Source organism: Mus musculus, chromosome 15 (assembly GCF_000001635.26).
Source record: "Mus musculus strain C57BL/6J chromosome 15, GRCm38.p6 C57BL/6J".
NCBI classification, from domain to species: domain Eukaryota; kingdom Metazoa; phylum Chordata; class Mammalia; order Rodentia; family Muridae; genus Mus; species Mus musculus.
Window position 1 is genome coordinate 74,183,821 of NC_000081.6, and position 227,535 is coordinate 74,411,355.

The 227,535-nt window shown below is 49.6% G+C and overlaps 4 long non-coding RNA genes across 7 annotated transcripts; 1 reads left to right on the forward strand and 3 right to left on the reverse strand.

Moving 5' to 3' along the window:
- Positions 1 to 11,391: 11,391 nt before the first annotated feature.
- Positions 11,392 to 20,629, reverse strand: Gm32918. Of its 2 annotated transcripts, none has more exons than XR_875409.3 (3): positions 20,346 to 20,629; positions 19,566 to 19,767; positions 11,392 to 17,705 (listed from the first exon to the last, which is right to left on the reverse strand). It is a non-coding gene; the product is annotated as a predicted gene, 32918 (long non-coding RNA). The 2 variants fall into 2 exon arrangements; XR_875408.2 differs by having other exon boundaries at positions 11,393 to 17,705; positions 19,566 to 19,664.
- Positions 20,630 to 50,767: 30,138 nt separating this feature from the next.
- Gm19859 lies at positions 50,768 to 216,645 on the reverse strand. Its single transcript, XR_001781685.2, has 6 exons — positions 212,206 to 216,645; positions 207,004 to 208,562; positions 154,304 to 154,430; positions 88,886 to 89,014; positions 80,096 to 80,545; positions 50,768 to 51,085 (listed from the first exon to the last, which is right to left on the reverse strand). It is a non-coding gene; the product is annotated as a predicted gene, 19859 (long non-coding RNA).
- On the reverse strand, positions 96,822 to 101,577 carry Gm41345. Its single transcript, XR_875406.1, has 3 exons — positions 101,228 to 101,577; positions 97,773 to 97,897; positions 96,822 to 97,155 (listed from the first exon to the last, which is right to left on the reverse strand). It is a non-coding gene; the product is annotated as a predicted gene, 41345 (long non-coding RNA).
- On the forward strand, positions 101,748 to 109,659 carry Gm32839. Of its 3 annotated transcripts, XR_384174.2 has the most exons (4): positions 101,748 to 102,035; positions 102,879 to 102,929; positions 104,675 to 105,209; positions 105,815 to 106,450. It is a non-coding gene; the product is annotated as a predicted gene, 32839 (long non-coding RNA). The 3 variants fall into 3 exon arrangements; XR_384175.3 differs by lacking the exons at positions 102,879 to 102,929; positions 104,675 to 105,209 and adding an exon at positions 109,089 to 109,659 and having other exon boundaries at positions 101,748 to 102,533; positions 105,815 to 106,110; XR_875405.1 differs by lacking the exon at positions 104,675 to 105,209.
- Positions 216,646 to 227,535: the final 10,890 nt, after the last annotated feature.

Here is a 227,535-nt window from a genome sequence, read left to right on the forward strand (position 1 = left end):
TGTGTGTGTGTGTGTGTGTGTGTGTGTGTGCATAAAGATTAGGGGTCAACGTTGGGCTGTTCCTTGGGAACTGTCCTGCTTGGTTCTTGAAATAGTCTGTCACTGGGACCTGAGGCTCTCAGATCTGATTCGGCTGACTAGCCAGCAAGGCCTGAGGTTCTCCTCTCTCTCCCAACCACAGTGCTAGGATTGCAGACTAACACCACCACATCTGGCAAGTTTTTCTTACAAGCTACTGCTCAGACTCAGGTCCTTATGCACACATAGCAAGCGCTTTCCCAACTGAGCTCTCTCCAGCTTCTCTTAGAGTATTTTATTTATTCTGTAGTGTTGGAGACCAAACCCCATGTAGCCTTAAACATGCTGATCATGTGCTACATCACTGAGCCATGCTCCCAGATGGGATGGCAAAGGCGTGATGTGGCTGAAATGTAAGGTCAGAGGCGAAAGATGGTCCTCTCAATAGATCACAGGTATGGAATCTGTTGACTTAAGTACATCAGTTGTATGAGTTCTGGTTGGTTTGTTTGGTTTGTTGTTGTTGTTTGTTTTGTTTTGTTTTATGAACTTGCTACAACCCTAGACAAAACTGGGAAGAGGAAATCTAAATTGAGAAATTGCTTTTATAAGATTGGTTTGTAGGCGATTCTGTGGGGGTACTGTCTTGATTAATGATGGATGTGGAGGACCCTACCCAATATAGATGGCGCAACTGAAACAGGTAGAAAGCACTAAGCAAGTCATGAGAAGCAAGCACTCTTCCATTGTTGGGAAATTCTGCTACTAAGACCAAAGTCTGACATTACCAGAAAGCCCTGAGCTCCGTGCAAAACAGCAGACTCCTTTTGTCAGCAAGACTTCTCCTTCTCTGACTTTGTCTGGAAAGCCTGAAACCCCTATACCCTCTACCTTCGGGATGTCACATAATCTTGGTTAGATTACAGGTTCAACTTCCTTTATCCCAATAAGGGCCCATTCAGCAAGCACCTGAGATTCCTAGAACATCTTCCCACGATAATGGGTTACCTCGGTATCTTAGCCTTCAGCCAATGTCCTTTGCCCTCCCCGAATATTCCTACCCTCTTCCTTATAGTTTTATATAAGCATCGTTCACCCTGAATAAAGTTGGTCTTTCTCTCCAAAGCTGATACCAGAACTTCCATTCCTCATTTCTATTCATACTCACAGGTTGTCCCAAACCCTGTTTGTTGACTCGATCCCTTTGTCCTCATGGACCTGTGACCAATGACACCTGGAAAAGGGAGACCCACATTTCAGGACTTCTGAATCAGCTCCCGCCTCCGGGTGCCTGCCCCATTTGTGTTCCTGTCCTCACTTCTTTCAGCAATAGAGTGTGACCTGAAAGTTGTAAGCTGAAATAAACCCTTTCCTTCCAAAGCTGTTTGTGGTCATAGCAATAGAAATATTGTTTATTTCACCTCCAACAACCCTGTCCCAGGGTTGCAAGAGGTGACCTGCAATAGTTGATGAAGTTAAATGTGTTCTTCCAGGTTAGGATTCAGCAGATGAAGGTCCTGGATTTGAACTCAGAAATAGAATCTCACATAGAATCTCAGGACTTGGTTCTTCAAGCTAACATATGTGCTCCTGATAGAAATGTCATGTTGGTTTTTTTTTTTTTAAATTTTCACCAAGAGATAGAGATACAAAAGTTTATAGCTTCTGTATCTGTAATAACCACAAAATCAGAGCCAATTACACCGCCTGTCAGCAATGCCTCAGATAGATAAAAAAAAAAATCATATGTTCACGTGGTACACTGTACAGTCACAAAGAAGCAGCTACTCCTATAGTAGCTGATGAAGAAAGGAATCACTAGCGAGCATGGGTAATGCCTTAAGCAAACAGCTGAGATCTGATGTTCAAGACTAGGAAATGGGTCCAGCAGGAGGCGTGGAGGCCTCAGGACTTGTTGTCATTCAATTCCTATCCTGCTTGGGTTTAGCTGGAAGTTCACTGTGATGTCTTATCAGCCTGTGTTAGGGTTTTACTGCTGTGGACACTATGACCAAGACAAGCCTTTTAAAGAACAACATTTAATTTAGGCTGGCTTACAAGTTCAGAGGTTCAGTCTATTATCAACAAGGTAAGAGCAGGGCAGCGTCCAGGCAGGCATGGTGCTGGAGGAGCTGAGAGTTCTACATCTTCATCTGAAGGCTGCTCATGGAAGAATGGCTTCCAGGCAGCTAGGATGAGGGTCTTAAAGCCCACAACCACAGTGTCACACCTACTCCAACAGGGCCACACCTTCTAGTAGTGCCACTTCCTGGGCTGAGCATATACAAACCATAGCGGCCTGTTTGTTCACTTATGAGTTTGACATCTTTTAGAATGTTGATTCTGTTTAAATAGAATGTGAACATTACATGAGCTAGCCAACAACAAGATCTGAATATTGAGTGCTACATGAATGCCTCACAAAGGGAGTTCTGAGTTCAAATCCAGACCCAGCAGCCACCTGGCCGTAACCCCAAGCGAAAAGATTTCACCATCCTCCACTGTAATGGCCCCATCTTCCAGCCTCAGAACAATGTTGCTTGAGGGTGAGCAAACAACAGAATCAGATGCACCTAAGCCAGCGTCTGGCCGACTACAAACGATATAATAAAGAGAAAATCAAAAGCCAGTCGTGAGGCTAGGTCTCAGCTGAGAGTGAAGGCTTGGGCTCCAGCTGCCTAGAGTGGAATCTAAGCCCCGTGCCTGCAGCTGCCTGACCTAGGAAGTTACTCAACATTCTGTTCTCTGCTTCTTCATCTATGAAATGCACCTAATGATGTGAGAATTCCCCTAGTTAAGACTTAGAAAGCACACAGAACGTGCCATCTCTGTGTTGGTAATTATTCTAATTAGAGCTTGGGGAAGGAAATCCTGTAGGTGGCAAGCCGTGGGAAGACTGTGCGATAAGGGGGACCTCAGGTGGCCTCCGGGAGGATGAGAGTAGAGACGTCTTAATTCAGGTGAACTGGGGCTTCCTCCTTTGTTTCCCTTTCACTGTGTCTAAATAGCATTCTCTGCCAAGAGCATCAAAGTGCTGGCAGCCCAGCTTTGAGCTACCCTCTTCTATTTCATGACAAGGAGCCTCCTACCCAAGAGGCAGAATCACCTTCCAGATTCTGGGTGGATCTGAAATGGGCAGAGCCAGGTTGGTTCAGCCTAAAATGGGAGGGGCCAGGCTCTATTGTCTGAGATGAGAGTGCCCAGATTGCTACTGCTTAAGATGGGAGGGGACAGGTTGTAGCTGTCTGCGATGGGAGGGGCCAAGTTACTACTCTCTGTCATAGGAGGATCCAGGTTGCTACTGTCTGAGAAGGGAGGGGTAAACTTACTACTGTCTGAGATGGGAGGGGCCAGGTTGCTACTGTCTGAGATGGGAAGGGCCAGGTTGCTACTGTCTGAGATGGGAGGGGCCAGGTTGCTACTGTCTGAGATGGGAAGGGCCAGGTTGCTACTGTCTGAGATGGGAAGGGCCAGGTTGCTACTGTCTGAGATGGGAGGGGCCAGGTTGCTACTGTCTGAGATGGGAAGGGCCAGGTTGCTAAAGTTTGAGATGAGAGGAGCCAAGTTGCTACTGTCTGAGATGGGAGAGGCCAAATTGTTACTGTCTGAGATGGGAGGGACCAGGTTGCTATTGTGTGAGATGGAAAGGGCCAGGTTGCTACTGACTGAGATGAAAGGGTCTAGGTTGCTACTATCTGAGATGAGAGGGGACAAGTTGCTACTGATTGAGATGGGAGAGGTCAAGGTTGCTACTGATTGAGATGGGAGGGGCCAGGTGCTACTGACTAAGATGGGAAGAGCCAGGATGCTACTGACTGAGATGGGAGGAGCCAGGGTGCTACTGACTGAGATGGGAGGGGCCAGGGTGCTACTGACTGAGATGGGAGGGGACAGGATGCTACTGACTGAGATGGGAGGGGCCAGGGTGCTACTGACTGAGTTGGGAGGGGCCAAGTTGCTACTTACTGAGATGGGAGGGGCCAGGGTGCTACTGACTGAGATGGGAGGGGACAGGATGCTACTGACTGAGTTGGGAGGGGCCAGGTTGCTACTGACTGAGATGGGAGGGGCCAGGTGCTACTGACTGACTTGGGAGGGGCCAGAATGCTGCTCCTCTGTTCTCCAAGCTACCCCAGGGTCCTCTGTACTCACTTTCCCATCTTTGTCAAGTTCTGTTGCCCAAGAATCCAGTGCCCAGCTTTGATATGATGCCTCATGAACAGATACTGTATCCATGTTCTAGGTTTGATGCCCAGCTGCAAGGACTCTCAGGAGCACAGATAAAAAGGGAAATCTTATGCATTTAACTGAGAGAACATGTGTCTTTACGCTGACATGACCATCACCAGCTTCCCCCATACTCCCCTTCCACGCAGCTTCTGAGCAGTAAGCACGGAGCTAATGGGTCCGCACGGCTTTTAAATCCCACATTCTAATTATAGTTCAAAGAACCTCGTGCAGATTCAGGCATTTTTCTCTTACCATGTTTCCTGATCTTCATGAAGAACTAATTAAAAACCTTTTTTTCTGTTGTTGCTTGTCTGACAGTTTTGTCAATTTGCAGTCTGACACTCGGAGCTAATTGGAAGAGAAGGCCATCAGCAGATCCTTCTGACTAGGATGCCAGGGCCCAGGAGGGCAGGGGGATGTGCCTCTGAGAATCATGGCACATCAGAGATAAGTCAGCTGCTTGATAAAGGCTTAGTGTAGTCACTGGGCTTGAGAGGGTCACGCTAATGTGACTCTGCCTGGCAAAGCTAAGGTCACCATGTAGCAGGAACATGAAGAAGTACATAGAGGTGTAGCAGATGTCTGTAACCCAAGACCCACTACTGCTTTACATGGGACATTCAGGTCAGAGATCAGGAATGCTAAATGTATGTTTCCCTAATTTCTCCTGGCAGTCCTGCAGAAAATGATGACTGTCCTCATAGCCCAAATAAAAAAATTCAAAGCTAAGAGGGGTCCAGGGATTAATGGATCTCCCTCCCACTGAGAGGGGACAGGGTTTGACTTTATGCCAAACTGAAGCTTGCCCTCCTCCCACATTGCAAAGTTGAGCAAATTCAGGACCAGGAAAGAGCGTGGGCACATGCCTGTATCATAGAACTCCAACTGTGAGTCTTTCAGACCCAAGACACTCTCCTCTATGTGTGTGTAGGTGAGATTGATAGGTAGGCAGACAGACAGACAGGGAGATAGATAGATGGGCAATAGATAATACATAGATACATAGATATGTAAATACATAGAGGTAGATGATATAAACATGCACGTGATGGGTGGATAGAAGGTGGGTGGATAGAGATAAACCAATGATAAATAATAGATAATTATATGATAGATGATTAGATGATAGGTAGATACAAGTAGATGATGAATAGAAATAAACCAATGATAGACAAATAAATGATTAGATAGATGAAAGATAGGTACATTATAGGTATACATATTATAGATGGATATAATAAATATTAAAATTTAAAAATGATGAATGATAGATCATATAGATGATGCATTATAGATATACAGGTATATATGATACATATGATAAGTGATAGCCATATAGATGACAGATGGGGTCTTAGTTAGGGTTTTACTTCTGTGAACAGACACCATGACCAAGGCAACTCTTATAAGGACAACATTTAATTGGAGCTGGCTTACGGGTTCAGAGGTTCAGTCCAGTATCATCAAGGCAGGAGCACAGAATCATCCAGGCAGGCATGGTGCAGGAGAAGCTGAGAGTTCTACATCCTCATCTGAAGGCTGCTAATGGAAGACTGACTTACAGGCAGCGAGGGTGAGGGTCTTAAGCCCACACCCACAGTGACACCTACTCCAACAAGGCCACACCTCTCAATAGGACCACTCCCAGGGCCAAGCATATACGAACCATCACAGATGAATAGATAGGTGTGATAGGAAAAATAGATAAATAGATAGGATAGGTATATGTGTAAAAAAATATGATAGATATATAGATAATAGGTAGAGGACAGACAAATAGATGATCAGACAGACAGATCCTATCTCTCCATTAGGAGACTGATCCTGACTATAATCTAGGAGAAAAATGAATTTTAGATATGTCACACTAAACCATAACACCTTGCAATATAGATATAAGAATCCCCATCTCACAGGGAGCTCCCAAGCTCTGTGAATTAGTCAGGCATGGTGGCACAGCCCTTTAACCTCAGAACTTGAGAAGCTTGGGAGGCAGAGGCAGGTAGACCTCTGTGAGTTTGAGGCCAACCTTCTTAACATAGTGAGTTCCAGGACAGGACAGCCAGAGCTATATAGTGAGCTCCTGTCTCACAAAAACAAACAAAAGAACAAGGACCATGGGCCAGAGCACACAGCACAGGTGTGGAGGAATAGGGCACCAAGTGTGGCCTTGAATAGAGCCCTGTACATGGGAGACACACCTGGAGATGTCTCCTGTCTCAGCTAGTTTGGGTGAAGGGAAGGAGAGAGAAGGTAAGTGGGGTAGGGAAGCCTTCAGCATCTTTGAAGAAAAAGGAGGAGAGAGACCTGGAGAGGAACACAGTGGGGTGGGCCCCAAAGGCAGCTTTGGGGCTCAGCTGACTCTGCTCCCCACAGCTACAGGTCTGAGAAGTACATCTTCAGTATGACTATCTTGTCTCTTCTGAGACCATTTTCCTGGATGCCACCGAGTGAGTATTCACTGTTGTCCCAAAGACAAGGTATCTCAATGGATTATCTCTGTTTAGTGTGTGTGTGTGTGTATGTATGTGTGTGTGTGTGTGTGTGTGTGTGTGTGTGTGTGTGTGTGTGTGTGTGTGTGTAAGTGTTGGAGTGTATGTGTTGGAGTGCAGTGACTTGAACATAGTTGTACTTGGTGGAAGATCTAAGGTATTAACTGAATCTCCCTCCAGGTCGTGATCCACACATGACACAGGCTTGCTATGGGCTCTTTCAGCCAATCCATTGGCCTCTGGCCTTATCTTGATACCATTGATCTCACAGAAACCAAGGTAGTGGAGATAGAGATGAAGACAGGAAATATGTCTTGTGGGAGGTGGCTAAGTCTTTGCAAGTGTACAAGGGTGTGTGAGCAGAGTTGGCAAACTGCTGCGCCAGATGCTGATGTTGCTGCTTACAGTCTTGAGCCACTCTGATAGAAGCAACTGGAGCATCCATCTTGTAGGGTGACCAGTGAGTGCTATAGAGCCTTGAAAGCTGCCCTTCAGTGTTCCTGCATATGACAGGGTCCATGTACACAACCAGCCCCTCCCTTCTAGACTCCACCCTGCTGCACAGATGGAATCCAACACATTATGTAATGTTTGTTATTTAATGGGTGATAAAGTAGCAATTAAACACACAGGCGGATGTAGCCACACAACAAGTCATAAATTGCACGTTGAGCACCTTCTCTGTGCTCCCTGGGCAGTCTGAACTGAAAACTGAATTCAGAACTACAGATAACATCACACAGAGAACAGGCTACAGCTGAAGGTCCTGGGCCCAAAGAAACTAGGACCTTGGATTATTCCATTCTCGGGGCTACTGAACACCTGCTCCCTGCGTTGTGTACTTTTCTCCAGTCTCTTGAATTATATAACCTTCTGTTGCAAATATCTTTCACACATATGTAGCATACACGTGCATATATGACAATATGTGTGAAAGTCCATGAAATACATATGATCATTTGCGGCTCAGAGAATGGCTCAGTCAGTGAACCGCTAAGCATGAGGACCTAAGTTCAGTTCTTCCTGCCTGTGTAAGGCAGGTGTGGTGTACATATTTATAATTCTAGCAGAGGGAGACAGGGAAAGGTGATGACTCTCTAGGCCTTGCTTGCTAGCCAGCCTAACTTGATCAGTGAACCCCAAGTCCCAGTGAGAAACCCTGTCTCATAAAAAAAAGGGGGGATAGCTACTTAGGAATAACAGCTTAGGTTGACCTCTGGTTTCCACATGCATGTGAATTCACATGTATGTACACACATATGTTCACATAAACACACATCCAAACACAAAGAAATGCATATAATCACCTTCTGCACCTATATGTTGTGTATGCACTTACATTCATATGTACATGTATGTGCATACGCACACAAAATGTGACCCCATGTGCCTCTTATTACACTCCTGGTCATCACATGGCCCATGCAAATGTTCTGCTTGTTTCTGCCATCTCTCCTTCTGTTACCAACTATAATCTGGGAGTTCCCGCCATTACCAGACAGCTTGTCAGCAACTCCCTGTGGCCAGGCATAATGGTCATTTCTCGTGCCTCATTTACTTCAACCTGTTGCCAGATTTGGCAAAATGACTCACCTTGCCTGCCTCTGCTCCAAGGAGACCTTGGACGCTTGGTGCCCCCTCCCTTCTCCATAACTCTGCAGGTCCCTGGGATCACCCTCAGGCCAATCTATTCTCTTAACTTAGTACTCCCTACAAGGGATAAGTGTCTGGGCCTACTTTTTTCCTCCTAAACTTCAGATTCGTGTATCCAAGTATTGAAACCAAACTATATTCAGAGTTTAGAGGTCTAAAAGATGTGACAAGCCCAACAACCCTGCCTAATTCCCTGCCTTCCCAGATACTTGCTTTCCCCACCTCATCTCTACACCCATGAAAGATAGATCTTCTTGATGGTTTCCAGTGTTGGAAGCCTTAGAGAGACTCTGGCCCCTTCCTCCGCATCACACCAACTACATCCAAGTCAGGAAGAGAAAAGCTTTCAGTATAAACTAAGGTGCCTACCTGCCTCTCGCCACTACTACTGGTACGTGGGGTCTATCTGCTGCTAGCTCACCTTGTCACACTCCTCTGCATTCACCCCATATTGTCTCTCCACTCTCTCTTTCTCTGTCTCCAGTTCTCTGTATCCTATCTCTCCCTTTTTCTGTGTGTCTCTCTCTCCCTCTCTGTGTCTTACCTCTCTCTCTCTCTCTCTCTCTCTCTTTCTCTCTCTCCTTTCTCCGTCTCCTTCTGGTCTTCCTTCCTCTCTGTCTCCCTTTGTCTTTGCCTCTAGCCTCCATTTTCTGTCTATCTCACCATCTCTCTCTGTTTTATTAACACCTCTTCCTCCATCTGGCTCTTTTCACCCTCTTCCTCCTTTCTCGTTCTTCCTCCTCCGTCTCCATCTCTCTTCCTCCCCCTTATCCTCTCTTCACTCCCTCCCTCTCTTCTCCTTTATCTCCATGTTCAGCTTCAGGCCATTGCTGACAAACTGGTCAATGCATCTTCTCTGTTCACACTCTGCAATGTCCTCTACATCTTTAAAAATGTAGCCTGAGTCCTTAGGACTTCCTGAAAAGCCCTAGAACTTTCCCTCTACAAAATCTGCAACGTATCCCCTCCTGATGACGAGTACCCAGCCAGGGCTTTCTTCTCTCTTGCTGCCCTCTGATGGCAGAGATGACTTCCCTATCTCTCTCAGCCTTCAGCTCTCGGTTCAAGAGTCATCTCAACAGACAGCCCCCAATCTTGTTCCCTGTTTTAATAGGGCTATATTACATGGACAAAGTGCAGAGGGGTTAGGGAGCAACAGTGGCACCATCCACACCCCATTACTGCTTTGTTCTGGAAGTTAGAGTGGTCAGGTTATCTATGCTTCTTGCCTCCAGTTCACAGGGTGTACCCTGCTTCCCATAACTTCTGTTTCACCTGGCAGATTACTAAGGAGTGGAGTGACAGCTGCCAGGGTGGGAGGGTCCTGTCTTGGAGCCCTTTCAAGATTATATTCTCCTACACAGCCTAGACTCTATGAAGTTCAAGGACTCTGAGCCATGGGCTGGCATTTAGGTGGAAGAGGTCAACCAGTTGTCTCTTAGGGCAGGTGTGGGATAAGAGTAAAGAGGCTATACTTTATAACTTGCTACAACCTTCTGACTGGGACTTCCGACTGAGACACATTTCTCTGTTTGTTTTCCAATGTAGATAGATCACAGAGGGATTAGAGCTAGCACACCCCTGGGAGATTCCTGGGATCACAATGAAGTCAGCTAGAAGCCTGGGACCCCTGCTTCTGAGTTCCCCTCAGGGTTCATGCCTGATGGGTATCATTCCTTGAAGTGACTGCTCAGAATGTTCCCCCTCCAAAGGAAAATGGGCCTCCTGCTGCCTGTAAGAGTCAGACAGCTCTAATTCAATCAGCAACTCATGGGTGATTTGATGGGGGCACCGGCCCACAAGTGTGTGCAGCGTAGAGGCCCGTGGATGCCTACGCATTCTTCCTAAGTGGCTGTATATAATGAATAAACGAATAAACATACACATCATAACTCAGGCCTCGGAATGCAATCAGATACTTGAGGGAAGTGTGGCCGCGTCTGAAATGGATAAACCAGGGGACAGATTTGTGGCAGCAGCAATGCATGCAGCTTCCTGCTCAGTCATCCCTGGGTGTTTCAGTAAGCCCCACCATCGGAGACACATGCACTTCGTCACCATTAATTGTGCTCAGGATATTTATGAGTTTGGTTGGCTGTTAGCAAGTTGGCCCTGCTGCAATTAATATTTACATGTGCAGCACCCAGTGCTGATAATGGACAGCTAACAGGCTTGGTTAATTGGTTCGCCACCCCCACCCGCTCACTGTATCTTTCCTGACCAGGGGAGGCGTCTTTCCCAGGGAATCTTATAATGGGCTTTTCATGTGTTGGTGATTTTAATTACTTTTTTATTGCTATGCAAATCTCTCTTTCTCTAATCTGCCAGCTAAAAGCCGGGGACAAGCCAGAGTGGAAACCAAGTGACAAGAATGGCTCTGCAGCTGCTGGCCATTGTGCTAAGGTGAGTCAGGAACGAGCATTTGCACAGCCCAGGCTAAGAGAGGCTCCATCCCTGGGGGTAGTGCTCAGAGTTAAGCCCCATAGGAGAAGGGGTTCCCTGGAGAGCAAAGGCAGTCAGGCACGGTCTCTTGGGAGCCTGGCACACAAATAGGGGAACCAACCCACATTATCTAGCGGTGGCATCTAGGAGAGGAACCAAGCTTGGAGAAGATGGACAGCAGTGTGTAGTAATGGGGCTGCCTCCACCGCCGCTGCTGCCGGTGCCGCTTGCAGTTTTGCCAGAGCCACCCCCATCCCATCCCCTGACTGTCCTGCCATTTGTAGAAGGCCAAATCCTGCCCACCCTGAGGGGACTCCAGGAAGCAGGACGTCTGGCAGGGGTCAGGATGGGAAGGGGAGACCTTCTGTCAACTGCCCCTGTTCTTCCTTAGTGGGGCTGAAGCTTCAGTGTCTCTGAAGTCTGGAATGGTGTGTATTAGAGGTAGTGCCCAAGACCAACCTGACATGGATGGGGCCTATAGAAATTTAATGAAGTAGTGAAGGTAGAGTGGAGTCTGCCTCGCAGCCATCTCCTTGGGTCCCATCTCCTTACACCTAGATGTCAGTCTGCACAAACTCACACACTAGAGTTCACAGACCAGAGCATCTGGCCCAAGACCAACAGTTGCTTCTTCCTGGCTACTTTGTCTGGGTAGAACCAAGGATACTTCTATAGAAGATGATAAGGTAGAGACCAGTGGGACACTTGGCTGGCCTGGCTTCCCACCACCCGGAGTGAGCCTGTTACCTGCCAGTGTCTCACTCTGAGGTCACAGATGTGACTTCTGCAAGCTGCCTCTCTCTCGGCCTTCCATGGCTCTCCTTTTCGGAATGTCCAGGCTCTTGGAGGAGGCTATGCCATGTGACCAATGAGTAGGTTATAAGAACATATTGAAGTGACCAGTTGCAGGATTATTTTAATGTTTATTAGGAAAATGTAGAGGAAGCCATTGGGCAACAAAGGAAGGACAGCCTGGGCAACAAAGAGAGATCCTGTCTCAAAACAAACAGGAAAAGAACGCAGGGTGATAAGAGAGCTCAGCTGCTAAGAGCACTTGCTACAAGACTGAAGCGCTGACTTCCATCCTTGGAACCTACATGGTGGAAGGAGAAAAGCAACTCTCCCAAGTTGTCTCTGATCTCTCTCTCCCTCTCCCTCTCTCTCTCTCTCTAGCTCTCTCTCTCTAGCTCTCTTCCCCCCCCCCCACACGCACTTAAATATAATGTTTTCAACAGAAAGAAAGGGAAAAAGAGAGCAGCAATCATATCAAACATAACAATTTCACAATAGCATTTTGTAGTAGCTTTAAAACAACTAATGAAAGAAAAAAATGTAAGGTTAGTTAAAAATATCGTGCTAGGTATAGCACAAATCTGAGTGGGTAAGATGAACTGGATTTTGGGAACAGTAAGGGGAATCCTGGTCCCGAGAGCATGCATGGTTGCAGACCCATGCCTTGGTGTGCAGCCACGTCCTCCGTGGCCTCTCCTCAGCAAATGCAGGCAGATGCTGTGGAGGCCTGATGCCAAAGCTAGGGAGCTCAGGCCTCTAGCCAGAATGCCCCGAATTCACACACACACACACACACACACACACACACACACACACACACAGAGAGAGAGAGAGAGAGAGAGAGGGGGGGGGGAGGGAGAGAGAGAGAGAGAGAGAGAGAGAGAGATCCAAAAGGCACCCACTCATATTCGGAGACACGCATGCTCCTGCAGTCCATAAATCAATTAACTCCTGGAACTGGGTAAACTGTGAGGAAACATTCAATAACCCCCCTAAATGTTCCATCCGGGCCCCTCAACGGCTCATTAGACTATACGAGGTGTGGGTAATTGCCCGAGAAGCGATTCCCCATCTCATTTCCTTTCCTCAGTCTTCAGCTGCCTCAGAGGCGAAGCAGGAAGACTCAGCGCGGGGCTACACGGAGCACCGTGTGTGCATGTGTGCAGACATGCACATGGGTGATGTCTCTCTGGGATCAGAGCCCTGCTCGTGCTTATGGGGGGAAGGCTAGCTGCCACACAGAATGTGCTGGCTTCAGGGGTCTTGATTCTGCTCCATTCTCCTCTCTGCAGGTAAGGAGAGGATCCAGTGTCTCAGATGCTTAGACTCTGGTGGGCAGAGCAGGCTTCTGCTGTGAGGACAGCATCTATCTAGCCATGGGGATCAGGGAGAAAGCGGCTCAGGTCACAGGGCAAGATCTAAAGGAAAAGGAGGAACAGCCATTTCCCATCTCTTCCATAAGAAGGTTCCATGCCTTCACCTTGAGATTCTAAGAGGCCATCATGGTGGACGCTGGGCTGCATGCATCCTTCACCAGACACATCCAGAACGTGTATGACAGAGAGTCTGTGAGATTAGCTAAGGTGGGGCCACACGGGGTTAAGGAGTCCTTAACACATGGCTAGTGTTCTCCTATAAAGAAGAAGGATGGAGAGAGATACATGCAAGAAGTCTGTGTGGGAACAGGGCAGAGACTACCAAGGGGGCAGGGAGTACCAGCAGGCAGAGCCAGCTGCCCACCCCTGGGTTGTAGGTTGTTTGCCTCCAGTACTGCCAACCACCAAAGCTCTACTACCTGTCAGTTTGTATGGTCCCAGCACACAATATAGGCGAAAGGGAGTTAGTCTCAGAGCTCTCCTGCTACCATTTCAGCCGAGGATTTCAGCATCTTTAAGATTAAGGGGCAGCTGGGATTCAGGCAAGCCACTCTGACAACGGAAGTCTTCCCTGCCCTCCAGCAGCTCACCCCTGTGAGTGGCAGGGCCCAGATGAAGGAGGGGAAAGACGGAAGAAAGAAAGGAGGTCCTGGGTCGCTCACAACAAGTGTAGCTAGGAGAGGTATGTCTGGTCAGAATCCCAATCCATCAGGGGCCTTGACCCTGAAGGACCACACCCCACAGTGTGACCCAGAGGTGAGGGAGAGGAGGGATTCATGAGGAGACAGATCTGAGGAAGAACAGGTGTGACGCTCGGGGCACCAGGTGTGTGAGAAACTGAGACCTGCTCAGTGTGGGGAGAGACCGCGCCAGACTACAGGAGGATGAGTTATGAGGCAGAAACACCCAAGAAGGCAGCTACCAGACATTCACTCCAGTGCCCCGCAGAGAGGCAGTCTGCCCTTTACCAGGCTTTTGGAATGCCTAACGACTGGCCACGTTGTTCACATGTCTCACTAAGACAGCTCCCCCTTCAACGTGATCCCGTTCCCTTCATCATGGTGTAAGTGAGGACCATGGGGTAAGCTCCTGGTGTCCTGCTTCACGCACGCAGAGCCAGTGAGGGGTTAGGGGCTGCTCCCTACATCATATCCCAGGGGTTGCTGAATCAAAATGCCAACAGTGCAGGCAGGGTCAGAGCTGGGGATGAGCAACAGAAAGGGCAATCAGTGCTGGGGTCTGAGACTGAAGAAAGCCTGCCCAGTCTAACAGCCAAGGTCAGTTGGAGGACACTAGCAGATTTATGATGGTGGTTTAATACCTCCTCCTCGGGCTTGACCAGGAAAGAGAGCATGGCTGGTGTTGGTCTTGACCTCTTGATTCGTCATCCATGGAGTAAGTCAGTGCTTGGGTGCAGAGGGCCCTAGCAAAAGCAGCTTTCCTGAAGTTTCTCTCTGCCTGGTCCTCCCAGCCCTCATCTTTTCTGTCTGCATGGTCCTCCAGGGCCACCAGCTGGCACTGGTAATTAGCAGTTGTCTTTCTGGCTGTCTGCAGTCACTTCCCAGGAAGTCCCACTCCGTTCTTCATTAGCGACCATTCACTATGTCAATTACCAGGCAGGAACAGGACAAAGGATGCCCAGGGCAGCTCCCTTTTCAGTTCTCAGCTGGGGGACTTGAAGCTGAGTAGGACTTTGCAGGCAGCTGCTCTACCTGCCTGCCTTAGTGTAGGTCATCTCTATAGATGAAGAAGGGGTAATTCTTTGGACCGTACTGAGCCTAATGTCAGCATTCTGGGGCTCATTTATAAGCCCACCGTAATGGATCCTATAGAGTTTGCTCCCTTGAGCTGCTGTGGCCCCAAAACCCACACCACTAATCCTGTTCCTGGCTTTAGGAGTCACATGAAGCAGATTGGCTGGTCTTCTTCACAGCCCCTCAGATGACTATGCGCTGTAGGCGTTCGCTCCCCTGGTGATGGCCACATCAGTTCCCATGGCAGCAGAGCTGAGGTCAAAACATGCTTTGGTGACCATGGCATCCTAGAGTCTACCATCAGGCTTTTGTTCTTCTTAGTGGTACCTCAAGTCACAGAATGCTTCAGTATCACCAATGCAAGTCCATGGTGTAATGAGCCGCATCTCGTGTTCAGTTGACCTCTTTCATGATGCTCACAGCTACAGTGGTGGGAAAGCACACTGCTGAGGTACACTGCTAAGCAGGTATGGATGCAACCATGAGGACTTCTTCTGTGGTCTATCTGTCCAAAATAAATTCAGCTCCTATCCCTGGGGTGACATAGGATGCTGCTTTACCTGTGACACGTCCAGTCCAGTGTCCAAGCATCCCAGGCCTCAGTTCTGGACACACTAGAGGGATAGGATCTTGTGGTTGTGGACATTGGTCTATATGTGCAGTGGAGGCTGAGGGCCCAGAACAGAGATGCACTCAGGCCTTTGCTGTCCCGGGGCCAGCTCTGACTTGTTGCTATCATTTACTTCTAACTGAGGTTTGCTATGTAAGTATCCATGCCTCATGTGGATAGCAGACCTGTGTGGTCCTTAAAATTTACCTTCAGGACTTACAGAGATTAGGGAGATGGCCATGATAGCAGTGACTGTTGATCACTTTAAAGTCTCTTTCCCTGCTATTTCATGAAACTCCAAGGTCTACTTGACACTCACCCCAGTGCCCTGTGGAGAGGCAGCCTGCCCTTTACCAGGCTTTTGGAATGCCTAATGACTGGCCACGTTGTTCAAATGTCTCACTAAGACAGCTCCCCCTTCAATGTGATCCCGTTCCCTTCATCATGGTGTAAGTGAGGACCATGAGGTAAGCTCCTGGTGTCCTGCTTCACGCATGCAGAGCCAGTGAGGGGTTAGGGGCTGCTCCCTACATCATATCCCAAGGGTTGCTGAAGCAAGATGCCAACAGTGTAGGAAGGGTCAGAGCTGGGGATGAACAATAAGAAGGACAATCAGTGCTGGGATAGACCTTGAGGCAGGACAACTGTTCCTTTTAGTCAAGGAAGAGAGGCTGGGAACTCAGTAGTGATGGAGGCTGAGGACTCCTTCTGAGTGCTAATGCTAACCACTTTCTTATGCTCTAACCAAATACAAGGCTCTCATCCCTTCTTAGCCTAGTTTGTGAGTTCTTCCTGTTCCCTCCCCCAAGCCCTGGTGACTACAGATGCAGAGCACCCACGAAAGCACCAAGGACCAGTAGGAAGGTGCTGCTGTTCACTTCTCCTTGCCAAGGGGGCTAGAGACCTGCAAAAGTACTCAGACCCAGCAATGCATTTCAAGGTCACAGTACGTTGGCCCTCAGAGCATCAGAAACAAAAATGGAGTCCTGTTATATGAACCTGAGTGTTTTTTGTTGGTACTGGGCTCTTTTGTTGAAGCTTCGGGTTGGGGTGGAGGCAGTTGTGGCTGCAGTTCGGCACATTGCACACCCTGAATACTCATAATGCCTGTGTTCAAGAACAAGTATCCTATCCATCATGCACCGAAGAGACAGGAATGGTGTAGACGTGTCTTGATCCCCTCACTAAACCAGTCTATATCTAATTCAGTGGGCTGTACACATGGTCTTGCCCCTACTTCAGGAAAATAAGTCAAGAACACAGCATGAGCGCAGGAAGCTGTTCCTAGGACTCTCAAAGTCCTTGAAAGGGGAGCTACATGGTCACAATCTCTGCCCAGGAGATCTGCATCAGGTGCTACCTAGCCCTGAGTCCCTCTGGAGCGAGGGGCCAGGAAGGGCACCAAGGGTCCAGGTCATGGCCAAGGTCCTAGGTCTGTTCTTCGTTCACCTCCACCCAGCAGCTCTTGGTCTTGACTGGTCCACACTTAAGGGAGGTGAGCTTTTCCCCACTGGCATCAGCCTCGAATCAAGAGTCATCCAGGAGACACCTTCTTGTTCAGCTCCTCTTCTATGCAACATTAGGCCTAATTTGTCCTATGAGGCACATTTGTCAGCTAAGGTGACAGGACTTACAAAGCCATTAAAACTGGCCTGGCAGAAATGAAGATGCTCTAAAGAGGCACCCATGTCCCTCAGCCTGAGTAATAGTCTGACGACTATCAAAACAATGGACTTCAAGGAAATGGGCATTCCCCCAGGAATCACACAGTGGGAGAGGACAAGGGCACAGGCTGTGTGGGGGGAGGACCATCTCCCTTATAGAGGGATCACACCTGTCAGACAACTTGTCAGACCTCCTTACAGCATGAGATGTACATCCAGGCAAGGATGGGTAAATTGGAGGGATGTCAGTCGGGGAAGGACAATGTCACTGGGACTGCTTACAATCTTTGGGCTTCCATTTAAGCTTTAACCTCATTTCAGAAACACAAAGAGAGATTCAGGTGTTCACTGAATCTCTTTATCCCTCTTCCCAATGTGAGCACATTAAATAAATCTCCCCTTTATGCTTTCTATGTTCAATTCAACTCTTTTAGTGTGTTTATTGAGGAAGGGTGGCCAGACCTGACTTGGGGCACAGGTTATGATTCCCACGTTTAGTAACATACCCCTGGTATTTAAAAGGTCAGAATAAAGTCTTGCCTGGGAATGTGTGCAGGTGAGTTCAACCCCATGGTCCAGCTGAGCAGTCAAGATGGTGCCTTTCTAATGCCAGTACTGGGGAAGTGGGGCAGGCGGATCCTTGTGGCTCACCAACTCCAGGTCAGTGAGAGGCCCTGTCTCCAAAACAAGGTAGACAGAACCTGAGGAATGGCACTCAAGGTCTCACATAGACACATGCACAAGAACCTGGGCACGAGAGAGAGAGAGAGAGAGAGAGAGAGAGAGAGAGACAGAGACAGACAGAGAGAGACAGAGAGAGACAGAGAGAGACAGAGACAGAGACAGAGACAAAGAAACAGAGAGTTGGGGGAGAGAGAGGAAGAGAGACAGAGATAGAGAGAGGGGAAGAAAAAGGAGAAGGAAAGAAAAAGAGGAAGAAGAAGAAGAAGAGAGGAAGGAAGGAAGGAAGGAAGGAAGGAAAGAAGGAAAGAAGGAAAGAAGGAAAGAAGGAAAGAAGGAAAGAAGGAAAGAAGGAAAGAAGGAAAGAAGGAAAGAAGGAAAGAAAGAAGCAATTTGGACTCCCAAGGGTGGGGCAGGTCTCCCACAGCACCTAGAGGACATAACACACAGCTGAATCACTATACAAACATGCAGACAGGCCCAGGAAGAAAACCAGGAAGGGAGGGACCAATGGAAGTGTGTGTGTGTGTGTGTGTGTGTGTGTGTGTGTGTGTGTGTGTGTGTGTTAGGCCCCAGGATAAGGGACAAGAAATTCTGAGAGCTGACTCACCAACAAGTTTAGGGAACTCTCCCCAGTAGTCAGGCAAGAGGTGATACATGATGGGAGGTAGGTTTGGCGAAGGAGCATCTGCATTGTGTGTGTTACTGTGTCCACAGGGACAGGAATGCATTAGGTTTCTTCCCCAAGGGTCTCCTGCTGCCCTGAGGATCTATCCTCTGGGAGCAGAGGTTGAGGGAGGGATAGGCTTTGCCCAGCTGGAACTGGGTCATTGCAATGACATTGAATTACAAGCCAAGATTGTCTGGCTCTATGAGGATCAGAATTCACTGTCCAGCTGGGCCACCATCGCAGCAGTATCCTGCTCCTGACCTCAGGCTTCCACATCACCTCAAGAGGACCCAAAGGCTGAGAGCTCGATGTGGTAAGGTAATAAAGTGACCAGAGCTTGCGACCTGTACATCCAGGCGTTGTTGAGGAGCACAGGGGGGAGGGGATCCCTGTGTCCAGGGGCTCATGTTTGTCCTCCCCATGAAGATGTCCCCCAATGTCAGACTGGTCTCATGGCCCCTGCAACTCTGTCACCCCAAAGATGGCATGGCCTTCCAACTCTGAGACTGTGCACCTCCGTACCTGCAGTGGGACCTAGACCTCTTTCTAAGTTGCCTGGCCATTACTGGTCAGCCAAGGACCACCCCAGCAATCCAGAGCCCACCAACACTTCTCAAAGTAGCCAGCTACAGTCCTGTGTCACCCATCCCACTGATTCTATAGGGATCACAAGGCAGAATGATGCCCTTTTCCCTGCCCCTTCTACATCCCCGGCAACCCTGCATCCTGCATCCTGCATCCTTCATCCAGCATCCTGTATCCTGCATCCTGCTTCAGGGAATCACCAGCTGTCATTTCAGTTTCTGTACACAATCTATCTCTTTTTCTCTCTCTCTCTTTCTTTTCCTTCCTTCCTTCCTTCCTTCCTTCCTTCCTTTCTCTTTCTCTCTCTCTCTCTCTCTCTCTCTCTCTCTCTCTCTCTCTCTCTCTTTCTTTCTTTCCTTCCTTCCTTCTTTTTTTTTTTTTGGTTTTTCGAGACGGTTTCTCTGTGTAGCCCTGGCTGCCCTGGAACTCACTCTGTAGACCAGGCTGGCCTTGAACTCAGAAATCCACCTGCCTCTGCCTCCCAAGTGCTGGGATTAAAGGCGTGCACCACCACTGCTCAGCGACACAACCTATTTCAAAGTTCCTCTTTTAAAAAGAAATGTCTCCCATTGTGGTAGGATCCTGAGTGACTTCTTACCTAGGGTAATAGGCCTGGAGAGACATGGACACCACAGAACTGTAGCAGACCTCTGTCAGGATCTCCAGCTGTCAGCACACGGCCTCTTTCCGAGTCCATCTACAACACAGAGTCAGAAAACTTCCCATCCCTCCTCATGCACCTCTCACTCCCATGGCTACTGCACAAGCTTGGGCCCCATTCAATCAACCAGGCCATTGTCCTGTAACAGCAAGAAACAAAAATACCCACTCAGGAGGGTAGATATCCCAGGCAGGCCATATCAAGACCACATTGCATTTTGTCAGGGGCTTCAGGGACCTCCCCAGACTAAGACTTGGCTCATATGTTTCCTGCCCAGCCTCAGCCTTCCATGCCATTTTGTGACCTGCCCAGTGCCCTTTCAGGACAACGAGCTCTAGCTGGGTTTGAGGGCTTCCTCTGCCCTCCACTGCTCCTCAGTCACAAACCCACATGCACCCTGGAAATGATGTCTTTGATCCAACATCAGCACCAGTGGATCCTTCCCAGGCTCACATGCGATCCACAGTTCCTTGCTACCATCAGCAGCTGAACAGTCTCCTCCCACAGACCTACACTTTCATCCGTACCCTCCTTTGCCCGCCCCTCTCTCTTCTGGGCCAGCCCCACTCTTCCTCTGTTCTATTGGTCTACCCAGGCAATAACAATTACAGTTACATCCACCCAGAACACCCTTCCTCCTTGCCCACTCCACGTGTAACCACCCAAGCTTGTCCACGGCTCAGGCCAGTGGCTGCCTCTTCGCAAAGGCACTCTCACCTCCAGACTGTTAGTTTTCTTTCTCGCTCTTGCAGGCTTGGGCTGCTCAGCTAGAAATAACTATCTCTTCTCCCATCCGTGCCAGGACTGGAGATCCAGCTAGCATCTCCTGGAGAGACACTTATTCTGCACAAGACAGTGGATGCCCCTTCCAGGCTGCCCGTGTTCCAGCCCCGGGAGCCTCCCACACTCTCCGGAAGCCAAACCCAATTTTTTGGCTGGCCTTGTGGAGGCAGCATTCAAAAGCTCAGGCTGCCTTATGTGAAGTCTCCTCCTGGCTCCTCCTTTGTGATTTTGTAGCTAAAAATAAAGTCCCCCGGAGACCCGGTCACAGCCATTGTGGCTGCTATCAAAACGTGATGAGCGCCTGATCAAAATTATTATGCATTGTTGACAGGGGAGGCAACCAAGCACTTATCTCGAAGCGACTTTTAAATCGAGCCTCCTCCTTTCGTGCCAGGGCAAAGCAATAATTTAGATAATTGGACTGCGAAACGAGTTAGAGGCGAGTCTCTGTGGCTTTGGGACTTCTGCAATACCTCCTCTTTGTAGAAGAAAGAATGGAACCAGAAGAAGCAGGCTTTGGTTAAACAAAGACACTGGGCAGGAGGAGATTAGTCAATGAAGACTCTAGGGCCTCCTGGTGTTGTGAAGCCGCCTCCCTGTGTGGCTTCTGAGTACCTGGTCTCCTCTTTGCTTCAGGAGTAGAGAGCCTCTGGAAAGCTCTCTTAACAGAGGTGGAGGATGGTGGTTTCTTGGGAGAACTTTTCTTCTGCCCTTGGTGTCACATGGGTCGCAGAGTTGTGAAGGCCTAGCCCCTAGAAATGCATGGTAAGGTTTTGGACATATTGATCCTCATGACTCCGGTCTCCCTGGAATAGCCCTCTCTCTCCTCACCGGAAATCTGTAAACAGTGCACAGGGACCCCACCATTACCCTGTCTATCTCAGAGTTATATTCCCCCAGTATTTCCGGGACCCACCCCGAGACTCTCCAACAGCCCCCAAACACACTTCTTTTCTCTACCCCAATAGCCAGAACAGTCTTCATGAAGCACAAAGCAAGAGCCCCTGTCTCCTCGTTCTTTAGCCACCAACCATGTCTCACAAAGGCAGGGGAATCCGGGGCCTCCTCTGTCAGCTTGCTTCTTTATCCACTTACCATTCCTGGGCCTCACTCCTTTGTCCACTCGCTATCCTTTGAGAACCAGGACAAGGGACTTCTGTTCTATCCAAATCCTTTCACTAGTGTTCCGTCAGTCTTTCAGTAAGGTCACTAGATAACATATAGGCTCTCCACTTAAATTTGAGCTTCCCATAAGCAAAACACAAAAGTAAGAATAGTCTGTTCCAAACAGAGACTGTCTTACAGTACAATCTCCAGCCGACCTCCCATGAGACGTCAGACAGGGTCACCTGCTGGGAGTTGACGGAGACCATGGGGTGGGGGTGAGCTCCTTAGATAAGCACTGACCCTGTGCTGAGGTCCTCCCAGCCTCTAGCCGGCAGTATCTCCCTTTCAGGAAATGGCTTCCCTACTGGCTCAGGCCAGAAACCAGCACACAGAAGAATCTTAGAAATAAATTTACATTCCTCTTTGGCCTCTTCCTCTTCAGCCTCTCTCCCTTGGAGACAGCTCCACTGCCTGTCTTCTACCTGGGGTATCTCTACTTCCCGCCTTGAGAGAACTCCACTTCCTGTCTCTTTTCATCAGAAGGCTTCTGCCCCTCACTTCTCCGATACCTTATGAGTCCACAGCCACAATCTTTTGACAGCATAGACAGACCATGGCTGACTCCCTGCCTCAGTTCATACCCAGGCTTCTTACAGGCACCTCCAGCACCCAGATTCCACCCTTTCTTCACTAAACTCCTCTCTGATCCAGGGTTTCTCTATTCCTTGATCTGGGACAGCTCTGCTGGTCCATGTCTAGGTCACCTTCCTCCAGGTCAGGATGCCTAGGCAGGAAAGGTGCTACTCTGACACAGGATAGAGGACACAGGAGAGTCCTGATTTGGAGATCAGACGTCTGAAGGCTCTTCTGTTCCTTCTCTGGGCCACACTGTCACCATCTCTATAGCAAGGAGTGATGTTCTGGAGAGACCATTGGAGAATTCTGGGACCAAGACCTATCTGCAACCCCAGCCCCAGCTGAGGAGCTGAGGCTTCATCCTCAGACTGCATTTAATGCATGTCAGGATTAAGAACAAGCAAGGCTTTCTTCACAGGAAAAAAAAAATCAGGAAAGCCTAGATGCCACGATACCCACACATAGTAGGCCAAATGCCAACATCTCTCACCCTAGCATAGGTCTGTCAACAGCCCCAAGGCTGCAGCCTACACCAGGGCTTGCTGCTGCTGCTGCTGCTGCTGCTGCTGCCGCCGCCGCCGCCGCTGCTACAGTTCTGTTAGTTTTGGTGCTTCGTCCAAGTCCTCTTCAGTTCCCCATCACACCTGACTGCCTGGCTGTTGCCGACTCTTTTGTCTGCCCTCTTGAGAAAGCCATGGACTTGGAAACCTAGTCTGTAGCCCTCTTAGACAAGCTTTTCCCAATTCACCCACGAGATCTTCAGTCAGACTCTTTCCTGTCAGATGCCTTGGCTGTGTGGGGATTAAAGGAGCCCAGCCTTGACTACCTAAGCTACTGCTGGCAGACTTGGTCCCCACCTATCCCTCATATGGCACTGACCTGGGATCTAACTCCCTTTCTCATGCCATGGCACCTGACAGGACAAAATGCATAGCACTGCTCAGATGTCCCTGGGTGGGGCCTCTTAAAGGAAGGTCACCCTGGTCTTCCCCCAGGCCTCCTTAGACAACAGGTCAGGGCCAGCACACTCCTCAGGCTACCGTTTCTCACTCATACTCCATGCCTAAGCCCTCAGAGCACATCTGTGGCTCATTTGGGTCTATCTCAGTCTCCTACCATCCACCAAGGTCCTCTTACTTCTCCCAGTTTCTGTTTCCACCAAATATCCCATAGGAAAAAAAACCAGAATCATAAAAATTATCATTTAACACTCAGAAAAGTCTTCTGAGAGATACACAATTTGCAGATGGGAATATCTGTAAGCTGAAAGTTGAAAGGTCAAACCATCTCCCCAAGATTCTACATCTCCCTTGTAATGGAGCTAAGAGGCAGACTTGGGGAACCTGGTTGACAAACCCCAACTCTAACCACCTGCCTCTGTCACCTTCCACTTGTAGTATGGCCTTGGGAATACCTCCAGTAGGTAACTGAGACTGGCCTTCTCAAGTGTAAATCATGGACTGCATTACGGAACGCAATGACACAGGATTCAATTAGCTAATTCTCAGAAACATCTGGCACACAGCGTGCAATTAATGAATCAACCTATCCATCGTCCACAATTCAACCAACTATTTAACCAGCCACATGTCCATCCGGTACCCTTCTGTCTATCCTCTATCTACCATCCATCCCTGCTTCCTTCATCCCGCAGCTATCTGTCCATCCATGTATGCATCTATTTACTCATCCATCTACCCATCTACTCATTCTCTCCATTATCTATTCATCCATGCACTCACACATCTAACTATCCATCCTACATACATCCATCTACCATCCATTCATCTATATATTGACCACCCATCCATCCATCCATCATCCTTCCTTCCATTCATTTACTATCCACCATCTATTAATCTACCCTGTCATCTATCCACTCACTTATACATACACATATACTTCTTCTTCCCATCTTTCTAATCTACTTTGATAGCTTTACTAGTGTTCATGGGCTGAAGCAAACTTTGAGGCAGATCTGGAATTCACAATCAAATTATTTAGTTCTCGCACCATACATTTTCACAATCCCACACAGAGAAGCACTGGGTGTAATATGCTGTACTGGCTAGTTTTGTGTCAACTTGACACAGCTGGAGTTATCACAGAGAAAGGAGCTTCAGTTGAGGAAATGCCTCTATGAGATCCAACTGTAAGGCATTTTCTCAATTAGTGATCAAGGGGAAAAGGCCCCTTGTAGGTGGGACCATCTCTGGGCTGGTAGTCTTGGGTTCTATAAGAGAGCAGGCTGAACAAGCCAGGGGAGGCAAGCCAGTAAGGAACACCCCTCCACGGCCTCTGTATCAGCTCCTGCTCCTTGCCCTGCTTGAGTTCCAGTCCTGACTTTCTTTGGTGATGAACAGCAGTGTGGAAGTGGAAGCTGAATAAATCCTTTCCTCCCCAACTTGCTTCTTGGTCATGATGTTTGTGCAGGAATAGAAACCCTGACTAAGACAAATGCCATAGTAACTGGAGATAGAAAGGTCCTGGGGTCAGGAAGGTAGTTTGTTCTCAGTGACTGAAGATGACATCAGTGCTTGGTTCCTAGGTTCCTCACCTTTAGAGGAGACCTGCCCATCTCACCTCTCATGGTTGGGTGGATCTGTGTGGAAGGTGATGGGCAGCATGTGCTGTGCAGAGTTGTGTGTCCTGGGCACAAAGTGGCATGGTAAATTTCAAAGACAGGACACACTCCTCCCTCAGCTAGAACAAGCAGGATGCTAGAGGTGTAGCTTCAGAGCCAGCAGTGGTCCCTGAGTACGTTGGTGAGCAAAGAATCCTGCTAACTTCCAAAGATATGAGACTTACACCTTGTGGCTTTAAGTTACGAAGGTATAGTTTATCGTCCTTCAGCTCACCTCAGCCAGTTCTGACAAAGTGCGCCAGCTTCCCTGTGGGGTGTCTTGGATCATTCTTAGCTCTGAGCTTTGACTCCAAGGGTCAAACTCCCATAGCTCGGTGGCATAATACAGCCTGCATGTGTTTCCTGGTAGGTCAGGAAGCTGTGTTTGGAACAAAACTATGACTGGTGTGGCTTCTTCCGGAGACGTGAAGCAGGCTCTGTCCAGGCCTCTCTCAGCTTCAAAGGCAAAAGGTCTCCCTGTGTCCTGCCCTCTTTGAAAAGACACCAGAGATCGATTGGCTTTAGCACCCTCCCCCCTCCCCAATCCACTGTGAGCCAAGCTTAACTCATCCCTCTTGCAAAGATGTTCTTACCACAAGAGGTCACATTTTGAGCATCTGGGCAAATATGAATTGGGGAAATGGGTGCATGCTACTTCACCCAGTCACTGCTCAGAACTCTGCTCAAGCCTGTAAGCATTCAGTGACATTCCCTCCTTCCAGATCTGTGCTGGCATTGCCGAAGTGTGAAGAATCCCACAGGAGGTGGCATGCTAGAGACAAAGGTCTTGGAACAGTCTGATGGCAGAAGCACGCATACTCTGAGACCGGCTCATATAGTACAGAGGGTGAAACAGGCAGAGTAGGCCTTGTGATCCCAGGAACCATGTGAGTGGCCCCCATCTTTCACATGAATCTCTCTGCCTCAGGCTGGTGCCTGATTATGGGAAGGTACATCTAGAAGTGCTGCTGGGCCCTGTCACCTGGCTCACACACATCACCTGCCACCCTTTGTTCGCAGAGACCATCTGTGAGAGACAACGGGCCAGGTTGTCATGGCTGTCACCCAGCTGGCAAGACAGGAGATCTGTTCCGTGACCCTGGCCCAGGCCCTTGGCTCCTGTATACCCAGCAACTCTCTCAACAGCACCCACTGCGCTCATCCATCACAGTAGATTCCCCGTGTCTGTGTCAGCCTCCTCAGCGGGAAGACACGCAACACTTGGCTCTTCCTCTTTTCCAACCTGATTTTTATGGCATCCTCTACTTGCCAAAGACTCTTGCTCTAGATGGGCCAGAGCACAGTTCATGCCCTGCACCCAAGCACACTTGGTGCTGGCCCTCTCTCAGTCCTGAGGAACAGTTTGGCCTCTCAGAGGGAACTCAGGCCTTCCTGTCTGAGTCTTGGGGAGCAGAGCTGAGCAGTCTGGGGTATTGGCAAGCTATGTGTTGAAAACAGCTCTGTTAAGGGTACCCTGGCTCTCTGAAGTACACTTGCCGGGTAAGGGAAGGTGGAAGAGCCTGAGGAGGAAGAGGAGGGCTTGGATCACCTGGTTCCTGACCCTCTGACCTCTTCTGCTTGTGTCTGTGACAGCACACATGTCACTCACTGTGGTAGCAAATCAACAGCTGAAGGATGCTCTGAGTGTACACGCAGTGTCTACCAGGGACCCAGACTGTAAGGGCTGGCGGTGATCTTCCCAACAGGAAAACAGTAGATGACCAGTGAGACCCAGTGTTAGCATTCTGTCTAAACTCCACCCCACAATTACCTGGTGGTAGCCAGGTATGCTCCTCCCACAGTTACCTGGCAACAGCCAGGTAGGCCTGACCCACTAAAAAAGGACCTGCTTGCCCCCTCCCTCTCTTGTTCTTGCTCTCCCCTTCCTGTTCCCTTCCCCCCTCTCTCCACATGCTCATGTCTGGCCTCTATTTCTCTACTCTGTCCCCTTCTCTGCCTTTCTCTGCCTCTACTACTCTCTTAACTCCCCTCCCCATGCCCTAAATAAACTCTAATTATCTGTCTTGTTTGTTTGACCCAGGGCACCCCTGATGCACTGCAGAGCCTCAAACAGAGCTTAGCTGGCAGCTTCCTTAGCTGTTCCCAAGGGTAGAAGCAAACTGGCTTCCCTCTTAGCTCATAGTGTGAAGGCTGCTGTCAGGAAGTCACTTAGGGTCTCCAGTCTCCCCTTGAGGCTCTTGTCTCTTAGGGACTCAGGTTCTCTGAGACTTCCTGCTACAATATCTCTGGTTGGTCTGGGGGTGCAGGGCGGGGGAAGCAGCTACTCTCCCAGGGCAGGGTACCTGACTGGGGCCCGATCTTCCCTGTCACCAACTATGTGTGCCCCAGCTGCTATTACTTAGGCAGATGCATGTTTTGAAGTTCCTCCAGGACAGAAGAGGGAGCGTAGAAGTGGCCAGTCATAGCTATGGGGCCACCAGCAGCAGGGGCAGCAGCCCACTGCCCTCCCACTTCCTGTTCCTGCTGCTGTGCTCTGCAAGGACAGCCTGCATCTACCCAGTCACAGCTGCATCTCTGACAGCTCCACAGTGATCAGCAGAACAAATGAAAACACATCAGTGTGGCCAGCGTCTCCCGGTGTATCATGAACTGTGTAACCACATGCGTGTTGTGTTATTGGAAAGGGCTGGGAATCCAGCACTTAGCAAACTGTATCCAGAAGTCCCTTACCTGTTAATAAACTTCCTAAGGCCCAGTGTGGCATCTCAGGGTTAGCTTAAACCACAGGACTGGACATGCTAGCACCCCTTTCCCTTGCTCTTCCTGGGGCTATGATTTCATGTCCCCATCTTACAGGGTTCTGATAAGAAAGACCCATCTGAAGAAGGCTATTCTATCTTTTGCCAAACTGCCACCGCATGGGCCATCCCTCAAAGAAGTACTGCCTTGCATCCCTCCTGATCATTTTGTTCTCGATGCTTCCATGGGCTTGAGATAATGGGGAGGTGGGGTGAGGGCATGGAAGACACACTTGACTTCATACCCAGGCCAATCAGACATGAGACTCTAGACTGGTCTGTCTGGCTCTGGCCACACTAGGCTTCTCAGCAAGGCAGGCTGGAGCTTAGAGACTTCAGCCATGGCAAGGTATGTGGAGCTGCAGGCAGGGTCTCAGTAGAGAGGCCTTCTGACTGTACTCCAAATAAATTACATGACTACAGCCACACCAGTGAGGCAGCTCCAATTCTAGCCTTTCTTCCAAACCAATTCCTCCTGAATTTGGGGGTGGTCCCATCATAGCCAGATGTAGCTTGTGCCTGGGATTGTATATACAAACCAGGATCCAACTTTCTGCTGCAAGCCAAGGCCATGAGTGACATCTCAGGCCATTTCCTCATTTGAAGGTCTGTTCCAAGGTGGACTATTCCTGTTGTTTAGATTCCAGTAGGGTCTCCTCCACAAGCACTGGCTAGCCAAGAGCCTGGTGAGGACCTGGTGTTGTGTTTTATAGAAAAGAAAAAGAAGCCAGGGATATGTCTGGAGGAGGTGCAGTATGGTACAGGTGGGGGGAGCGCAGGAAGGGGGTGCCTCTGCAGGCCCATGCTAAGGCATCCCTTCCCCCTGAGGTACCAGCCATAGGACAAGTATAATATAGAACAGAGATTATTTAGGGCACGGGGAGGGAAGCTGAAGGGGTAGTAGAGACAGAGAAAGGCAGAGGGAAAGAGAGAGAGAGAGTAGAGGAGTAGAGGCTGGCCATGAGCACATGGAGAGAAAGAAGGAGTGGGGAGAAGGGACAGAAGGGGAAGAGGAAAAGAGAGCAAGAGAAGAGAGTGAGGAGGAAGCAAGCAGCCCCTTTTATAGTGAGTCAGGCCCATGTGGTTGTTGCCAGGTATTTGTGGGGTGGAGCCTAGAAGGAATGCCAATACTTGGGTAGTGACTGGAAGGCCCCTCCCTTACCTTCTTCCCCTAAACATTAGCCTGGGGTGGAGTCCTACTTCAGCCAGGAGCCTGTTGTATTTCCTCTGGTGCAGAAGGTCCCAAAGGAAGAGCCTGGACTTCCCAGGATGGCTCTGCTTCCAATGGGAGGAGCCAGTAGCCCCTCCCAGCCTATGGGCCAGTCAGGTTCTGACTGCAACCCATGTCCCTGCAGCCTGCATGCAGCACCCCCCTGGCCCCACTGCAGCTCCTGTTTTCTCTAGGCTCTGGGCCCTGGGAGACTGTCTTCCTTGGAAGGTCATTGAATTAAAAAAGAAAGGAAGGCAGGAAGGCAGAAAGGAAGGACATGTTCCTAGGTATGGTGGAGAAGGAGGTTTATTGTAGGTATGTGTCGCGTCCGCTCTCGACCAGCAAGAACGACACGACCACCAGTTCTTCTAACAGCAGTTTATTCACCAAACTTCAGTCTTCATCTCTCTCGCTTCAACTTTATCTCTCTCTCTCTTTATCTTTCTCTCTAACCCGGGCCTCTCACTCTTATATACTCTCAGCCCCCATCCACTCACAGCAGGCCACGTCACCTCACCAGGCACGCAGCTTCAGCTAATCAGGGTGGCAGGGGCATGTCTCCACCAAATATGGATTCGCCAGTATCCTGGTGCACCTGTGCAGCTCTCACGATGGTTGTGGCTTATTTTCAGGTGTATGAGGAAGTCAGGTGCAAGTCATAAGACTTAGCTGCAGTCCCGGGCACCATCTTGGGACTGCTGCCACACCCGCTCCTCACAGGTATGAGGGAGAGCATAGTCAGAGTCAGGGACATTCGGAAGAATCCAAAGTGAGCATGACCCTAAGGCCTAGCCATGTGAGGTGGGGGTGGGGTGGGGTGGAGTCAGGGGTGCACCAGCCAAGAGGCCAGGAAGGTATCAGGTAGGGGATCACAAAGGTCTGCTAGTTAAAATGGTTGGATACTATAGGGGAGGGCCGCTGGGGGAAGGGCAGCCCAGTCCCTGGGCTAGAGATGTTTAGTAGGGGGTGGAATGTGCCAGCAGTACCCTGTTACTAGCTAGGGACCCAGGGATGCTGGAAAAACCTAGCCAGGTCCACTTTGATATGTTAAATAGGCACCTAGGTTAGCCCTTTGTCCCAGGTTTGAGACCTAAGAGCCCCTGAACTGTGTCCAGGAAGGGGATGCCTACTGTCCTGACCCTGACTGGAAATGGACCAGCCACCGGGAGCACACAGCATACTGAGTTTCTGCCATCACCCGGTGGCAGTGTGTGTGTGTGTGTGTGTGTGTGTGTGTGTGTGTGTGTGGCATGGCTGGGTCCCTCTTGTGACAGAACTGGATTTGGGAAAGCCTAGGAAGGGTCTTTTGTGAAGGAGGCTGATGGCTGTAGTCTAACTGCTAGGCAGCGTGAGCTCTGCAGGTCTCAGCTCTGCTGCCTTGCTACAGGAGGGCGGGGATATCTGACAGGTTATTGGGGGTGCCTGCTTGGGGTTACTGGACCACAGGCTGCCTTAGGGTCTTCCTCTCCCCCAGTTCTGAATGTCAAAGCACAAAGCCTGTGCCTGGGGCTGCCCACCAGGGCCGGTGCTCCAACTCCCTAAGGCTAGAAACAATGGCTTTTGCACTTTCCCCTTGCCTGATTATCTGTGCCTAAGGCTGTGAACAAAGCAGCAGGGGACACAGCCCTCTTATACCTTTGGGACAATTAACTGGCAGACGGAACCCGGGGGTTTCCTGGAAGGTGAATGGTGCAGGCATCATCAGAAGGAAGAAAGACAAATGTGAAATCCACCAAGCTGCTCATCAGTGCTGTTCCGTTCCCAGGGGACAGCTTGTCTCCGGAGAGCCTGGCACCCGCACTTCCATGTGCATTGTTCAGAGAGGTGAGCACCCTCTTCAGCAAGGCCACAGGTGGCTTTCAGGTTGGCAGCTTCTGCAGCCCCAAGCCCATTCTCCCACCTTTCACAACCCCCCTCATATTTCAGATAAACTGCTGTATTTCAGATCATGTGGCCGTGTACCGGCAGGTGGCTTAGCCCCTGGGTGTCCCGGTCTTTCATTAGTGTGCTGTGCACCAAGGGAACAGCCCAGGTCAAGAACTGGGAGGGGACTTGGGGGCGATTTGGTTTTGGAGACTGATAGTCAAGGCAAAAACCTGCTGTTTGAGACAGAGCTATGCAGATGAGGCAAACTCGCGCCATCTCATTGTGCCTCAGACTGTGGTGGAGCTGGGGATGAGTCAGGCCCCATCTAGAAGGATGCGAGTCCCAGGCTGCTGGGCTTGGATGAGACACTGCTCATCTTTCAGGCATCTTCACACTAACAGTGGTTTCCATTGTTTAACTAGGCCCTCGGCCAGATGAATTATTGCATGTAATCCTTATTCTGGGACAGGTTCCTGCTATTATCCCCAATTTGCAGCTAAGGAAATGGGCTCAGAGAGGTTAATTTGCTTGCTTGGCTCACACAGCCAGAAAGGCGAGGGCCAAGGTTGGGAGTGAAGCTTGTGGCTCTAGTTGCTTTCTGTTGCTCCTGACCTTGGCCTCCTTTTCACTAAAGCCTTTAGGGACTGCACCATCTGGCACTGGAGGTCCAATAGACTCCCTTCTGCTTAGAGCCACCTGAGGACTAAGGGGCAAATAGCAAGGCTGAGCAGTGACTGGGGATGGATGGGGTTTGTAGGGGCGGCAGGGCTTTCTTCGTGGTCCTGGGAGACAGGGGAAGGAATGTACAAGAGGACCTCAGATCCCACAGGGAATTATAGGGAGTCCCTGTGCCTCTGAGGTCTGTATCTGTGTCCTTTCTTCCACATCCAGCACCCCACTGTCTAAAAGGAACAAAAATGCATGAGGAAAACTCAGACCTCATACATGATACATACACGTACACTTGTACACAAAATGATCTCACCCAAGCACAGCAATCTCATTCCAAGGCCAAGAGAAACACAGTGTGGAGCCAGCACCCAGGCCAGCAGGTATTGGGAAAATGCCAGGGAACCTGCACCTGGGTTATTACAGGTTTCAAAGGAGATATGCAGTGAATGCTGAGGGCCCTGTCTGTTTGTGGCTCACCTCCAAGCTAAGCGCCCAGTGTCTGTGCTCTGGTTAGAGACAGTGATCAGGTCAGTGAGCAAGATGGTGCCCCAGTGACCCAAATCAGCTGCAAGATGCTCAAGATGCTGAACAGTGTCCTCCCATCATCTTAACAGCCCATAGACAAGCTTTAAGGTCAGGGGCAAGCACGGGAACCCAAAGCTCCTATCATACCCTGTGTGCCTGCTACACATGCTCTGACTACAAGGAGCCTGCAGTTTGCATTGGCTCACTGGGTCTGTATTGACTCGCCAACCTATCCATTGTGATGAGAGAACAGGTATGTGCTGAGAACGACAGACTGTCCATATCTGGGGTCAAGGCTCAGGTGGGACAAATCCGGGTGTACAGGTAAGAATGACTGCTGGGAGCCTGAATGTCACATGTCTACCTTAGCAGAAGCCTGAAGTGGATGCCTGCTGCCATGCTTGGCCCACATTCCCCAGGTATCATTGTCACCTTTCACACACTTGTGGTGGGCTCTCCCCCATACTTGTGCCCATGTCTCTGTTGGATGTCACCTCTGTTGGATGTAGACCTTCAGTCTACAGTGCTTTCCCAAACTGGAAGGATTGTAGGTCACCTCTTCTTCTTTAGCAGCCCTTAGGAATCTGATAGATGAAAGGCCACCAGCACCTAGTCTTGGTTCCTGATGGGACAAGACATCCCAGAACAAAGCCTTCACTGTCCCAGAGACCGCAGAAGGTTGAGGCAGCACCTTGTGGAACCCTCTTTCTGCAGTTCCTCTCCAAACCTCCAGCGCTGCTGTCTTCAGTTCCTGCCAATCAGTCACAGGAGCCCTCCCCTGACTTCTGCTCCAGGAAGCCCAGCCCAGAGCTCTACCACCCGCACAGTGCACTGTTTGAGCTCCACACTGTACACTGTGGAAGTTTTAAAGGAAAGAAAGAAAAGAAGGAAAGGAAAAGAAACAATTTTAACGCTTTCTTTGTGTAACCAATCAGCCATCCTGGGGTATAAGTGTCTCACCTTGGAGACTCCCATTGTGGCACCACACCAGGGAGCAACAGAGGCCTGTAGAGCAGGGGCAGGCAGGATGGACACTGTATGGGAAGAGTAGGCTTTACAGAGGATGGAGGATAGGGTGGTGGAGAGCCCACCTTAGTCTATTCTCCTTCCTCATCTTTTATGCAACCTAGGCTGGGGAAAGCGGATGTGTAGAGCTTCCAGTACTTCTCTGCTAGATGCTTTAATAAGGGCCACGGCCTGCTTTTCCTAGAGTTCCCTCTCGTTGCCTTGCTTACTACAGTTCATTAACTGACTGATTTTTTTTTCCAAAGCATCCATTGACAAGAAGATACCTTTGGGGCTGACTAGTGCTGTGGTTTGGATGTGTATGTTACCCCAAATTCTTGTGGAGAGGTGGGCCCTCTAGGGAGTGGGCCATGAGGGTGAGGCCCCCAATGAGTGAAATGAGAGGCTTTATTAAGAAATCCGAGACACACACACTTCACTCTTCACAGATTGAGAACATGGTATGAGATGTCGCTGTTCACTATCCAGGAAACAACCCTCGCCAGACACAACATCTGGGGCCTCCAGACCTTGGCTGCCAGCTTCAGGCTCTATGAGGAACCAGCTTCTATTGGTCTTAAGCCTCCCATGTCAGGCAAGAAAAGGAAGATCAAGACACCAGGTAGAAGGTAGATGTGGGCCTGCCCTCTGGTTCATTGCCTAACTGGGAGCATAGATACAGAACACACAGAATGTGCTATCTGTGACTGGCATGTCTAGGGATGTCAGATGTATCCACTTCCATGGTGGTGAGAAAAAATATGCTCAGTACTGGTTCTTGTCACCAAACCAGAGGACTACAGAATGCTTAGCCCACAAGGGTTTGGGCAACCATAATATGCTTTCACCTGGGGGGTTGCGACTCTATTTGAAGACAGAGTGTGAGCTCATTCTGGAGCAGACCCAGACACAGTTTCAATGCCAAGTCTGTCAATGAACTGTAGCTCATCTGTGTCCAGCATACCAGGTAAGCGCTCAGCAGAAACCAAGATCATTGTATATATAAGTATACCCAGGGTAGGAGCTCATGGGTACCCAAGTCAAGACTCAGTACATCACCAGGATCAGGGCTCAGCTGTGTATGACCAGAGTTGGAGGGAGCGCTGAAAATATGAACAGGGTCAAGGCTCAGCGTGAGACAGGATCAGAACTCAGTGTGTGGGTGGGATCAGAGCTCAGCGTGTGACCAGATTGTGGGCTGAATATGTGGCTTCATTCCACTCAAGGCTCAGCGTGTGACCAAAGCCAGGGTTCAGTTTGTAAGCAGTCAGGACTCAGAGTGTGACCAGGGTCAAAGCTTAGACTTTCATGAAGGTCACCTTTCAGTCTATGTGGAGATTCTCAGTAGATCTGGAGCGAGGTCAGAGGTCAGTATGTGCTGTGTCTGCATCATGGGCACAGGCGCTCACTTTCCTGCCCCCTAGTGTTCCTTTAGAGCAGCCCACACACCCTGCTGCTCTTGCAGGGTGGCCCTGCCCTAGGCATTTTGTCCAGTGGAAATCTCCTTTGGCCCTGGTCCTAATTGTGTTTAAAATCCCGTCCTGGCTGAGGTATCTCATCAGGGAGCCATGCTCAGAGCCAGGGTGCTGGGAGAAAATTAGGACTGGTGGCTGGACAATTCCCACAAGCCAATCAAAGTGCCCCGCACCCGGATTTGCATAAATCTCTAAGCCGATTAGAGCAGCTTTCCAGCAAGCTGCCAGGTACAGCCAGCAAGGCATTGCCCTCCCTCTCCCAGGATTAATTGTTCCCATCCCAGCTCATGCCAAAGCCCAATTCATTATCTCTCCCCCCAAACCTACATCTCAGACTCACTGAGGACACCAACTTCAAACCTGCATACACCTTTCACACAACCTCACCTGTCCTGGGTCATTTCTACTTCCTGTCCATCCCCAGTGCCCACCCTATTGAAGCTCTCCATGTCCAGCCTCATTCTTACCACAGCATCCTCATGGTGTTCCCAATACAAGCCTCTGCCTTGTGTCTACTGCACCTGCTACCCTGACTCTGCTATTATTCGGTACTACCATCCTGCGAGGCTCAGATTATGTGCCACAAGGACCCTAGATCATACAGGCCAGTCCAGGTCTCCCTGGTCCCCTGAATCTTCTTCCAGGGTGTCTCGATGCCTGTGCCATCTCCACACCTACCAGGTATGGCACTGAGGCCAGTGGAAGAAGAGCTGGCCCAGGTAGCTAGTCACATGTCCATTCTCTGTCTCCAGTAGGATGGTGCCTTGCTGCATCTCCCAGGCTGCAGAGTTCCCAGCCCCTCAGCACTTTCTCTGTGGATAGATGCCATCACAGATCCGCCTGAACTAGCTCCAACTCTGCCCTCCATATACCCACACCAACTGCTTACTGTTGTTTCAGGGTTTTGGAAAAACACATAATCAGGAGAGGGTTTAGATCACAAGTGTGTGTGTGTGTGTGTGTGTGTGTGTGTGTGTGTGTGTGTGTGTGTACGTACATTGCCCTAGAGGCTGGCTTTGTGGGGACAGCAGGTATCAGCACCCTCACTTCTGCTGTCTCCCTTCTCTATTCTGTTCCTTTTGAGAACACCCCAATAAAGAGGTGTGTCCCCTTGGTCCATCCCAGAGGTTATACAGTAGCAATGGGTAAGAGAGGAGACAGGAATTTCAACCTTGGTCGTTATTGTGACCCAGATGAGCTGTGGGTCCCAAAGCTGTGGGTCCAGCCAGTATCTCACTGAGAAAGGTTGGACTGATTTGTTTTACCTTTGAGCTTCCTCCCAGCTGAAGAACTGACTCATGGGACAACACTGAGAGCTTCAAATGAAGCTGTGTGGGCTAGGGATGCAACTAGTAGAGCACTTGCCAAGCATCTGTAAGGTCTAGGATCTAAGCAAACAAAGTGGGAAAGTGTGATTCAGTCTGCAAATGGAACCTTGTGTTCCCAAGCTGCCACGTGCTCAAGGGTAGGGAGCCATATCCTCTCTGCTAGGCCAGATTCAGCAAACACCATCCGTGCATCCAGGGGAACTAGGTGCAGCAAAAACCCAGTCTCAAGACATGGGAGACACAGCTCCATCTTCTACTGTCATTGGGTCAGACCAATTGCCTGGCATTGCCATCTCTGGGCCTCAGTATTCTTGGCTGTACAAAGGAGAGGAAGGCCGGGCTCTAAGACATGTTGTGGCCTCACTGTCCACAGTGAGAGCTTGTCTGTAATCACTGCTCATTCCCATGTTAGGGAGGGAAGGGATAACGTTTGTAAGGCTCATGAGGGTCAAAGGCTGTCTGAAGCAGAAGATAGCAGTAAGGGGCTTGGATCACCCCAGGACTTATGGACCTTAGCTGAGCAGAATCATCCCTGTGTGTATCTGTGACATCATGCCTGTGGAGCCACTTTGTGCCTCCAGCGCTCCCTTATTAGAGCTTGGTGGCCCGTGCAATTTACAAACTAGCAGGGTAACTACTTGAGGCATATGCTGAGGTAGGATGCTATGAGGAATGGAGACCAGGGGCCACCCAGAGTGGGATTCAAGAGGGCTAGAGCAAAACCGAAAGACAGGGTGAGTGCTTGGATCTGGAGCTGAGTGAGGAGAAGGAATCTGTAAGTGCAGAGACATCACCAGATAAAGACTTCACCTTGATGTTTAACTCTCAAAGGAAGAATTGAACCAGAGTAAAAAAAATGGTTTAAAAAGAAGTTTTAGTAAAACAAGTATTCAGTCCAGAGAAACTGTAGGAAGCCAATCCAAAGAGAGGAACCGTATGTCCTGATATCAGAGAAGAAACTGTTTCCTAGTTAAGGGTTTGAGGAAGCTGATCTGATGAGTTAGACGTCAAATATCTAGTAAAAGACACAGGATAATGGTATCATCACCAACACCATCACAATCACTGCCGTCATCACCCCTGTCACCGGCTAAGGGAGCCAGCTGAGGTCCTCAGCAGATGGCACTGTGGCTTCTTCTTCATCTCCAAGGCTAACTGGGTGTTGACGCTTTCCTCTGACCTCCAAGGGAAAACACCTCAGGTTTCTGCCACTTCCAGCCCGTATCCCAACCTCCATAGTGTCTTATCAAGCTGCTGAGAATCCTGCTTGGGATCCTGGACCACAAGGATGCCAGGCTGGATCAAGAGGCCTGTGAAACCCTGAGTTCCTTTGTTCTGTGGGGCCCCCCAAAATGATGCCGACTCCCTATCCCCACTTGAGGTCGGCTTGCACTCCCTGTCGCGTGAGCTCCAATGTCTCCCTCTTCTGCCATTAGAAAGCTAGAACAGGTCGTGAACCAGCTCATGGGCTCCAGTTTCTTCCCCAACCTCTTCTCTCAAGACAGCACTAGATTCCTGTGTCTGCTAGCCCAAATAAGCATGACGTGGATGGCTTAAAACCCCAGGTTGTATGTTCACACCTCTGGAGCCACAAGTCAGACTCCAGGCGCTCACCTTGCTCCCTTAGCAGGCTGTGACAGGCACAGCCTTGCCTCCTGCTCATGCTGCTGGCATGACTTGGATGGTGGCTGCATCTCTCTGCTCCATTCATTCAGCTACCTCTTCACCTTTTCCACTTGCCTGGGCCCCTCTCTACATCTCTTCCACATGGTTCTCCTCTGTATCGCTCCTCCATATGTCACCCTTTTGCATCTCTCAACATCTCTCTCCATCTCAGCTCTTCTCTAACCTACCTGAGCTTCCATGTCTCCCGCCCCTTCCTCCTCTGTCTATTTCTCTCTTCCATATCTCTGCTCTGCTTCTTTTACCTTGGCCCCTCCTCTCTATTTCTGCCTTCCATATCTCTGTGGACCCTGTCTTCCTTAGAGTACCCTCAAGGCTTAGTGTCTGCCCTGGCCCAGTTCACCTTGATTCTAGCATCTGTGTCCTGAGGTCCCATAGTAGCCGCCACCCAGCCCATTTCCTCCTCCCGACCCTTGCTGTGCCTTCCCACCTTTCTTCTCTTGCTCACCCAAGCATCTCAGGCACCTGAGACCTGCTTGACCTGCTCACATCTCTTCTGGTCCTCCCTGGGTGCCTGTCCTGCCTCCTTGGCCCATGGAACGGACTCTCTGCTCCATTTGGTTTTGTCTGTTCCAACAGGTCAGCCTCTGTGACAGGAGTGGTGTTAAAGCTTGCACCACTGTAGCTCGGCACCAGAAGAAAGCCAGGCATGATTCTGCTTGTGGAATAAGTGAGTGAGAAAGTGAATGAATGATGGAAGGAAGCGCCATGCTTGGTCATGGCTTTCTAAGTGTCCAGTTACAAAGAGAGCCTGACCTTGGAAGCCAGGCAACCCTTTCTCCTAAGTTTCCAGAGTGCCACCTGCAAATGAGTCCTGTGCCTGGGCTGGAGGGGGGGGGGTTGTTGGCCTGCAAATCCAGGGCCAGGGCTAGACAGGCTGTGGATAAGGAAGCTGCGCATGAGGGGCAGGCCTGGGGGAGACAAGCATATCTAGAAGGATGGGAGCGAGCTCAGCTGGGCTCAGAATGGTCTTTCAGGAACTCCAAGGTCTGGTGCAGAGCTGAAGGTGGGCCTCTGATGCTAGAGCCGCTTGAGCCACTTGGGATGCTCTGATGTTACCCCACACACTCAGAGCCCTATGCTCTGAGCTACTTGGGAGCACAGCAGCAGCAGCCCTCCCCACACCTGCTCCCATGCATCCATTTGAATCCCAATACCTCAACCCTCCCAAATAGCACTGGCTGCTGTAGAGCCCAGCCCTTAGAGCCTCCTACATTCCCAACCAAACAAGGAGGGTACACAGGGCAGAAGAGCTGTCCCAGCTGTTGAAAGGCCAGGGGTGCTAGTTTTTCAGGCTCCTGGAAGGTAGTTAATGTCCCTACTACCTCCTCTTTGCTGTAGGACTTTGGCACCGAGGGTGTCTCTAATTGCCAATGCATAAATGGCAACTGGCTGAGACTCCCAGCCCCTGGTCCAGCTTTGCCAGCTCTCTGGACAGCTGACAGCTGCCTCTCACTGTGCAGGCATACGCACGCACACTTGCTCAGTCACTCACTTGCACAGCTCACATCCTGCCAACCGGGGACTTCAGGATCCCAAACAAGCCCTGAAGCCCTACAGCATCCTGCTTCTCGCCTGGCTTCCCCCGGCACATTCTCTAAGTCTGGCCTCTTTACCCCCACCCCCTCTGCAGCCTTTCCAACCATGGAGGAGGCAGGGTAGCAGACCCTGGTGTCAGCCTGGCCAGCATTTTGCTCAGAGCATTCATGAGCATCCTCTGTCTCCATCTCTTCCTCTTCAACTGACAGAGTTGGAACCAGTGGCCTCACAAGCTCTTCCGACCGACACACAGCTTGTTGGCCTCTTGGCTCTCCTCCCATTGCTGGGGCTCACTCTAGGTAATGTGAATTTCCTCAGATTCGGATCTCATCCACACCAGCAGGCAGTCTATACTCAAGATGGCCTGTGTTTCCCACCCCCTTCCCCCATCACACACACATACACTGGGTAGAAGGGGGGCACCTTCTCCTAAGTCTCTTCTCTGAAGAAGTCAACTTGGCTATGTTAACACAGTGTCACAGATGGCAACTTAGCACACACTTCCTTCTGATTGGCTGGAGGACAAGAGGACTGTAGCCTGCACCTCTCCTGAAGCTCCTGTCAGAGTCTGCTCCCTGCGTCCTTGAGAGCTTTCTTTTGCCTGAATGATGTGTGTGAATAGTACTGCCTGGGAGATCTTCTTAAAGGACACTCACATATCAGATCACCCCCTGCCCTAGGACCTCAGTTAACCTGCTGGATTCCTTGGAGGCCCCACCTCAAAATACAGCCAGCCATTTCAACATATGAACTCGGGAAGTCACAAAAGTTCAATCCACAACCCGCTATGCCCCCATCCATAAAATGGAATAAGACCCTATGGCTAGAGAGCTGAATTAGGCTGTCAGAAGTTGCAGATGAGCTTGGGGTTCAGCCTGAATTCCCCAATTTCCCTTGCCCTCACCCTCATGCTGTCCCATCTCTGGTGCAAGTGTGGCATCAACACACTTCTGCTGGAACCATCTAGAAAGTACTCACCTCGAAAGCCCGAGGCCCATCATGTTAACCACCCCTGGAATATGTACTTATTCATAAGTACCTGGCATGCTCTCTGCAATGTACTTGGGGATACTTGACGATGTCTGTTGGACTCTGAATCCACAAGTCCAGTTCAGGCTAGTCGGTTCCTCTTATGTAATGGCAGCCCACCTCTGAGCATGCAAAAGCAAAAGACACTAGCTTGAAAGGGCACTGGGCAGGGCCTGGTCCTGGGCAGTAAGAAAGCTCTTGGCCTGCTCTAGCATTCCTGATCAAAAGGCGTTCCCTCCCTGCCTCTCTGTTCATCCATTCTTCTCAGGGGCCAAAGTCACAGTCCCAGAAAGACCACAGGTTCTAGTGGAAGCAGGACATATAATACCCTGTTCAGGCAGAGGTCCGGCAAGCTTCCTTTCATGAAGGCATAGCCAGACCATTATACATCTCCCACGTACACATGCGGAGGCTCATCCACACAGCTCCCAAACAGGACATCTCACTGAGACCTTCACCCCTACAACAGTCAGCCTGGAGAGACCCCCCCCCCACTTTGGTATGGTTGAGTTCTTTCCCCCCCTCTGCTTGACTGTTTCCGGTCGCAGGCTGGGGTCCCATGTCTCTAGGGTCAGTTATTTAAATAAACTAGCCCACCACCACCTTGGTCTTAGGTTCTCTTCAGGAACACACCTGCCAGAAGCAGACTGCAGGTCTGCCACTAACCCAGAACTAGGCACAGGAGATACAATGTGATCAGTAGCTTCCTTGTACCGCCTTTGATGTAGCAAGCGAACATGTAGAGGCACAAGGACAAGTGGCAGCCTGATCATGCAGGTCCTCAGCATGCTTTGTTTCCTGAAGGCAGACCATTCTATAGCTCAAATCAGGGGGAGGGGAGCTGCTTGACAAAGGTCAGTGAGAAAATGAGGCTCTTGAGTAGGGGTGGCCTTGAGCAACTGAACCCCCAGTGAGTAGGCAAGTCCCAAAGCAGTGCCTACCTATCTAGCCTCAGATGCAACCCATCCCCAAGTTGAAGCAACACCTCAAACTGCTGAGGACTCTCAAAGGTCCAAGCTGAGCCTCCAGACTCCTAGAGATTGTGAGCTGTAACCAGCTGTTTTCTCCCTGTGCTCTGTGGTCATTTGTCCCATAGCTATAGGGAACATCGAGTTCCCGGGGTAATGTTAGGCAGGAGGCTAGGTCCAGGAGGTCCCCAGAGATAAAGCGTAACACACAGCAGATGGGCCAGCTCAAGGTCCGAAACAGTAGAAAGACAATTGTGGTGGACGACTGGTGATCAAGAGTCTCAGATAGCAGCCGTGCTGAGCTCCAGATGAGCCAGCTCAAGGCCTCCAAAATAAGGCATACGAAACAGTGGGGTGGTGGTCCATGTTTTTTAAAGCAACTTCAAGACTTCCTCTCAAGGGATGAGTATCCAGAGTGCTGCTGTCCTTCCCCCTAGTTCGTCTTTCATCCTAAGTGGTCCTTCAATCCCTATGCACATCCTTAAACTGTGTACATCTAGTCACAACAAGCTGAATTGTGGGTAAAATGGGTTTCTGACAGCCGCATAGCCCCTTTTTAGAAATGTCTAACCTAGGAGGGGCAGAGAGGAGGGTACAGGAGAACCAAAATACAAGCCCCAGGCCTGGCAGGGTCCATGCTGGGGCTCTGAGCTCCACCCCTTCTTTTTCTAAGAGTCTCTTCTTTTACATCCTTGCTTGCTCTAATTAAACCCTTGGCCTCTAGCTCTCCATTGTTGTGTCCTGTCTGAATTCTTCTCTCAGCAACACAAAGATCCGAGCCTGTCTCAGGTTTGAGGCCAAATGAAACTTGAGACCTCCTCATTGTGTTTAGATGATGACCCGAAGGTCCCTCTTTGTACTGCAATCTGCTCGGTCTCTGAACCTTGCAACCCCACACCCACTCTGCTGTAACCACCACAGCCCTGTGTGCCCCTGCCACACCTACCTTGTGACATCCTCAACACTGGTCATTTGTTCCCTGTCTGCCCCTTTCTGAAAGCAGAGGTCTTCACAGGTGCGCGTTACAGGCACTGTACTGCACCAGGTGCGTGGCAATGGGCAGGGGGGCGCTGGCTAACCCGTGCCTCGCATGGGCACCTGCCACGGTGTGGTAACAGAGGTCATCAGTTGATCAGCCAGCTTTGCACAGGCTTATGTGCCCTCGTGGCCAAGCATGCACTGCTCTAGATTCGGAAGGTCCCAGGCACCAAGCCAAACCTCCCACGGCGAGACTCCAGGGGTGGAAGTGGCTCCAGCCATCTAGACACTCACCTTACTCTGACCTAATGGAAAGATTTCCAGAGAGGGGGGTCCATCTCCGCACCCCCCCCCACCCCGGGGAGGAGAACAGACAGATGCATGTGTGCGGTGGGCTTGTCTATGAGCTGGGACAGCCCCCAAACATGCCCATGAGCAGCAGACACCTGCCCAAACATTTCTATGCTACTCTGCTCTCTTCCCAGCATCTGAAATTTGTGTCTGCTGCTTTCTGCCCCTCCTTGGGGGACCAACAATTCTTCTGGTGCCAGCATTTGCTGACAGCTGGGCTTCATTTATCTCTTTGAGATGCAAATTCTCTGACCGAGGGATATCCTTTTCTAGACTGTTTCTTCCCAACTCCAGCCCTGTGACCTCCTGGTCAAGATCTGCAGCCTCCAGGATATAACCTAGAACCTCATCTCCCCAATTATCTGATGCACCCCCAAGTTGGGGTGCACCTTAGAAACAAGTCCAGACAGAGTTCTCTCTCTTGCCTTGCGCTCCTGCGATTGATGGAGACAGTACCTCTTCTCTTCCCGTCTCTGCCTGGACGTTTGCCCAGGTCTGTTCCTAAGGAATGTGGTCCCCATGGGCAAGTGTGCACAGACTTGGAAGGTCCAAGAAAGCAGGCCAAGCCTCCCACAGAACAGAGCTATAGCAAGACTCTTGGGTTCAAAGTGGCTACTCACATCACTTAAGTCCTGTAAAGGTAGCCAGAGGGGACATCCACCTCACAACACGCTGGCCCTTTGAGGACACAAACCCCAGCAACTTGTTCTATTGCAGCATCTGGCCATCTGAACACAAACACACATCCAGCTCAGGCCAGGCTGCAAGGTCCAACCTCCTCCCTCCTTCTAGGGTTACATGAACTGACGGATGTCCTTCCTGGTGGGGGCTCACAGCCAGGTTGACCATCACTGAAATAGGAGGCAGGGGCATGGTTTTATTGAAGGAAAGAAACACTTTGCATGAAGAGGGATTCCAGGTGCCTAAACCTGTAATTTGGCCAAGAGGCTCCATGGCTCCCTAAAAAGAGGAAGGTGGGGTCCTGCTGGTCTCAATCAGGATCAGGGTACTTCTCTACCTCACGCTTGTTCCAGGCCCATCCTTCCTGGCCACACTTTCCCCACGTCCCTCAGCTCCTTCTTCATGTCCTCCCTGCCAAGAACAGTGTCTCTGCTATCCCGCTCCCTGAGGACCAGCTGCTAAGTCCCAACAGACAACTCACCAGCTCCCAGCCACTGTGAGGATATTTCCTATTGGAAGCAGTGCTTGAGAAAGGCCAGTGTGTGTGTGATGTGTTGGTGTCTGCCAGATGCCTAGGGCTTAAATGATGGTTAGTTCCCAGAGCTCCATGTGAAGACTTATGGTCATAGCTTGACACCCTGGGTGGAGGTATGGTAGAGCTAAGGCTGACAAGTGTAATAGGCCCCAGCCCTTCATGTGTGCTGTTACCTGCTCAACTGCCTCAAGAGTACCACACAGCAGGTGATAGCTAAAGTCCTTAGCTACCCCTTCAGGCTCTCAGAAATCCTGCCAACTGTGCACCTCAGCCATGTGTCTCAGGTAGGCTCTGTCCCCTGCAGGCTGAAGGCAACAGCATTCTGGGTGGGCCTCCTCACCAGTGCTCTGAGCTTGGTGTACCAAACAGGCTGTGTGCAGAGGCTTGTCTCCAGGAGCTTCCACTGGTCGGTACCCCCAGGACATGTGATGGGGACCTTGTCTAGGTATGTTCCTTGGTAGGTGTTTATGGCTCTTTTGAGGTGTTTGCTCAAAAATGGGGATAATAAGAGTCTCTAGGTCACAGCTACAGAGGGCAGCTTGACCATCATTAATACAGCCGGCTTGGACCCTGAGTCAGGCTGTCAGAACTGCAGCAGGGCTCTCTGACATCCAAGAGATGGAACATGCAAATCCCAGATGCTAAACCACATAGCCAACAGTCTCCCCAGTGGCCTCCTTACTATTCAAGCCCTTACTTCGCTGTCCCTTAGACATTCTGGCAACTACCCTATGCCCAGTGTCCACTCTGCCACAAGATGACCATTCTTTGAAACTGTGTTGTCCAGTGTCCACCCGTCTGTTTACTGAGATGTGAAGCCCATGCAGGCAGTTTCCTAGGGAACATAGTAGGAGCTCAATCAATGTGATCAAGTGAGTGGCCAGGATCAACCCCACAGAACAGGATGGAAGTTGGATCTCTAGATGGACCAGGGCACAGTGGACACTCACTGCTACTCTAGATGGTGCCAGAGATGGGGTCTCCCAACCCCAATCAGAGTGGGCAAGGGTGGACCCAGCAGCTGCTGGGAAGAAGCTTTCTCCAGTGGAAAGGGGTCAGTCAGACTCTATACATCCATGTTTACCTCTCCTTTTGGCTCCCAGATCTGCACCTAGGCAGAGGTCTCAGTGCCCACCCCCCTACCCCCGTCTGTGTCTTGATGGAGAACTTGTGAAAGGGGAACCTACACGCAGAGCTATGACACACTCACCTCTGCCCAGCAAGTCTTCTGTCTAACCGAGACCAGCACTCCACCCACCAACACAGCCAGACACATTAAGTATCTGGAGTAGCCAGCTAGGCAGCTCCTGTCTTCTACACATGAAGGTAGGAGCCTCAGATACCCTGGGCTGGGCTTGAGGTAGTGCCCCTCTCACTTCCCTGTTGCTCATCCTGCTATCTGACAGAGTTTAACAGGAGCCTGGTGGAATGGTTAGCTGTATAAACTCTGAACCTGCAGCATATGAATGTACAGAGACTCTGTCTCATGTTAACTATTATGAATAAGAACTGGAATTGGAAATATTCTCCCACCATTTAGGGGACTTGCAAACAGGTAGAGAATGGAGAATAGGATTCTGGGAACCCAGGACTGGAGGGGAGACAGACCAGGTCTGCCACCTACAGACACAGGACCTCAAAGGGCAGGACTTGCATCCCATTTAATAGAGATAAGGTTAGAAGCAGCCATCTAGCCATGGAAGCTGAAAGTGGGTGAGGCTGGACTGCTTCCTCTAGGGTAACTCTGGAGAGCAGAAAAGGGTCTGTGGGGTGTGGTCAGGGCTGCTTTCTATCTGTGACCTGCCTGAAAGCCAGGGAAGGTACTGTGGGAGTCTGACTGGGTTGATCAGATGATCAGAGATCTCTGTCACATTTTACTGATGACTCTCAGCCACGGGATCCTGACCACCACTGCCACCCATACACAGCACAGTGGCTTGATCGCTGACAAATGCAGAATGAGTTGCACAGAGATACTAGCTTATGAACAGCACCACTTGGGCCTCACAATTTCGGGGACAGGCATGAGATTGTCCCTGCTGCTTGAGGAGGAAGCCACTGGTCAAAGAGGCCAGGTTACTCCTAACTGGTCAACTTTGGAGGTTCTTGTCATTACACCACCATTTCTGGACCTTAGACTCACATGCACATGTGCACCCAAAGAATCATAGGGGAGCCACCCCAAGCTTCCTGTAAGAGTCCATGAAGAGTGTCTTAGCTCCCAGCAATTTTTGGACAAGCTTGAGAAACCAAGAGTATCCAAAAGGCCACCTCTGCACTGCTCCTAGGTCAGCAATCTTGGGCTTCCTGGTTCTCAGCTAATCCCCAATTCTTCTCTCTTCCTCATTGCTCTTGACTCCCAATCTCTCCAGAAGCTCTGCAGGCTGGGTCTTAAAACAGAAAATATCATCTTGGCCATTTGAATGGTTGCCGCAATCAACACGGAAGTCCAGACATCTCTCTGAGGTCTGATTACATAAACTCTCGGGAGTGAAATTGCTAGCTAAGTGTCCATCAGCAGATGAATGGACAAAGAAAATGTTATGTGTGTGCACAATGGATGGCTGTTCTGCCATCTTAAAAAAAATGAAATCCTGTCCTATTCGAGTAGACAGATGCAGCTGAAGGGCATTGTGTACAATGAAATAAGCCAGACACGGAGGAACTAACCCTGCACGATCCTCTTCACGTGTGGACACTGGACAAGCTCATCTCCTACAAGTTAAGGGCAGAATAGCGAACAAATGCTAGGTAGGAGCCTGGAGGTTAATAGGGAAGGGTGGTCAGTGGGCACAGAGTTAGGCAGCAAGGTGTACCGTGTTCTGCCATGTGGCACATGCCAAGTGACAGCCATGGCTAGCATTAAGGTAAGTCCCAAAATAGCCAGAAGAGCAGATGTTGCCATCTCCCTACAAAGAAATGACAGGCTTTAGAGATGATGGACGTGTTAATTATCCTGATCTGATCATTGTACAATGTACACACACACATCAAAACATCACATCACCTCTCTTAAATTGTACAATTATTATGTGTTAATTAAAAATAGAATAAATCTCTGGAAGAAGGAAAACACACACAGGACGTGGGGGGTGGGGTGAGGATAACGTGGGGGGGGGTGAGGATGAAGGGTTTCTCAACACCTGCATCTCACCTGGATTCAATAGAAGTGGTGTCTGCCCTGGTTCCTGGCCCCCACCCCACAGACTAGCCAGGGGGGATGGTACTTACTGGTCACCTGGAGCCTCCAGCCATAGACCCGTTCTGTCCCAGACATGCAATCCTGGGCAGGGTTCTGGTGTGGAGCATCAGATTATGTAGGATTGAAGCTCCAAGAGGAATATGGAGTGAGTGGACATGACTGGCTCAAAGCACGGAGGCTGTCCCAGCTCAGCCTGCAGGTTCCAGCACTGCCTGCAGATCTCAGCACTGTCTGTCTGACCCAGCTCAACCTGCAGGTCCCAGCTCAGCCTGTAGGTCCCAGCTCACCCTGAAGGTCTCAGAACAGCCTGCCTGTCCCAGCTCAGCCTGAAGGTCCCAGAACAGCCTGCCTATTCCAACTCAGCCTGCAGGTCCCAGATCAGCCTGAAGGTCCCAGTCCAGCTTGACTGTCTCAGCTCAGCCTGCAGGTCCAGTTCAGCCTGCCTGTCCCAATTCAACCTGACCATCCCAGGAGAACCTGCAGGTCCCAGCATAGCCTGAAGGACCCAGCATAGTCTACAGGTCCTGGTCTCTGAGTTAAGAGGCAGCAGGCAAATGGCATCAGGGACCAGGATATCAGGAGCTGAGTGGGCTGGAACAAAGTCTCCAGGTGTTGTTACTGAGGACGGCTGCAGGGGCAGGTCTACCAGAGAGAGTCTCCTGATCCTGAGACTGGGGAGGACTAAGGGAGGGGAGGCAGAGATTTTGAGGGTCAGAGCAGCCAGAAACCTCATGAACACTTATGATTTTTTTTTTCTGCCTCCTGACGAGTCACCAGGAAGCCTGCATGAGACCAGAGGAGGGCTACTCTAGATTTAACCCACACATAGTGGAGACTTCAGGGGACCAAAGGTGCCCAAGTATTACTCGTGTTCCAATGCAGGAGGCAGACAGCAAATCAAGCCCAAGAAGTGTGGAACCAGGGATGAATAGAGCCCCAAACCACATTAGATGGCCTCATAGCTTCAGGCCTACTCAGATTCCTGGGCATCTCATTCTTTTTCTTGGTGGCCATACTTTGTGCCTAGGGTGAAGCTCACTAGGTTCCCCCCTACATAGGAAGTAATCTCACCTCAGTGCAGAAGCCCTGGGTGGGAGACATTGCTAACACAGGTCCTTGATGAACGTCAGGGAAGTGATGTACTCATGGCGAGTGGCAGAGCCATGGTACCCTCATCCCTCCTGCCAAACACCTAATGATATGTGTCCTACCTAGGAACCAGGACAGAGCTTCAGAAAACAAGGAGCCCAACCTTGTGAGGCTTCAGCAGGGAAGCCAATAACCAGGCAAGGAGCATGCCATGGAGACCAATCTGAGAAGTTTCTAAACTGCCATCTATGCTACTCCCATCAAAAGAGGGTGTCTTTCATCTCAGCTTCTTCCTGGAGCTCAAAGCATCAAACACACACACACACACACACACACACACACACACACACACCAGGTGCACAAATGCACATGTATGGATACATGCACACACATGCCACTGAGAGTAGAACATTGGAGATTTTGTGGAAAGGAATAGAAACCCTGCTTCCAGGACTGAGATGGCCCTATACAGTCTGTCCACTCTGGGGTCTATTCAGAATCTTTCGAGTGTCATGTGAGACACAGCAAATCAAAACGAGTAAAACATACAAAACACTGGCTGGGGGGGGGGTGTTAGTATAAGGCAACTAAAAACAGTGCTTCAGAGAGATGGAAAGGGAGATGAGCCCTAAAATCCCATGTTTCCATCCTAACGTTGCTGTCCTGACATAGTTCTCAGGTGCTGGCAGAAGGGGCTTTCAAAACAGATCTGTGAACTCTGAAGTGAAGACATGGATCTGAGGGTCTAGGAAACTAAGGGTTACTCGCAGGCTAGAAGAGCAGACATGAGAGAGCCACAGAGAACTCGAGGCCTGAGGCCTGCAATGGTGTCTTTGGTCTTCAACGTATTACTGAAGGCATGTAAGAGTGCCACACATAACCAGGACAATACCCAAGTAGCTCAGTCGGAGCAGTAAGCAGCACCCACCCAGGACCAGGAGCAGGGCTGCCCCACTACCTTGCCATCCCAGCCTCCCATTCACAGGGTACAATCCACTGCCTGGGCTTGCCTCACTCAGCCCAACATCTGAACATTGGTGTAGTCACACCTGTCAACTCTCCAAAGCAGGACTTAAAATAGGAAGGCTCTTTCCAAAACAAACTGTAAGAAGATTGCCCGGAATGCAAAAATATCCACCACGCACCCAGATAAAATGCACAATGTCTAGAATCCAATAAAAAAATGACCAGGCATGAAAAGGACCAAGGAGATGTGAGCCAAAGTAGACTAGAGACTGACAGGGCTGATGGGATTAAGCAGGCTTTAAACTGCTCCTTAAAGCTGCATTTCATACGGCCGAAGTTACAGAAACAAAAACGTCCTGAAAAGAGGCGTGGGAAATAAGAAAGAAAACCCTAATAAAACTTCTAGACCTAGAAACTCGCAAGTCTAAGATGAAAATCGCAGTGGCTGGGACTGCATGGCAGATTTGACACCGCAGAAGATTGGAGGGCCCAGCGGCACGGTGCGGGATACTTCACAAAGGCCTTCTGCAAAGAGAAAAAAAAATACTTGGCTTTAAATTTTAGTGGAATATTATTGAAAGAAAATGAAAAGCTGCCTAATACATATATTTGAACAGAGAGAACATTCCAACTTTTCCAAATATAAATGTAGTTCTTCAGATAGAAAAGCTTAAAAACACACATAAACACACACACACACACACACACACACACACATACACACACACATACACACACATACACACACATACACACACACATACACACACATACACACACACATACACACATACACACACACACACACACACACACACACACACACACTCAAGCAGGACACACATAATCACATCACTCAATACCAGTGACAAAGACAAAAGGATTTTTTTAAAGGATATATTTTACATGGAGAAATAAAGGCAACGTTGATTGCTGAATTCTCATGAGAAACAATGTAGCAAAGACAATCAGAAAGCCACACCCTAAAATTTTCATGAAGTCATTGTTTTTAATAGCTGAGTACTACTCCATTGTGTAAATGTACCACATTTTCTGTATCCATTTCTCTGTTTAAGGACATCTGGATTCTTTCCAGCTTCTGGCTATTATAAATAAAGGAACTAGAAAATATCATCCTGAGTGAGGTAACCCAATCACAAAAGAACACACATGGTATACACTCACTGTCTTTAAAGACCCTGTCAGCCTCTAAGCACAGGGGTTAGGATCTCAATTATATTTCAAAGGACGTAATCCAGATCACCTGGATTAGAGGTGATGGGTACAGAATGCAAGCTCAGGGATATCTCAGTCCATCTTAGGTTTGGGTGGCCCAGGAGGGAAAACTTTCTAGTCACACATGGAAGGACCTGGAACATCTGTGTGGTGTCAAGGGACATCCACTGACAGTTGAGCTGCCTCTAAGACCTTGGCCCTGGTTCCCAACTATAGACTGTAAGATAAACAAGTTAACAGATGAGGCTAAGAGACCCTGGGACTGTCGGAGGAGGAAGGGTCCCGGTGTCGCAGCCCACTGCAGTCCGCTCGGCTTTGAAGAAGGTCGGCCGTGTTTACTGGCTCGGCTGTTCCCCAGAGCTGTTCTTTTGTGAGAAGACTGGGTATTAAATGCCACTTGGGGTTTATTTACTCAGCTCTGACAACCAGGAAATCAATGTTGCAACTGAACTTCTGGCAGCGTCTTTTATTAATGCTTTTAATGTCTGACTTTTAACCACTGGGGACTCTCTGTTGAGGGCATGCTTTGTCTGCCCTTGTGAGTGCAAGCTGATGCTCGCATGGGCTGAGTGCATCTCGGCCACAGCGTGCACAGCCTGAATGCCCGTATGAGGTGGTGTGTTCACATGCGCATGGAACATGTTCTCGTGTGTGTGTGTGTGTGTGTGTGTGTCTTTCTGTGTGGCTGTGCAGTATGTGTGCTTATATTTACTCATTACAGGGGACCATACTTGTGTGCATGCATTTGGGTGGATATCCATGTGTGCTCTTTTGTGTCTGTACTGAGGTAGAGGTGTGTGTGTGTGTGTACACGTATGTGTGTATGTGTGTTTTCCAGGGAACATATACCCAGCTTGTACATTGCATGAGGACCTATCAATGTGAAGGCAGACTCAGAGCCATAACTCTGTTTTAATCTGGGGAGAGTAAGAGGGGGAAAGGGAGTGTGAGAGAGACAGAGACAGAGAGAAACAGGGATTTCCATCTCTTAGCTCCAAATGTGAGCCTCATTTAGGTGCAAAATGAACATTGCAGGAAGACCTCAAAATCCATCAGCTCTTCCTCGTAGGCCTGTGGATTTGAAGCAAACCCTGCTGGTGAGTGACATTTCTCATCCTGACTTCCCTCCTTGGGCTTCTCTCCCTGAGTGCTGTTTATCAATAGGATCTGGAAGGAAGAACCTTTCAGGGAAGCCTCAGCAGCCACATTTCCTGCAGAAAATAAAAACCATCAATGGGAGGCTTGGCAGGACAGCCAGGGTTTGGGTATGATGGCAGGCCCACTGAGTCTCACCAACATCCCGGCCTCTCTGACCTGTCCACAGGACCACAGGGCAGTTCACCATCATCCACAGAGCCCAGTGATGTCATCCAGCCATCACGGCCAGATGCTTGGGGGCAAGGCTTAGACCAGTCCTCCCTCGCTTCTTCCTGGGAATGGGCAGCATGCAGTCAGCACCCACTGATGACTGACAGGACTCTTGCTCCTGCCCGCCATGTGCTACTTGGCTCAAGATCTAAGAAGTGCTCCTGGACCAGCCAGGGTTCTTCCTATCTTCCCTACTACCATGATCTCATTTAACCTCCGTGACTGCCTAATGATCCATCTCCAAAACCAGTCACAGGCTTGGGGATTCACCATGGGACCATGAGGAGCACTATTCAGTCCAAGATAACTTCTAAATATAGTATCCACCCTCACAGAAGCCAAGGCAGTGGCTCTAAGCAGCAGGTGACACGGGTGACCTTGGGACCCAAGGAACAGGTGTTACTTGGCTTTCTTTCTATAAGTCATTATTTCTATGGTGTCTAGAGTCACCAGACTAGGGCCATGGAGCACTACCAAGACCCTCTGCTCCTTCTGGGTAGTAGTGATATCACCAGACCTGCTCGGTACTTCTTGGTCCCTGGAGCTTCAGGGATGCTGTCTCTTGCTCTGTTTTTATTTTCACATAGCCTGGAAGCTTCTTAAGTCTGTGGCACATATGGAAGGCCAACAGGTGGTGGTGGCCACCCCTTGATCCTGCCGTCCCTCTGTTCCTTGGGAGTCTTTGTCAGAAGTTGAACAATTTTCTAGAGCTCCTGAACTAGATGTTGGTGTCAGTTTTGTGGAAAGGTTTCCCAGAGGTTGGTTCACCAGGGAGATGCCTTCCCTGAGCTGCTTTGACAAATAGATGCCAGTTGACCACCATGTCACTTGAACGCTAAAGCTTTCCCAGTACATACAACCCACTTCTCTCTAGGAACCCCCAGCCCTCTGTAGCCAGTAGGCCCTGTATACAACTTTTGACCCGGCAGCCCTATGAAACATACATGTACTTTACCTGCTGGTATCTACTAAGAAAGGTGTCTCAGCCAGAGAGATCTGGTTACAGGGGTCAGGACTGCTTATCCATTGAGGCACATAGTAGGTCAGTCCCATCAGGAACATAGCAAGCTTTCAATGAATTTGCTAGCCTTTGGCCTCCATTAGTGATGATGGAGGGTAACCTGGTCCAGAGTACTCAGAGCCTTTCCCCATGACCCTGGGCTTGAGCCATGATTAACCCCTACCATACAAGGAAGTTTGGCGGCTACCTGGGCTGTCATCTTGTGCCTTCCGAGTGGCAGACTTAGGTCTGGCTCATATCTGTGTGAGAGAATGTGGCAATGCTCATTTCTAGCCAGACGTTGAAGAGGGATTCACAACCAAGGAACAAGGAATGGGTGGTGGACAGATGGTGGAGGACCAGAGAGAGCATTGGACCGTAAGTATTTCAGAAACACTACCCCCTAGCAGCCTTCTCAGTGAGGAAGGACATTATGTGCAGAAGTCCCTTAGGGAACTTTGAGGGGGGGGGAATATGCAGCTATCAGGGGTGCTCTGACATGTGAGGCAGAATTCAGTGAGTTCCTAGATAATATGGTCGAGGCCAGGTCAGTTCACCTTAGAGAAGGCGGGGCCGATTTGAGTTAGGGACAGTCCTCATCACCTTCATTGAAGTTCCAGGATCTGGGCTCCTAAACTCTGTCCAGTAGGGAGAATACAAAGCTTTGCTTGCATGAGCCCAGCGGAAATAGTATTCCTTCAATAGGAATAGGTATAAACAGCAGACCAGCTTGGATCAGGTGTCTTTGCTGCTGGGAGACAGCACAGATTCCTGGAAACATCACAAAACAGGTGCGATTACATTGAACTGTGTCATGCTTATAAAGACCACCTATGTTGTGACTACAATGGAAATTTGGTTTCTAGAAATTTCATAGCTGCCTTCCCACCTAATTATTCCCCTGTAATTATACAATTAAAACTATTAACTCTAAAGATCCTGTCCTGGAAAGAAACCCACAGCTGCACCAGGTGTCTCAGGTCAAGGACATCAGACTTAAAGTGGATTTACAAGCAAAGGCCTGCAATCATTCAAGGCCTGACATCAGCACCCAAACAAGAATAGAAAATGCATACCCATTCACAGAATGGGGGATCAGCCCTCACAGACCTCACATGTGTGGCAAGGCATGTGTCAGACTCTCCCTCACTGTGATTTTTAGGAAAAGCTAAGGGTCAGACATCTATTTTGGCTCCCGGTTCAGCAATTTTGCCAGTCAGCTAGCTCAGATGCTTCTGGGCAACAGTGAGGTGAACACTGTGGCATGAGGATGTGTTCATATTTTGGTGGCCAGGGACCAGAGAAGATGGGCTCAAGGGAGTGAGGGGCAAGGTAAATCGGTCTTTCCAGGGCCCATTGAGGAATGAACTACTTCTTATAACAACGCCCCACATCTAGAAGTTTCTACCACCTCACAGTCATGCCATCAGATTACAGCTCCTTGAAATTCAAAGCTTTCCGGATCCAATCTCTTCCCCCAAACACTGTCTGAATGCTGCAGTGTTGGGAATCAGGCTAGGCTTTGTGGAGGGGCATGTTATATCTCAACAGTATGTTGACATGGGTACCATAGAGCAAGAACAAAAATCTACATAAGTTCTGGGAACAAACTTCGAATTAGAAGTTTAGGGATGAAAGAAACATGGGAGATGGGGTTGAGGGCAGAAGCCGCATGGCATGCTGGAGAACCCATGGATGGTCCAGATGACAGAGGGAAGTGATAGAGACAGGATACTTAGAGAGCAGAAGCATGAAACAGGCAAGAACCAGGGGCCCATGGCTGCAAGACAGAGACCAGAATGGTAAAATCACATCTAAGGAACGGGGACCAATATTCAGGAAAAAACAGTCAATGATGTCAGATAGATGGGCATGGTGGTTTCCAACTGGAAAGAGCCTAGAATCACCTAGGAGACAAGTCACTGGGCACGAGTGTCAGAAATTATCTAGCTTATTTAAATCACTTGGGTGGGACAATCCATCCTAAATGTGGGTGGCACCATCTTATGAATAAAACAGAGAACACAAGTTGAATATCAGCTCTCATCTCTCTTTGCTTCTCGGTTGTGGATGTCATATGACCATCTGCCTTGCGTTCCTGCCACCATGATTTCCCCGACATGATTGAGAAGCCAGCAGTACACAGCATGAGCTTGAGTTGAGGGTGACCTTCACTAAGAGAGTGAAACATCCATGAGGATGAGGGAGGGAGGGAGAGAGAGAGAAGGTGGGAAGGTGGCAGGAGTGGGTCCTAAGATGATAGTGGTTAAAATAAACGTAAACGGGTAAAATTTGTCAACTAAATTTGCTCACTAGGCACATCACTCAACTTGAATTCTGAAAAGACAGCCTCATTCCCATCTACAACAGACCCCCAGGAAGCAGGAGTGATGAAGAAGAGGAAGCTCCCTTTAGTGTGGCCTGAAAGAAAGTCAGGGTACAAACTCATTAGGGTGAAGGGAAAAATTAGGTAATTATCAGTACAAAGCATGCCTTGTTACAGAACACAGATGATCAACCACTAATCCCATCCTACTGAGAAGTCATGATGTCATGGTACCTGGAACATACTGTTGACCTCTCCCTACTTGGGAGTGATGATTGAATCTCACAGGACGGGTGGTTCAGATCATCCCACGGGATCACCCAAAGTCCCTACTGGCCTTCATTTCCTTGGGCAGTTTATGTCTAGCTACTGTGACCTTCTCAAGACAGGGAAGCTGGCCTTAGCTGAGCCACAACTTAGTGGAAGTCTCAAAAATTGGCACTGACCCCTCTCCCTTCAGCTCTGCTTCCTCTGCTACCAACACAGATGTCTCCTTCATTCCTGCTGTGCTGTGGACCCCAGGGATGGCCTTCACACTGGACATATCTTGTGCTACTCAACCACTTACACAGAGACAGGCACTGCCAGGGCGTGCAGGATGGATGCCCAAGGGAAAAGTAGGCTGGGCAGAAGGGTGGGAATGCATAAGTCCCTTGTAGTTGCGACAGCCCCAAGGCTAGAACATCTCTACTTCCAAGTGAAGGGAAGAGGCCAGGAGCTGAGGCAGACTCAAACTACTCCATCTGACATGAGATGAGGCCCAGTAGGATTTAACAAGTTCTAGAAAGAGGAATGGCCTAGGGTGGTGTCTTAGTTAGGATTTTACTGGTGTGAACAGACATCATGACCAAGGCAACTCTTTTTTTTTTTTTTTCCCGAGACAGGGTTTCTCTGTGTAGCCCTAGCTGTTCTGGAACTCACTTTGTAGACCAGGCTGGCCTCGAACTCAGAGATTCACCTGCCTCTGCCTCCCAAGTGCTGGGATTAAAGGCATGCACCATCAAGGCAACTCTTAAAAGGGGCTGGCTTATAGGTTCAGAGGTTCAGTTCATTATCATCAAGGCAGGAACATGGTGGCATTTACTCAGGCATGGTACAGGAGATGCTGAGAGTTCTACATCTTCATCTGAAGGCTGTTGGTAGAATACTGACTTCCAGGCAGCTAGGACGAGGGTATTAAAACCCACACCCACAGTGACACACCTACTCCAACAAGGTCACACCTCCAAATAGTTCCACTCCCTTGGCTGAGCATATACAAACCACCACATTCCACTCCCTGGCCCCCATAGACTTGTTCAAACATATGAGTCTGTGGGAGCTATACCTAAACATACCATAATGCAAAATACACTTATTCCAACTTCAAAATCAGTCTCAACAATGCTAAAAGTCCAAATTCAAAGTCTCTTCTGAGACTCATCCAATCACTTAACTATAATCCCCAAAGCAGGACAAGAAACCAGCTGGGCAAACTCCAAAGTCTGCATCTCCATGGCTGATGTCAAAGCTGTCTTTAGATCTCCAACTCCTTTTTCATCTTTGTTGACAGCAACAAACTTCTTTCTGCTAGGCTGGTTCCACGCCCTGTTAGTAGCTTTCCTCAGCAGATAGCCCACTGCTGTAGCATCTCAAACATCTTGGGGTCTCCAAGGAAACTTCAGTGTTACAGCTTCTTGTTTCAATGACTGAGATTCACATATGATATTTTAGGCTCCTCCAGAGGGCTGGTGTCACTTCTCCAGCTCTTCTCTAGCTCTCTGTAGCACTCTAAGCTCATATTGATTGAATCCACTGCTGCTGCTGTTCTTGGTGATCATCTCAGGGTACTAGCATCTCCAATACACTGGGATCTTCTGCTGCAACTAGGTTTCAACAATAGTCGCTCACAGGCTCTCTTCATAGTGCCAAGCCTCAAATCCTTTGCATGACCCCTTCAGTCCAGGGCCATCAATAACAACTGAGGCTGCACCTTCACCAATGGCCTTTCATGGTCTCTCACTGTGCCAAGCCTCAGCTGATCTTCATGACCCCTTCATGCCTTCAAAACCAGTACCACCTGGATGACTCTTATACATTACCAACTACAGCTGAAGCAAGCAGTTGTGTTCTGGGAGGACAGAAGAATGGGCAAGAGGAAGCAACTCTGAATATCCCCTTCCTTCTTCCATAAACGGTGCTAGAGAGAGGCAGGTGACCTAGCTGGCCAACAGTTTACATATGAAAGGTGAATTGTGTTTAAGTTAGATGGAGGCTTTTCCTCTCGCCTAAGGTAGGCTTAAACTCAGGAGCTGGTGCCCTGGACACTCCTCATTCTACATCTCAGGCTTTCAAGATAAAATCCACAGGCCACAGGGGGCAAGATCTAGAAAGAAATGTCTTGTAGACTCATTACAAAATTCATAGCGTAGGAGTTAAGAGAAACAGAGGGCAGAGCTATTGTAAGCTGGAGGTGTCTCTGTGAATGAGCTACCATTGGACTGCTAGTTTCAGGGCCTTTTGAAGGACTGATCGCAGAAACTGGGGGTGGGACATGGAGAGAAGGATGAACCAATAGGTCTGTCCAGTTGGTCCAATGATGATGGGCTCGTGGGTCCGTTCTCAGCTTGAGTTCCATTCTCACACATAAGAACCAGGAAGGGGTGAGAGACAATGAGGAACCAAGATCAGAACTTTCTTCCGGTGTCCCTGCCCTACCTGAACAATTCCACTTTATGGTCTCATCACAGCATCCTGTCCCACATGCCTGATTCTGAGAATCATGACTCCAAGACCTCACTGAGTAATGACTTCCTACTTCCCCAACTGGTCCAGGGTGCTACTGGCCCCCAAAGAGCCTTTATTCTGTTTATAAGGGTCAGGAACCCAGGTTAGGGTTGAACAAACCATGTCCAAGCAAGACCAGAACTGGCCCATAGGGTGGGTCACTGCTTGAGACTCTGTCCAGAAGGTCATGGGAAGGTTATAAGCAAGGCCACCACCCAAGAGGTGGCCCAACAAGCACAGAACACTGGAGATGGGAGCTGCAGGGGACTGGGCTCTGAGCATCATATAAACAAGCTGGGCCTGCAGGAAGTCAGGCAGCACCTCTGGCCCTGGTTTATTCTCTGACCCTTGATGATGCTTGGAAGTAAGTAGACAGCAAGTGGGGAATGGAAAGTTGTCTGGATCCACATGGACAAGGGCTCCTGTGCCCAAATCAGGAGCACCTTGCCAACCATCTGACAGCATGAAATGATATCTTTATGTGTCAAACTACCTACCCAGAAATAAGAAGACAAAGAGGTGAGGCATATCTGTGGCAATTAACTTGAAGAGTAGTGCTGGTTAGTTGTTTGTCAACTTGACAAGAGCTAGAGTCATCTGGGAAGAAGGAACCTCAACTGAGAAGGCGCCTCCATCAGATTGGTCTGTAGTCAAGCCTGTGGGCCACTTTCTTGATTAATATTGATGTGGGAGAAACAATCTACTGTAGGTAGTTTGTTTTAGTTTTTCTTTTCCAATCTGCTTTTTTTCTTGCCTTATTGCACTGGCTAAAGTTTCCATACTATGTTGAATAAAAGCTTTTAAAATAGAAATTCCTACTTTGTTAGATTGGGCAGAAAGTATTTTTATTTTCAATAATAACTCAATGGTAATGATATTTGTTAAAATTTTTTCAAGTTGAAAAGCTTTCCTAGGCCCTTACTTCAATAGGTTACTTCAAAAATCATGCATGAAGAGTAGATTTTGGCAAATGATTTTGCATCTGCTGATATTATCTTGCCTTTTCTTCCTTAACACGTTAATGTGGTGGGCTTTATGGCTTGTTTTTTAAATATTAAATTAGCCTCATAGCCCTGCATTAAACCCCCTAGGTCATGGTTTATAGTTCTTTTTATATGCTGCTGAATTCTGTTCGATGGTATTTCGTAAGGAATTTCACATCTACATTCACGAGTAATACCAGCCTATGGTTTTCTTTCTGTGCTGTTTCTGCTTTTGGTGGTAATAGCTTCATAAAATGAACTAGCAAATATTCCCACCCGTGCTGTTTCATTGGAGGAGATTATGCACTTTTGGCATTAATTCTACTTTAAGCATTTGGTAGAATTCTCCACTGAAACCAGCAGAGTCTGTATATTTCTTTGGGGGAAGGTTTTAAGTTATGAATTCAATTTCTCTAATAGTTGTAAGATGATTCAAATGGTCTGTTTCAGAAAGGGCGAGTTCTGGCCATGTGTGCTTTGGAGGCATTGGCCCCTCTCACCTAAGTCAGCAGGTATCTATGTGTGGACTTGTTCCCCATCTCCGACCCTCCTTCTGATGTCTGTGGTGCATCTTGTTCTGTGTGTGTTTTCAGCAATGTGTGTCTCTTTAAGTCTTTTGCTGTTCTTTTATAGTTTTGTCGATTTTATTAATCTTTCTACAAAGCCAGCTGTTTCTTTAGTGTTTTCCTATTTCAAATGACACAGACTTGGGATTTCGGCTTTGTCTCTCTCTCCTTTAGCCTGCTTTGACGTATCTTGCATTCTGTTTTCCAGGTATTTAGCTAGACTATAAATTTCAGGACTCTGTATTTTCATCCAATTCTTGTTTTGTTTTTAACTCCCTTTAGCATTTCCGCCTAGACAAATGAAGAAGTGCGTTGAGTTTCCCATGGTTAGAGAGTTCCCAGTCATCTTCCTGATGGTGATTTCTAGGTCAGCTCCATTGTAGCAGACACGATACTCTGTGATTTAGAGAGTCATGTAAGGTTGTTGAGGTTTGTTACGTGCCGAGAACACAGTCGATGTAAGTATGTGTTTGCAGCACTTAAACTGAGTTTGCCTTCTGCCTGGCCTGGTGGCATGTTCTGCAGAGAGTGATTCAGCCACTTGCAGGTGACACTGCTGAGTTCTCCATCCTTGTTAATGTCACAGCTGCTTGTTCTCCCAATCGCTGAGAGGGGATATTAAACTCTTCAGTGACTAGGATGGCTCTGTTGATTTGTCTCTTAGCCTCATCAGGTTTTGCTTCACTTCACACACAGTGCTACAGAGTTGTTGTCTGGTGCACAGACGTTGAGAATTGCTACAACAGGTTGGCTGCATCTTTTACTCTACCATAATGTCCTTCCCCATCCCGATTAAATCGATTTAAAATATAAGTTTACCTAATAGCCATGCATCCATCTGATTGACTTTCTTGTGGTTAGTTTAGATGAGGTATCACTTTTTATCTTGCATGTTCAGTGCGTGGCACTCCGGTTACTGCTGGAACAGGAAGAGAAACATAGCCGCTCACTAAATAGATCTCCTGTGGTCACGTTGGGAATGGCTTAGTCACTGGGTGTTGGTAAACACCCTGACTCTCTATGAGGCTCCCTAGGACACTGTCCCAGTGGGGAGAGTAAGAAGTACTTCAATGTTTCCTTGTGTTTGTGTAATTCCAGACTTACCACTTTAGGGCTCACTGCCAGCCACAGGAGTAAGTCAGTCCCTCTTTCTATCTGGCTGCTATGACCCCACCTCCTAAAGTGTCAGAGGCTTCATGCCACCTATCACAGGTGGAAGCCTGGCTTCCTTGCTCAGTGAGATGCGCTGACGGTAGGCCATGGTTTTCCATGGAGTGTAGAACTGCTGTCATTTGCAATTCTGCCTTTTCCTGATGGTTTGGCTGATGATGGATGCTTTGTTGGGTTTGTTTGTTTGTTTGTTTGTTTGTTTTGGTCTTTCATGTTGCTGTTCTTGGTTTGTGGGCTTTGGAGGTCTAAGATTGGAATACACAAGCCTGAAGAAACCCCAGTGACTAAGGAAGCCACCAGCATGCCCTGTCCTAGGTACCAAGGTCCCTTCTACCCTGTCCTCTCCCCTCCACTTTCCATAGTGTCCTTCATTACATTTTTATATGATATCAGTTGTATATACAAAGAAATCAGAAAATACACATTTCGATTTTCCCTCAAGAACAATTCACCCATTTTTAACCAAAAGAATTGGGGGTGGGGGGGGAACATTGCCTGCTTCAACACATCAAAACACTCTACATATAACATAGGAGACATCACCCATGTAAAGATGTCACATTACATCAAAAACAATCCCCATGTGACCACATTGCACAGGACAGGGAATGTCACATGCATAGATGAGACCTTATATTGAGAACACAAGCTTACTTTAAACCAGCGGTTCTCAACTTTCCTAACACTGAGACTCTTTAATACAGTTCCTCATGTGGTGGTGACTCCAATTGTAAAATTATTTCATAGCCACTTCATAACTGTACGTTTGCTACTGTTTTGAATCATAATGTAAATATTTTTGGAGACAGAGGTTTGCTACAGGGGCCATGGCCCACAAGTTGAGAACCACTGCTCTACACTGTAAACACTCTTCTTGATGAGTGACTGGCTTGAACGGACACATGGGAATGCACATGGTAACACACTGTGCGCAGCTCTAGTTGGTAGCCCGTGAGAAGCTATACCGACTGGGTCTACAATCACAGACCAATTTACCAATGACCTAAGGAATCACGGAGTAAAGTCTCCCCAGTGACATCTCCAACTGAGGACAGCCCTATGAGTCCCAGGAGAGGACCCAGTCATCCAGCAATGGACGAGGACAACGTCTCCCTAAAACCATCTGAAAAGCTGTTTCCAAGGTGATGGTATTAGGAGGACTGGCTGTAGGGATGTGGTGTTCAGAGTGGAAGTGATGCTCACATGGTAGAGAAGGCCTGAGAAGCTTGTCCACTTCTGACTGTGTGGGGGTCCCAGAAGAAAGATAGACCCCGGTGGCCATTCACTCTCCACCTCCCAGATACCTGAACTGTAAGAAACGTGTGTGTGTGTGTGTGTGTGTGTGTGTGTGTGTGTGTGCGTGAGAGAGAGAGAGAGAGACAGACAGACAGACAGGGGGGGGGAAGCATCCAGCACTATGACAAAGCAGACTGGGTAAGACACCCAGTAACAAGAATAGACATATGTTGCCCTGCTATAGTGTATTCATGGAAACTTATTTGCAGACATCCAATGCTTAACTACTCACTGGCTCCCTAAAACAGCATTGCCTAAGACCTTCCACAGATCCCCAGTCCTTCAGAGTGTAGCTCCCTTCCTGGTTGCTGCACAGGCTCTTCTTGGCCAAGTCTTAGATGAATAGTTTACCCTCATGGCTCAGAGATCACTCTACCCCATAACTCTTTTACACACACACACACACACACACACACACACACCTCTCCGACCAGCTCCACTTGACACCCTCCCATCCCCCATCTCAGGTCTTCTGCCAGCCATCCAGGCTGCACAGTACAGTTCATCCTTACACATGACCTCCCACTTCTCCATCCTTCCTGGAAGCCTTAACTATTGGAACCGCAAGAGCTTTATGGATGAGAGAATGAGTAAACGAACTCACTGGGAAACTTGAACATGGCAATAAGATGAGAGACAGGGGATGGGCAGTTAGCACCTAATAGAGTCAGAGGGAAGCTCTGGGGATGGATGAGGGCGATGTTAGTTCAAACATATCGATGTGTTCGATGTTGCTGAAGTATATGCTTCAGATGACTGAGGCAGTATTAGAGATTGCATGTAAAATATACCCTCACAGGCTCACAGCTTCAGACAGCTAAGCTAGTAGTAGGAATTACATGTAAAATGTACCCCACAGGCTCTCTCCATGACTGCACACTCAGTACCCAGCTAGTGACACCATTTTGGGAGGCTGTGGAACCTGTGGAATTTGAGGGCTCCTTAAAGGACACAGGTCATTAGGAGATGGGCTTTGAGGTCTATAGCCTTGCCCTAATCCCTGCCATTTCTCATTCCTGGTCTACTGGTCTGTTAACAAGCAGTCTCAGGCTCCTGCTGCCAGAAAACCAGCCACCACCACATCTTCTCCAAGGTGATGGACCGTAACACTTTAGACTGTAAGCCAAGTTGAGTTATTTCTTCTATGAACTGTTTCTTGTCGGGTAGTAGATCACAGGAAAGAAATCAGAAGCTAATGCAGGCAGTAGGTCTTATATTGCTTCTATTTTACCACAGTACAAAGTTTTAAAAACGGCACTGAAAGGCACTTGAGGAATTGAAAAGGGATTTTAAAATGCATGGTACATCATCAGACTCATTAATTCTATTTATAGCAATCTATTCTGAAAATAATGATTCCTTAGAGTTAGTGGATATGGAGTTCAGAGACACAATGCTTATGCCAGAAATGACAGATACAATTTATTTGCTAAACCAAAGTATTAAATACATTATAACTCGCAGATTCTAGTATGTTTGTAATTCCTTAGAATACCTACATGAGCAGTATAAAACCAATATTTTCTTATGAGGCAATATTCACCAAGGAAAGTAGGAACCAAATTTTAAATAACAACCCTAAAAATATCACTATGTTCCTAAAACAAAGTGGTCATAGAAGCACTGTGTTCCTGCCTGCACTTGGAAATTCCTGTTGTGTTGTTGAAATCCTTTGTGAGTTCACAATGTTATGAAAGTTGGGATGGTTCAGAAAAAAAAAGTTACATATGTATTTTAAATGTTGTAAGAAGAAAGGGAAGGAGGAAGAGGAGGGAACCACCCATCATCTGAGGGGTCCACAAGCCGAAGTGCATGGAGGGGGAGGCCTAAGGCTGGAGACAGTGCACAAGTCCAGGGAGGAAGAAGCGGAGATTGAGCACCGGCTGTGGGCACTTTGCACACCCCATAGTCATGTGCCACAGGATGTGAGCTCTGCCTGATTCTCTCCTTCCTGGGTGGAGGCTGCTGAGCATTGGATTTTGCCATTTGTATGGAAAAGAAAATGGCCAAGTCTAATCCGTTCTGAAACAAGCCAATCATGGCAACCTATCCAGGGCTCCCAACTGAAAGGCAGTCTCTGCAGTTGCTGTTGGGGAGAGTCTTGTCTGATGGAAGCCTCTAGGGAGGCTGTAGGCTCATGAGGTCCCACCTCCCAGCTACTTGTTTTCTGCTGCTCCTCCACCTCAGGTCTCTCTGCCACTGTGTCCTTCCAGCCTGAGCCACGTATCGGTGAGAAAGTGTGTACTTTTGTTTCAGGCGACATGGCTCTGGGTCATGACTTAATGGATAGGACCCAAAAAACACAGGCAGGCGGGACCACGGTAAATGAAAACACTTTGTGCAGCCAGGAAAGAGTCAGCCATGTAAGAGCCCCGTGCACTGAGAGCAAAGGCACACGTAGCCCCAAAGGGCAGAAACCCAGCAACCCTTGCAAAGGTCTCCAAGCCAGAGGTAAACATGTGGTTTATAAATGAGTATGCAGCCTAAATAAACAATTTCCCAAAGAGGGAAGGAAGGTGACACAGCATGAAGGGATTGAATGTCACTAAGCATCAGGGAGACACCCTGCACACTCATCACTATGACGAGTTTCAAAAGGCCTCTAGGAACACTGGATGCACAGCTGGTGCAGGTGGAAGTGAGTGTCACCACGGTGCAAAACAGAGCTTGGAATGACCAAGTCACCCAACAACCCAACACAGGGTATAACAGCCAAAGGAAAGGAAAGCACCATCAAGAAGAGAGGTTACCTCCAGTGTCTACAGCAGCACTACTGACAGTAAGACAGACCTGGCAGGTGCCCATCAGCAAGAGGCTGAATCAACAGAAAGTCTGGACCACAGGCACCATGGACCACTATGCAGTCATGAGCAAGGTGCACTCCTCTCACTTGCTCCAGCATGGATGAACCTGGAACATTATGTGCAAAGCACAGCAAGCTGGGTCAGGAAGGGCAAATATTGCTTGTCTCACTCCTGTGATAAATCTGTAAGAGTCAGACTCTTGAGAAGCAGAGAGGAGGAGGATGGTTGCTGGGGTCTTGGGGAAAGGGGGAAAGAAGTGTTGGTCAAACGGTACAGCTTTCATTATGCATTTTTAGAGGTCTTAGAGATCAAGGCACAGTGCCATGTGTACAGCTGACTACAGTGCCTTGTGAAGCATGCTTTGAGTCTTGCTAAGAGGACAGATAGGATTAAGTGGTCTTATAAAAAATGGCAATAAAACTAAGCACAGAGGAAGAAGCCTGGCGCTGACAGGGTTTGTGGATCTGCCACAGCAATAGTTTCCTCGGATGCGCACCTACCTGCAAACTCATCAAGTTGAGCACATTAAACACGCACAGCCTCTGTCTTCAGTGACACCTCAGGAAGGCAGTTTTGAAAAGGCGTGCTGAACAACAACGCACTGATCTATAAACAGAGCCACCTCTGGAGAGCAGGGTCGCACTCTTCTTGCCTTCCTTGAATTTCACACAGTTGAGCGTGTACTAATTTTATAATAAAAGCTACATTACATTAAAAATAAAGAAGAGGCAGGCTTTTAGTGAGGCTCTGCCGCCCGTGCAGACTCCAAGGTGAGATTATTTCTACCTGGGAGGTTTTACATGAACCATGCAAGCTAAAACATTTTCAAAAGCCAGCCGTGAGCTTAGCAGGCTGGGGACAGAGGCTATCTCCTGCACATCCCGCCCAGGTAGTTTGTGGACTACACAGATGACAGGGCAGGCTCAGCATCCACAAGAAATGGGAAGGTAGAAGAGACCAGGATGCTGGTGCAGCACCAGGGAGGACTCTAGATGGACTTTTAGCTACATTATTGGATTATTTTCCCTACCGCCCTTCTCTACTCCCAAGTCCCTAACGCTAGGTAGAAGAGAAAGAAGCTTAAAGGGGGAAGGGGTCATTAATATTGTTAGATTACTTCCTGTGATTAGGTGCATCGAGTTCCCTGGGGCAAGTCCAATTTTCATCATTAGGATATCTCCAACCAGCAAACAGCAACAGGACAGCCAGCAAACAGTAGCAGGGGTGGCGGCGGCGGCAGCAGCAGCAGCAGGGAGAGCAACTGCTGCCATTTCTCTCTGGACTCTGGCATTCATATGCCCTCCCGAAGAGTCCCCAGAATTCCAAACATAAACTATCTTCAACTGGCAACATCATGACCCTGCCAGAGGACGAGACAACTCATACTTAGCTGCTGTGGACAGTCATCAGCTCCATATCCCACACCTGGGATCAAAACAAAATCATGTTCACATAAGTATTTCTGTGTTTCTAAAGAAACCACATTTCGCACTGCAGAAGTCCACTGGTGTAGCTTCCCATGCAAGGAAGACGTGAGACCCTCGCATGCCAAAAGTTCCAAGTGCTCACGCTGGAGCTGCTAGCCATTCAGAGAGTGAGAGATGGGACAGAGATCTAGAAAGTGGGATGGTCTTAGAAGTGGAGAAGGGTGTGTCCTGGCAGAGGTTGACAATGAAGAGGTGACAATAACCAGACCGTGAGCCCTTGGTGTTCAGACGACCCTAGTGGGTAAGGCAGGCTCAGAAATTGTTCCATTTGCACACAGGAAGCCTGGCAGTGAGTGGCACGTGCTAGAAACTCCTCAAATGGAGCTGTGGCAAATGTCCCCCGTCATTCAGTCAAACCAGACGCTTCCACTGTGAGAGGCACAGACATAAGCCTCAATCCAGAAGCTACGAGCAAAACCTTCAGAAGAAAATGGTTGACAGGCATGTCTTCACCAACCTGAGATGAGAAGGGATAAGTTGGTTCTATAAGCTCTAGAAAGCCCACGGCCTTCAAAGGAGAGCCACTCAGACTATGTTCAAATTAAAACATCTACAGCAAACCCCACAAAGAAATGGCACAAGCTTTTGGCCTGGAGTAGACACAACAGTGCCCGAAGCATAGTGAAGTCGGCAGAACAGGGCAGGGTAGCTCCCAGCAGTGTAGGAGAAGGGACAATAACCTTGAAGCAGAGAAAGCAGCATTGCCAGACAAAGAAATGAAAACGGCAGGACACAGTGAATGGGTCCAGCTGAGTCCATGAAGGAGGAAATGAAATTAAACTATCCTCAGCAGGCCTTTAACACCAATGACCTGAGCAGAACCTACCGAGCCAGTGTGACACTAACTAGTGAGGATACAGGGTCCCATCAGCATGAACAAGGTGAGCCCAAGTATTCATCATGCAGAGCTATCAGGAGAGTTGAAGACCCACAGACTCCTTTCAGGCTTACTCAACCTGGAAAGTTCACCCCAAATTACACCAGGATACATAGAAGTCCATAAGGGTCCATGTGGCTAGAATACACACACTTAGTATCCCTACACATAGGAAAGAAACCACATACATGCAGCAAACATCACTCTTGCAATGTCAGAGGCAGGGAGCAAGAAAGAGTCAAGGGAGAGAGATTCAAGGGTGTGGCTGTTTCGCTGGGATAAGAGGCACCGAGGGAGAGGTTTACACAGAAGTTTTTCACCTCGTGATGGGCTTACAGAGATACACTAGCAAGTAGTGAGGAGGCCAAAAGGGACCACCAGCAGAAGGCATCTGCTGGAGGCACCACACTCACACACCCTAACTGGGGCGCCTTGATTTCAGTTGCTCAAGAGCTGCTGAAGCGACCAAAGCAGAGCATCTTCCTCCACATGGAGAAAGTAGAACACACCGTGATGCTGCTTGTTTGCAGTGAATTTGTAAAATAGTATCTGTTACTTTTCTTGGTGCTATAAGAAAAGACCCTAGCAAAAGCCACTTAAAGAAGCGTTTATTTTGGTCCACAGTTCCAGGACACAGTTTATCATTGCAGGGAAGATACTGTAGCAAGAGCATGAGGCGGCTGGTCACATGGCAGCTGTAGTCAGGATGTGGCAAGGGATGAATGCTGTGTCAGCAATTTCTTTTCTTTTCTTTTCTTTTCTTTTCTTTTCTTTTCTTTTCTTTTCTTTTCTTTTCTTTCTTTCTTTCTTTCTTTCTTTCTCTCTTCCTTCCTTCCTTTCTTCCTTTCTCTTCCTTCCTTCCTTCCTTCCTTCCTTCCTTCCTTTCTCTTCCTTCCTTTCTTTCTTTCTTTCTTTCTTTCTTTCTTTCTTTCTTTCTTTCTTTCTTTCTTCTTTTTTTAAAATGAAGTTCAGGACTCTAGACCAGGGCATGATACTACCCACTCATAAGGTGCATCTCTCCACATCAGTTAACCTAATGGAGAGATCCCTCACAGATGTGCTCAGGGCTTCAGTGATTCTAGATCCTGGGAAGTTGACAGTCAATATTAGCCATCACTGAATGTTACCTGGAGATGGTGTACAAAGTCAGACATGGACACCATCTTGCATTGAACTGAGGTCAAGGATACCTGGAAGGATGCCTCCCCAGGCCAATGGAGCTGGAAGCAGGGACAAGGGTAAATGCCTTGAGGCTTCCGTTATAGCTCTGTATAAAGCGATTTTGAAGAAGCATTATATATTGCTCCCTTTCGCACAGGGACCCGACTTTTGGCTTGATTCCCTGCAGGTTTTGGTTATGTTTTAGGAGATATCAACCAAGAAGGGCTGTGCCTCTGTTCTTGCAGCTGGTTGAATGGTGGCATAACTGAGTTTTTAGAATGACTCTGTCCCCAGCCTCGCTCACCCAAGAAGATGTCAGTAAGCAGCAATGCTGGGTGGGTGATTTAGTCAAAGGTCATCAAAGAAGCAGGACCAATAAGGAATGCGAGTCAGTGGATCAGTGGGGGCAGGGAGCAGCACCCAGCCATGGCTGCTTCAGGACATGATAAATTGGGTCATTGCTCCATCTGGTCGCTCTTTCTCCACTTCACATGGTGCAGGGGCTCACATGTCCTGGCCAGAATTGGGGTTGGCTTGTGGTGGACAGTGTCCCATGGAATTCAGTGGCTATGATCTGTGAAAACAGTCTAGACCCATCTGCATAGTGAACCATGATCAATCATGGCCTCTTGTCAAGGCTGTGAGCGTCTCAAGTACTGTCTCATCTCATGACAGTCTTTTCCAAGAGACGCCACATCCACAGTGTCTGTTATGATTATGTTGGGACACAGAAAAGGAGACACCAGGTGGAGCAAGGGCGAAGACACTGGAATCACAGCCATTAAAGATCCTTGATGATTCTACAGGATAAAAGCCATAAAGAGTCCAAGGCCTGGGGACACCCAGCCTGGGTGCAGTCCTGCGATCGCCCACACACCGCAGAAGTGTATGTTTCAATTTCCATCGCCCTATTGTAAGCCTAATAGACTCATCAGCCCTGTGGCTAAGGGCTTAGAACGTCTTTACAGTTCAAACATTCCCTTTCTGTTTGCCATTTTGAGTCTAAAATAAACACTTGCCCTGAAGATGAAGGGAGAGATTTGTGTGTAATTATATATTAGTAGCCTCAAACTGTGCATGCTGAGGGCAAGTCAGGAAAAATTAAGGACAAGCAAGGGGAGGCTTTTTTCATGGCTGTGGGTATAACAGAAGGAGAAGTTTCCCAGTCTTGCCAGTCATTACCTGGGACTCAGTTTCCCCATCCACACCATGGTGAGCAGGAGGTTGAACTAGGAAATAAGGTGACTCCTTAGAGTCACCGATTTTCTGGCCAACAGTCTTTGATCCCAAGAATCATGAGTTTGTGTGGGCATTAAGTGAAGGTCTCTAGAACAGAACTAAGAATGTATGACTATGTTATAAAGGACTTACTGCACAGGCTTCTGTAATGGGGGGCTGGGTAACCCAGCAATGGCTGTACACACACTGAAGAGGCAGGTGGTGACAGTCAGGAGTCCAGGAGGCCTGGGCAATGCCCAGTGAATTGCTGGTCCTCAGCCCACAGAGAAAGGCAAAGAAGCTGGAGTCTGCTGTCAATGGGGCAGCAATGGGTGCTCACTCAGGATTCAAGGGGCTCATGAGCATGTGCTTGCTGCTTCCTTCCACCTGGGCACTATCCTGAGTGCCACCCAGTCATGAGGACCGACTATTCCTACCCACAGCCCTTCTATCGCCTCTTCCTTGTGCTTGGCCAATATGGTTCACTAGGAAGAAATCACTGACCCTGGAAGCCACAAAGCCAAGGCCCTTCCCCAGCCCCAGCCCCAGCCCAATAAGGCTATGGAACTCGGCCCTCTGAACCTAGACAAGTATCCACTCTCTTCCCCAAGAGTTTGAAAATGGGTTGTTATGATGATTATGTGGGCATAGCAAGCATAGGAAGGTTTTAAAGTACAAATACCACATTGACTTGTGCCCAGAACTGGCCAGGGTGCAGTGATGACTACTATCCAATCCTCCTGCCCAAAACAGCACAGACAAAATATGGCTATTGGAACCTTGGGCAGCCAAGAACTTGCACCCAAAATCCCTGGGAAATGAAGTGTCAAAGGGGCTTTGCCCTGCAAGGGGCTCGGCCTGCTATCTCCAGCAAGCTTCCAGACTGAGATGTAGGTGTAAGGGCAAAGGACAGACTGAACTAGGTAAACTCCTGAGCTGGAGAGACAGGGCATGGGAGAGATCAAGGGGTTCGCAGCACAGGACAAGTAGAACTCCACCTGAGAAGGGACTGACGGCAAACAGCACCATGTGTGCAGGTTGGGAGACCTACAAGGGCCAGAGGAAGAAGCTCCTGAGAGCATCAGAGGGGAAGGGGTCCAGGGTTCAGCCTGAACGGAAGTGGCACCGGGCCCAACCAGCTGGGCAAAGCCTCAAGGCACACAACAAATCTTAGGCTCTCCAGAGAGAAGGATGGGCTTAAATAGTTGATAAACTGCTAAGTTATAAATTCATGATCCTCAAAAGACGTTAGTAAGAAGACCAAAGACAGCCTATAAACCAAAGCAATGTGAGAAATTATGCATCTAGTAAGAGACTAGTACACGGGCTCTAATGAACTCACAGAAGCCAATGAGAAGAAAACAAAGTCCAGTGTGGAAAATGTGCAAAAATTTGAGCAGGAACTTCTTAGATTTGAATATGAAATGTCCCCAGCAGACTCCTGTGTTTGCACATCTGGATCCCCAACTAGTGGACCTTGTCTGGTGGAGGAAAGTCACTACAGGGGTGGGGTGGGAGTAGCTTTTAAGGGTTACAGCCCATCCCTACTTCTGTCCCCCTCTCTGCTTCCTGTCTGCAAACAGGATGTGACCAGCTGCCTCACACATCCACCAAGGACTAAGACACTCCTGCTTTCATGAGCCTTCCCCCATCATGATAGAGAGAGCTGCTCCCACCATCTGGACTGAGTCCTCTGAAACTATGAGCCAAGATAAAGCCTTTGCGTCTTAAGTTGTTTCTCTCCGGCATTTGGTGACAGTAACAAGAGATGTGATAGAAAGAAGGCAGACAGGTAGCAAAGCAGCAGAAGAGAAGGTACTGGACATCCCTAGCAGCTATGGAAATGACAGAGAACAGCACAAAATACCACACACCTGTCACAAAGCAAAAGCACAAAAAAAAAAAAACATAAGGGAGAAAAACACAACAGCCTTGAAGACTGATGTAGCACAGAGAGATGCTGCCCTCTAAAAGACAGATGGACAGGAAGTGTCTGCTGCTGAGGGAGAGAAGCTAGAGCCCAAAGGCTCTGCTATATGATTTAATTTCTGCTGGGGCTTGGTGTGGAGAAGGGTGTTTACTAAGCTGCCATCCAGGCATTGGAAAGCTGGTGATGGCATTGCGGAGGACTTGCTGCGATGGTTCATACGTGACAGTTCTTAGCAAGCTGAAGAAAGGTCCATCCCAGAGAGGAAGCTTCACCTTATCTGTCTTTGAAAACGTCAGGCTGGGTGTCAAGAGCCCCACGATAGTATGTGTCAAGGGAAAGATGAGTCTAGCAAGCATGTGGCATGGCCTCCTGACAGAGCAGGTGGGAAGAAGTGGGCTGGTGTCCCTGGCGAAAAGAGTGAGCGACACTCTATCGAGGCTCAAGATGGAACAAACAGTCATTGACAAGGCTCACTGTGTCTCATGGGGATCAGCACTGGTACTCAGACAAAGAGAGAGAAGGGTGGGGAGAGAGAGGGAGAGAGAATAGAGAGAACAGGAGGCAGACTCCTCACAGCTAGTGATGATTTACCATCAAGAAGAGAGAATGGATCACCAATGTGTGGGGTAACTGCTCTCAAAGACTGGGTATGACAACCTGCTCATTGTCATGCACATGCAAAGTCTCACACAGGACCAAAGGAATAAATGTGTTTATGTATAGGTTACTATATATGCACAGAATTCCTAATGCTGCCCTCCAGAAGCCCTGGAAGCAGGAAGGCTGCAGGAAAAGCTCACACAAAGCCCAGATCTTTGCTTCTGAACACCTTTGCCAGCCAGCCTGGAAGGTAGACAATGCTTGAGTTGGAGCAGAGGAACTTTATAGTGAACCTGGAGTTCTAGATGAATGAATATATAGACAGACAGATAGATGACAAACAAATAGAGGATAGATGATAGATAGGTAGATAGATAGATTGATAGATAGAGATATAGATTGATAGATAGGTGATAGATAAATGATCAATAGATAGAAACATAAATACATACATACATACAAGCTAGATTTTCTCTTCCTTATGTTGTGGTAATAAAATATTCTAACAAATGCAACATATGGAAGAAAAGGTTTACTGTAGCTCATAGTTCAAGGGTACAGTCGACCATCACAGGGAAATCAAGTCATCAGTAGCTTGAGGCATCTCTCCATGTTATAGCCACATCCAAAAGAGGAGAGCAGTAAAGCATGCAGCTGCCCAGTCCCCCTTCTCCTATTACACAGTCCAGGATCCCTGGCCAAGGAATGGTCTCATCCACAAATGAGCTGGGTCTTCTCATCTCCGTTGATATAATCAAGATAATCTTGGACACACACCCAGAGGATCATGTCCCAGGTGATTCTAGATCCTGTCCAGTTGACAGCACTAAAAACAGATGGCAAGATGGTGAAAGTCAATGGATCCATAATAACAGATGGATGGATGGACAGATGATGATAGATAGATAGATAGATAGATAGATAGATAGATAGATAGATAGATGTCTTAACCTAATTTCTTTTCATGATGCTGTGATAAAAAGTACTCTGAAAAAAAGAAGTTTAAGGGAGAAAGGGCTTATTTAGCTCACACTTCCAAGAATCAATCAATCATGGCAGGGAAATCAAGGGGACAGAGGCTGAAGCAGCTGGTCTCGTCATTTCCATAACCTGGAAGAAGAGAGTAATGAACGGACACCAGTGCTCAGCTCCCTTTCTCTACTGATGCACTCTAGGATCCCAGACAGGAAACGGTGCCATCCACAGTGGGAAGGTCTTCCACCTCAATTAACACAATCAAAATACCCCTCATAGGCATGCCCAGAGGTCCATCTCTTAGGTGATTCTAGATTAACACTAACCACACAGATAGTTATATGGTGATCTGTCTAGTTCAAGAGCTAGACAGATGATAGGTACATACACAGAAGATAGGTAGAGGATAGATAGATAGATAGATAGATAGATAGATAGATAGATAGATAGACAGATAGACAGGTGATTGATAGGATGCATAGATGATAGATCATAGATAGGCAGACAGGTAGGTAATAGATGTGTGAATAAATCAATGATGATGGAGGACAGATGGATAAAAGTCAGATGACAGTGAGCCATGCCAAGTGGCTGCCAAATGCAATCAGTCTGGAAGGGCTATAGGCTGGAGTCATTTGAGCAGCATGATATGTAAGGGACATAGCCAAGGATTAAAACCCAACATACAAAATGACCGTCCCCAAATCTTCACAGACATAGACAAAAGGCTGGACAAATAGAATGTAGAGGAAAAGGAAGAGCTCTTTCTTACAAAAGAATCCCCACATATAGACACAGAAGGAAAAGCACAGAGGCATCGCATGGCTTCCTGTGAGGCCAGCTGAAGAAGGCATAATGAGAGACAGACTCAGATGTAAGGTATTTGTATAACCTCAACGTATCTCTCCTCAAATATCTATTAATTGTGTGATTTTTCTCAGTGGGAGTCCACAGTGTTTTCAAGGTATAGTACTTGAGTCTGTCTACCCCAACTACTCCCCACCCTGTGCTCCAACTGCTTGATACAGTTAGACCTTCATAGTGTCAAAGGTGGAGAGACCAGGGAGAAATGACAGCCAGGGACCACTTAAGGCCTTGGTCAGAGTTGTGAACAGACAGAAGACACACATGGGGACTCAGCATCTTTATCTAATGTGGAACTTCTTGATTTTACAACATTCATGGAAATGTGATATTATGGGGCATTTCCATAGTGTAGTGGTCATCACACTGGCCTGATACAGTGAATTGATCATGTTGGGATGGGATGGGAGAATCCTGCCTGGTCTGTTTGTGGGGATAGTTTTGTGTTAATGGTCCCTGGCCTGCTTCACACATCATCTGTGGATGCCCTTCTGCATCTGTGTCCAGGGCGGAGGTCCAGCAGAATCTGCTCATAGCATAAGCATTCATTACCAGGCATTTACAGGACAAGTCTGCCAGCACCTGACAGTAGGGAAGCTGGAGGTAGGCCATGCACACACTCCCTCTGGAATTTCTCTCTAAATCCAAAATTATCCCAAAGTAAGTTCAAGAAAGTCTTCCTGAAAGCAAATCAAAATCTCATTGTAAAACTTGTATCTCCCCTGTGGCCAGGACTCATCCACAGACAAAGTCAATGAGCCTAGAAATACATCTATGATGCCTCCCCCGAAAGAAAGCATAAAGATAACATGAGGGGCAAAAAAAGAAAGTGAGATATTACAGCGTATGCAGGAGGCTCTAACGCACGTATAATCAGAATCCCATAAAATAGAGACTAAAGAATGGATCAGGAGAAATACTGGGAAAAATAACAGCCCTGCCTTGCTATTCAAGGCAGAATAGCAGAAGCTAGATAAACTAGTCAGCCTGGCCCTCTCTCGCTTCAAATACTCCAACTTCTGCTTGCTTAAAACCCTGAGTATCAGATAAAAGGGGTAGGGGGAGGGAATGGCTAGAGGAAAAACACTTATCTATCAAAGAACAAAGACGAGAACACAGCCAACTTCCCATGGGAGCCGTGTGGGCAAGAGGTTGACGGAATAGCTTTCTGAAGTGCTGAAAAAGGAAAACCATGGACCAAGTCCTTCAAAACATCCTTCACAGGTGGAGTGAGCCCTTAGGCAGCAGCCGGGGAAGGTTGGTCCCACCTGGGCACTTGTGATGCTGAGGGAATAGCCTCCACTTTTTACTCATGATGCAGCAAACTGTCTTGGATTTTTATGGGGCCCGTTAGCTTCTCTAGACATACATATTTAAAGCTATGGAAGGTGTAGAATGTGGGGGATGGATTGAGGGTAAGAAGTAAATGCTAATTCTTGTTATTTATGCTTGGTGGGGGGTGTGGCATTGTATCAAGGCTCATTAGAAAAGGTTTTAATTATGAAAACGAAGAGCTCGTGAAAACAGTCTCTCAGACAAGCCAACCTGTGGGAACCTTGCTGCTGACAGATTCGGAGACGTCTGTGCAGTTCTTTAGAAGGCTTGCACAAAGTCGATGCAGGTAAAACAACACGCATCTTCCCTAGCTCCAGTAGATGTAGAATAGAGGTCAGCAAGCGCTTTCTCACTGTGACAGAATGGATATTTTGAGTTTCACAGGCCAGATGGTATGCTACAGCACCCACGCCACTCTCGGCGCTGTGCGAAAGTCGCCATATTGAACATGTCAACAAATGGCATGGCCACGTGCCAATAAAGCTTTATTTACAAAAACAGCTCGCTGTTGGTGGTTTGCTGACCCCTGCTCTAAAGGAGAACCAAGAGGAAATAGGGTGTCATGGTGCGTGTAGAGGCAAACTAATGGCAGTGGCAAGTCTGTCACCAGACTACCCTGGGCTGTCTGTGTTAGTGACTCCAGATTATCAATTAGACTGGAATTAGAATCACTATAGAAATGCTCCAATGGGTGTGTCTGCTGACAGGAAGGTTCGGAGAAGGTGGGTCTCTACTCACAGTCACAGGGCAGTAGACAGGGTCTGCATTAGTGCCCAGCAATAGGATCCATGCTTCATCCTGTACCTGGGATAAAAGGGCCAAGAGGGGACAGAAGAACAAGGTGCTGGCAGCTTCCAGAGGCCACCATGGTGAACTAGTGGCCTCTTTCTTCTGGGAAAAGTGGGAGAGGTTTAGGGGAGGGGGTTCCTGGAGGAGCTGGGAGGATAGGTCTCTTCTTACATTAGCCCACCCAGACCCACCATTCTTCAAATGAAGACCTGGGGGGTGCCTGATGTGCTCCAAGCTCTTCTGAATGAGAGAAGGAAAAATACCCGAGACAGCAGGCTTACATGCTGAATCCCCTGTCACACGGGTTCAGGCTTGCCAGGCCCCTGCCTACATACTGCCATTGTGCAGGTGACCAAACAGTCCCCCGGGGTGGGGGTTAGGGGACAGGACACTCTGTTTCTCTACCTCCCAGATCTTCTAGGTGACCACTTGGTCACAGAGAGGAAGACAAGGGGGACACAGGCAAATAGTCAGAGAACCCAGAGACAGGGCCTAGTCCCTGGCAGCTATAAAAGGACATAATCCCACTGGAAGAACAAAGGCAGCTGAGGCCAGGACTGGTCAAATCAGGAACGTGATGACTGCCCTCAGGGCAGAAGACAGAATAGGGAAGGAGAGGATAGAGTCCTCTGACGAGCAAAGGTTTCCCAGAGGTGATGAAGCCAGGACAGGGAGGTTCTCCCAAGGGTGTCCCACATTCCATGGAGGGGCTCGTCACCGATGCCCACAAGCTGCCCAGGTTCCTTGCCACCAGAGCGTCTCTGGCATCTGATCTATGAGGAAAGGCTGCCTGTCATCAGTGCAGGCCCTTAATTAGGCAGTAATTGGCTCTCTAAAGATATTTATTGACTTCAAGTGTCTATGTAATCAGATGTGTCTCACGCAGTTGAAAAGGCTCGTTAATTTTTTAATAATTAAGTGGCACTTAATAAAACAGGAATAATTGTCCAGCTTCATCTATGCAAAAACTTTCACAGAGACACATGACTCAACAGACCTTTACAGCCATCAGAGGCCCAGGCAGGAGACAAATCAGGCGTCCTCAGACTTCCAAGACCCACTTGTCTCAGTCATAGGACAAGGGATAGGTGACGGGTCCCAGGGAAGATGGCTCCCTTGGAGAAAGAACAAGCTCATAGGAGACAGGACTCAGGTTCACCAGAGCCCCAGCCACACCCAGGCTGCTCAGACACAGGTTACCAGCCAATCCCTGCCAATGTCAGATGGAGACTAGATGGCCTGACTCAGCTGAGCTGACATTATCATACATCTAACTCTCCACAGCCATGGGGTGCTGTGGCTCTCAGATAAGGACACTGAGGTACAGCAAGGTGTGGCATAGCAGAGTTGGGACACATACCCACTCCTGCATATCCCCACATCTACACATTGCATTTATGCATACCCTCAAAGTGTGCACACCTGCATAATGTGCATATGCACATCCCTCACGCATCTGAAAACCCACGTTCTGCATAGCCAATACACATCTGTACACTTGCATACCTGCATACCCCCTACCACTCCACCCTACCCATACATGCACATATCTAAATACCATTCAAACTACATACCCACACACCTGTACACTGACACAGAGCCATGTCCTGGCATTGCTGAAGACTATGGCTGCCTCATGGAGCAGGTGGAGAATCAGAAAAGGATCCAGTCACAGTCCTACGTCCCAGCCCCACCAAGGCCAAGTACTTTCACCCCAATGAATCAAGTGTTTTCTAAATACTTCCATCTTTACACACTAAAGTACATTTAGTACAAATCTGAATGACAGACACACAGACCAGTCTCTGAGTCCTGTGGTGCACTGACAGGACCATTAGCTGCCCTGGGGCTCATACCCTCTACATGACCTTCAGCCCCTAAAGGGTGAGCTCAGCCTCACTCATGTCTCTAAAGGTCGAACATGTCTACAGCTCTACTCATCTGGGGACAAACTCTGCCCTGGCCTGGCACAATGTTGCTGGTCCCCCTCAACACACCTAAGCAGAATTGGACATCTCATGTTTTGCTGCAGAAATGTTAGTGTGTTCCCTGTCAGGGTTTGCCTAGGAACAGGTGATATTATCCCTTGCAAAAGCCAAGTGGTCCAAGCATTAAAATAGACAAAAAAAAAAAAAAAAAAAAAGACAAGGGACCATGGGGTGGCATACCTTTCTTTTTGGGCCTGGAAGAGGCAGGACAAATAGATGGCAGGATCCCAGGTTCTGCCTGATTTGGGCTCAGGTCTGGCTTATTGGTTTGCCAGCTGTGAGTGACTAAAGGCAGGTCACTCAACCCACCTGAGCTTAGCCCCTCTCCTCAAAGCCCTGGTAGCTAGATGGCCTTTATTCAGGAGATGAAGGAGTCAGCTGAGTCCTGAAAGGCCATCAGCCTCTGGATGCCTGTGTCACAATCTCCAGGAAATGCTGGAGGAAAAACTGCCCTACCCAGGCCAATGCACTGATGGGCAAGCAGGTGCTCTTCCCAGCTGGGTAAGTTATTGGTCCTCATTCTCAATGAGGCAGGCCATCCCCGAGAGAACCAAGGGAGCCTACAAAAATACTTTATACGGAGTGGAACTGGAACATAGCGGGGCTAATGAACGCAGGAATTGGGGGAGGGGGCTCTGGAGCTGCAAGGTTTTGTCTATAGGAGCCATCTAGGGTCATATATCTCCCTGACATGCCAAGAATGTCATGGCCTCATTTAGCATAAGCATGAGAATAAAATGGATAAACCCTGTGCCATCCAAGGGGCCATGAGCAATGAACAAACACCATCCGTCTACCAGGGCATACAAGGATACTGTACTCCTGGGACAAGGGTGCCTACCAGGGCATACAAGGATACCGCACTGTTGGGACAAGGGTTATCTATCTCTCTTACAGCCTACATTCCCCAGATCAATGGAACATGGTGTCTGGGGTCACGGGAAGGTAATCCCCCAGCCCAAAGGAAACTCTTCCTGGAATACACACTCTTGAGGGGAGGGCTTTCTTGGGCAGTGAGCTTGCCCCAACAGTGACTAAGACAGCTTTGACTCCCTTCCACCTAAGAAGCCAGGGACTCTGTCACCTGGCCTTACCCAGAGGCAGCAGCTGGAGTCAAAATCAAAAGTCTTGTGATTTGGGTTTTCCTGTTGCCTCCCAATGTGTTCCTCAACCAAGAGAATGAGGCGGCCCAACCCTGTCCCTCTCAGCCCTTTGGCAGGGACTTATATATAAAGCAAGGAATGCTGCCCTAGCCACACAGTGAACAGTCATCAGTGGCACCCCTGGGATGAGATTATTTTGGGGGATGCAGATGGGGAGGCCTTCCTAGGCATGCAGGTGGAACTAGAGAGGTTTCCCCCAAACAAATCTGAGCAACAGCCTGCCGTTTGTGGGGACCAAGCTGCTCCAGTGGGAATCCCCCACTTGCTTTTGGAATGCTGCTCTTCAGTTGTGAGCAATTTTCAATAGGCCCGCCCTAATTACAGGGGCACTCTGAAATTAGATTAACAAATGGGCCACAGGACCCTTCCGGGAAGACCATGCAGCAGGCACAACAGTCTCCAGCATGTGCCATGTGCTGGCTCAGTGCCAGGCAGGGCTTCAGGATCATGCTACGCCATGGCACAGTACAGCTCCCCCGGACTGGGGAAAGAGGCACGCCTGCTGTGGACCATGGAGACCAGCAACAGAGCTGGAATGGGAGCAGCTCCAGTATCCTTTCCAAAAACTATTCCGTTCCCCATCTGCATGTCTGTGCCCTAGTGAGACTCCTATCAGGACAGTTAAGACCTCACAGACTAAACAGGCGAGGCTCCCTGGGAGCCTGCCCAGCATCTTTCTGTTTAGACTGCCTAGCACGCTGCTGGCTGTTGGTGACAGAGAGGGAAAAGGCAGAAGGTTTTCAGACCCTGCTACCAAGCCTGCTGCCCATCTGCTTGCTTCCAGCAGGACAGGAAACTCCAGAAACACTGAGGAACACTCACCTCCCCACATGCGCCCCTGAGGGGCTGCAGCAGGGAGCAGGCACTGTTATGAATGACCACAGAGGATGGTCTGGGCAGGCTGGGGTGGAAACTTCTCTACAAAGGTCTAAGAGTCAAACGGCTGACCTGGCAGCCAGGCCTGTGACTTGGTTTGGAATCCCTGCGCTCTGGCTTTGACTCTTGCCTGGTCTGAGCCTCTTTCCCCCCTGGAAGCCGGGAGGTTCTGATGCTACATAACATATGGGCATGCTCTGGGAAGGTGGGTGCTACCTGGGTGTTAGGCAATGGGATTTCTGGTCCTGAAATTCTATGTCCATCACCTCAGGGCTCATCCGGATCCACTGGTATGAGTCTGAGGCCGATGCCTGACTACAGGGAGCAGGCAGAGCACAACGTGTCCCAAGAAATGGAAGACAAACCAGTGCTGAAGGTGGTGTGGGCAGAGACCCTATGGAGGCCTCCAGTCCAGGACACCAACTCTTCCAGGATCAGCATTTGGATAAAGCCATTTCACTGTGCCCAGCCTCGATCTACCCAAGTCTGCCTGTTCCATCATTTCCAGATCTCCAGGGCTCAACTCTGGCTTCTACATCTGAAGTGTTTACACATGGTGGAGGGAACAGTGTGAGGGGCTCTGAGCCTGAGGGCAAGACTGAGTGCACCTGCCCCTCTGAGGCAGAGCTGAATATGTATGTAGCGGTAACATAACACAGAATGGTGGCCTGTGACTCACCTGGCTGCTGGGGTTAGCCAGCAGGCTTTAGTTCATCGTCTGGGCAGGATCTCACTGGCACAAGTCTGGGAAGCCAGCCTCTTGTTGAGTCTTGATCTGTTTTAAAAACATCGTGAGTATAAAGTTCTCATGTGTCCATGAGAACTGAAGTCTGCCAACCTCCCCCTCCCCCCGTATCCCCATTTCACAAGGGGCCTTTGCAACAAAACCTCGGATATCGTCCAGCACATCCTCAGCCTTCCAAGTGGCATTATACTGAGAGGTCTCCTGAGAGGCTATTGACTCCTCTGTCCGCCTTCCAGCCCTGCTTGTTCAGTTGTCTCCAGGTTCCCTGCTGCCCTGTAGCTATGCACATAAGAGCTTGCTTGCTTGCTTGCTTGCTTGCTTGCTTGCTTGCTTGCTTGCTTGCTTCTGCCTTAGGGTGCAAGCCCTGGGTTGTGAACATACTTTCTGGGAGATAAAACCAGAGGAGTGATATTAGGGAGAGTCTCTGAACCCAAAACTATAGCTAGAAAGCCTATCTTCTGCAAAGTGGACTCTAGGTGGGTCTCCATATGTGAGACAGACATGGTCAGGAGTCCATGCAGGAACACTCCCATCATGCCATCATCCTGGAAGTGGCAGGATATCCGAAGTGGCAATTCTAAGCACAGGTCCTACTGGGTACCTGTCACTGAGCAGGGCTTAGGCTGGGGGAACATCTGCTCCTTCCAACAGCTGGCAGAGCGGACAGTGGTAACAGAACAGCATCTGGTTGTCTGATGTATCCTGACAGCTCTGAAATCCCTGTGTATATGTAACTTCATCTCTTGGAACAGACAAGTTAATGGCAAGAGATACCTGCCCTTTGTTCCACCTGGTTGGAGAGAAAGGATACTGCATCCAGAGGCAGTCTGTACCCAGGGTCAGTATATATGCACTCAGTATTTGGCAGACCATAGCCAGTGTCTAAGTGGATACAAAACACTCCTGAAACATAGGATAGAGGCCCAGAGCCAAGAAGAGAGGTCCTACCATTCAGCTGAGTATCTTACAAACTCAGGAAGGTTTTGACCACTGCTGAAGTCTAAAGACTAAAGTGATACCCAGAAGGGACATGACATGCAATATCAGCTGGGATGGATTCTGAGCATGAGCTCTGACAAGTGCTGGCAGGGGCCCTACTGGCCTTAGTGCACTCTCTGCCCAGCCCAGGAGCATTATGTTCTGAACCCGACTTGGACCAAGCCCTTCAGGGATGGATCTGTTGCCTGGCAAATGTATTGAGTCCAGGATTAGCCCAACTATAGTTTTGTTGTAGACTGAGCCACCCTTGTCCCTTGGGCTTCTAGCAAGGAAGCAGCAATGCCCAGGATCTATTCCAAGAGTCAAGGGTCTTCAGGAGAACAGTGTTATCTTCACGCATGGAGTCCCTGTGCTCAGTACACGATGATGCTGGAACCACAGACTGAACAAGGGAACAGAACAGAATAAAAGTTCCTGGACACTTGGTGGAACTGTTTGCAGACCTTGGGGCAGAAGGAGTCTGGCTGGTGTGTCTGTCCTATGACTAGGTTTGTTCAGCATATATTCGGACCCAAAGAGAATACTTGATCCTTAGAGGCTGCTCTGCGGCCCCACTGTGGCATTTGAGGTGGCCTGATGCCAGTGAGCCATTGCACGTCAGTTCTGGTGTTTGAGGGGAAATTTGCTGCTGCTCTTTGGGGGACTCTGCCATTCAGTGGAGCCAATATAAGGGCAGAGGAGAGGACTGGGGTCTAGTAGAGGAAAGACCTAGATCAGAGCGACCAAGTTATGAGATACCCTACGAATTCCTTATCTGGGTTCTCTCTGGCTTTGTTTTCTTTGCCTGTACATTGATGACACTGAGGCCTGGAGATCTGGAAGGATCTGTTCCCTACCCACCCATCCCTACCTGCTCAGCCAATGTGTTCTGGTCCTTGCTCCAGGATGCTGACTAAGCATTTATGTAGATAGGTCCAGGCCAAAGACAGTGACTTCATAAACCAATGGCAGTCGGAGGAAGAGGAAAGTGCCTTCCATCAGCCCAACACAGGGACCAGCTGCCTGATCATGGGGCCACAGTGACCTAAAGACTTGGTTCTCTAGCCCCAGGGATCTTGAGCAGGTAGTCTGGGGCCAGAGGCTGACCTTTGCTCCTCTGGATCTCTCAGACTTGGGAACCTCTCTCCCTGTGGCTGAGACCAGAATTTCCAGAAGCCTGGTGGAGGGTTTGACTTCAGCATCCAGGGAGGTGATGTCTGTCACCCATACCTTGAGGGATCCTGGCACCCTGATCTTATGTTCTCTATGGAGTCTCTGTATCTGGGGTACCTTGCAGGTGGGACTTGAATTTTTTTCTGGAAAAATAATATAATTTCCCCAGCCTACTCCCCAAACTGTCATAGCTCTCATCCCCTCCCTTTCCCTTCTCAGTCAGACTCTCCGGTCCAGTCACTGTCCTGAGGAGTTGACTGAGCTTGAGGCAGCACTTCACCAGAGAAACGACCACACAGCAGTGTGTGTGTGTGTGTGTGTGTGTGTGTGTGTGTGTGTGTGCATGTGCATGCATATAGGTGTGTGTGTGAATGTGTGCATGTGCATGCATATAGGTGTGTGTGTGAATGTGTGCATGTGCATGTATATAGGTGTGTGTGTGAATGTGTGCATGTGCATGCATATAGGTGTGTGTGTGTGTGAATGTGTGTGTGCATGTGCATGCATATAGGTGTGTGTGTGAATGTGTGTGCGTGTGCATGCATATAGGTGTGTGTATGTGTGTGCATGTGCATGCATGTAGGTGTGTGTGTGCATGTACATGTGTGAGTAAATGTTTATGTGTGTGTATGTGTGAATGTGTGTGTGTGTGCATGTACATGTGTAAGTGAATGTTTATGTGGGTGTATGTGTGCATGTGTGTATTTATTCATTCTAAAGTTCTGTTCCTCTAAAGCAGCTGCTCTTAACTTATGAGTTATGGCCATATTGGGGGATTGGAGTCAAACAATCCCTTCACAGGGCTTGCATATCAGATATCATGTATACCAGATTTTTACATCATGATTCATAAAAGTAGTAAAATTATAGTTATGAAGTAGCAACAAAAGTAAGTTTATGGTTGGGGGTCACCACAACATGAGGAACTGTATTAAAGGGTCATAGCATTAGGAAGGTTGAAAACCACTACTCTAGAGAATCCTGACTAATATAGACACCATTCCCCACCTGAATGGGGACACAGTGCCTACCCGGGACAGTGTTTATCTGGTAGGGGACAGGGCTGGCCCTGGACCTGCTCGTCAAGGCAGAAAAGGTAAAATCCCTCTAGAAGCCTCCAATCTCCTGGAGACGTTCTCACCATCCCTGTGTAATGGGTCTCACTTGGAGATATGCTAGCTGGAATGGCAAAGATTCTATCTAGACTTAGGAGGTCACAGGCTGCAAAGTTGTCTCTTGGCTTCCACATTTGCGCATGCACACACACACACAGAGACAGAGGCAGAGAGAGAGAGAGAGAGAGAGAGAGAGAGAGAGAGAGAGAGAGAGAGAGAGAGATTAGAAAGGCTTACAGGCTGTGGTCCAGCTAATCCAACAATAGCTGTCTACCAATAGAAGATCCAGGAATCCAGTAGTCAGTGGTTCTGTCCACGAGGCTGGATGTCTCAGCTGATCTTCAGTATACACCAGAATTCAAAAGAAGTAGGCTCTAAAGCCAGTGAAGGAATGGACTTGCCAGCAAAAGCAAGCGGGCAAAGAAGGCAAGCTTCCTTATTCCATGTCCTTTGCGTAGGCTGCCAGCAAAGCTGCAACCTAGATTAAAGCTGGATCTTCCCACCACAAAAGATCCGGATTAAAACTAGGTCTGCCCACTTTAGATGATTTTTAAAAATCCCTCATGGATGTCTCCAGCCACTTGGGTTTTAGTTAATTCCAGATGCAGTCAACTTCACAACCAAACTAGCTACCACAATTCTACTCCTTATCAACTTGACACACAATCACAACTCCTTATGTCACACTTAATTCCAAATGAAAATAATGCCCAGATTATAAATATGCCTAACATGATAAAACTCTCCCATGCAAAACTGCAAATATATTATATTTAACCAAGACATAATTATGGCTAACAAGATATAAGTATCCCTCATATAACCCCAAATGAACTATAAATTTAGACTAGATCACAATGTCACTTGTGGGATATTCTTTTAGTATCTCAAATTTAAACATCATAACCACTAAAGTTCTCATAATTGATGTTCTATTACATGATAAGGATAGAGGAAAAAAACCACAGGTTATCTGTACAAACACATTCTATATAAAATATGGCAGAAGCAATCGTGTTAATTATAATTCTCAGTTCTACAACTGGTCACATGGCCTTAGCTGGTATTTATACCTACTGTGCATTCTGTATTTCCTCCACCCTCACCAAGTGCCTCAGCATGTCTCAGCACTTTCCTTAGAGGAGTGATCCATACCTTCATTCTTGAGAAGTCTGTAACCTTTGTCATCCTGCCTGGATTAGGCTATTGTAGTTTCCCATTGTGTTTAGTCACAGAACATGGTAGCACCAAAAGATGCCGTAAAAAATCTCCCTCACTCCAGACGTAATCTTGCTTATTACCTCCATTGTGGAGAACAATTCAATTTCCCTCTGGTAATCTAGATTAATCATGCCTCCTAATGCTGTTACTCCCCTTTTCAGCCTGTTGGCGTAAGGACATCAGAAGCAAAAGCAGCCAAAGGGAAGTCTGAGCTTCCAGTTCAATGGAATGTTTGTTGTGACTCCTGTCAGGGGCACTCCCTGTTCTAAAACCAATATATCTAGGCCAGCAGCACTTACGGCTGTGGAAACAGCAAACAAATTTTTTTTCTAGTGAGTCACTAGGGGTTATAGTGAGTGAAACTATTCTTTTGCACACTCCTTGATTCCCAGGACCGAGGGTCCTGGCTATGGGAGAAACTGCAACATATAGTAGACACTGATTCAAAGCATTTACCACCTTCTGGAGAGGCCTGTCCCAGACTTTAAGGCTGCTGCTGCCTAATTGGTGCTGTAAATGTGTCTTCAAAAGTCCATTCTACCTTTATACCAGGACAGATGCTTCAGGATCATGGGGAACATGGTAAGACCAATGGCCTTCATGATCATGGGCCCACTGTCATACTTCTTTGGCCATGAAGTGAGTTCCTTGGTGAGAATCGATATTGTGTGGAACACCAGGATAGTGGATAAGGTATTCTGTAGGTTCACCAATGGTGGTTTTGGCAGAAGCATAATGTTCAGGAAAGGTGACTCCATAACCAGAATAAGTCTGTACTCCAGTATGGATGAAGCATTGTCCTCCCCACAAAGGAAGTAGTTTAATGTAGTCAATCTGCCACCAGGTCGCTGGCTGGTCACCCTAGGGAATGGTGCCATATCAGGGACTCAGGTTTGGCCTGTGCTGTTGGCAGATCTGGCACTCAACAGCATCTGTAGTCAAAGCAACCTTGGTGAGTGACAGTCCATGTTGTTGAGTTCACGAATAACTCCCATCTCTGTCACAATGGCCACTTTGTTCATGGACAATGACAGGGATGGCTGGAGAAGGAGGCTGACTGTCCACAGAATGGATCATCTTATCCACTTGATAACTGAACTCCTCTTCTGCTTACGTCACTTTTTGGAGAGCATTTACATGAGACACAAGTATCTTCACATCCTTTGCCCCTTTGGAGAGATCCATCCACATGTTTATTCCCCGGATGTCTTTCTCACCAATTTTCCATTCATGCTCTTTCCAAGTCTCTGACCATCCAGCTAATCCATAGCCCATAAATCAACGAACATCTGCACATCTGGCCATTTCTCCTTTCAAACAAATTGTATGACCACGTAGACTGTCTGAAGTTCTGTCCATGGTGAAGATTTCCTTTGCTGGAGACTTTCAAGGTTGTCCCCAAAACTCGTTGTGATGTTGCAGCTGTCCACTTGTTGTGGTGTTCGCATAACGTGCAGAACCATCAGTAAAACAGGCCCTAGTCTTCTCTTCTTCAGTTAAGTGATCATCGGACAAACTCCATGAGATTTTATGTGTGTTCTTGACAGTAGATGCATTGTAACTGGAGTAGAAACCATAGGCATTTGAGCAACTTCTTCATGTAACTTGCTTGTGCCTTAAGGAACTGCTCAGGCCCGATTATGTATATACCACTTCCATTTGATAATAGACTACTGCTATGCATATCCTACTTTATGACTTGGTGGGTCCAATTAACAACCAGCTTATGATGGGCAGTCAAGGTCATATGGTAACTTGTTGTCCTATTGTTAAACATTTAGTTTCCACTAAGGACCAAGAGCAGGCCAAGAGCTGTCTTCTGAATGGATAATAGTTGTCTGCAGATGATGGTAGAGCCTTGTTCCCAAATTCCAAAGGTCTCTTCTGTGATTTAGCTACAGAGGCCTTCCAAAGTCTCCAGACAGCATCCCTATCTGCCACTGACACCTCAAGTAGCACTGGGTCTTCTGGATCAAGTGGTCCAAGTGGTAGAGCAGCCTGCAGAGCAGCCCGGGCATGTTGAAGAGTCTTCTTCAGTAGCAGCTTTCTGAGCTACTTGTATACGGGTCAGAGTGAGGAATGTGCTGTCTTCACAATCCAAATAGACCCACTATACAGTGTGCTTCTCTCTTGGTGGTGGGAAAGGCCAGATGCAATAACTTATCCTTCACCTTAGATGGAATATTTCTGCATGACCAACACCACTGGATTCCTGAAAATTTCACTGAGATAGAAGGCTCTTGGATTTTGGTTGGGTTAATTTCCCATCCTTTAATGCACATATGTGTTCCAACCAGTCCAAAGTGGTTGCTACATCCTGCTTACTTGGTTCAATCTGAATATTGCTGTCAATACAGTGAAACAATGTGATATTTTGTGGGACAGACAGATGACCAAGATCCCTTCTAACTACATTATAGCATAGAGCTGGAAAGTTAATATATCCATGAGGTAAAACTATAAAGGTATACTAATGGGAAGCAAATCACTTCTGGTGGTCCCTATGGGCAGGTATTGAGAAGAAGGTATTTGCTAGATCAGGAGCTACATACCAGGGCCATGAGGTGTGTTAATCTTAAATAAGGACATCACATCTGGTACAGCAGCTTCAATGAGAGTTGCTACCTGATTCTGTTTGTGATAGTCAACTGTCAATCTTCATGATCCAACTGTCTTCTGCACTAGCCAGATAGGAGAGTTAAAGGGAGATGTGGTGGAAACCACTACCCCTGCATCTTTCAAGTCCTTGATGGTGGCACTAATTTTTACAATTCCTCAAGGAATATAACGCTGTTTTTGAGTCACTATTTTCCATGGCAGAAGCAACTCTAAAGGCTATTATTAAACCTTTCTAACCATAACAGCACACCCCCCCCCCCAGGTCAGGGAACCAGTGTGAGTTCTGACAACTTCTAAGTATATCTGTCCCGATTTTACACTCTGGGACTGGAGAAATAACCACAGCATGAGTCTAAGAACCATTGAAACTACTGTTGAGTCTGACTCCATTAATGACCTGACTTCCATAAACCTCTACTTTAACTGGAGGGCCATAGTGTTTCTTAAGGTCTCACGGAATCAGCATCAATTCAGAACCAATAATCAACAGACCAAGGAAAGTCTGGTTGTTTCCTTTACATCTGTGTCAGTTAACCTTCTAAAAGGCTATTGGTCCCTTTGGAAAGGACTGGAGAAACGCTAACATCAAAATTCTTGGGTATTTTATCAAGGTCCTCTCATAGGGGAACCTAATCAATCGCTCATTCAAGGACTTCTGTGTGTGCAAACTGGCTCAAGTCTGGAAGTTGGTTTGTGGACCGAGAGAGTCCCTTTTGCCATTCCCAATGTAGCCTTTCTTCCATTTGTTTGAGAATTTTTCCAAATATACAAATCAAACAAAAAGACAGCAGGCTTCTTATCTGTTTCATGCCTAGAAACACCATGACTGATTGAGCCAGTACCAAAGGGGTCCATAAAAACAATGTCACCATACAATTCACTTTGCCTGTGTGACCATTATGGGTCAGGCTGTTATAGACATTACTTTGTCTGCACTGCCCATTATGATGACTGCGATTGCCTTGTGATTCAGTGCTGCCACCTGGCCTCTGCTACTTTGGGGCCCAATTAAATATGCTGCATTTAATTCAGCCAACTGAGCAGCAGCATCTCCAACCCTAAGGTCTGACTCAAGGAAAAGGGCAACAACAAAGCTTATCAAAGACACTGGTGCCCCTCTGTGGCTCAGATTAAAGGTGGATCTTCCCACCTCAAAAGATCTGAATTAGAAGTGGCTCTCCCAATTTAAAGGATTTAGTTAAGGACAAGCAGCCCCTCACAGGTGTAGCCAGCTGGTTGAGTTTTAGTTACTTCTAGCTGCAGCCAAGCTGAAAACCAAGAATAGGCAACACAGTGTCCTAGGGCAGGGACTATCCTTCCGTAAAATGGGTGGTACCTTGGGTAGAGAGCTATCCCTCTCTTCAGGTGGGTAGCTCTCCTGGGTCACAGATAAATAGATGGTCACTTACCCAATAGATGGTGTCACACTATTAGGTAGACTGTAGCCTGTGTTGCTCCACAGGGTTCCAGGATTCCTCCAGCCTGGTACCCTGTCTTCAACTAAGTCTGGGTAACTAGAGCATGCCACTGACTGGCAGGCAGCCCGGAAGCAGCCCACAGCACCTGTAGACAGTAAGTACCAGTGTCTCCTTACGATGTGAGGAGAGGAGTAACTTACCTGAGCAAACAGGGGGAGTCAATGAGGCTTCTTAAGGGGACACATCACTCATAGGAAGAGCCGGGAAATGGGGCCATTCGTTTTGTTCTCTGCAAGGTGGCAAATATGTCCATGCCTCACCCGAGGTGCCTGAAATGTCAAAGAGCAGCTGGAAGTCTAGGGGCAGCGAAAGCCCTCGGTGATTTGCTGAGGTTGCGCCGTGCGTGCCCTGCAGTGTAGGTCTTCTTGTGGCCTTTGCCCCTCCACAATTCTAAGGCCGGTGAGAACAACCTCCTCCAATCTATAGCCTGGCTCATCTGAGTTCAACACACCCATCAACCCGGAAGCCAAGCCTCTAGCTCCACAGACTCCGGGGGACATCCTGCTTGCTTCCCTCGCCATCCTCCTGTGTATGAAGATATTACGATATCGATTCCAGAGCTGCAAGGTGCCGGCTCCATTCATCACTGCCCTGGCTGGGAAGTTGCAATTACTGGAGCCATTGATTGTCCTTAAGCCATTGCCCCAGACCAAAGCCCAACTGGCCCAGGTGTCCAGAAACATCAGGGGCAGAGAAAAGGGAAGAGGACCAGCAACTCAAGAGAGCTACCGTACACTGCGAAGTGTGCTGTAACTACGGACATCATCATTTGGGCTCCCAGCACAACTCCCAGGAAAGAGAGAGCCCTGAGCTAAGGCTCAGAATGACCTTGATCATTTCCCCTCCAGCCTATGGCTGAGTAAACTGCAGGCCTTGCCACTCCTAGGACTGCAAGCAGCGTGGCCTGCCCGAGCCACATTGTTCTTTGCTTGCATCCAAGGTAGGATTGGGTCTGTGCAGAATCTACCTGCATCCTCAGAACAGGAAACACAACTGTCCTCCAGCCTGCCATTTCCTTTTGCTCTTGACCTCATCATCCTGGCCCTTCCCCAGGGGCCTGGGCTCAGTGCTCAGAGGCCAGAACACCCAAGAGGAGGGGTAGCTTAGAACAGTGTGTTATGTTAAGCAAGTATGGCCTCACTGTGGTCAGCCCCTTCTGCAAGGATTACCTTCCTGATCCCAAACTGCCAAGCTGTCCCATGGTCTCCTGTACCCTGCCAGCTTCTCTATCCATGTCCACCCCGAAGGATCCCCATTTCAGGTCCTCAGTTGTTCACATGGTGTCCCGTTCCCATCTAGAGACTGGTAGCACAGTCTATGTTCAGCGGCTGCTCTCTGTCATTATCTCTCCACTACTCCACAGTGTGGCCACTTGTCTCTACCACATTTGCTACTAACTCCACTCAGTGTAACTGTAGGCCCAAGTGCATATTGGAGAAAGGGCTAGAGACAGGACTTCAGCAAAGGCCGAGGACACATCTGAGCAGAGTAGAGCCTCAGTTTACCCTCTCCCTCCCACACCCCTGGTGCCAGCTGGCCATCATCTCAGGTAGTTACTGAAATCTTCTCTGTGACTCAATCTCCTTGCCTGTACAATGGATATAACAGCCTTCACTTTGGCTATGGTGGGGCCACAAAGTATCATACCACACATGAAATGGCTGGTACTCTTCACTCTGACCAACTCACTGCTCAGAGTGTGAGCAGTCATTCTCACCCCATGGGTCGAACAACCCTTTCACAGGGGTCGCCTACGACCACCAGAAAACACAGATATCTACCTTACGATTCACAACAGTAGCAAAATTACAGTTACGAAGAAGAGACAAGATAATTTTATAGGTGGGGGTGAGCACGGCATGAGGAAGATTGAGAAGCTCTGGTGTAGAGCATGATGGGGATTCGTGGACAACTGAGGCAGAACATGCTGGCCTGCCTGTGGTGGACCCAGAGCTCAGCAGCTCAGAGTGACTTGCTTCTACTGCACAGTTCAAAGCAAGGCTAGCTGCAGCTCTCTGGGAGTGATTCACCCAGGATCTAACGGCTTCATTCCTGTGGTTCTACTGCCCCGGACCGTTGTCTATATCCCTAGCTGAGTAAGGGATTGGCCAGACACAACTACTGCCTCAGGGCTGGCCAAAAGTGGCTCCTCCCTTGTTCCACTTCAGCTACACATAACTGTACATGCAGATGTCCTAGCATGTATAAAACTTCCGGAGTCAGGGTACCTGGGTCAGTGCTCCTTAGAAGCAGTGTCCTCCAAGCACTGTCCCAAAACAGGTGGGGGAAACCACAACCTTCTTCCTGGGGGCCACACAGTACAGGCTTCCCTTCCAGGCTCTACCCACTCCCAGCACCCCTTCATATTCACAACTCTCCCTGTTATCCTGCAGCTGGGGCAAGGGGCTGCCACATGAGGCAAGCTGAAGCTCTCCTGTAAGGGCTGAAGAGGGTAAGCAGTTATACAGTGCTCTCCCGCCAACTGCAGTTGATTCAAAGACTGACCTGGGACATAGCTGATACTCCAGGCCTATAGTCTCTGCAAGCTGCTGAACCTGGAAACACAGCTATCCAATAAACCCTGGGGGTGGAAGAGGGTGGAGCCTCCCATAGAACAGATTCAAACACTCAGGCTATGTCTCGAACCAGCCAGTGTCTCTCCCATCCCACTCTGTACCCCTTCCATGTGCAAAGCCTATCCATGGTTGCATCATGGTGTCCTATGGAGATGGACCAGGGTGTCTGGCAGCCAGCCACACAATGGGTGGAGGTGAAGACACAAACAGCTTTGATGCCTGCAATCCCAGAAAGCCACTGCTCAGGAAGAATGGGCCAGGGGGAGGGGGCTCCTCCTGGATCTCCAGATCTGCCCATCATCTGCTGCTAAAGTGCTAGTTTCAAGCTGTCAGGGGACACACATCAGGTCTAATGTGACCTATAGACGCTGAAGTTCTCCTGAGCCACATACTATTGGTGAGAAGCAGCACTAGATTTCATCAGCATTGCGGAGCCCCGCTGCTAGAGTAAGTGCCACCTGTAGCTTTTATCATTATCACTACTGACATCAGTTGACCCTCACAGCTGTCTGAAACCCAGACAATAGTTGGTTGCTAGCTACCCTCACTTTACAGGAAGGAAGTATATAAGAGAGGCCTGTTTGGAGGCCATGCAGAGTCCTGGCAGACATGAGAGTTGAACCCAAGACTATGGATCCCAAGCAGACTATTGCAGAAGCTGCAAATGTCCTACTAGTTCTTTCCACCCATTAGGACAGAGGGTGATACCTCAAGATGGCCCGAGGGAGAAGTGATGAGGAGAGAGAGGTGGAAAGAGTAGAGACCAAGACAGAAAGCTCTCAGCCCTTTCCACAGCCTGGTCATTGACCTGGGCCCTATAACAGCAAGCAGTCCTTGGTCCTAGATCAGGGTTTCACTGATCATCTTACCTTGTCCTCCAAAGACCAGTTCTAGGCTTGACACAAACTCAGAGAGCTTTGTCAAAAGAGGACAGGAGACAGAAGAGAACGAACGTGAAGAAGTAGAGGCAAGGTCCCCAGGACAAAAGAGCTATGAGAAGCCAACATTGAGCAGAAGAGGCCTGTAAAGCTCTCTGTGACCACACGGGCAGGGCGGGCCAGGCCAGGCCAGGTCTCCGCCTCTTCTTATTGCAACCTGTGGGAGATCTGTGTGGAGCAGCATGGAATGCGGAAGCTACCACAAAGGACTGTGGGCCAGGCTTTAGTCTCTGAGCTGAGAAACCATCTAAACGAGCATTGTCTTGGCAGGGAAGTTGTTCTTCTCAGGCTAACTGCCTACCTTTCAGCATAGGTGAGGCCTTGGGAAACTGCAGAACCAAAGGAGGAGAGGTATAGATGGACTTCCTGGGGCTTCTGAGACCCCAGAGCTCAGAGGCCCCAAGAGGCTCCCAGAACCGGCCACTCTAGGCCAGGACTGTCTAGCCTCTGAAAGATAAACACTTTCTTAGCTAAGCCAGTGTTGCTCTTTGAGCCTAAAATGCAGAAGACATTTCTATTTCCCAGGGAGGGCTGTTGGGGGTCTCAATTTTTATAAAGGTGGTCTGGCTACCAAAGGTAAAGGACACGAGATATCACACAGCAGGACAAGGGACAGTCAGGACAGTCTGAACCCCGACACTATAATCAATTCATAAGCATGCTAGTGGCGAGGGAAAAGGAGAAGACTCAGTCAGCACGCTTCCTCAGCTGCGCCAAGCCCTGCGGTTCACCATGCTCCTTTCAGCTCCTTGACCAGGAGCAGAAGGCACTGGACTCCCTGGGGGAGACCCAGCCTCCTCCAAGGACAGGGGTCAGGTGTCTCATCTTTGTGTATGAAGGACGACAGATTCGATTAAGCTAGGCTTGCAACCCACTTAGAATTGATTTGGATATAAATAGGCGACTTAAAACCTGTGCTGGGTACACGAGGGCCAGAGCTGGCCACAGGTCACGCTGAAAGACGCGTGAAATTGTAGCCGTTTTAAATAAGATTAGTGCTGCGACTTCGGGCACAGGATGATACCCACAGCAGAGGGAGGGAGTCTCAGGACACAAACATAACTGGAATAACCCAGACCACATCTGCCTGTCCATCTATCCATTCACCTACATGTATAGATGCCTGTGTGCCTGTGCCTCTGTCTGCTTATTTATCATCCTGTCCATCAGTCCATCTGTGCCCTTTTTTTCCCTCTATCTCTCTCCATCTGCATGTCTGTCTGTCTCCCCATTGTGTTCTCTGGATATCTTACAAGCTGTTTGCTCTTTCTTGCTCTTGTACTCTTCAGACTTCAAGGTTGGAGAGTCAATTATTCATCAGTAGCCAATGTCTTTGGACCCATTGATTTTGTTTCTGGTTCCCCTTGGATCTGGTACCCAGGTTCCGTTTTGATGGCATTAAGTTTGTTGAATAATTAATATGGTAATTTAACCTGAATTCGATGAGTAAATGTTACCTTCTGCTTAGGGGATTGAAAAAGAATCCCCCAAGGAGGTTTTCCCAAACCTGCTAATGTCACCCCAGCACTTGAGAATCTTGTGTCTGCTCCTAGCAGGAGCTCCACCTGCTCCCCAAGAGCTTCTTCCTGGAAGGAGGGAAGCCTTCAATGTGTAGTTGTTCCACCCAGGGGGTTCAGACTTCTGGAGGTGGGGACACTTGGTTATTAGGGGATGTTTCTAGGCTCCCCACACAATACCAGGACATCTTGTCAGCAGGTCCCATCTCCAGGAGCCCCTTCTCCCAGCCAAGCACACTGGAGCCCTTGCAGGGGGTTGGCAGTTTAAAGTTAAAATGGGCCAGGGGTCACACAGGGAAGCAGCTCTAGTGTACAAATACTGTTCCAAATTTGCTCACTTCTAGGTCTGCCAGGCTGTGCTTACTCTCCAAGGATGGGGCAGGAATTAAGTTGCTTTATAAGAGATGTGATACCGTGGTAGAATGAAAAACATATTATGAAAAGTCAAAGTTCTTCACCTAGCCCATTTTAGGCATTGGGAAGGAGTGAGGCATAGCCAGTGTTATTTGGAACTATTCATATGTCAGAAGGACATTTCAAGGCCAAGGCTGTTACTTACACCCCTATCAGACCCTGGCTCATGTGTGGCAACAGGGACAGGCCCTACCTATTAATGATAGACAGGTGACAACATCTGGTGCTAAACTAAGTTCTGATACCAGTATGGATCATTCTTCCTGTCACAAAAGGGAGTGCAACTAGAATCCAGAAGGTAAAAACCAAACCCCATAAGACACAAGTTGGGACTGCTATAAAGGACGATGAAAGACTGCCTGAGACAATTTTAAAGAGGAAAATGGGGGTGGGGGTGGGGGTGGGGTCAGAATGAAAGTGGAGTGTGAGACAGCAAAGACAGGAACAGAGGTGTCCAACAAAGCCAGGAAGAGACCCTAGATAGCTGGACATGGGAGTACCTGCAATTTTAGCACTCAGGAGACAGAGGCAGGAGGATCTCAAAATGTAAGATTTGTGTGGGCTACATAGTGAGAGATCATCTTAAAAGGGAGGTGGGCACAGAAAAGGAAGAGGAGAAGGAGGAATGAAGTGGAAATTTTGGGTTCCTTGGAGAGTCAGTCATGTCGTGTGATATTTTTCTGGAAGTTGTCTTATAAGAGGATGTTTTGCTAAAGCAGACATGTGGTGTTTTTCTAGAAGCTGTCTTGTAAAAAGGGCGTGTGATGTTTGCTGGAGTGGACAATTGAGAAGGTGCATGATGTTTAAAAGAATATAAATATAGCCCCACAGATTGTGAGACAAAGCTCTTGCATCGGTTCGCCTTGCCACTCTTTGCTGGTTTTCCCTGATCTTCACTTGTCATGACTTTGTAGAGAGAAATGCACCTCATGGTATTCTGGCTGCTTCTTGCCATGCTGATTGGTGGAGCCTCGAGGTTTCTTCTGAATGGAGCCACTGCTACTGTGATTCACGTTTGATGTTTGCAATTGGACTCAGCTGCTGTTACTGATTCATGTTTGGAATCACCCCCAAAGGACTACCTCTAAACAGGTCTACATCCCCTGTGTCCTATTAACCTTTCCTCTCCCCTACCTTTGCTTGTTGGGTTAGAAGAGAGGTTGAAGTGTTTAAGAACCCTTATTGAAAGAGGTTTTAAGAAATCCAAGAGGAGGGAGAATACACAACATTCACTTACTCACAGATACTGCCAGGCATCTTGACTGGACTCATGTGCTCTGCATATAATGGGAACAGCCCAGAAAACGTCAGCTTCCCCCATGCTCACACCCTGAGTAAGGCTCTTTCCACTCCCCTCTCCAGGACAGTGCTGTTGTCCTCCTGGTGGAGCTCCTACCTCCCTCTCATCTCCTGTACCCTCTATAGCATTCCTCCTGCAAATTCTCCCTAAAATGCAAATAGAAACCACCCCCAGGTGCCTGTGACCACTGGTTAAGATGCTCCAAAGCTTCTCACTAGGATGCTGGTCTGAAAGTCACCCTGTGAGACACTCTCTTGGCAGGCCTGGGACCCAGACGCATTGCAGATTCTACTGGTCCTTATACTGTTAGCTGAGGAGTCGAAGCAGCAAGAGCAACACCCCCACCCCCACCCCACCCCTATCATATGCACATGCCTCCATCTCTGCTGCCAGCTCTCAGAGCAGGCACTCTGCACACTGAACCCATGGGCCCCTGACTGCTATCACCCTCTTCATGAGAAACTGGTTCTCAACATATCCCTTTCTGTCCTGCTGGCTGGCAGGCCTTCCCCTCCCCCAGGAAGCTGCCTACTACTCAACCCCTCTGCCCCCCTCCTCCTGCCACCCTCATGTGTATTTCATGTTCTGCACTTGGCACTTTATAAAAGGTCACCCGCTTTCATTTCCACGACCCCACTCGACTGTGAGCACCCAGCAGCTCTCTTTTCTACTTGTGCCTGTATTAAATCTAACCCAGAGCAAACTTGCGAGTGATTGAATGATCAACCGTGGCCAAATGCCATGGCCAAATGCCTGTGAGACATATTAGAAGGAAGAGAGGGGGGCAGTGCTCCCTGTCAGTCTCCTGGAGAGTGGCCCCCGGGAAGGGAAATCAGGGTGTCTCTACCTCCAGAGTGACAAACTCTATAGAACCAGAGGTGCTTTGCAGCAGTCCAGGTATAATACACTACAACCCTCCTGTGCTTGAATCAGAGCTTGTAGCATCGGACCTAGGGGCTCACTACCTGCGTTGTCTTACCTCTCTATTGGAAATACCAGGGGACCAGGCCTCAGAGCTTTGTGCACACCTAGGGCTGTGTACCAGAACCACAGCTTAACAGTAGATGTTACTTCTCCTACCTGGATGCAGACCTCCAGCCTGAGAGCTCTACAATAGTGCCTTCAAGAGACACTAAGGTGAGTCTATCCTCCCCTCTCTTTGTTTCTGTGGCCACCAGCCACCCTGGAGTCCATTGGTTGGCAGACTCACAGCCTCAATCTCAGCAGCAAACAACCTCTGCACATGGCCAGGGTTTCTGAGTCCATGTTTCCACCTAAAAGGGATATTAATGACTGGATTGTGTCTGTGAGGCCTCTTTGGAATAATCGCACCTGCAGACTCTATAGACAACAAAAGGCCACATCTTAGGTACTTATATAATGATATATACATGGCGTGAAGAACGTGATACAACTTAGTGCACTAACATCCAAGTGATACACTTGGATACACTGACACCCAAGGGAATCAAAGCTCTGTGAGCCCAAGGCTGTGCAATGCAGCAGTGACCAAGCCTGGCCTACCGCATCTGCCTCTTCTTGAGCCTCAGACTTGACAGACACATCTGCTGGTGCAGAGGCTAGACGCTATCCAACAGCAGCTCTCTCCACCAGGAGTTCCGTGTAGGTGGCATTCCTGCATGGTCACCATGCTTGAGGACACCCCTAAATTTCCAGGGGAGAAAGCTGATTATGCCCTGAGCATGGCCGTGGAGGAGAAGCAGAGGATGAGGCTGGACAGAGGCCTGCTGAAGTTCCCAGGGCTTTTCATTCAACAGAAGAATGCAAACTGCTCATGTAGAGTGAAACCTAGATGATAGATCCCTGCTAGGCTGCCTACCTGAACCTCCCACTTCCTGGTCTGTGCACTCAGCCACTGAGTCAGGAAACAAAACCTACTTCAGCTACCTCCTGAGTCATCCACCGACTTCCTGTGAGACTTGAATGCATGTGTGTGTATGGGTATAAAGTTATCACCCTTGTTCTGTATAAAATGACATTGGAGAGAGACAACGACCTCTTTCAGTTACTTCTGTGTGGTTTGCCCTTGCTGAAGTATCAGTGAGGTAGACAAGGAGAGCCAGTGCTCAGACCCCATGTTGTAGGTAAGGAAACTGAGGAACAGAGACATTGACAAAAGAACAGAATGGGCCAAGTCCAGGACTCTGTCTGCATGCCAAGAATTTCCTGGTTCAAGTCAAGTCTACCATAGCTGACTGGCCACAACCCCACACTCACCCATGCCCACCTGTCTCCCCAGCTCCTCTGTCAATGGTTCTCACCTAGGCCATGTGCCTTATGTGTTCAAGAATCCAATCTCTTCAACCCCAGTGGCCCAGGCATGACAGTAGCCACGTGACTCTGAGCTATGAGATAGAAGCCCTTGATGCTGAAGTATGGGCGCTCTCTGAAATAAATCGTGAAGTTAGCATGAAATACAGTGGCCAATCCCGCTGCACCTACACCCTCATCGCTATCACTCATCTAAAATGAAAGTGTCCTAATTCTGACATCAGGACTGGCTCACGTTCATCATAGTAGCCCTGGACACACAATTTATTTGAGGGTTCTCCTGCCTCTGAAATACAACCCACCAGGCCTGGGTGGGCCAGAAAAGATGGGCAGATTATCTGTAATCACTGTAGATCTACAATGATACAGCATGTGTGTGTGTGGCCCTTAGGCCACAAACCCATTCACACTGTCACACGCAGGGCTTATAATTGATTTATGTCTGGGGTGCCAACAACAACGTCTGGTTAAGGCCCAACAGGATCCAGCTCAGATGACACTCCAAAACCCACAGCTCATGTGCATTTACAGAAACACACAGGACACAGGTACACACATGAACACATATGCATGCAGAACACATGCTTATGTACCTCAGTGTGTATCACACACAGCTCTCATGCATGCATACAGAGTACATATACAACACGTACACACACACATCATATAGATGTGTATTTGCCACACCTGTGCACACCAATGCAGATGTGCACATTTGTGAATATCATATATATGCAGAAGTACCATACCAGAACATACATGAACATACATGTACACATGTGTATATACACAGAGAACACATGTATGCATGTGTACACTAAGGCACACATGCTTACATACAGATCACACACATATACAGACTACACACTTGCACATGTACAGACACACACATCAGCACAGTTGCACACAGACCACCCACACATCCCATCTATTTGATGAGGAAATAAAACTTCTCACCTTTGAGTCCAGCGTCTACTCTACAGTGCTCAAATCAATAGTGAACACTGGCTGATGCCTTCTCTGCCTTGGGAATCCTGCCAGCTTGCAGCAGAGAGCATGTGTGTCGTGCCAAGCACATAAGCAGCACCGAATCTATTTTCTTCAGGTAAAGGCAGGCAATTGCTTTCAAGCAATCCACAACTAAGACAAAAGCTCTCTGCATGTGTTTTGGACACTGTAACACATCAGGTCCTCAAGAGTCACAACTTGTGCTTGGCTGGGCACACCTGAGTCCTTTGACCTGCATGCCGGAGCTCAGCCTGGGGCTAGTGGCCTTCCTAGCCCTTGCAAGTTCCCTCAGGCAGAGCCTGAGGCATGGGCTATGCTGCCTTTCCTCACTTTGGTCTGTGGATTCACTGTAGGACAGGGACAGGGTTGGGACTGCCTGCCTTCTGGCAGCATTGTGGGAGGACCTGGAAGTCGCATCGTAAATGTCAATGAAGCCGGCTCCCAAACAAGCTCATTTTTTCTGAGCCCAGATGCACCCAGGCCTGGACAGGGAGTTGTCAGTGGTTATGAATGGCTCTCTCATGGAATGAGCAGGGCTCTGGGAAAGATGCTTTGAAATTTGCAGCATGGAGGTTTTATTTATTTATCTATTTATGTCCTGCCTTGTTCAGAAAGGATTTAAGGCAGCTTATGAAGATACATAAAACAGAACAAAGAAACGGCAGCAAAGCAGCGGGGAGTCTGAAGATGCAGGAGACAGGGAGGGTGCAGCAAACCCTGCCTGCAGCCAGAGGTGGCAGTCACAGCCTCCCTGGTGCTGCTTGCCCACAGGGACACTTAGGCCTCTCCTGCAGCCTCTCTGAGCCCCAGCTTTCTGTCCTCCAGCCGAAGGAGCTTCCTGTCTCCCTGTGAACTTCCTTCACTGAACTGAGAATCTAAGTTTGTGTTTTTAGGGTCATGAATACTTCTGCGTGCAAACACGCACGCACACACAGATGGAGACAGAGACAGTCAGAGAGAAAGACAGACAGACAGACAGACAAAGAGAGGAGGAGGAAGGGGGAGAGAATCTTCAAGGTGTGAACCTATGCATGGACACACACACACACACACACACACACACACACACTGTGGCAGCAAATCTCTACATAGAAACCTTCAGACTGGCCTTGGGCCTGTTGCTATTGGCTAGTCTCCACTCTGATTGGCTTGAGCCCCTATGCCACTCCCTCGTACACCCCGAAGCCCCACTAGGAAGACAATCTAAGGCAATCTATGTTTTGTAGACTGTTATTTTTTGTTTTGTTTTGAGACATGGTCTCCCTATATCCCATTAGCTGTCCTAGAACTCACTACGCAGACCAAGCTGGCCTAAAACTCACAGAGATACTCGAGTCTCTCTCTGCCCCTGGGCACTGGGATTAAAGGTTGTGCTACAGTACCCAGTTGACTACTATTATTTGAAGGGCCAGCGTCATCTTTGCCTTGTGCACCCATACCCTCTATATTGACTATTTTCATTTCTCTACTTGCTTTGCAACCTATACTGCTGGGAGCAATATCTTCCCCAAAAGAAGCCCATGCCCTCAAGTCTAGAACCTCCAAAAGCAGCCTAATTGGTAAAGTGTCTTTGTGGATGTAATTAAAGACCTGAAGTGAGAACCCCGAATTTAGAGTATCCCAGGCATCAACACCAGGTGGAGAGAGCAGAGGCTGGGGGCAGCGAGAGAGACAAGACAGGTAGAGCCACCCAGGAGCTTGGACTATGGACACCTTGAATTCAGACTTCCAGCCTCCGGGGTGATGTGAGCCGAAGTTCCTGTTTCTTAAGACACTAACTTTGTGATCATTTGTCAGGGCAGCCACAGGGAATCGCTGCACCGACCGACTCTGTTGTTTACACACTATATATAATAGAACCCACAGGCCCACAGCTATGCCCCACACAGCCATCACACAGAGCTCACTGCAGGCCCCCGCCCGATGCTGTCCCTGCAAGCCCCTGCCAAGGTCATCTCCCTTTCTACTCTGAGGCATTTTACAGGCTAAATAGATGTGGTCCATCTTCTGCGGCCCAGAGGCACCCACCACTGTGGATCACGCCTTCCTCTCTTCCAGGCACAGCTTCCTGTGTGTCCTCTGCCCTCAGCCCTCAGGGTAGGTGAGTGAAGCTGACCACATAGATTCTGGGCACAACTTATGCTTCCTGTGTTTAAGATAACTTCCCTGAGGTTCAAACTAGTCTTATTTTCTTCTGGTAAACAGAAGTCCAGAGACAATGTGTGATCAAACAAACGAATGAATGAATGAATGAATGAATGAATGAATGAATGAATGATCTTTCCTAGTTCTGCCTCCCAGTTACCACCCAACATGGGACCAATCACTGAAACTCAGTGAATCCAGGTTCCTGGTAATCCGTAGACAGTGAAGGTCTGACCCCTTGCTCAGCTCCCGGCCCCTCCCACCATGCAGCAGCTGGAGAAGCTACACCCACCTGGAACCAGCACGAGGATTATCCAGGCTTCTATACAAAGCAATTTCTAAGCCTTTTAAAATCCGTCTTGGAACATGGTGGCATATAAATAAATAAATAGACCCAAAACGATTTCCATCTGCTTTCTCTACACCAGAAATCTCCAAGTGCCCCTGCCTAGGTGCCTATATCAGTTAGTGGAGCACCGGGCTCTCCCACGGCCCTGCATGAACTCTGTGGTCCCTCCTGGGGACCAGCTCAGCAGCTGGGCTATGCAGCCTGCTCATTGTGAACTGTCAGCTAACAACTACTAATCTTCAATCAGACTTTTATCAAGAGTTTCTCTCTCTCTCTCTCTCTCTCTCTCTCTCTCTCTCTCTCTCTCTCTAAGACTGTGAATATCAGTATAGCAGCTGTCACAGGTCATTACCAGCTGCATCCTCCCCCTATTATGACAAAATAAAGTCTGATAGAAAGATGGCAGGAGCTGCAATCCACAGCTTATCTGGAGATCTGAGAGAGAGAGAGAGAGAGAGAGAGAGAGAGAGAGAGAGAGAGAAATGGGACACCATCTCCCTGCACAGCCACCTTCAGTGTCCAGTACCCACACAGATACACAGATGCAGCCAGTGTGTACTTTCAATACCATCCAGACCAGGGAGAGAAAGGGCAGACATAGACAGGCCAGGAAGCCAAGGAAAACTCTATGTGGCCCTTTAGAGGACCACATGCCTCTTGGGGGCAGGGATGATAGGAAATAATGTTCACAGACATCCCTTGGAACTGTGTGGTGATTGTGTGAGACACAGAATGCCAGCACTGCCCTCGGGTAGGGACCCTATGATCAAGACGCGGGGAGGTGGTGGTGGCCTTGATATGGGTGTAGTATGGTGGTCACAGGACAGAAGTGGGAAGGGACAGTGTAGCATGGCTCCAAGCTTTCTGCAGGGCTGAGGGAGTCATCTGGTTGGGAGTGGGGTGGGGGTGTCAGTCGTTTGGAGCTGCCAGGATGAGAAATGTACCTGGGTGACAGGGACGTGACAAATGTGTCTTCCAGTTCTGGAAGCCAGAATCCAGATTAGACTGGCATAGGGTTGACTCCTTCTGGGGCACTAGGGGAGCACTTGCTGGAGTATTGAGAATCCAGCCGAGAGTCTAGAAGTCTCTGCCTCTATCGCAAAAAAAGTATATCAATAGGTCAGGGTCCCAAGGAAGATTGGGATGTCTGTCACAGGCCACTCAGCACTGGAATCCTCAGGGATAGTGACCATGTCACAGGCTTCATTCTTGGCATGAAAGCCTTTTGGCTCATCAGGAAGCGTCAGAGGTATGATATGGCAGGGACCCCACGCTCTCTGTCAGCATTAGGGTCATGACCTTCTGCCTCACCTTAGAGATGTGTCTGAGGCCACCCTGGGGCTGTCCAGCCTGCACTACCTGCCTCAGACCTTCTATCTGGGCTCCAGCTACCCACAGCCTCTCTCCCTTTGATGCAGCTACAGTGACTAGTCAGAGACATTACCAGCTGTGGGGATGCCTATTCATAGCTTTCAGGGACCTTGGAAGCAGGGCGCCACCTCACCAGCACTTTAGCGGGGCCACACCTATATAGGCGACCTCCTCTTCCGAGGACCTTTAAAACCAATCTCACTCTGTGCTTCTCTCCTGCAAGAACGGTGGTGATCCAGGAACACTGAGCACCTGTCCCTGTGCTAGACTATGGGTATGTTTAACAGCAAACTCGTCAGGAGAGGAAGCTAATCTGGCTTAAGCCCGGAATCAGCTCTGAGATAAGGCTCCTAGAAGAGTCGTAGCCGTGGATGGGGGCCAGGGCTGGCAAAGTAGAGCAGGTGCCAGTTGCAGATCTGGCTACCACTAGACAATTCTTCAACCAGAGCCCAGCCATGGTTTGTGGATATCCTGCCTAAACTCCACACAACCTCTTCCTCTTCTTCATCTTCCTTCTCTTCCTCCTCTTCTTCCTCCACATCTTCCTTCTCCTCCTCCTCTTCTTCCTGTTCCACCTCTTCCTCTTCTTTCTCCTTCTCCTTCTATTCTTCTTCCTCTTCATCCTCCTTCTTTTCCTCCTCCCCCTCCTCCCTCTCCGTCCCTCCCTTCTTCCCTCCTTTCTTCCCTACCCCCCCTATAAGCCATAAATGACAAGCATTGGGACACTTTAAATGAGCACACTTCACACAAAGGAATGAGAGGTTACCAGCCTGAGCAAGCTCAGCCTCTGGCCTGTAAGAAAGGATACAACCATCAAAGAACCACCCTGTCCTCTGTCACATGGCTCTGGGAACTACAGAGGAAGAAGGCCCATGTCTCTCCCATCCTGGCCTATTACAGTGCACTCATTCACCAAGCATCAGCCACCCCACCCATCCACCATCCACATTGCCCACACTCCCTCTCTCCCACCCTGTCCACCAACAATCCTAACCACTTATGCCCGCACCTTCCCCATTCATCACCTATGGGTCCACCCATACCCCAACTCTCACCCCCATTCATCATCTACCTGTTTCCCATCCGCCCATCATCCAGCCACCCACCCATCCATTAAGTGGATACTGGTTGAGTTCCTGGTGTGTCTGAGATGTTGTATTAGGTATGCAGGTCGCAGTTTAAGAAGAAAGCCCTGGGGCTGAGGAAATGGCTCAGCAGGGAAGAGAGCTTTCTGTAAAATCAAGAGTACATTCACATCCTCAGCACCTACTTAAAGGCCCAGCATGGCTGTGCATGCCCATAAACCTAGCACTGGAGGGTGGAGACAGCTGGCTGTGCATGCCTGTAAGCCCAGCACTGGAGGGTGGAGACAGCTGGCTGTGCATGCCTGTAAGCCCAGCACTGGAGGGTGGAGACAGCTGGCTGTGCATGCCTGTAAGCCCAGCACTGGAGGGTGGAGACAGCTGGCTGTGCTTGCCTGTAAGCCCAGCACTGGAGGGTGGAGACAGCTGGCTGTGCATGCCTGTAAGCCCAGCACTGGAGGGTGGAGACAGCTGGCTGTGCATGCCTGTAAGCCCAGCACTGGAGGATGGAGACAGTTTAGACAAAGCAAAGCTTAGGCACAGTGAAAGACCTTGACTCAAAAATAATGTGGAGAACAACAGAGACAGCCCTGGGGTCTTCCTCTGGCCTACACATGCAGGTGCATGGGCTTACCCACGTGCACATACACCAGACAGAGAAGAGGAAGGAGGAAAAGGAGGAGGAGGGAGAGAAGGAGGAGGAGAAGGAAGAGGATGAGGGAGAGGAAGAGGAAAAGGAAGAGGAAGAGGGAGAGAAGGAAGTGGAGGAGGAGAAAGAGGAGAAGGAGAAAGAAGAGGAGGAAGAAAAGGAAAAAGAGGAGGAGGAGAAGGAGGAGGAGGAGGAGGAGGAGGAGGAGGAGGAGGAGGAGGAGGAGGAGGAGGAGGAAAAGGAGAAAGTTTTACTATCTGAGCCCTTTGCCATCATTTTCCAAATCAGATCTAAACCTCGATGCCTGGCACCAAGCTCTCTCCTAAGTGGCCTCACCATCCCAGTCTCTGGGGGTTCTTCCCACCACCATCTGAATTCCTGACAGTTGTCACCGAGTCCTTGCTGCCCCTTCATGCCTATGTTGTACCCTGTCTCATGCCCTCCTTCCTGGATCCCTGCTCAGCTGCGGTGCTACCTCCACCAGGGGGCTTTCCTGACTCTATGAGGTGACCTGGCTTCTCTCCTCACTACAGCACTGGGGCCAGCACCTGTCCCTACCGTGCAGAAGCCCTGGCACATGCCAGCTGTTCCTAGATCAAGCTCCCCCTGGCCCATCATGTACAACACAACAGAGAGGCTGTGTTCTCTCTCTCTCTCTCTCTCTCTCTCTCTCTCATAAGCCATAAGTGACAAGCACTGGCACTTTAAACGAGTGTACTTTACAGCATATTGCTGAAGTGTATACAACCTAGGCAAGCTCCAGCCCCCAGAGCTTCATGTAGAAAAGGGCTCAACCATGAAAGAGCTCAGCCTGAAGCCCAACGTGAGTTTCCCTCACTCTCCAGCCATCAGCACAGGAGACACAGTAGCTGCTGGTCTAGTTAGTTCTCTGCAGCTCCTTTATGGGGGACAGGCCCTTTCCTTGAGGGCAGAGCCTCTCGAGGGCTGTCTAACTGCCACAAAGGCATGTGAGGGGGTTGGATGGCACTTAGGTCATAGGCTGAAACAGTGACAGATGATGTCAGAGAGACATACATGGCTATGCTTTGATGCTGTGCAGCCTTCAGAGGTGGCCCTAGGCCTGGTCCATTCTACCCTTTCACCTACCTTGTGGCTGTCTTAGGGACTTCCCAAGGGTCTAGGAGAAGTCCATATTCCCAAATAGGGCCCAGGGCAGACAAGGCTGTCACCAACAGATGATTTGTCCTTGTGATCAAGGATCTTCAGTCCTTGTTGTCTAAGGAGAGTTGACTCTAGGCTCCTGGTCCTTCTGAGGGTCTCAGCATCTTCAGAATACCCACTGAAACCTGGGATACCCAGCCCTCAACCTGAAACAAGCACTATGGGTGGGAGCATCTCTACCCCTCCAGCTTGCAGAGCCTGTGCACATCCCTTCTCACAAGCGGTTGCTGTCTGTTTTCTTACCAGACACCGAAGTCCAAGGACAGAGCCCATGGCTGCTCCCATCAAGTGCCAGGTGGACAGTAAAGAGGCAGAATGTGAATAAACAAGTCCACAGAGCCACTGACACGAGAGTGGTGACAGCCGTCCTTTCCATGAGAGGCCCCTTACCACCCTGGACCCTGGCCAAAATACCAATCCATTCAACTCATCCATCAGCCTGACAGGCCCTGATTCAGTTGCCCCGATCCTGGATTGTTCTGACCTGCAGAGGAGAAGCACATCGGTAGCAGAGGGAGGACTTCAGGAAGGGCTGGAGCACGGTGGGTGACTCTCCATCCCTGCAGTCTTCTGTCCATCTGGGGCCACACGCTGGTCACTCCCCATTGGCCCTCATCATCCCAGGGCCCACAAGCCGCCTTCAGCAGTAGGCAGGAGTCATGGACAGATTCAGTCTCCCTTTACAGGACTGGGAATTCCACCTGAATGTGTCACAGATCCTACTCACTTCTTCGACAGACACAGGCTGGAGGATGTTGGGGCAAGGCTCTAATCTAGAGCTGTCATAATAAGACTATTAGTGTTACTAACTAGCCTCATGACAAGCATTGGGCAATCCTTAATACCTCTATGCTTTGAGGTTCTTCCCTATCGTTATTTCCCAGGAACATCATTGCAATAAAAGGGACCCATGGGTAGAAAAGTCTCTGGGAGCTCTTAGCTGGGAGTAATGGGGGGAGGGGCATTTACAGGGGGTGGGGGAGAGGTCAATCCCAGGAGACCATTGAGTGTAAAGGGGTAGAGTTGCTTCCCTGTGTGGGGCTTTGAGAGCTGGGCTGGATCCTCTCACTGTACAGGAAGAAGCCCGACTCACAAAGGCCATAACATTTGCTCAGAGGGACCAAAAACTGGTATCTGTTCAAGTCTGGGTTCTGCAGATGCTTTGCAACAAGGGACTCTCCCCACTTGGGAGCTTATGAGGGGTGATATTTTTCATGTGTCCCAGCCTTCAGGAAGGCCAGGTCTTGCTTTTCTCACAACAGCTGACAAGTGAAAAGGCCAACATCCAGCCACGCATCTGATCACACCTTGGCATCCCTCTCTGCTAGCAGCGGGGTCAGGCTGTTCCTGTATCAGCAACCCGGGCCAGAGGAGAGGAGAGGAGAGGAGAGGAGAGGAGAGGAGAGGAGAGGAGAGGAGAGGAGAGGAGAGGAGAAGAGAGGATGAGCCCCAGACCACCAGAATATGTTCTTAATGCTAGCTCCAGGATAGACCTATAGACCACCAGACCATGTTCTCGATGCTAGCTAGCTCCAGAATGGACCCATTTTTCTCTGATCCAAATTTCTTCTGGGCCAAGAAGGGCTGAGACTGGAACTCTGTGTCTTAAAGCCCAGGGAATACCTATCAACCAAGTGCGCATGTGATGGGCACCATGCTAGGAGTACTGTGTCCATAGACTCCATGGTATCAAAGGTCCTCACTCTCCAGATTTCCTGACCTCAGCCCAGGCCATCCTCCAATCCAGCCCAATGACCACATCCCAAGATGAGTTTATCTTACTATCATACCCCACTACGCCCATGGTAGGCGAAGAGTGGGGCCCTGAAGATAGAAGATATACCCATATACTATCAGCACCGGGAGGTTCTTTACAGATAGGTTTAGAAAGATGAGCACAGCACAGGTAAAGAAGCTGGGCCTAGCAACTAGACCCCTGACCACACTCCCACACCTCATGTATACATGAATGCCTACATATACATTCATATATGTATGAGTTTATGTGTTCACTCACACGTGTGAAGTATCTTTGTGTGAATGTATATGCAAATGGGTGTGTATTTGTAGATTGTTCTCAGGTGCAGGTGTGCTGTGAACACATGCATGGGTGTGGGTTCTATGTGTGCAACGATGTCCATGTATGTCTGTTCATAGGTATGGATGGGTGTTGTGTGCATAGTAGGTTCCTAGATATAGGTGTGGCTTGAGAATATGGTACACAGTTGTGGGTGTGTCTAAGTGAAATCTACAGGATGTGGAGCCCTTCAGCCAGGACTCCCCAAAACCACAGAGAGGGTTGGCTAGGGGGAGTCCTGTACATCTCAAAACCACACATTGAAGGCTGCTAGGCTGGGGCTCCAACAAAGGAAGGCTGAACCTGGTGGGTCCATCCATATTCTGGAATGCCTACAGAGGTATGAGGTTAATCCATTGCTGAAGACCCACGTTGTCATTCCAATGGTCTCAGTCAGCCTGGCCAGGTGCTCCTGTGTGGAGCACAGCCAACACCACAGGGCCCAGATCTGACCTCTGTCCTTTAAAGATTTGATATATGCCTTCATATCAGGACATGGAGAGACAAGAGTGTGGAACCCCTATCCTCATTCTCAGGGGGCACATTCCTTGATCCCCTCCTCCATAACCAGGGCATTGGGGATAACAGGAAGCTACAGGGAGGGAAAACCAGAAAAATGCCTGCTATAGTCATGGTGCAGATGGAAATGAGGAATTGGTGAGGGGTGATGAGAGCAGCCAGAAAGTGACCCTGGGCACAAGTCAGCCATGGCGAGGGAGCCACAGTGGTGGATTTGAGGGGGTGCTGTGTGTCTTAGCAGCCACCATGAGGACCAGTTTCCCTAGTTTTAAGTGACAATGTTCTTGGAACATTGCTGAGGGCCCAGAAAAACTGAGGCAGCAGCAGTTAGCATGCCCACCTTGTCTAGGCTCCACACACATAGGATGTCTTGGGCAAAACTCCTGAGAGCCCCTGCCCTCTATCTCTCATGCCCAGCTTGTTCTAAGGAAGCCCACCTTCCACACTTGGCTTGCTCTAAGGGAGACCTCTGGGTGAGCATCATGTTTCTAAACCCTTCTGCATGACGTGTGCTCTGGCAGTGTTCATCATTAGCAATGTGCCTAAATGCCATGAGAAGTCATGATAGTGTGATTAGGAACAAATTTGATTATGATTATGAATCCTTATTAGATGCTTAGAAAGCTCTGTAATCCAGCTAGACACTTTCATACCCCACCAACGGCATGTCCACTTCCTGGAGAGGACTTCCTTCCTGTAGGTTGTCAAAAATGCAATGTTTCTGAGGCGCATCTTGTTTTGTTGCAAGAGGGAAATGTTCTGCGAGGTTGACATTTGTGATAATATATTATGTCAGGTGAAATAGGCAAGAAGTTAATTAAAGTCAGAGAGTTAATTAATGGGACCCGATACACATTAGCGATCATTACCTCATCTGAGAAGAGTAATTAAAGTGGCGTTGCTGGTGTTTCTGTGTTCTCCCAGGTACTGTGTTGACATAGCATATAAGTCACTCAATGTCGGAGGGGTAACTCCCATCATGTGGCAGCTGGGACAGCTGGATGGAGCAGCCGTAGCAACTGGATTTGAAAGCAACCTCAGACCTGCAGAGCTCATATCTGGTGGAAAGGGACGTATACTGGTATATGTGGACACAGGGATAGCCAACCTGAAGCTGCAGAGTCAGGAGAGAAGAAGGCAAACAGCAGGGCAGCCCGTTCTGGATAAGCTGAGGGACCATAGTCATGGCACAGATGTCTATAATATAATCTGTGAGAGAGCTTGTGACAACACTCACAGCATGCCCCAATTTGGACACTAAGCCCCATGGTCACAGAGAGAGGAAAGACCTTAAGGTGCTCACTGTGACAGGATGGGTATCTTCTGGTGTCTCCATGGGTGTGCACACATGCAGGAGCGTCTGAAACTGATGGCAGAGGTAGGGTGGGCCGAGGGGACAGGAAGATGAGTATGCGGCAGGGGCATGGCTGCCTTGCACGATTGGCCTGAGGCTTTGCTGTGTGAAGTTAGCAAGGTAATATTGATGGGGCCTGGAGGTCACTGGCCAAAGCCTTGGGAATGGGATTGTCCTTTGACCTAGGAAGGAGAGAACACAGCAGTGACCAGGATGGAACTGGGCACTTAATCAAAAATAGACCTGATAGGTGCACACAGGGTCAAGGGCCAGAGGGCCGGAAGGAGGAAGTCCAATTGGACAGTATCAAAAGGCAGATCTCAGGCTGGGGATATGGCTCAGTGGTTGAGCCTGCTTGCTGCCTTTGCAGAAGACTCAAATTCAGCCCCTAACATCCATGTCTGGTGGCTCACAGCCACCTGTAACTGCAGCTCTGGCCTCTGAAGGCACCCACACCACATATCAACACTCACATACACATATTTTAAAAATAAATTTATCTTTAAAATAGAAAATCAGACCTAAAGATAGGACTGGCCCCTCCACTTTGCTGAAGAGCAGGGTCTCCAAGGCTTGCAAGTTTCTGCTCCCTCTCTGTCCCCTGGGCCTAAAGCCCTCCTGGACTTGGGGTCAAGCTGAGGGTCTGTGGTAGGGTACTCAAGGTCATGGGACTGTCAAGCCACATTTGTGGATTTCGAACAGGCAGATGACAGCTTGACAACAATGGCCCCTTAGCCATCTCTACTCTTAGCCTTCGGTGGTATCCTCAGCAGTAAAGGCTTGGGCTCTAATTTGCTGTCACCTATCTGTTCTGGGCAGTCATAACAGTTAATTGTTGTAAGATGACATTCCTCAGAGACCACCAGGCCAGCTGCGAGGGCTGAGGGACTGTTACTGGCAGCATTGAACCATTCCGAAGTGGAGCGCATCCCTTCCGGCAAGCTCTGAGATGGCATTTCCGCCTCAGGCAGCTGTGACTCACTGCTCTGTACGGTTGGTCATCCCACCCACACGGAGAGGCTCTTGATGTACAGCCCCTAGGGACTGCCATCGTGCACAATCTCACAACAAACACGCCAGTCTGTGCCCATGGTGCTGATGGTCAGCCAGAGAAGAGCTCGCCCACAGGGAAGAGAAATAAGGAGGAGTGACAGGGCAAGTGAAGTGAGCATGGCCGCCAAGCAAGGCAGCTGGACTCAGGATGCAGGGGCCTCACTCAGCAACATTCAAGGCAACAGCCCGTGCAGGGGCTCAAGGCAACAACCCTGAGCTGGAGGCAGTCTTGTGCCTAGGCACAGTTGTTATAGCCACAGAGGTGCACGCTGACGATTGGACCTTTGGCTGCCGACCTTCCGTAACTCTAAAGATGGTGCCTGAGTGGGCAGGGGCTGAGAAGCTGGCAGCTGACTAGCTCTGGCCAAGGTGAACAGAAATCCCAGGATCCAGGCAACAGATTTCCACTGCATTTCCACTGCAGACGACAGAGGAGGGCAGGATGTGGCTGGAGGCGCTGGGCTTCGTGACTCCATAAAGACAAATTGCTGACAGCTCTGCATAATTAACAACATGTGGTAATTGGAGCTTGAACAGCGCAGGATGCCACACCAAGGGGCTTGTGAAAGAAGTGGCATGGAAAATACGCGTGAGCAACATGCCCATGCGTGTGTGAATGGATGCACTGTGCACACAAATGTATTCTTATGCATACAAATGCACGTGTAGGCACAAAAGCCTCGGGTACTGGGTGCTCATCATGGGACAACCTCAGAGGCTCCGGGGAGAAGCCCCAAGGAAGAGCTGCAGTCATCAGTCTGATGTGAAAGAGGTAGCAGCTCACAGTGGGACTGAAGGAGTTGAAACAGAGAACTTTGTCCCCAACAGGGCCCAGCACACTGCTAGCCTGGGCTGGACATCACCTTGCTCCTGGTTCCTGTCTCCTCCATCTCCTACCCAGGGGGTCTTTCAATTTCCAAGCCCGCAGCAGGGCAAGCCTCTGGCCAGATAGAGCATAGCTGGTCCTATTTGTATTGGGGCAGCCCCTATACCCCTCCCTGTATTGTGTTGGCAACCTGTCTGGGTACCTCTCAACTCCTCTAACAGGACATATGTCCCACACAGCATCCTCCTGGAATGAGAAATGACCATAGCCATCTCACTATACCAAACCATAGTGAGTCCCAGGAACCTGGGAACAAGTACCAGTCACTGACTGTCAGGGCTCAGCAGAGCCCCAAAGCCCTGGTGTAGTGTGTTTTTCTATGGTTTGGACCTTCGTGGCTCTGTCTCCAGTTTAAGTACAACCAGGTCTCCCCCTCAGGACCTTTGCACCTGCTGTTCTAGTCTGGGAGTCTTTCCCCAGAACTCTACCTGGCTCACTCAGAGCTAGACTCAAATGTCCTTCCTCAGGGTATCTCTATCAGCCCCCCCCCCCCCCTAAGGTAGACCCTGTTACCTTCTGTGAGGCGGTATCATCGTCATTGTCATCATCATCATCGCATCCAGCACTCTGGAATGTCGGTGCATTTGCACCTAAGCCCAGCTACTCCCCTTGAGGGTAAATTCAGAAAACAAGCTGAGCCTGTTTTCCAACATACACAGCAGCAGCAGCAGCAGTGGTGGTGGTGACCATGCTAAACTCTTCCACAGGAGGACTTGAGACAGGCTGGCCTTGGAGCAAATGACCCATCCCTAGGGTGATCTGATACACAAATCTGCTTATTAGAAGCTCCCTACATCTAGAAGGGCTCAGCTCATATGCCCCTTCATTGGGGAGGTGCAAATCACACTGCCTATTCGCAGCAGACAGACAGGGAAAAACCTGACATCACTCTCTAGGACCCAGGGACATGGAGGTGTGAACAGCACACAGTATGCCAACAAAGAGCTGGACACTGGTACATTGGTCACCAAATAGGAGAGGCAACCTCACAACCACAGTTATTGCCTTGTATTCTTGAGGCAGGGCATTCAAAGCCAAGGCCTCGGGGCTGGTATCAGGGACACTTGGGCTTCTTCTCAGAGCTAGAACTGCAGGCCACTCTGCTTGGGAGGGGCTTGCTGAGCACAGTTGTGGGAACAACAGCCACTGCCAACCGTGAAAGCGATTTGAAACTCTGGAGCGGTGTGAAGCCAGCAGCTTAGCCCCCATCATGTCTAGTATTTGCTTCCCTGGGACACACTCATGCATAACCAAGGAGATTCAGCATGTTTATGCATGACACCACCAGAAGAAAACAAGTCGAGCCGCTACGAGCACTGGGTTCCCAGCCTCGGTAAGTGGACTCCTTGCAGAAATCACACAGAGGAAAATCTCAGCTGTCTGGGCCACTCTGGATGAAGAATGGAAATGGGGAGGCACCCTTCCCTAATGCTCACAGAGATGGGGAAGTCCCTGTGGGATTCTGTGTCCTGAAAACCAATGTACGAGGACTATAAAAGGAAGCCTGGCCATTACCCTTCTGCCCACCTCCAACTGGGAATAGCTCTCCTCTTCTGGGATAGGTACAGAGGCAACTGGAGATGTTGTCTCTAGGCTCCTACCTGTGCCATCCTGTTATATAGGCTGAGACCCACCAGGCTGCAACACTGAAGCTCTGCTGATAGTTTACAAAGTATCTAGGACCTGGTAGCCTCAGGAGCTTGCTCCTATCATGCAGCTTGGTCCCATCTTGGATTTGGGGCCTCACTGGCTTTGGTCTCTGAGCAAACACAGGTATTTTCCCCTGAGTCCTAAGAATGTACCTACAGAGATGAGGCATCCAGATCAGACTTCAGTAAACCTAGGGATGACCAGACTCCAGCAGCCACAGCCAGTCCTCTGGCTATCATGGATGGGACCCAAGATAGGAAGTGTCACCCTGCTGGTCCTGGCCCTGTGTCATGGTAAACAATACCACTGCAGCAGAAATACAACAGGGCCCTGAGCCTGGACCACAGACCCCTAGGGCCAAGCCAGAGTAAGAAGTTGGTTCCATTTTGCTTCTTTTCTGAGCCTTAGTTGCTCAGTCAGAAAAGGCAGCCAGCTTGAGAGAGACACCTACTCTGACCCTCTGGTCTTCACTGGTCAGCTGATGTCCTGGGACCTGCTGAGCTGCAAGTTAACAGAGCCCCAGATAATTGGTACAATCCAGATACTGTATCCAAGATACTGGTCCATGTATCTGGGAGGTCCATCCATGGACACAGGTGTCAGGGCAAGCTGTATGCAAGAGTGCATAAGTGTCCCCAAGCCTGTGTCTCACAAGATGCAAAAGTGATAGGGCTGCAGCCCCTTGTCTCAGCCTCTACCAACTAGAAAGCCCACCAGAAGAGAAAGACCCTCTAAGTGTCCCGCAGGAGAGTCCATGGAAAGCCCATGGGGTTCGATGACATGATGCAGACCTCAAAACAGTACCATTCGTGGTGATGGGTACCTTGTCCAGGCCCTGGAAGGAGCAGGCACCTCCAACAGACTCATGCAGGGAACTGTAATAGGGAGATTCTGTAGAGGACCAACAAGTTAGGATGATTCAGAAGGGACAGTGGTCACAGGCACTGCCAGGAAAGGGTTAGGAAGTGTTCCTAAAATTCAGAGGGGCATCCTGGGAAGATAGCTGCCTGACAAGCAGAGGAATCAGAGGTCAATACCACCTCACTTTTTCCCATGCCCTCTTAGGATTCCCTCTCACAAATGGAAGCCACCAGAGAGGAGAATGAAGCAGCTCACTGGAGCATCTCATGGTGGTCAACCTCCATAGATATAGAGTCATGAGAGTGGACCCAAAGGTCAAGGGATAGTGATAGTAACCGTGGCAAATGCAGCCTTGTGGGTAGTAATAACTAACCATGCTAGTAGGGATAGGGGAGATACCTGGTGATAGTGGTGGCTGCTGTGGTGATGATGATGATGATGGTAACCATAGTGATGGGATTGGGGGAGGGGTAGACAGTGCTAATGAGATCCATGTTTTGGGGGGGGAATGGTAGCCATGGTGATGGCTGTAACAATGACCATGTTGGTGGTAGTGGTAACTACAGTGGTAGGAGTGTTAATGATATCAATGGCAATGTAACTATGGTTAGGTAAGTGGTGGTAACCATGGTGATGGTGATAATGGTTATCATGGTCAACCATCTGGTGGGTGGTAACCAAGTTGATGAGGTGGTGGTGGCAGTCATGGTGATGATGGTAGCAGTGGTAATGGAACGCCCGTGTTGGTGAGTTTCATCGGGATTGGGTACTGTTTCCTTCCATTCCTCAAACATGATTGATTGTGAGCTTTTCCATCCTCCGAGGTCATCAAGCCTGCTGCCCAATGGCTGCTCTAAGTCACTCAAAACATCTCCTGAGGACAGACTTCATCCAGTCAGGTGCATGATGTTATCACAAAACCTTTCACACTTGGGCTGGAGATGGATAACCAGTAATGGCTGCGTTGCACAAGGGCCTGAATGTGGATTCCCAGAACCTGTGTGAAGACAAAATAGGGAAAACCTGCATACCCAGTGTTCCTGTGGGGAGATGGAAGGCAAAGACACGAGAATCCTTGCAAGCTCTTTGGCCAGTGGGCCTGCTTTATGCAGTGATGAAAAATAAGTGTCCTATCTCAAACTAGGTGAAAAATAGTTGCATGCCTGTGATCACACGCATGAACATGCATGTGCACACTGGGGGGCAGGGGAAGAAAGAGAGACACAGAAGACAGATAAAGAGACAGTCAGAGAGGCAGAGAAAGAGACAGAGAGTCTGACAGAGAGAGAGAGAGAGAAACGCAGATACAGAGACAGAGAGACAAAGAAACAGAGACACAGAGAGAGGAGAGTTTTTAAAATAAGAGCTCTCACAAACCAGATTATCCCCTCTCCCCCACCCCCATCCACTGTAGACACTTCCAGCAGGCAACCAACAGGGGGAGCACCAGAGAGCACCAATGTCTAGGGAGAAGTGGCCTGGCTGCCATGCTAATGAGTACCCCACTCCCTCCCCAAACCATCCTTTTCAAACTGGCTCACCAAGCTATAATCTGGAGGCTGGTTAATTAGAGCCAATTTTCTCTGGATCCAAACAGTGTTTACTGTCACATGTGGGCACTTAGGGGACAGAGGCAAATACCCCACAACTCCCGAGAGAAAGGACATCCATCCGTGAAACGGGCCCTTGGATTTCTGGGACTTAAAGGTTGCATAAACTTCAGGGATAGGCCAAAAAGGGCTAAGGCACAAAGTGACCCAGTGGGAGTCCCCACAACTGGAGCCTCAGTTTCCCCATACACTAAGAAGACACTCTGGCTACCTATCTGGGATTATGAATATGAAACAGAAGGATACTTGCTGGAGGCATGTTCAAGACTCTCATGGTCCCCTCTGCCCTCTCTTTGGTCCCATCAGTGGCTCTGGCTTTCCTGAAAGTCACTCAGTGTCCTTTGTCCAGTCACCTGGAGAACATGAGCCCTGTGTTGGCACTGGGCCTGAGGCAGAGGGAGGGGAGGGTGCCCAAGGATCTGTGCAGACTCTGACTCAAGGCCCCAGGAACAAATAGCTGAGCCACAAGAAGATCACATGGAACCTGGATCATTTGTTGCTATTAAAAGGTCTCAAGGGAACCAGGAAGGTCCACGGAATTCCTTTTATCTGAATGCTCCTAAAAGCAGGGATTATCCTGTGCACATTGAATCCAGGGTGGACAAGTTTTATAACTAGAACTCTGGCTGAGAAACATGGGATCCAGTGACCCTGGAGGGACAGGAAACTTTCCTGAGATGAAACATCTTAACCTTGGCCTGGTCATGGAGATGGTAGCTGCAGAAGTAAATAAGTAGGTGGGCATGTGTTGATCTCCGTGGGCAACTTGAGTGGATTTGGCACCTTTCTGGATTTGTCTGTGAGGGGGTTCCAGAGGAATAGCTGAGGGTAGAAGGTCTTCTCTAAATGTGAGGGGTGCCATCTGTGGGCTGGGGACCCTGATGGAATAGAAGGAGTGAAGAAGAGAGTCTGTAGAGTTAGCATCTCCTCTCTCTGCATCCCTCCCTGCTCTGCCATGTTTTCCCACCACAGTCTGCATCCCTCACCCCAACTCCATCAACCTTCACACACACACACACACACACACACACACACACACACACACACACACAATGACTCTGTATCCCTCTTCTGACCTTCCATGCTTGCTTTCCCACCTGGCCCCTAGGAAACCATGAGCTAAAACTTAAAATCTTCCCTTTAGAGTGCTTCCTGTAAGGTACCTGGTCACAGAAGCCAAGCTAACTGGCAAGCTCTCATAACCCCTCGTATCTGTTTCTCCTGGTGCTCAGGATCCAGGGCATAAGCTCTAGACAAGAAGAACCTGGATTGTGACCCTGCTAAAGCCACTTGTTTCTGAGCTTCCATCTTCTCTGAAAATGGACACATTATTCTAACCCAGGTGACTTTGGAACACCCTGCCATCCCCCATTTACTCCACCTCTAACCTCATGACAGTCCCAGCAGTCATCCTACATCTACACTGGACCCCCAGTTATGCCTGCAACCCTTTAGGATCTGGCTCAATATGGGTTGGCTGCATGGTCATTGACACTCAGAGGGACTGACCACCTACCATGACTTCAGACTGAGAAGGAAGGAGCCAGAAGCCTGTCTGGTAGCCAGTCCTTCCCTAAGAGGGAAACGCTCAGAGGGCCATAACAGGTGGTACTAGGTAGTTGTCCCTCCTGGCCTACTCTCTTGCTGGTTCTCCAGGTTATACAGATGTGTTATAAGGCTTCATAATCCTTGCAAGATACAGGCTGTGACTTTAGGAAGCCCCAGTTATAAGGTCTTCTTGCTAGAAAGCCTGGCTTCTGATTCCTGTGACTAACTGTGGCCAGGGCCACCCCTGCAACAGTAACCCCAGAGCTGTCCCTTAATCAAAGGCCATAAGCCATACTCCCATATAAATTCATCCCTGTACCCCAGGCCCCAAACCTGGTGTTCAAGGCCTTGGATGGTGCACTCCTGTCCTTAACAGCCATGCTAGACGGTGTGTCCAGCAGCCTCAGAACACTCACGGCATCCATGGGCTCTGTGCCAACTCTGACTGGCTCCTGCTACGCTCTGGCACCTTGACAGCAGGACAATGGGGTGGGGAAGATAGGTGATAGCCACTTACCACTATGGGTAGTTGGGGCCCATGCCCTGGGAGCCTAGGGAATGGGGAGGGAGTTTTCATGGCCCCATGAGAGGTTACTCATCCTAGCCTGCTAACCCCTAGCTCCTCTATCCCTCCATGGGTATCACAGGTTTGGACCTGAAAAAACGGGGAGGGGACTGGCTGGCTTTGTGTGTCAACTTGACTCAAGCTAGAGTCACCCTAGAGAAGGAGCTTAGTTGAGGAAATGCCTCCAGGAGATCCAGCTGTAAGGATTTTTCTCAGTTAGTGATCAATGGGGAGAGGGCCCAGCCCATTGTGGGTGTTCCATCCTTGGGCAGGTGGTCCTGGTTCTATAAGAAAGAAAGCTGAGCAAGTCATGGAGAAGCAAGCCAATAAGTAGCACCCCTCCATGATCTCTGCTTCAGCTCCAGCCTCCAGGTTTCTGCCCTGTGTGAGTTCCTATCCTGACTTGGTGATGAACAGTAATGTGGACCTGTGAGCTGAATAAACCCTTTCCTTCCCAACTTGCTTTTTGGTCAGCAGCCGTTGAAACTCTAAAGACAGGGAGACACCAGGCTGAGCGCCAAAGCAAGGGGCTAAAGGACAAGGGCATCACGAGAATGCCTGCTCAGCCAAACCCTTCCTGCACTGCTCACAAGAAATTAAGGGCCCCTCTCCTGGAGTCTCAGTGCCGCTACCCTGGAAACTCCAGAGAAGTCATTCAGGGAGTGTCTGTTAGGTGAGTGGTGCTCACTGCACTGGACACTTGAGCTCCTCCAAGGACCTCCAGCAGATGTTGGACTGTAGAGAAAGAGTTAACCTGGAGGCTCCTCCTCAGCAAGCCACAAGTGCAGCAACTGTCCAGAACCCAGGGCTCCCAGCATGGAGGCAGAAGGGCAGGCTGAGGTCCCCGAGTCCTGTGTGGGTAGGGCCCACTTTCCAATCAAGCACATGGAAATGAGTCCTCTGAGATCAGGGTGAGGGAGGGGAGCACACTTAGGGAGCAGAAATTATCAAACTCTGAATAATCGCCTTTTAAAAGCACTTTAAGTCCCCTGGGTGAGAGGCCCCTTCTGCTTAATAGATCCTTGGGGCATGGAGAGGACACAGGCTGCTGCAGAGGGCTCTGACCTCATTCCCCTGAGCACATGCCCTCCAGCTCTAACTAGACTAAAGGGGTGTAGAACACCCAGGGTCAGATGGCCCAAGACCTATCCTGCCCTGCCAGCCTATACTCAGCTCCAACCTGTCCCAGAGCCATGGCGCCCTGGGCGGGCAGTGAGTTTAGAACGCTTGATGTCACCGCTGCAGCCACCTCCCTACAGGGGACCAACAAATTCCCACTGTATCTATTCTCACAGTCATGTCACATGTGCTCACTAGGACAGGGCTGGGGACATTTTCTGGAAACCGAGTCCCAGCTTAGCCTAGAGGAGAAAGCAGAATAAACCCAGGACCTTGGGATGAGTTCAAATAGGGTTGGGCTGTGGTGGTTGCAGAAGCTTCGTTGAGCAGCAGCATCTGCCTATGGGAAGTGTCCAGGACCCTAAGGGGAATCAGCTTTGCTGGAACCAAGGGAAGCCAACCACATGGTGACCTGCATAGGACAGAGCAGACAGGGACCTGTCCAGCTTTCAAGCCCTGGTAGCTGCCCTGGATGGAATTGGAACAAAGACTCAGGCGTGAGTGCCTCAAGCAACCACCGGATGCCAAAAGCCTGAGCCAAAAAGAATCGATTCCTGATTTATTTTTGTGATTAATAACCCTGAGATAAGGTTGAAGGAAGGGCTTAAAAACGTGAGCCAAGATCTGTGAAAAGATAACATGAATTGAGAGTTGGAAAGAAAGTTTAAAATGGCTTTGAGTTAGAGAGTCGACTGAACAGAGAGAGAGCCGGTCCCGAGTAGACACTGAACCAACCCCCCCATGCAGGCATTCACAGTCATGAGTGCCTTCTCCACACTGATCTCCTGTCCCCTTGCAAGCTTCTCGCTCAGAAACAGGCTTCAAGGACAGCTGGGACATTTCAGAAGTGGAGGCTGTCTTTTTATCTTGGCAAACTGTCCTCTCTCCCCATCTTTCCATCTTGGTCTAGGTCAGAAAGGTCTATTGTCTTAGCAAAGAATAGATACTCAGGAAATAACCAGTGGATGAGATTGGTTTAATGAGTGATAGAGGAGGCATGGAGGAATGGAGGGATGGGGGGATGTGGGGATGGGGAATGGGGAGGGGGGGATGGGGGATGGGGAGGGGTGGGGGATAGGGGAATGGAGGGATGGGGGATGGAGAGATGGAAGGATGGGGGATGGGACATGGGAGGATGGAGGGATGGGAAATGGAGGAATGGAGGGATGAAGAGATGGAGGAATGGAAGGATGGGTGGACGGATGAATGGAGGCATGGGGATGGTGAGATGGAGAGATGGGGGATGGATAGATGAGCAAATCAGTTGGTAGGTGGCTACGGATATAAGAAAGTGGGTAGTTTGGAAGGTGAATGGGTGGATAAATGTATTAATGGAGAGAAGTAAGGGAGGGAAGGAGGGAGGGAGAGAAGAAGAAAGAAAGAAGGGAAAGAAGGAAGAAAGGAAAGAGGGAAGAATTAGGATTTGGTGGATGGATGGATGGATGGATGGATGGATGGATGGATGGACAGATGGGCAGATAGACGGATGCATGGATGAATGGATGGATGGATGGATGGATGGGTGGGTGGGTGGGTAGGACAGTGGATGAGTAGAAGGATGGATGGATTGGTAGGTGAATAGATAGGCAGAAAAATTAGTGGAAAAGGAGGGAAAGAAAGAGTGACCCAGAAGCAGTGGGTGGCTACAAGGAAACACCTTCTGTGCAGCAAGGGAGTTGCACAGATGAACTCCCAGTGATTGCTGCTGCATGCATAAATTTGTGCAACCTCTAACCAGACCAAATCACAGCGTGGAAAGGGGAGTTGGGCATCCCACCTCTAGTCATGGGACAGATGGCAAGTGTTAGCTTCTGGAACAGGAAGACCATTTTCCTTAAGAGCATAGCTCCTGATAGGTTGACCACATTCCAGTGGAGACCACACAAGAAGAGTCAGGGAGCACAAATTGGTCTTGAAGGTTAAAAAAAACCCACAAAGTTGAGTGGGTAAGGAAGGGATAAGGTAGACATGGGAAGAGTTGGGTGAGTAATAAATATAGTTAACATTGTATAAAACTTGAGAGTCTCAAAGAATAAATAAAAAAGAGAGGAGGGTTGGTGGGTGGGTAGATAGATAGATAGATAGATAGATAGATAGATAGATAGATAGATAGATAGATAGATGAGTGGTTCTATGACATACAGACACACACAAAAAATCACAAAAGAATCCAAATCCAGATGCTGGGAACCTATCAAGTTATTCAACACCTACCAGTCCCTGCAAGGTCAGCTGGAGGCAGTGATCCAGGCAGCCATTCAGTGAGAAGAGAAGAAGCTGATGACCTGAGAGGTGTCCAGCCAGGCTGCCAGGGCCCCTGTCTAGTGCCTTCCAGATCATCTGGGGTCACTGTAAGTGATCTTGACTTTGGACCCTGGCTATTCCTCTTGTAACTCCTCTGTAGGAAACAAGGGCTCTCTCTCTCTCTCTCTCTCTCTCTCTCTCTCTCTCTCTCTCTCTCTCTCTCTCTCTCTCTTTCTCTCTCTGTCTCTCTCTGTCTCTCTCTCTCTCTCTCTCTCTCTCTCTCTCTCTCTCTCTCTCTCTCTCTCTCTCTCTCTCTCTTTCCATTGACTTTTGGGACCCTCAATCTTGACTTTAACCAACATTTCAGTGCCGCTGTTGCTGATCTCTTGTGCCGCCAGAATGTCTCTGGGAAGCCTTTCTCCAATTTACCTGGCAGCCATGATCCTGTCCCCAACCCTATGCCTTTTGTACTCTGTGAATCTCTCCAGTCTGTCTAGTCTATCAAAAGGCACCAGCCATGGAGAGTCACTGTTCTTCATCAGAGCTGGGTAGACCGGGTCCCCAAGGATCTGAATCCCCTCAGCCAAAGCCCCCTGGGAGACAGAGAGAATCTCATCCCTGTCACTCATGCCCAAGGGATCCAGCCCAGCTCAATCTGACAGGTGGAGTTAACTATTCTCCCCATTCTACCTTGTGCAAGTAGATGCTGTGGGCAGCAGTGATTTCACAGGATTCAGCAGCCCCCATGGGCTTTCAGAAACCCATTCTCTGAAGAGCTGCACCTCAGGGCCCACTTGTATCTGAGCAGGATCCTTTTGGGCCACCCTCTGACGCCCTCTGAAGCAGTTGGAAGCACCAGGTAGGAGTTGTCAGATGAAATCCTAGCCCAGGCCTGTCAGAGTGAGGTCACTTCCTCTCTTACCCACACTGAGAACACACACCCTACCATCTCCAGCAGGGATTAGCCCTAAGGTCTCCTGATTTCTCTAGGGGAGAGAGAAGGACCATACCCAGAGCTGCAGTGGACCAAGGAGCTTGGCTCTTACCCCTGTTTATCCCAGGGCTTCATGTTCCCCACTGAACTGTTGGCTATAGTATGACCATTGGCATGTGTCTGGTTTCTCCCATCCACAGCAAATACTGTCTGTCCCCAGTCCCTCACGCTTGTGTGGATTAAGCATTTTGGAAATGCATGAGTCAGGTGTCATATCATGACCAGTCCACAGCAGGGCAGGGCCATGGCAGAAGAGGAGGCCACCACACCTGGCTTCTCCCATTCATAGTCCCTGGTACACAGAAGGCCCAAGCTATGAGGTAAGCCCAATCAGACAACCAGTAACCTTCCCCGTACCCACACAGCAACAACCACCCTCCCCAATATGCTGCAGCCACACACCACCACTGTGGTAAAGCTGTAGGTGTAGAAAGGCCAAGTGGTTGTTGGAATGGGCCTGTGGGGACAGGAGTGTGACAGATACCATACACCAGCTCTAGGGTGCAAGGGAGGCTGGAGCAAGAACACAAGGTCTGAAACTCTAGGGAAACACCACTGAGTGCTTGGCAGGGTGGGACCGGAGCTGCTCAGGCTTGCTGTGGACAAGACAAAGTCCTAAACCTGTTCTCAATCAGCACAGCTGGGAGCCCTGGGTAGGACCCAGGCCTACTTCATTCAACCGGATGCCCACTACCTGGCACCAAAAAGAAACTGTGCGCAATAGGAGGGTGAATGAAGAGGCAAGGTTTCCTCGGGGCCCACGGATGTTCCTCTCTCCTCATGGGCTGTTCAACCCCAGCTCTTATTGCCTCTCTAAGGAACTGCATGTAAGCCTAGTTTGTCCAGATGGCTGCCACAGACCCTTCTTGGGAACCATGCCAGGTTCCTCTCCACAGGAGGAAGAAGGGCCAGGTCTGGAACAGAGCTCGACAAGTGACAAAGCCTCTTTGCCCTTCTCACCTGGCTGCCATCTCAGCAAGCTGCATCCTTGACTCAGAGGGAAACTATACAGGCTCAGAGCACCTGCCCCCACTGTGGGGGAGAAACTGGCACCACAGTGCTCTCTCTGCTCAGCCTCCAGCACACAACACGAGCATCACCAGGGGATGACCCCCTCTTCAGAGTCCACCCTGACTCCATCCTACTCTGGAGACCCACCTGACCCAGCTTTGTCTGCTCTATCGTCTTTCCCTGGACACACAGGGCACTGCCCTGTTTTATATTCTATAGAGTATGGGCAGGAGAAAAGAAGTCATTAGGTGTCTAATGAATTAATACATTAAGGACAATTGAATGAGCAATATTCTTGTCTTAAGGTCTTTTTGTGCTGCAAGGACAGCCCTCAGCAGCAGCGAGGACGAGAGTACAGCATAGAAAGGCAGACATGCCCTACCCAGCATCCTATGTCCAACGGTGGCACACTGACAGTGACAACTTCTTCCTAGGCTTTGCTTTCTCTGTTTAAAAGATTAACATTGTAACTGTCTGAAGACACCCCCCCCACACACACACACACACCCTTCCTAAGAGTAGTAGGTCTTTCGGCAATGCCTTGCCTTAACAAGATCACCTTGAAACCAGAAACCAGAAACTCACAAGATCACCTTGAAACAAGAAACTCACCATAAAAGTTTTCACGGGTCTTTGTCCCCCAAGTTGAGTAGAGTTGGGTCTCCCACGGGAGGATGACCCAATTCAGACCTACTAGGTCATCTCATCACAGTGTCACTAGAAGCCTACAAACTGGACATCCATGACATGGCTCTTTCAATGTGTCCAGCACTTTTGTCCCTGCTGAAGCGGGAGGAAGGTCTCCAAGCACAAGCAGTCTCAAGGACATAGCTCTCCTCCACCCTCCAGAGCCACCTGGATTCAGTGTTAGACTTGGACACGGTCTGATCTCCTAACACCATTGTCCTGCATCTCACTCCCGATTCTGTTGTGATTTAAGGAGAGCAACCAAAGGACAAGCTTCTCTGTTAGAAATGTGTGCTTGGTTTTTCATTTCTTTATTCCATATAATTACTGAAATCTTTCTGAAGAACTTTCTAGAACACCAGGAAGATTGGTTCTTCATTTGGTTAGCTTTTAGTGACTGTGGCCAAATATCTACGGGGGTGGGGGAGACTCAAAGGAAGAATGGTTTCTTTGGCTTACAGTTTCAGAGGGCTTAGCACAGGCTTGGCTGTGTTGCTTCCTGGGCCTGTGGTAATGAAAGCGTTGTGGAGGCAGAGTGTGTGCTAGAGGCTGCTCACCTCCTGGAAGACAGGAAGTAGAGAAGGAGTAACAGGAAAGAACCAGGGTCAAGTTAAACCCTGTTGGCTCCTCCAAGTGTCACCAATAGTGCATCCAGATTTGAATCTTTCAATGTCTAAACCATTGATGGGGCAAAGCCTTCATGATCTAATCGGATCTGGAAATGCCCTCACAGAACCCCAGAAGCCTGTGTTACAAATCTCCTAGGTGTGCCTTGGGGCAGTCAAGATTCACCAGTTCCTTTGTAATCAGCCCCATGTGTCTTCACAGGGCTTGGGTCACACCCTGACATTCAGACCATCCCTCACAGTCAGAAAGAAGTACCACGTGGTATCTCCCAGGCCACCACCATCTCTGATTGTTCTCTTTTGGTCTCTGCCCACCTAAACTTAGTTCCTCTACACCTAGTGACAGCATCCTGCCTGCAGTAGGTGAGTGGTCCCAGCCTGTATCTTGATCCTCCATTCCTGTGTGTGGTACCCTGGAGTCCTCCACAGCCCTCGCTCTGCACAAGGCCTTCCTTTTCCACCCCTGCCTTTTTCATTTTCTTTTTTTTTAACTTATTTTAAAAATTTTTTTATTGGTTATTTTCCTCATTTACATTTCCAATGCTATCCCAAAAGTTCCCCACATGCTCCCCCCCCACTCCCCTACTCACCCACTCCCACTTCTTGGCCCTGGCATTCCCCTGTACTGAGGCATATAAAGTTTGCACGACCAATGGGCCTCTCTTTCCACTGATGGCCGGCTAGGTCATCTTTTGATACATATGCAGCTAGAGACACGAGCTCCAGGCGGTACTGGTTAGTTCATATTGTTGTTCCACCTATAGGGTTTCAGACCCCTTTAGCTCCTTGGGTACTTTCTCTAGCTCCTCCATTGGGGGCCCTGTGATCCATCCAATAGCTGACTGTGAGCATCCACTTATGTGTTTGCCAGGCACCGGCATAGTCTCACAAGAGACAGCTATATCAGAGTCCTTTCAGCAAAATCTTGCTAGTGTATGCAATGGTGTCTGCGTTTGGCGGCTGATTATGGGATGGATCCCCGGATATGGTAGTCTCTAGATAGTCCATCCTTTTGTCTCAGCTCCAAACTTTGTCTCTGTAACTCTTTCCGTGGGTGTTTTGTTCCCAATTCTAAGAAGGGGCAAAGTGTCCACACTTTGGTCTTCGTTCTTCTTGGGTTTCATGTGCTTTGCATTTTGTATCTTGGGTATTCTAAGTTTCTGGGCTAATATCCACTTATCAGTGAGTACATATCATGTGAGTTCTTTTGTGATTGGGTTACCTCACTCAGGATGATGCCCTCCAGGTCAATCCATTTGCCTAGGAATTTCATAAATTCATTCTTTTTAATAGCTGAGTAGTACTCCATTGTGTAAATGTACCACATTTTCTGTATCCATTCCTCTGTTGAGGGGCACCTGGGTTCTTTCCAGCTTCTGGCTATTATATATAAGGCTGCTATGAACATAGTGGAGCATGTGTCTTTCTTACCAGTTGGAACATCTTCTGGATATATGCCCAGGAGTGGTACTGCAGGATCCTCCGGTAGTACTATGTCCAATTTTCTGAGGAACCGCCAGACTGATTTCCAGAGTGGTTGTACAAGCTTGCGATCCCACCAGCAATGGAGGAGTGTTCCTCTTTCTCCACATCCTTGCCAGCATCTGCTGTCACCTGAATTTTTTATCTTAGCCATTCTGACTGGTGTGAGATGGAATAGAAAAAACCAATACAAGGACAGAAACCACGCCCTAGAAAAAACAAGAAAGTAATCCTTCAACAAACCAAAAAGAAGACAGCCACAAGAACAGAATGCCAACTCTAACAACAAAAATAATAGGAAGCAACAATTATTTTTCCTTAATATCTCTTAATATCAATGGACTCAATTCCCCAATAAAAAGACATAGACTAACAGACTGGCTACACAAACAGGACCCAACATTTTGCTGCTTACAGGAAACCCATCTCAGGGAAAAAGACAGACACTACCTCGGAGTGAAAGGCTGGAAAACAATTTTGCAAGCAAGTGGTCTAAAGAAACAAGCTGGAGTAGCCATTCAAATATCGAATAAAATCGACTTCCAACCCAAAGTTATCAAAAAAGACAAGGAGGGACACTTCATACTCATCAAAGGTAAAATCCTCCAAGAGGAACTCTCAATTCTGAATATCTACACCCCTGTCTTTTTCATAGCAGGCCCTTCCTCGATCCTCATTACAGCTTGTGACCTTTCAGGGTGTCTGTGTGTCCTTTGCATAGGGAGTCTGTTCTTTGTCCTCCATGTACCCCCCTTTCCTCTGCAGTGATTTTGCTGTATGACCCTGTTCTGACCTCTCTCACAGTGTGTTGGGGGTGTATGGAGGTTGCAGTCAAGTCCTAACAATGGCTATCTTTGACCATCCTTCCTCTCCCAGAGCTAACCAAGACCCTGTGGACAACTGTGAAAGGGCAGAGGGATCCTAATTGTTGTCCCCTGCAGGCTTCTTTTCAGGGCAGCTGGCTTGAGCAAGAGTTTTCTGCCCCAGTCTGGCCTCCCTGGATCTATTGAGCCCCCAGGTCCCTCATCATTGCTGCAGTGGCGTCCTCCTTTCTGCCGTGGCTGAGATCACCCCATCCAGGGTGCAGTCTCCGTATGTTCCCTATGTGACTCCCCCCCACCCCATATATTGACTGCTGTCCCCCCAAGAGGGTACACTGTGGCTCACAAAATCACATCAGACAGAAGTTGGTGAGCCTTGGTGGAAGCCACGTGTTTTATTGAGAAAGGAGTACTGAGGTGTTTCCAGGTGGCAGCCACAGACGACAGGACATGGGCCACTCGGTCAATGTGAGTCCTGGGGTTCCTGCCGATCTCCACAAATGAACTCTTTTCGCCTCTCCTTGCCCTATGACATCAAGCTTTGCTCTTCAACACCCTCTCTGAGAGGCTGACAGTGCTCTGCACACAGAGTTACCTCAAGTCAGGACACGGGAATAAGCAACTGAACCAGAGTTGACCTTGGGAAACAGAAGTCCTCCCCTGTGGAGGAGTCTTGGACGGCCATGGCACCCTGCAAGGGAAGTACACAGTACTTCCCTGGAAGCTAGCTGGAGCTTCATAGACCTCTTTCCAGCTACAGAGGGCCCAGGGCTGGGAATAGGGTGGAGAGAGAGTGACAAGACTGGGACCTGTTCCAAGCAAGGGGACTGCTGTGTGGGATAAGGAGTTGTTTCCAGATAATGTTACCCAGGCAAATTCACTGGGATGGAAACACAATCCTCCAATATGCAGGAGACTCGGGAATGCACCCCAAAGGGCTAACTTCTGACACCAACTGCAAGTTCAGGGTCTGTAGGACCCCTTGCATTCCAGAGCCTCGCTGGAGGGGGCCCCTGGGCTCAGCATAGCCTTGGTGCTTACAGCCGTGGACAGGTGTCAGGAACTTCCCTGAACTCTCTGGAGACTCGTGCTAACAGATCTTCCTTGTCCTACTGACACCCTGTGATGACAGGCATGGGTCCTATCCAGCCGAGATCCCCTGAGACTTGGGGTACAGGGTGCTTACTGGGGGTCTGCTACCTAGCTGGACCTGACCTTGGTCTCCACTCGTCTCTTGAGCTACGGCCAAGCAGAGTTCTCCAGGAATCAGGCACTTATCAGGCTGCACAAACCAAGGGCAAAAAGGTGGCTTCTGAGGACCAAGAGCCAAGCCTCTTTTAGGTCAGATTAACCCCAGATTGTCCAAGTGACAAATTCTAGTCCAGTACCATTGTGTCCCAAATACTGTATGAGGAATTCTTTAAAAACAAAAAAACCTGCAGGCTCTTTATCTGAAATTAAAATGACACCGATGTTCTACATTTTTTTTTCTGTCAACCTTGGCAGCCCTACCCCTAACATGTACTCACACTGCAGCCTATCAGAGCAGGAAAGCCATCCCACAAGATCTACAGCTCAGGGTGGGGACAGGTCTACCACAGCCAGAGAGTGGCAAAGACCTTCAGAGATACTCGGGGACAGCTTGACCTCATTCTGCAGAGCTGAATGCCCAAGCCAAGATACATGGGGGCATGGTCAGGCAGTGCAGGAGAAAGGAAACAGGGCAGTTTCAACGTCCTATAAAATATCTAAATAAGACCGGGAAGTCACGTGATGCCCACGGAGGCACACTGTGGCATTATGAAATGCCAGTGTCATCCATTAGCAGGTGGCAATATCCTGCCATACTGGTTTGGTCTCCAATTCTTTTTCCTTCTCTCTCTCTCTCTCTCTCTCTCTCTCTCTCTCTCTCTCTCTCTCTCTCTCTCTCTCTCTCTCCTTCTTTCCTTTTCCTTTGTTTTTTCTTCTTTGGTGTGTGTGTGTGTGTGTGTGTGTGTGTGTGATGATGATGATGTCTGGGCTCACTCAAACTTAAGGCTAAGGGTGACCTTGACCTCCTGATCCTTCTGTTTCTGCTTCCCAGGTTGCCTGGTTAATCTTTTTTTTTTTTTTTTTTTTTTAACCTTCCTTAGATTAGAGGCTCATATAATCCAGGCTAGCCTTGAACTCCTGATACTCTTGTCTTCATTCTGTAGAATGGGGCTCTCTCAAGTGACAGGATTACAGGTGTGTATCACCATGCCTGGCTTTCTGGTTTGTTTTGGTTTGGTTTTTTTGGTTTGGTTTTGTTTGTTTCTCTGTATAGCCCTGGATGTCCTGGAACTCACTCAGTAGACCAGGCTGGCCTCGAACTCAGAAATCTGCCTGCCTCTGCCCCCCAAGTGCTGGGATTAAAGGCGTGCACCACCACTTCCCGGCTTCTGTTTTCTTTAAGAAAAATAAATTAATGGCCCTGGAAAGATGACTCAGTGAGTCAGAGCTCTTGGTGCGCAGGCATGACGACCTGAGTCCAGATCATTCATCTATGTTTTTAAAAAATAGCTGAGTGGGGTGATACACTCACACACTTGTAACCCTAGCACTGCGGGGGCAGCTATAAGGAGATCCGACCATTGTGGCTTGCTAGCCGCTAGCCCACCTCCAGGTTCTATGAGACTTTATTTCAAAAGAATAGAGAGTTATATAACAGAACACCTGACATCATCCTCTGTCCTGGGTACACAAAGCCACACACCTGGTACACCTCACAGGCACGTGTTCATACACTAAACTCACACACATACATATACACAACAAGAAGAACAAATGAAAGAATAAGAGACTGCACTCAGCATTAACATCTCTGGATCTCTACCTCTCAAAGGAAGCAATCTACAACAAAAGGCAGTTGTTAGCCGCTGGTGCCCATACCAGGGCCATCTGCAGCAGTCTGCAGAGCCCTGACATCTCCACGAAGTGACTGTGCAAGGCGACCCTCAGTTAATGGCGGTGCACCTCAGTGTGCTTGCACATGTGCTGGGTGATGACTCTATGTGAACCCCACCTGATGGACAGTGGGTGCGGGAAATATCAACCAAATATGTATCTTTCCTATCAGAAAGCTAAGCTGGGCAGTGACGACACACACCTTTAATCCCAACAGAGGCAGGCAGATCTCTGAGTTCAAACCCAGCCTGGTCTACAGAGCGAGTTTGAAGACAGCTATGGATACACAGAGAAACCCTGTCTCATAACAACAAGAACAACAAAATTAAGACAGGCTCTATTTTTAAAATAATTGTAAAGAAGCCACTTGACAGAAATGTAAGTGTCCCAGGGTCATTGCTATTTGAAATACAAATGTGTGCTTAAGACTAAAGTCTTTTTTAATAAGCTGTTCTCACCTGTGCCATCCTGAGTTGGCCAACTGTGTGAGCGTACACAGCAAGTTCTGACCATGGGACCCTTTATGTTAAGAAATAAAAACCCAGGAAGGCCTCTGCCGGGTGTGCCTGACTCATCCTTTGCTGACATATTTTGGATTGTATGGCTGTTCTCTTGAGACTCTAGACCCACTTCTAACAGTAGGTATCAAAATAGTAGCCACCACCCTCAGATGCTCACCTACAAGATCACTGATGGTGGAGGGTCCCCAGGGTCCTAAGTGTTCTCTCTCTTTCCAGGTTATCTATTCATCAGTTTAAATTACACATTTTAAAGATGGAACTGGGGCCCCAGACGTTCATTAATGATCCCCTGAGTTCAAGTGTCCAGCTCTGGGACCCAGTGACAGGCCAGACGCTCCAACACCTAAGCTCACAGCCTCCTAACTCATGGCCAGCAGCAAGACAAAGGTCAGTGATGATGGGACGAGCATGGGAGCTTCCTTGAGGTCAAGAAGCCTGTCTCAGCCCCATTTCACTGGTCCTGGCTGCAGTATCTCCTGGCAATGACTCAGGAATCTCTAGCCCATCTCCCACAGTCAGAGCTGTCATATTGATGCAGTGTCGACTAAACTTGATGCTCACCTACAAGATCACTGATGGTGGAGGGTCCCCAGGGTCCTAAGTGTTCTCTCTCTTTCCAGGTTATCTATTCATCAGTTTAAATTACACATTTTAAAGATGGAACTGGGGCCCCAGACGTTCATTAATGATCCCCTGAGTTCAAGCGTCTGGCCTGTCACTTAGGGACTTTTGTCTAGTCTGGGTGTGGTCTGTGTGGTGTTAATCATGTTCCTTCCTGCTGCTTGCCTAAAATGCAAATGTAGCTTGGGTCACTTTTTGCCAGTGCTGCCCCCCCCAGGCCTTCCTTGTCACCAGGACAGCCCACTCCTGAAAACCTTAGGATCCTTCCCTGTGACCCCATCCTGGTGCCAACTTCTCTGCTCAGCCAGGACCCCATGGCAATCCTCAGCCAGCAGTGTGTTTCTGTGATCCCATCACCTCAAAGGCTCAGGGACAGTGATACCGGAGTGGTTAACAGTGATGTCTTGAAAGAGGTGATGCTTACAGTCAGGTTTCTGTGAGTGAGCAAGGTGGTGAGTCTGGAGCTGACAGTACCACTGGACAGTGGACTGTGGGGAGACTGCAGGATGAGAGATGTACCAGGAGATGAATGGAGCTCAAAGGGAAGCAGAGGCCTCAAGGACACTGGGAATGTGTTACTTGGTGGCTAATCCTCTGTGCCAGACTCAATGGTGCACTTCCTGACCTTAAAGCAGCCTTTAGACCAGAGCAACCCACTCAAGACCTAATTCCCTGAGACTGACCCAGAATCAGTTTTCCAGGTCACTCCCACAGCTACAGGGCTAGGGCTTTAGCACTCTGTCCACACTCTTTAACCACACAGCATGCCAGCCTCTGCCCTAAGCCCACTGCTCTGTCCTCCAAGACCCAAGGGAAAGTACAGAGAAACTGATAACCTTGGTCACTCTGACCAGTGAGTACATCCTTCCCTTCTCTGTCTGCCTCCTACCTGACAGTCATGAGATACTGACTATATGGATGCTCTGCTGTCCTACCCAGGAGCACTTAGTTAAGCATGAAGGACAATATGAGGAGTGTGAAACAGAGAGTGAAAATGAACTGAAGGTAGATGGACCAGTAAACAGAGGAAGGAAGGAAGGAAGGAAGGAAGGAAGGTAGGAAGGAAGGAAGGAAGGAAGGAAGGAAGGAGAAGGGAAGGGAAGGGAAGGGAAGGGAAGGGAAGGGAAGGGAAGGGAAGGGAAGGGAAGGGAAGGGAAGGGAAGGGAAGGAGGGAGGGAGGGACGGAGGGAGGGAAGGAAGGAAGGAAGGGTGGCTGGACAATGGATGGATGGATAGATGGATAGATAGATAAATAGGTAGATGGATAAATGGATGGATGGATGGATGGATGGATGAATATATAAATGGATGGATGGATGGATGGATGGATGGATGGATGGATGGATGAAATATAAATGGATGGATGGATGGATGGATGGATGGATGGATAGATGTATGGATGGACTGTTGGGAGAAAGAATGAGGGGAATGAGGGAGAGGGAATAGCTGCAAGGGCTGGATGAGTGGGTGGGAAGAGGGAGGTACGGACAGATGAAGAGAGAGGGGGTAGCTGGAGGGATGAGGGATGGGTGATGAATGCAAGTCCTGTGTCATGTGAAAGAGATGGTGAGGAGAGCTGGCAGTAGAGGGAGCATTCCCACTGGACTTCCCCAGGCTAGACCTATATGATCCATCAGACTCTCACCCTGAAGAGACCTTTGTGCTCCAGGACCTCTGAAGTCTTGGAAAGCAAGTTCACCCAGAAGGCAAAACTGCACACAGGTCACCTATGAATTTTTGCTTTCAAAAGATCTCCACTCTCTGCAGCTGGAGTGGCCTAAGGGACCTGCCACCATCCAGTGTACTGCTAGATCTCTGCACAAGCAGGTGTCACCAGTGATGAGCTAGTAGAAATGCCCATAGAACTGTTGCCTATGGCTGTGACCTGCCTTTCCCCTGAAATGTCCTTAGCGGGGGAAGTCTTGGGCCCCTGAGTACAGGCAGTATGCAAGGGCCATGGGCCTCTGAGTTACAGGACAGCAGAGGAGAAAACCAACATTCCCATTCTTGTTCCTCCTCAACCATGCACACCCACCACCACATCTGTCAATTTAGACATGAACCCCGTTCTGAGGCAAAGAGAAGTCAACTGCCTGGTTCACTCAGCTTTTCCTAGCCATGACCATGAAGATGCCCTGCTCCTCACAAGGAAATGGTGCCCCACCAGGTATGAGGCAAGCACATGACCACATGGATAAAGTCAATACACAGAACCTAGCCATCTAAGCCTATGTCAGGGCTGCTGTTGCCATGGAGAAAGCAAGGGCCTCTGACCCCACAGGTGCCTTTGCACCTGACTGTCTGTTGACTCAACCAGACTCAGACACTCCCACCAGCATGGCTGGGCTCTTGGGTTGGGAAATGTGGGTGAGTACTTAATCAAATTCCTTAAGCTCACTAAGTGCCATGAGACAAGCATGACGCCTGAATGACATGAAGTCTCAGGCTACCAGCTCAGTACATCCCTGTTAAACGGTCAGTGAATAAAAAACACGGACAGATGACCTACGTTTCCCCAACACAGACCACCACCTGCTGGGTGAGGCTCTCCAACACAGGCTCTTAGTAGGCATTCAATAGCTATCCTTGGAGCTCAAGGGGAAAATTGACTTTTTTGTGCTGTGAGCAACCGGGGCCTTGGATCGATAATGGCCTCCACCTCTGGCTTATTAAGTGGCAGCACTATGCTGCTCAGAACGGCAGCAGAAGTAGAGAGGGCAGAGAGCCTAGAGATGGCACCGGGGCTGGCAGAGTATAAGCCACCAGGGCTCCCCTACTGGTGGGGCACAGACTCCGGTGTCCCTGCTCTCATCTATTCACCTGGGTCCCTCCACGGTGAGAGGAACTGAGCTCTGCCCATGATTCATCTTAGAACAACTACCACGTGACCAAAGTACACTTCTGGCGCTCACTGCCCCTCCAGGATGCACTCCTGATCAGACATCCGCCCTCTGAGAGTCCCAGCCTGGCCAGTTTCAGAAATCAAATTTACATGTTGGTTAAGTGCTGTGGGTGAGCCAGCAGCCCAGAAACTAGAATTCAGGCAGGCTTGGCCTGACTCTTCAATACTGTGCAAACCAGAGGCCTGCCCGACTGCCTGGCCCTATCTTGCTCTGACTGCCCAGTGTCTCTCTACTCTTCTGCCATGTGTCTCTCTCCCACCTCAGGAGCAGCAAGCAGCACCTCTCCTTTCTCACTAACCCCAGCCTTTGCGTCACAACCTCAACAGTCTAGGTCTGGTGGATTATGAGCTGCCTCAGCAGACTTCTGTGTCTTCTGGGCTCTATGAGGGCCAATTTTCATAGTGAGGACCTCGAATGGCCCCCAGATGTGCTATCACACTGGTCACATATCAGAACCTAGGCAGAGCAAGGACCAGACTAGAACCTGCCCTTTAAAACTGGAGAATAGAGCTCTGTCCAAAGGATGCCAAGGGTCCCTTAAGAAGCAGGGCCTGGAAAGATCTCTGGGACACAGAGGCCAAGGGAACACCTCTATCAGGAAAGGCAGCATACTGGTGGCGGGGGGTAGGGGGCACACTGGAGCCAGGGCAGGGGTTGTGGCCTGGGAATCAGGACAGTAGGTAGAAGAAAAGCCACAAATTGAACAGGACCAATGAGACCACCTCAGGTTTTCCTGCTCCAACATCATGTCAGGAAACCCATGCAGGACCAAACCTTGCTAGGCTAAGTGTGGAGGAAGACTCCATCCTCGCAGCACCACTCATAGGTGCCTTTCTCACAGACTACAAGCTCCAAATGCATCAGGGTCTTCCTGCCTCCCTGACTGGGACAGTGATTGGCCCACCTGTCACCTTCACAAAGAGAATAAGACAGTCAAGATCTCAATTATGGTTCCGGACCATCTGGGGACTCCTCCCAACCCCCACTGCCTCACAGAGACCTCTGCCCGGCCAGCTGTGACAGCGGTCTCAGCCAGCAGGAGGTCTCTCCAGCCTCTGGCACCAGTTGAAAACAGCTGCCCCCCCCAACTCCCCCCTAGTGCTCAATTCCCCCCCTCCCTAGCCCTCTCCCCTCTGAAGATTTATGCAAATCTCAACTGCAGGATTGTTTCTTAATGTCAAAATGCAGGCAGATGAGTGTCAGATGCAGCTGCAGACTTGGTTGGTTGTGTTTGATAGGCTAGCTTGTAATTTCCTCCAAGCCAGAGGGATCAGCTCTAAAGCCTGTCCTCAATAAACACTTCCTCCTCGCCTGTCATCCTGTCCCCAGTCTTGGTGACAGCTGCAGGGCCCTTAATCCTTCTTTCACCCACAAGCCAAGCCCCCGTGGAGCCAGGAGTCCAGAGAATTCTGGCCAATGAATCAGGGCACAATTTGGCCCACAGTGTCACCACCATCATCCTACCACTAACACCAAAACACCATTCGAGTCACCTCCTCTGTCCCTAAGCCCACAGCATTCACATCCCTGCCACAAGCCTTGGCTCTCACTGCTTCCTGTGCCCACTGTCATCAGATGTCCTGGATCCCTGTGTCCCTGCAACCTTGGCTTGCATTGAACGTGGGACCAAGGAGCAGCCTATAGTACTTAACAACAGGATATGTGAGCCATTTAAAAATGGAGGAAAGACTTGGGCAGCTGTTCTACAGAGAAGGTACAAAGAGCATGTGAAAAAGACGACCACTAATCAACAGGGAAAGGCAAATCAGATCACACACCCACACTCACCGGACAGTCACTGTTCCCAGCAAGTAACCAGAGTCTGGCTAGCAAGTAGCCAGAGTCGTGAAGGACTTGGAGAAATGAATGCCCTGCTAGCAGATGTAAAGTGGTCCAGCATGTGTGGAAAAGGACCTGGTGGCTCTGAGAGAATTTAAACACAGAACCACCACCATCCCAACAACTCGACTTCAGCCTATCTGCTCACCCCAAATAACTGAAATCAGGGTTTCAAACAGATACTTGCCTGCTATGCATGCATATGACAACACTGCTCAGGACGGCCAACACATAAGCTGGCACTGTTTGTGCATGCAGATGTGTGTGGAGGAGGATCATGGGTAGGGTACACTGAATGGAGCTTTGATCAGCCTAGAAGAGGTCACCCACAGGGTGTGCCTAAGGGCATTATGCTTGGTGAAGGAACAGCCATGGAAACTCAAGTGCCAAGTCCTCTCTCATTGCAGTTCCTTTCAAGGTGTCCCCAGAACACAAATCCGTAGTGGCAGGAAGTAGACTGGTGGTCTGGGGAGAGGGAGGGGCAGAGTGTGAGGTGGGAAGGACTTTCTGTCTTGGTGTGTGTGTGTGTGTGTGTGTGTGTGTGTGTGTGTGTGTTGGTAGCAATGGTGAAATGCTGAACTGTGCACTCAGAAACATCAGTACAGTGAACAGAAGCTGTGCATTTGGGCAGGTTTTGCTTAGCTCTGTATTTCGCTTTGTTTTGTGGAGACAGGGTCCCTCTCACTAGGTTGCCCCAGTGGACCTTTAACTAATCCTCCTGCCATGGCTCTGCAAGTGCTGGCCTTGGTGTGCATCGCTCATGCCCTGCTCAGGATATGCATTTCCGCACATTTTAAACCCCACAAGAGGCTGAGGATAGCTGTGCTACCTAATATAAAACCATAAGCTTACTTAAAAGTATAAATTTGGGGGCTGGGGAGATAACGCAGTCGGTAAAAGTACTTGCCACGTAAATGTGAGGACAGGAGTTTGGATCTCCAGCGCCCGCAGCAGTGCTGGGTGAGTGCGACAGCCTATTTGTAATCCCAGCACTTGGAAAGCAGAGATAGGAGATCCCTGGGGCAAGCTGGCTAGTAAGGCAGGCAGGTTTGGCAAGCTTCCATTTGGGGAGAACCCCTACCTCACTATATAAAGTAGAGAGCAATCCAAGAAGACACTGAGTGCCAAACTTTGCCCTCTATATGCATGTGGAGACATGCTTATTTGCACCCCCACACATACATTTTCTCAAACACATGCAAATACATGCATATGCACACACACACCCATATAGATATATCAATACAAAAATGGCGATTTTTACAAATTTTATTTTGGAACTCAACCTCATGGTTCTTGACTATTAATGTATAGATGTGGCACCATATTGCAGTGCTGAATGGTTGGGCACTCCTCGCTTTAGAGGATCTGCATGCTGACTTTAGCCTGAAATGCTCTCACATTGACTAAACAGACATTCACAGCCAGCAGGCTAGGTAGGAATAGGGCAGCCATGCAATAGGGAATGGAGGCAAGGGCTTCTGATCCAAGGGTCTGTCTCAGTGGCCAGATGTCAACTTGGGAAGGGAAATTCGCATCCCATTCAGCCTCCTTAGAAAGTCCAGGGTACAGGCAGGCAGGCAGGGGAGACTGCAGGGAGTGCCACATAGAGAAAATAAAACGCAGTCCTGTCATGACAGCTGCCAACCAGTGGCTTCCAAGCGAATGATGTGGCTTCCAGCCTCACGTCCGTGCACAGGAACTTGGGAACTCTCAGCGAGACTCTGTGTCAAGTCAGGAACAGAAAGAGGAGCCTAGAATAACATTGCCTAGGGGTGTGTCCACTGAGTGATCACACCCTAGCAGCCACGGGGCCTCCTGAAGGTGATTTGTGTTTCTCATGCTTAGCTCCTGGGTATTTGTTTTGCATGACCACCAGGCAAGAATCCTGCCCTCGATGTACCAGGAACAGGCAGGGTCCAGCCCCCTTTCAGGCAGCCACCCTCCTCCTCCCTCCACTCCACTGCTACCCCTGAACTCTGAGAGGTCTCCCCTCCTTTCCACCAGGCTTCCTTGACCCCACGCCCCTTGCAGCTGGCCAAGGCCTCCTTTCCTCTCGTTCTGCCTCCCTAGAGGAGCTCTGTATCTCCAAACCCTGGAGCCCCAACAAAGCCTAGAGGACACAGAAGCTCAGGGCATGGATGTCCAGTTTCACTAATTTTCCTTGGTCAACACTGTAGGCTAGGACTGAGCATGACAGATTTAGGGAACCCAGGCTATGCCAGGAGACTGCCTGGAGGAGGAGGAACTCCTGCTGGTGCTAGTGTCTAGTAGCTGCTACATGGTGGTATAGCCTCAGATCCATGGGGCAGTCAGGGGTACAGCCATCAGGAGCCTCAATGAAAGCAGACACACCCCCTTCCCTCTGCTGATCCTGGCTCCCTGGTTCATGCAGAGCCAGACCTGGACCAGGACAGCATCCTACCTGGTCACTTGGAGTGTCTAAGCCTACATTTCCTCCCCAGCAGCTTGAAACCAAAGACTTTATCCCCATGGCTCTCTCAGAACCTCTTCCCTACTGAAAGCCAAGATAGTCCAGGGCAGCCATCTTGCCTACTGGGTGACAGGTGCCTGCCAGCCATGGGGACATCCAAGTGTCACCATCCCCAGTCTACTCCCTGGGACCATCAAAGGCCAGTGAGCCCCCAGCTTCCCACAGAAAACAGCTGCTAAGCAGAAAAAATGAAAAGGTAAAAATAGAAGCCCCATCTTCCCCAGAGGCATGATTATGAGAAACTAGAAGAAACTCAACAAGGGGGTAGGCTGTGTCAGGACAAAGGCAGTAGAGACTGAGAAAGTTAACTACATTTATGATTAAAGATGCCTTCTCAGAAACAAATAAGGCTCCAGGCAACAATGTATGCAAATCTATGCAAATTACTTAGAGACAATGAGGTGAGGCTGCTCCAGAGGAGAGAAGAGGCAGGGAGAGGCTCAGTGTGGGACAGGCCTCTAGCTGCCACTCCAGACCCTGTTAGGAGAAAGCACTTAGTGAAGCCACCACCACAAAACAAGAATCTGATTCCAGGAGGCAGGGTGAGGCAGGCCCGTCCACCTCTGGTCAGTTTCCCCTCAGCCCTGGTGGAACTGACTTGGAATCCTCTGGAGTATCCTCCAGCACTATGCAGCCCTCCTCAGAGGGAAGCCTGGGTTTTTGATGCATTTCCAACATCGCCATAAAGGCGTCTTCTCTAAGAAATCCATCACTGTTGCCTACCTGTGTCTCCCAGAACAAGGCCACCGTCCTGCCCGCACCTCAGATCTCCTCTACCCAGCCTGGCTTTTTACCCCAGTGGTCTGGACAACTGGGCAGCTTTAAGGGGTGACCAGTACACATCCGCACATGCCACTCAGTGGTACTCATCATCTGATGATAGGGTCTCTTCTTCATCTCCAGAACGAGCTGGTGAGAGAACTAATCACATGCTCACAGCACAGTGGGGAAACTGAGGTTCAGAGGTCAATGATAACTTTCCAAGTCTTGATGTGCATAAATCCACACTAAGAACTTACCAGAACTGGCCATGTGTTTCCCTACAGCTACTCTGTGGCTATAAATTAGGCAACCTGACTTGTTGGGTGTGTGTGTCTGGGACAGGATTGGGCTCCACCATCTTATATTGAAGTCCCGACTCCAGGACCACAGAGTGAAATAGTGTTTGCCGTTAGAGTATTTAAGCGGAGCTATGACCAATGACCTTATGAGAAAGAAGACCAGGACATAAACACACACAAATAGACAGACACCCAGGTGAGGATGCAGGGGGATCACTCTGTTTACACAGCCGAGAGCAAGGCTTCTGAGGGGCTGACCTGCCCATGCCACAATCTCACACACTAGCCTGGACTATGAAGCTTATGTTCTGTAAGTCACGGGCCATGTGTCATGACTCCCACAGTTGACCTGTTTCATAGCACCCTAGCTGCCATTCAAGAAGACAGCCACAGGGAAACCAGGGGTTGGGCCAGGCATGTGGTGAGAGGCACAGAGCCCACACACAAACACTGGTCCACCCCTTCACTGGCTCTTAACTAGAAAATGAATTACGTTAAAGAAAACACATGGTTTATAGCTGGCACCTCGTCAGTGTAGCTTTAAGGTAGCCTGGTCCCCAGTAACTCTTTGAAGGCTGGAGCAAGGGTCTAGAGGGACCTGACTGTGACAATGGCAGGTTAAGATGACAGCCAGCAGGTCTGTAATGGACACTGTGTGTACCCATACACTCCTGCATGCACACACACACACACACACACACACACACACACACACACACACACACACCTTGGAGACTAAGCACCCATTCACAAGCACTGACTACTCCCCTTTTAGCAAGAGACCTCTTCTATCCTGCATAGACCTGGTTTCAGGTTCTACCATCTCAGAACTCTGAATGACCAAGCCCTAGCCACAGAGAATTGCTCTTGTAACATCCACTGACTGACACAAACGTCAGCTGGCTGTCCATCGCCCGCCCACTCGGAACAGGCAAGGGAGGACAGGAGGATGAAGGGCTGTGGTCTCCCTACCACCTTGAACCTCTGTGCCACTGACAGCCCCAGCAGCTGTAATTAACATGACGCTGCTGACATCTAAATAATACAACCGTTGTCATAAATAATATGTGCCTGATGAAGATCAAGTTATTTATAAAGGATTAATAGTGGCACGTGAGTGTGGGTGCCTGTTGAGCAGCAGGGACACTGTGGCTTCTGATCTGAATTTCTATGGGGCCTGATGAGCCTCCTTAGGAAGACAGACCTTGAAGTTTCCTCTGCTATTTGCAAGCTAATTCCGGGTAATAAGGAAATTACTGTGGAAAGTCAGACTGGAGCTGGAGACAGAAGTTCTGCAAAGAGGCATCTGCGTCCCATCCTAGTGAAAACCATGGAAAACTGGTCACTGGTTGTTATGTTGGGAACCACAGCCCAGTGAGACAAATTATTAGTCCCATAGGCCACGCCCTATCACAGGAACACACAAATAACATGTATCTTAGTGATGGGGAGTCAACAAGTGCTCACTGAAGAAGCCTCCCGTCCTGAGAGTAGAAACTGTGTTCTGGGGACCCAACCACATGCCAGCTGTCCTCTCTCTTACCCTGCCACCAAGCTCAGTCTGGACCTAGATCTGGGACGTCTGTTTGCAAAAGCCCTTCCTCCACCACTGACAAAGTGGGGCTGTGGCTTGGGTAGGCTACAGAGAAGATACTCATCTGGGCCTATAGTCCTGTCTGAAGTTGAGTAGTCATGTCTGGTGACAGTTTTAAGTCCCACGAGAAACACAGAGCCCCTAAGCATGTGTCTCCTCCGATCTGACTCTTATCATACCCAACCCCCAAGGACTACCTGTGGTTTTCACCCTGGCAACCTGACCTAACCCTGAGCTCTCCCAAGGTCCCCTCCCCAATCCCTCTGGGTGTCTAGCTTAGGTCTCCAGCCAGTGGGGACTATGTTTTCCACAGTGGGGCCTGTGCCTGGAAGTTCCTCACCAGCTGCTTCTTCCTAACTGTAACGTGGTGTCTACTTCCATATTGCCTTGATCTCCTGAGCCAGCACAACAGAAGTGGAAGATGCTCACAACAGAAATGAGCTCTGTCTGGAGGCAGGAGCCAGAGGTCAAGTTGTTAGAGGATCAGATGCCTGACCCAGGTCCCTTGGTGTTTATCCACTGTCCTATCTTCTGTATGCTGCCCAAAAAGGAGATTTGTGGCTCAGAGACAATCCTTGACGTTCCCTCTATCCCCAGATGACATGGCTCCCAACAGTGGTACCTGCCAACTGTGGAACCATTTCTGAGGCAAGGAAGGGAGCATACAAGGATCTGTCTCTCTAACTTGTACCTTCAGGAGGATGCCAGCTTGGTCTCCATCCCCCAGCCCCAGGGAGGTCTTGCCCCATTTCTGGAAAGGTAAGGATGCAGCAAGATGTGAATGGCTATCAACTGCAGGCAGCACTCCACAATCAGTCTATTGCCCAGGACAATCCCTGCAATGTTTCTGCTGTGAGCCATCATCTGTAAAGTGGTCAGCATAGCCTCTTCCCTGGGAGAAGGTGAAAAATGGAGGCCAGTGAAGACCCACATGGTACTTAGCCAACAGGCAAGGGTCAGGAGCAGAGCTTACCCCTCAGAACACTTATAAATCTCCACCTGCCCCGAAAATATCCATATCCCCACCGGGATGTACTGGGAGCATTTATGGAGTGCCAGCTGTATGCCAGAGTCCTCCCACACCTTTGGACTAGTCCTCCATGCAGCAGGGCAGCCCAGGGTTCTGTTCCAGGCACAGGCCTCATTACCCCGCCCCACCCCTTGCTGCTGTGTTCCATGTCTCTCTGGTTCGGATGCCTGCTCAGCTTAGAGCTGCTATTTCAGCTCACAACGTTTATAAAATTGCATCCGGAGCCTGGCACAGCAATGCAGAGCCAGCCTACTCCGAGTCCTCAGACAGCAGCTCCTGAATGCTAATTGAAAAGTGATTAATTACCTCCACAGGCTCCACTCTTGCGACTGCCACCCCTTGCTCTCCCGTTTCTCCCCAGTGGAGCTGAAGGCAGCCAGAGAGGTGTGTGCTGTGTGCTGTGTGTTCGAGCTAGGCTGTTTTCAGTCTCGTTGCTTTACAAGAGGATGAGCCCTGGGGCAGAAGCCCAGAAACCACTCAGGTCAAATCTTCCCTAATCTAGGCAAGTCCCTCCCAAACTCAGGACCAACACTCCATCCTGGGGAACTTCAGACTTTGATTCCTGAGTACTAATCTGAATCTCCATGACTGCCAATGCAGACTTGGAGGGTGGTCCCTGTGCAGACTTCTCATATCCATCTTGTCTGCCTGGCTCCTCCCAATGTTCTTCCTCCCTCCAACTCCTATGATTCCACTCTAGGGTCCCCTCCTGCCAGGACCCCATTCCATTGGTTCTAGGATACCTCTGCCACTGATAATGGGTTAACCTCTCTTTACTGTCTGGTGCTTCTGTACCCACAAACCTCACTTGCCACCCCTGAAAGAGCTATCAGAAGCCAGAACAGGTGCTTCACGGCCTGCGTGAGCCCTCAGGATCAAACTCAGAGTCTTCTCTGTCCCTGGTTTTGAACTCCTTATATCGCCAGGCAAGTGTTCCTGGGAAGACACCTAGACCACTGATCCTGAGCAAACCAGAGCTTTTGGTGTGGAGTGGGGATGACACACAGTGGGTGAAGCTTGCTGATCAAGACAGAGCTGGGGGACCCAGCAGCCAACTCAGCCTTAGCAGGGATCAGCACATTGATGGGAGAGCATTACCTGAAGAGGCCCCAAGAAGGATTTGGAAGGATCAGAGACAGAAAAGGGATGGGACAGGATCCGGAGGTTCTGGGTCAGGCCCCAATTCTTTGATTGGGTGTGCATTGACCAGACCAACGCGACACGCCTCAGGCTACTGTGGGAACCAGGAAGCAAGAGGTGGGTGTTGTCATGTCCCCACACTGGCGTGCCTCCCTGCCTTGCTGTGCTGTCATTTGAGGAAGGCCCTGCACGGGCCCCCTAGTCACCAGAATCTGAAATCTTGCCAGAAACACAACCTTTGAGGCAGTTTCCCCTCATTTAAATTCTTTCTTGACATTTGTATGACAGAGAACAGGAACAAAACAGCCAGGAGGGAGCAAAGGCAGAAACATGCAGGCTCCTGGGGTGGGGGTGGGGTGGGGGTTGGAGGGGAGACTGTTGAGGAAAAGAGCAGAACCTGAGCAGACTCACTGCTGTGGGAGGGAGGGCATACAGATATGGGATGTGCTGTATCGTGGTAGCAACCGTCCCACAACTTTCATATCTAGCCTTCTCAATGGCCCCATTTTATGAAGTGGGAAGCTGAGTCTTTGAGGGGTGAGGTGACTAACTGGGCACACAGCTGGCAGCTTTTCAGCCTTTGGGGCACATGTGCCTAATAGACCTGCCCAGAAAACACAAAAGGAGGAAATCCAATTGGCTATTCTTCAGATTTCCTTATGGAACTGGACCCTCAACACACCCAAGACCCACCTAAGCCAATAAGGCCCAAGGACCCAAGCTAAAAACCTCCCAAGCAAAGCTTTGTTCCTTTATACATGGAGACTCAGAATGTCAGGTTCCAGCTATGTGACCATGGGACCACACTGACTCCCCAGCCTCAGTTTCTCCCCTTGTGGAGGAGGTCAGTCTTGGGGTTGTAGATTTTTTGTGAGAAGCTAAACTAGGCAGAGTGAGGAAGTCCTGCCTAGGACTCCCAGGCCCCCAGACAAGAAGGTGTCACCTCCAGTTTGGGCATACCCAAGGTTACAGAGCGGCACCCCACGGGTTGTTGGAACCGCCCTTCCACAAATGTGAGTATATGGTGATGCTTTGGGCTGAAGCAGAGCCCAGGTGGCCCAGACTTACGTTGCTCACAGAAGCCCAGTTCTGTAGACACAGCTTCACATCCACAGCCAAACTCCAACTGAAAAGATGTGGAAGGGATATCAGCTCTGCCCTAAACCTCTTAAGGGTGGATCTGCAGTTTGACCCCTGTTCTTTCCCATCTGGGATCAAGGGAAGGAGAGAAACGAGGAGGGAGGGAAAGCCTTTCTGGGTGTCTACACTCTACTCATTCAGGTTCAGGATTGGCTATTGACAGACAAACCCTCCTCCCAGCTATGGCGGGGATCCATTGGGCTTTCAAGTATTACATGCAGACCCCTAAGGGTCACTGAGGTAGGTGGTCACTTGGCTGCTCAGGGAAAGGCAGGCACTGCTAACGTCAAGTTATGAGAAATGGATTGTGCACCCACAAAAGAAAATCCAGCCCTCCCATTCCCAAGAGCCCCATAATTGCAACAGGGCTTGGTACTCTATAGTAGGAACTGTGGAGCCCCAGTTTCTCAAGGCAGAGAGGACCTGGATGGACCACGTGGTAGCGTCAAGGGCCCAGGTAGCTTCAGCACTGGTGGTTGCTAAGCCAAAAAACAGCTGACTTCGACCTAGGATGCTTACAGCATCTGTTTCCTCCCCCTACCCCCCCACCCCCCGCAGAGATTCTCATGTCTCGCCCAGATCCACCTGCATTTTGAGTTAAGTCTAGAAGGTTCTATATCCTCTCTGAAGCCAGCAGGCACTTGAAGCCCATGTCTGGTGACAGGTTTCGGGATAAATGATCTGTAAGTGAGAGGTGGGAAAAGGAGTCCTTGATGATATCTCTGACTCTGGTCACTTTGGGTATGACATCATTAACAAGTAATGAAACAACCACAGGGCCCTTGCACAGAAAACTGCCAGGGCCTACTTTCCCAAACACTTAGGCAGCAGTGATCTAAAGGACCTCAGCCTCCTGAGAGACCCTAGGCTGTGATCATCTCCATGGAACATGCTACAGGGGCCAGAACTATTCTCATGGGGCCCAGCTCCACAGGAGCTGGGAGGGTAGAAACTGGGAATTTCTTCTAGCTATGCTGGGGATCAAAGTGACACTGCAGCCAGAAAACCTGAGAGATGGGACATAAGTGGGGAGTGGGGACTGACCTAGAGTGCAAATAGTGTGAAGATGTGTGGGACCTTTAAGGGGTAGTTTCACAGAAAACACACCAGGCCAGGTGGCTTGGGAGCAAGAGCCAGGGCACAAAGCAAGCAGGAAGGGACAGCTTAGTGGGACTAGGGGAGTCAGGCCTCATGACACAGGTGACCTAGAACATCCAGGTGGTTACCACATACTAGGGTTGGGTTGTGGGACTGGGGACCAGAGGGACTCTGGGGACTCCAGAAGCAGGATGGGAGCTAATCCTTTGTACAGTTAAGGCTGTGGGCAGAGAGGGGGCAGTAAGGTGGACAGCAGGAATCACAAGGACCGAGCAGCCTCCAGTCCTCCCCAGACCCTGACTGGAATGCTTATTCCTAGGCTCCATGGGTAGTTGGAGCGCTTGCTTGTTTTTCTCGCTTTCCTTCGATACAATTATAGATTAATTAATTCTCACCAAGCAATATCTGACCTACATCAGCGCCTCTGTAAGACGGCAGCACCAGAAGAAAGACTCAAAGACTCATTCGGCTATATAAAGACAAGCGATCTATTTTAAAAGAAGGGCTTGTGCTGGAGTCCGCTGTTCCCAACAGCCTTGTTACATAAGGCTCGTTTAAAGGCAACACACACCCGCCTGCCCACGCGATTCATGGCTCAGTAGTTCTGAACACGAGGTTAATCGGTGGATTGAGTCTGGCCAAGCTGGAGGGGCTTGGCCAGGAGGCCGGCCTCCTAGGGATGCAGACATGGGTTCTAGCGCTCTTCCTATTGCTGCTTCTGCAACTCCCTCTGCTGTCCCCTGACCCATCCAACCTGGTCTGCACCCAGGTTGTTTTAATTGTGGGATCCTCTGGGTCAGCGGGAGCCCCATCTCATTCATCAACGTGTCCCTGACACCCAGAGAGAGCCTGGGATGGCACAGGCAGTGGTGCTAATGGACTGAGCTGTGATGTAGCAAGAAGTTGCATGCAGTGGGGGGATGGCTCACACCTGCTGAGCACAGCAGCACAAGGCTTGGAGACAAGTCTCCCTTATTCTTAAGACTGTACTACCAGGCAGGTGCTGCTGGAGTGGTGGGCATCTCTGAGATGGTGCATATAACCCTAGGCTGTTCCCTTTCCTTGATATTGACCGGGAGTAGACAGAATCACTGTGAGGTCTCCAAGCCTGTGTTTCCAGCCTGGTATGACCTGCTTGTCTTTTTCATTCTTTCCTGCATCCCAGAAAACCAGCTGGGTGTCCAAAGCAGCTTTGTGGAGAGGTCAAGGAGACAAAGACTGAGCCTGCCAAGACCCATAAGTGGTTTGGGTGGCAAATCCCAGACCTGGCCATGCCTTTGGATGAATCCTCAGCTGTAAAACCCACACAGGTGCCTGGGTTCCAGCAAAAATGTGGTCAGAATTCCCCATTTGCTGAGTTAATCCACTGTACTTGGAGTTCGTTCTTATTCAGCTGCCTGGACTAGCTGCCTCACTTCAGAGGCAGGGAACCTGAGATTCAGCTCAGCCTGACAGCCGATGTAAGCACAGACACCCTGGCTCTGCACAGCACAGATCTGGAGTTGAAAGGAGGGAACAGGGCCAGCCCTTAAAAGGCAGGTTCTAGCCTACCATGCTAAATCAGCTAAGAAGCCCAGCTACCGTGCCTCCACCAGCCACACAGCCCCTTCCTTCCTTACCCTGCTATCAATCCTCACTCTTACTGTCCTGCACTCAGAAAGTCACTATCTTACCTTGGAGCTTGGTGGCTCAATGCTTAAGAGGCTTTGCTCATGTGGAAGCATCAGGGAAGAGTCCCTAGTCCCCTCCCCCTGCTTCAGATAACTGGGCCTTTCCGATGGTCCCAGGTCGTCCTAAAGAGGGCTTTGATCTCATTAACCCTGGTCTTTCAGAGGATCCTCCAGGCCTTGGCTAGAGGTTGTGGAGGCTGAGCCAGGCCCGCAAGAAGCCCAGGAGCTCATTTGCTAGGTTCGACTTCTCACTTTCTTATTATTTATGGAAAGAAAAAGTCAAGGACTTCCCACAAGTAGCCAGGGTGCACAGCTCTCCAAATGAAATGATGGTCAGAGGAAGCATTGGAGCATCTGTAACGGGGAGGAGGTAAGTGAGGACGGGGTAGCCTGACATGCCAGTGGGAAGGTAAACTCCTTGCTGTGCTCACTCTACAAACACCCCCCAAGCAGGCCCGGAGCCCAGAGTCCTGGTCCCAGGTCTGGGCTAGGGTGCAGTGTTGTTTAAAACCGAACCTCACATACACTTGCCAATGGAAGCAAGACAGAGGGGGAGACCCAGACCACAGAGACACAGGCAGATAAACCCAGTCCTCTTCCCCATATTCCTGTGATTCCCCCACCCCAAGATGAATCTAGTCCCTCAGAAACTTCCCAATAGGGTGCAGCATCTCAGCACCTGGGGTTTTAGATCCTGGTCAGGAAAGCATGTCATGTGATGTTCCTCTTCTCGGCTCTCTGAAAACTAGGATGGCCAGTAACTGGCAGGGCTGGGGGCCCAGAGTCCCAAGGGCAAACTAGTAGTGTCCTCCCTCAGTAGTTTTAGCTTCTGAAGTCAGAAGCACGTCTCCAGAAAGCTACTGAGGATGGTGCTTTGTATGGCCACCCACACCCCAGAGGCTACTGGTGAGACCCCTCGGTGGAAGGGAATCTGGGAACTGGAACTGGAAGGGTTGTCAGAATCGGCAGTTCTTGCCACCCACTACAGATTTCTTAACCTCTGCCCAAACTCAACACCAGGACCAGACCAGACAACCTCAGACTCTGGGCTCCTTTGGGCTGACGTTCACAGTGACGTCATTTGGCGACCCTTCCGTGTTCTGTTCAGCCTGTGATTTCCATATCTCCTTCCACCAAGCTCCTAGACAGAGATATACATCTGGCTGCCCTCCTACAGAGAGGAGGCTGACACATCTCTTCTGCGTACCACGTCTGGCCCCCACCTACCATCTTTAGTCTCTTCCCTGGAGAGCCAACACCAGATGTTCCAAGGCTGACTCCAGTTTACCTTTGCTGTGTGGCTACAGGGAGTGACTTTGCTCTCTGAATCACAGCTGAGTTCTGAAGACTCAAAGATGAGTGCTTGGAGACTCCCAGAGTCTCGGTCCTCCCAACTGCACTGGTGCAGGAGGCCCTGTGAGATGCTGGAATGGCCCTGACAATAGATAGTTCACCAGGAGGTGTGAGAATCCACAAAAATGGAATGAACTTGTTCTTCCTCTTCCCTCCCCTGTCTTTCCAGAGCAACACCTGAATGCTGGCATCTTTTCAGAGTACCAAATAAAACCAGGATGAGAGTAAGCAACAAAAGAATTGTTGATTTGATTCCTTATTCTTTCTCTTCTGGTACTTCCTGACACTTCAATTATTTCTGCTATGGTTTTTCATAGAACAGTTCATGGATCGCATGGAAACAAGTAACCTTTAAGCCTTCCACTTAGCACGTTCCCGTAATCCCCCTCGGAAATGTCTAAGCTCACCCTAAGTGCTCAGGCTGTACAACCCACTTCACACTATACATTAGCAAATTAATGTCGGGGTTAATTCTGATGTCAGGTGATGTACAAACCTGACCAACGTGCCCACGCCTCTGTAGGCATGTGAGGAAAGCCCAGGCTAGATGCTGATGGTGGGCATCATAGAGCAAAGCCCAGACAGGCAAGGGGATCTTGTTTTCACCAGAAGCTTTGGGTAGGAGCAGGCGTTTGGAGGTAAAGGTCCTTGTGTCCAAAAAGTGATTCCAATGTGAATCAGTAAATAACAAATGGTGGCCCGTTTCAGTTCCCCATTGTCTCCTACTTGGCAAGATAGAGAGGTACTGGCTTCTACCTAGCAGGAGGCCTTAGAAGTCAGTAAGTGGCACAGTGTTTGGCACAGAGCCACTGTGTTTAAGACTGAAGAACAGCTTTTATGGCCCAAAGGTCAGGATCATAGTCATTGTTATCACCATCATTACCATCACCTCCTAATTGGCTGTATGCTGCCACCACCACCACCACCACCACCACCATCACCAGCAGCAGCAGCACCAATACCAGCACCACATTAACACTATCAGCTACCACCATCTTCTCACTATCACCACCAGCACCGTCATCACAACCATCACCATCACTACTGATATCATCATCACTGTCATCACTACCACTGTCAACACCAGAACTACTATTATCACCATTACCCCATCACCACCAGTGACTCACCATTGACACCATCACCTCTGCCGCCACCACCAGCATCTACTAACATCATCACCATCACCACCATGTCCAGTATCATCATCACCACCACCATCATCATCACAACCACCATCACCACCAACAACCACCATCACCATGGCTACATACCACCACACTCCATCATCACCTCTATGACCATTATCATCATTGCTGCCATCATGACCACTAGCACCATCACCGCCATTATAAGCACTATAACTATCACAGCCATCATCATCAGTACCATCATTGCCGTTACCATCAGCATTGCCATCATAACCACCATTACCATCATCATCGCCATCATAACCATCACTACCACCACTACATCATAGCCACAACTACAGCTATTATCAGTTTCATTATCACCACTTTACTGTCCCTACTACCATCATCCTTCATTCTCACCCACACACTACTTATAGCCATTGTTGTCCCTATAACCGTGATTCCTACCACCATCATGTTACCACCATATTCCTCATCACCACAACACAGTCATTATCCCACGACAGCTGCACACCAAGCCTGTAGATCCGTGGCCTATTAGGTCTTCACACACCTGGTTTCAGGGCTCTGCCTTCTCAGAGAGGCACCCCACCAGCAGGGTCCCCTACTAATCACCTGCAAACCTACTGTGTTCTCCTGATCCTTACTGTGTTCTCAGTGCTATTGTCTATGCTTCACTGTCTCTATCCCCTATTTCCTCTCTCTTCCTCCTCCTCCTCAGGAGGGGAGAGTCCCTGAAGTCTAAAATGATGTGTCAGAGAGATGATTCTCAGTAAAAAAACCTTTCATGTGAACAAACAAAAAAACAAACAAGAACTTCCATGGTATCCTTTATCCTTCAGGCTCCAGGGAGTGTCCATATCAAGATGGAGACTGGTCTACTCAAGGCTAGACTGGGGATCCATTGTCAACTTTTGTCTGCTTTACAGATGGAGACATTGGGCTTCTGGGTCCAGGGGCTCAAGTCCCATGAAAGCCAGCCCTCTGCCTCTAACAATGGCTCTCACCCACAATGGACCCACAGCTCCCTCAGCTGTCAAGAGTGAAGCTCTCCCTCTGAAGCATATGCCAGATAATCTAGGAATAACAAACTGTAGGATCAGCACAAGGACAGCATTGGCTCCCAGCTGCCCAGGATTGTGGAAAAGGTCCAGATGGCCTGGCCCTTATGGGACCTCTAGGGCCTAGGTCTTTAGGGAAACTTCTAGAAGGAGACTTGAAGCTCCCAGAACACAGTGTTTCAGGAGAAGGCATTGTCTCAAGGAATAGGACTAACACAATAGGCTGTTTGCACAGTGAAGGCTCTTATTAGGACAGTTCCCATGCCTTCTTGGCCACAAGAGAGATTCAAATAGGCTAGAAAGCTGGGCTCTGGGACATTGCTGTCTCCCTAGTCTGCCACATGGGTTGCTCCAAGGCCCATGAGGCTTTTGTTCCCTTGGGTCCTTTCATCCATACCCTGCTGGCCAGCTTCCATCTGCTTCTGTCTCCCAGGGCCTTGGCCAGGTCCCTGTAGCCAGAACTCTGAAGGTAGATGGGAGGAGTACGCTATACAAACAACATCATGTGTGCAGAAAAAACTGTGCTGAGGATGGGATGGCCAGGCTGGGTGCTCAGAAAGCAGCTGACATTGAGAAGCTACTCCAGAGACTCTCAGGAGCTGCCAGTAAGAGGATGGAAAGAGCTGGGCTGGACACCTCAACCCAGAGCAGACAGGAAGCATTTCCTATGAGCACCTCCACCTGCATCATGCATCCACCTGTGTCATGAACCTATCTGTGCCACCTGCATCATGCATCCACCTGTGTCATGAACCTATCTGTGCCACCTGCATCATGCATCCACCTGTGTCATGAACCTATCTGTGCCACCTGCATCATGCATCCACCTGTGTCATGCACCCACCTGCACCATTCATCCACCTGCACCATGCATCCTCCTGCACCTTGCATCCATCTGCACCAATCTTCAATCATTCACTGCACTTGTAGATGCTGTCAGGAAACTCTGTGCATAGGGGTAGACTGATACATCCAGGAGCCCCTAGACCATCCCCAGTCCAACTTCCTCTAAGGCTCTGCTCCATTCCAGAAAGTTCCTGAAACAAACACACATCCCTGAAAGCCACAGGTCAGATTCTGTCCCTTGGGTTCATGTCTTCACTCCAAACTCCAGCCAAATGCAAGACAATGCCTCTTGCTGGGGGAGTAAAGACCGCTCCCTCCTAAGCTCTAATCTCAAATGTGAGGCCCTAGCAAAACCACTTCCTGAGGAGAGGTCGGATGTGGAGATGAGCAATGGACACTTTCATTGTTCACTGTGGAACACAGACCATGCCTTTCCCATTCTGTCGCATAATGGGTCCTCCCTGTCATGTTGGGAACAAAACATCAGAGGTCCCTTGGAATCTCACGTTCTTCATTGCTGTGAGGGGCATCTGTGACAGCCTGAGCCACAGCAGGAGAGTGGAAGAGCGGTTTGGGGGGACAAAACACTGATTATCAGCCTCTACTGTCATCCACATAGACCCTGAGCTTGAAACTAAGCCATTTTTGCCCCAGACCTGGTGAACCCTGGGTGTTAGCCTGGGTAGATCCTGGCAGAATTTCTGGGGGGTGACACCTCCATACTACCTTGTGTCCCTTCCAGAAATCAGTGAGGCACACACGTAAATGGGCAGCATGGGAGGGCAGGCAGGGATATGCCAAGATCAGGACTCACCCTCATGTACCCATTGGAAGGGACCTCGGGAAGGTCTGTGGAGATGGATGGCAGCAGAATCAGGGTACCTGCAGTTCTGAGGGTACCTCATCTCTGTTGCATGCTGGGCGAGGCCCTGCCAAAATGAGCCAGGGCCTTGGGGGGCAGACAGGGACAGAAGAACAGCTCCAAAGGCAAAAATAAATGGGATACTTATTTCTGGCACCGTTTATAGATCCAAAGTCACTTTGTTAGTTTAAGAATTCAAAATGTATAATGCATGGTTGGATTTGTTCATGAAATCATCATGTTTCGGTCTATTTAGAGAAAGAAGGCCCGATGGGGACGGGAACTTGTCTCTATGAGTTTTTAAACACTCTGGCAGAGGAGATAGGCCATATGAAATGTCAAGAGTCAGAGGTTAGGGGTCAGAGGGTGGTGGTAAGCAGGAACCGTTAACTACTTACCCTGTTCTCAGTTCTCAGGCCTGATATGGAGGGAGATATGTTAGTGTCTGTGCATAGGCAGATGTCCATGAGTTTCAAATCCAGTACCCTGGCCCTGCTCTTGCCCAGGTCTGTCCCACTTCTTACCACAGGGGATCCTATGACCCCGTGCAGTCAGAAAGCTCATGCTAAAGTGCTTATCACTGCAGACCTAACTCCCATTGTACAGTTCCACAGGACAAAGCTAACCTCTTGGCTTGGCAGTGAGGCCTTTGCGCTCAGCCCCTATGAAGGTCCTGGTTGGTAAATTACAAGGGTCCAATATGTACAATTTTATGCGCTCACCTGAAGACACTGTCTTAGTCAATGTTCTGTTGCTATGAAGAAACACCATGACCACAGCAACTCTTATAAAGGAAAGCATTTAATTGGGGTTGGCTTACAGTTTCAGAGGTTTAGTCCATTATCAGCACCGCAGGAAGCAGACATGGTGCTGAAGAAGGAGCTGAGAGATCTGCATTCGGATCCACAGGCAACAGGAAGAGAGACACTGGGCCTGGCTTGGGCTCTTGAAACCACAAAGCTCACTCCCAGTGACTACTTCCTCTAGCAAGGCCACACCTCCTAATCCTTTCAAACAGTGCCACGCCCTAAGCATTCAAACATAGGAGCCTATGGGGATGGTGGTTCTTATTCAACCACCACAGACACTCACTTGGGACTCTAGAGTCTCTTGCTTCCCCACTGTACCCTCCCTAGTGTGTGGCTGTTGTCCTCCCAGGAGAATCATGCACCGTCCATCTACCATCATTGATATTTGAGAGCAAGCTGTGTCTTGCTGTTGGGGTGGAAGAGTGTTCGTCAGTGCCCAGGCACCACCCCACAACCAGTGTCACACTCCCCGTACTCCATCTCACACTTGATCCCACCAGGGGTGCCCCAGGGTTCCTGGATGGCCATGGCTATAGATCTCTTAGATGCCAAGACTGGAAACTAAGGACAAAAGACTTAGAGCAGGAGTCAGGGATAAATCTCCCTATGTAGCACACATGGAAAGGCTAGGGAGACTGGGTTTGAGGGGCCAAGGACTTCAAAGACACAGACCGGTGGAAAAGCCCAGGCAAAGGAAAGCACACAGATAGGGAGCCAGACATGAGCTCCAACTAACAGATGCTGCAGATACTCAGCAGGACGATAGACTGAGAGGGCAGGCATGAACCCTCAGATGGGATGGCTGGCACCATCTCTTTCCCTGGGTGGCCTCTGGCCCCTCCCAAAAGTGTTGGCTCCACCCTCTAAGCAGAGGTCAGTACTATCCATAAAGCCTGGGAGACTGAAAGGATTGGGCTTCCCAGACACCTGTCTTGTTTCTGTACTTAGCTAAGTAGCCAACTGGAATCGCATCAGTCCCAGCAGGGACTGAACCATGTACAAAGCCCCTTAGATGCCGTGTACAGAGTAGATTTCAGGCCCAGCAGACTTCTGGAGCAGACAGCCTAGTCAGCCCCTGCAGAGGAGTCACTGGGCATGGTACAGGTGCCCAGAAATGACCTAAGAGCTGCATGGTAGGGACTCAAGCCTACTATGGGAGAATCACAGGAAAGAGGAGTTTCATGATCATTTAGTGAGAGCTGGGTATAATAGGACAGGGCTGAGACCTGTCACAATCAGAGACCCAAAGGGCCTTAAGGTGCCCCCTCCTCCAGTAGTCCTAACCACTCCCTAAGGCCTTCCTGAAGCGGCTCTTGGGGCCCTCAGCCAGATTCCCAGGTCATCACAGGTCTCTAGGAGTCCCATCCCTATAGGCTCTCCATATCCCTTGCCAAAACCCTTCTCTTCCCTGATGCCCTCAGCTCTTGCCCTGGCAGTCTGTCCTTTCTAATCAAGCTCTAGTCCAGCGTGGGAGAGAGAAGGGGGGGGCTGGAGGGCTGACCCTCACCTTGTGCTTCCAGGTTCCCGGGAGGCAGTTCCCCAAGCTCAGCAACACGTCTTCTCCGCCAGTGGAGCATCCTGGAGTGAGACCCTCCTCTGTGCTCCTCACATCTGAGTAGGTATTTGCTGAGTGGCTGAAAAACATTCGGAAGCATACTGGTTACTTTTCTCGTTGCTATAATTTGACAAAAATAACTTGGGAAGGAGGGACTCATCTGGGCTCACAGTTCTCAAACTGTGCAGTCCAACAGGGCAGAGAAGACTGGGTGTGGTAGAGGTGTGTGAGCCGGCTGGACACATTGTATCAAGAGGCAGAGCGAAGAAGGATACATAATGCTCACTTTGTCCCATTTTCTCAGTCTGGATGGTGCCCAGCACAGTAGGGTGAGTCGTCCCACCTCAGTTAACCTGTCTAGAACCTCCCCCATAAACACACCCAGAGGCTTGTCACCAAGTTGATTCTAGATCCTATAAAGATTTAATTAGCATTCCCAGTCACCAGCCGGGTGTAGGCAGTATAGTGCTTTCCTTACAAGGTGCCTTGTCTCTAGCAATGCCCTGAGAGTCTTCACAAAGCACTTGCCAGTGTCCAAAGAGGGGATACAACTGTACATCTTTGCTGAGGGAGGGACAAAAGTGACAGACGTGACAGGCAAATGAAGTAGGATGGCTCCATGGGCTGCTCCTGCCCTTGCGCTTTGGTGAGTGCTGTGAACATGTTTCCTCCCAGCAGAAGGGGCCTTGAGATGGCCCATGGCCATCACCCTGCCCCTGGCCTGGGCTACACCCAAGGATGACCCCCTTCCTTCCAGGACCAGCATGTAGCTCCCTGGCAGCATGCTGGCACAGTTACTGGTGGTGGTGGCACGTTTCACGCTGAATATTGAAAATATTTTGCATACAAAGCAGATGTAGCGAGACATTGAGAGAGAGAGAGGCTGAAATCACATAGCCAAGACCTGTGCAGACCCCAAGAAGCTGGTAGATAGCTGGGGGTGGGGGGAAAAAAACTACCCCTGATGCCCAGCTCACCAGGGATGCTTCCAGCCTCTCAGCCCTCAGAGAGGACAGGTGTCCCTTCACAGGACCCAGCAGGCCCAGGAGCGTCTACACCTCACCCCTGGGTCTTCACTGTGGAATAGCTTATGGGTGGGAAAAGAACAAAGGCCAGCAGTGAGTTTGTGTGGCCAGGACAGCTCACCCCATCTGCCTGTTCCACTCTGAGCCCTGATCACAGACACTCACTGAGCTGTGATCACAGACACTCACTGAACCCTGACCACAGACACTCATTGAGCCCTGATCACACTCACTGAGCCCTGACCACAGACACTCACTGAGCCCTGACCACAGACACTCACTGACCCCTGATCACACTCACTGAGCCCTGATCACAGACACTCACTGAGCCCTGACCACAGACACTCACTGAGCCCTGACCACAGACACTCACTGAGCCCTGATCACAGACACTCCCTGAGCCCTGACCACAGACACTCACTGAGCCCTGACCACAGACACTCACTGAGCCCTGACCACAGACACTCACTGAGCCCTGATCACACTCACTGAGCCCTGACCACAGACACTCACTGAGCCCTGATCACACTCACTGAGCCCTGACCACAGACACTCACTGAGCCCTGACCATAGACACTCACTGAGCCCTGACCACAGACACTCACTGAGCCCTGACCACAGACACTCACTGACCCCTGATCACACTCACTGAGCCCTGATCACAGACACTCACTGAGCCCTGACCACAGACACTCACTGAGCCCTGACCACAGACACTCACTGAGCCCTGATCACAGACACTCCCTGAGCCCTGACCACAGACACTCACTGAGCCCTGACCACAGACACTCACTAAGCCCTGACCACAGACACTCACTGAGCCCTGATCACACTCACTGAGCCCTGACCACAGACACTCACTGAGCCCTGATCACACTCACTGAGCCCTGACTACAGACACTCACTGAGCCCTGACCATAGACACTCACTGAGCCCTGATCATAGACACTCACTGAGCCCTGACCACAGAGACACTCACTGAGCCCTGATCACACTCACTGAGCCCTGATCACAGACACTCCCTGAGCCCTGACCACAGACACTCACTGAGCCCTGATCATAGACACTCACTGAGCCCTGATCATAGACACTCCTTGAGCCCTGACCACAGACACTCACTGAGCCCTGATCACACTCACTGAGCCCTGATCACAGACACTCCCTGAGCCCTGATCACAGACACTCACTGAGCCCTGACCACAGACACTCACTGAGCCCTGACCACAGACACTCACTGAGCCCTGATCACACTCACTGAGCACTGACCACAGACACTCACTGAGCCCTGATCACACTCACTGAGCCCTGACCACAGACACTCACTGAGCCCTGATCACACTCACTGAGCCCTGACCACAGACACTCACTGAGCCCTGATCACACTCACTGAGCCCTGATCACAGACACTCACTGAGCCCTGATCATAGACACTCACTGAGCCCTGATCATAGACACTCACTGAGCCCTGACCACAGACACTCACTGAGCCCTGATCACACTCACTGAGCCCTGATCACAGACACTCCCTGAGCCCTGATCACAGACACTCCCTCAGCCCTGACCACAGACACTCCCTAAGCCCTGATCACAGACACTCCCTCAGCCCTGACCACAGACACTCACTGAGCCCTGATCATAGACACTCCCTGAGCCCTGATCACAGACACTCCCTGAGCCCTGACCACAGACACTCACTGAGCCCTGATCACAGACACTCCCTGAGTCTTATGCTGAGCTCTCATTCTGACTGTGGTTTGAATTCTTGGCCCTCTTCTTCTTCCTATACATCTGTCCTCTCTTCTTTATCCTATACAAAACCTAGGTCACAATAGATACATTGTAGATACTGTAGATACATTGTAACCAGTAACCAGCTGCCTCAAACACTGGAGATGTATAAACCCTGAACCAAAACAAACCCTTCCCTCCTTCATCACAGCAAATAGACAAGTAACAGACAAAGAAAGCTGCTTAACTTCCAAAGTAGGCTTATCCTCACTGTAATAAGATGACGAAAGTACTAAATCATAGTTAGGGAAGATCACTGGAGAGTCACCAATGGCAGATTCCAGCCCTTACAGGAGCCCTAGCCTCGGCCTAGGCCAATCCACATGCCGCACATGGCCAGGCCTGATGTTTTCCCACATTCCCTTCTGGCCTCTTCCAAGACCTTCCCAAGCCCACTTGGTGTCCCTCCCACCCTTATAGGTCACCTTCCCACTCTCAGCCCTTTAGGCTCTGAGAATAAGCCTACACTGTGACCTGCATGGTGAAGGACTAGAGCCTCAGCCACCCACCTGGGTTCATAAATCTGCCCCATTCCCCTCAAGCCAATACAAGCCAGGAGCCTGAAAATCCAATATATTTCATTTACAAGCTGGTCTATTACCCAATTCATAACAGATCTGTCACCCTGAGGGATCAATGCATCCGGACGACGCCACATACATAACACCTATGTGTAATTGGGTTCCAGCTCCCTGGCATCTCACTGTGCTGTAGGACCCTGGGGAGCCACTCACCCTCTTCAGCTGGGGATATAGAAGCAGCCGAGAGGTACAGCAGGGAGGGGTCTCAGTAGGTCCAAGGGGGCTAATCACATGGTCCCTGCCTTTGTGGTTCTGCCTAGTGTCTCAGGACTGGTTAGCATGGAATCCCACCACAGCACATGTCCCTCAGGGCAGTGCTTCGAGCCTGTGGGTGACCCAGCCAGCTGATTACAGTTAACACTGGTAGAGAGACAGAGAGATGCATGGTTCTCAGGTGCCTGCAGGAATTACCCTGTCACCTGCTCAAAACCCAGAAGGCCATCCTTAGCCTCTTAGACAAGACAAGAGCCTCAAGTCCCATCCCCAGCTAGACACCAAGCTGTATCTTAAAGGGAATGGAATGGTAGGCATGTTTGGCTCTATCTGGTATGAACTGGTTTACAGAGATACAAGCTAAGCAGGGGAAGGAGAATAGAGGCACACGGCAGGACAGGAAGCTGCACAGGTGGCCTAAAGTTCAGCAGGCAAGGTGCTGCCTCTGATAGCTGTTTTTGAGGGACAGAAACGCAAGCGAATGGGTAAGAGCCCATTCCAATATCATTGTGGCTGTGAACAAGTATGCTTGTGGCCCCTCCATGCTCCTGTGGTTCAGTGTCCTTACTGTCTGGCTTAGGGTAGCTGTGTGAGGCAGGGCTGCAAGCTGGACGCTTCCCCACCCCCATTCCTCTGTTCTGTAAGCCTTCTTAGCGCTGAGGCCCCCTGGAGCTCCCTCACCCAGCCCCATCCCTTCTCACCCTGCTATTGATTCTGATCACAGATGTGACACCCAGTAATGGAGCTGGCACCTCAGCCTCCTGAGGATCCATGTCCCAAAATAGGGGGAAAAATGATCCTGGTGCAAGAGTTTTTCAGGCTGAGATGGAGTTATCGGGGCCACATGTATTTCACACAGGGATTTATCTATTCTTGAGGCTGCCACATAAATAGGTCTGGGGCCTGGGGCCTGGGGCCTGGGAAGCAGTACAGCCTCCCATCAGGACAGGATAGAAGGAAAGAGGACCTCTGGGACTCCGAGATCAGGATGCTGGGGTCACTCAATCAGCAGCTAACCCTGGGCAAGTGAGGCTGCCCCTGTGCCTCAGTGTCCTTATCTGTCAAATGGAGTTCTTTGCTCCTAGTTGGAGGCCTCTGGTCATCAATAAAGGCTGTTCAGGTTGTCATCTTTTTTATCATTATAACAATGGTTTAGTCTGTAGGGACATGTGTTAAAGGCTGGATAGATGTTTCAACAGGTAAAGACATCTGTCAAAAAATCAGATGGCCTGAGTTTAACCCCTAAGGCCCACATAGTAGAAGGAGAAAACCAACTATAAGTTGTCCTCTGACCTGCTCTTTCAATCCGTGAAATGCATATGTGCACATACATGGGAAAGAGAAGGGAGTCCAGTTATGGCCATAGCCCTTCCCCTCCCATACTCTGAGCAGATCAGAATGTCACAGCTGAGGGAGCTCAACTCACAGACAGGGAAACTGAGGCCCAGAGGGAAGAGTTTGTTCAGTGGTATCACTGATGTCTCTCAGAGCTGCCAGAGGCTACAGCTGGGCTTCTGAGTGGGAGTCTCCCCGCAGCCACAGACAGGGTCTCCTGTCTCCCCACTTACCCTGTTCACCCTGAACCTACCAGATCCCACACTGATCGCAGGGCTTTCCTGGGGCCTTGGGTGCATAGAAATGGCCACTCTGGGAGGACAAAAGAGGTGGAAGCTGTGGGGTTGGTGAGTGCCTGGCAACTCCAAAGTACAGCATCCCCAAGTATGGCAATCCGTTATCCTTCTCAAAGCTGATGAGGGCGAGCATGAGGACAATTAGTCTCAGAATTACTGGTGGAGGACAACGGTAAGAGAAAAATAAATTAAAAAGAAATCCATTGGAGCTGTAACTGTAATACAGTGTATCATAGTCAATTGAATCACAAATACAAGCTGGTCCCTTGTCGATTGATTTCAGCGAGTAAACAATTTAGGTATTTAAATTGGCAATTTGAGGGGGAAGGAGGCGGAGCTGGCTGGAGAACTGGAGGCATCATATTCAAGGTTGGCACAGGCCCCAGCTGCTCCTCAGCTGCAGGAAGCTCCTGCCTCCTGCCCACCAGCTGGGCGCTCCATCTAGAGGTCTTCACAGACCTCAGTTAGAAGCACAACCACCTAACCCAGTTGTCTTGTCCCTCTCTCCTTCTACACTGCATCTCCCACAGCAGGCATGGCTTCTCTGTTCCCACGTGTATAGCCCAGCATTCCAGCTTCGATGGCAGGAGTCTTCTTTTACTTCCTGAGCCAAGTCTACATCTGCAAGGGGGATCAGAGGGTGGAGGGAAGAGCTAGAGGGGAAGAGTGGAGAAGTGGATGAAAAATAGAGAGGTAGATGGAGGAGTGCATGAAAGGGGGAAGAAGAAGGGAGATGGTGAAACAGCGGAAAGTGTATTTGGAGAGATGGTGGAGGAATGGAGAGGTAGATGGAGGAAGTGATGGAAGGAGAGATAAAGGGAGAGATGAAAAATAGATGAAGAAATATTGGAGAGAAGCAAGGAGGGAGATATAGAAGGGGGATGGAGGGATATATAGAGACTTCTCTAGATATAGATGGAGAGATAGAGGGAGGGATGGATGGATAGAAAAGTAAATGAGGGGACCAGACAGGATAGAAAGATGGAGGGAGAAGGGAAGGATTAGATAATGGGATGGAGGGCAAGAGTGGTAGATCAGCTAATGGATGAATGGAAAGAACTGATAAATGATAGGTAAATAGATGGACAGACAGACAGAGACAGATAGATGTGGGTTGAGGGTAGAAGAATGAATGGGGAAAAGAACTGTTAGTTGATAGGTAGGTAGATAGGTAGGTAGATAGATAGATAGATAGATAGATAGACAGACAGATGGGCAGACAGACAGACGGAAGTGGGTTGGAGGTAGATGGATGCATGGAAAGACAAAGACATAGCAGGTTACTAAGAAGCCACTTAAACCCAAGAAGGTAAAGTCATGTGCATGCCTAAAGGTCTTGGGTCTCTCAGCACAGGGGTATTCTCTCAGGTGAGGATAGCTCTGAAGAGCAGGTGCTCTCCTGCAGGCCAAGGGGAGCTCGGTCTCTACACCAGACCTCTCCCCTCCAACTCACATCATCTCCATCTCGGCAGCTGGCAGAGACAGTAGAGTGGAAGTCACTCAAGTGCCAGTCAAGTTCACAGTCACAGCTCTGCTGAGCTGGGGCTGAGAAGGCTGCCCAAGAGAGAGGTAGACGGCCCTGCAGGCAGTGGTCAAGTGAGCAACCCTGACTACCGGAGCGAGAGGCCTAACTGCAGGACCCAAGTAAATGGACCTCCTGGGACCAGCTCCAGTGTCCTGTGGCTGGCACTCTAAGGACCTCAGAATGAAGGTGGGGCTTACCATTCATGAACGAGCCCTACCACACTGGGGATGCAGGAACAGAACTATGGGGATTAGACTTTCCCACTTATCTTTTTTACCTTTTTCCTACACAGAGTTGGAACCTATGTCCCCTCCCTGGAACCTGGAGGTCTTACAACTGCTCCAACCAAGAAACTGTAAGGGGGCTAACACCAGGTGACTTCTGAGCCAGGGCCACAGGACACAGGCAGAGTTAGCAGGGCTCCCTTCCTGGAATGCTTCCCCCAGTTTGCCAGCCAGCAGGGTGTGAGGAAGCCTGGCCTACATAGGGAAGCCACCTGCAGGGTGAATATCCACAGTTCCCAGGTGGCAGTCTGTCTCAGCCAGGAGGTGTATAACCAAGTGACCCTTGGATGAGCCCAGCCACAAGCCTTTGGGTCACCCTAACCAATGCTAGGAGGAGCAGAAGTCAGCTGTCCCACAATGCACTGATGAAGTGTACAGAGAAACAATCAGAATGGATATTATTGAGATAGTTTTCTACACAGCACACTTACTGTAACAGGGACAAGTCCCTGCATCTTCTTCCTTGGCTGTATACTAACATTCCTACCATTTTTCCAGGTTCCTTTCTCTATTCTCAACCTAACTCAGGTTGTGGTAGTAAGGGCTACTGATACTCAGCATCATGGACTGGTGACCTGGAACTGGATGGAGAGGAGGATACAGGACCTCACTCACTCCTTCAGGGAGCAGGTGGTGCTGTGGGAGTCCAGTGTGTGTATTTGGTCACTAGCCTAAGTTGTCCCATGTAAGAGAGGGCATGTGAATCACCAGTGATGTGAACGCATAGGACACACATATGCGAGCATTAGCAGCCAAGGGGTGCACAGTAGGAGGCACCTGAGGGTGGGGCTTGCCCAGTACCTATGGTCTCTTGATGTCCTTGGGGAGCTAGGCCCAGCAGACTTCCTCCCAGCTTGTGAGTCTCTGGGACTCAATGTGACTTCTGTGAGCTCTTCCACAGCCCCAACATTTCTCTTCACTGGAGTTGTCTGGATCTGGCTTCTGCTATGTATACCAGTGGATTCTGGCTGAAACTGGGTGCTTGAAAAATTCCCCAGGCAAGGGCTGGAGAATCTGGCCTTGGAATGACCACAGGTCAGATAGTGGGGTAGGCCAGAGGGTGGAAGCCAGGAACTGAGCAGCTCAAAATAGGAGAGGCTGGGGCGGTCAGATGAACAGGTTAAAGACAGAGGAGGTTCCCCTGGGCTCTTGGAGCAGATGGTTGGTGTGCTCTGTTGGGTAGGTAGGAGGAGTGATGGCCTGGTTGGGGCAATGTGCAGAGAGAGGGAAGAGATGGGCAAGACAGAATCCATGAAAGGGCTTCTCTAGGCTTCCTCATGGCCTTGAGGTGAGAGGAGGGGAGGAACTGGTCTGAGTCACCTCCAGACCCTGACTGTAGATTCCAGGATCATATCATCACATAGGACAGGGAAGAGAAGAAAATCCACAGGCCCCACTGTAGGAGGAAACTGGCCCCTTCCAGAGGGCTCCAGAGACTCAAGCTTCCAGGAGGTACTGAGTCAGGGTAGGTGGCTCTTAAGATGAGAACCAAAGAATGGGCAAAGGAATGGCTTGGGGACGAGAGGAGGTTCAGCATGGCCAGGTCTACCCTGTGCCCTGGAAGCCATGGCTCTGCCCAGGCACGGTACCCCAGCGTTCAGTCTGTCTCAGCAGGATGGGGCCACTCAGTCAGTATCTCTAGGGAGAATCCTGACCACGCGGAGACCTCTCCAGGGAAGGAAGCCAGGCTTGAAATATCCATCTGCTTCCATGAGGCCCAGTCTCCTACCAGACCATCTTCTACCCCCCTGAGAAGAGAGGATTCACTCCGAGATCCAAGATCATCTGCCTGGCCCTCACCCCATCCACTGCCTGGGGACAGGACAGGGCAGGCGCATGCTGTAGCGATCCTTCCAGAACCTGGATGGACAGCTAAGGTGAACAGATAGTCTGTGCTTGGCAAGTTTGAATAGGAGAACCTGGCTTTGTTCCCTTGGGGTCACCTTAGTCCATGGAGAGGTACAGGTTCTACAGCTGCCACTGACCTGAAGGGACTATTCCGGTTTGGTCCTTACCTCAGGTGGCTCTGCTGAAGGACCCTGCATATGAAGCTTTTGCTCCAGAAGCACGGGGAGGGGTGGGAGTGGGGTCTCAAGCTGCCAGTCATGAAACTTCTAGACAGTGAGTTCTCTGGCAAAATTCTTGTGGCTGCTGTCCCATAAAGGATATGAGGCCCAGCCCGGTGACAGAATCCAAACTGTGTGCTCTGTAGGTAGGCCCATGTCAGAACACTCTCACTGGTAGAGCTCACCTCATAGGCAAGGAAACAAAGCTTGGTGAGGAAAAGTGGGCAGGCCGGAAGCCTGGAGCCTATACCACCCATAGTCAGTTGGAGAGGAGGGCAGGAGAGTCTCAAAGACAAGAGAAAGAAAGGAGGAGGCTGCGGATACCCTAACGAGGAACACCTACCAGGTGAGCATCTCTTATGAACCTGTTGTGAATCATGCCATGCTCTACCGATCTCTGTCCTTCACTTAAAACTGCCTTCCACCACAGCACCCCCTCCCTCTCTCCCTACAACACACACACACACACACACACACACACACACACACACACACCACTCCCCTGACCCCACACTTCCAAAAGAAATGAATAGCTCACTCTTGGTTTCCACCAAACTTTCGTGGCCTGTCAGTTCTGGACCCAGGGTGTGCACAATGGGGAAGCCCAGCTCTCGCTTGTTCTCACCCTCCAAGAAGAGTGGGGTTGATGATTCCTTGGGGGAGTCTCTGTGGTCACTGCTCATGTCAGCCTGGCCCGGGACTGTCCCCACCCCAGATGCATACCTCCGACAACATGATCTCCTTTATGCCTAGACAGCCACACAGCTCTGGGCCTCCTGCTGCACCAGAGAGTGGGGCCTGAAGGTCATGCTGACACTCCTGACACTCCAGGCCTGAGGGGGAGGGGTGCCGGGTTTAGCCTGGCAGGAGCAGCTGTGCCTGTCAGCACTGTCCTGCGCTGTCCTCCTGCTGCCCCCACCCCTGAACTTCTCACCTGGCAAACCTGCTCCTCCAGGTTCCTGCAGAAGTGCTGACAGATCAGGAGCTCAGGTTAGCCAGCCTAAGCAGGGATATGCAGGCTGGGGGACCCCAATCATCCCATTATAAAGAGAGACTCCAGACTCTTCGTGGTACCAAAACTCTCAGAAGCAGAGCCATACTCATCAGCCAGGCCCACAGCCACCCGCTGCAGGCATGCCTGCCTTCAGAGTACCATGTCCTTTATATACCTCCATGTGGATAGGTTCCAGCCCAGCAACCCCAACTTGGGGACGTTGGATAGAGACAGCCACGGAAAAGAGAGCTGACAATGGTCACTTTGCTCTGCAGTTCCAGTCTGAGCTGGCCCTGCCCCTCCCTCCACGGAGCATCACAAGTCTGTCCACAGCTGCTCCTCCCAGCATCAGAGGCAGGCATGACCTCCAGCCGCCCTCACTGCCCTAGCCAGCTCCTCACACCTGCAACCAGGAGGTGTAAAATCCAATTTGCTCCTGACACCTCCATGGGACACCCTGGGGCCTGTGTTCACTGCTGCTACGAAGCTGGGAAGGTGGCCAACAGCTCGGGCTTGGGGTGTCTTCTGTTTGCCCACCTGGCCCCTGTCTTATAGTGTCAAGTTTCTTAGGACCTTTGGGATAGAAGCAGCCTAGACACTCAGCATTACACAGCTTCAAAATTCCAAAGCCCAGAACTAGGCAAAGCAACCTGAACTGGGGTTTACAACCTTTCAGCAGAGGGGAGGGAGGTAAGAGATAAAGGATGAGAAACTTGCTCTTCCTGAATGTGAGCAGCACCTAGACTTGGCTAGGAGGTGCCACAGTGGCAACCTAGGAGAAGAAACAGTAGGCTCTGGGCTGTACCACAGAGCCTCAAGCAGCTATAGAAACAAAATAGTCCAACAGTCTCTAGGTCCTTTCCCAGTCCGTCAACCCACTCCTGCAGATCCTCAAGGGACCTCAGGGTAGTAAGGTCTAAGAACTGGGCCCAACCATTGCAGAGTCCCCTGGTGAGACTGGGCTTCTCCTCCATCCTCATGACAGACCCACCCATCAAAGCCAGCCGGCCCATGGAGCAGTAAGCCACACACTTAAGACTTTCCTACACCAAGGGGAGCTTGTCATGGTATGAGAGCAGAGAAAAGCTGTCTTGGTCAAGTGCCACACTGTAGGCAGGCCAGTTTCCTACTCCAGAACACCCATTACAGGAGTCACACCATTACACACACACACACGTGCACATACACACACAGGCACACATACATGCATGTACGCAGGCATACACACAGGCACACATACATGCATGTACGCAGGCATACACACACACACACACACCACTATAGCACTGTTATAATGCAAACTCACTCAACCTACATTGATAGTTCCACCCAGGTCCCAAAACCCATTTCCTAGAAAATAGCCCAACCCTCCCTGTTTCCCTGGGGCTAGAGGTTGCCCCCAAAGGTAGAGGAGCAGCCAGGACTTACAGCTCCACCAGAAAGGGCATCATGATAGCCAGGGTTCACTTATCAGACAAAGAAACAGGCCCTGTGATAAGTGGTCTGTCACATTCCTCTCTAGAGTCAGCCCCCATGCCCCATGCCATTATTGCAGCCCCTGTCCTGTCCAGCTGACTGTTGCCTCTTGAGGTCCTCACTCCATGCCTGTCTTGGACTACAATGGCCATCTCCACGGCCCTGTCCACTTCCTCCAACCCTGCAATCATTACTAGAATGTCCTCTGCCCCTTGTCATGTTTACTTTCTCCCTTGGCAGTGAATGCACCATGTCTGTCCCAACCATTAATGCCCTTCTCCGATCCTCAATAAAAATCTCAGTGGAGATAAAATGCCATTGCCTGGCTGTGGGCAGAGATGGCTGGAGATACCCCAAAGAGTAACAATTGCCTAAGGCCATGAAGCCTCCCTGGGTCTTTGTAGACCCAGAGTCCAAAGGAGTTGGTGACTCAACTGGTAGCTGGTTCTTGGGGCCCCAAACACCACTCAAGGTAGGAGGGCAAGGATCTGTGGGGATCAGAGAAGCAAACATTCCAGGCCAAGGGAATCCAGTAGAGGCGCAGAAGGGAGAGTTGATGTGGCAGCACCCCACAGCGGGCCCCTGGGTTGGGGCTGAGGCCGGATGATGGAAGAGAGCTGGGCACTGATGGCTGAGCCAGCCCAGACTACCAACACTGACACTGTGGGGTTGGAGTGGCCAGGGCCAGCCCTCAAAGGAGCAACCCCCTATGCTGCCAGCTTGGAGACAACTGTCCCCTGAAGGGGGAAGGGACAGGTACCTCAAGTTAGCAGGTAGTCATTCCAGGGTCTAGGGAAGTTAGGGACCCAGATGCTCACTGTGAGGATAACAAAGAATCAAGGGGGGCCCACCCACCCTCCTCCTTTACACTGTCTCTTTCTAGGAACCGTCTTGTGATGGAGAAGGTGGAAGGGCTCTGACAGTGGGAGGCCCAACATCCTCCATGCTGAGCGCCTACCAGCTCCACTCTGAGGTGCGGGTAACCTAAGCCCTTTCTTAGGTCCAACCCAGGTCTGGGCTTCTTCAGTACATCAAGCTTGCCAGTTCTCCCATCTAAGCACCCCCATGGGATGCTGTCCCCCCTCCATGGACCAGTCTCCAACTGTCCTCCAAAAATCAGTCTTTCTGCAGGGGCCTCTCCCATCATCTGACCTCAGCCCAGACTCAGGGGCCCTTTGTGGGGCTCAGTGACTTCAACCCTCTCTTCTGAGCCTCTGCTGGATTTTCTCTGCCTGGAATGTTTGTTTCTCTGCTCCCCACAGACTCTCAAATGTTCTTAATACTCCTTGCTCCTTAATGAGGCACTCAGGGCCCTGTTTAGCACCAGCCAGCCTTGCTTGGCTCTGAACAGATGTATATTCCCCAAATCCCAAGATGAACCCTAAGCCCCAAGGAGAGGGTACCCAGGGCAGGACCTGGGAGGCTGATGGGTCAGGAGGTAGGCTATCTCCAGAGAGGGCTCCACCTCTTCTTGCTGTGTGGAAACAAGGAGGAAGCAGCCCTCCACCAAAGCCACTCACTTCAGCCTTCAGAGCAATGCCCAGCAAGTACCTGGGTTTCTAAGCTCCTAAGTCTGTAGCACTTGGTTGTCACAGCCAGAGCTGATGGGGTGCTGAGCACTTGGGTGCTGAGCTAGGTCCTGACTCACTCACTAGGGCCCATGGTGGGTGTCAGTTTCACCAGGCGGGACAATTACATTGTTAAAGTGGAGATTATGTGGTCATCTTGCATATTCCTGGGCTCTGGCCAGGCCCAGCACTGAATAGCTCTGAAAGACCAGATGGGACAGTGGAACTGGGGGGGGGGGGGTGGATGGATAAGCAACCTGTTAGGAGGAGGTGATCAGGATGTCAGCTGCACTCTGAGACCATACCCCACTATTTAATGACAGTGATCCATGGGGTAGGAGATCTGAAGATCCTGATGGCCAGAGAGGCCCCATGAACATGTGCTGTGGTGATAACAGACAGGAATCACACAGGATCAGGTCGTAAGGTGTCTTGGTAACAGTCCTGCAGTGCCCTGAGCCTCTGATATGGGTCTAGCCTGGGCCATTCCTGACCCATCCCTCCCAAGGTCAGGATCTACACTGCCCCTTCCCCCATTCTCATCAATCCCTTCACTCTTAGCCCTGAACCCTACGACCATTCCAGGTTCTTCTCATTCTACCACCGTTCCTTCTCTTCGGCTCCTACATCCAACTGAGCCTACCTGGTACTCAGTTATGTACCTGTCACCAGCTCCTCCAGGGTCCAGACTCAAGGGACCACCAAGCAATACCAGGGAGCAGCCCAGGTGTCTTAGTCAATGATCTATTGCTCTGAAGATACTTCATAACCACAGTAACACTTACAAAGGAAGCCATTCAATTGGGGCTTGCTTACAGTCTCAGAGGTTTGTCCATTATCAGCATAGTGGCATAGAGGCAGACATGGTGCTGGAGAAGGAGCTGAGCGCTCTACATATGGATCCGAAGAGCAGCAAGAGAGAGTCAATGGGCCTGGCTTGAGCTTTTGAAACCTCAAAGCCACCCCCACTTTGACACACTTCCTCCAACAGGGTCACACCTTCTAATCCTTTCAAATAGTGCCACTTCCTAAGCATTTAAATCTATGAGCCCGTGGGAGACCATTCTTCTTTAAACCATCACACCATGGAAACCTGGTCTGAGAGCTAGTTCCTCATCTGTTCCCAACCCTCTTATCCAAGGCAGACTAGTTCCTCCTGAGCCTCAGTATCCTCCATGGTACATGACCAGTGCTCAGCCCACACCTCCAAGCTACATTTGTAATCCCCCCAAATTCCATATGATTCAGCAGCCCTTCCCTGGGGGGCTTTGCCAGATCCTGGCTGGGGACATGGGGCTAAATGACCCCCTGGATCCTGTGCAGAGCTCTTGGCCTCTGTCCTCCATGGCAAATGGCTTAAGAGGAGAAAGAAGGTTCTCCCTAATCCTTCTGATTCAGCCACGCCATTTTCCCGCTCCAGTTTCTCCAGCCCTGGGGCTGTCCCCTGGTTAGACCTCCTCACCACCTTGGAGCAAGAGCAACCTCCAGCCCCATCGCCACATCACCACATTCCCCAGTCCCAGGAGCTCTATGCCCTGCTTGTTCCTCTGCAAGCTGAGCCTCAGCCATATGGCACTTAAAGGGCTGCTGACAGGACCTCTGGACTGGAACAGATGGGCCCATGCTTTCAGGGCACACCAAGGTAGGGTCAGGGTATGGCTGGGGTACACAGAAAGGTGAGGCCTGGGTGTCTGAGCTACAGCTTCTAAGGAGCTTCAGGGCCCCAGGACCTCAGGCCCAGGAGACAATTTCTCAGAGGTGTGTGTGTGTTTGTGTGTGTGTGTGTGTGTGTGTGTGTGTATACATATATGCCACACCACTCCAGTAAAAACTGTGTGACAGGCCCAAAAGCTTGGACACAGTCCTGAGGCAAAAAGTTTCACGAAAACTTAGTCTCCTGGAGCCTTGGCATCTTGTAGCATGAATGCTCCAAACTTGTCCTTGTGTTAGTCAGTGAATGGATCTGTGTGCTTCTTTCAGTATTGTTTTATTATAGCTGCCTCCAAGAAATGATTTGTCAAATACCTAAGCTAAATTGAACTTTGCTTCCTGGCCTTCACCAATGTCCTAGGCAGTCCTTGAGCCAACCCTGGGCTTGGAATTCAGTAAGAATGTTACTTATTCAGATGAATTGCCTCCAGTATTGAAAGAGAGATAGTGAAAGAAATTAGGCATTATTATCTACTACATAGAGTTAGAAATTTCAGGGCAACATTTAGAATTCTTATTATAGTTATGTATGGCAGACTACATTACTTAATAGAAGAAAGTCTCCCCACAAAATCACTTAGAATAACTCCCATATGCAGGAATTTACAATGGCCTAAGAAGGAGGGTTGCAGTTTATGGAGGACCTACAGTATTATATTATTGATGAGCAAGAGCAGAACCCCCTGGTGCAAGCTTTCACATGGCTCAGAGGAATAACATAAATTGTGACTAGGGTGTGAAATCTTCACCTGGCTCCCTAAAGGCTGACTTTAGAAAGAACAGCCTTTCTCAGTTGTAACCACTGCCTGGTTCCTGTTAGACTTTATGTATGCATTTCTCTTTTTTTGTGTCAGATAACTTCAATGTACCTTGACTGATGATTCACCTAACTTCTTTGTTTTCTTCTGTAATAAAAGGCTGATGCTCGCTTTGAGAAATTACATTCAGATACAGCACTCTCCCTATGTCAGTGTCTGTTTGTCACTTTTTGCCGACTCCTTGTCCTCCTGATTCTGAAACCCCCGTTCCTGGCCAACTGAGTCCAGTCTGCAGCACATACAGTGCTATCTGTCCTTCCTGTCTCTCCCAGGACTGTGCTCACTTCATTCTTGCCCTCCAGACTGAGAGTGGCTCGAGCACAAGTGGGAAGAAAAACAAGCAGGTGGTGGAGACATGGCACCCCATGCTTAGCTGACCAGGGCCCTGACACTCTTCCCTTGCACATCAGAATGCCTTTTCTCAGCGTTTGCACCATGCACCAGATGGACACGTAGATCTCAGGGTGGTCAAAGATGCTGTCCCTGTGTTGGGGAGATGAGGTCTGAACAAACAGGGTCCCAGCCTAGAGTTGCCCTCTGGGAATTGCACTGACACTATCCATGGTGCTGAGAAATGGCTGCCAGAGGTAAGGCTACCAATGGGACCTATGGGTATCAAAATAATGGCAGGTATGGTTGCACAGCGGCATTGGGAGTGAGCAAGGCACCAATGTCCCGGCCACACACACCAGCTATAACTGCCCCGTGATACACAGTAGTGACCTTGGAATCATGGAGTCTCCCATATGGGCTGACTCTGCATCTAAGATAGTATCTGTGCCAGTCAGAGTCTTATGTGGCTGTAGGATTCATGAATGAATGAATGAATGAATGGTGTTGGAAGAGGTACATACAACCTGAGTGTCCTTTTTTCTCCTGAGTAACTGGGCTCAGCAAGGTTCTGGGGTCTTACATGGGTTTTCCAACAAGAAAGCAGGACACCCTGCTTCCTCTTCATCCTCATTTACATAAGGATGGGTCTCTCAGGCTCCTCCTGCCCCAGCTAGAGCAGGTCTCTGGGGGCAATGCCAGCTGTGCCTTCTTTGCTTCCCTGGTTCCTTCAGATCTTCAAATTCCAGAAGAGATAGAGGTTTGAGGTGGGGGGGGGACCTCCAAAAATTAGCTTTCAGGAAAGCCTATATTAGGTGGGACCCCAAAATACAAGACAACAGACTAAACTTGGATAAACAAGGAGCTATTGGTTGACTACAAGACACCCCTGAGTGTTTCCTGGAGCATACTACACTAGAAGACTTGTTCTTTCTCTCTGAAATTCAAAAGTCCCTGAACATGTTTTGTTGGGCTCAATCCAACAGCAGGGGATTCTACAAGCCACGCTCTGCCCAGTGTTTGTGAGAACCCACATCTCTTCCCCACCACACCAGCATGACCAGGAATCCACACTGAATACAAGGGCTGGATCAAAGAGAATAGCTACCAGCTTTGAGACTTCCAGGTGCCAAGCCAGGCTTCTCCCTAGTATCTAGCAGAGACTGTGTAGGACACAGCAGAGCCACCCGAGGGAGTCACTGTTCTCTGGGTCTGTAGAGTCCATCCCTTGCAGCTATCATTATAAGGCACCACCATCACTGTGGAGACAGTGCTAACTCCATAGACCCCCAGGGCCTCTCCTCTCCAGAAGAAAAGCCTGCCCTGTACCTCCTCATCACTTGGAGAACGCAAGGGCTTATCTGAGCTTTCTGACCTCTCCTGTGAAGGGACAGGGCTAATCCACAGCCAAACAGCCAGCTCAGGACTGAGCAACCAGGACCAGGCTCAGGGTGTGAGCAGAATCAGGGCTCGGTATCAGGGATGAGAGACCCTGTCAGCAGCCAGAGTCAAGGATCCCAAGTGTTCAGGTAACAGTGTTTGCTTGTGAGCTCTCCATTTGTAGAGATGAGTCCAGACCATCTATGAGTTCCCAGGGCTGCTCCATCAGGGTTCATGATCTCCTTGGATCACAGATGCCTCACAGAACGTGGGCATGGCTTATCAGAGTCTCTGGGGGCCAGTGTTCCTCAGGAGCTAATGTGGTAGCTCCAGACGTATCATAGTCTTGTCTCACCCATCATGCTACCAAATAGTACTGGGCACCCAGCCTACTGAAGCCTCAGTCACCAGGCAAGTATCCACTTTTGTCCATAGGGCCCTATGTCAGTTTGGGTGAGACTAGCAGGCTTCCAGGCTCTGGGCTGGTGTACCTGACTGTCAACCTTCTGGTGTATCTCAGTCCTGCTTCTCCTCACTGGTGAGGAAAGATGGTGAGCCTGCACGAGAGGAGAGTGAACACATTCCCAGTCTGCTATCAACACCCTCCAAAGAGCTTATTAGAAATTAATATTTAATTCTCTTCTGTGGATTTAGCTTAATTATTCAATTTATTATTGCAATTACTGAGAAGCACCCGGAAGCAAAATTGCTTGCTTTGAACAGAGGAGAGAGTTGGGGAGGTGGGGGGGGGGGCGTAAGCTTGCCGAGTACATCCCAATTTTCAGAACATTCATTTTGCAGCCTTCACCTCAGGGATTCCTCCTTGTGTCCCTCTGAAGTCTCTGTTGCTGCAGTTAAAAAAAAACTTTCTTTCCTCTGTCAGAAAGCACTAATGATTCCCCTGCCTCCTGAGTGTTCATTCCTTGCATCTATAGGGGAAACCTTGAAGACAGGGGCCCAGCTCTCCCTTCCATGTCATTCTTAATCTACTCAGAAAAACAAAATGGAGGGAGTGAAGAGGTGGATGGTAGAGGAAGGAGGGGCAGGGAAAACAGGACAGGACCCCTCAGCTGTGCCCTTGTCCTCCTCTCCTTGCTTCAGGTGAAGGAGCCAGTCTCATTTTACACGTTCTAACACCAATGCCCTACAGAGATCAATAAAGTGTCCCGGTCACCTCAGTGGCTGTGCGGTGAGCCTAGCGCCACCACTCAGCACAGAGCATAGCTACCCTCAGCCTGGTGCTAGTGCCCTATCCCAGCTCCCCACACTTATTTCCTGCCTGCCTCATCATTTCCTAGAGGAGTGCAAAGGTCATGGAGCAGGCACAGGCAGGTTGGTGGCCTTGGGGACTGAGACCATACCAAGAAGGGGAAAGAAGTGCTATCTTCCTTCCCACCCTCCCCAATTGGCTTCAGGGCCATCAGGCAGGCAGACTCCAAGCCATCCTCCAGGCCATCCAAAAGGCACAATACCACTGAGACAGCTGGCCTATGGCTGCTATGTAGCCGGGTGCTGTCCCAATTGGAGTGTGCGCTGACTAAGAATGGGACCTAAGGGTGGCTATGGCTGCTACCCATCTGGGGATTCAGAAAAGAAAAGAAAACAGGGAAGAGGGCAGAGATTAGGATAGGGGTGGCTCAAGTCTGAGGCCCGAGACTTGGCGGTCGGCATCGGGGCTGGGATCTGCTTCTAAGGTTGGGGATGGAGGTTGCTGGACACGCTTGGACAGTTCCCAGAGGTATGAGGAGCAAAGCAAACTGAAGCCCCCAGGTTCTATGACCAGGGCTTCACCAGTACCCTTACAGCTCTGAGCAGACCAGGCTGGGTAGGATGCTGCCGGTTCCTCTGCTCAGAGCCCCTCCAAGCCTGGTTTACCTGTCCTTCACCCTCATCCTTATCTGAGCTCCAACTCACTCAGCAAGAGTATTCTCAGTTAGCAGGTTCCTTTGCCTGCTGCTGGCTCCTCCTAGCTCTCCATAGCCTCTTCTTTCTGAATACAGCCACAGTGCTCCTCATTGTCCACCCAGTGCTTCCTCCGTGATATCTCTGCCTTTGCTTGGGCAAGTTCCTCCATCAACAGTCCACACTCACTTCTCAGCATCCCAGAAGCCCCCAGCCTCCCCTAGGGCATGATCTTCATGATAGAAGCCATGTGAGGACAAGGAGCAGACAAACACAGCTCACTTCTGCAAGAGTGCTTGTGCGAGCAACAGGCAGGTGGGCTGTGTCGGTGACCTGGCAGGGCAGCTACAGACTCAGTGGACAGAATTGCAGAGCTAGCTGCCTTTGCTGAGTGCATCCTCCTGTAGGCAGATACCAGTTGGGTGTGAGGGGCCCTTCCCAAGGGCTAGTATAAAAAGGCCCATGTTCCCATTTTACAGATGAAGAACTCGAGGCTCAGCTAAAGGAAATCACAAAGCTACAGTCCTTTCGGGCTCAGCACTGCCCAGTCTCTCACCTATTTCTGCCACCATGGGTCTAGGAGCTTTGAGAAGCTGGCAAGGGACCCAGGTACTACCACCACTCTGGGCCAAGGACCTACCCAAAGAAATCAGGCCTCAAAGGTAGGGATTGCCTGCCCAATGGGGACATGTGAATACTCACTCCACAGTGTGACCCAACCCAAGATGCTTGACTGCACCTTGAAACTCTGGACTGGTCTGGCTCCTGCAAGCCATGGTCTCCAAGTCAGACACTGACAATCAAGCCACAGTGTCTCGGACAGTTCATAATAGAGGGTCCCACAAGGCGGCGGCGGAGGGTCCTGTTTTCCACACAGAGACCAGCCTGGGTGCTATCCTGCCTCTGTACACCTCCCATCTCTTGAGCAAGCCTTTCAGCTCCATTCAGAGTGGCTTCCTCACCAAAGTGAGCACAGCAGCCCCCTTCTTGTGACTGGTAAGGAACACCTTTGAAGCACACCACAAACAGAATTCTGGCTTCAGCATCTGACACATGGCTAAGCAGTGACAAGCCCAAGCCCCTGACTGAAAGTAGGCATCAAGACCCATACGTTAGGGAATCAGGCAGATGGGTGAGCGTGGGTCTTCCAGCTTCATGCAGCCCATACAGGCACATAAACATATACACGCAGGTATGTGTGCACACAGCAGCATGCAGAGTTTATGGAGACCAAGACTCCTAATGCAGGCTTTGCACACAGAAATCGATGGCTCTGGGGTCGATATTTCACGGCTTTCAGAAAACATTAAAAACATGATTTGCTATGCACCTCAATTTAGCCCTTTACATTTTTTGTGCTTGTGAAAAATACTTCATTGATCACTGCCCGGATACTGTAATTTTCTATTTATTGTAACCCAGCCTTGCAACCCCCATGGGGAGATAGAGGCCTGTGGATGGAGTGGCTGGTTCCACACCCCTCATTCCTACCACACACTCATGTGCCTGAGTTGGCTGAGCCAGGCCAGTGCTTCGGTGTCAGGATCCTATCTCTGGGTCCTGTGCCTCATAGGAACTGTAGGTCATCAATAACCAACAAATTGCTATGTGAACAGAGGTCCTGAGGCTGTGGGCTCGGCTCACAGCAGGCTCACATCCCTCCATTAATATGCAGTTTGGGTTATGGAATATTGGGGATGGCTTAACTGGAGACCAGAGTTAGAGCATCCCTTAAGGACCATGCTCAGAATTATCTGTCCTTCCTTCCTTCCTTCCTTCCTTCCTTCCTTCCTTCCTTCCTTCCTTCCTTCCTCCCTCCCTCCCTCCCTCCCTCCCTCCCTCCCTCCCTCCCTCCCTCCCTCCCTCTCTCTGTCCCTCTCTCCCTTCCTTCCTACACCATTCTGGACTGGAGCCAGAGCCAAGTCCAAAGGGTAAGAAGCAGGAGGCCCATGACGCTGCCTAAACTGGAGTCAGCTGGGCATGTAGGACACCCAGCTTCCTCCCTCAAGCCGGGGTCCTGGTCATAAACCTTATTAGCGCCTTGAGTCTTTGTTAAAGCAGAAGATGGTACCTTGGAACCCACAGGAACAGTTTATCCTTAAATCAAGCCAAGGCAGGCAGACTCTGTAGGCAGAGGTCTAACAGATGTCAAACATGGCTCTCACCTACATTCTCCTTGGTGGCACTAAGCCTTGGGTTATTATTAGCCTAATAGTCTGGGTCCAAGGCCATTAAACTTACCTGGACTAACCAGGGTAGAATCAGATGGGCTGACCTAGGGGAATGACCACAATGGGACTGGGAGCTACCTGAGGAAGACATGCTTCATTTCCATCCAGCATGGGGCATACAGTTCCCAGACAGACCAGGTGGTGTCCAGAGGCCACAGGATCACCCAGGTAAAGTTCTGAGACAGTCAAGTCATCTGACCTGGCACTTTGTAGTACTTACCCACTCATTCGAGCCCCGACCATCTACCCAACCAACATTCATCCATCTACACACCAGTCCATCTATCTACTCACCACCCATCATACATGTATGCACAGCTTCCCCCATCCATGCAGTAATCTATCACCTGTCCACTCACCTACCCACCTGTACATGTACCCACCCATGCACCAGCTTACCTACCCATTCATCCACCTGCCGTCTACCTACCCACATACCCACTCCCTCTTCAATTAATTAAGTCATCCATCAATCCATGAATTTAACTATCCGTCACCCATCTATCCAACTGTCCATCCGTCCATCCGTCCATCCGTCCATCCATCCATCCATCCATCCATCCATCCATCCATCCATCCACCTACTTCTCTATCCATATTCTTCTCTCCATTCTCTCATCTACCCACTGTCTGTCTTCTGCCTGCCTGCCTCCCTATATGACAACTACTAAGACATGCTGGAAGAGATGGACAGACATCCAGCTGTGGAGACCGGGGAGTTGGGAGGTCCACTTAGGGAAGCTAGGACTGGCCTGGAGTTGGGAGTGATGTCCACAGTAAGCTTGAGTTTCCACTCAATGTCTAATGTCCAGCTCAGTGTCCCCAACCTGCCTCAGTGCCTTTGCTTCTGCTCCCCAGCCCCCAAGTCAGTCCTGTTGACTAACTGCAACCTTTCGAACCTGTGCTTCAGGGCCAGGTACTGAAGTTCATAGAGGCAGGAACTGTGTCAAAGCAAGTGTGTGGCAGAGCTGTCTAGGACTCTCTGTCCTTAGATAATGTGATGACACCTTCAAGTGTCATATAGGATAGGATAGAAAGTGTTATTCGACGCGTTCTCACGACCGGCCAGGAAGAACACAACAACCAGAATCTTCTACGGCAAAGCTTTATTGCTTACATCTTATGGGGCCAGAGTGTAAGAAGCAAGAGAGAGCGAAGCAAGAGAGAGAGAAAACGAAACCCCTTCTATTTAAAAGAGAACAACAATTGCCTAGGACGCATCACTCCCTGATTGGCTGCAGCCCATGGCCGAGCTGACGTTCACGGGAAAAACAGAGTACAAGTAGTCGTAAATACCCTTGGCTCATGCGCAGATTATTTGTTTACCAACTTAGAACACAGGATGTCAGCGCCATCTTGTGACGGCGAATGTGGGGGCGGCTTCCCACAGTTCCCCCTTTTTCTTTTAATAAGAGCAAACAGGCCACCCATATTAATGAGAGTGGAGATAGAGGTCAAATCCCCAGTGTGTAGGTAAAGGAGCCATGTACAGGATTAGCTCTTAGGCTTACAGGCTTTTACCCAGAGCAACCCTGACCTGCTCCCGTGTCGTTTTGCCTGGGGGAAGGGAACTAGGACACTGAACCTTCATGAAAGATGACATGTCTCCCTAGAATAGGCTCATATATGCCGCAGAGCCTTTCCATTGCAGTGCTTAGCCTTGCAACTCTCTCGGGCTGCTGAAGCACACTCACTCTATCTCGTGCAATGAGTCTAGCCTCGTGAGATATAAGAGCTGAGTGGCCAGCGACCTATTGCCTAAGCATAGATAACCATATATCAGGGGAAGCTCCATGTTCTAGTCCTGCAAGCGCCTGGGCAATAACCACCTTGTCTCTCCTAGTTTGGGCCTTAAGCTTACAGACCAATCAAAGAAGCAACACTAATCCACAGCAAAGTGTATCTCCAAATAATATTAATCCCACCCAATTTTTTAAAGAAAGAAAATGCTGAGGAGATCCAATTGGGTAATCCTTTGGTCAGGGACAGGTCCAAGCGCGTGGAGTTGACCTGAAGTCTCAATTCTCGAAGGATCTGTTCAAATTCAGCCATCCAATTCTGTAACATATACTGAAAAAGACTTTTTGACAAATTAGCTGCCCTAGTAAATTTAACATACTGAATGGAAATAACACACAATCCCGGAAACTTTTGTTCACATCCCTGCGGAAACTTTTGTTCACATCCCTGCTGAGTTATTTGTCATAATACATCCAGTTGTTTCTGGACAAAATCTATGAGTTGATTAACCAGCATGAGACCTCTCTGTATCTTGACATTAGCTGAGGCCTGTTCATCTATGACTGTAGTCACTGAGGCTGACAAAGTATTAATGGTGTCAGTCATCTGGACCTGTCCAGACAGAACCAAGGCTGTCTGAATTAAGGCCAAACCCAGTTCCCAGTTAGTGGTAAAAAAGCAGGAGAATACTTGAGCATTATACATCACCGTCATTGGGAGTGGAAATGTCGACATTATCCCCCAACGCTGCTCTCTTTTTATTATTGACGCCCTGGACATCACCAAGACGAGGGACATTAGTATTCCCTTGGTCAGTCTGGATTTTTCGGGTGAGTCTTTCCGGTACCCAAAATGGGTTGTCTTCATTCTGTGGGAAAACACAGATAGCTCCCCTGGATCTTATCAAGATAGGATCCGGGCCATACCATTTATTATCAAGGACATTTTTCCATTTAACCATCTCATTGGGCCTATCTGGCTCTGAACAATGACGTTCAGCCGCAGTATGGCCATGAGCATCAATATTTAAAAAATTGAGTGTAAAGAGTGCCAAAGACACCGACACTCTTGGTGCTCGGGGTACAGTCTCCTCAAAAGTTCCCCTCTTCTGTTTTATAAGATAGGCTTTGAGGGTGCGATGCGCACGCTCAACAATACCCTGTCCTTGAGGGTTGTATGGAAGTCCAGTCAGGTGGGTTACGTCCATCTGACGGCAGAACTGCTGAAATTTTTGGGATGTATAAGCTGGTCCATTATCAGTCTTAAGGAGTCTGGGTTTCCCCCAAGCACTCCATGCCTCAAGACAATGTTGAATCACATGTGAGGCTTTTTCTCCGGTTAACGGAGAGGCAAACATGATGCCAGAACATGTGTCAATGGACACATGGAGATATTGAAGTTTTCCAAAGGAAGAAACATGTGTAACATCCATTTGCCAGACCTGTAGAGGTCGAATACCGCGTGGGTTAATTCCCACATGAGGAACTGGCAAGAACTCACAGCAGCTTTGACATTGAGTAACAATGTCACGGGCTTCTTTTCTTGTCAAGGAGAAACGACTGCGTAATGTTTCAGCCGTCACATGAAAATTGTTATGAAAATTTCTTGCAGCCTCTACCGGGGATGATAGGGCAGCAGCCACCACTTTAGTGGCCTTATCTGCCAAATCATTTCCCAGAGCCATGGGGCCAGGTAGGCCTGAATGGGCTCTAACATGAGTAATATAAACAGGAGATCTTCTAGATAACAAAACTAATTGTATCTGCTGAAAAATATTGGCAACTCTACTGGAAGGCTTAATCACTCCAGCCACTTCTAAAAGATTTACTGCATTAACCACATAATAGGAATCTGACACAATATTAAGGGGTTTTAAAAAGGTTTTTAAAACTTCTAAGACCACTAAACATTCTACCACTTGAGGTGAATTTTCATTATATTGTTTGGATACCACTTTACCATTAGCCACATAGGCACCTATGCCAGTTTTTGATCCATCAGTATATACCACAATCCCATTTTTAAGTGGGTTTCTTACTGTTATTTGTGGAAACACAACAGATTGATTTTGGGCAAACTGTAAGATTGGATGTTTTGGATAATGGTTATCTATTTTTCCTGAAAAGGAGGTAACTAAAACTGCCCAATCATTAGATGCGGCTGCCAAGGTTTGAACCTGTGCAGCGGTATAAGGTACAATTAAAAGATATGGACTTTGCCCAAAGTGGGTGATTGCTGCTTTTAGGCCTTTAAGGGCAAGCTGTGCAATTGCATCAGGATACCAATCTATTATTTTAGCTGGGGATACGTTTGGATGGATCCACAACAATGGCCCATTCTGCCACAAAACTGCAGTTGGCAATTGTGCTGTCTTAAAGACACACAAACTGAAAGGCTGCGAATCCTCAATACGTTGTAATTGTGCATTCTGTAAGGCCTTTTCTACCTTTTGTAAGGCCTGGTTAGCAGCTAGAGTAAGAGTCCTAGGGGAGGAGATATGAGGATCTCCTTCTAAAATACTAAACAAAGGCCTTAACTCAGCGGAAGGAATCTTTAAAAAAGGTCTGAGCCAATTAATATCTCCCAACAGCTTTTGAAAATCATTTAAGGTATGGAGGTGATCTCTTCTTATCTCTACCTTTTGGGGCACAATCTTATCTGGGGACACCACAGAGCCCAAGAATTGTCCTGTATCAGAAATTTGGACCTTTTCTGTGGCTATCTGTAGACCCCACTGACTTAAAGTTTTAAGTAGAAAAGGATATGCCTTTTGTAGCATGGTAAGGTCTTTATGGCACAGGAGGATGTCATCCATGTAAAGGAGCAAAATTAAAGAGGGGAATTGTTTCCTCACTGGCAAAAGAGCTTCTTGTACATAAAGTTGACACATAGTAGGACTATTGGACATTCCCTGTGGTAAGACCTTCCATTGATACCTCTTATCAGGTTCCATGTGATTAATAGAGGGGATGGTAAAGGCAAATCTGGGCCTATCCCTTGGACACAAAGGTATAGAAAAGAAACAATCTTTAATATCTATAATGATTAAATTCCAGCCACGTGGTAAGGCGGAAAGTACAGGGAGACCCCTCTGTACTGGGCCAAATAAGTTCATTTGCTCATTAATGGCTCTGAGGTCATGGAGCAGTCTCCACTTTCCTGACTTTTTCTTAATTACAAAAATTGGAGTATTCCAAGGTGAGGTAGAGGGTTCAATATGGCCTAGTTTTAATTGTTCCTCTACCAGTTGAATCACAGCTTCTAGTTTTTCAGAGGATAGGTGCCATTGAGGAACCCACACTGGGTCCCCTGTTTTCCATGGTATGGGTCGTGCTGCCCCAATGGCCGCTAAGGAAAACCCAGACCCTGTCTGTCTTGGTTTCCATTAGGTGAGATGGGCTCTATCCTTCCCTGTTCTTGATGTCCTAACCCTTTTCCTTCTTTATAACCCATCTTTGCCATGATATTTTTTGCTTTAGCTGAATACCCTCCTGATGGGGCGTTTTCATTGGACAAAATAAGGCCCAAATGCTGCATAATATCCCTTCCCCAGAGGTTAACCGGGAGTGGGAGCACATAAGGTATGAATTTCCCTTGCTGCCCTTCAGAGGATTCCCACGTCAAGGCAACGGAGCTTATAGTGGGACATGATTGATATCCTAGGCCCTGTAATGAATGAGATGACTCTGTGGTGGGCCATGCTTTGGGCCACCAATGTGTAGAAATTATACTTTTATCTGCTCCGGTATCAAGGATGCCTTCAAACTCTTTTCCATTAATCTTAAGGCGGAGCTTAGGTCTATCATTTAAAGATACAACCAAATAGGCAGAATCATTTCCTGAGGAGCCCATTTTCTTTATCTCAGGTCCTGCAGATTTCTCCCTGGTATTATCAGGGAGGAGCAGCAGCTGAGCTATCCTATCTCCTTTACTAATAGAAAAAACGCCTTTAGGGCTTGAGCACAGGACCTGTATTTCAGGGGAATGTTGACAATCCATAATTCCAGGGTGGACTACTAAGCCCTGCAAGGTGAGTGAACCTCGGCCGAGAATAAGGCCCATGGTTCCCGGGGGCAAGGATGGTATAGGCTCCACCGGCACCGGCTGAATACTCATTTGAGGCATTAATAGGAAGTCGGAGGCGGCACGCAGGTCCACCCTTGTGGGTCTTCCTGGGTCGCCTCTCTGACTGCTTCCTGGGTCCTGACAAACCGGTTCCCATATCTTTGAGGGCCCTGGGACCGAGGGCCCGATGACCCGTTTTTTGGCACATCAGTTGATTGACTATCAGGTGGGGGAAGAATTCTGCCCTTTATATCCCTCACAGAGCGACACTGGTCAGCTCTATGATAACCCTTGCCACACTTAGAGCAAAGAGTGAGAGTCCCTCCCTGTTTATCTGGAGCTCTGCAATCTTTCTTAAAATGCCCAGGCTTTCCGCAATTAAAACATGTCCTCTGATTATTTCTGCTCATGGAGCGGTTCTGAGATTGAAGGATGGCAGCCGCTAAACCTGCATTGCTGAGAGGTCCCCCAAGCTCTCGACAGACCCTGAGCCAGTCTTGTAAGCCTTTGTTCTTTCTTGGGGCTATGGCCGCTCGGCACTCCTTTGTGGCTTGCTCGTAGATTAGCTGTTCTATGAGAGGCGCAGCTTGCTCTGACTCTCCAAAAATACGCTCTGCTGCCTCTGTCATTCTGGCCACAAAATCTGAGAAAGATTCCTGAGGTCCCTGGATTATCTTTGTTAACTGACCAGTGGTTTCACCTGCTCGAGAGAGCGCCTTCCAGGCCCTAATAGCCGTGGAAGAAATCTGGGCATAAGCTCCCCAATGGTAGTTTGTCTGATCAGCAGAATAAGCTCCCTGACCCGTTAACAAGTCAAAAGTCCAATCTCTCTGCTCTGGAGTCAAAGCAGCTGCGTTTGCTCGGGCCTGCGCCTGTGCAGCTTCGTGCCAAAGCGCTTTCCATTCCATATATTTGCCCATACTAGGGAGAGCGGCTTTTACAACCGTCTGCCAATCAGCAGGCGTTAGTGCCATACCAGCGAGCCTGTCTAACTGCGCCAAGGTAAAATTAGCATTGGTTCCGTATTTACGAACCGACTCGGCAATTTCCTTAATCTGTACGTATTCTACCGGAGCGTGGACACGCCCACCCTCGGCTCCTTCAAAGACTGGAAATGCCTGTTGTATTTTCTTTTGTTCCTCTCGGGGAATGAATGAGTCTGCGCACTGCCTCTCTGCGCACTGCCTCTCTGCGCACCTCTCTGCGCACTGCCTCTCTGCGCACCTCTCTGCGCATTGCCCCTCTGCGCATTGCTGACGCACTACGCAGGGCGGGGGCTCCGCATAGGGCGGACCTTGAAACCGACTGCCGGGAGGTTGAACAGTACGCTGACTTTCGCCAGCCGCTTTTGGCTTTTTTCTTGACCAATTAGCTGGCTGGTAATGGGCTGCTTCTTCCTCCCAGTCTGTTTCCTCAGAGGAGGATTCTTCACTTGCTTCAGAGCTACTAAGAGCTGGCTTCCTGAGCTCATCTAGTGACGAGTATCTCCTAGAGACCTCCGCTAATCGATCTTTTTTCTTCTCCCTTTTTCCTCTTTTTCTTCTAATCTCTCTCCAGGTATTCCTACCTAACCTTAACTTTTCCTCGGGTTCAAGACCCTTGGAAAGGCCTGTATACTTATTTTGTGTACCATACTTCCTCTTTGTTCCTACTCTTTCTTCCCGCTTTACTTCTGATAGCTTGTCCTGAATTTCCTCTAGAATTTTCAGCCCTATCTTAATCACTTGATAGCATGTGAAAAAGAACAAAAGGGCTCCTAACACCAGAAAAAATTCAAGGCCAAACATACTCACTGGTACTCTCGTTCCCCAGCTGAAAAGTTCTGAATTCATACAGTTGAATCCTTCTTAACAGTCTGCTTTACGGGAACCTTTATCACCGTCGTTCCCCAGCTGATGAGTTCTGAATTCGGCAGTTGAATCCTTCTCAACAGTCTGTGTTACGGGAACCTTTATAAACGTGATCCGCAGTTCTGGTTCTGAAATGAAGTATCCCTCCTGCGCCAGTCCGGAGTTTTTTCTCGTCCCGGAATTCGGCACCAATTGTTATTCGACGCGTTCTCACGACCGGCCAGGAAGAACACAACAACCAGAATCTTCTACGGCAAAGCTTTATTGCTTACATCTTATGGGGCCAGAGTGTAAGAAGCAAGAGAGAGCGAAGCAAGAGAGAGAGAAAACGAAACCCCTTCTATTTAAAAGAGAACAACAATTGCCTAGGACGCATCACTCCCTGATTGGCTGCAGCCCATGGCCGAGCTGACGTTCACGGGAAAAACAGAGTACAAGTAGTCGTAAATACCCTTGGCTCATGCGCAGATTATTTGTTTACCAACTTAGAACACAGGATGTCAGCGCCATCTTGTGACGGCGAATGTGGGGGCGGCTTCCCACAAGAAAGCACATTAGACAGTCCTGGAAGAGTTTCTAGCTGGGCTGAGGAGGGAACCCTGAATCCCAGCCCTCTTGGTAGGAGCAGGCTTCATATCAGGACCCACGCCAATCCAATCTAGACAAGTTCTTATTGAAACCCCCGTCCCATGTGGGTCCAGGTTGACTACTAAAGCTATCGCTCCAGGCAACCAGGTCAGAACCTGGCTTCATGCCCCCGACAGAAAGATGTCACGTTTAAGCCAAATATGCCCAGAGTGGTGAATGGACCTCCCCAATACTGGCTCCGCTAGACTGAGATGGCACCCAGGGAGGTACTGTATAGATCTCCTCGCTGCTAAGGGTTATTATCCCTTAGCATATCGGGGAAACAGGAAATCCCTGCCTGTCATCACTCACTGGTCCTCTCTGTGAACTTGAGCATGTGCACTTCTGAGCTCCGAAGAACAAGTGCTTAGAGACTGGAAGGCAAACCTCTTGCTGCAACTTGATGACTCTATGTCCAGCTCCAAAGCCCAGGAAGTAGCTGCCTTGCCCTGGACTTAAGTTCTTTGTCACCTGGTCAGTGTGTATGTGTATGCCATATCTTGCCTAGTCGGGCATGCTCCATCTGTCTGGAAAGTTAGCCAGCAAGGGCTTCAGTCTGTCACCCCATGGCAGGCCTGTTCCCTGCTCTCTTGTACCTGCATTAACTTCCCACCTCACTGGGCTTTACAGGGTAGGTGAGAGTGACCCATAGAGAGAGATCCTAAACCACAGAGTCGGCCGAGGGGCCCCTGGATGGACTTGGATGTGCTGCAGAGTAGAAGACCCATACCTACCCTATTGTAGCATTCCCTGCCATGCCTGGATGGCCCACTCCACAGTCTCCTCTCTATTCCATCCACAATCAATCACTGGAGCATTTTCCACCAACTTCAAGGGAAGAGGCGGGCTCCATGGTGACAGCAGGACCCATGGGGGCCAGCTGCACAGGCTAGAACATATGGCAGAACAGAGGCAGGTCTTTGATGTGAGCTCTGCAGACCCCACCTCACTGCACCAGCTACTCTGGGTCCTACAGCTACCACAGCAGGATGGGGGTTGCCCAGCAGGAGGATCTGAATCCAGCAGCTGACCTATGCCCACACTAATGCCTCCCCACTGTTAGACCAGATTGGGTGAGCACCACATGCCGTTCCCCACTCCACCTACCCACCCCCTGCAGACCAGAGACCACAGCCCCGACACACAGCTGTGTGAAAGCCGGTATTTTCAGCTCCCTGATGGAAAGGCACAAACCTCACTCCTAACCTTAGCAGAGCTGAAGGAAGCTTGCTTCAGAAGTTGAGACATAAGGGCCTCCAAAATCCCACCAAGTCTAGCAGCACTTTGGGGAGATGGGGACTGAGGACCAGGTGTGGCTTTCGTGGGGTTAAGTCTCTAAGGGCATGAGAGATGCCCTGGAGCCAGGCATATGAGGTGCTAGGGAGAAAGAAGCTAGCCACTCAGAGAGCCAGGGAAGCCCACAACATGAGACCTACTTGCTGGAGAATTTGCCCTGTTCACCTCACATCTAGAGACTGGGTCACAATGCTGCCCACTGAACGCAAGTCCCCAGGGAAAACACAAGGGATCTGTTGAGACACACAGGCCCCAGCTTTGGCCACAGTGGGTATATGCTGCACCCAGCTGACACCCACTGGCATGACACAGGCCACATCATCCCTATTACTGATATGACAATATCAAGGCCCAGAGCATGCCTCACAGTGGCATCAGATGGCCTGGCACACTGCAAACTGCCGGTCAACCAGCAGGGTTGTCAAAGAATCAGTGCCAGGAGGGGACAAGGCAGAAAGGAAGCTGAATTTGGTGTCATCTCTGGTCTCTGGGCCAGAGAAACCCAAGGATGGAGAAAGGATTTTCACTGCACTGAATCATGCTTCTGAGTGGGACAACGTTTGAAAGCATAAGAGGGACCATCTAGGTCTTTAGGGGGGACAGAAGCAGGCAAAGTATAGCAGAGGGTATCAGGAACCCCTTCACTCGTCCCCACCCCTGGAAGTGTCCATCCAGTCCAGGATGCTGGAGACTAGCAACCTGAGTGTCCAGTCTTTCCATCTATGTAGCCCTAGAGTCTGTCGTTAATTACTCCTAGATGACAGCCTGTGGGAGGGGCTGGAGGGTGCTGGCGGCAGGGATCCAATTAGCCTCAATTACTCTCTTGATTGGGGACAATTAGCATCAACCTTGGGGTCAGGAATCATGGTGCAACCACTATTTAATTCCCTGGCTGGACAGAGTTCTGAGAGCACCCTAGAGTCACAGGATTGCTTCTGACCACCTCTAGGTAGAGGTGGTCCCCTGCCCTGTCTGCTCCTAAACCCCTGTCAGTATTGGGGCGATTGTCGGGACCTTGTGGGAGCATGGTTAAGACCTTGAAGGGGGCATGAGAAAGCCTCCAAGGACATAGTCAGGGCTTTGGGGAGCACGGACAGGCCCTTGCATGGCATAGTCAGGGTTTTGGGAAAGACTGTTAGGGCCAGCTCCTGCATCGTACAACCTTACTCCTTACCGGAAGGTTCCTGCTCTGTCGTCAAAGCCCTGTTTCCCTCCAGCTCTGCTCTGGGTTGTAGAGCCACTGGAGTTCTCAGCAAGAATGTCTCCTGCACAGATTTCTGCTGTTCCCCTCCAGTTCACTTCCTCCCTCACTGAGACCATGGAAAAAGAGGATGGGTTTGCTAGGGTCTTATAGAGAGGTTGATCCCAGCCTCAGAGCACTGGTAGAAAGGGACTCCCTGCCTGTCACTGCCCCACTCAGAGGTTGGCCCAGCCCTGAGTACTGTTGGGACAGGCCCCCAGGCCTCAGCAGACTCCTGTCAGGTGAGGAAGAACAGATGCAGGGCTGTTACTGAGGCCCATCTTCTTAGTCCCTGTCCAGCAATGTATAGGTCTAGGGTGTGCAGGAAACAGCCGAGCCTGGCAAGAGCCAGCAAGTAGCCAGACAGCAGAATCAGTTAACCCTCACAAACCTCTCTCCATCACCACCTCTAACCAGCCCAGTGCCAGCTCTAATACAAAGCAGGCAGCTGGGCCCTGGATAATGAAAGAACAGCTGCAACCAAACAGCCAAGAAGACACTCAAGAAGCAGAGGACTTAAGGACACCTGAACACAGAGATGGGGGAAGGTTATAGCATGCACATCCACACAGAGTAGGCATTTTGAGGGTGGACCCAAACCAAGAGTTAAACAGAACCAGGGCCTCCCATCTTCAAGAATGCCAGCTCTAGCCAGAGTCTCAACAGCTAGTCTCTATGGTCCAGGATGGGACACACCCCAAAGAAGGAAAAGACTCTCCAAAGCATGCCATGCTGGAGCCAGGCGGTAGCATGGATGCTGGACTCTGGATGCTGGACCAATGCCCTCCCGAGAGCCAAACGGCCCCTTTGCCCACTGTCCCTACCCAGCTTCCCATGCCCCCAGGAGCTGATTCCCTGTGCAAATGTATTCACATCACATGATGTTCAAATGCATTTGGATCACATGACACTTCAGGAACATCTATTTATATAAATGTAGACTCCATTTCAAAAGAATTATTCAAAATCAGAGCCATTTGGATGAATGGATGTAGAGCGAATTGTTTCTTAAGTATTCATGTCAAAAATGCCCCAAATGCCCCGTTTCTAAGTGGATTCCCAACACTGTAATTACCGAGATAGGCGTGTCCTTCGGGGACACTGTAGAATGGGGACAAGGGCTTTGGGAACAGTATCCCAAGGAACAGGGTTCAGCCCCACCGAGGACCATTGGGTGGCGGTCTTGGAATTGAGTTCAGGTGCTGGGGACAGGGACAGGAGAGATGCCAGCAGAACTTCCAGACTTGACAGCCACAAGTGGCAAGTCACTTCTCCACAGAGACCTTGGCAGAGGTGAGATGGGACAAGGAACTCTATTGACTCCGTGCCTCAGCTTCCTCATCTGGAGCATCACTGTGGTTCCCGATGAGGAGGGGAAATGCAGATGAATTAAGTCTGGAAAGCAGCTGGCCCCCAATGGATCTCAGGGACTTGGTGCTGTCACTGATCCTCCCATGCAAAACCTCTCAGATCCTCAGGATCAGGGTTAGATGGGTCTTGTTCTTACCCCACTCCTATCCTTGAAGTCTACTCTGACACCTGTCTTTGCTAGTCAGCCGTCTCCTTTCCAAAGCAGTGGCCTCCAGCCCTGTACCAGGGCCTTTGCATGTGCTGGCTCATCTCTCCTAGCCCCATTCTTCACTCAGTGGATACTCTTGGGGTCCTCAGATGGAGTGATACACTCCTCCACAGAACTTTCCATCTCTCCCTGAGGGTTCTCTGCCCTCTCCAAACCATTTGACCCCTCTTGGTTCGGTGCCAGAGAGCTTGCTTATATCCCTTCTCTCCAAGACCATGACTTCTGGTGGGCAGAGTGAGGAGCACCTGGGACTGGCCAAGGCTTGGCACAGGGTGAATTAGTTATGGGAATCCCACATAACTAACCTTCCAGCCTGGAAAAAAGAGGCCATGGTTGAGTGTGCTGCTGCCCAGCTGACATTAGTTGTAGAAGGCAGAGCTGGAGCTCTGAGGTAGAGGCTGAGGTCAGTGGGAGAGAGAGCTACTCTCTGGCAATGGGCCATGGCTGTTTCCCTTAGAAGCGCTCTCTGCAGAGGTGAGAGGGGTTGAAGCTTCCCTACCACTTAGTTTCTGTTTTGCACAAAAATCTCTATAATAAAGGCAGAAATCTATATAGGAGCCTTCTAAAGGCCTCATCCAAAACAACACACCCAAGAGGTAGCATAGGCACAGCCCAGCCCCAGGGCATGCTCGGAGAGGAAGCTGAGATCAGAGGCTGGGGAAGCAGACAGACCTGACTGGGCACAGTGGGGACAGGCAGGGGCAAGAGAAACTGCAGGGCACCTGGTCCAGGGTGGGACTCTTCCCCTCAGAGACCTGCTGGCCTGCCCTAGACACTGAACTGAACACCTCTTGCCATTTTTCCTGGGTGCCCTCTCCATCTTGAAGCACTAGGACCTGAGAAAGCCTTCCTTGTGCCCATGACTAATGTTCTGAGCTACTGAGTGTGTCTCCAGACCTCCTCCTGTTGAGCTTCCCCACCTGTGCACTGCTATACTTTTTTTTATCATTAGAGGTTTGTACTTGGTAAAGCTCTCAGATACTAACTGGCTGGCCCCTCTAGCCAGACGCCCATCCAAAGACTTCCTCTCCTGTAGGACTTCACTGCTGGTGGTAACCGCAGAACATTCCGCAGAGGCTCCCGACAGGAATCTGACTCTAGTCAGCCCTTCACAGACTCGGCTCGAGTCTTCTGACTGTTCTAGTATGTTCTTTGTCAGGTCAGCCCCATGCCTTCTCTGCCCTCTTCACCTGGCACATATCCACTCCCCATGCCTGAATTCAGCTGGTGTCTCCTCTGAAGCCTCCCGGAGCCTCTGCTTACTGGCCACAAAAGAACCAGGACCAGGACCAGACCTCTGCAAGTCACCCCTCACAGATGCAACAACAACAACAACAACAACCCTCTGCTCACCAGTGCGGCAGGAAGAGGCTCCCCAGGAATGCTACACAAAAGGGAAAGAGGAAGGCATGGAAAAGAGATAAAGAAAGGCTTGTCAGGATGCTATGGGCTCAGGGGAAGTGAACATAAGGCAGAGGCAGAGCCTGGATTTTAAGACCCCCTTGAACCTCCACAGCAGCCCTACTGCCTCAGCTTGGCAGGCTACCTTGCATCTTCTCCTGAACAGTGTAACAAAGGCGATAGTACTACAGACTTTTCTAGAAGAGTCACATAAATTTGAGACAGACCAAGGTGGGATGTCAGACAAGAGCTGGGTCGCCTTTCAGCCCCATGGAAGATGAGCCAAGAGATCACATGGCCTGAGCAGCTTGGGGAAAGGGTTGGGGGTGTGAGATTTAGTAGCAGAACACCTGCTTAGGATGCCTGAGGCCATGGGTTTGATACCCAGGACCACAAATCAACAACAATAATGCCATCTGTCTGTCCATCCATTTGTGTGTGTGTGTGTGTGTGTGTGTGTGTGTGTGTGTGAGAGAGAGAGAGAGAGAGAGAGAGAGAGAGAGAGAGAGAGAGAGAATGAGAGTGTTTGGGTGAACTCTCTAGAGTTCTTAAAGTCTCAAAGACTGGGTGGACTCAAAGAATCCAAAAGTTAAATATCTCAGTGAAACTGGATTCCATCCTGACCTGACAAAGAATGTACTAGAACGGTCAGAAGACTCGAGCTGAGTCTGTGAAGGGCTGACTAGAGTCAGATTCCTGTCAGGAGCCTCTGCGGAGTGTTCTGCAGTTACCACCAGCAGTGAAGTCCTACAGGAGAGGAAGTCTTTGGATGGGCGTCTGGCTAGAGGGGCCAGCCAGTTAGTATCTGAGAGCTTTACAAAGTACAAAACTGCAATGATAAAAAAAATATAGTAGATTTCAGATTAACAAACTGAAGGAAAGCCAGCCCCAATAAATCAATAGTAGATTGAACTTGCCAAGCATCTGACTTTTATAATTCAGCAGTTTACAGGAGACATATTGAAGTCAGAAAGACACCTTAACATCTTAAAATGAAAGAACAGAGAGCATTAATCAGAAGAAACCTGGGATAATCCCATTAGCAACAGGCAAGAGGGACTTTGGAACAATGGCATCATGTAGGACAGGAAAGGACTATCCTCAACAGTGCTCAGCTTGTAGACAACCTATAAAAGTGCTATAAAATATATAAAGCATACAGTCACAGAGCTGCAGGAAGAGATTTTCAAACCCACTCTCCATTTGTGTCAGGCCAAACAAGGGCAGAGAAGGGATGAGAACAAAACGCTAAGAGGCAGGATTTAATGCATACCAATGCTTTCCATGAAGCCATAAAGGAATATATGTTTCTCTCAAGTACACAGGGAACATTTACAGAAATGGAAAGTTCTAGGCCATAAGGCAAGTCTTACAGTTTCAAAAAATCCTTATCACAGCAAAGAAATTCTCTGAACAAAATGAATCTTTTAGAAAGTGATGAAGAAAAGAATAAATTAAAACCCCACCCTGCAATTAGAAATTTCACAATTTACTTCTTAATTAAAATAGATCAGAGAAAATCATGATAGATAATTACATTTTAACACTGAGAAATAATGAAAATACTGTGTATTTTCACAACCTGAAAGACACAATGAAAAAGGGGCTTTTGGAGGCGAGGTTCCGAGCACAGTTATTTTCTAGACAACTGCAAGGCTTGAGTCAGGTGTGGTGGTGCACACATGTCATCCCGACGCTTCGGAGGGGTAAGCAGGAGGGTCAGGAGTTCAAGGTCATCCTCAGCTACATCCTGAGTGTGATGATGGCTTGGGGCCCATGAGACTCTGTCTCACAACCTTTCCCCACCAAAAAGAAATAAAGTCCATGTGCTAAGCAGCCAACTTTAGAAATCAGAGGCTAACTCTAAAGGACACACCCAAAGATGGAAAGAGACTCAGAGTTGAGAGGACCAACAATAAAATCAAACATGAAATGAAGCAAAAGCCCAAGATGAATCCTTAGAAATACAGAAAAGACAAAGTGTGGGGAAAGCAGAGCAGAAAGACATAAGTGGATACGTAAACAGGATCCCTAGTGAGTCCCAGAAAGAACAGACCACTTACATGCTGTGATTGGATACTAGACACAATGGGCTTGCCTAAGACACATACCTTTTCAAAACCAGCTCAACAAGAAAAACAGGGGCTAGAGAGTTGGCTCTGTCAGTTAAATGAGTGCTGTACACTCAGCAAGACTTGAGTTCAGATCCCCAATATTACATTAAAACAAAACCAGAGAAACAAAAATGCCAAGTTTTGTGCCTCTGTAACCAGTACTGGCAGGAGTGGAGACAGGAGAAGCCCTGGGGTCCTCTGGCCAACGGGCTTAGCTAGCCAAATTGATGCACTCCATGTCCAGTACGATACTGCCTTTAAAAAGTAAAGTAGTACTGGAGAGATAGCTCAGAGGTCAAAAGCACTGACTGCTCTTGCAAAGGACCTGAGTTCAATTCCCAGCACCCATAGGGTGGCTCACAAGCATCTGTAACTCCCAGTATCTGGAGATCCAACACCCTCTTCTGGTTTCTGATGGCACTGCTGACACATGGTACACATATGTACCACAGACAAAGCTATAATAATCAATTCATAATGGCAACGTAGTAGGCAACATGCAGAACTATGGCAAAGAACAGAAACTTCAGACCTAATCCTATACACATACCACAAACTGGCCTTTGACAAAGATGTTATGGCTATTTAGTGGAGCTGTGTAGTCTCTGTTGGGGAACATCACTATTCACAACCTGAAGAATAAAATGAAATGCCAAATTCTCTGCCTCATTCTGTTGTTCTCTCTCATGCGTGTGTATCTCTCCATGTGTGTCTGCTCAGTTTATTGTCTCTTTCTGTCTTTACATCTATCTGTCTCTTGGTCTCTACATTTATCTATCTCTCTCTGTCCCCCTTTCTCTGTCTCCATGACTCTATCTCTGTCTCTCTGTCTCTGTCTCTTTCTGTATTAAACTCTGTGTGTATTTGTGTCTATCAGTCTCTCTCTGTCTCTTTGTCTCTCTGCTTCTGTGCCTCCCCCCATTCTGTATGTGTGTAAAGACATGATGGAATAAAAGGGGGCTAGCTGGGAAGAAGGGGGCTTCATCAAGAGTGAGAGGAGAAGAGAAGGCAACAAGGGTGAATGAAAAGAAGACATTATATACATGTATAAAATTTTCACAAAAATCAATTCAAAATGGCCTATAGACTTAATAGCACAACTTAAAATTATGAAGCTACAGAAAGAAAATATGAGAGAGAGAGAGAGAGAGAGAGAGAGAGAGAGAGAGAGAGAGAGAGAGAACACCAGAGAGCTAGAGAGCCAAGTGTAGTGTCTTACATCTCTTCTCTGAGCACTTGGGAAATGGTGGCAGGAAGTTCTGGACTTTAAGGCTAGCCTTGACTACTCTCAAGTTCTAGGACAGCCTCGGCTACATGGGTCTCAGTCTCAAAAACAAAACCACAGGAGGGTTGGATAATGGTCCAGGACAGTGGTACAAGTAGAGGAAATGTTTCAAAGGCACAGACAGCAAAAGCAAATGTCATTGCCAGTTAAGAGACATCATAACCATGGCAACTCTTCATTGTGAGGAGCATGGGGGCACACAGGCAGACACAGTGCTGAAGAAGTTGGGAGTTCTATATCAGGATCCAGAGGCATCAAGAAGAGAGAGAGCCACTGGGCCTGGCTTGGGCTTCTGAAACTTCAAAGCCCACTCCCAGTGACACACTTCCTCCAACAAGGCCACAGCTCCCAATCCTTTGAAGTAGTACCACTCTCTGATAACTAGGCATTGAAATATATTAACCTATGAGGCCCATTCTTGCTCAAACCACCACAGCAGACAAAGGAGACAAGCCTCCACATAGCATACGGAATAGCAAAGGAAATGACGGTGCGGGTAGGAGAAAGCACCTTATATAGCATACGGAATAGCAAAGGAAAGGACAGTGCGGGTAGGAGAAAGCACCTTATAATCTATTCATTCAGCATGGGCCTAATACACGGGTAAAATGATCCCGACAGACAAATCTCAAAAGAAGAAAAGCATGAACAGCTAGTGGCACCTCGAAAAGTGTTCAGTGTCAGTCAGCAGAATGTAAGCCCACGCTGGTGGCGTGGCTCAGTAATTGAGCTGCCACGGAGCATGTGTCAGCCCTTAGGCTCCATCCTGAGCACCGGACAAGGTGTGTATCAAAATGACAGTGCGGTATCATGTCGCCCAAGTTAGAATGCCTGCTACAGAAAAGACAAAACCAAAACGCTGGCAAGCATGTGAGGAAAGGGGACCCACGTGTGTTGAGTGGGAATTAAATCAGCGCAGATATAATGGAAAAAGCAGATTCCCTCGAAATACTTTAAATGAAGCTGCCATACGCTCCGTAAAGCCGATTCTGGGTACAGAGCAAATGGAACAGCTCCGCACACACCCCATGTCTGTCCTAGAGTAATTCCTGCTGATCCCAACCAAAATCAAACTGCATAGCCATCGACCATGTCACGAAGAACCCCTACGATGTACACACAGTGTTAATACTGTCAGCTTCCAAAGGGAAGGAGACCCTATCCATGGCTGTGGAGAAGCCTGCTAGGTAGGCACCATGTTCAGCAAGGTAAGCCAGGAACCCAAAGGGAAGTGAAGAAAGTACACTAACTCCCCCGTGCGTGGACTCTGGAGCCACTGTCCTCTGGCAGAGGCAAAGCAGACTAGTGGCCACCAGGGACTGAGGAGATGCAGTGGGTCTCCTGAGGGGAGGGATGCTCTGAGTGGCCAGGAGAGACAGATACCCAAGTTCAGCTGGAAGTTGGTGCTCCTTGGTTGTGCATTCTCGTGGCCAACTTGGCTAGATGAGAGTCACCATGGAAACAGAGCTCTGGACAATATCTTGGTGTTTCCAGAAAGGTTTGCCTAAGAAGGGAAGACAGAAACAAAAGTAATCCTAAAGATGGGGAGTGTACTTTAAAGGCTGGGGTTCCGGACTGAACAAAAAGGACAACGCAAACTCAGCACCAGCATGAATTAATCTCTCTCTCTCTCTCTCTCTCTCTCTCTCTCTCTCTCTCTCTCCCCCCCCTCTCGGCTTCCTGACTGTGGACACCATGTGGCCAGCCGTCTCCTGCTCTTGACACCATTACTTCTCATAGTGATGGTCTGAACCCTGGAATACTGAGCCAGATAAGCCCTTCCTCCCTGAAGTTGCCTCTGTCGGGATTTTGCTACAAGAGAACAACTGGTAGAGAGTACATTGTAAAAACCTCCTCATAAAAGCCACAATCAGACAAGGGGGTCCGGAGCTAATGATCTGAATTCAACTGTTCCACCCATCATTGTCAAAATGTAACTACCAACATGGAAATTGGCCCTTTGAAGAGTAAGGGACCTTGGGGTGTTGCAGCAAAGGAGCAGTTAGGGGATGCCTCCTCACAGGAGGAGCCTGAGGGAGAGGGAGAGATGTCAGGGGCAGAAGATTGAGTCTTTCAAAGAAACAAAAGTGGAAGGCTCTCACCCTGGATGTACGGAGCTCTCAAATGAGGCAGGATCCCAGATCATCCTCTGGCCCCAAGGCAAGGCAAAAGGAAGATAGTCCTCCTGGCCTGTGTCAACCCAAGGAGATGTGTACTGAGATAGGGCCTGCTATGTGTGTACAGACATCTCTCAGCCATTAAGGCTTAAAAACCCAACAACCGGATTGTAAAGATGGGCAAAAGGCACGAACAGACTTTCCACAGCAAAGGAAACACAAATATAAACACATGAAAATTCTAGCCTCGTTAGTAATCAGAGAAATGCAAATTAAGACTACAATTAGATACTATTTTACACCCAGCAGATTGGCAAAAATTAAGGCGTCTGACAATATGGAATATTGGAGGAGTGGGAGCCGGTCAGAAGGATGAGCTCATACACTGGGAGGGGCTGAGGTGGGCGGGGACTCTGACCACCTTGGAAACATCCAGCCACACCCACTCAAGACCCATGTCACAGGAGAGGGCATATTTACCAAGGCCCTGACCCGTGACCCCTGACCCCACCAGCAGCCAGCCAAGGAGCCCATGGCAGTACTGTTCGAAGCAGCAGCAAAACTCATGTCCCAATTAGGAAACACTCACACTATGTAATGCCAAGCCTGGAGAGATTCCGAAGCTAGCTGTGTGCAGCACATGGCTGCAGCCCGGAAACAAAGCTGGATCCAAAGAAGCCAGTCTCAGAAGATGCAAATATTGTGGCATGAAGCAACACTAAACAATATATTGTTTTGCAGTAAACACATTTTACCAACATTGTCTGTGCAAAGTGATTCAAAACTATTTGAAACCACACAAAAGCATGGGGGTGGCAGACATGAAATTGACGGAACAGAAAGCAGGGTGGGGAGGGTAGCTCACAGCTGTGGTGTCAGACACTCTAGGTCTTGGGTCAGGATATGGTTAATAGAAGGTTCTAGAGCATCTTCACGCGTCATATCTTAAATCTATGTCTTGCACAGGTTTGCAAAGTTGTCAAATAGAATACAGAAACAAGCAATCACGAGCTGCTAGTGCCTAGCTCGGCAGGGTTTAGGCATGCTACCCCTAGCCATCACAGTGACCTTCAGACTGAATGTGCCAGTTGTGATTCTAAAATCCAAGGGTCCTAGTTTGCTTCCTGTTGCTATGGTAATACCATAACCAAAAGCAACTTGAAGACAGTTTTTGTTATCTTAAAGTATATAGTCCATTATAAAGGGAAGTCAGGGCAAGAACTCAAGGCAGGAACCTGGAGGCGGAAGCTGATGCAGAGGCCATGGAGGGATGCTGCTTACTGACTTGCTCCCATGGCTTGCTCAGCCTGCTTTCTTACAACACCCTTGATCACCAGGGGTGGCACCACCCACAGTGATCTGGGCTCTCCTATACACACCAATCATTAATGACAAAAGTGCCCCCAGAGACTTGCCTGTGGGCCAATAAGAAAGCACTTTCTTAATTAAGGTTTCTCTTTCCAGAAGAGTCCAGCCTGCATCCAAAAACAAACAAACATACAAACAAACAAAACAAACAAACAAACAAACAAAAACAGGAAAAAAAAAGAAAAAGAAAAAAATCAATCAAATAAACAAAAAGAAAAACCCAGCCATGATGTGGAGGAGTCTTACTTCAAGTACCATCATTCCAGTAGACACACAGCACATGTGAAAAGATAAGGATTCCCACAAAATGACAGAAGCCTTCCTATCCCTTGGGTCCCAAAGTCCTACCCCAGAGGGCCTGAAAGGTGTGCCTGCCTCCTCTCCAAAGGGTGGGTTCCAAAGCCTGGCTTCCCTCTGAGGGGCCCAGCACAGACCTCTGAGCTCCGCTGATGGGCCCAGCCCCCAGCACGTGATACTCTCAGCTGCCGGGTCTCCCCGTCCTCCCATCTGCCTCTCCCTCTGAGGAATCAGTCAGCTGCTGCACTTCACAGTTGCCCTGCAATGTGCTCTGCACGACCCTCCTGGGCACAGGTCTGCTTTTCTCGTCCACCGATCACCGTGGCACCAGCATCTGTTCCCCTGGGTCCATGGCAGGCTGACACCCTGCACTCATCAACACAGGCTACCACCAGCTGCGTGGCTCTTGAGAGAGACACGCTGTGAGCTCCCTAAGCAGGCGCTGCAGTGCCCACACCCTCAACGGCTGGCTACCCTTTGGCCACAGAGCAGCAGGGGCAGAGCAGGTTCACCTGAGCCAAAGGAGAGGCTTGAGCCAGGTCCAGAGGTCAGACAGGGCAAGAGGCTAACCCGACCCAGAGGCTGTGACAAGGAAGTGGGACAGAGCTCCTCAACAGAACTGTGTTTGGAGAGTTGAAGATGGTGTGGACATTCCCCAGACTCCCAAGGAAGACTGGTCTAGGGCAGAAGGGTGGAGGAGGTAGGAGGAGCCTAGAGGAAGGTGGCCCTAGGGAAGAGAGGAACCATTCTGTGGTGTGGTGAGCTGGATCAGTCACTAGGCCCCACTGTCCTTCTCAAGGGGCTTCCCTCTCTCTTTTCAAGATGGTGCCCCCACGATGCATCAGAAATGGCTAGTAATAAGTCGCTTTGGCCAAAACCAGGGAATAGAGTTGGCATTTGCCACTTCTAGGCTACACTAGGTTTCTCTGCCACTCTCTCCTGTCAAGATCTCGGTGGTGTCAGAGAACATGGCCCTGGCAATCTGGGTCTCAGAGTAAAGCGATGCAAAAGACCCACACTAAACCTATGGACCCGACACAGTCATCCAAGCTTGGCGTCGCTAGTATCTGCAGCAAGATGGCCTGGGCTGGCACAGAGGAGGAATAAACACCGCTGAATGGAAAGGGCAATAGATGCTGATCTCAGACAAACCCCAGTATGTCCGCATCTTTGCCCCCTCCCCTCCCCCCAACGCACAAAATGGATGGCCACAAACACATGAGATCTGTGGTGCAGAGCTTGGCAGCTCGTGGTGTGTGCTGAAGTCATTATCCAGGGAGAGCTTAACTAACAAAACCCACAGACAGCCAGACATGCTTGGCCACGCCCGGCTCTGCATCTATCTTCCCACAGCAGCAAGAGTGTACGGAAGAAAATGCAGATGGGGTGACCAGAGGTGGATGGGGGTGGTTGGGGGAAATACAGGACATCTTGCCAGCCAGGTGTGCTGTCCTAGAAATGTTTTCTCAGGAACAGCCACTAGCCTGGGTTCCTTGGGAGTACTGAGGTTTCAAGCTCAGAGTGCTATATGACTCTGGTCTGGAAAGGACCCTCAGAAGCTCCAAATGACACGGGCTGACAGAGCCCCAAGGTGAAGCTTCATGGAAGCCTGAGGACCCCTAGCCAGATATCCTCTGTGTTTGCTTTTTCTTCAATACCTCTATCCATAATACTGACTGTGGACATTGGGTATCAGAACAGGCAACAAGTACCAAGGCTCAGAGGATACCAAGACATGGTCCTAGAAACTTACATGCCTAGGAAGGGTGCCACAGAGACCTGCAGGATGGACATACATGGCACGAGAAGGAACAGCTAGGCCCGTTCAATTTCTCCACTCAAAGCTGGGGGGCGGGGGGGACCTAGCAATGCCTAGAAGGCAACAGCAATCAGACCAGAACATTACACTCCCCGCTCCAGCACACACACACCCGAAACACCCAAAGTGTCTTCCTTCCTTGGGGGAAGAGAATGATGAAATATTTAAGCCTAAGGTCTAAACCAGAAAAGCACAGACTCCCAGGCCAACAGCCTTAGACAGGAGCTCCCAGGCCAACAGCCTTAGACAGGAGCTGTCCGCAGTGCTGAAGCCAAGACAAGAGACACATTCCACAGCCCAGTGCCCTAGCTGGGCCCATAGGACTCTTTATGCAGTAGAATGTTCCTGCTCAGAGTCTCACAGCAAGCAAGTGACACTGAGGCTGAAGAGAGGTCTTTCCATACTCTGTCACCTTCCTCATGCAGGACCATTGATTAACCCCATGACCACGACCTCTCTGAGACTGTGACTCCCCTCAGCTAGGTCTGCAAACAGTGGTAACTATGGAAGAAGAGTTGGCTCGTGCTGATGCCGAGGATAAGCCAGTACAAAAAGGTTAGGAGTGTGGTCTTGCTTATACCAACTTACATGTGTATGCTGGGAACAGTGACCCTGAGGGAACAGGGTTTAATTCCGCTTCCAATGGGGAGTGGCACTTACCTGCCCACTGCTGTGCATAGCCAAGAAATTCTACCTTCTAGCAGAGCTGGCCAGGTCCTGGACACTGCACTTGGAACTAGCTATGGTTCCTCCAAGGACACGGCATTCTCCAGGGTCTTGGCAGGGCTGGGGCCACACATGTGCTTCTTTAGCTGCAGCTCATGTGTGTGAAAGAAAGCTTGCTTGTTGTCAAGGTGCTTGGTATAGTCGTTCTTGTTCTCACTACCATGAAGTAAACAGACAAGTGGCCTGGCTTCTTCAGCACTACCTCTCTGTGTGGTCGGACCAAGATGATGAACGTGTAAGGCCACCTTAGAGTTAAGATTGTATCCCTGCTCTGGCTGATGCTGAAGGTGAGAGTACGGGTGGGTGGAAGATGTGCTGGGCACTCTGATAGCTGTCTGTAGATGCCATCATCTTCCTAATTCAGTGAAGAGAATATCTTCCAGGCGAGGAAAGGACAGTTCACAGGTGATCAAATGTCTAAGTAAATGACATGGCTGGTGTGTTTGGATTCCTATTGCTGTGATGAAACACCATAACCAAAGCAACTTGGACAGGAATGGGGTATCTGGCTTACACTTCCATATCATAGTCCATCACAGAAGGAAGTCAGGACAGGAACTCAAACAAGGCAGGAACTTGGAGGCAGGAGCTGATGCAGAGGCCATGAAGTGATGCTTACCCAGTTTGCTCCTCATGGCTTGCTCAGCCTGATATATATATACACATGCATGCTGTACTGGCTAATTTTGTGTCAACTTGACACAGGCTGGAGTTATCACAGAGAAAGGAGCTTCAGTTGGGGAAATGTCTCCACGAGATCCAGCTGCAAGGCATTTTCTCAATTAGTGGTCAAGACAGGAGGTCCCCTTGTGGGTGGTACCATCTCTGGGCTGGTAGTCTTGGTTCTATAAGAAAGCAGGCGAGCAAGCCAGGGGAAACAAGCCAGTAAAGAACATCCCTCCATGGCCTCTACATCAGCTCCTGCTTTCTGACCTGCTTGAGTTCCAGTCCTGACTTCCTTGATGATGAACAGCAGTATGGAAGTGTAAGCTGAATAAACCCTTTCCTCCCCAACTTCTTGGTCATGATGTTTGTGCAGGAATAGAAACCCTGACTAAGACACATGCCTAGGACCACCAGCCCATGATTGACCTCACCCACAATGTGCTGGGCTCTCCCACATCAATCAATCACTAATTTAAAAAAAAATGCTCTATAGGCTTGACTGCAGTCAGATCTTGCAAGGCATTTTCTCAGTCTAGATTTCCTCCTCTATAGTTTGTGTCAAGTTGACATAAAACTAGCCAGCACAGCAGGCCTCTCAGCAGTGCCAAGTACGTTCCCAGGTAACACAGTGGGAACCACCTACAACCATTATTCTTCTGTGCATGGTGAGGTGATCACAGTGCACTTAAGCACGAATCCCCTCCCTGGCCCATAGTTCTTCTGAACTGGTCCCTCAGCCAGTTTATTTCATGCTTTCTCTATGCCTTTCGCCCACCTCAAAAGATACATGGGAAGCCAGGAGGTTGGATGAGTCCCAGTGTGGGCACGCCTCCTCTCCATAAGGTCCTGCCCAGGGAGGGTGATACCCAGAGTGGTATATGCCTACCCTTGCCCCTGGCTCCATGCCTCAGTCTGGGAGAGCATCCATCTTCGGGCATTAAAAAGGGTTCAAACAGACACAGCTTACACTTGGGTATATGCTGGATTTTTTTTTCCAACTTGACACAAACTACAGTTACCTGGAAAGAGAGAACCTCTCATTTGAGAAAACGGACTCACCATATTGAGCTGTGATTTTCTTGATGAACGACTGATATGGGAAATGCCACCCCTGGTCTTGTGGTCCTGGATGGTGTAAGAAAGATCAAGCCATGAGGATCAAGTCAGTAAGCAGCTTTCACCATGGTTTCTGCTTCAGGTCCTGGGTTCAGGTTCCTGCCTTGAGCTCCTGCCCTGATTTCCATCAGGATGGATTGTGAATTTTAAGATGAAATAAACCCTTTGACTCCCACCCAAGCTGGTTGTGGTCAGTGTTTTGTCACAGCGACAGAAAGCAAACTAGGGCAGGGTAGCATATGAGGAGGAACTGGGAGGGCAATTGGACCCAGCACAAACCAGGCTCAGTGTTGAGCATAGAGTTCTGAAGCCAGACACCAGCTTGCCAGCACCAGAGTGGGACAACTCCTGTAAAGTGGCTACAGGGTTGCTGGTAGCAATAGAAAGAGTAGCAGCAATTACTGAAGTGGGGACACTGAAGACCACGCCTCAAGCCCAGGCACTAGAGAAACGAGGCTCCTAGCATGCCCATCTTCTGGGGATGAGAACGATGTAAGAGGATATAACCATTACTCTCCTGGCTGGAGGTTGCCACCATTGCTCTTGGCTTTGTCGCAATCTGGGGCATGGTGGTCTGCATTCCATGCCTTATCCAGGTAATAGCATCATTTTGGCCACCTCAAGGCCATGGGCATGAGTGGCTTCCCAGAATCCTTGCCCCTTCCTAACCAAGCTACCGCAATGATGACCCCCCTGAGTCACAGCCAGGACTTTCTTAGGGACTGGGGAGCAGCGACTGCTTGCTGCCAGGACCTGGGACATGGCTGTACATGGTGGCTGTATTAATGTGGTTGTAGATTTCAGGGAATAGGAGGGATGGCAAGGGGGAGAAGTGGACATGGGGCTCAGGCTGTCCCCCCCGCCCACCCCGCTGATTGCCTCAGAACCCCTCAGACCCAAGCCGAGAATGGAAGGTTGACTAAGGGGCAGTGCAGGGCTTATTCCAAAAGATGGGGTCACTTGTGTGCAGATTCCTGGTCTTGCATTTGGGCTCTCTTGGCAGACAGTGCTGGGGCTCCAGGCTCCAGCCAGAGAGACAGCAGGGCAGAAAGCTGGCTGATGCTGAGGCTTTTTAATAAGACCGATCCATATCTGTGCGGTGGCAGGCAGGGCTTATGTGGCTGATCTCTGCTGGGTTTTCCAGGCACTGGAAGCAGCAGTTGACGTCCCCAGAGCCTTATGGGCTGGGATTCCAGGCAGGAGCCTCACCCCTGCCTCCTGCCACTGCCCACCGTGTCCATAACCCAGCTGACCCTACACATGGAAACACTTCCAGAAGGCTCCAACCCCTTTGTGCACAGCCCGCTGGGGGCAGGGACATACTGTTTCAGCTCCACAGTTTCCCTGGGCTACCCCTTTTCTGGCTCCTCCCATCTTGCTAGCCTTCTAGAACTTCTCAACTCTATAAAAAATGTAAAAGTCTATGGAGCAAGTGTGGGCATCTGCAAGACCTGAACTCAAATGCTGGCTCTGCCTCTGGCCAGCTGCCCAAGCAGCCAGAGTCCCAGACTCTACCAAGCTTCAGGGTCACATTCACAGACCCGAACCATTCAGACACAAGGAGGGGCATGGAAGCAGAGTCCCACACTCACCGTACCGAAGCTGCCTCACGACTTCCATTATCCAGCCCTGCCCCATGAGAAGCTTTGAGGCCAAGCCAGCCCTACCCCCTCCCACCGACCCACCCTAACCCCACCCCCACCCCCCCACCCCCACAACACCCCCCACCCCCCCTGAAAGGGTACACACTCCAGGATCAGCCCTGTGCTGAGAAGTCAGAGAGACTGGCCTGTGCTGACTCTGAGGAGCTTGGAGTTGGGTTGGGGCAGCCCCAAGAAAAGCTGAGAACTGTCTGTGTGAGGAGCCAGGGGGACCCTGCAGAGGGGCCCCCAATAGCTACAGTGTTCACCCAGGGCATCGTACTACGTTTAGTATAGGGGACCTTCTACTATTGCAAGATCCCTATCATCCACAACCATCTTCACTACCATCACAACTATCACCACCAATAAAAACCACCACCCCAGCAAACATCAATAGCACCATCACCATCAACCTTTACCACCATCACTACCAATCATTATCACCAGCTATCACCATCACCACCATCATCACCATCATTGCCACCACCATCACCAACCATCACCACTTCCATTCTGACAACCACCTCCATCACCATGGTCACCATTTTATGCATTACCACCCCCACTAGAAACACCGCCTGCAGGTCCGTTCTACCATTAACCCTACCAGCACTAGCAGGAGTCTGCAGTGCTTCATTCATAGCCTGAGGCCTCCTTGATGCTCTATTTCCTATCCCAGGGTCAGAAGATGAAGGGGAGGGGGGGGGGTTGGTCACCCACCAGCTGAGCTGGTGTTAGATCACAGTCCTGTGATTGAGGACAGTCCTCACTTACTAGGTAAACATCAACAGCTGCCTGGACCACCCAAGATCTCTGAGTAAGAGTACCATGCTCCCATCTCTGGGCCATTCCATGTACTGAAATCCTCATTCAGGGTCAGCCTCTGGTACTGCTCATTGAGGGAGAGCAAGGTGCTAGGCCTTCCTCTGTGACCCTCGCAGTTGCTCTGAGATACAGGTACTGGCAAGAAAAATCATTTGCATTCAATTTGCATACAGCTGCTGAAAAAAGCCAGACTCCCCACCACTTCAAAAGTGTATTGTTTCAGCCTTGAAAAGAGCCTTCCTACACACACCCATCCCCCAATCTCCCTCATGCAGAGACCCTGACTGGGGCCCAATTCCCTTCGCCACCCCTTTGAAGAAAGGAATTCCCACTCCTGGCTCAGCTCCTACAGCAGGGTTCACCTTGAACTGCAATCCGACTCTGTCTGGGCCACAGCTTCCCAGTGGGACAGTCTTTGCCCAAGGTCACATGAAGATGACCAACATAGGGTAGGTAAAGCTCTCCACCAGTCAGGACCTACCAGGACAGCTGACCCTGGAGTGCATCTGTGCCATCCCAGGGAGCTTTTGGGAGCCCTCTCTCTTTTGGGTTGCCTTCCTCCCCTGCAGTCTCTCAACCCACCCCTCCCACCCACCCACCCCAAGTCTCTATTCAGGATCCAGGCAGATCTTATACAGATGGGCAGGGTGTAGGCCCATCGCCCAGGAGAAGGCTAGAAAGGCTAGTCCTCTAGATAGGGGTTTCAGAGGTTCTCTGCATATTGGAACCCCAGAGGAGGCTGATCTGCAGAGTTCCAGGGATAGCTTAGGACTGGGGGTCTACCCTATGGCACTCTGCTTTCTTGCCTAACATACCCTTTCTACATTTCAGTGACACAATCATTTCCTGAGGAACCAGCCATCTTTTGGAGAAACCGTCTGTCCTGGCTGGCCCTGCTTATGTGTGCCTAAATCCTGCCCTGTGGGTAAAAAGAGCCCATACACATGCAAGTCTGCAAACACACGTGTCCACATACAACACCCATGTTCTCATACACACAGTGTCTACCTAAACATATTTGGCTGCAGCATGCTTACAAGCACATGTGACTGGGGCCATGGAAACACACATAGGTGCACATGAGACACACATGGGTGCACACACAGGTCCCCACATCAGTCACACATAAGCCCACTCTCATCCTACATGCAGCCTGGAGAACAGTCTCCAGGAGGTGAGGGGCGCCTGAGCATCCATTGTCTCAGAACCAGCCTCTACCTTTGAGGCCCCAGGGTCCACCCTGTGAGTCGGCTACTGTGGGGACAGAACAGGGTGGCAATGACACTCACCAACGCTGGCTCTGTCAGGAGTGGCTGAACTCAGGCTTTAGGGAGGAGATATGAGCCTGCCTTCACCTTCCTACCCTGGAGGCCTTTGTGAATGGATGAGGCCATATTGACTTCCCCTCCATCCTGCTCAGGAAGCAAACACCTGTTTAGCCACTCTGTAGTGGCTTCTATTAGGTAGGCATCAAGGACACATCTGATCCTGTCCATGTAGCACAGAACACGGGAGGTGGGAACAAAGCAGGCTTCCCAGCCAACCTGACTGAGCAGAAGGCTTCCACATCAGTACCACTCCCTCAGTCACCGACCAGTCAGGAGACCACAAGCCATGCAACAAGCATAGGCAAGGGCTGGCTGTCCTGGACGATGGGAGAAGATTCAACATGGTAGGCACCGAATCTGCTGACACCCCAGCTTCAGGAGCAACTCTGCCAGGCCCTCCTTTGCCTGTGGTGCAGACCCTCTCAGGCTGGGCTCATCATTCGGCCATGGCAATACTGAAAAGGAACTCCGGGGTAAGATGGGTGGGATAGCACAGACGTGAGTCTTGTCGAATACAGTCTGAAGGGAGGGGCCCAGGAAAGCAGAGCCCACTGATATGGGGCAGTACTCTCTTTCCCTACACTGGGACTCTAATATTATTAAATATAGGATGATTAGCTCAAGTGTTTGCCTAGGGTTATTTTCCTCCTCAGCATTCTCCCAGGGAAGGCAGATCAGGTGAACCTCTCTGGGGACCTCTTCAAGACAGAAAAGTGCCCCCAGTCTAAGATGGCTGAATTCAGACAGGTCACCTCCCTGAACCCCCATGCCCATCCCCCACAAGCTGTCTTTCGCAGTGCCTGGAGACACAATTCGCATTTACATTTCTCAGCAGTCTGGGAGAGAATCTATAATAATCTGATCACCAAAATGAGATTCTCCAATGTTCTTTCTATACCCAGGGACACCACACACCGCCCAGCCTCAGCAAAATCCAGTTGCTGCTTATTTAACCTGCTCAGCCTCCAAATTAAAAGAGAGCCTCATAAGCCCCCAACACTTAACACTCCCACCACACCGCACATAGGTTGCTACTCAGCTCCCAACCCTTCCAAGGAGCTGCCTGCCTGCAATCTCCCTGGGGTGCCACCTGCCGCTCCTGGACCCCACACTTACAAAAGGGAGTGCCCAAGAGTGCCATGAAAGGAGTCAGGAAGAAGGAAGTCTCACCCCATGCTCTCTGACCAAAATGTTCCTGGGAAGAGGCCTGATCCATGGGGTTTCAAGCTCCAGTGGCTTTCCCAACCTGCAGCCCAGGCACCCTCACTACCAAAGCGCAGGCACCATGGGACCTTTACAGCACCTGGTTTCCACATGCACACAGGCTCCGTCTTCCCAAGCCCCTGCCCCTTACGTAGAGATTGGGCTGTTTCTTCCTCCAGGAAACCTTCCTGGTTCCCAGAGCCAATGGAGAATTCCCTCCTTGGGCCTCTGCTGCCATGAACTCCGGAGGCCCCACACTGAGTGGCATCCAACAAAAGTATGAGGCACGTTGGGCTTGTTATATCTGATTCTGAGACGAAAATGGACAAAGAAACAGCTGTAGAACGACAATGTGCTCAGAGTAGACAGAAAGTGAGGCCAGAACGGGCTAAAATCTACAAGGCCACAGAGCAGCACATAGTGCTCTCCACAGCTGCACAAAGATGACAGTGACAGTTCTCACCCTACTGGCAGTTCAAAGGTCTGGGGGTCATGATTCAGGCTTAGCCAGCAGAGCTTCCTCCAACAGTACAAGCAGAGCCACCTCAAGCAGTACCCCATTCAGTACCCAGTGGTCTCCTTAAACAGTCCATGCTCGGTACCCAGAACTCCCGTACCAGCAGAGTCCGCTCACACAGCCCCAAGTTCATTACTCAGCCTTCCTGTACCTAGGTTAGCATTCTCTTATTCTTCCCTTGGAAGCACATGGCCTTGAAGGGCAGATTTGAAGGGTCCTACGTGCTACCACTCCTGCTGAACAAAGCTCCGCGAAACTGGTATCAGACAGACAAGGCATCCATCCCTGGTAGTCATCCCGTCACTCACCCTGTACCTGGGCCAGATGGCTCCCAGAAATCCTCACCACTCAGCCCATCTTCCAAGACACAAGGCCAGCTACCTGATCAGCCTGCTAAGGACCACAGCAGGGGTCCTCCACAGCCTGCAGGGTCTCAGCTTCCTGAGGCCAGGCATCATGTTCAGATCTATGCTGTCTCAGGTCAAAGCTTATTAAGCTCTGCAAGGCCAGGCAACGCGCAGTGCTCTCCACGGCTCCAATGAGTAACAGCTCTCACCCTGCTGGCAGGTGGAAGGTCTTAGGTACTTGATACCACTGTGTTTCAGTTCAGGGATGCCCCTCTTGGGTTCATGCAACAAACTAGCTTACAAGTTTCCTTTCTCATGTGAGTGTCCTTGACTTTGACTTCCTGCTACCGATTAAAGAATGCCCCGCTTTTCCTGACTTCTAAAAAAAAAAAAATCTCAAAGTTGGCAGCTTGTACTTGAAAGTTAGGCACGAACTTTTGAGATTCCCCGGATCCAAGGCATTCATGGTAGGCGATGTGATTCCTACTAGTTCACCTTCCTTAGTGGGTTCACAACTATGAGGGCTGCTTAGCCTGGAGGCATTGCTGGTAAGCTGCATTTGTAAAGAAACTCGTCCATTTCCCCCTCAGTCTCTCAATTTGTCAGGATGGTTATTCTTAGGATTCTCTTACTATCTTAGAAGGCACGTTCTCCAGTCTCCTGGATCAACCCTTCTAGTCATCTGCCTCCAATGGTCTTCGCAAAGAAAAAGTTCTGCTGGACACAGCCTACATCAACTTGAATAAAGAGAAAACTGGAGGTGGCCCATCCAGTTTTAGGAGCTCCTGCTCCCTTTGGGTTCTGTAGGCTCTCTGTCCTTTCACTTTTAAAACTGTCTTCTTACTCTTAGCACAACTGTTCTCAGCTTTTTTTTTTTTTGGTAGCACAAGTTCTTAAGGTTTACTTACTATGCTATGTGAACAGGCTGAGCCTCCCTAATTTGAAAATTGCAAACCCCAAAAATGCTCCAAATACTGTAACCTTTGGAGTGCTGGCACAATGCTCACTTTGAAGGCTCTTCAGGTCTGCTTGCTCAGAGCCAATTCTGCACCCAGGCTTTCTTTTGCCTGGCACTGGGCCTGCACATCTGTTCCTACTTTTTCACCCGCAACGTTTCCCGTTCTTTCGATGTGTCGTACCTACCGATTACAAACAGCAAAGTCGTACTTCCTTCTCAGGTTCCACAGTTCTTGGCTGTCGATTGGGATTTTGAAAAACTCTACCTGGCATTTATTTTGTTGCCTGGACAGCTCTGACAGCTTACCTACTACAAAGGCTTATTTTCTATTTGTTCTTCCTTTTAAAAAGAAAATCCTATTTCTCTTTTCATTCTTTATCTTCTTTCAGCTCAGTGAAGATTCTTGCTTCCTTCATCGTACTGATTCCATTTCTACTGTCTTGGGAGTTCGGGGTTCTGACATTATTTCAGCATCTGGCTTTGCCTTGGAGTTTTATTTCATCCTGCTTCTCCCAGACTCCTTGTGTGTGCTTCTATGACATTTTGTCTTCTACATAGGTTTCTGTAATAATGATCAAGATAGAGATGTGCCCATAAGCACCAGAGGCACCCTCAGCAGACCCTTCACAACCCCCCACCACCCCACCACCCAAATACAGCGAGCAGCTGGCCCGGTCCCCACCTCTACAATTTAATTACTCTTTTGAGTGAGACCTGCAGCTTCTCCTTTATCCTGGGTGAGATTCCATCCTATGGAAAGCACACGGTCTGTGTATGTACCCACTGAAGGACATCCGCTTTGTTTCTGACTTGAGGCGATTACAAACGAGGATGCTGTTTGCAAGCTTTTATGTGACCATCAGAATTTACTTCTCTCAGACAGATGCCCTGGAGTGCAACTGTTGTTTGCAAAGTGCTTTGCTATCTTGTCCCCCAGCAGAACCCCCTCCCCCCACCTCTGCACAGCCCCGTGCAATACACGATTGATTTTGCCAGAGCAGTATGGGTCACTGTAGCTTTTGTTTGTGTCTCATGCTGGCTGGCAGTGTTGATCGGCTCTGCGTGTGCTCTGTCCTCTTTGGTGAAGTGCTTGATTGAGGCTTTTGTGTATACGCTGCTGGTTTTATTGACTTATTTGTTTAGCTTGCCATTGAATCTAGAGAACTCTTTACATATTTGAGTTCAAGTTCTCTGCCAGATGTGTGATTTGTACATAAAAAAATAAAATTAAAAAAAAAAACCTATGGCCTCTCTTTTCATCCTTTTAACTGGCTCTTGTGGTTCTGAATTCTGAAGGGACCTTGGAGATTTTTTTTTTAATCATGCAAGTTTATTAATGGAGGCTAATATTAATCAATATTTAATTTCTCTTCAAATCCATAGAGCTTGGGGTATTTAAAATTCTTCCCAATTAATATTCTACCATGGTTCTGTGGTTATTCTTAAACTATAATCCCACACATAGGCACTCTTGTTGTCGCCAGCTATTCACCGTTTGGTACATGAGCTGCCTCACACAGACCCCTGGATACTCTCATCCGCACCCCAACTCTTCCCTTTGAGGAACCTCTGTTCATGCCAAAGTCCGTATTTTGGAGAAAGTCCTTTCAAAATGCCTCTTGGTGGTAAGTGTTCAGTTTTCTCTTTGAATTTCTGTTTCGTCTTTGCCCTTGGAGACAAGCTTTGGGGGTGCAGCTTTCAAGTTGTCAGGACTCCTGCCAGTTCTCCTGCAAGGCAGCCTCTTCCTGGCTCACGCCCTTCCTCGTCCTTTTCATCCTTTGGATGCTCGATATCACTGGGGCTCTCTGATGTAGGGACTTGGTGTCTGCGGTTCTGAATCACACTCGATACCCCATCTCGACTCACTGTTTCTCCTCTATCCATAAAGCAGACACCAGGTTCCTAACTCACTCCCACACCCTCCATCTCTGTCAGCTTTTGTCCCTGCTATGCCCCATCCCTTTCTGGGATTATAACCTAGAACACCATTGTGTGCTAGACAAGTGGTCTAATATAGAGCCATATCCATAGCCTGATTTACTTTTTGAGATATGGTCTCACTCCATAGCCTAGGCTGGCTTTGAACTTGTGAGCCTCCAACCTCCCCCAGAGTAGCTGAGCTTACAGGCCTGTCCTACCAGGCATATAGATTCTGTAAGTTCTTTAGGCATCTGTCCACTGGCTTTTTGCTTATTCATATATAGTTTAACTCACTTGTTCTGGTTTGAGTATCCTTCAAAGATTCATGTTCAAAACGTTCCCTAGGGCGGTGCTTCATTGCAATGTTGAGGATGTAAGGACAAGTGGGAGATCCTTATACACCTGGAAATGTGCTCCCAAAAGTGGGTGATCCCTCTTCCTCGTGTGATCCCTCTTCTTCCTTGTGGCTTCCTGGCTGATGAAGCAAGTGCTGTTGCTGTCACATATTCTGTTGTAATACGCTACCTTCACAGAGGCCCAGAACCACAGGATAACCAGATTTGACCAAAGCCAGAACAATCCCTGTTATCTTTGTAATAGACATCCTGGTATATCAATAGCAACCCTGCCCCACATCTTGACATCCCACCCATTCAGATCAAAGCCATACTGGCTTTCTGGACATACCTAGCTACTGCTATCACCACCTACTGCTTGGCTGTTGTGATTTTTAATTTATTTATTTTTTGAAACTATTTCAGAGAATTGTTACTGTCTGATTAACCACAGGGGCTAAATTCTGGGGTTGAATGGTCATTTATTTGTTTTTGCTGTCAGATCTTGCTCTGTACATCCACCCGGTGGCCTGGCCCATCATGGGGGTCGCTTGGGGCTCATAGAGTCCCCTGCAGACTTACCTGTGTCTACTTTTATATGCTACCCATCAGCACTTTTGACAGGGAAAGAGCAAAGGATGGAGGTAGGGTCTGGGCTCTCATCCTCACCAGTCAAGCTGCAATTGCTTGAAAGCTCCTTCCTCAGTGTTAAGCAGTGTACTAAGTGTTCCTTCAGACCCTCTGATGTCATGCAGCAAGCCAGATCACCCAAGTTCCTCCTTTTTGATGACCTGGGACAAGGGATAGGGGAGTCTGCTCATCAGAGTCAGAATGATGGAGAGTATAGAAAATACCTCATATACTTGGCCAGCCAGCATGGGGACAAGCCTGGCCTTGTGATCCAGAAATCAAACTCTCTCAATTTTAGATGCCACCTCACCCCTCTGCTCTGTCAAGAGGGGTGCTTAGTGAGGTGATGGGATCTCCTGGCTCTGAAGGAATCCCTTCCAGCCAGCCTCTTCTGGCACACACTGCAGACTTTGTTAGGCCTTACACAGACTGTCAGGAAGTGCCATCAGCTGACATGCTCACTGACCCCCTCTAGCTGTCCAGAGTCTGGGCCCTCCCTGTCTTTGTTCCACTGGGGCCTTCCTAAGGTAGCCAAGGCTGCCAGGAACTCTCTAGAAACCCTCTAGTTAGTCTTTAGCTACTTACTCCTTCAGGCTCCTTCTCCTGTCCCTCCTGCCTTCTTTTGCTGACCACTTCTGTGTTATCTGTAAGGTATTCGGAACTCTGCCTGTACTCTCTCCCTCCTCAGCACTGACTCCCAAGAAGTTGACAGTAAGCAGCAAGCCAGGCAGACCCGCTTAACCTATGTGTCATGCTTACCTGGCCCCTCTAAGGTATCTTTGGCTTGCCTCAGCTAGAACTCCATCAGGCAGCTAAAATAATCTATCCCATATTCTCTGAGGATACCTTCAAACACTCAGACTTGGTTACTCTGGCTAGGCAGGCACACACACACACACAGAGAGAGAGAGAGAGAGAGAGAGAGAGAGAGACAGACAGACAGACACACACACACACACTGACACACCTACCTTTTCCTTCCCAGCAAGGTCTGGGCCAGGCCTCCCCACTCTCAGGTGGAGCAATATCCAGTCCAGGGCTGAGTCTGAAGATAGTGTCCCCGTACACACTTGGTCTTATCACCACAAATGTACCTGTGCTAGAGGTCATGCCAAAGACGGTTCCTCTGGTGCTGACCAGGCTCTCAGCAGCGACTGAAAGGAGCCCTGGCTCAGAGTGCAGGCAGACAGGTATTCTACTTCTGCTAGGAGCCTGGTCCCCAGCACTAGAACACCCATGAAGAGCCATTTCCCCCAGATCTCCCCTTGTTCCAGGTTGATTCCCACCCATCCTTCCCCATCATCCGCGGAAGTCACTCACTTTCTCCAAAATTCCTGTTCTGGTCTTGTTGAACCATCTTTTCTTCAGGGAGGCACACCCAACCCTCTAGACCACACGGGGCCCAGCTCTCTCAGTTCCTCAAGTTTGGCAGATTGCTGGGCACCTAGCCCAGCATGTCTCTTTCCCTTTAGTAACAAAATCCCTACTGGGGGCTAAAAATATGAACTATTTCCCAGCTTCCACGGCAGCTAAGTGTGACATCCAATTTGCAGCCAATTGGATTGAGAAGCAAACAGACATCCTTCTGGAGTGGGCATGCCTCGTCTTCATGCCATCCCCACCTCCGGCTACTCAGAACACCAGTGTGGTGGCGACAGTCCCACAGATATCTTGGACCAATAAGAATGACGATGGATGGCGTAGCGGAAGCCACCTGAACCTCGGTGGCTTGCTGGCTCGCTGTCAGCTGTGACTCTCGGCCTTCACGTTTCTTTCATGTGAAGGTCATCACGCCACCCCTGACACAAACTGAATTTTCTGTCGAGAGCAGTTGGCTGTTTTACTGGCTAAACAGTATTTACCACATAGGCACTTGCTTGCTTAGAATGTGTTTTCTGCAGCATGCTGTGAACTCTGGGGGTTGGGGGTGGGGGTAGAGTAGGGGTGCTGGTCTGCTCTGGTCACCTGAGTCCTCAACACCTAATACACGCAGCACAACACAGGGGATGCTCCCAAAGACAAAAGAACCAGCTCAGGGTAGGCTCCATGTGTTTAAGGACAGGGTTTTGTATGACCAGGACTAGGGCTCAGTGTGAGCAGGGTCAGTATATAACCAAAACCAGAGTTGTGTATGAGTGGAATTGGGCCTGTTTGATCAGTATGTGAGCAGGTGTGGGGCATACTGTCTAGCTGGAACTATAGCTTAGTGTATACCCATGGTGGGAGCAGCATCCAAACTCAGTATTGACAGGATTAGGGCTCTGCTGGAACTAGAGTAGGGTCCAAATAAATCCCTAACACTGGAAACTGTTATTTCCAAGAGGGGCAAATGTTAGCTACACTGGCATTTTCAGGGTTCAGAACCTAAAATGTGGACCCCCTCCCCTAGAAATTTCTCAGAGTTGGTGGCACTGAGATAGACCTCTGGGATTCACAGGACAGGACAGCAGGCTCTCCTTCCTGAGAGGGGACTCTTATTACAGGTGGAACAACCATGTACCAGGGCAGGGGCAAGGTAGGAAAGCCAGGCACTGGGTCAAGGCCAGCAGAATGTATGGCCGTAAAGTCTAGGTTTTTCCTAGACAAAAATCATGGGCACTGCTCACCCATGTGACATGCAAATAAACAGAAAGCTTCCATCCACATCAAGACACCAACCACGATGCTATCCCACCCAGGCCAGCATGGCTTCTGACCTCCTCCATAGGGGATCCAGGCAAACCATGGTCTGGTGGCCAGACCTGGCTCCCAAAGGCTACCGAACTTATGATGCTATGGCCTGTGCCCCACCAACTGGAACTGGAAGCATGGAGCCTGGGGAAAACATAGGAAGGTCTGAGACCAGAAGACCTAGCTGCCGTGCTAGAAGACAAGAGGCAGAGACATTCACCACCCACCGGGCAAGGGCCAGTCTCCACGTCTCATTTACTGAGAGCGCTGCTGTGTGGCTTCTGCTGTTCTTTTGTGCTATTATGAGAATATATTTTACAGGAAAAGTCAGGTACAAAATGGTAGCCCACAGCACACAAGGCTGAATGCAGTGCAGAGAGATGACACAGAATGGAAGGCTCTGGAACTGATGATGTACAAGAACCCAGGCCTCCTGGCTCACCTGAATATTAGAGTAAAGGCCCAAAGGAGGGCCTCTCCACATCCACTGAGGTCTGCAGGGAAATGCCCTACAGTGGCTCAGGCCACTGGCACTGGCTGATTGGAACACTGGGGGGGGGGCGGGGGGGTCAGATTCACCATCTTTCTGCCTCCTCCATGAGATCATCCCTGAGTATATTCTGGTGCTACAGGTTTGTGTAAACCTCTTTCCAGTAGAATGCTGGGGTGGAGAGTGGAGCAGAAGGCCAGGAGAGAAGGGCACTGTGGGGAAGTATCTCCTGTTAACCCTAACCTTCCAGCCTCTAGGATCTCAGTGGTCCTGGCTCCCTAGAGTTCTGGTCATGTCATCTTTTTCCAGCCAGGTGCCGAGGAGGGACTGAAGCCTCTCTTCCAACCTACATCCCCTCTTTCACCTTTAGGATCTGTGAGAAGACCTCCAGGCACAGGTGGGTACTCCAGGGACATCGGGTGGGTCTCTATGCTGTTCTACCAGCTGAGACGTTGTATGGGACGGAGGACGAAGCTTCCTAGGCAAGGCATTCTGCCACCAAGTGCTCAAGGGTTTGGTTGAGGGCTTGACACCATCAGTCAGCCACTGGTTTTGCTTGGTCAGCTGCTACAGCAGCTGCTTTTGCTGGGCCATCAGTGTGCTCCATTGCTGGGACCAGCTGGCCAGGAGGGTGTCCTGCAGCTTGTGAAAGGCCACCAGCTGTTGCTTAAAGGTGGAGGGCTCAGCTGCTGTTTCTGGGGTCCTCCCAAAGGGCAGAGAGAACAGGGAGGGGCCCGAAGGTCTCAATACATGTGACCGCAGGGGATGCTGAGGTTGGAGATGAAGGTGGGGAGAATGGGGACACGGATGCATGGAAGACTCCTCAGAAGTCTAGGGGCTCGAGTTCAGGTGGGCTGTGCCATCCATAGTCTGTACAGGTAGCCGAAGGCTGTTTAGGGGCCTCATCCTCCTGGATGGCTGGAAGGTTGGCAGAAAGAGACAGAAGCATCAGACTATGTGAGCCGACACTGGGGAAATCCCAGTGGCAGTCTCGTGAAAAGAACTTGGCAATGCAGCTGCTAGGAGGATGAGTAAACTAAGATCCTACGGGTGAAATGTTTGCTCTGGCACCAGGACCAGACCACAGCTTCTCCAGCATCTTAGATTCCCCCACTGTCCATTCAGATGCCTGCTGTCTACCCACTTTGTCCAGTGATCTATCTGCTATCCTGTTTGTCCATCTCTCTGTAGATATCCACCCACACCCAACCCTCCCCCCAACCTGTTGGCACACCAAGGCATGCCTCTGAGACGACCTGTGCTTCAGAGACTGAAGCAGGAGGCAACCAGGAGTGGGGCACTGTTCCCAGCACAGCACCATCTCCTTGCCAGGGGATCTGAGCCTGGGAGCCCCTACTCTGTTGCCTGTTTCCAGGAGAAAAGAAAGAAGCCAGTGTTCCAAGGGCTTTGCACATAGGCCACAGGCCATAGGCAGATGGGTAGATTTAGTTGGCTGTGGCACACTCCATTTTCAAACTCAGTATGTCTCTGGGGCTACCAGAGACCCAGCTCTACAGCTACCAGCTTCCCATGCAGCCCTGGAGGACACTGGTGGGCATGCTTTGCCCTGCCCCATGGCAATGCTCAGGTGAGCAAGAGGAGTGATCTGTACAGAGACATGACTGGGTGACAGTCTCACAGCTCATCAGACAGGGTTTTACCCATCCCAGGCACAGGTTGCTTTCAAAGGGCCCCAGACACCTCTGCCCCGATGTTGCATCATGGCTCTGAGAGACATACTTGATCATTTGAGTCACAGGTCCTCCCCTCCCCAGACACACGAAGATAGCAGGTGCTCTACATGGCCACTTTGAGGAACATGCATCCCAGGAGACCTAGGCACTCTGCCAGCTCACAGCCTCAGTCTTCAGCCCTTAAAGCCTGGTTCTACCCAATACCCAGGCTGGTTCTAATCTCAAGGCTTATGGTTGGCACAGGGAATCTGGGCCTCCAATGTAATGTCCAATCCTATCATGGGGCTTGGGAACCATTTATTTCTTCTTGCTTCCAACTCTGAGTCAGTAAATGGACAAATTCAGAAAGCTGTCAGGAATATGGAGGCCATTCCCATGAGAAGCCCAGGGCATCAGGGACCACTACTCAGTTATATATTCCCTGATAGGAGTGAGCCCAAGGCATGAGGGAACACCAGTGTGATGCCCTGTGTACCAGTACCTCCAACTCCTGGTGGGGCGGGGACTGAAGTTGGGCTTGCACAGCTTGGTGCAGGAGTGAGTGCCTGGTAATGGGACTGCCTCTGCTGGTTCTGAGCTGAAGCTCTGTAGGTATGTGATCTTGTTGCTAGACTCTGAAAAGATATCAGAAACCGAGTGGGGTCCTCTGGTGCTCAAGTGCCTGATACCTACCATGCTGGGGCTTTGGGCCAGCAGCTCTTTCTCCACCTGACTGGCCTTTAGTTATTTCTCCCTTCCTTCCACCAGCCCACCGGGACTGGGAGGCATCTGGGGGTAGACAAGCTATCCTGTATTGTACATCTCCCAGCCATGATGATGAACTCAAAGTAGCAATGACTGGAGCCATCACTCTAGAAGCCCAGTGAGGGGCTGGCGAGATGGCTCAGTGATTAAGAGCACTGACTGCTCTTCCGAAGGTCCTGAGTTCAAATCCCAGCAACCACATGGTGGCTCATAAGCATCTGTAATGACACCCTCTTCTGGTGTGTCTGAAGACAGCCACAGTGTACTTATTTGTAATAATAAATGGAATCCCACTGGAAGCCCACAGTGGGCAACAGTGGAAACAGGTCTTGTTATGAGTCTTCCTTGACTCCTGTAAGGAAAGGGAGATGTTGAAAGCTGGCAAACAGCTAGCTCTCTGGCTGGCAGGTAGCTCAGGTAAAGCAAGTACCCACCGATGGCATCTTCTAGCATCACCAAGGTCAAGTCCTCGATGATCTGCTACACATCCAGCATGTCACCCTGTAAAAACAGGAAGGAATCCTGATGGAAGTGGGGATGCTATGGGAGCCTAGGTCCATAAAATAGAGCAATCCCGGAGCCATCTAGCACCTAAAACTCAGGAAAAGGCCCTCTTCCTATTAGGAGTGCTTGAGGCCCAGAAGAGGTAGGTGGGCTGGTGCCTACACACTCAGATCCTGGTCCATAGGTATTCACTGGGAGCCTCTATGCATGCAGAGATCCTAGGACCTACACAGCCCAGTTGTAGTTAGAGCAAAACAGAAGATTCTCAGCACCACCTTCAGGGAGCCTAAAAGCTATCGATGGCCCAGAATCGATGTCCCTGTCTCTTATAGAGCCATCCCTCTAGTGATGGCCCATCCCCTGTTGCTAAGGGCTCCCTGATAGAAGGCTCTGCCTTCTCTCTGTGTATAAATAATGGCCACACTGGTGCTGCTGAGCCAATCTAAGAGATGGTGGATAGGAAGGTGTATGACAGGTGGAGGGATGAACAGCGAGCAGATAGAGACTCGGAGCAGGTAAGCCAGTGGGAGTCGGGGGAGGTGGTGTGAGTGGCTGAAGAGTAAATAGTGGGTGTTGGGTTGGGGGTAGCGGCCCTACTTCTATCCAGGCACAGAGTAGTCCTATGAAGCTAGAGAACCGTGCAAGGAACAGAAAGCTGTGCCAGGAAGATTCTGGGTTCCTCATGCCAGCTTGCCATCTGGTCTCTCCCATCCTCCACACTGCTAAACTTTATCTTAACTCTTTGTCCACTTAAGTAGCCAAGATATCCGTGAAGGACATGCACACACTGCTGAGGACTACACCAGGGGCTGTGCTGGTGGCCAGGTAAACACTGCCACTCCTACTCCTTAAGGGGTTCCGTGACCTCTCCAGCATTTCAGGGACAGGAGGAGTAGGCCTCATACCTGTGCCTACTGCCCGGATGCCGTTCTTGCCCTAGTGCCACCCTGACACTGTAAGACCCAGGACAAGCCAGTCTCCTGGGAGTCATATCTGTTCCCTTATCCGGATAATGGCTGGGTACAGCCCTGGCAAGGGACGCTCCTTACATCTGCTGAGGCAGGCACGGAGGAGTGCAGGTGGCCCCTGCCCTGGTACTCATAGCTCATCATGGAGCGAGGATTGATTTCCACAAGGGTCATTTCACCCCACCGCAAATATTACAGGGAAATTCATTTTCTTTTTAGGAGTGTTCTGGGAAATGAAGCAATTAGCATGATCTTAAACCGGCATGTACTATCAATTGCAATTCAATTACTGGGCTTAAATATGGTACAGGGCGGGCGGCTGCTCTCTGGAAACAAGCCATGGACAGGAAGGTAGTGAGGAACTCGGGGTGGGGTCTTGGCTCTGGTCAGCTCCCATTTACCCATGGTAGCCCATGTGGATACCAGCTGATGGGACAATCAGGTGCTGGCTGGTCAGCTTCTGGGTCCTTCTCAACATCTGGGAGTGGGATCCCAGCTCAGTACTGTCATGAGCCGAGTATTCCTAGCTCAGCTGGTTATGGACCAGGTTCTAACTCCATGGGCTCTAAGGTCCAACCCTGTCAGAGACCAGGCACTGATCTTCCACACCAGCCTTGGCCCTTGCTGCTGTCAGCCCAGTCCCAGAACACTATACCCAGGGACTCACTCATCTCCTTACATTGTGCTGCTCACGACTGCTCCACTCTACAGATAGACAGGATTACACAGGAGAGATTGTGCCAACATATAAAGCTATGCAATGTTGGAGCCAGGACCCAAACCCAAGTCGAGGCTAACTAAACCCCCAGGCATGAAGCTGGCCTTGACCCAAGGATAGTAATCTCCCCCAGGATAGAAACCGGGGGGAGGGGTGCTGCATGGATGGAGATAGCATGCACACTGCATCACTCCTTGTTTGTCTAGCTACAGAGGGACACTGATGTCTGGGTTGTCTTGATGGACAGAATGGCTCTACCACAGCGTTGGCAGGAGGGCAAGAAGGCACCGCTGGTGTGACCAAGAACCCTGTGGAGCCTATGTTTCCCCACAGCTTAGTTTAGTGGCTGTACAAAGGGCACTGCATGGTGATCCCTAGTTTAGGGCAGAGTTGACTCCTATCACCTGAGTTCCAGGTCAAAATAAGATACATCAATGGAATATGGACGGCTTCCATTCTAGGCACTGGGTGAGATATTTTTGATACACAGTAGCCTAGGGGTTCTAAATTCACTGTAGTCAAACCATGGCCTCAGAGGGTTTCAGAAAGCCTGGGTCTTGGCTGCCTCTAACTGTGGCTAACCTGGGCATGACTATCCATCATGAGCTGCAGGTACTGTATCTAACTTCTGATATCCCAGTCAATTATACAATGGTATCTGTTAGAACCACAAGGTCAGAGGAGCTAGGGATAGCTGTCCCAGGTAGTGAGACTTACGCTGAACTCAGCAGAAGAGGCAACAAGGGATAGTGGTGTACCAATGGGATGAGCTTAGGCACATGGAAAGTAAATTCTCACCATAGATGATGAGGAGGACAGAGACTTCCACGGTCTCTGTGCAGCGAGGCCATTACAAAGAGGCAGAACTTTCTTATAGGTATCAGAGTCCACACTTAGCAAAAGGGAGGCCAAAATTACATGCAAATTCACATGCAAATTCAGTTTCACTCGCTGGCTTTTGGAATTCAAACAGATTTTGCACAGACACCTCTCTTTTCTAGATGCCTCTCTTTATAACATCTGGCTCACACCAGTGACCCCACAGTACCGCATGGCATATGGCTTGGCTGCAAGCACTGGAACAACTCAAGCCCTAAATCCTCTGGCCCTGGCTCTGATCCCTATCTGTCTGTGGGTCTCACTGTCTTGTGAGCGGCACCCATTTTTGGGTAGAGAAACCACAACTTGAATAAAAGCAACCCCTGACCAGATATTGGGAGAGGAAGTGGCTCACTGCAGGCAACTTTCCTTCCCACAGACCATAAGCTCTTCCTTTCCATCAACTCATGTGCACCACAGACCAGGACCCCTTCCTCTCTTGTGATCAAAGGCCCTTCCAGTGCTGTGCAGAGAAAAGTGTTTGCTCCATACAAGCTAGACAGTTTCGTGGTCTAAAAGCTGGAGACTGGGAGGCCACCCTTTCTCTGAAGACTTCCTTGGTAATACTGGGCACCAAAAGATGGGCCAGTGTGGCCGGCAGCCGCATGTTCTCTGCAGTTGCTGTGGAGGGAGTGGTACCATCTGCATCTTTGTGCCCTTCTTTGACAGCCATCATTTGTGAAAGGATGCAGAGCAGGAAGCAGTCAACATAATTAGGCAGGAACATCAGGGCTGGGATGTTGTACTAGGCCTGTCACTGATGGTGGACATCAAACCCTAACAGAGCTCTAGGGTAGGCAGCTGCCATAGACCAGCGTCTCTCCCATCACTGGCTAACTGGGAAGACCTCAGTCTCGGGTAGGATCCGACTTCCAGGCACACTGGGACATGTGCCGGACGTCTAGACTTGATTCTACCTCTCTGCAAGAGCTAGGCGAGAAGCCAATTCCAGGCAGAAGTTGACCTACTGCCCTTTGGTGAAAGATAAGGTCAGGGCTGAAGAGAGGGAGTCGACAAGCCCCAGGAGTCTATGCAGATCCCAGGCACCTAGGACAGAGCAGCCCTAGACAGTGTGCTGGAAAGTGCAGACAGTACAGCTTCCACCCCCAACATGAGCAACAGAGAGTAGAAGCAAGGGACACTGGGGGAAAAAACCCAACTTAGTTAGTGTTTAAGTTGTGCAATTATTCCTTTTGATTGTTTCTAAAGCTAGAACTCATTAGAAGCTCACAGAACCTTGTTTCTCTGGCACCAAGGAACTACTTCACTTAAGACATAATAAGATCTATTTCTCTCTCTCTCTCTGTGTGTGTGTGTGTGTGTGTGTGTGTGTGTGTGTGTGTGTGTGTACATGCAATGTATTCTCTTCACTTTCAGAAAAACAAGAAATTTCTATTACATTTTTCTTTGTCATAGAACTCCTCTTCTAATTGGGAGGTTGGCAACTGCTCCAGTCCACAGAATAGCCAGTTTCTGCTTACTTATGTGTTTATTTATGTGTTTATGTGTAGTTAGCACAGGCAGGACCAGCCTTTCCCGTGGAGGGCTGTCTGTGCATGCCAAGCACAGGGAAGGGTGGTGAATGCTCTCCCTGAGGCCTCCGAGGTCTTTCCCTTCTTGTATTTTCTCACTCAGTCCTCCAGCCTATCATGTAGCCATGGCAACAGAGCAGCTAGTATTCTCAGAGCCTACACCTAGGTCAGGTGACAAATGTTGGGGATCTCCATCAGGTGAGAGCTTGGTATGGGGAGCCTGGCACTCACAACAGCTGGCTCCAGCTGTCGTCATCATGTGTGGCAGCACACCGGCAGCAGCTTAGGGTGTGTTCATCTTAGCTCTCATACATCAGGATACACACCCTGAGGCGGGAGGACGTATGTGGATCAGGACTCACTGGGAGCTGGGCTTTGTGGAATAGCTATTAGCATTCAGCCTCTGGAGTAATCCTCTTCTGAGACTGGACTAACCAGGATGCTCTGACAACATCATAGCTGGGATGGTTCTATCCTGAAGGTGGGCAGCCTGTGCTGGCTCCCAGCCTCACCAGCTGTGACCTGGGCTAGGCAACAGGACATCTCTGTCTTACTCTGATAATGTCACCACCTTGAGTGCTTACTCTCTTGGGGTCCTGGTGTGAGCTGAGGTGCATAAAAACACTGGCCATGAAGCCCCTTACTAAAGCAGCTCGTCCAAGAAACCCATCACATAAAGCCACATCCCCACCTCCGCTCACAGTGGTCACTAACGACAGAGCCAGGAATGCAGCAACAGCTAGAATGGACCACACCACTGCCTCCAACTGGCTGCCTGACACATTCTAGTGGAGGGAGAGGGATAGCAGGAAAGTATCGAACTGAGTGCCAGAGAAGGCACTGAAGGGACTGTCTAAAGTGAGCATTCAGACAGGGTGCATGTTGCTCCAGGATAGGACAGCGAGGCTGCAGGCAGTGGAGTCATGTGGTTGGGCAGACACATAGGCTGTGAGGAGGTGATGGTGGAAGGAGGGAGGGAAAGAGGGATGGAGGGAAGGGCTGAAGGCACGAAGGAGGGATTCCAGCCTAATCCTCAGGATGCTCCTCCTACAGAGGAACATGGACAGTCCCTGTTGGGGGCTTGCATTGAAATAATCTGGCAGAGATGCTGCGTGGCCTGCAATGCTAGAGTAGTCTCACCTAACTTCTCACCTAGTTGGGAGCCAGCCTTGGGACCAAGCAGCGCATGGGTCAGACCACACATGTGGAGTCCAGGCCCAGAGTCCCAGTGCTGTCTCGGCCAATAGCCAGTGGGGACCCAAGCTGCCAGGGTTCCATGGCACAGAGGCTCAGCCCTGCTCTATCTCTGACCAAGTGAAGGACTAGGACAGACTCCCCAGTAGACAGACAGATGCAGAGAGGGCTTCTGACGAGGTGGCGAACTTCCTAGAGGCCAGCCAGCTTCTTCCTCACCCTCCTGACCTGAAACAACAGCTGGAAATGAGGACCTAATGGGCCTTTTTCCTTCCACCAATAGGACATCCTACTGCTAATGGCCCCGAAAGGAGCGCAGGGCAAATCAGGACGAGTTACACTACAGTTAGGCGCCAATCAGCATCCTAACTTTCTTCAAACAATCCTAAATTAGGGGAAGGAAGACCCATCAAAGGATTAAAACCTTAGTCCTCGAGGAGAGACTAAATTTGGGGGCTCCCAAGTCAGAGTTCCCACCTCTGCTTTGCATAGGGTCTTTCTCTGTGTGTCTGTCTGTGCTTCCTTGACCATCTAAATGCCTTTCTTCAGTGGCTGATTTGTCTGCTCCTGTTTGCTGTAGTCTCCATTTCTCAATGTCACACTGGAACTTTTTCCTGCTTTTTAATTCCTAACTGGCAAAGAAAACAAACCCCAACAAGACCCCTCGACAGTAATACACCCTATAAATGTTGATGATGTTACAGTGCACAGCACAGGTAGCACACATCGTGGGTAGCATTCTCTGGGATCCTCACAGTCCTGCTGCTGGGCCGAAGGCCCTCCCTGTCAATCAGGGAAGTTTTGGTTGCTATATCAACAAAGCAGACAGAGAGAGTCATGGTGAGCTTTGAAGCCTTGGAATTCTGAGCAGCCAGCAGCCGGGGTTGGAGGTGTGAACAAGCCTGAGCCAGGAGCCATGGGAAGTAGTGAGGAGGGGCCAACCGAAGGGAAGTCCTCATCAGCCTGTGTGCCTGTCTTCCCAGCCCAGGTACCAGATGTAGAGAAAACAAGATTCAGCATGGCTCCAGCCTCTAGCCGGCTACATCACTCTTGGTTACACAAGTCTTCCCACCAGAGGCCCCACAGGCCTCAGATCTGACAGCAGCCATCCCTGCAGGGCTCTATCCAAAGGTCTGCTGTGGAAATCCATGGCTCCCCCTAATGCCGCTGAGTTTGGGCCTAGCACGCAAAGCATGGCAGCTCACAGCCTCCAAAGCCTAGACTGTTTCTCTCTCAGTATGTAGGTTGTTACAGGTAATGCAAAACCCAAACACAGTATGACTGCATTTCATCTCTAAGAAGCACTCTGTCCAGGGGCTGCAACTGGGGGAGGGGAGGCAGCTACAGAGGAGAGGGCAGTGGGGCGGGCACGGGCCACACCAATGGTAGCCGCTAGCCCATGGATGTGGCAGAGGGATGGGGGGGGGGAGGGGTGGGGAGCCTAGGGCCTTGACCTCAGGGTGCTGGGTTCTTTTGGAAGGGAACTTTTAGGATGCAATGACTTCTGAGGGACGGAAGTGGGAATGAGGGAGAGAGTGAGTGCTCCAGAGGGATTAGTGCTCCAGGGGTGCTCCAGCCTAGAAGTGGCCCCAGGCAGAGCGCATGGACATGAGCAAGGTTACCAGTGAGAAGGGCTGAGTGCTGAAAAGACAGAAATAAGAGAACAGGGGAGGCTTTCGAGCCCATCTATCACATGGGTTCAGGTGTTTGAATCCTATCACCTGAGCATGAGGTCCACAGATCTGACAGCATCCAATCTAGCAAGAGTCCAGAAGGCTCCTGTCCTAACCCAGCCCATCACAGCACAGAACACATGCCCCCATGCTCTTAAACAGCAGAAGGTACAGCTATCTCCCAGGGCTCTCTGCTCAGGTACCAAGGACATATGTCCCCAGACCTGGAACACAGAATATGGGGTATGCTAAATTCTGTGAACGTTAGTGTTAGGAAGCGGCAAAGCTAGCAGATGCCAGGCCAGTCCTCTGACATCTAGGCCTGGCTCTCATCTAGGAGGTATTCTCAGGGGAGCTACAGCAGGTCTAGGGGGGAAGGAGGTCCCAGGAGAAGAGGGTTCCCCACAGGCCACACTTCCTGCAATGGGTCTTTTTAGGTGACTTTTTTTCTTAACCAGACATGTGACTATCATGACCTTTTTCACCTTTTGATTGACAAACGTCTTCTTATGCATATCCTCTCAATAGGCAGGTTTGTACCAGGGTACCCATTTTACAGATAAATGGAGAAAAGTTGTGTGTGACTGGGCCTGGGACCTGCATCAGACTCCCAGTTCTTCTGTGCAGGCAGGAAATGACAGCGCCCTGTCTGTTCAGCTCCTCAGGGATCAGGAAAGTTTTCCTGGGAATCCTACATGGTCAGGGCCTGAAGCTAGAGCTGCACTCCCCGCTTCGGGCTCAGGGTAACAAGCCACATCAGATCCAGGGTTCTATTAGTATCCAAATATTACCTGTTGCCTCTGTCATGGCTATCGACATATTCATGAAGACAACACCATTTGGTCCTGTGGAGATCTGAGTAGGCAGGGTTGGAGATGGGAAGCTCCTCTTAGAGAAACAGCCTCCCTACCCCTTCTTCCAACCAGGCTCAGTAGCCTTGCCCCTACACCCCTTCTGTCTGAAGCACACATGTACCCTCTGGGGTGGGTTCCACTCAGTGTCTAGGGCTTCCCACTAATGTGTGTGGTGTATCCAGCATCTTAGGTGTGTTTTGAAATTTGAATGTTTCACACACCTTCTCGATAAGAGTTCCAGGCAGGGAACCTGAAGCTACCCACATGCTGCCTGGCTTCAGTGGTTCTAGGTACCTTGGTGCAAGCCCCTGTGACCCAGTAACCCTTGCATTTTGCTTGTCTACAAAACCAGTGTCGTATGGACGACACGCTGCATTCTGGAACAGCTGAAGATGTATTTTGGCCCCATCTGGACCACAGATGCAGCCGCCATTTATTTTGTCTTACAGGATGATTCTAGAGAGCCAAGAATGGGAGGGATGTGAGGTACAGACAGGGTTCCCACAAGATGCCCTGGACTCAGCTCTGCACAGCCCCTCAGAGCACCTAGCCCATAAACACCTTGGGAACCTGGGCTTCTATGGCTACCCATTCCGGGGGCATCCCATGTCCCCAGGGGGCTTTTTGGGATCTGCATGGTTTAATGTCTTCAGAAGCCACCCAAGTAAAACTAGGATCCAAGAACCTTTTGTGGTCTGTCTTGTAGACTTGCTTCACAGCAAGGAAAGCAGACATAAAGATGGCCAGTCTTGTTGGCTGCTGTGATGTTCACTCCCAAGCTGTCTAAAAGTCACCCAATAGCCAGTCCTCTCTGCATTAGACACCTGCAAGTTCACTCCCATTCGCAAAGGCATGAATCCCTTGCTCCTTTCCTCTCTTACTGATCCCACGAGCTAAGTCGCCAGGACCTGCTACAAACTAGAGGGAGACAGATAACAAGGCTCATGACATTGGTGTTTTGTTTTGTTTTCCATGTTCAATGACCAGGGGCAGTGTGTGATGTGGGGAGGGTGGGACTCATGGCAGATGTCTCCAAGGATGACTGACTGTCCCTGTCCCACTGGCCTTCCGATTGGCATTTGATGAGATTCTATATCTTATGTAGGGCCACCTCAGATAAGGAGCCCGTGCAGGAAAAGTGGAGCTACCTTCAGTCCACTTGAGGACCTCACGAAGCCTTAGAACTATAGAGGCCCGAGTGGGCTGTCGGGCAAGCCCAAGCCTGGTTTCCTGGTCTGCAGATAGATCTACAAGCCAGATTCTATATCAATGGTGGGGCTCTAACCTCTCTCACTGGACTAATGCAGCAATCTCTAGAAAAGCCTCCTATTCTGCCATGTGCACTATACAAAAGCAGAGAGCATGGCAGAGCCTTGGGCTGCCCGTGAGGTAGGAAGTGTTCCTGCCAACGAGAGACTGGAAATGCAGGCTGTCCAAACCTCTAGCTGCAGGACCGCATCCCCAAATCCTTGCTATTCTATAAGGACTGGACTTCAACTCTCTTGGGACTTTCAGATGGCTAGAGGGACAGCTCCTAAGGTGTTCAGAGAGCTCTGGGGACCTGAGAAATAAGCATTCCTCCACCAAGCTGAAGTAGGAGACACAACAGAGCCATAGTAGAGGTGAGCCTTAAGTAAGGGCACTAGATAGAGGGGCTTGTGCCTGGCCCTTCCAGGAAAGCGGAGACATGATGGGCCTCAGCTGAGGACTTGATAGGTTTAGGAGAATTGTCTATGTCCCTGTGTTCTTCAAGGATCATTACTGGCAGCCCCTCGGTGCTCCTGAGCAGGTTCCAACATTCCTGAAGCAGAGGTGTCCCAGAAGGAGGGAAGTCTCGGAACTATAGCCAACAAGATCAGGTCTCCATCAGCCCATGGGGAGGGGCACACTTACGTTCACACACCGGTACTGTGTACCGCTCAGAAGATCATACATCTTGCTAGTATATGCAATGGTATCAGCGTTTGGATGCTGATTATGGGGTGGATCCCTGGATATGGCAGTCTCTACATGGTCCATCCTTTCATCTCAGCTCCAAACTTTGTCTTTGTAACTCCTTCCATGGGTGTTTTGTTCCCAATTCAAAGGAGGGGCATAGTGTCCACCCAGATGTAGCTGTCTCTTGTGAGACTATGCCGGGGCCTAGCAAACACAGAAGTGGATGCTCACAGTCAGCTAATGGATGGATCACAGGGCTCCCAATGGAGGAGCTAGAGAAAGTACCCAAGGAGCTAAAGGGATCTGCAACCCTATAGGTGGAACAACATTATGAACTAACCAGTACCCCGGAGCTCTTGTCTCTAGCTGCATATGTATCAAAAGATGGCCTAGTCGGCCATCACTGGAAAGAGAGGCCCATGGGACACGCAAACTTTATATGCCCCAGTACAGGGGAACGCCAGGGCCAAATAGGAGGAGTGGGTGGGTAGGGGAGTGGGGGTGGGTGGGTATGGGGGACTTTTGGTATAGCATTGGAAATGTAAATGAGCTAAATACCTAATAAAAATGGAAAAAAAAAAGAAGATCATACATCAGCAGCTGCACAGATCTTCTGTAGGCTCCGCACAGACAGACTGCCAGCAGGTACCACACAGAAGCAAACCTTATGAAATTAGAACCTGCAGCCCAGTCTCACATCCATGGCCCACACAGACAGCTCACCTGCCACCTGCTGGCAGCACCAGCAAATTGCAGGGTCAGTTCTGAGCAGTTTGTTGACTACCTGAAGAC